The following is a 286,957-nucleotide window of genomic DNA, read 5'->3' as shown; positions in this document are numbered from 1 at the left end:
GACTCCGCGCTTGTGCGCTTGTGAGAGTGGCCTCCCTTTAGCAGGCTGAACCAAAAGGCTATGTAAATGGCCTCAGGGCCCAAACTCCTTATACAAACAAGGGAAAATTACCTGGCGGCCCACACACTGCCTGCCGGAGCAGGGTTCAGTCGGGGGAAACCCACAGAGATAAGCTCAGGAACAAATGTGTTGACCCTTTCCAGGGCAGTGCATAGGGATCCAGCTGGCCGATGTCAGACTCCAGGAAAGGGACCCCAGACCTTGCACTTTCATGATTCGGGAAGCACCAGCCCCTCTTCTGGTGGGATCAGGGCTTGGGATATGATCGTAGCATGGTATGGCAGAACTCTGGTCATCTGCCCTGTTCTTCCAGCTCAGCATGCATGGTTGGGGAGCAGCGGCCCCACTCCGGCATGAGGTGGGGGGGGGGGGGGTTCCAGCTTAGGACACAGCAGCGTTCCACCAAGATTGGCCTTTTTCAGGGTGCAGCTGGAGCCAGCTTCCTTGGAGCTTTGTGTGAGGCCAGCCCCACAGGAAAAGCTAAACCAGAAAGGAGCTGAGTACATTAGTTATCACTCCCGGCTCTTCTCTTCACTGCAAAGGCAGCTTTCCCAACCTTCAGCCTAATCATGGTACCCCCAGCTAAGACACCTAAGTGTCCTCTCCTCACCAGCCTGATAGCATCAAACCGCTCGGCCTGGGATGCAAGCTTTCAGCACCGGATCTCACCTCTCCATCCAGCCTGGACCCCAGCGCCCCCATCCCTAAATTCGATGGATCTGCTACCTCCTGCTGTTGCTCCCTCCAATGTTAGCCTTTTCCCACCTTGCCCACACTGTGAACTTAAAGGCACATCCTCCCAAATGCCCTCGAGGAGAATGACGGGCTCATCCCCTGTGCCCTGACTCTATGAATGCATTTACCATTGCACATGGTACTTGTTTTCCTACCTGCCTGTCTGACAGTGTCTCAATTGTGCCATCTGCAGAGAAGATGCCAATGAAGAGGGATGAAATGCACCGGCTGCATATGCTTCTCCCCAGACTTCAGGCTCCAGGCCTCTCTGCCCTGCCCACAGCCCTAGACCCCAGATTTCATAGATGGTGAAACACCCACCGTCTTATATAAACTATGCTATATTTAACTGCTTTAAAGTTGTGTACTGGGGGGGAGAGGTGGTGCAGGCCATTACCTCTGAATTTTTAAACGTACTGATAAGAGACCTCAATGTTCCTTCCGCCAGGGTGTGACTGACGTCTTGCCACCAACTGGCAGTACAGTCTGACAGTACCCAGGAACCTGGGGAAAAGACCAATGCTCACACCTGCCCAGGTAAGGTACAAGTCTCCCACATGTCCCAGCTCTGTGTGTTGAAGAAGCTAAAAGAAAAAGTAGGAAAAGGGGTCTCTATTTGGCAAATCTTTTGTAGCCCCGCCCTGCACCTTGAAGTCATAAAGGGGCTGCAAGCGACATTTACAAGGTGGCAACAGGCTGCTGGCTGTTGCAAAGCACACTATCTGGGGAAGGAGATAGGCTATCACAGGGTTTTCGCCCGTGAGTTGGGTTTCTTTGTTCTGAATGTGTGCCCTACTTTCAGTATGGTTTCCTTGGCAGTCAAGAGAAAGACTAATCAAATGCCTACACAGCTTTATGAATGAAAGGAAACATATTTTAAGGGAGCTTTGTGCTGACACACAATTGCACTGATAAATTTTTCAAAGTCTGACGGGAACCAATTTCAAATAAATGGTGACATTTAAACAACTAGAAACCTCAAGGGCCATGATTACATAGCCACATTCATAAGAACCCCCCTGCTCTGTGGGTCATTGGCAAGTTCACCCTGCTGATGCCTTCTCAGCTGCCCAGGGTAGGAAGCACTTGGTTGCTGCTCAGCAAAGAGAGTGTCCTAATATGCTCTGCGAACCCCTTCCAGTGTCTTCTCAGGACCCAGGAGCTCCAGTCTGGTCCATGTCTGTATTTGCAGCAGTCTTGTAAAAATGTATCAGAACCTTGAAGAGTTACTCTGGGAGGAAGCCTCACCACCAGACAAGGCCAAACCAAGAGCTTTGTCACCAAAGGATGTCTGTCCCAAGTCAGCATGACCCAGTTGAAGAGAGACAACAGCTGTGCTCATTCCTCGACCACCAGACCATCCCTCAACACGCTGTAGAAGTCAAAGATTTCTTCTATGAGAAACTTCCAGATCTTCTCAGCATTTTTTCAGGCATTATTGCATCCCTGCAAAGCACTAAGTAACAGCAACAATGCCCAACTTCCAGCCAAGAAACTTGACCTTGAAGCTGTCCTTGATTCCCTAAAGGGAGGCCATAGAAAAACCTAACCTGGTAAGGACAACTTGCCTGATATCATCTCTGGGCTCAGCTCTGGGAAATAGCTCCTGCATCTGACTTACTCTGTCCTGTCCACCAGGGCCTCCTTGCTGGGCACTCCCTTACTCCATGTCCCAGGACCCCAACCAGATTCAGTTCCAGGTAATAGAATTCCTTTGGCCCATGCCCAGCTTCCAATCAGCCCCACTCCCCAATCTCATGCCTATCTGCATGGCTTGGTCAGGCCTTGACCCAAGCTTTCCCCAGAGCTCCAGACTCTAGTATCTGACCATCCATCTGCCTGTCAAGTGTGCCTCAAACAATATATCCAAAAATAAACTACCCACCTACCCCCCCAAATTCTGCTAAATGCGCCAACTTACACCTACTTGCCCACGTGTGGAACCTGGGAATCTTCCTTCTCTCCGCCACACCCAAGTCATCCTGTCCATTCAACACCTAAATATCTTTCCACTCCATCTCTCATCTCTAAGCCCACTTCTGCTTGTGTGTTTTGCCTGCCTGGCATCACTTTCTTTAGGAGACTACTTCTAGCCCTTGCTATAGTAATCCTATCACATCCATGTGATTCGAGTGAGGCTGGCCCCACCACCCTGATCCAGGGGTGGTCAAGGGACCCAGGCCTGGCTAAAGAAAGTGTGCAGAAACTTGGCCATAGCCATCTGTTCAGGACTGAGCCGTTGGAATCCTCCCCAGATTTCTGACTGGGCACGGGGGAAGCTATGCTCCTTCTCTCTGGGCTCATGAGTACCAAGGGTGGGAGCTATGGAGACTCTTATTGTCACATGTAGAGAGTGTGGGGCCATGAAGAGACCAGTAGAATTAAGGGATCAGAAAAAGCAGTGGAGACAAAGCGGCAAGGAAAGGAGAGCCCCGATATAATTGTTTGAACCCTGAATGCAGCCTAAAACCAAAGAACTTCCTTTGGAAGAACTCCACCCCATTACATGGGTCTATAAATCCCTATTTCAGCATAACCAGTTTGAGTTGGGGTCTGTCTCCAGCAACTGAACACGAGGCTGACACAACAGCTCATGTGGATGGATCTCTCTGTCTTCAATCTTACCCTCCTGTATTAGCCTGCTAGGTTGCCATAGCAATATATCACAAACTGGTGGCTGAAAAAACAGAAATGTATTGTCTCAATGTTCTGGAGGCTGGGAGTCCAAAATCAAGATGTCAGTTGGTTCCTTTGAAGGCTGTGAGGAATAATGTGTCCATGCCTCTCTCCTGGCCTCTGATGGTTTGCTGGCAATCTCTGACCTCCCTTGGCTTGTAGAAGCATCACCCTGACGTCTGCCTTCATCCTCACGTGGTATTCTTCCTGTGTGTGTCTCTGTATCCAAATTTCCTCCTTTTATAAGGACACCAGTCATATTGGATTAGGGGTCCACCCTAGTCCAGCATGGCTTCATCTTAACTAATGTCTGCAATACCCCCACTTCCAAATAAGGTCACATTCTGAGGTGCTGGGGTCTAAAACTTCAACACGTGAATTGGGGAGCCGGGGATACAACTCAACTGATAACACCAGCCATCCCACCTCTAGCTCTGCCCTGCATCAGAACCGCTTATGCGGTTCCTCTCGTCTTCACCTGCTGCTTGGTCCAGTGGCCACTGCACCATCCAGCTCTGCAAGGCTCTGACCGACTTCCTGCAGGTGTGGCCCGATGCCACCTCACCTTATACCCTCGCAGCACATCTTCCCACCTCTCCCTGGAGCTGTTCTGTTCACATGGGAGTGTGTTCAGTGTCTACGAATGCACAGCTTCATGGGGCAAACCACTGACAAGTGAAACAACAGGGATCAGTGGTTAAAATTCTTACTTTTCTCCTTCCAGACAGATTGTCCTGAGAGTTACACATTAGATCGAGTGTTTAGTTGCCTTTGAAAAATAGCCAATTCAATAACACATCTTCAAATTGGCTTTCTCTCCTTTCCTGTCTCATTCCCTGTGTCCCTCACTTTGTTCCCTGGGATTACATTCTCCAATAAAGGAAAAGCCCATAAGCCTCTGCCTCAGCTTCTGCTTTAGCAGAACCCAGACCAATTCAGCCTCACTGATCTCTCTAACTATAACCTGACCATGCCATTCCTCTGCTTAAAGCCCTTCATGATCTCTCCATTACCCATAAAGTTCAAACTGTCTAGCTGGAAGGCAGCTCAGAGGTCATCTGGTCAACCTTCTTCCCTACTGTAACAGTCCAAGTCATGGACTTTGGAATCCATAAGATCAGGTTTCAAATCTGGCTCTTTTTGAAAACTTGGATGAAGTTTTTTACCCCATACCCATTTCTTCATCTACCCCATCTCAGGGTTGAGCAGAAGCAATGCCTGTAGAGTGTCTAGCACAGCCTTTGGAACACTAAATGTACAGCAACCAGTGTCATTACAGGTGAAGAATCAGAAACCAAGATGCAGAGGGGGGTCTATCAGAGTCACATAGTCAGCTAGCACATCTGGGACCAAAATCCTACAAAATCAAATGCCTGCATTCCACCATTAAGAGGTAGAATATGTAATATATAATATATATAATAATATAGAACATATAATATATAATTTTATTGTAATATATAATTAATATATATATGTAATATATAATATGTGATCATATGTAATATATAATATTCCTGCCATCATGGGGTTTACATCCTAAAGGGAAAGTGAGGTATTCAACAATGAAGCAATAAATGTGTGTAAGCATATCACAGGGTGCTAAGTCCTGTGGCATAAAGTAGGAATACAGAGTGAGGAGGTTGTATTTTCCTAGCGTGGTGGAGGAAGTAATCTTCTGATAAAGGTTCACTTAAAGTGAAGGAAGCAAGAGAGTGAAAATGTTGACATCAGAGGGCAGCAGCAAGAGTAGGAAGTACAAGGGACTGAGGTAGGAGCAATTTTAGAGTATTCAAGAGACAGCAAGGAGGTCAGCACTGCTGAAGGGGGTGGGAGAGGGGAGGAGCCATAACAAGTGAGGTCAGAGACAAGCACATGGCCAGTTTAGGCAGGCCATGGACTGTGAATTTGGCTCTGAGAGTGAGAGAAAGCCAGGGAAGGGTTTTGACTTCGGCTTGAAAGCATCACTCTGCCTAAGCGAGAGCAGACAGAAGGCCACCACAGTCCTCCTGGTAGAGATGGTGATGGCTTGGACCAGGTGGCAGAGCCAGCGAAAGTGAGAAGTGGTCATTCTGAATACATTTTGAAGGCACAGCTTATAGAACTCACTAGTGGATTGGATGTGGGCTGTGAACGGAAGGTTGATCCCAGGATGGTGACCCAAGCAAATGAAATGAGAGAGTTGCCATTTAATGAAGGGTGGGAGGGAAACTGAGGGAGAAGAGGCAAGACAGCAAATTGGAAGTCTGCTTTTGAACATGCCAAGTTTGATCTAGTAAACACAAAGCAGTGGCTGGATATACAAATCCAAGAGCAGAGAGAAGTCCAGACTGGAGATTCACATTTGGGAGCATTAGACATGTAAACATTCACTGGTGTTGAAAGCCAGGAGACTGAGTGAGCCCACCTAAGGAATCAGAAGTGGGCCTCCATGTCTCCTTGGGGACACACCAATACTCTGAGGGCAGGAAGACAGAGTCCAGGAAGGAGCCTGAGAAGGAGTGCCCAACGAGGCAGGGCAGAACTATGAGTGAGGTGTCCTAAAAAAGCCACACACAGAAAGAGATTCAAGGAGAAGAGATTGATCAATTGCCAAATGCTGCTAATTGGTCACAAAAGACAAAACTGAGAATTGACCCTGGGATCTGGCAACATGGGGGTCACTAGTGACCCTGGCAAGAGCTATTTGGATGGACAGGTGAGTACAAAAGAGCATGGAAGGAGAAGAAGCAGAGACTTCAAGATTAGACCAGCCTTTGGAGGAGTTCTATGTAAAGGAGAGCCCAGAAAATGACGGATGCTGGAGTCACGTTCAGGAGGTGAGTGGGGACAGGATCTAGTGAACAATGGAGGTCTGCTCATTAATGGTAACCCCCCAACAGTGGCCGGGATACAGTAAAACAGGCACTAGTCACAGAGCACAGATCATTTCAGACTCTTTGGAAACCAGTTTAGCAGTACACATCATAAGCCTTGAAAAACGTCCATGCCCTTTGACCCACTAATTCCACTTCTGGAAATCCCTCCTAAGAAAATAATTCCAAATACAGAAAAAGTTCTCTGCATAGAAGTTCATCACAGAATTATAACCAATAGGTCTAGAAACATCTAAATATGCCACAACAGATAACGATTAAGGATGCAGGATGGACCTTGTCATTGGACTACAAACTCCATAAGAATAGGGAAAATGTCTATTCTTGCTGGTGTATCTCCAGCATCTACCATGTGTCTGACATATCTGTTGAATGAATGAATAAAACTTCTTAAACCTAACAGAATCCATGGGGGAAGGGAAGGGGGGAAAAATAGTTACAGAGAGGGAGGGAGGCAAACCATAAGAGACTCTTAAATACAGAGAACAAACTGAGGCTTATTGGGAGGAAAGGGGGAGGGGAAAATGGGTGACGGGCAGAGGAGGGCACTTGTTGGGATGAGCACTGGATGTTGTATGTAAGCCATTTTGACAATAAATTATATTTAAAAAAACTTCTTATAATGTTAAGCAAAAAAGATTGTAAAAAATATCTTTATAGATAAATATGCATATACTTACAGTACGATCTCTACCATGTTTTTCAAAAAAAGCCTAACACTCTATATAAAAACTAAAGAAATGATTCCCCAAAATGAAAACATTGAGTATTTTGGGTGGTGGCATGTGATCTCCTTTTCATTTTGTTGCATATTTTGCATATTTTTGAGAATTTATATAATTCACTTTTTATAATGGGAAAAAACAAGCCAATGTCATTTCTGGAAAAAGGAAATGTTAGAGTGAGGGAGGATCTACATTCCCACCACCAGGGTTCAGTAATCCTTTGTGTCCTCTAAGGGTCCCCTGGTGGTATTCATGAGTATGAGTCTCCAATTCCAGCCCTGATGCTCCTCTGAAGAAGGATCCCCCCACTACAATCAGGGACATGCCGATTAGCAGGGACAGAGAAAGGCCCTTCCAGGAGCTAAAGAGAAATATCGCTCGGAGGTACCAGCTTTCACTGGCACATTTTCTAAATCCTTAATCAGCTGTCAAAAATGATATATAGCAACATAAAGAACGGTTGACAATATAGCTTGAAGGGAAACAGAGCAGAATACAGAGGGGCACATTCACTGAGAATTTAACTACACAAACTGTTCATTTTGCAAATATTTATTTAAGGAATGAGCAGGTCTCACAAGAAATATGTCCACATGCAGAGAAGAGACAAACAACCACAGTGGAATAACCCACCTTTTCAGCCATACCATCTTAAAGCCTTATTTCCAGAACAAGGATTCCTAGAACTCTAGTCGAGATCCCAGAGTGGGTGTCCACAGGTGCTCACCGAGCAGCTCCAGGCTCCAGGCACTCTGTTTCCTAGAGCAGAGCTTCTCCAACTTGAACATGTACACCATTAACTTAGAGGTTCTGATCAAATGCAGATTCTGATTCAATAGGTCTCAGGTGGGAATAGGGATTCCACATATCTCACGAGTTCTAAGTGCTGCTAAGGCTGCTGGTCTTCTGAGCATACTTTGAGCAGCAAGGTCCCAGGGTACACTGGGGAACCAGACAACTCCAAGGGTCATTAGGAACTGGGAGCAGGAGATAGCCATCCAGGTAAGTTGTGTCAACCCAAGCAAGGTGAAGACAGCATAGAAGATGCTCAACAAAGTTTTCACCCACTACCCCAATTCCTAATGCCAAGCACCTCTGCCAGATGCCCAACCCAGTTCCCCTGTCCTCAGTCATGTAGGCACCCTAAAGCATCCTTGTCCCCAAGCATCTTGGCACCACTGATACGAGTGATGAGGTGTAAACCCCAGGCAATTGCGTGGGCTCTGGAGGCGTCTGAGGCCCCCACATTCTTCGGGAAGCTTGGTCAATGACATCTTGCTGGGATGGGCCCCAAGGTCTGGGCTTTGCTGGCAAGTGGTTACCGGGAGCAGCCAGCAGCAGATGGCACCAGAGGACAAGCACAAGCTGCACCCAATACAGTGGCTCAAAATCTATTCCAAAAGCCAGGGTAAAAGTCAATAAAGAAACAGAATGAGAGATATGACCAAAACCTGGGAAGAAATAAACAGCTCCAGGAAGGGGGCTGGTGGCTCACAGATTACTTGTCTTGGGTGTCGGCTGCACAAGTTCTCAGTCAGGGGCCAGGTCAGAGAGACAGTCAGACGTGATTGTTCAATCTTCTGTTGCCTGGCCCTCTGCCACATATCCTGTGAACAGCGGTCCTAGCAGCCTCCCAGTGAGATACTTGAGGGCTCTGGGCACCTGAATACCCTGCCCCTGGAGGCCATGGTGGGTCTAGCCACTGCCCACTCTGCCAGAGGGTAGGTGAAACTGAGCAGGCAGAGCCAGACCTGGGTGTCCCATTGAAAGTGGCCCAGAGGCAAGCTTGACCTGTCTGGTCCACACAGAGATAAAGCCTTGGATCTGGCTCAGCAGCCAGAAGACTGGGGCAAGACCTCCATGGGTGAGATATTCACATTCGTTGCAGCCATTTCTCCATTTTCCCTGGTGGGCTGGAGGAAGGAGGACTCCTACTCCTTTCCGCCAGTGTCCTGTTAAGCCAAATTCACGAACCCCCTGCCCCTGCCCCTACTGAAGGCCTGGGGAGGCTTTGGAACAACAATGCACATCACCTAGAGCAAGTCAGCTTAGTGGTCAGAGTGTGGAACAGAGGCCGGAGTCACAACCTTGAGTGCTGTCAGTCTTGGCAGTGGGTCAACATGGGGGAAGGTCACAGAGTCCCTGGCTTGCTGCCTTGTCTGGCAAGAGAGGTCCTAAAGGCTAGGAAAGGCAGGTAAGAGAGCATGGCTGCAGCAACCTGGCCCTTCCCATGCTGGACCGTGGCACAGGGCTCCCGTGCTCAGCCGGGCCCTCAGCAGGGGCATGTTTACACCATCAGCCTACCATGGCAAACCTTGCTGGAGCCCTCTCCCTGCACCAGGACCTGTCCTAGGCATGGAGGACAAGCTCTATGGTGATGCAGATGTCCCCCTCAAGGTGTTTATCAAGGGGAGATACTTGCAGGCTCATTTCCACATGAGGTGGCAGAGGCAGTGAAAGAGGAATATGGAGCAGGATGTGAATCATGGGATTCCTGCTGCTCAGGACTGACTTTCCTCCTGCATTGGAGCATGAGGACCCAAGGTAAGCATGATCCATTCTCTGCACCTGGATGTGCTAACTTGCCTTCATAGACTTCTTTACCACTTACAAAGCCTGTCCACCAACATCACCTCTCCAAGAGGTGAGGGCCTGACCAAGGTCCAGAGCTTTGACCCCCGTGCTCCCTCCCTGACTCCACAGTGACCTCACAGTCTCACTGGAGGAGGTGAAACCCTTGGGCTTCCAGGCTGAGCACCTGTTTCTGAATTACCAGAATGAACTCTGCCTGCAACGAGCAGACCATCTCTGGCTCTGGCACCTGCTCAGGCTACAAGACATACTGTGACCCACAGAATCCATGCTCAGAATTCTCCCAGGAACAAATGGCTGAACCAACTGAATGTCAGTCTTCACAATGCAAATGGTTGCAAAAATGGGTTCTTTCCAGCCTCTCTGGGCTCCAGAAAGCCTGTAAGGATGGTGTCCACCAGAATGCCAATAATGATGCCAGTAATGATGCAGTTGGCCCACTTGGCTAAGTAAAGGAACTTGATAATGACCATGGCAGGGAGAAGGCCTACACCTGGCTAAATGGGGTTGGACCTGCCACTGAACCTCAGAGACCCTTTGGAGACTTCCGTGTGCACTGTGGATAGGGGCAGATGCTCATACTCTTCCACGGGGGCACTCTGCTGACATGTCAGCACCAAGGCCTTGATCTCCTTCTTGAAGTTGGTGTTGAGAAAGCCATAAATGAAAGGATTGACACAGGTAGAGGCCATGGCAAGCAGATGGCACACCAAGAAGATGAAGTTGCCATAACAGATGGGGATGGCCTCATGGTACCAGTCCTCCAGACTGTTGAACACATGCAGCGGCAGCCAGAGCATGGCGAAGGCAACCACCATCGCCACGAGGATGCCATTGATCCTCTTCATCTGCCAAGCCCGCGAGCTGTAGGTGCCCTTGCGGAACACCCGCTTCCTCTTCTGCAGGTGCCGGTAGATGCGGACGTAGCAGACCAGGATGAAGGCCAGAGGCATGCAGTACTGGAAGAGCAGCAGGGAGGTGGTGTAGATGATGCGGTGGTGGTACAGCGGCCAGGACTCTGTACAGACCACCTTATCTAACAGAAACTCCACAGCCTTGGAGTGGTTCTTGTGAAAGACATTCTCTAGGACACTGTTGACCAGGAAGGGCAGGGAGAGAAGACAGGCGATGAGCCAGATGACCACAATCCCCAGGTAGGCCTGGGAGATGCTGGGCTTCCAGCCTGTTGGGTTGATGATGAGCTGATGCCTCTCCAAGGCCACAAGGACAAGCGAAAGGATGGAGACTGTCACCGACATACACTGGATGAATGCTGACATCTTGCAAAGGGCCTCCCCAAAGACCCAGTAGTCCATAATAGTGTATATGGCCGTGAGTGGTTGGCAGATGAGGCACATGAGAAAGTCAGAGAAAGCCAGGTTGGCAATGAGCAGGTTGGTCACATTGGTCTTCTCTTTCTGCCTAATGGTCACACATATCAAGCAGAGGTTGCCCAGGACCCCCACAATAGTCTCGATGCTATAAGAGACAACAATAAAGACCATCGGGTCCAGAGAATCTTGGCAGTGGTCAGAGAAGTTGTATGGAATGCTCCTTGACCTGCTCCTGTTTTGACCCTGTGGGGATCCTGGGAGCAGCAAGGCCAGGAAGTGAGAGATGTTCATGGTGCAGGTGAGAAGATTCCAGAAGATTCAGTGACAGTGCCTACAAAGCAAACAGACAAATGGTACTCAGTGATCATGCCTCCTTCGTGGACCCCAGGGAGAAGGTGGGGGTCAGGTAGAGAGGGTCATGGCTTCTTCCATCCCAAGGCTGCTGGGACCTCGAGGACCTGAGACTCAGAGATGTAAGCAACTAGCCCACAGTCACACAGCTAATCAGTAACAGGGCTCAGATGCGAACCCGGGTCTGATGCCAGAACTTGTTATACAAATTCCTTCTGAACTCAGGCTTCCAAGGCTGCTTTAATGGTAGAGAAACTAGATTTTCATAAGCAGAGTTCAAAGACAGAACTGCCTAAGAAGTATGGGTAGAAATCCTCTTGTCACATCTTATCCAAATAGAAACGCAGTAAATGCCACTAGGCACTCAGGTCCTTCTACATCACCCCACACCCTTGAGAATAGAACTAAACCTCAGGGCTCGAAACACAGTACACCCTCCAGGTCTCAGTCCCTACCTGCCCTGTCAGCCCTGTTTCTCAGGTGACACACGACAGAGTTGATGACTGCCAGGTACAAAAATACTGGGTCATCGGCACGCTGGCTCTCACCCCACGCCCATCATGCTACACATGGGTAGGGCCAAGGTTATGGTTGCCTACTGACCTGCCTATGCTTAAGTCACCCAAAACAGTTTGCAGTTTCCAAACTCAGCAGCCTGGTCCACATCTCTGTGCCCTGGCACAGCCCATCTCTTTTCCCCTGGTGTCTCCTCAACACAAGGGACCTCTGCCAAGACCACATTGGGATTTTGACTCCAGAATCTCCAGGTGGTAATGCCAGTGGCAGATATTCTGACAGGGAAAGCCACCAGATCATTCCACACACCACCGTGATACACCTTCTCCATGGGATCTCTGGCTGTCACTAAACTCTCAGGCAGTCCCCAGCCCTCAGAAAGCATCAGACCCATTCCAGGGGCATGTCAAAAGTGCAGACTCCAGAGCCCTTCACCAGGACAGGCAGTTAAGTGAGTCTAAGATAGCGCCCAGGGGTCCATATATTTCAACATACGGCCCATGCGATTCTTGTGCACTTCATCCTTGAGTCCCATTCTGATAAATACTATTCAGAGAGGAAGACCCTATTTCAGATATTCTTTAAGTCCTACATAATGGTCATGTCCATTTGTGAACATATACATATTCTTCATCATCAAGTGCTAATTTAAAGGCAGTTTTTATAGAGTATGGCCAAAATTAACCAGAGAGCAGTAAACTCTATTTGTCAGCTCTCACGAACATCACTCACCGTGCATTTAATTTGGCTTATAAAGATGAGGTACATTTGGCCATTTATAAGACCAAGTCGTGAATTCAACTAACAGTTTACAGTCTGGTTATTTTGACTACTGAATCTCAGAGGCAGGAGTATTATTCTGACACCACAGTCTTCTGGCAGAAAGGGCTATTTGGAACAGAACCTGACAAAATGAAACATAGCAAAGCCAAATGCAAGGCCCAGTATTCAACTCCAAAAGCAGCCAAAGCTGCATAGAAATGTGGTGGATACACTGTGCTCAGAAGCAGCAAATGTGACGCAAACCCGAGGCTCTGGATAACCACCAGCCAGGGCTGAGTCAATGGTGGGAGGCAATACCAGCGGCTCCAAACTGGCCGAAAGCAGCACGATCACAGCAGAGTTCATGGAAACTCCAGAAAACTGTCACTCAACTCATTCACTCAATAAACATGCGCCAAGCCCCATGCTAGAAACAAAGGCCAAGATGATATACAGCCACAGGAACTGACCACCAGGAATACAGGTGAACCTCAAGGCCATATTGCCATGGCCCAAACCAGTAGGAATGGGATGCCTGTGAGTGGGGAGATCAGAGAAGAAGCAGGAAGATGAGAGAGAAAGTTACATTGATCCACGGCCTCAAAGTTGAAGAGGAGTCAACCACCCAATGGGCAAGATAGAGGAAGGAATTCAAGGTGCAGGGAACAGCATGGGCAAAGATGGGGGGGAGGGGGCGCGGGCAGGAAAGAGCAGAGCCTCCTCAGAGAACAGCGAGCCGTTCAAAACAACTGGATCCCCGAGTTGGTGGAAGGCAATGGTAAGCAATGAGGCCGGAGAGGTGGGCCAGAGCAGGAATGCTGGGAGAGGCATGCAATCTGGCCAGCAAGGCTGAATCCGTTCCAGAAAGATCACTTGGATGTAGAGAATAGACTGAGTACGAGGGCCAGGGCAGGAGGAAAGGGAGAGCCGAAGAAGATGGCACTGGGGGTCTGCCAGGCTTGCAGACCCCTTCTTAGAGAACCAGTGAAGAGCTAACACAAGAGATGGTCACAGTGGTCCAGGACACCCCATACCAGCCCCTGCTGACTAGACCACATGGATGTCTGAACCCAAACCAGCCCTTTCCCAGCAGCTTGTGGGACCGGGCGAAGGAGGGAAGTGTTGGCACTGGGAGAAGAGCAAGTCAGGAAAGTGTCATGGGGGGCCAGGGGGCCGGGGACCCAGAAAGGAGCAAAATTGCCAGCAGGCCCTTGCATGTTTCTGCAGAGGCTGGGAGGGGCCCGCCGGGAGGACTCCATGAACCTCCGCCCCAGAAGGGCCCTCTGCATGCAAGGACTGAGGATTTCCAGAAGCCACTCCAGGGGCAAGGTAGCAGTAATTCAAATCCAACAGCCGGGTCAGCAGAAAGGCCAGATTCCTTCTATAGAACCTGCTGAGAGGTGGGGACCCCCCGGAACAGAGGATCCCTCAGGACAGGTGCTCCTGAGCAGAATCAAGGAAGGAGACTGGACTTGGATGCCACCAGGGCCTGGTGCAAAGGGGTCAAGATCCAGCCACAGCTCCACCAAATGGGACTTCAAGGTTCAGGGTTAGGAATGGTCAGAGTGAAACCATTGGTTGCGGGCAGTAGGTCACCTGGCTGCTGGGAGCGGGGTTCACCCAAGAGCAGTCCGTAGGCCTGTCTCTTGGGTTGTCTGAGTGCCCCTGGGGTCAAGAACAGTGTCCTTTGTTGCACAGATAGAGCCACCACAGGCATCTAGGAAAACAGCAGAGAAACCTATCAGGAACCTAGGGGGGCCAGCAGGCCGCGGGCTTGTCCTGGGTTCAAATTCCTTGCCCTGCCACCTATCTGTAGAGTGGCCTTGGGAGAGTCGCTGAACCTTTCTGAGCCTCAGTTTCCTCAGTTGTATGAGGCAGGGTGTGATATCTATAGGACAGCCTGGTTCCCCAAAGTCAGGGGGTGAAATAGGGAAGAGAGGGGTCTGAAAGGTAGGACCCTGGAGCTCCCCTTCCTTCAGACTCTTTCAGTTCAGTCCCCATCTCGTCCCTTGGGCAAAGAACATAATTCGATGGACCAGGTCCTGGTCAGGAGCTCTCTCTGCCACCTCCTGGGAAGCTGAGCTGCCCATTTTACAACAAGACCAGCCTGGCATGAGCAGTGCTCTTCGAACATTAGTTGCCTTCTCTTCCCACACATCCCGCCAACCCCACCGGAGGGGACCCTGCTCCCTTCCACCAGAAGAACTGGCCACAGCGATCCAGGCACAGGCCCCTGAGTGCACCTGGCTCCAGCTCTGACCCAAAGCCTCTTTAGAAAGTCCTGCGGGAGGGCACAGCGCTGGGACGAATCCCCTACTCCAATCCTCTGCCCAGTGCCCGGCCTCAAAAGGGCACGAGCCCTGCTTCAGCGCCCTCCTGCTCCAAACCCTGCCCCACAGCCGAGTAGCCATCTCTATCCGGGGCTGGAAAGGGCCACACTCCCACCACGTGCATTTCAAAGCGGAAGACCACCCTGTCCACAGGCCAGTGACTAGCCTGAGAGACACTCACTACAGGCCTCATGCAGGTGAGTCAGTGCCTCACCTGCACGGACCTGTCTGTAGATGAGGGCCCCAGGATGCTGAGGGACGAGTTTGGTCCCTGGACATCCTGGGAGATGCCCAAACAGCCCGAGAGGCTGCACCTGGGGAGGGGCAGGATCTGAGCCTGGTGCAGCCAGGGGAGCAGGAAGAGGACTTGGAAGGGCAGGCAGGAGAGGGCGTGCGGGAGCCCAGTCTTGGAGGAGAGACCCCAAGGAGGGAGGGGGCTCGCCTCACTCTGGAGAGCAACGCTTTCCTGGAGACAGAGGGCAGAAGGACATCAGCTTTCACTGAGCTTCGGGTGCCTGATACTCCACTGAGCATTGATCCACGCCACAGCCCTGGGAGGAAGGCATTCCTAGACTGAACCATGTGAAATTGCCAGTATCCAACCATTGTTGACCTGCAAACATGGCACACGAATATCCCTGACAAAGCCTGACGGGGCCCAGGGCCCCAGGGAGCGCCCAGGGGTGCCGGTAGGCGGTTCAGCCAAATAAGAAGGTACCCCAGGGACCTCCGTTGGTCACGCTGAGAGCTTTGGACTTTGGTTCTAGCATGCTGGCTCAGAACGCCCACCCCCCCCCCCCCCCGGCAGCTCCAAAGACCACCCAGCCTCTTCAGGCTCTTGTCCTCCCCAAGCTGACCTGGGTTTGGAATCTCTAATGCAATGACACTCTTAGAGTTGCCGCCTTACTGATACAATTTGGAGCCTCAGAGACCTCGCTGTGGCAGAGCATGAGAGCAACAGCTCCCCATGGAGGAGACACGACTGGGCAGGTACCGGTCCCTTCCGAGTGACCAGGTGTCCAGTGCCGTCCCTTGCAGCCTCCAGCAGTGCAATGACCCCCTCAGGGTGATCACATCCACTCCCCGGGGTTGCTGAGCAGCGAGCAGCGGCCACAGGGACCACTTCAGACCATTTTGGGAGACTGGGGGCCCCCCCACATGGGACCTCATACAAAGATTGTCCCTCACTTCCCACTGCGCACCGCAAAGATGCCCAGTGAGGACCAGATCTTATGTCCTTCAGGTACGCCGCAGGGGATGGCCAGTCTGGGAGGAAGGAGGGGATTATTGTGCAATGGCAGTAAAATGATGCCTTCAGATGTATTTCCCAGGCAGCTGGCTAGTCAAGGGGGATGGGGGGAACACCTGAACCCCTGAGGGAGGTCTCCCCTGCAGCCTGCGTCCCCCCCCCAGAGAAAAATTAAGAACTAATATAAATCCTATCAATCTCCCAAGGAAGTGAGAATGGAAAGGACATCTATTTTGTTTCCTGAAATTTCAGCCAATAGCTCCTGGTCTCCGAATGCCCCAGGCGCCCAGACACTTGCCATGCACCCCTTACCCCTCTCCTCGCAGCCCACAAGATGAAGCAGAGAGCCACCAACGTTTCAGGGGAGGACCCGGAGGCTATGGGAGCCCAAGGCCACACGAGGAGCTGGGGCTGCCCCCCTGCCCACCCCACCCTCCACCCGAGACCACGGTAGCGTGTCTCTGAGCCCTGGGCTCCTTGAAGCCCCCCCCCCCACCGACGCCCCCTCCCCATGCTCCCAGAGGCAGCAGCGCGCACGGCTTCCCGGAGGACCCCTCGCACTGGGCCCCGGGCGCCCCCGCCCCTGCACCCGCGGGGCCCGTCTCGGGGCTGAGCCCGCCTACCCGCTCCGGCGGCCCTGGCGCTCTCTGCCTGCCGAGCGGAGCCTCCCTGCCGCTCTGCCGCTGGCCCGCTGGGCTCCCTCCTCCGCCACCCCGCGCTCCCGCGCCCGCCCAGTCCGCCGCCAGTGACCGCCCACGGGGACGCTCCCGCCGCCCTGAGACCCAGGCGCCCGCTGCGGGAGCCGCGCCTCGGGCCCCACCGCCCTCCCTGCACGCGGGTCTCCCCCACGCCCACCCCGGCTCCGCACGGCACAGACTGGAACTGCGCTGCTCTCTCCCTGTCTGGGCCTCAGTTTCCTCATGTATGAAATGGGCCTAAGAAGACCTGCTTTTCATAAACTCGTTCACCAATATTAATTGCAGGCTTCCTATGAGCCTGACTCTCCTGGTGGGCACACAGAACTGAAGAAGACGGGGTGCCTGTCCTGGGTCATCCTGGAGCTCCCAGTCCTGAGAGGGAAGACAAACAAGGGACAAGTCAATGAGTTAGTGTGGAGTGACATGCTGTGGGGAAATAGGTCAGCTCAAGATGGGTGGTCCGGGCAGAGGGCACAGCAAGAGCAAAGGCCCTGAGGCTGCAGGCATTTGGCCCCTGGAGACCACAGGAGGCAGTGTGGCTGGAGAATGTTAGCAAGGAGGCTTCCAGAGAGGCCCAGGTGACCAGTCGGGAGGGACTTCTAGGTCCTGGAAGAGCCTCCAAGGTTGTTGCAACGAGAATGAACAGAGAAAGTGCTTTTCCGTCAGAACCCAGGTGACACAAGACTTGGCCAAAATGGAACAGGATTTGTTATAAGGGTTGCTCCTGTTTTAAATACGCTAACTTACACTTTTCTTTCCCAAAGAGGCCACATGGTAAAATTAAGTATGTGCTTAGAGAATCTCCTGAGAGTTAGCAGATCTGCTTCAAGATTTTGGACATGGACCACTCTCCTATAACATGACACACGCCTCCCAGCCACTCTTCCCAAGTAACCCCAGAAGTACTATTCATCTGTGGATATGGCCCTGGAGTTGTGGGCAGTGGCCCTTTCTGGAATGGCAGCTGCCACTTAAGGCACATGTGGACTCTGCAAACACTACTTATTTGATCGTCACAATAGCTTCAAGAGGTGGGCATTTGTATCCCTGCTTTACTGATGAAGCCAAGTGAGACTCAAAGATTGAGCACCTCCCCCCCAGTCACTCAGCCAAGCAACAGACCCAGACCCACGCCTCTGCTCGCAAGGACCCTGCAATGACCCTTCTGCTATGATCCATTCCTGCAGCCCTCTGTGCTCTGCGGCAGAGGCAGATGACGCTTGTGGCCCCATCCCCCATCACTAAGTCACCAGTGTCTCCAAAGGAAGGCAGGTATGCATTTAATGGGACCTGATCATAATAGTGGCTTCCTGGAGTCTAAAGCAAAGAATATTGTCTATGCAGAAACTACCCAACTGGCAGGAAGCCCTAGAGACACCTGTTCTCTGTAGAGGCAAGAATTCAGATGCTGTCACCGCCTTCTCGTGGAGCAGCCGTGTAGGCCTTGCTGGTGAGCCCTTTCAGGCAGGCTGCCACACGGCCGCATTTGAGAACCACTGCCCCGTGGGTCAGACAAGGGCCGAGGAGCTGAGACAGCAGGCCAGGCAGTGGCTCCTCTGAGAGGGGGAGGGAGCGCCTCAGAGCAGAATTCCTAGTTAGACGGACGCTGAGGGAGCTGGCAGTCAGACCCTGCGCCTCTGCTGGAGAAGGAAACAGCGCCCTCTGGCGGCAGAGCTGGGCACCCAGCAGAGCGGGAGCATCTGAAGCTCCCCTCCGAGAAAGGCGAGGCCTCAAGCAAGAAGCTGGCCACTCTACCTCCCCTCTCGTGGGAGCCTGGGGCCAGGACCCCAGACTGGGAGGTCTGGCCGGCCGGGCAGGCTACATTCTGCAGTTTCTGAGGAAGGGGCTCGGTAAGGTTCTCCCTGTGCCACAAAAGTGGCTGGCTTTTGGTCTGACCTCCTAGGCGTGGAGTCTCCTTAACAGCCTGGTGATGGACCTCACTTCCTGCTCCCTGAGGCATGTTCCACGTGAATCACCCTGGAGATGAGCGCAAGCACTAATCCATCAGGCGTGAATGGCCCTCAACAGCTTGCAGATTGACCCCTTGGTCCACTGCAAGCTCTCCTTGGTCTGATGAGAAAGCTGAGGGTCAGGAAGGTGGGGGAAGGATCCCCACTACTTCTTAGCTGGCAATGCGCTGAGACTTGAAATCAGGCCCATTTCACTGTTACTGTCACCACCTTAAGATCCAGTGTGGCGGGTGGTCAAGAGCTGGGCCCAGGAGCCAACTCTCCAAGCCTCAAATTCTCTTCTGTAAAATGGAGCTAATAAAATCCACCTCTAGGGCTGTTGCTAGTGCAAACGCGATGAGATGTGACCGGCTCCTAGCACAGGAAACATGCCCTAGAGATCTGTGGCTGCCGTTATTCTGCCCCGGGCTTCTGTGTGCTCGTCCACCTCCCTGAGCGCCACCCCCACCCCTCTCCAACCCAGCAGTCTCCAGACCCACACTCCCACCAGAATTAATCCGACATGGTGCTGACAGGCCCCATGCACATCCATGGGCAGCTTTTCACGCCAGTCTGTTTCTCCTTAAACCCTTCTAGGGTGTCTCCCCCAGACTCCTTCTCCACTCACTCTTCATTTTTAGAGAATATCATGCATTTGACATATCCAGGCTTGTGTCGATGTTACTTCCACAGCCGGGACTCACTGGGCTCACTTTTCACCTGGAAAACTCCCACTCGTTCTTGGAGACTGAGCCCATACGGCCAGGCCTCTGTGAAATGTTCCTGCCCCACCACGTGCTCATTCTTTCTTTTTTAATTTTTTAAATGTCCTTTTTATTTATTTTGAAAGAGAGAGAGAGAGCACGCAAGCAGGGGAAGGGCAGAGGGAGAGGGAGACAGAGAATCTGATAGTGCAGAGCCTGATGTGGGGCTCGAACTCGCGAACCGTGAGATCATGACCCGAGCTGAAATCAAGAGTCGGAGAGCCTTAACCAACTGAGCCACCCAGGCGTCCCCACCGCGTGCTCATTCTAATGGCAAGCTGACACAGAGAGCTCCTGGGCAGCTGTCCTGCTTTGCCCCTGGAAGAGCTATAGCAAAAGAAAGCCACATCAGCTATCCAGGAAAATCTGCTTGTTTTCCCATTCTTGTGACAGAAAACCAAAGAATCCCATACATTTAGGAAATCAATAGCACAGAGGAGACAGGTCAAGATAAATAAACAAAATAACTGACCCCAAATAAAACTGAAGTAACTAGGGGACCAGAAAAGAACTTTAAGAGATCAAACACTTTCATTAATCCTTAGAGAGATTAAAAAAGTTGCTGGAGTTGTAAAACAGGAGCAGATTGCCAGGAAACAAGAGCGATCTAGAAAGCAAGAAAGAACCGTTAGAAATGAACTATATGATGGCTGAAGTTAAAAAAAACAAAAACATTTGATTGGAAGGGATGGTTGGGACAAGGTAGGGAAATGTCATAATATGGAGCCAAAACCACAAAAAGATGGAAAACCTAAGAGCAAAAACAAGAGACGTAGATGATTAATGCAGATGATCCATTATCCAATTAATAAAATTTCCAGAAGGGAGAACCAAGAAAATGAAAGCACATCAGTGATAGACTCAGTGGGAAGCCGAATTCACTCCCAGATAGTCAAATGAAGAGACATTATTCGAAAAGCAACTTCTAGAGGTGTGGACAGGGGTAAGGGGAAATACAAGAAGTGGTGAGGCACTCAGAGGTTAGCAAAGGCAGTTACCACCCTCCAGCTAAAAGAATGAGGGGAAGAAAATCGTGTCATCAGAGCCAGGGGACTGTGGAAGAAAGGCCACCCAATGAGCTGCTGTAGTCTGGAAGCATGCCACTGTCGCCAGAGACTCAGCATTGACACAAAAGGAAGTAGGGCAGAAGTACACCAACTTGTCTCGGTCCACTTCTGGTCTCCTGTGGGTTCCTGCCATTGATCAAAGCCACCTGGAATCCAGCCTCTCTGGGCACAAAGAAGGCCAGAACAATGGTGGAGAATGGACGTGGGTGGAGTGTAAACAGAGAGTACCCAGCACAGGGAATTCTCAGTAATAAAAGAAACTTTCCCAGAGATGCAAATTGAAAAGATCTCCTGGGTGCTGCTCAAAAAAAAATTGGGGGGGTGGGGGGGCCCCCGGGTGGCTCAGTCTGTTGGGTGTCCGACTTCAGCTCAGGACATGATCTCACGGTCTGTGGGTTCCAGCCCCACAGGCACTGTGCTGACAGCTCAGAGCCTGGAGTCTGCTTCAGATTCTCTCTCTCTCTCTCTCTCTCTCTGCCCCTCCCCTGCTCACCCTCTGTCTCCCTCTCTCTCTCAAAAATAAATAAATAAGCAATAAAAAAATTTTTTTAAATAATTTTGAAGCACATGTGTTGTTCTTCTTCCATTCCCTTCCCTTCCAAACACCCATATCCATATCCATATCCAAAATGAGTTCCAAATGCCTGAGTGTAGTCCAAAAGCCATTAGGTAGGGCTGAGCAAGATGGTGTCCCATGAGGGAAGGTGAGGCCAGGGTTATGGAGACTGGTGGCCAAGAACAGGGAGTTGGAGCCCAAGCAGAGTGCGAAGATGCCCCCACCCCCCCCCAACCAAGGGACATGCCAGTGGGTGTTGGAACCTGGCAGGGGAGGAGTGTATCTGCAGAGGGCAGGACAGCAGCCCCAACAGCCCAGCACTGTGGGAGCCAAGCCCATGGAGAACGGCACCCCATGGAGGGGCCTGGCATAGGGTGTCAGGACAGGGCAAAGAGAGTGTCCACGTGGGGAGGCGGGGAACCGGCAGCCCAACACAGGGCATCAGAGCTCAAATACAAGGTGAGAGAAGAGGACAGCCGAGGTGGAGTGCCAGAGCCCAAGTAGAGTGAAGTGCTGGTGGGAGGGAGTTCTGCTACGGGAGCCTGGCTCCACACAGCGGGGTCAACCAAGTAAAGGAAGTGTATCAAAGATAACGGAGCCGGGTTTCTCACCGATGGAGAAGGTAGTTACAAACACAGAAGGGGAAAAATAGAATGAGCCCTGTGGCTTGAAATTAGAATTGAAGGTAGCATATCATCTCACGGCTTTCAACATACAGGTGGTCCCCAACTTATAATGGTTCATCTTAAACGAATTTTCAACCTTACGGTGGTGTGGAAGCCACACACATTCAGTAGAAACAGTACTTCAGATTCCGAATTTTGATCTTTTCCCGGGCTAACAATATGTGGTACCGTACTCTCTTGTGATGCTGAGCGGTGGGCAGCTCCCGGTCCGTGACGCAATCACAAAACTGAACAACTGATACCCATACAGCCATTCTGTTTTCACTTTCCGCACAGTACCCAATGAATTACATGATATTCCCTTTATTATATCCCTTTATTATACAATAGGTTTTGTGTCAGATGGTTTTGCCTAACTGTAGACAAATGTTAAGGGTTGTGAGCGTGTAAGCGTCGATGTTTGATTTAGGTGTTAGTTAAATGCATTTTCAATTTACGTTATTTTTTTTAACATTTACTTATTTTTTTTTAATTATTTTTTTTTCAACGTTTATTTATTTTTTGGGACAGAGAGAGACAGAGCATGAATGGGGGAGGGGCAGAGAGAGAGAGAGACACAGAATCGGAAACAGGCTCCAGGTTCTGAGCCATCAGCCCAGAGCCTGACGCGGGGCTCGAACTCACGGACCGCAAGATCGTGACCTGGCTGAAGTCGGACGCTTAACCGACTGCGCCACCCAGGCACCCTGACATTTACTTATTTTTGAGAGAGAGAAAGAGTGCGAGTGGGGAAGGGACAGAGAGAGAAGGAGACCCAGAATCTGAAGCAGGCTCCAGGCTCTGAGCTGTCTGACAGCCCACAAACTGCAAAATCATGACCTGAGTCGAAGTCGGACACTTAACCATCTGAGCCACGCAGGTGCCCCAATTTATGTTATTTTTAAATTACAATGGGTTTATCAGGACATAGAACCATTGTAAGTCAAGGAAGATCTGTATATATAAACATGAATGTAGTTGTGAGATACACACACACACACACACACACACACACACACACTCATCTCCTTGCTCTGTCCACTGACAGAGCCTTGGAGTGGTGACACCAATAACAATGAGCACTCCTAGCACCCATACATGGCTTCCAATGTCATTCTCCATTAAAAGAATCCAAAGGACAGGGAACGTACAAGAGGAACCCGAGAGATCCTTGGAGGCTAGAAAGTAACAGAGTGCTCTAAGAATGATGGGGCATGTTAAAAGGACCCAGAATCCAGCCGGAAGGGACCTTCACTGGCCAAATCTGGGACACTGTGAGCAGTAAAATAAATAACGATTGTGATAGATAATAGCCCATGGAATAAAATAGGAACCAGTGAGTCCATTCCAATATAAATAATTAAATGAATAAAGTGAAAGTTTGATGAATGACAGGATATTTGCACGGCTTCAGTGTCCCTCAGCATAAAATGATCATTAATTGCAAAGAGAAAATTAGTTGCTTTTCAGTGGAGAAGCCCAGAAGACACCACCCTAATCAAAGCGATCAAAACAACCACCTCACTAATGCTACAAATTGAAATCATGTGCCCACGATAGGATACAAAAAGAGCACATCATTGCCTATGATACTCCTGCCAACGGTGCATAAAAATGACCCCAATCCTGAGGAAACATCAGACTAGCACAAAGCCAGGGATGGGCTACCAGTAACTGGCCTCGTAGTCTGGAACATGTCTCGACCATGAAACTCAAGGAAAGACTGTTCCAGACTAAAGGAGGCCAGATTCAGGAGACCTAAATCTGAACACTTTGGGACCACTGATAGATAAAGCCTAGGGATGAGAGGGTAGTTATATGTCAATGCTAATCTCCTGAATCACAAGGGTTGTGTTTTGGTAAGTAGGAGAATGTCCTTCTCTGTAAGAAATATACAGGGGGCATCCAGTTGGTTAAGCATCCCACGTTAGCTCAGGTCATGATCTTAGTCTGTGAGTTCGAGCCCCGCGTCGGGCTCTCTGCTGTCAGTGCAGAGCCCTCTTTGGATCCTTTGAACCCCTCTTTCTGCCCCACCCTCTCTCACACACCTGCGTGCTCTCTCTCTCTCTCTCAAAACTAAATAAACATTACAAAAAAAAAGGGGGGGGAGTCACCTGGGTGGCTCACTTGGTGGCTCAGTCAGTTAAGCGTCTGACTTGGGTTCAGGTCATGATCTCACGGCTCGTGAGTTCAAGCCCCACGTCGGGCTCTGTGCTGACAGCTCAGAGCCTGGAGCCTGCTTCAGATTCTGTGTCTCCCTCTCTCTCTGACCCTCCCCCATTCATGCTCTGTCTCTCTCTGTCTCAAAAATAAATAAACATTCAAAAAATTTTAAAGAAATATACAATAAAACCAATCTTTGCGGGAGACGCATCTTGACGCAGTTTACTTTCACATGGTTCAGAATTTTTTTTTAATGTTCTTTATCCTCACTTGTAACTTTTCTCTAGGTTTTAGATTGTTTAAGTCATATATTTTTAAAATAATAAAAGAATTTTGCACCTTCATGGAATAAGACAAAAATAAAAGTTGAAAGTAGTAACCTCTAGAAATAATGGGGGGGGTGTTAACATCAGTTATCTAAGCAATAGGAATATAGCCCATTTGTTTGTTGCCGTCTCTCTTTTAAAGAAGAATAATTGTAAGTATTGAAGAAAAGAATAAATCAAAGAAATGAAATAGCATTCCACAGCACAGAGGGTAAAGAAGCTTGGTAACAATCATCCCAGCCTCAGTTTCATCATCTGTAAAACGCAGCCAAGACTGGTTTCCAGCTCATGACAAGCTGGCAAGGATGCAAAGGTTTAAGGGATGGGGATACATTCAAAGCCACCGGAAAGGGAGATATAAATGAGGGACCTCAAGGTCAGGCAGCCCCTAAGGCCTGGTTTTTCACAAAGTGCTTCAGGTAGCAGGCAGGGCTGCTAAAGAAAGCACATCTGCTGTGGGAGGTGGCTCCCTAGACCCTGCAGGATCACTCCTTCTTTGTTTGCCTTTGCTCCCTACTGAGGCCATAAAGAGGCTAGGCTGTAAAATAACCTATACTGGCCGCAGAAAAGAAAGATAAGGGATGTCAGCTGGCAGCCAACACCTTTCCTGTGACCCACCCCAGGCAGCTGGCCTTTCCCTGGCTCTCTCCAGGTTAGGCTGGATGTCTGCTGCCTTTTCCCTGCCTCTCCTTAGCAATGCTTCGCTCCTTCTCTACTCCATCTCCAAGAAAGGCAATGCGAGACATGCCCACCAGCCAGAGAGAAAGGAGGAAAAGGGCACAGTTGCCCCCTGTCGCTAAAGCTCCATTTCCCCAATACAATCCATGATCTTGAAGATGACCAGCTCAGAACAGCATTTTTTCCTCCTCAGCAGAGATTAAGAAAAATACGAGGGAAAAGGGACATCATTCCCCTAGAGGCTTATAGTCCTTGCCTTTTGCTACCCCCAATGGACTTACTAGCCCACAGTGCATCGACTGCCCCTCTGTGGAAGACAGGGGAGAAATATCAAAGCAGTCCATCCTACACTGATTACATCAGCCCCCCAATCCCCATCCCTGCCTTCTGGGACCTTCTGGGATTCATTCAAACAGTCCACAGTTATTTAACAAGTATTTTTAAGTAGTTCTACATGTGCTGTATGCTGGACATACAGTTAGCTCCCCAAGACATGTTACAAAAGGGATTTTGAGGGGCGCCTGGGTGGCTCAGTCGGTTGAGCATCCGACTTCAGCTCAGGTCACGATCTCGCGGTCCGTGAGTTCGAGCCCCGCGTCGGGCTCTGGGCTGATGGCTCGGAGCCTGGAGCCTGTTTCCGATTCTGTGTCTCCCTCTCTCTCTGCCCCTCCCCCGTTCATGCTCTGTCTCTGTCTCAAAAATAAATAAACGTAAAAAATTTTTTTTTTTTAAAAAAAGGGATTTTGATCCAGAAACTCCCAAAATGGATACAGATGGGATTTTAAGTATAATATCCACCAGATTACCATATGTCTTGGATGAAGAATCCACTCTCTCATCTGAAATTGTGCTCAGCTGTGCTGTCCTAACATGTTTACTTGATACAATGATGTATGGGTCAGCTATTGCTGAGTAACAAGTAACCACAAAACTCTCAGTGGCATACAAACTACTACAGGTCACCTGGGGTTTAGCTGACCTAAGCTGGGCTCGATGGGGAAGCTCTGCTTTGAGCTGAAGGTCTGACAGGACTTGGCTCCCCACTGAGGTTAAGGCTCCTCCATCTGTGTTCATTCTGGGCCCTCAAGAGATGGACAAGTTCAAAAGCTTCACTCATGGAGACCATAGAAGGGCAAGGGGATAAGCCCAACTATGCAAGTTCATCTCCAGCCCTATTTGAGTCACATTTGCTAACATCCTTTGGCCAAAGCAAGCTGCATGGCTGAGCACAAAGTCAGGGGGCAAGGAACTGTATTCCACCCACTCTAAAGCCAAAACAAGTCACAAAGCTGCCACCAACATTAACAGAACCAGGAACTCTTCTCATGAGATGTGGGGGGAAAGAGTAAAATATATGAACAATAATTTAAATCCCACCCAAACGAGAAGAGAACCATAATGCCAAAGACAAACTTCTTAATTGGGTTATATGTATAGAAATTCTCAGAAGCACATTTTTAATTGAAACTTATTTGAGAGGCACCTGGGTGGCTCAGTCAGTTAAGCATCTGACTCTTGATTTCACCTCAGGTCATGATCTCATGGTTTGTGAGTTCGAGCCCCACAAGGGGCTCTGTACCGACAGCATGGAACCTGCTTTGGGATTCTTTCTCTCTCTCTCTCTGTCTGCCCCTCACCTGCTCACTCTTGCTCTCTCTCTCAAAATAAACAAATAAACTTTTTTTTTAAAAAAAGAAACTTTCATTTGAGATAATTATAGAGTCACATGCAGTTCTAAGATACAACACAGAGATCCCTGTGCCCTTTATCTCCATCCATCATGGTGAAACCACAGTGTAATACCACAACCAGAATATCGCCATTGAAGCAGTCAAGGTACAGAATATTTCCACCACCACAAAGATCCCTCTGTTGACCTTTGATAGCCACACCCACTTGTTCCCACCCTCTGCTCCCACCACCTCCTTAACCTCCGACAAGCACTATAGTTCTCCATGTCTATAATTGTGTCATTTCATGAATGCTATATAAATGGAATCATGCAACAGATAAGCTTTTAGGATTGGCTTTTTCATTCAGCATAATTCTCTGGAGATTCACCCAAGTTGTTGCACTTAGCCATAGTTTGTTTCTTTTTATTGCTGAGAAGTATTCCATAGTAAGGATGTACCATGTAACTAACCGTTGACTTGTTGAAGGACATGTGGGTTGGTACCAATAGTTTGGGTCTACTACAAATAAAGCCACCATAAACATTTGTGTTGCATTTTGGGGTGAAAATGTTTTTATTTCTGGGGTGAATGCACAGGAGTACAGTCCTGGTCCAAATAGTAGTTGCAAGTCTAGCTTGCTTGTTTGTTTGTTTGTTTACTTGTTTGTTAAGAAACTGCCAACCTGTTTTCCAGAGTGGCTGCACCATGGTATGTTCCCACCAGCAATGCATGAGTAATCCAGTTTTTCCACATCCTTGCCAACATCTAACATTGACACTACTTTAAAAAAAAATTTTTTTTAATGTTTATTTATTTTTGAGAGTGAGAGACAAAGTGTGAGAGGGAAAGGGACAGAGAGAGAGGGGGAGACACAGAATCTGAAGCAGGCTCCAGGCTCTGAACTGTCAGCACAGAGCCCAATGCGGGGCTCGAACTCACGGACTGTGAGATCATGACCTGAGCCAAAGTTGGACGCTCAACTGACTGACCCACCCAGGAGCCCTAACACTACTTTTTTTTATTTTGCATTTGTTTTTAACTCAAGTTTATATTAAATATGTATAGCCAGGAGAACTAGCAGAAAAAACTATTGCAACTCCCAGCAATAACACCATAGGAAAACAAAACATTGAGTGCTAACCTGGAAGGAAGGAAAGGAAGTGAGTCAATTACCTCTGGAGTGATTAACATTAGGTACAATTTTTGAATAACCACTGTCTCCTTTGGTGGTCATGTGTTACAAAATTGACTAAAATGTTTCAAAAGCCTTGAAGTGCATACCATTTGTAAGTTAAGAAATTACACTTTTGATGAGTAAAGACATGCTCAGTAGAAAAACAAGTAGATAACAAGGGACAACTTTATAACGAAGATAATTGTTATATCTTTATATTGAACATCAGGAAACACAGCAGGGAGGATCCATGACTTGTGATAAAGTTAGAGCAGAATAAAATTTCATTTGACTTGAGACCTTGCCATCAATCAGATTTGTCAGCAAATTGATTCTATGCTTTAGTTCACCGAGTCATAAATATACTACATACTTCCATTTTCATGGTAGCACAAAGAAGGCAACTTACAATATATTGAAGTGATCTGCTTCATAGTTTCCCTTTAATTAAATATGACTCCTCTCTTAAAAAGAGACTTGTGTTTCTGATCTCATATTTTTTCCTTTTTGAAAAAAGGGGGATTACTACTTCCTTTTTTTTTTTTTTGTTTTTGTTTTACTTATTTATTTTGAGAGAGCAGGCAGAGAAACAGAGAGAGAGGAGAGAGAGAATCCAAAGCAGGTTCTGTGCTGACAGCACAGATACAGCCCCGGTGGGGCTCAATCTCACAAACCCCGAGATCATGACCTAAGCCAAAATCAAGAGTCAGACGCTTAACCGACTGAGCCATCCTGGAGCCTCCTATTATAGCCATTTTTAACATGTTTTTATTTTCGTCATCACTTCCCCCCAATGTTGAGGTTATTTAGAATCTTTGTTCCAGATTATTATAATCATAAGCAATATAATCAATACGTTATACTGACAGTATCATCAATGATTTGGAATTATTGAGTTTTACTGGTAGCTTTATTCATATATTTCTTGTAATACATTATCTTTTTCTTGGGTTCATACCTCATTTTGCTGAAGTACATCTTGCAGCAATTCTTTCAAATAAATTCACAGATAATAAGATCAGTGGTAAACAGAACTTTCTCCCTTCAGATATCCTTACTTCACCCTTGCACTTGACTTACCAGACTGGCTGGGTATAGAGAGCCTTATAAATTCGAAGCAGTTTTCCCCAGAATTTCAAATATACTGCTCCAAAACTTTTGTATTCAGTTTTGCCAAGTGAGAAAATTGACGTTAGTTTAATCTTCATTTCTTAAGTTTATTTATTAATTCCTTCCCGTTCTTGGGATGTTCTCTCTATCCTTTGTGTTTTGAAATTTCACAACAAAGATTTAAGTCAGCATTTCTTTCTCTTTTTCTTTCCTTTCATCCTGCTTGACCCTTAATGGGTCCTTAAATTTAGTCTTGCCTTTCTTCACGTCTTGGATATTTTCTTCCATTTTCTACTTGATTAATTCTCCCTTCCCCCCTCCCCAGGGGGACCAGCAGCAAGGGAGCAGACCCTTAGCCCAGAAGGGGCCCAGCCCCTCCTCTTGCGTCCATTGGACAGAATTTAGTCACGTGGCCACATCTACCCGCTGTGAGTACTGGGAAACCGTCCAACCTGAGCTCTGGAAAAGGGGAGGCTGGAATGCGGCAGACCTCCAATGGTCTCTCTATGATGTTTGCCCTGGGTTCTGGAAATACTCCCCGTCTTGTTCTTCCAGCTAACTAACTCCCTCTTCACTACTGTGGCTAGGAGTCCCTCCCTTTCATTTTTTAAATGTACTTTGACAATCATATTTTTCATTGCCCAAACCTCATTACTTACTTTCAAAATAAAATTGCTTGCTCTCATTTAATGGGTTAGATAAACCCATCCCTCTTAAATATTTTTTTTCTTTTAAATCTCCTGCTTGCTCATTTAACTCGATTTCCTTGGTGTCTCTATTCAATTGTCATTTTTTCCCCACAAATATTTGGAGGGTGTTGTTTGACGGCCCATCTTAGACTTAGACTAGAAGCCTGCAGTGAGTATTATCAGCTCTGTTGCCTGAAGGGAATGAAGGCATCCTCCAGGGCTGGGGGCTTATAGAGAGTGTTGTTGGACTGGATGTGCCAACAGTTAGCCTTCTGGGGGGTGCTCCCCACTCCTCCTGGGTGCTGCCCTCGTGCTCCCACCCTAGTATCCACTGCCTGCGGTTCAGGGAGGGAGGTCAGAGCCAACAGTCCCAACTCTGGTTCCCAGGCAGCCTGCCTGCTGCTGCTCTAGGGCCCGCTGTTCCCTCCATGGGTGTCCTCCAGCTGGAAGCCGCCCGACAGCCGCTCCTGCCTCTCAGCTGTCCCCCACGACACACAGTGGGTGGTGATTTCTGCTACTCACCAAATCCCATGTTTCACAATTCAGGCGGCCCTCGTACATTCTGGGCCGTCAAAGGTAACATGACATAATTACATCTGGGGACATAGGTGACGAGTCCAGGATGCCCCCGATTCGATCTCATCCCCACCCCATCATAATGTTTAGACCAGCATTCCCACTGCCAGCCAGAGACCTTGGTAAATATTTGGTGCCATTTTGGCAAGAGGTCAGACAGAGGGAATGAAAACAGCTCCTTGGTATCAGCTTCACTAGGGTGCCAGTCAATGCACGACAATTGCCAGGAGCCCACCCACCCTCTGTGAGCCTAAAGCTCCAGTGGAAGAAATGTCCTATCGGGAGGAAAACGGTGACACTTTGCCTTTCTTCTGGAGATCATTGTCTCCACTCTTAAAGAGAGTATCTGAAAGACTCCATTCATGTTAAACAATTTAGAAAAAACAATAGCTCAGAGAAGGTAACTCACTTGCTCAGCGTCATGTAGCTGCAATGAGACAGAACCCAAACTCAAACCTCAGCCTCTTCTGGTTCCTGAGGTAGTGCTCTCTCCACTCGCTCTGTCCTCTACGTTCAACATCCCATAACAAGGCCACAGTGAACCACAGTGCTGGTCACACTCAGGCATCGTCCATCTGTGGTATCTCCTCCAGGGGTTCAGGCCGAGAATACATAACGACGGCCTCCATCTTGGGTCTGTAAGGTGCCAAGCGCTTCATACTGTATCTCTCACTTAATCTTCACATCATCCTGGGAGTTGATGTTATTACCCCCATTTTACAGGTGAGGAAACAGACTCAGCGAACAGAAGTGATGTGTCCAAGTGCGGTCAGTAAGCGACAGCCTGGAGCTATGGCACTCGGGCCCCCCCCCCCCCGCCCCCGGTCGACAACGCCAATAGTGTGCAACCCCCTGCTGCCTGGACCTCTGCAAACAGCAGAAGCACCCTCCCCTCTCCAAGGTCACTGCTGTTGCTCTCTCTTCTCACCTGGCAGGGAAAATGCTTTGGAAACAGCCAGCATCTCTGCATCTGGCTGTGAGGAGGAAGAGGAGAAGGATGCCGGGAGGGACCCTCAGGGTGATACAAAGAGGAAAGACGGGAGCCCTTCACTCCCACCTACAAGCGTTGATCTCCATGCCCCTGGGGTGCTCCCTTTTCCTTCTCCCTCCCGTCCTTGGCAAGGCACCCTGGCGCTCCTGTCCAGCACCGTGCCCGGCACTGAGGACTCAGAGGGGAGAGGGGGCTCCTAGACGACTCATCCTCTCAAGGCAGAGACCTAGTAATGAACGGTTTACTCTAGAAGGTTCTAAGTGCCCCAGCAGAGGGGCAGGAGGCCCTCTGGGAACAGGGCCAAGGCTGCTCACAGCCCGCAGAGGCGAGAGGCAGCCTCTGGGAGGAAGACACATTTGTGCAGGGCAGTTAACTCAAGTAGATGCAGGGGGACAACTGCTCAAAAGAGGGACAGCTAACGAGCAGTTAACGTATCTGTCAAATGAGCCTCCATGATGTTCAAACCTACAGACAAAAGGGATTCCTCCTGTTCTGCAGCTCTGTCAGCACGGACAGGTAAGAACCTCCTTCTGTCCTACACAAACCCTGGGAATACACCACGTCTGCCACGTTCTGTCACCGCAGCGGGAGGGCGGCCCGGCCCCTGGCCCCTGGCTTCAGTCGCTCCTCCCTCCCACTCTTGCTTCCTCTTTCCTCTCCCAAGCCCCAGCCCGCCTCACCGCACAAAGGCTTCTTTCCTGCATTCCTCTCATTTCCCCTATTAAGTAGCATTTTCTCTGCAAGTAAACTACACTCAGAGGAGCCAGGGGAAGACCAGTCTGACTCTCAGAATGTGTGTGTATAGAAACACTGAAATCCAGCCCCTCGCTCAGAAACCACAGCTTTGGGAGGGTCCCAAAGAGACTGCTCCAATCAATAGACGGTGATGTGCTTTAATCACCACCTAGGACTTTCCACCCCACATGATTTCTCCGCTGTGGCCATGAGCTCCTTGTGGGTGAGGCCTGCTCTGAGTCATTTCCAGGTGGCCAGGCACACAATAAATGTTTGCTGAATGAGTAGTTCACAAATAGGTCAATTGATTATTTTATGAATAAATGTTTTGGAAATAGAAGCTGTCATCAGCTTCCTCATGTTCCACTTTTTTATCTATTTCTTTTAATGTTTATTTATTTTTGAGAGAGAGAGACAGAGCAAGAGCAGAGGAGGGGCAGGGAGAGGGGGAGACACAAAATCCAAAGCAGACTCCAGGCTCTGACCTGTCAGCACAGAGCCTGACGCGGGGCTTGAACTCACGAACAGGGAGATCATGACCTGAGCCGAAGTCGGACACTTAACCGACTGAGGCACCCAGGCGCCTTGTCACATGGAAATTCAAATGCAGGGACTTTACTGATAAGTGACAGGTAAAGTGGACATTCCGAGGCCGGTGGTCACTATAACCATGGCTCTTCTGTGGAGCTGAGTGGCCGGATTCTTGGCAAAGCTGGCTCTGGAGTGTAAGAGCCTAGGGGCTGCCCTGGACAGAGCCAGGCTCCCACGGGCCAGCCCTGTGGACCCCAGTGCATTTACACCTCATGCTTTGCCTGCTTGCTCTGTGCCTTCGGACCTGTGCCCAGTGCCCCAGGCTTCCTTCCCTGTCCCGCCCCACCCAACACAAAGCCTCTCGTTTTTGAACTAGGCCCCACATGTTCTACTTTTAAACGACCTGCCCTTTAGTGTATCTGGTATATGGTCTTGCCTCTGCCTGATTCAGACTTTCGCTCACAGCTGTGGGAGGGGATGGGGGTGTTGAGTTCTACTTGGCCCAGCCCATCCAGACTGAAGACCTCCACGTCTGTGTAGCTGTATTTGTCCATTATTCCAGTGCTTGATTTCTTTTCCCCTGGTTTTATTAAAATAATGGAAAACTCGGGGGGCGCCTGGGTGGCTCAGTTGGTTGAGTATCCGACTCTTGATTTCGGCTCAGGTCATAATCCAAGGGTCGTGGGATCGAGCCTCATGTCAACATGGAGCCTGCTTAGGATTCTCTCTCTCTCTCTCTCTCTCTCTCTCTCTCTCTCAAATAAAAAGATTTTAATAAAATATTAAAAATAAATAAATAATAAAATAGTGGAAAACTCTAAATTAAAGTGCTCAGGACTCAGGAAGGATGCATTCAACTGAGATGAGAGTATAGGTCTTCAGGCATGCCAGAGCAGAAGTCCACAGGCCACACATGAAGGAAAAGAGTAAAATTAAACTGTACGTATGAAATGCTAGCAATGCAGCCGGGAGTCCTGTGTGCAGATGTGGAGGAAGAAGCAGGGACTGTACCATCGTCCATCTTGTCCTTACCTCCCTGAAAGGGTCCCCCTCACCCCCACACACATCAGTTTGTTCTAGGCCTCCATACATTCCACTCCCTGCCCACTCCATGTTTGAAGATTGCTCATGCCTAGGGAACACATTACACGTGGCTGGCTGTGGACTACTGTATACATTCTTCAGTTACTCGGTAAACTCTTTGTTTCTGAGGAGCAAAGGTCATTGGCAGCCTAACCTCTGTCTGGACAAGCAGAAGGGCAGAGGCCGGAAGAGCCCAGGAAAATGGCTGTAGCGCGGAGTCCTGGCTCTGCCCCCAGGAGCTCGGGGATCTCGGGTGATATGTTCCAATTCTCCAAACCTAGGTTTTTTCCAGCCTACAAAATGATTACACAAATAACATCCTCTGTGGCTATTATAGGGATTAGATGAGATAACAAATGTGAAGCACTTTGGAACCCATAAAGTGTTGTATCAATATTAGTTGATCCTGCTGCTATTAGGGCTATCCTTCTATTAATAAATCATCGCCAATAACATATTTATGGAGAATGAGCTTCCACCTCCATTGGGCCAGCCGTTCTCCAGGTATGGAAGCCAGAATGATCTCATGGGGAAGCTGGCCCTCAAACATCCCTGGGCGCTGAGCATGGTCTGAGCAGGCCTCTCCCAGAGGGCACACAGCTCTCTCACACTGCCCCCAGGTACGATGACCCCAAGAGCGGCCCTCAGAATCGGCAGCAGGCCTGGCCAGCTCAACCAGAGAGGGTCATGAGCTTGTCCATGGCCCTTTCCCAGACTCCACTCTAGTGATTCTCATGTCTTGCACCCTGGCCATGCACTAAGACATGCGCACCGGTTTCTCCCAGCACCGACTTACTCACCGGTTATTAAATTATTAATTGCCACATGTTTACTGAGCACCTTTTCGACACCATGCACCACACCACCTGAGTACCTGCTGCACGTAAAACCCAGGCAGGGGCGCCTGGGTGGCTCAGTCGGTTGAGCGTCTGACTTCAGCTCAGGTCATGATCTCGTGGTTTGTGAGTTCGAGCCCTACATGGGGCTCTGTACTGACAGCTGGGAGCCTGGGGCCTGCTTCGGATTCTGTGTCCTCCTCTCTCTCTCCCCCTCCCCCACTCACGCTGTTTTTCTCCCTCTCTCTCTCTCTCTCTCTCTCAAAAATAAATAAAACATTAACAACAAAAAGTAAAAATAAAATCCAGACAGACATGGAACCAGATCACCTCTTGAACAATCATGACCTGTGCCCTGGTCTCTACAAATGAAGAGGAGAAGGTGACCTGAAGTTGGGAGGGTGGGGGGACTAACCTGGTCTTGGCGGGGTCTCTCTCTCAATTTCCTTATGTTTATCCTGTTCAGTATCCTGTGCATGCTTTTACTCTGAAGTCATGTCTTTCTTAAATTATAGAAGATTCTCAGTCATTCCCTCTTCTACTCCTCTGTCACTTCTGCCCTACCTGCCTCTTAAATTCTTTCCCATCTTTTCATCTCCTTGTACCTGTGAGTGGTTTTCACTAATTCTTTGACTCTTTCATCTATTGATTTGAATACCATGGCTTTTATACCCAGATTTCTAATCAGTTCTTTCCCAAAGCCAATCTGTTCTGGATTCATATCTTTCTGGCTTCCTTTTATCAGTTCCTGTTATTTTTGTAAACACTCTCTCTTCTTTGATGGTCTCAAAATGCTTTTTTTTTTTAATTTTCCCCTATTTCCATTCCCCTGCAGTGAATTCATCTCCTCATCGTTGATTTTATTTCTCACTCTTCTTATGATTAGTTTTCCTGTGTGCTTTGGAATTTTAGTTGGCAATAGTTCTGTTTTCTTTACTGTTCTCACTACATTCACCTCCCATGCCCACACACATCTTCCCAGATCTTCTCATTGCTCCCATCTGGCCTTCCAGAGTACTCATCCCCAAACCAACTTTTGCAATGGCAAGTTGGAGCTTCCAAAATGCCAATATTGGAGGACAAGGCTGATCCAGTCATTGGCCCAGGGCCTGGCCCAAGAGCTGTCTTCCCAGCTCTTCCTCTGGACCACTTGCCCTCTTACGGATGCAGGCTTTTCAAGCCTTAACCCCAAGTAGCAGTTCTAGTTTGTTCCAGACTCCCTGCACAGGTGGCTCCCAGTTCCTGACATCCCCACCACAAACAAGCTGCCTTTAGTTCCTGGACCTGCCCATGTCAGAGCCCAGAGCCAGTAAATCCATGGTCTCACTGCTCATGCTGTGGAACCCCAGAGGACAGAAGCACTCACTGTCCAAGGGAGTCAAAAGGGGCAGAGGAGAGAAGACAGGTTAGTGTAAAGGTCCCTACTCTGAGCCATGACCAAAGCAGTTGTGACCCGTGGAATGGACCTATTAGAAGCCTATCAAGTGAAAAGACATGAAAACCAGAAGCGCCTCTCTATCTTTGGAGGGGAAACAGCATGAGCTGTTTGACACTCCAGAGTTGGAAGTGGGAGGGTTCATACAGGCTCCTTAGCCAGTCATCTGCCCTGAGGCAGGAAGACAAGAAAAAAACCATGCTTTGTGAAAGCACCAGAAACGGACTGGTGACACTATGAGGCCAAACCACAGAACTGCACCCAGGAGGCTGCCCTTCTGCCGACTTGAGACCTCCCATCATCACCTGCCACATCATCTTGGGCAGGTCCCTTGTCCTAGGTATGTCATGACATCTGGGCTAGTTATCCAGGTCATTAAAATCTTTAACATGCATGTGTCATTGACCAGTTGACATTTGGATGAACACTTTTTCTATAATACGTGTGGGCCATCCCCCATTTGGGACAAATCTGAAGGATACACAGGAGCTCTTTGGGTTTGGGATGGTGCATTTCAGGAAGACAGAACACCAGGATTTGGAGTACTGGACAAATGATGGGATCAGAGAGGAGCAGTGCGGGGTAATGGGGCTGACACCAAAAAAGCAGACAAGATTCAGAATTCTAAGATTTATCCTGCATTGTTGAGAAGATTTGGAGCCTTTTTAGCAGAGAAGTAACCAGACAATATTCACATCTTAGAAATAAAACTGCAAGGTGCATGGGTGAGCTGTCAGAGGTGGGCGGTGAGAGGCAGGGCAATTGCAACAGTCTAGATTGAAGTTGATGAGAACTCCCCATTCTGGGGAGTTGGGGAGAGAAGGAAGAAAAGGAGGGAAGGGGAAGGAGAAGTAGGAAGAAGAGGAGGAGGAAGAGAAGGGAGGAGAGGAGAGACTTAGTAGGAAGTGTCTGATCCTACACCAACCCAAGCAGGAGACATCGTGTCTGCTTTCCCTTCCTAACCATGCCCTATTTCTCCCCATCATCTGTCTCTTGGCTCCTAGCCCAGCCCTCATCAGGAAGTGGCCTGTCACATGCCTCCCCCCAGAATCTGGATCTGGGTCACAGAGTCAGGGCTGGAAGGGGTTGGCTTTCTTCCAGCCACTCCTTCTAGCATCTTCACCTGCTGACGAGACCGCTCATGAATGAGGCCATTCCCCACATTGCCTTCCGTAGTGCCTTGGTTCCCACCCGGGGCCCAGTTGGCCCATCTCCCTGCTGAGTCTGTGAGCTAAATTCCTTCCTAAATTCATCAACATTTCCATGGCTTGAACTCAAAGTGGTCTAACAGACCCCATCCTTTATGTATATTATCTCCCTTAACTGTCACATCTTCACAAAGGGGGAACTGAAGCTGGAGAGAGCAAGTCGCTTGCCCAAGGACACCACTGTCAGAGGGATGTCTGGGATTGTGAATTGCTGCATTACTCCTCCCTCTTCCTGATGCAGATGCTGAGGACAGCAAGGGCGGGCGGGGGGGGGGGCGGGGGGGGGCTTCAAGTGGTGATGTGATACTCCTGCTGCAGCCTAAGGTCGGGTTCCCCTCCAGGTCCTGATGTTGATTCAAAACCTAGGACAACTAAAGAGGCCCTGGTCAGCCTCCTCTCCATCACGCCCTTCCAGTCCTGTGCCCCTCCCCTTCCCCAGCCCAGCCAGCAGTCACTAAAGCCACGTATCTCCATCCCTCCGCTTTGCTTGAGTCCCCTGTCTAGGCTGCCCTCCCCACGTATCTGCCTGGAGGACTCCTGGAGACACAACTTCTGTTTTCAGACTCCAGAGTGGGGAGGTAGATGCTACATGTGTGGCCTCCATCTGAGTTGGGATCCTGGTTCGGCCTCCATCCAGGGAATGCGGTCATGGTCATGTGACTTCACCTCTCTGAACCTCAACTGTTTCATCTGTAAAAGGAGCACAGCAAAAGCTCTCCTAAAGTGGTTTTTAAGCTGCTGCAAAGTGCTCTGCATTTGCTAAGAACTACTGGCATCTGCAAAGTCCTGAGTCAGGGTTAACAGCTTTGGTGAGCATTCATTGTTTGCGCACCCTCCCCCCATCCACCTGTGACTTCTTCGGAAATAGCAACCACGTTTGACTGACACTTGCGAGGCACACCCCAGATCTGCTCATTAAACAAATCAAGAAAGGCACGAATACATGATCAGAACTCTCTTTGCCAAACACATCACCAATGGAATCACTGACAGCTATGCCCTTGGGAAAACTGATAGCAATATGGTGAGTTTCATCAGGCATAGGAACAAGTAGGCGTTGCTTCCTTCTGTGCTTTGGTGGGTGAAGAAAAAACCAAGGCAGAGCAGGACAGTGAGGACCGCTCCAGTCCACAGCTCCCCGTCAGGAGCCCTTCCTTCTCTCCTGACTAGAACTTTGGGAGCGTGCACTCTGAGAAGGTTCCAGGCTTCTCCTCCTCCCCAGCTGCTCCAGAGTGACCAGGATCTGGGCTGACCCTCCCCCAGCTCCCACCTGTGGAGTTGTAACTGGCTCCCAACCAAGGTTGACTCTGAGGCGGGAGCATTGCCCAGGCTGTACCCTGACAGTCTCTGCCCTTGACCAAACTCTAGTCAGTCTCCCCTAAGCCCTCAGGGCCTGGACCTTGGCACGTGTCCTTCCGGCCTGCATTGCCCAGTTTCAGCCAAGAGCCTTGCCAAGTCAGCTCAGTGAGAATCCCCAACCCTTGATATCTGATCACCCTCAATATCTGATCAAATTCTTGCTGCCCCATGTTGCTATCTGCTCACCCTGGCCTGCCTTCAGCAGAATCCTGTCAGGTAGGTTTAGTGGAACCCCCATCCTCACCCCTAAGGCTTCCCCTCCATAACTTTCCATCCACTGATCCCCACCCTGCTCCTTGGCAGTAAATTCACTTGTCCATGCTGTATTTGCAAGTGAGCTCACTTCTATTTACTAAGTTCTCTTATCCCCAATTGCAATAGTTCATGAATCAAATCTATCTTTTTAACTGCTGTCCAGCTCTGGTTTTCTCTAACAGCCCCCACAAGCCCTGCCCAGGAGGTCCTTCTGACAAAAGCACAACTCCCTCCTGGCGTGGGACACCCAGCTTATGGCCAGGGCAACTACGTTCCACTGAGGACCCAGGTGAAGGCAGCCCTACCCTGCGTACCAGGCACCCTGGTTCTTGCAGAAGGGGCTGGCCTCTCCATCAGGACAACTGAGCCATGTTCCCTACTTATCCAGTCACAAGTGCCCAGAGCAACACCCTCTTAGTGGCCCGCCTCCCACTCTGGCCCCATCTCCCAGCATCCATCCCTCCCCCAGGTGCCCAACAGCCCACATGTGCCTCCTTTTCACCCACCAGCCCACACCACCAACATGCTGCACCCTCACTGGCCCCCAAGACTTTGCATTTTCTAGGCTGTTACTCTGAAACTCTCCTCAGCCTGTCCCTTCAGTCTGCAAGCCTCCGTCTCCTCCTAAAAGCTCCCTTTCATCAGCCAGATCGGGACCTGCTTTCTATGGGTCACAGCCTCCCTGGCATTGTCAGAGCAGAGACACATTTCAGTGTTCATCAGGTGAGACTTGTCACCTTGTCTTCCTCTCTGGAAGTCACCCATGGATTCAAACACCAGCAGCCTCCCTTTACCCCTGAGTGCCACAACTGTAGCCAGAGCACCGTGGAAAAGCCATAAAATATGTTTACACAGAGATTCCCTCTCTGCAATCTCAATAATCCTCTACATTCCCAGCCGGTGGGAGGTTGCCACAGCCCACAGGAGTCTGGACCTTCCTCTTAATCTTGGGGCTGTGACCATCACACCTGCTTCACCTAGGCATCCCACCTGAACAGGCCACCTGGATATCTCACCTAGACATCTCACCTGGGCTTGGCAGTCTTTTATGGAAAATGTTAGCCATTGCTGTCATTTGCAGGTGTCATTTGCATTGCATTGAAATGAGACCCCTTCTCATGCCTTCCATTTCTCTCTTCCCTCGTCTAAATGATTAACCTCACAAACCAAGTGCCAGCAGGCCCAACCCCAAGCTGGCAAGGTGCCCCCTTCTGTGTCCTCCCAAACCCTGTTCACACCACATATATCACTCCTGCGTGTGATCAGTCACGTGCACAGCTGCCCACAGCTGTGAGACCATGCCTGACTCACCCCCAATGTCTTCAGCACCATCCCAGGGCCCAGCCACCAGAGGCACCGACAAACAGCTTTAAATAAGTAAAAGAATAACTTGAATGAACTTTTGCATAGTGCATCCATGCTCCCAGGCCTGACAACATAAAAACTCAGGGCCTGTCCCTGTGGAAAAATATCCATCTCCAGAGCTGAAAGTTGTGGGAGTTTCCTGTTGCTGCTGTAATAAAATTGTCACAGACTTAATGGCTTAAAACAGCACAAGTCCATTATCTTACAGTTCTTGAGGTCAAAATCTAAGATGGGTCTGCAGGGCTGCACCTCCATGAGGGGCTTGGGGGCACCCCAAGTTTCCTTGCCTTTCTCGTATCCCCTGGCTCCTGGTCCCTGGACCCATCTTCAACCAAGCAATGCAGCATCTTCAAATCTCTGTTTCTCCCCCCTCTGTTTCTATCCTGGCATCTTCTCGCTCTGACCCTGACTCTCCTGCCTTCCTCTTGCAAAGACCCTGGTGATCACATTGGACCCATCGGGATCATCCAGGATAATCTCCCCATTGTAAGATCTTTCACTGAACCACATCTGCAAAGTCCCTTTGCCAGGCATGGGAGGGGACCCTTCACGGAGTCCGGGGCTTAGGAGATGAACACCTTCAGGGAGGCATTACTCAGCCTACCAGAAGTTCTGAGTCAGGAAGCCCTAAAGATGGCAAAGGAAGGTTGGCATGCTATCTTCTTGTGCTAGGAATGTCTTTGCATGGGGTTCCCTGCACCAGACTCTCCCCTCTGCCCCTACTCACCCACACGCTCCTAGGAGGGAATGGGGGAAAAAGCCCCAAGGGACTTCTACTTGGCAGGTGTGTTCATACGTGTTGCCCTCAAAACCACTGTCTGAAGAACCTGCCAGGAGCTCCCCTGACACCCCACCTGGCCCAACCTCAGCTGGCTTGCCTGAAACCAGCCCCCACGCACCCCAATAGGCCACCCATCAGCACCTGGCCTCCTCAGTGAACATCATACCCAAGAGTAGAAGAGGTACCAAAATGCCAAGCAAGCATGGGTGCCCTCATTAAGGACCTGCCCCACCCAACCCCACATAGGATGCCTGCCTCAACACCACAGTCCTGGGTTGTGCTTTCCAGCAGTCAGCATGGACTTCATTTTGCCCCCCCCCAGACCCCATCTTCTGGGTGTTCTGGGCCTGAGAGCATCCATCATGGCCTGAAAGCCCCACCTGCAAGGGGTGTTCTGGCCTGAACCTGCTTTCCTGGCTTCTGGGAGCCCAAAACCAAGCCTGGCCACACCCTAGGAATAGCAGAGTCTGGAGCCCACAGAGACAGAACTTTGCTGAAGCCCGAGAACTTGGCTTTGAACCCAGCTCTAACTGGCATGTCACCTTGGGCAACTTGCTGAAGCTTTGAGAGGTTCAGTGTCCCTTTATCTAAAATAGAAAAGCTGCTGCTTTCTGGGCACTTATCATGTCTCAGGACAGCAGTCTCATTATTGCTAATCTGCCACTGCCTTCTTCTTGAGCTCGGGTCCTGGGTTTTGGAGGATCCCTGAGCACAGAGAGCCCAGCCATGTAGGAAGAGCTGAAGAGAGAGACGAGAAGGGGGAAGGAAAGGAGGGATGGGGGCCACTGGGGTCTCTGACACAGAAACTTGATGGAGATTGGAGAGAAAGGACTTCACGTGGGTGGCAGAAGAGGGAGAAGAAATGGGCAAGTGGCAGGTGGTGAGGCAATTTCCATGGAGGGTGCGGCATAACCCACTCGGGCCCCTACAGCATCTTCAGCGAAGCCAAGATTTCTCACCAGTGCTTTGGAGAGAGGAGCTCCTTCTGGAGACTGTGAGGAGAGGAAGAAGCTGATGCAGAGCCAGGCAGAAACTGCCCAGGGAGACATGGGGACCATGCCGCACTGGCTCCTTAATGTATCCTCAGCCCCTAGGAGGTACATGCATTTAGACCTATTTTACAGAATGGCAGCTGAGGCTCACAGAGGCCCAGTGACTCATCCAGTTTTGCACAGCAGTTGCAGAAGTGGGGGAGGCAGGCAGGATCCAAGCCCAGGTCAATCGGGCTCCAAAGCCTATGTCCCCAGCCCTGCACGGTGCTGCCTGGCTGGACTGTTAGAAAAAATGTTTGTACAAACACATCTAGCAGGGCAGGTAAAAAGCTTGGGACCCAGGGATCCCTGCACCCAGCTCTGCCATTGCCTTGGGCCCCCACCTGCAGGTGTAAGGTCCCACCAGAATATATCCAGCCCTCAGGAGGCACCTCGGAGCCCCCAAACCATCAGACACAGGACACCAGGGCCAGGTTGGGGACAACGGATCCTACAGTAGCCAGGGGGCTGTTTCAGGGGGTTGCCACACTACACCTGGACCACATCCTGGGCTAGACCCTGGGGATGGAAGTGAATGCTTTGTGGGGAGAGACAGTCAGAAAACAGACAGTGACAAGAGGGCAAGAACCCGATTGAACTACAGGAGGGTAGGAAGCCCTTCCACGCAAGGTCACAGAAGAAACTCCACGGCAGTCCCTCCACCATTCCCTGAGAGAGGCAGCGGGAGCCCGTCAGGCAACATACTGACACAGGGGTGCTTGAGCCCCCCATTCCCCCCAGCCTTTGGGGAACTGGGGACTGGCCTCAAGAAGCCTTCATGTCAGCGGTGAGATGACCCGTCCCGGAGAGGAAGTCAGAGGCGCCAGCAGACTGAGAGAGAACCCTGGACTCTCAGTCTGGTAAGCCAGGGTTTACCGGTGCCAGGATCTCCAGGGAGATGGCTGAGCTCGACACGGCGTGGGCTCACAACCACTCCAATCACAGACCCCTGTGAACAGTCCCTGCCACCTCTATGTGCCAAGCATCAGGACCTACTCCTGCCCTCTGACCCCAGCACTCCCTCAGGCCTGGGCGTGGGACCCCAGATTTCAGCTGTGGGTGGGCTGGGCTCTTGCTGCCTGAGACCCCGCCTGGGCGGCCTCTTGGCTGCTGGCAGTGGTTCCACTGAAGCCCACAGGGGCCCCTTTGTCATGTCGACAGAAACACTGCCCGCCAACCTCTATCTTACCAGCAGAATCCTCCTCACCCACAGTCAGCTCTAACTGGGCCCCAGGACTCCATCCGAGGCGGCTGGAGTCACTGATCCACTTTCCTACCGAGACCCTAGCTCCCCGGGGAGCCAGCCCCTTCCTCGATGGTACCTGCCACCCCCATACCAAGGGCTGATCTTCCTGGCGGCCTGGTGCGGGCCCCGGCACCTCCACCTCAGGCTTGCTCCTTCTCCACCCCACTGCCAGAATGATCCTCCAAAGCCCAAACCTGACTGAGGTCCTACTTTTCTTCATAGTCTTCGGTGACTCCCCATGTCCATGGAATGAAGCCCGGCATTCAAGACACCCCTGATCTGGCCCCTATCTACCTCCAAAGCTTCGGCCTCCAGAAATTCCTTATTCCACCTCCCGCACCCTGGACCCACTAGACATCTCCCCGCTCCCTGGAATCCCCCGCATTGTCCGCACCTTTGCACATGCGATTCCTCAGCCTGGAATGTGTATTCTCCCCTCCCGACACACACCCCCAATCACCACCCATTCATTTTCTCTATGACCAACTCCCATTTATCTTTCAATGTCCTAGTCAAATGTCACCTCCTCTGAAACTTTCCCCAATAGCCTTAGAAATTTAGTGATTTTTCCCCCGCTCTGGGTTCCCACAGTACCCTGCTGGATTTACTGCTGTTGCAATGCTTTAGAGTACTGTTTCATTTTGTTTTCATTTCATCTCCTTCCTTACAAGACCTAAGACCTTCCCTGTCATATTACCAAAATATAGAGCATACTTGCTGAATGGATAAATGGAGAGCTGGGACAGATGGGACAGGATGGATGGTGGGGGATGGGTGGGTGGATGGGAGGACAGTCAATGATGGATGGTGGATGGAGATATAGATGAATGGATAGATGGATAATGGTAGTTAGATGGGGATGGGTTGTTAAGTGATGAAGGTATATAAATAAATGAATATCTGGATTGTGGTGAATGATGAAAAATGGATAGGTAGGAAGATGTATAGATGAATGATTAATGGATGGATTGTGAATAAATTAACATGTGGAGAGATAACGGATGGATGGATGGATGGATGGATGGATGGATGGATGGATGGATTATTGATGGATGGGAAGGTGGTGAATGATGGGTAATGGATATGCAAGTGGATGGATGAGAATATCCATGGATAAACTGAGTGGTTGGGAGAGAAAACAGCAATAACAAAGAGGGAGGAGACAACAGAGAAACTTTTGCTGGAGCCAGAGAATCCATCTATGGTTGCCAAGATCCCCAGGCTAAACGGAATGAAACTCGGCACTAAGGCTTGGTGTTAGACCAAACCCCACCTCGCAGCCAATAGTTCAGAAACTGACTGTAAGCATGCCGAGTACTCCCCAACACCTGTGAACAAAGTCAGAGAAGCTGCGCAAGACCTGTAGGTTGGAATGGTTTGTTTGTTTTGTTTTGTTTGGGATTACAAATCAGCTGGTAAGTGAATCCCAGCAGACAAGATTACATTGCCCATAACCCGACTAGGTCTGAAAGTGGGAGGTAGGGTGGGGGTGGAAATGACAAAAATGTCGGACCACAAATGCCCTGAGAAGCATGAGATTCCACGTTCGGTGGCCCAGGGGGATAGATGGTCCCTGGCGGCACCCCGTGGGACAGGGAGTAGCAGGCCTTGCCCAGGAGCAGTTCTGCAGGCCAGAGATGGCCGTGTAGGATGGCATGCCATAGCCCATGGGCTCAGAGAAGCTGCAGAGGGACAGAGGTGGCACTGAGGCTCTGCGGGGGCCACTACTCCTTGCACTTGGGAACTGGGGGTGGGACCATACCCCACGTGGAGTCTGCAATGCGATGACACAAGGCTCCGGGGAGGGCCCTGGGCTGGGATGGAGAGTGGAGGCAGGACGTAACTGGGAGAGATATAGACTATGGACAGAAGCCAACTGTCAGGAGAAGAAACTGGTTGTGGTGGGTGGTCACTCCCGGTCCTCGGTCCCCTCACTGTCACCCACCACTTTCCTCCCTTTGTGCCCCCTGGCCTCTGGGTGTCTCTCTCTGACTTCCCATCAGGTACGAGCTGAACTGTGTCCCCCAAATTCATTTGCTGAAGTCCTAGCCCCCAGTACCTCAGAATGCACCCTTCTATGGAGACAGGATCTTTACAGAGAAAATCAGGTTAAAGTGAGGTCATTAGGGTGGCTTCTAATCCAATTTGACTGGTGTCCTTACAAACGGGAAATCTGGGCTCAGAGACAGACATGCACAGAGGGAAGACGATGTGAGGACACAGGAAAAAGCCACCTACGAGCCAAGGAGAGAGGCCTGGAATAGATCCTTCCCTCCTGGTCCCCGGAACGAACCAGCCCAGCTGACACTTTGATCTTTAACCTCTCACCTCCAAAACTGTGAGACAGTTAGCGTCTGTTGTTTAAATCACTCAGTGTGTGGTGCTCAGTTACAGGAGCCCTAGCAGGGGGTACACCATCTCTCCGCGTCTGTCTCTTTGCTCTCTGTTCCTCGTTCTGTCTCTCCCTCATTGTCCTCCTTTAGGGTGGCTAACAATTTCAGGTTCCCAAGCCTATAGGGCTCTCCAGGCCATGGGTCTTGGAGGCGAAAACCAGGAAAACCGGGACAAATTAGCCATCCTTTCTCCTCCTCACCGTCTCTGTTTCTCCCTCTTTTTCCCTTTCTCTCTCTTCCTTCTCTCCAGTTCTCTTTCTCTCCCTGTCTCTCTGTGAGATCTGCCTTGTTCTATTAATGCCTCTCATAAACATTTGTTCTACACACAGTATCCAGGCCTGTGTGTGGTGTCTGGGATTATCAGTCAGGTGGGTGCACCTGGAAGGCAGCAAGCTGGCCAGGGCAGACGTCTTTATGCCCCGGTGACCATCGCGCTGCTCAAAGTGGGCAGGGCCCCCAGTATGCCTGGACGGCCAACCCAAATCCCTGCCCAGGACAGGCCTCCTTCACGCCGCAATTCGTAAAATGCTCTCCAATGCTGGTATTAGCAAACACTGTCCCCAGTTGAAGGTGACAAGATGTGCCTGGTATCTTAAGCTGCTGCCACTGTTTGCAAGGCATGAGCCTGACATACCAAAAAGTGTTTATTGAATGAATGGATGAATGGGTCCATTAGCTCACTGGATTAATTAAGAATATGGGAATCTGGGTACTTTTTTCTCAATTTAGCTGTGAACCTAAAATTGCTCTAAACATAAAGTCAATTAGAAGGCAAACAAAAATACTTGTAATACACGTAAAAGGAGCATGTTATTGATATACAAAGAGCTCTAATAAATCAATAAGGAAAAAAGAATCCAATGAAAATGGAAAGCAGATATGAATAGGCAAATCATAAGCAGACTCAAATTGTCAGTAAATATATGACATAATAATAATAATAATAATAATAATAATAATACCAAACATTTACTTAGCCCTTGTTTTGAGCTAGGAACTCTGCTAGCAATTTATATGTATGACACCATTAAATCCTGAAAACCAACTAATAAGGCTAGTACCATTACTGTCCCCATTTTACACATGAGGAAACTGAGGTTCAGAGAGGTACAGCAATTTGCCCAACATCACACAGCTTGAGAACACCGGAGAGGAATTCTCACCCAAGCAGCCTGGCTAAACACAACCTCACTCACAGTAAAGGAAGTGCCAATCAAAATAACCATTAAGATATTAGTTTTTCATTTATCAAATTAGCCAAAATATTAAAGTGTGGTAACATTCAAATTTGGCACAGGTATGAGAAAATAAGGATTTCCATGTGTTATTTGTACAATCTTTTTGGAGGACAGTTTGCCAATATCCATAGACATTTTGTATATACAATCTGATAAAAACTTCATCCAAAGATATTCTCACATATGGACACAAAACTATATATACAAGGAAATTTACTTTTCCATGGTTGTTATAAACACAAAAAATATGAGAAATGACATAAAGACCAGCAGAAGAGAACTGGAACAATATCAGTAATAATTCTTGTATTCCATGCAATACAATACACCCAAGAGAACGAAAGAGGTAGACTCTATTATATAGCAGTATTACCAGTAAGATGTATTAATATTCTTTCATTTTCTAAATGTCTTATTTATTTATTTTCAGAGAGAGACAGAGAGTGTGAACCAAGGAGGGACAGAGAGAGAAAGACACAGAAGCCGAAGCAGGCTCCAGGCTCTGAGCCATCAGCACGGAGCCCAATGCAGGGCTCAAGCCCACGAACCGTGAGATCATGATCTGAGCCAAAGTTGGATGCTCAACCGACCAAGCCCAGGCACTTCGCAAGATGCACTAATTTTTAAAATGAGTGCAGAATAGTATCAGAGTTGATCTCATTTGTATAAAATATTTAGAAGTCTGAGCTTGTGACTACAGAGGAAATCTGGAAGATTCACTGAAATTACAGCGGGAACTACAAAGAGGGGCGAGAGGCAGATCTTCACTGTGCCCTTTACACTATTTGAAATTCTTATCATGAACATATACTGTTTCAAAGCAAAAAGCCAAGGTCTGCATTGTTTGAAATTCTTATCATAAATATGTATTTCTTTCATTTTTAAAGAGTCAAATGAAAAGCCAGGCCTAGAGTCACACAGACTGGAGTTTGAATTCCAGCACTGTCAGTTGCTGGCATAAAACAGGGCAAGTTACTGGTCTTCTCCAAACCTCGGTTGTCGTTGTGAAGTGAAGTAATCATGAGCAGTGAAAAGATAATGTATGCAAAATATAGTCAGTGCTTCTGCCATTTGTTTAGTGTCAAACTGTGACAGCCTTCACTCATCTGCGAGCTATGAAAAGCTGACATTTTCAATCAGTTGACTATGTGCACCAATAACCTTTTGTGGCAGATTTTTGGTTTCTTCCTTCCCATCATAATGCGATATCTGGAGGTGCAGCAACCATTTTGTGACCATGAGGACAGCCCTCATTAATACTGTAAAGATGACGGAGCAGAATTAAGAGAAGAACCTGAATCCTTGATGTCTTCATTGAGCCACGGAGACTACTCTAAAAGTGACTCAGTCAACTCTGAAATGAAGTTAAGAATTAAGTGGGAAATTGTGGCGCCTGCGTGGGTCAGTCAGTTAAGCGTCCAATTCTTGATTTTGGCTCAGGTCATGATCTCATGTTTGTGGGTTCGAGCCCCAAATCAGGCTCTGTGCTGACAGTGTGCAGCCTGCTTGAGATTCTCTCTCTCTTTCTCTCTCTCTCTCTCTCTCTGCCCCTCCCCTCCCTCCAAATAAATAAATAAACTTAAAAAATTTAAGTGGGAAATTAAACATCCTAATTGTTCAGATACCTTTGGTTCATAATTCAGTTACATGCAGCCAAAAATGTCCTAAGGGAGATATCACCTTGGAGAGGTTGTGTGGGCATGGAATGAGATAGGAACACCTGCCTGGCACAGCCACTTCCCTTCTCTCCCTCCCACCCTCGTGCCACCAAAGAAGAGAAGCACCCCCCCCCCAACTCCCTCTTTTAGTCCCAGGCACACCTCTCAGCCACACTTCACATGTCAGGTTCTCTCTCCAACCTCTCTCTTGGCTCGCATGACCTCTAACATGTTCAGCTGGCCTTGGGGACCACAGGGAGTCAGTGAAGACAAGGAATAACAGGAATAAAGGCTCTCAGGACAGCCCCCACCACAACAAACTTTAGACCCCAGTCCCTCTCTGACAGTCAACTCCAGCTCAGAAACCCCCTTCTCAGCCCGCTGCCTCCCATCCTCCCTCCGCCAACAAAGTCAGTGACTCATGAGGGAAGACACAATCCTGGCTGTCTACACCTGCTCTCCCCAAGGCTCAGGAAGAGGACCCCCTTGGGGTGGGACCACCCCACATTTAAAGGCTCCAGGTAAATTTTAAGACAAAGGCAAGTCAAAGAAGGGTTATAAAAACACACCCAAGTTCAGGGTGGAATGACAAAGGGTCCCACATTCAGCCCCCTTGGGGAGTATAACTCACAATTGGAATCCAAAGCTTTGTAAAATGAGGCTGTATTCCCCTCAGGGCTTCGGGTGCCTCCCCACCTCCGCCTGGACTCCACTCCCTCCACCTTCTTCATCGCTATCCTCCCGTCGGAAATCTTCAGCCCCCGTAGTCCTGGAGCATCTGGAGGAGGAGAAGAGCCGGGAGCAGGGAGCAGGCATGGGGTGAGATGGCTGGAGGTAGCTTGAGGCTGCTGGGGAGGGGACAAAGTCATTGGTTCCCAGCCTGCGCCCCCAGGTGTCTCTGAAGGAGCGGCTCTGAGGCCACTAGGGGGCGACCGAGCTCCTCCCGCAGGCGGCACCTCTGGCTTTCCTTCCCCGCACTGGAGTCCTGGGGGGGGCTGGGTACCCAGGGGACCTAAAGCTCTAGGAGAGGAGGGTGCCAGGCAGGGACAAGGCACAAAATGTAAGGGGATGGCAAAAGGCTCGGTAATCAAGATAAATAATGTTTTAGTGAATACTTTAAAATCAGAATAAACGCAAAAAAATAAATGACAAAATACCAAAAAGCCAAATAAAGGCAGGATCCCACTTTGCACCTTCAGCAAGACTCAGGCAATGTTCCTGGTGCCTCCAGTAGTGCCCAGTTGCGTGTCCAAGCTCTCCTGAGCCCAGAGCCCTGCTGGTTCCTGCCCACTCCCTCCCCAGCCCAGGGGTGTGACCTGGTAGGAGTCTGAACCACACCCTGAGTTGCACCAGGGCAGAAGGGAGTTTAGGGGTTGGAAACTTCTCAGGAAACCCCTTCCCCTCTCCCTGAACTGCCTCAACTCTGAAGGGAAAGAAAATCAGACCGCATAGTCTTCCTCAAGGGACACAGGCTGGGCTTACAAAGGCCACAAAGACTGAATACAAAATGGCACCCTTGGCCAACACCTCCCTGGACCTTGACTGCTAACAATGAGAAGTGGACAGAGGGAGGGCAAAGCAGAAGGTTACAGGTAAGGGGCCAAGTGGACATGGGTGAGGAACTCCAGTCCTCCCCGGCAGGGCTCCAGCACCCCAAATTTAGTTCCACGATGAGTCACAGAAAATACCAGACCCAACCGAGGCTACCTACTTGGGCTTGCTCAGGCTTTCTCAGTGGGCATTTTCTTAGGTGCCTACTTGGTGTCAAAGACAGAAGTCTCGTCCCCCTGTCCCCAGCCCTGGCTCCTAGACACAAACCAGTCCCACACAGGAGAGAGGCACAGAGATGGGACAGCACGCTGTGTCCCCAGTGAGGCCCAGGACATGCCCCAATCTCCCAATCTAATTACAAGCCAAGCAAGAAGAGTCTTCAAGCACGAAAGAGGAGATGGCCTGCCTAAAACTAGCAGATGGAGACCACACATCCGGTGTGCCCCTCAGGTGACCTAACCAGCCAGGCGCCAATAAGGGCCACCAAAACTGAAGATTGATGGGATACCAAAGTTCCTCCACTTACCCAGCAGGACAACTGATTTCCCTTTTGGAGGCAAAAAGGATGGAAACTTGACAATGTGATCCCAGGTTAGCCCAAGGAGGCCTCCTTCTCTAGGGAGATGCTCAGAAGCTCTTTGGCACGCTCAGATGTTTTGGTTTTTACCGAGACAGAGAACAGACAGGTGGATAGGAAGAGCCCAGACTTGTGAAAAGCAGGAATGCTGAAACCCAGACCCAGCCATGGCTGGGGGAGAAGTGGCCACGAGAAGAGCAAGCATTGCAGCAGGAGGATTAGGGCAAGGCAGACCCTTGGCAGCAGGGGCAAGGACTGCGGGACAGTGAAGAGACACAGGCTTCTGGAGGGCACAGAGGACCAGATACAGAAGAGGAGAAGGGAAAGACTGAGATTAAAGAGAAACAGGGGTTGGGGAGAAAAACACCAAGAGCAGAGCCTTCCCACTGGGCCCTGTGTGGACATCCGGGGAGGCACTGCACTCCCATGACCACATTCTTGGGTGCCCGGTGTCTCTTCTCAGGAGTGTTTCAGAAATGGAAAGCTCCAGGCCAGGACAGACTGGGTGAAGCGTACATGGCTAAGAGCCACATACCTTAAAATGGGACACACTCACCAGCCCTGAGCCCCTCAGATGTGGACTGCCATGTTCGCTCAATTCCCACATTCCGTCCTATAAAGTGCGGCCATAAAACATGAATTCTAGGACACCCATTTGGGAGCACGTTTCAGGGTACAGACCTGCCTCCTTGCTGAGCTACCCCACGCTTGGAGAGGGAGAAATGACGAATGAGTCATGGAGGGTCACTACGGAAGGGAGCAAAGGCAATGTTTACCCAACTCTTGGAGCAAGAGAGTCAGACCCTACCTGTCCACCTCCAGTCCTAAAGGCCAATGCAACTCTGATTTGGTTTGGTTTCCCTTAACCAACATCAACTTTCCTGAGATATTTTTCATGGCTTATTATCTTTATGTAACCACAGCAACAGAACTAGCCCCATGTCTATCCATTAGAGAGACCTCCACCCAGCTTCAGAAAGACTCTTATCATAAAGGGTGAGCAGCCCCACGGAAAGGCCCATTGAAGAAGGTGCTAGATAGAGGCCAGCTGTGATGAGTGTCATGCTCCTCACAGCCACCCCCCAGGAACCTCGAGGTGAGCCCTGATGTGCCCGGGGCGGGGGGTGGGGGGATGAAAAGGAGGTGTGCCAGCACACAGTGGGGTGGCTTCCCATCTCCAAAAAGGTTACAAGGGAGAGTCTGTGAATCTTAGCTTGCTGCAGATCTCAAACTTCTAGAACAGCTTGTTAAACAGAAGTAAGATGTTAGAAAGGGAAGCAGCGATCACCAGAACCAGAACCGGCTATGTGGACAGCGAGGACTCCAGTCAAGCCCCTACCCCCCTTCCTTGTTTGTATGGGAGGGTCCCTGGGCCGGGACTTGGGTCAGAAGAGTGCTACTGATGTTGAAGACCCAGATTTGCACAAATTCACCTTAAACAGACTTGCCCATGATGACTGTTGATTCACAGGGACCTGGGGACCAGTGCTGACCTACAAGATGACTCAGTGACAGGCCGTGGGCTCTGTGTGGCCCTGCTCTGCCTGACAAGTTGGTTGGAAACTGATAAAGGACTAGTCATAGCTTCAGATGACCAAACTAGGCCAGGCCAGAACGACAACCAAGAAGGAATTTAGCATCGGCAAACGTAAAGCTCTGCAGTTGAGTGACCAAGGTCACTCAGCATGAACACAAAGGAGACAACTGTTTCCGAGCTGCTCACAGAGAGAAGTTCTGGGCACTCTGCAGGCTGTGGACTCCATACACGTCTACTGGGTGAGAGGGCTGCTCAGGGCATGAGTGCAACCGTTGATGAGTGTGCCCCCCAGACCCCACAGATGCCCTTGGTTTCTGTGCACACCTCCCCTGGGATAAGGGGCCTACAACGCCATGCAGAGACCTTCCCCAGGGCTCCTGGAGCCTCATAGCCTGCCTGCCACAGCCAGGATGCCTGGAACTACCCACACACATGCACAGACCCCTGGCCCCCATGGCAGGCATGCCCCAGGTCTCCCCTACGGGACCAAGGCCAGGACTTTACCTGAAATCACACCCTTCTTGACTTGCACTCCCCACTCCCTTTTCCTTAGTCAATCCAGAATCCTCATCCTAGCATGAGCTTCTGGGAGCCCAGCCCCAGACTAGCCTCCTCAGCATGGCTCCAGGAACCACAATTTCAGAAAGCCAAGGCCAGAGTACATGTGACCTAAGCAGGGTATGAAGCACAGGGTAAAGGACCTTGAAGGAGGCTCTAAATGAGGAATGGCCAAGATGGGATGTGGACCTTGATCAGAGCCAAGTTGGCCAGGCAAGAGCTAGCCCCTGACTGTGGCCATGGAGGTAGGCCAAAGGAACACTGGCACACGTGGTGAATGCCAGCTCGGTGCCAAGCGCTTTACGTGGGTTATTCCATGTAATCCTCAGAGCAAGCCAAAGAAGGAGGCACAATTATCATATCATCGTGAGGAAGTCGAGGATCAGTGAGGTCAGTAACTTGCCCAACATGGCTACAGGTGAGATCCGGGATTCAAACTCAAATTTTAGACCACTAAACTGTAGTGCCCACCCTCCCCCACAATGCCCAAAGTGTCAGGATCTGCACTGGGAAGGCCCTTTGCACCTGTCAAATAAGAATCCAACACTTCTGGGGACAGAGACCCAATCCAGCTGACATAGGAGGTGATGTCACAGTGGGACAGGCCCATTCTCTGCTTTTCCAGCCCCACCCCGTATACACATCGTGACCTCAGGCGGGTAGTAGCCTATACTCTGGGAGCAACGCCTTCTCCCTTAGGGTGGACTAGTGATTCCCTGTGAAGGTATCAGCAGCCTGGGGCTTGACAAAAGATGCCTGCTCTGTGACCTGGCCATGCCCAGAGGTGATAAGCTCCCGGAAGCCGGGCTTCAGCTGTTGGGGGCCCGGAAGGCTGCCAGAAAGGAGAGAACAGTGGACAGAAGGGAGGAGTCCCTGGAGAAGAAAGAGGGGGGCTGCTGCCTGGACACGGAAGCTCAGAATCTAGGGCGGATGTTCTGAAGGACAAAATCTGTCAGAAAAAAACAAGACCAGCCAGGACCATCGACCCTTCCCTAGCAAAGCTCTGACCTCCAATACTTTATTCTAAATTCAAAACAAAACAAATGTACAAATAATGAAATCCATCACCTGCCAGAGCAGGGCCTGAAGGGGACCCAGAAAGTCTGGTCAGAAATCTGGAATCTGAAGGGAGATCTGTAAACTAAGCTGGTGGCCATGTCTTGAGACCCTAAACCACTGCTGGTCAGGCCCAGCCAGGGAGGGGCCACAGCAAGGGGATGGGGGCCGGGGTTCGTTCTCCAGGTCAAACTCAGATTTAAGCTGCAGCCAGTCCAGGTGGACCCACTGGCGAGGCTGTGCAGTCTGGCTAGTGGGGCCACGGCCAGGGCAGCAAGCTTAACCAGGAAGTTACGATGGGGTCCCCAGCCATGCACAGCCCCAAGGCTGGACACAGGCCAGACTGGATTCCAGCACCACCTTGCAAACGTTTATCTTGGTCACGATGAGTTGGGTGGAAGGACTGGCTAGGCCTTCCCACTTGGGGCCCAGCCCAGCCTGCCATCCTGGCACACCAGGTACAGCCAGGAAGGGGTACTGATTGGCACACAGCAGCCAAACAGAGAATGAACTCAAGGGAATTTGCATGTGACAGAGAAAGTCTCTAAGGGTTTCAGCCAAATATCCTGGCATGTGGCCCTTCACCTGCCTCTCCTCGTCCCAGGTAGTGGCCTCACCTCCTTTTGCTCAAACTGGAAACCAGCCTCCTAAAACTCTTCCTCCTTTCTGAAGCCACTGCAGGCCCTGTGTGCACCCGTGTGTGCATGTGTGTGTGCATGTATGTGCATGAATGCCCAACCCCCAGCTCCCTTTCCATCTCCCCGACAGGCCCCTCCTTGGCTCGCACACCCATATCCCCCTGGGCCCCAGCCTCCCACCTCTCCCACACTAATCTCTCCAATGGCAGCCAAAGGGATGTTTCCAAAACGAAATCTGGCCCCATCACCCTTTCCGCAGCTCCCCGAAGTCTGCTTCCTTAGTCACACAGGGATCCTCACCACGGGGACCCCTTGCCAGCCTCCCAACCCAACAAACACCCCAACCCAACGTGCATTGCGGTGACTCACCACGGCGCAGGCAGGACAGGGGCCTCCATGCCTCTGACCAGGCTGTCCTGTCTGCCTGGTACGCCCCTTCCCACTGCCACCTGTCTAGCCTCACTGTGTCAAGACCCCGCTCAGTTGTGGCCTTGTGCGCTGGTGCCCTCCCCACTCCATTTCATCACCTGTCACCTCATGGCCCCACAGCTGGGGCTCCCAGAGCCCTGGTGCAGCGCCAGGCACGTGGGCAGCCTGGTACACACGTGTCATCGCCCAGAGTGTGATGGGCCTGCCTCGCAGAACACCCAGAGGCACAGACGCGCTGCGCAGTAGCCAGAGCCTACGCGTGCGTGAAAACCTGCTTGTGCACATTTTCACCTTTCACCACGCCAAACCCCTCTGCCCCAGCCCCACCCTCAGAAGCAGTTCTGATGTGCTGTCATTTTTTTTTAAAGCAGAGTGGGAAGGGTGCGTTTGGGGGTAAGAAAGCCCCACCTCAGGGCCATGGGAGGCATTCAGACCTCATGCATGCCTTCCTCACCTTGTTCCTTTGGCCCGTTAGAATGCCAGCCCTGCTTTCCAACCCGCTTTTGGAGGAGTTATTTCCACCACAGTGAGTACAGGGTCCTTGAGGTGGGGAAAACTAAGCCAGCTGCCAGGTCCCAGGTTCCTAAGTGCAGGAGGCCCAGGAACAGGGTCAGGTCACGGGCAGGGCTGCACATGGGCCCTTACTCCACCCTCCCAAGCCAGGGGACCCTGAGCAGCACACTGACCTGGCTCCCTCTTCAGGGCAGGCTGGCGGATTGTCCCAGGAGCTTAGGATCTTCAGCGCTAAGCCCCAGGATGAGAACACAGGCCCACTCCCAAACTCCACAGGTCTTGGGAGGTCCTTGGGCAATGAAGCCAGGCTGTGCCAAGCCTGTGCCCTGGGTTCCTCACAGCATGACCCCAGCCCCTCGTTCCTGTCCCACATCAGCTCACATGGGCAGGGCTGGGAGGACAGGCTCACAGGCCTCCCAGCTCCCCACGACCTCACAGCTCTGGCCATTTCCCACCAGGTGAAAAACCCCACCCCAGGCTCCTTCCCTCCTCCTATCCATTTCTGCCTTCTCTCCTTCCAAGAACCACACTGGCCGGGAATAAGTCCTTAAGCCAAAGGAATGAGGTGATAATGGTGTCATTTCAGGCACTGCAACGTATTTGGGGACAAGTGACCACGTTTTCTCCCCTTCCTGAGGCCAGCCCCTGACCCGATGACCAACAAGGAGGGCTGGCTCTTAGCAGCAGCCCCGGGCCCTTCTGGGATGCCCGGTGCCCTGGTACGGATGTAGACCCCGCCTCCCCAACCCTCTCAGCTCAGTGAGGGTGCAGACAGCCCATCTCATTCCCCAAGGATTCCACAGAACCTAGCACAGGATACAGACTCAATAAATCCTTCTGGTTCATGACTACACTGCACTGACCACCAATGTGCTGGGGGAAAGCAGCCCAGGCTTCAGCCAGCCCTGGCTCTGAATCTCGGCCCACCACCTCCAGCAGTCCAACGGGCATGTCAGCCACGGCCTTGCCAAATGCCTGTGGTTTCACCCATAAATCGGGGCAAAGAGGCAAAGACTCAACAAGGGAAGGTGACAAGCACAGTGTGCGGCACATAGGAGGTCTTAAACAGTGTCGGTGGCCATCCCCAAAGACCCAGCCAGTCCCTGTGTCACGTGGGGCCCCAACTTTCATGTCAGGAATTGGTTGTATCTGAGCCCTGCTTTAAACTACAGCCACCAAGAGTCCCAGGGGAAATCATGGCAGAGTTCTGAGGAGACACTAAACAGAACGTCGAGAATTTTTACAGAAAAATCAGGATCTCCCTTACGCACAGTGCTGAAAGTCTGTCCCAAAGTTCAGAGCCTGGATGTGCAGGGATGTGGCTCTCAGGAATGAAGCCCTTAAAAACCAGCCCAGCTGCAAGGAGAAGGAAGTCCCCAGGCTGCAGTCCTGTGCCCTGCAGTCAGCCAACAGCAGAGACACATCCACGGCTGCCAGGAGGTCCAAGGAGCCCGGGGCCCCCACTGTCCCTGGCCTGGGGCTGAGTCCACGGGCCCAGGATAGCTCTGAGGGCCACAGCTCCTCACTCGGGAGCTGCACTGGAGCAGCCGCAGCAGCTGGGGCGCCTCAAGGACTGCATGACAGCACGCAGAGGCCCCCTCCGGCCCTCTGCAGACATGCTGTCCTCGCTGGTGGGTGCCCGCTGCAGCTGCTCAAACTGCATCTCCAGATGCTTCTGGATGGCCACGCCAAGTACCTCAGGGTCCACTGCAGCTCCATACACCTCCCAGGTCATGCCCTCAGCATCCCATCGCACATCCCGCACAGGGGATGGTGCCTCCTCCAGGTCGGACCCCAGAGTTACCTCCGGGAATGTGTGCAGGGCCACGGGGGCTTCCAGGGGTGGGCTGGTGGCCACAGCCTTGCAAACCGCCATGGGGGCTGCCTGTACACCAGCATCCTGGGCTGACAGAGAGGATGCCAACACGGGGGCCAAGTCACTGGCTGAGGTCATGGTCCATACATCCTTGGTCCTGGTACCAGGCTCCGTGACCAACCCGGTGGGACCCCAAGGGTGGGCACAGCAGTGGGAATGCCCAGGGAGCCCCCCAGGCAACCTGCACTGGAACCTCACCCCATGCTGAGCCTGCAGCCCAGACTCACTTACCGATGCCACTAGTTTGGGAAAGGTCAGGATCCCCGGGGCTGGCAGGGCATGACAGCAGCCACCGGTCCCCACCTCTCTCACATTGCAGAGGAGAGTTGCTGGGGACAGGGCATGGCAGGAGGTCGTGGCTGGCTGCCCGGTGGCTTTGGGCCCAGCCTGGGGGCTGCTGCTGTGGGTGGTTGTCCCTCCCAGGTCTAGTGGCGCCACCCACACCTGACTGTCTCCCAGTGTCCAGGCTGAGTTCGAAGTCCCTTCCTCTGGAGCCAGGTCCCTCTCTAGGCCTGCAGGGGCCCGGCCTCCCTGGCCAGAAGTACTACTGGGCTGCAGCTGAGCCCTGTGGACCGGTGAGCTGCCAAGGGCCGAGCAGCTGAGGCTGGCTTTATGGGCACCACTGTGGCCCCGGGTCTGGGTGCTGCGCACCAGGTCCGAGTGGCTCCTCTGCATGGCAGCGGCACCGGGGGCCCTCAGGCGACCCAGGTCACCACCACCCACGGTAGACACATTGCCCACAGTGCTGCTCCGCCAGTGGCCCACAGCACGGGGCCGGGGCCGGGGGCTGGAGGCCTGCGTCTGCTCCGTGCTCTCAGCGTGGTGCTCCTCTTCCTCCAGGACCTGCGGACTGGCGCTGGCCTCGCCTGGCTGGGCCTGCCATACAGTGCTGCTGGCGCTCTTGCGGAGCTCTGGTCTCTGCCCCTGGCCTTCCAACAGGCTGGAAGAGCTCCGGGACAGGGGCTGCGGGCAGGGACTCCGGGGTGGCCGGGCACCCTGGTCAGGGTGGCTGGTGCTCATGATGCCTGCAGGAGAGAGAGAGAGGGAAGGGAGTTGAATGGACTCCGCTCTGGGCTCACACGGTACAAGGCACACAGCAGGGCATAGCTTCAGCGCTAGCCTGGATGATGGCTCGGAGCCAGGAGCCAAACAGTGACAGGACACCAGACACTCCAAATCAAGATTATCACACATCATACACAATATGACACTGCAAATATCTAATAACCGGTACCAAGTGATTAGAACCAGCCCTAGGGTAGGGTCCTGGATTATGTGGAGGGAGGAGAATCCAGGGGAGAGGCCAAGGCTGCCAGGACACTGGGGGCGGGAGCTTTGGGACAATAACTCTTAGTCAACCAGCACAGGAGTATCGCAGTATTTTAATAACCAGTAAAGCTTGACTGGCAAATACTAGCTGGGTTCCTCCCAGAACTGTCCGTATCCATCTTGCTTTGGACTGGGGCCTCCCGGGTACAGAGTTGTCATTCAAAAGAGGTTTGTGAGATAAATGAACAATGAATAGAGGGCACACAGAGGACATGCCCTGGGTTCTCCCCTGGCCCCCTCCCCACCCTCTCAGGCCTAGCCTGGTTGGGCGATCATGTCTCTGGGACTCAGTCTTGGCAGCTGTGAAGGGGAAGGGGTTTTCTGACTCCCTTGTCTGGCTCCAGGGTAGGGAGAGACCCCACGCACCAGCCCTTTACACACAGGACACTTGGCAAATGCTCACTCGTTCCACAGCCATCTTCAGAGCACACAGTGCATGCCTGGCCCTGGAGTTAGGGGACATGGAACTAAGATCCTGTGCCTCCAAGAATGTGGTCTAATATCACCAATCGGAAACGCCCTCCATCAAATTTAAATGCCCTCTTGCCAAGTGTGCTTGCACCCACCTTGCCTCCCTCCTTCCCTGCCTTTCCTGTCTCTTCCCAGCCACACAGACCCCTCTGGACCTGCTCACTGACTCTGGCCCTTCAACATCAGCACCTCCTCCCAAAGAAGCTCTCCCAGGCTGGGCCGGCTCCATCTCTGGTTGAGCACTGTCTCGCCTGGATGCAATAACCTGGCCACCCCACCAATCCGAAGCTGTCAAAGCAGGCCTGCGCCCTGTCCCCCTCTATCTGTCCAGCACCTAGCGCTGCCCTGACACACAGCTGGCCCTCAGAGAATGTCTGCCACGTGCCTGGCCGAGAGAACAAGAGAATACAAGAGTAAACCCACAGAGGAAAGTGCTGAGCACCAAAAACGGGGTCTGAGAAAGGGCATTTCCAGGAGAGCTCACTTTGTGTGACGGATCAGGAAAGGCCTCCTGGAGGTCAGGCCTGGAGAGAGAGGAAGGAGAGGTGCCGGGAGAGGAGGAACAGGATGAGCAGAAGGCAGGAGGCACATGAGGGGAGAAGGGGGCTGAAGGCCGGGCAGGGCCCGAGGGGGAGGAAGTGGGGTCAGGGCATGTGGGCCAGCCTGGCCCTGGCCAAAGCTGTGAATGAGGAATATCTCCCAGAGACTCCCTGCCAGGCAGGACCAGCTGCAGAAACAGGGTGGGGGAAGAAGCAACAGCCGCAGTTTGGGCAATCCCGGTCCTGCCCTTCCACCCCCGGGGCTGATAAGAACCGCCAGGAAACAAGCCACCTTGACCAGGGGAGCAAGGCCACCTGAAAGGGAATTCGGAAAGGGCTCTCGGAAATTCCGTTTCTGTATAATGACAAACTTCTTCTGCCCCAGCACTCAGGAGACAGCTGCTGGCTATTCAAGCCAACAGTGAGGATGCTTCTGGAGCTGCAGTCCCCTGAGAGCTCGAGGCCTGCTGTGGAGTCCAGTTCAGCACAGCTTCTGGGCCGATGGAAAGATCTGCACTGTCCGATTAGATCAGCACTGGCCACATGAGGCTACTGAGCACCTGACAGACGGCAAGTGTGACTGAGAAACTGGCTTTCTAATTTTACTTAAATTGAAGCAATTTAAATGGAAATGGCCACATGTGCCTAATGACTACCATACTGGACCGTGCAGCTCTAGACACAGCTCTTGCCTGGACAGGAGTGTCCCATCCCTGCTGCTCCTTGGGGCTGAAGCCAGACTGGGTCCCTGGAACCGCCAAGAAAAGGATGAGTAGCCAAGAGAGGACTAGAACCCAGTCCCTATTCTCAAGGAGCTCTAAGATGGATGTATAAAGGGCAACAAAGCCATTAACCATCACAGTCATGATAATAACAGCTCCCAGTACCTACTCACCTTGTGCCAGGCATGTGCCACATCCTTTGACACACTGTCTCATTTAAGTATCAGAGCAGGCTCATGAGATACATCAACCCCATTCTACAGATGAAGAGGCCAAAGCTTAGAGAGGTTTACTGACTTGCCCACAGGCACAGTGAGTGCTAAGTCAGGAAGCAAACCCAGGAGTGCCTGAGGTTCTCTGTGCCCACTCTGAGCACTGTGCAGACCTCCACTGTGGCCATCTTTTTACTTGTCTGTTGCCCTGACTCAGCTGAAGCCCCAGCACCCAACACAGCATCTGGCACTTGCAGTGGCTTCCATGACATGCCAGTGGGACTGGCTGAGTACCGACTCAGTCCATGACTGAATGAGTGGGAACAAAGCCTGGACCCCCACCCACCTGGAGTCAGGAGAGCAGGGGATATACCTGCTAGCTGGGAAAGCTGTGGTCACCAGCAGCTCCGGGCAGGCGACAAGCACCCAGCTACAGGTCCAAGAACACCAAGAAAGCCCTATCTGGACAGCCTACACGGCCGCTGGCTGAACCCCACCTACCCCAAACCCTCCTAGGGAGCGGGGCCATAAAGAGCCAGGCCAGGCCCTGCCCCCTGCCCTGAGGAAACAGGTGGGATGAGGCTGGGGGTGCCCTCAGACCCCCCCAGGGGCTAGTGAGAAGCCACCAGTGACAAGGGTCCCAATGTCCCTGCCTCACCAGATGGCTGTCCAGTGACCAGGACTAGCCATGACCCAGAGAGAGCAGTGATCACAGAGACCCCAGTCGGGTGGGTATCTGTGGCTTCCCTTCCTCACCTCACCTCCACAAGTGGCAGGTGACAAATCTGAGGCCCAGAGCAGCTCAGAAATTTCAGAGAGCCCACAGCTGAACCCCAACAGGATATTTCTCCTACCATCTGGCCTTCCCAGCTCTGAAGAAGGGAAGTACTCTGAGGAATGCCACTCAAGTCATCCCAGGGAAAGGAGGTTTCCCACACCCCCTATCACTAAGAACAGGGGCCTCCAGGGAGTGAGGGGAGCTGACCAAATGACCTTGGGAGTTGTGGGTAAGCAGGAGGGGCAGGGGTCTGCTTCTAACGCTGACTCTTCCCCTTCCTGTGAAAGCACCCGCAGGTGCACACCTCCCTCCCTGAGCCTCAGTTCCCCAGTCTACAGAACGGAAGTAAGTCTCCACTGCAAGGTTGCTGTGAATCCTAATATGATGGAACAGCAATTGCTAATAATAACCTTCTCTTTCCTCCTCCCATCAGGAGTGGCCTGTGCTCAAGGTATCACAGAGACTAGTACTGGTGGACAGAAAGGCCTTTTTAGGAAGCCACTGAGACACCCAACAGGTTAGCCCAGTCTTGCTTCCCAACCCTTCCTGTCTTCGTCTCATCCTAGAACCCAGTCACCACCCGTGTCCCCAGGTCTCCATCACCATACAAAGCTTCCCAAGCCTTACTTTGGGAGGATACACATGCACATGCTTACACATGCATGCACGCAGACACACACGTGTGGAAACACACAAGTGTGAAGTCTGCCTTCCAACTGGCTTGAGTGGCATGCCCACCTGCCTTACAAATCATCTAAAAGGCTCTGGGTTCACCCCAAAGAGACCCTAGGAAGATGTTTTAGCACCAGATAAATGACAGGTACGTGGAGGTAGCCAAGACCCCTGGTGTTCTTTGACACCTTATTGTTCTCTCTCCTGCCCCATTTGATGCCAAAGTTGCAACGTGGCCGTGCCTTGTGGCCAATACAGGACTCTCCTGGTGCCTCAGTTCTGCTGGTCAGTAAATGGAAGAACAGCCAGTTTCACATGCAGCAATCAACCAATGTTATTTTGAGTAAAACCTCCCAGTTCTGCAGAAACTTTCACACTGGCCCAACCAAAGAAACTGTTAGGTCGACTTGGTCAGAGATTCTAGCTCCCACCATATCACCCAGGCCTTTTAGGGTGTGCCCAGGGGGACCACCAAAGCCACTGCAAGCAGGCCTTGTCTCAGACCACACTGTGGCATCCATATACATCTCTTGTTAAGCGACAGGCATTTGGATGATGACTTCTGCTTCCAGCAAAACCAAAACCGGAAAAGCAAATCCAGGTGGTCAGGAGGGGAAACGGCTCCAATGTTAAAATATGGACTTTAACCCTCAGGGACCAGGTAGGGCACCACACAAAATCCTCGTTGGATAGTGGGGGCATGGCAACCTCCAGCAGGTGGTCTGGTCCATCCCAGCGGCAAAAGGGGGCCTGACGGGACCACTCAAGGCCAAAGTTGGGCAATGCAGCAAGAAGCATTCCTGAGCTACCAAGTAGGACTGTTTGAAGGGGACAAAATCTGCTCACCACAGAGAAGACGAAGGGGCCTTAAGTACAAAATGCCCAGGTCACAAGTTGTGCCAGTAAAGGGTTCTGGGATAACTGTGAGGCAAAGGCCCAAAGGACCCCGCTCTGCTCACTAGAGAGAGGCCAAGGCCCCCACCAGCCCCAGAGCTTTCTCCCCTGAGGAGGATTTGCCCACACTTCCCAAGTGGTGTCTGGGGTGGAGAAGGTAAGCCTCCAGGCCCAGGTGCCGCAAAACAAAGGCAGCCCGGGGAAGCTAGTGTCTCCCTACCTGCATGCTCCCAGGCACCCGTGCACCCATTTACCAGCATGGGCCGGAGCCCCACCCGTGGCCACATCAGAGGCCGACGCACAGGCCCGTTTACTGTGGGAGCCGGCAGGAAACAGCATCTCCACGGCTGCATGCCAACCGTGCAGGCCGCCTCTGGCTGTGGGGCCAAAGGCCTGAACACACCACACCATACACTCTCTCCCAGGACAGGGTTCCCTTCCCCGCCCCTCCACACCAAGCCCACCCGACTCGGGGAGAAGGTCCTCAACACAATCCCCCAAACTAGGCTACAGATCTTCCCAGGAGCTAAGGCAATGACTGAGGGAAGATGAGGCTGTGGGGCAATGGGGTAGGGATGGAGGGCAGAAGGAAGGAGAGGGAAGGGAGGTCTGGGGCTGGGGGCAGCAGGGAAGGGTGGAGAGAGGGGTGGGGGTGGAAAAGGGAGGAGCAATGGGAGGGGACGGCGACAGCAGCGGGGGTGGAGGCAGAAGACGACGGGGTCCTAGGCAGAGGGCTGGAAATGGGAGGATGGGCAGACGAGACGTGGAAGAGGGGATGGGATAGGCAATGAGAGGAGAGATGAGAGGAGGGACGCGGCCAAGGGGGGCGCTGAGCACTAGGCGGGGCCTGGGATGCGGAGGGTCTGAGCGCACGACGAGGTGAGGAGTGGGGTTCTGGGGCGCAGGAAAGGAAGGCGCCGCCCATCCCACCACCCTCCCCTACCCCCCACCGCGGGCACGCACACAGCCGGCCTCTCACCCACTCGCCCGCCCGGAGCCGCGCAGGCCGGCGGAAGCGCTGCTCCTGCGGCCGCCACAGGTGCCCGGCGCAGCGGCCCAAGATGGAGCCGGAGCCGGACCCGGCCCGGGCCGAAGACGCCACCCGCCGCCGCCCGCCGGGCCCGCGGAACCAGCGTCGGGGTGGCGCCCGGGGGCGGCTAGGGGACCCGGGAGGAGGGGCGGAAGGGGGGGGGCGGCGGCCCTGCTCACCTGGGCCCGCCCCCGCGCTTCAACGCCCGCGTAGGCGTCCCGGCCCCGCCCCCTGCCCGCGGCCACGCCCCCGGACACGATCCACCCCGCCCCCACGGCCCCTCCGCTCCCTGCACTGCCCCTAGCCCACTGCGCCGGAGCCCCACCCCTCTGTCCACGAGCCCCCGGTCCTCCCTCCCGTGCTCAGGACATGTCCCCACTGTCCCGTCTCTGCGGCCCCGCCCCCACCACAATCCCTTGTTTTACCGGGCTGCCCAACAAACCCCCAAGATACCCATCTTCCCGACCTGCCCCCACCCCCCGAGTCTTACAGGCTTGCCTCCCCACAGCCCTCCAGCCCCCGACCCAGCCCCCAAGTACACTTCCTCATTGCCTCGCCCCCTCGATCTCTGTTTACCTTCACCACACCCCTCACCGAAGTCCGCGGGTCCTCCGTCGACCCCCTTCCTCACTGCCCCGCCCCGTGTCCTTCGTCATCCTGGTCCCGCCCTTCACAAGTTTCCGGCCTCCGACCCCACCTTCGAGGCCCCATTGCTCCAGAGCCACCCACCCTCGGATACCAAGCCGGGTCCCCCATCGTCCCGCCGCTATGCACCCCGTTCTCCAAGACTGAACTCCACAGTCCCATCCTCCCAGATCCACATTCGCGGACTCCCAGACTGACCCCGGTCTTTTGAGCTCCGCCTGCACGGCCCCTCCACGCAGCCAGCCTTGTCCCCAGAGCCCTCTGCCCAGCTCCCAGAAGCCCAGCCTGGTAGACTCCATTTCCAGAATTGCATCCCTGGCCCCGTCCTCAAAGCCTGTATTTTCCCACCCTTTTCTCCCCGCCCGTGTCCCCATCCCCACCTTTGCCCCCCAACCCAACCTCACTCCAGGCATTCAGTCGCCAGCCCGGCCGCCATGGACCCCAACAGCTGGCATGTGCAATGACCGTGAGTGAGAAGGTGAGTCAACCCCACCCAAGCCCACACCCCATCTTGCCGCTTCCTCTAGCTGGCAGTATGCCCTCCCACCGTCCCTCCCTCCCTCCCTCCCTCCCAGCCTCTCTGCCCCACTCCAGAAAGCATCCAGGCCCTGGGAACACCTGGTTTTGCCTCCGTTCCCTCTATGTCCCCCAGTATCTGGCCGAGCTTGGGGTTCACAGACTCACAACAGGTAGCCCCCCCCACAGGCCTGCCCATGACACCTTCCGCTCTTGAGCGGTTCCTGCCACCCACCCCCAGAGCCACACAGTAAGAAGAGTGTGACCTGTCTCAGGGCCCCAGTCTCTGAGAATTGGGTCCCAATGTTGTATCCAACTCCAGGAACCCCTGATTTGCTTGCCCAACCTCTTGCTGAGGGGGTCTGCATCCCTTTGGTCCATTGCCCCCAGAAGCCAATGCCTCTCTGCTCCCCCTCCAGTTTGGGAAGACCCCGGACCCCAGCCTCACCTTTCCAGCCTCTCCCAGCCCTGCTCTGAGGCCAGAGCATCAGGAGAGGGTCAGCAGAAAGCCCCTCAGCCCCTGGATTGAGGTGGAGAGTAGAAAGCCGAGGCAGGAAGGTGCACCATTCACTACCCTTCCCCCAGCCCCTAGCCTGGCACCTAGTCCAGAACAGGGGTGTGCAGCTCTATGCAACAGGTGTGGCTGGTACCTCACACCCAGCTGCCCCCACCCCACGCCACCCCGGGTATATTCCCTGCATGCGGGACCCCTCCCAGCCTCAGTATCCCTGTCTGTAGTTCTGAACTGCCCCTCATCAGATTATCTCATGGACCAAAGGAGACAACGGTACCACCCTGTCACACACAGCCTTTGGGCCCACAGGTCATACCCTCACACTTTTCCACCGGGCTTTTAACGCAAGCATCCTTGCCTCCCCAGGCTCCTCCTCTCTGACCTGGAATCCTGCTGCTTAGGGCCTGGCTGGAAGCCTTGGCCCTACCTCCTCTGTTTTGAGCTCACCACGGTCAGTTACAGCTTCCAGTCAGGGCTCACTCACTGGCGGAGTCGGTGACATTCTGCTCAGGAAGACTCAGACTGCCCTAAGCGCCCCTTTCCAGTGGGGTCTTAGAGCATTGACCCAGAGACTCGCACAGAGCTATGGAGGGGGCAGTAAGCACTGAGGGGTAACAGGAATGTCCAAGTGGAGGCCCCAGGCCCTGTCCTCCCACCACACACAGATGGGCAGAGGGATCTTGCCCAAAGGAGGCAAATGGGAGATTTGTTTGGTGAGGTCACCAACCCGCTCCTGCTCCCGCCTAGCAATTAGGGCACCTCCTTTCATATCTCAGGAATCTTACTCATATTCCCCATTTAGGGAAATAAGCTGAGCCCCAAGAAGGGATGAGCTGCCTGGGGTTACACTGAGAATTGGTGCCAGTCCCTGGGACTTCCTGCTCCCTGGTTATATGAGAGCCATCTGAGAACCTCAAGACGGATGTTTCAGGGAGGTGGCTCGGAGTTGGGTGTCCATCTGCAGATGCAACCTGGCTGGACCTGCCACCGGGGTCTCTGAGAATCACCCTGGCCTTGGCATCTTGGCCAGCTGGTCCTCTTCTCCCAATTGTGGCTTGGCCAAGAAGCTTCTCTGGCTGCGGTGGCTGCCCAGGGAGAGTCAGCCATGAATTGCAATCCTAACCGCCCCCACATATTCACTTGCTCTGCGATCCCACACCCAGGCAAAACTGTTCACCTTTCTGGGCATCGGTTTCCTCACCTGCACAGTGACAGTAATTGTACCTCCTCCCAGGGTTGTGGGAGAGACAGGGTTTGTGAAAGTATTCTGCAGAATGCTCTTGCTGTCGTCAATATTTATCAAGCTCCTCCTGTGTCAGGTTCAGGAGATAAAAAGCCAGGACTGCATGGTGTGGGACAGGAGTGGGGTTTGTTGACTGCTTTAGTAGAGAGGGGAGGCTCTGGTTTAGGACCCCATGGGCCAAGTGCCATTTCCTGAGACTTGGAATCTGGCAGAAAAGAAGCAAGTATGGCGTACTCAAGAGTTCTTTGGGGGTATGGGCGACACCAGGTGGAGAGGCGAGTTGCACATGAGGAACTGGAGTCTCCCAGAAGGTCTGGGCATCATGGGCACAGGGGTCCCTGAAGTCACAGGAGTGGGTAAGGTCTTCAGGAAGAGTGTAGCAAGAGCACCTAGGACCCAGCTATGAGTAACCAGGTAGCAAAGAACTGAGAAGCAGCAGCCAGAAAGGAAAGAGGGAAACTGGGACACTGCTGTGACATGGGGCACTTAGAGCAAGCAGCTTCAGCAAGGTGCTGGAGGCAGAACCCAAGGAGTGCACTGAGGGAGGAGTCAGAGGGGAAAACTCTTTTCAGCAGAGCCATAAAAGGGAGAAGAAAAGAAAGGTATTACCTGAGAAGGGATATGGGGTCATGAGAGAGATTTGGGGGACTTGGTTATGGGTTTTTTTTTTTCTGGTTTGCTTTTTAATACGCTGCATCATGGAATAGGATTCCTTGATTCCAAGCAACACGGAACAACTCAGGCTAAGTTGGACACAAAGGGAAGGTGTTGGGAGACTGCAGGGAGCTCAGAATGGAATCTAATGTGGAGAGCTAGCCTTGGTCCTTTAGGATGGGAGCCAAGTGACTCCAGACCTCAACAACAGGAGCCACGCCACAGTCTTGCCCTGTCATCGCCACAGAAGGAAGGATTCTGGTTGTTTGTCCTTTGCCTCTCAGCTCAAGATTCAAAGTCTTAGGGAAGCAGGAGCTCTTTTGGGCGAGCCATGGCCATATGCCTTCTGTCCTTGGACAATAGAGGAATACCTGTCTGAGTGTATCTCTAGGAGTACCTACAGCCTACCAGGATATTTTCCCCCAGACAGCGCAATGGAGTCCAGGTCACCAGACAGACCCACTGCACGTTGTAACAAACTGAGCACGCTTGACAGTGGAGGGGGGGCAAGGTGGTGATGGTAAAGGAGCCACAAAGAGGGAGCAGATGAAGAGGTGGAAAGAGTGGGAGCCGCTGCTGGTATAAGGTCTCTATGTAACCGGAAAGCAAGCAGAAATGACAGGGGTAGTACCTAGGTAGGTTACTAGGCTTGGAAATCTAAGTTTGATGGTTTCCATCTTCTCTGTGAAAGAACAGGCAAGCTCTTGTTCTGAGACAGAAAGGGGAAGATGGAAAGATCGGAAGGGGTGAGAAGAGCAGAGGAGGTATGAAATAGAGATTGCAGAGGGGGGACGAGCCTCTGTGGGCCAAAGAAAGCAGTAGAAGATTGCCAGGCAATACTGGGGCCCAAGCAAGATTTGTGACTAGCACTAATATCCCCCAGAAAGAATCATCAAAGAAAAACAGATTCTAATCAGGACTCACAGTTGTAAGGGTGAAAAAGGGAGTCGAAGACCACAGCATTTTGGAAGCTGGTGGCCAGAAGGATACAGCTGAGCCAGCTGGCCCTTCTGCCATCAGTGGTGGAGACGTTGGCTTACCAAGAGTCAGCTGAGTTCATATCCAAGTTACTCCAACTGTACATGCTGTCATTATGCAATTACATAAATAATTAAATCTAATTCAATTAAATAGCACATGAATGGATGGACTATGCATAGAAGAAGAAAGTTCTGTTCCTATGAAAACTAGGTTAAACGCTTTGGAAAGTGAGTCACAAAAACTGCTGTCAGTCGAGTGTGGGAAGGGCAACTTGAAACAGAACAGGAGGAAAACCATAACAATCTAGAAAATTCTTGAATCGGACTGCTTCCCAGGTGTCTTGAAGTTGACTGACTTGCCTATGAACCAATCATTTATTAGACCTGAATGCTGGATAAGAGGGCTAATCCTGTATAGTTTAGGCAAATAAGAGAATTTTTTGAATACAGCTTCAGGCAATTGCTGAAGTCAAAGACTCAAATGATGTGGGCAGGGCCCTCCATCACCTACTCCTTCCCCCTGATTCCCTCTGGATTAGATTCATTCCTTTTTTAAAAATTTTTTAAGTTTATTTATTTATTTAGAGAGAGAGAAAGACAGCATGAGCGAGGTAGGAGCAGAGAGAGAGAATCCCAAGCAGGCTCTGTACTGCCAGCACAGAGCCCAACGCAAGGTTCGAAACCACAAACCGCGAGATTTTGACCCGAGCTGAAATCAGTCAGACACTCACCCAACTGAGCCACCCAGGCACCCCACTCTGGGTTAGATTCATTCCTACATAGACTCTCTCCTCTTGTGAAACAAGAAAGTCAGCAGCCCCAAATCTACGTCCTCACATCTCTGGGTCCACAAACCGAATCTTACTGACCCTGCCTGACAATCCCGGGCCAGAGGGAAAGAGCTCTTTGATTGGCCAGCCTGTGTCATGCACTCTTCCCAGGACAGTGGGGGCACTGTCCTACAACTGGCAGCCCCTCAAGGGTCACAGAGAGTGGTGGGCCGGCAAGATACTGTTGCCAGACTACAGGGAAAGTGACACTGAGCTGTCCCAAAGCGCAGATGACCACGGGCAGCAGGGTCTCTGGGAGTCTCAGAAAAGGAGCCACTGGGAGCCCAAATGTGTCAGTGTGTCTTCAATGCCTAAGGAAGGGAGAGCGTTGACTAAATTCAACAGTGTCTGTTTTTCACACAAGAAAATCCCTACAGTATGAGAGACTCCTGTACCCTTAAGATCCATGAGTGAAAAGACTGTGTCTTTTTGTCTGACAAAAGACACTGACTTCCCAGGACCTGTCATATAATAGATGCTGAAAGAAAGGGAGGGAGGGAAGAAGGAGGGGGGGAAGGAAGGGAGGGAGGGAGGAACCAGTTTACCAAGATATACCTATTACCTATTACCTATTAATTACCACCTCAGTTTCATCCACAAACATTTTACTGAGTCCCTAGTAAGTGCCAGTCCTACATGATGAGCTGGGAAGGCAGGCTGTATCAGAGGTGCCTTGACCTCAGAGACTGTGTGATGGGGCATTCAGGGACAGCCCTGATAGACACACAGACAATTAGATCAGAGTGGTAAAAGGAGACAGATGGGGCTGGGGCACACAGAGAAGAGGCCCTGTGGTAGACATCTGTTACTTTTTAGCTCCCCACAGTCCGCAACCCCACTTCATTTAAGGGATCACCCACTACAGAGACTGCCAGTTGTCCCCCAGTACTTATTCTCCCCTTCTGTAGGCATAGAACTGCTCTAGCCGGGAACATGCCCACCCAGAGTGGAGAGCACATTCGGTCAGACACCATGCAGCAAGGCATGCTGTGTGACTGACTGGGCTCTGTCCAGTGAGATGTTAGCAGAAGTGATGCATGAAGTTTCAGGGATGTGCCCCTCAGCAAGAATGTGCTTCGTTCTTTCTCTCTCCCCTGGTTGTCATGAAGTCAATATTGCTAGGCAATATCATCATGCAAGATTTGTGACCAGCAGTAATATCCCCCAGAAAGAACCATCAAGGAAAACCGAGTTTTAATTCTGACTTACAGTTGCAAGAGAGAAAAAAAGAGAGTCAAAGGCCACAGTATTCTGGATGCTGGTGGCAGGAGGATACAGTCTAGGTGGCCAGGACTTCTGTTCTCAGGAGTCAAGTCAACTGGGGTTAGGCCAGTTTGGACCATTCAGATGAGGGCAAGGCCCCAGAGACATCACTACAACAGGATAGAAGGGCCTAAATCTCAACACTATACAGTTGTCTATCAGCCCGGGACCATTTATGACTGAGCTTGGCATGAAAGAGAAATTAGCCTGTAGTCTATTTTAAGCTGCCGTTTGGAGTGAGGATCTCCTACCAAAGGAAAGCCTATATACTAATCGAGACAGAATTTTGTGCCTGGAAGAGAGGTACACGAGGTAACAAAACTTCAAATGTGTTCTCAACACATAGATGTTGTAGGCTGGAAAGCTGGAAACCCTTGCTGTAACATGCTGAAGCAGCTGATAAACTGATTCCCCGCGTACCCTGGAAAGTCGTCTGTAGCTGTAAGAACACGGTGGAATATTTTACAGTACTTGTGTCTGCTGCCTGCATCTTGCCACTCTCAGCAAAGCCCTACGTGAGCCAGAAGAAGTTGACCAGAGCTAGCCAGCACGCTGGCAGAGATGGGAGGGAATGCAGGGGGGCTAGGAGGAGCTCTCTTTCTATGACCACAACCTAAGTCTCAAAGTTTTCTGCAGTTGGAAACTTCAACTGCTGCTATACCCCAAACTGAAGCAGGTATAGAAGATGTTTTTGAAGTAGCATTAGCAGGAGACAAGACTATGGACACTAGTCTTTGTCAAGCACTTTGAGTTAAGAGTTCTCAGCCTGACAATGACAGCCAGCTCCACGGCAAAGACCAGACCAAGGATGTTGCCTTCCAATCTAAGCTGAACGTCTTTGCTGATGCAAGTTCAGAGGGAGGTGGTCAGGTGTCTGCTAAATGAAAGACCAGAGGGGCGCCTGGGTGGCTTGGTCGGTTAAGCGTCCGACTTCGGCTCAGGTCATGATCGCACGGTCCGTGGGTTCGAGCCCCATGTCCGGCTCTGTGCCGACAGCTCAGAGCCTGGAGCCTGTTTCAGATTCTGTGTCTCCCTCTCTCTGTGACCCTCCCCCGTTCATGCTCTCTCTCTGTCTCAAAAATAAATAAACGTTAAAAAAAATTTTTTTTTAAATAAAAAATAAAAAAATAAATGAAAGACCAGAGCTTTTAGGCTTAAATCTTAAATGTGTGCCCATGAGAACAGCTGGGAGCAAACAGGCAGAAAGCCAACTAAGATTTTGAGGGACGTGTATTACCAAAGAAAGCATGAGCCTGGCCAGTACAAAGCCTTCATTGTTGACTCCATAAAACAACCAACCTCCACAGGGTAATGTATGGAACTGTTGAATTACTATATTGTACACCGAAATATAACACTGTATGTTAACTAAATGGAATTAAAATAAAAACTATTAAAAAAAAAACCCAGCCACCAACCTCTTGCCACCAAACCCATACCAGGAGGAAGTGGGCTGCATAACTGTATAGCCCCAAGAGGTGTACATCTTCAATGCCAGCTTTGGATTTGGCTACAGATGGCAGTAGACAAAGAGGGGACCACCAGGGCCCAGAGGGACAGTCATAGAGAAAGGGCTGTCATTCAAGGAATTTGCTCTACTCCCTGCCCAATTTCTGCCCAGCAGCCAACGAGTGGCTTCAGTGGGTTCCCATTTTTCCTTCATCTGGATGGGGGTTCCTACTGTGTTACCCTATTCTTACCTGTTGTATATTGGGTATGATGGGACAGTTTGTATATGAGTTCACAGGACACTGCACTATGATGAACCATACCCATACCCAGCACTGTGTAGTCCATGCCCAGATGCTAGTCTAAGAGTTGTGTGCCTGCCCTGGATGCACTCGTGAGAGGGCATTCCAAACTTTGAAGAATGGGGGACACTGATATTTGGATGGCTAAAGGAATAGATTGCTATATAGACTGCTAACTGCCCCTAGTAGTCATGATCCCCTCATTTGTTTAAAGAATCCCTGCCTTTTACCTGGCAACAGGAAATCCAGGGGGAAAAGCTATATTTGGCCAAGTAACTGACCAGTAGACCTGAAGTGGGGAGAGGTGATGTCTTTAACCAGAAGTGGGGGGAGGGAGTGCCCTCCTCTTTTCTCTTTTCTGTTTCCACTGGCTGGGTGGTAGAGATCGTGTAATATCTCAAACCACACAAATACACCATACTTGTGAGTACTGAATAAACAAGATAGGAAGAAATCTGGGCTCCCAGGCTGCTTACCTGCAGACAGGTGAGAGAGAAAGAAACTTCTGTCTTGCTTAAGCCAACCTTATGTGCAGTGTCTCTTCCAGCAGTTCAACCTATATTCTAAAAATTACTCACCCTCTCCTTTACGCCCATGTGCTTTGGGTGCGTCTCAGAAGAGGAGCATATGACTAGGCCCAAGCCAATCACTGTATCACATTACTCTGGCTCCAGAGATTGTTCAGGATAAGCATGTGTCCCACTTAGAGCCAATGATGTGCCATAAAGAATTTCTCTGGGAGTCCAAAGAAACTCACTCTTTTCCCTAAGGAGATGTGGGGACTGAAGCCACCACCTGACAAGGTAAAGATGTGAAGAAAAGCAATGTCCCAGGTGTATCATCTGAGCTTTGAATGCAGTTTAGGCTAAGACTAGTCTCATTCCCTGCCTTCTCACCTAAGGAAGCCAATAATTATCCTTTTTATTTAAACTAGTTTGGGTTAAATTTCCATCCTTTTCTACCAAAAGTAGCCTCAGTGATAGTCTTCAGCCAAGCCTTGGAGTATTATGGAGGCAACATGGAAGGCAACTGCCTGAGTTCAGTCTTATAAGGGAAGTCAGAGACCACTTGAAGTTTGCTTGGGAAAACACGGATCTGTTATAAGAATACATCTGAACTTTAATTGGGAAGTCTTTAGGAACTAGCAAGACAGATCCAGAAATATCCATTGTTGCATTGCTTTCTTCCTGGAGCCTGGGAGCACCATCTTCCTCCTGACTTTCCTCTGCTCCGTGCTCTCTGCCAACTAGTGCCCTCTACTGAGGCAGAATTTCTGTTGCTTGAATACCTTGAATCACCAAGGCCCCAGCTCCTCCTGGTGGCATCTCTTAATGCATCCTTCTCACTCATCCTGCTAGCTGCCTCACTCCTGCCATTTCCCCCAACTCCCAGTTCAAACAAGAGAAAGCTGATAGACATAGGTCATCTTTCATGCCAAAGGAACACACAAGTCCTGGCCAGCTGATGGATTCAGCACCTAGGTCAGGGGCCTCCTCCCACCCAAAGGTCACATGGTCTAAAACACGTCCACCTATTGGTTGTCCTCCCTGCTAGGGCTATGGGCATGGCAGGTACCACTACTGATGTGTCTTGCATGTCTACACGGAAATATTGTATTAGTCAGTACTCTTTTGACTTTGAGAAGCAGGAACCCAACTCAAATTGGCTGAACCACCCAAAGAACATTGCTTGGGCTCTTGTAAGTCAAGAGTCCAAGGCAGTGAGTTTGGCTGGATCTAGGTGTAAGGGATGTCATCAGAACCTGGCACCTCACCATCTCTTTTAGCCAGACTTCCCATACATATTCGGCTCTCAGCAGCTCCTGGATTATATCCTCACACCGATAATTCTGTGGAAAAGAATTTAAAGAGTTGAGAACGATGCCAAGTTATTGTATTGCTATTATTGTTGTTATCCCTCCCTACAGTTCCCCCAAAATTCTAGGTTTGAGTTACAGTAAACTAATGTGAGTCACCACCCAGCTCTTAACCCATCACTGTAGCCTAAGAAATGTGAGGCTCTCTGACTGACCAGTTCCAGATCAAGTTGAACTCTGGAGTTAAGAAGTCAGCCCACCCTATCACATAGTCTGAGATTAGGTTGAATCGAGCACGAACTCTTAAAGCTTCCATTAGAGAGTGATACGTGTCACTTCTGCTCATATTTCATTGGCCAAAGTTAATCACACATCCATGTCTAAGCCCAAGGGGGACTTCGTACCACCTGCATGAAAAGAAGAAAGTCAGATACACACTGCACTAATGATAACCACTACCCAGTTTCTCTCTCTTCCTCCTTCCTAAAAGAGTCACAGTTTTGTCCAGGGTGACAGTGTACCCAGCTAACTGTACCTTTCCAGACTCCCTTGTAACTAGAGATAGCCATGTGACCTTGTTCTGATCAATGAGATGTAAAAGGGAACCACTGGGAAAGAAAGATGCCATGATGCCTCTGAGATGCGGCGGCCATGAACATAAGGACGGAAGCCACATGATAAGGAAGGTGAAGGAAGGGGATGGGGGAGCCTGGAATCTTGATGAAATCTCTGAGCAGCTGCCTTGTCCCGGGCTGCTAGTCTGTGGGCTGCTTGTTACATAAGAACAATAAACCCATATCTCTTTGATCCACTGATAGCAGGGTTGTATGGGATCTGCATTCCTTACTCTTTACCCTTTCTGTGTTTGAAATTTCTCAACATTTCAGTTTTGTTCAGTTAAAGACTGTGTGTTCAGTCTTTAACATTCAGATGGTTCACGGTGCAGTGGAAAGAACATGGGCTTTGGATCAGTCAGTGAAGGCTTCAATTCTAGGGCCAGCCAATTTCCAGTTATGTGTCCTTGAATGGATAACTAAGGACATATAACTAGGCTCTTTGAGCCTTACTTTCCTCATCTGTAAAATGGGAATAAAAATCCTGTGACATAGGCATTTCCCTTACTTACCTCCCACTGTAAGACTGAAAAGGTCAGATGCCCACTTTCTTGACCCCCTTGAAACCAGCTTGGCTATGTGTGGGTCTAGCCAATGATGTATAAGAGTCAACGTGCAGGGAGCTTTCTTTTTTTTTTTTTTTTTTAATTTTTTTTTCAACGTTTATTTATTTTTGGGACAGAGAGAGACAGAGCATGAACGGGGGAGAGGCAGACACAGAATCGGAAACAGGCTCCAGGCTCTGAGCCATCAGCCCAGAGCCTGACACGGGGCTCGAACTCCCGGACCGCGAGATCGTGACCTGGCTGAAGTCGGACGCTTAACCGACTGCGCCACCCAGGCGCCCCAGCCGGGAGCTTTCTTATGAAAGGAGAGAAGTGAGTGAGGAAAGCAGCACTATTCCCACCCAATGTTCCTTTCCTTCTTTTCTGCCTTTGAACTTGGTGCTAGAGGACACCAAGTTTGGTACTGTGGTAACTATCTTGCAACTTTAAGGTGTACATGTTGAGAGGGCAGAGCGGAAAGACACAAGGAGCCTGGGTCTTGGATGATAACCTTCAGCTGCCCAACCAAATCTGAAGCCATCTAACTACAAATTTCTTGTTAATACTACATTTCACCAGTCCTAAGACCCACATTCTCTTTTACATTTAACACTTCTGAAATCAAGTCACATCTTACAGCTGATTTGATAGTAAGGTATTGCTTCATAGTTTCTTTTTTTAATGTTTATTTTTGAGAGAGAGAGATAGAGTGAGAGCAGGGGAGGGGCAGAGAGAGAGGGAGACACAGAATCCGCAGCAGGCTCCAGGCTCCGAGCTGTCAGCACAGAGCCCGATGCGGGACTCAAATCCACGAACCGTGAGATCATGATTTGAGCCGACGTCAGAAGCTTAACTAACTGGGCCACGCATGTGCCCCAAGAATTGCTTCATAGTTTGACATCATTTTTTTCTAATGCAAGGAAAGTGATACAATAGTGGTACATTTTACAATCAAAAGCATCTTAGAGTTAAGTATGATAATAAATCTCCTTATTGTTTAAGTCACATTAGGTCAGGTTTTATGTAAGCTGTAGCCAAAAGAATTCTTAACTGAGAAAAAAATGTCTACTATAGAGGGTGGTTGTGAAGAATGAATGAATAAAATAATCTAAGTAAAGTACTTGATGTAGATTATTTTAAAGGGATGGTATTTTTGTCAGGGGCTCAATATCTAGTTATATAAATTATTTTTTCTACCATGTCCAACTGTAAACACACACATACACACCTCTAAGAGAGGTATATATCCAAAAAATAAGTCCAAGGTAAGCACTGAGTTACAAATCTGGGCAACAGAGAACTCAAAGCAAGTGGCACTCTTGTATCATTTGAGACTTTTGATTATGAATGATAGATATCTACTCAAACCTGCTTAAGTACAAATGTGAATTTGTTGACTCACCTAGGGGAAAAGTCTGGTCATGCTCTGGCTTCAGACACAGCCTGATTCATCTGTTACTAAGACCCAATAATTCCCTGCTTCCCTGGGCACCAACTGCCCTTAGCTGATGCTGATTCTGTTCTTAGTTAGGCTTTTTTTTTTTTTTTTTTTTTTTTGGTTAATAAAATTTTATTGACACAAACCACACCTATTCATTTACATATCGACTATGGTTGTCTTGCACTAGAATAATAGAGTAGCAACTAAGATAACTTGTGGCTCTCAAAGCTTAAAATATACATTATCTGACTCCTTACATGTAAAAGCTTGCCAACCACTGTAATAAGTCATGGCATTCTGTTCGATTGTGCTCAGATCTATGAAAGACTTGCCTGCCATATTGGTACAGAAATTTAAGACAGCATCCCTTAGTACCACAACCAATTTTCTGAGGCTATTATAATTTGCAGTGGTAACTGCTTTTATATTTATTTGTTAGTCCTATCTGCCTTGGCTCACAGAAAGTACATAATAAATATTACATTGATCTCAAGAAAATCTTATTAGGTTTACTTCTATCTACAGAATTAAGTTCAAAATTATTTTCTGTGTCATACAAAGCTTTCCATGATTTGGGCCCAGACTTGAGTATCACCTACGGCTACTTTCATTCATATGGAGTCAGGCTCTTTTCTCATGCAAGGTTCCCTGGTGCAAGGTCCATGCAAGGCCCTCTGGGAGGCCTCTGGCCCAGCATTGTCAGGAAAACTGCCCCTGATCAGTCCCTGTGTCTGTGTCTCCCTGGACCCGTTACTACAGCAGGAGAAGGAGCTTCAGAGGAATCAAGGCAGAGGGATGAGTCAACCACACCTGAGCCATCGGCACTGACAGGAGAAAGGTGCTCTCCCAGAACACACTGGGGTACCATTCTACCAGAAGGACAAAGGATGCTGTGCTACAACAACCCCAGATGTCCTCCCCAAGCCCTCTTCTCTCTCTTCCCTAAGCCCACTACCACCACCCAGGCCTCAGCACTTTATCACTCCCTCGACAACGAAAGCTGATCCAGAGAAGACCAAAGTCAGCCAGTAAGGAGAAGTGGCAAGCCCATCCACCCCAGGGCCCCAACTTCAAGAACTGTGGAAGAGGAGATAGAGTATAGCCCTCCAGAAGTGAGCCCTGCTCAGCTCATCACTCTGGTTTCACTCTAGTAAACAAAAAGAGTGTGTTTCAGTCAACTTTTGCCACTTACAGAATCTCTATGGCAATCATCCATGAGCGTTTGTATCTCCCGCCCATGTCTGTGGGGTTGGCTGGGGTCAGCTGGTGTAGGGTGGGCCCACTGATTCCAGGCTCCCACTTGGGTTTGGATCCGCCCCACAGATCTTTCACTGGCCTGCAGCCAGCGGCTACCTGGGGCATGCTCTCCTTACCACAGTGCCAGAAGCTCAAGAGGACAAGGCATTTCCAGCCTTGCATCATCTCTGCTAACATTCTATCGATCCAAGCTCGTCCCATGGCTAAGCTCAAAGTCAAGTGGTAGGGAAGTATGCTTCCCCACCATGTTGCAGGGATGGGGAAGTGCAACACTAGTAACCAGGAAGAGAGGGCCTGCGACCAACAATTTACTTTTTTTTAACTTTATTTGTTTTGAGAAAGAGAGATCGGGGGAGGGGCAGAGAGAGAGAGAGGGAGAGACAGAATCCCAAGCAAGCTCCAAGCTGTCAGCGCAGAGCCCCACATAGGGCTCAATCTCATGAACCGAAATCAGGAGTCGGACGCTTAACTCACTGAGCCACCCAGGCACCCTGGGACCAAAAATTTAATCTGCCACACAAGGTCGCCAAGGAACAGCCTTCCCCACAGGCTCAGCACTTTTAATTGATTTCCTTGTCATGGCGAAAGCTCAACTGCAAGCACTGAAGCCAAATAAAATGGCCTTGACCATGATCACATGATCTGTCTGCGAGAAGGGAGGAGGGGAGGGAGAGGATATAGGAGAGCCTTAAACTCCACACGGAGGTCACACCTGGAACGGAGCAACGTCCAACAGAGGTTACCCCTCCCCCCCTCATTCTGTCCCTCAACAGTCTGGACCCAGTCCTCAGAAGGCCCAGCCCGGATAGTCATCATACCTGACAACTTGAGTTAGAGTTAAGTCTTCCTCCCTCCCACAGCAAAGGCCAGCTTCAGACAAGCCCCTGGTCTCTGACACAGGTCAGCACCTTCTCTCCTCCCGCACCTTGCCTACACGGACTCCTGAGGTCAGAGCACGTGGAGAGAGGAAAGGGAAGAAATATGGAAAGTTCTTTCTCGATGGTCCCATAAGATGGCTTTATGCTTTCTGGATCTCAAAGAGGCTTACTGCCATCATGGGCACTTTCAAAAGTCTCTTACAGACCGTCCCCTGCCACTGCCACTCCCCACCCCGCCGTCCCCACCCCCAGCTCCAGCTGTAGTCCCTGATCCCAGCATATGAATCCGAAGCCACCTGCTCCCTCTTCAGCCCCTAGAAAGCTCACCTCCTCCTCCCCTCTGCTGTGGTCCCATCAGCTCCGGGCAGGCCTTGGGGCAGGGTCTGAGACAATGGCACGGTGGCTCTTTCGATCACATGGCTCACCTCTAGTCATGGGGAACGTGCCACACATTCCCCATCCTGACAAGTACCTGGATCAGGCTGATGGCAATTCCCCAGGCCCACACTCCCACCATGAGTGGCTGATCTGACCCCTAAGGTCAACAAGTCTTTGACCCGCCCCCCCCCCAAATCAGAGGGAAGGCACCTGCCTCCCAATACAGCAGCAACACACCTGTCACTCTGCCTGCACCACCTCAAGCCAAAAGCCACAAATGCCTGTGTGCATCGGCCGCCGGTCAGGCTCTTTTCTTTCAGACAGACTCCCTGGCAAGACTCAAGGCCCTCGGGAAGAGCCTCTGGCCCAACACTGTAGGAACACTGATGTTGCCACTCATTGGCCCTGGTCAGTCCCCGTGCCTGTGTCTCCCCGAACCCATCACTGCAGTGGGAGAGGAAGCTTCAGAGGAATCCCAAATTTCTGGGGACGCAAACCAAGCTCTCAGAGTGGTCCTGTTCAGGTACACGTTCTCTGGGCTTGCGGGGGATATGTCTACCCACCCCGTCCCCCGTGCTGGGGGTCCCCTTCTCAGCTCCAACCTTTGCCAAAGTCCTGTCTCTCCCCTCCACTCGCTCAGCTTGTCTTTCCCCCAGTGGGACAGCTGGGTGGCTGGTTCTCAGCCACCTTCGAAAACCTGCATCTCTATCACCCCTCTTTGGTGTTGATAGCAAACTTCTTCGTATCTTCGCCAAAACATCAACTTAACACCTTGACACATCAAAATAAAAAAATTGTTTAAAGTATTTCCCAACAGCCCCCTGAAAGATGTCCTCACGTGTCTCATTGGCTAGAACACTGCCACGGGGCCACCCGTAGCTGCAAAGATGGCTAATCGAGTCAGAACCCAGCAAAGGGGGCCGAGAGCACTGTGAATATGGCCCAGACCATTCAGATTCATCCCCGGGCCCCACTGTGTTGCTGCCCTGACATAGTGTGGGTTCTGGTGTTAGCAACAACGCTGGAGGAGGTGGGGGTGGGCACCGGGGGCTGAGGAATAAATTCACTGCTGTTGGCCACAACAGCCCTGACTGATTAGACCCCGCCCCCGAGAGGCCAACAATCCTTGGGACAGCGGCAGGGCCAGAGGTGACAATTCAGAAATGACAAGCCTTGCCTCCATCCCTGCCTTCTGCATCGTCTGAGGGGCAATGCTGGTGGTCAGGAGACAGAGCAGCTGGTGTCAAGGCTGGCCAGTCACTTCCTAGCTCAGTGGCCTCATGCAACTCATCACCCCCTAGTCTCACTTTCCACCTGACTGAGATGGGAATGAGCCTCACAGACCTTGCCCACCCATTCGTGGCCTGCCTCCGTTAACGATTAATTACGACTCTTAATTGCAAGTGGCAGAAATCACCTCATACGGGCTTAAGAAAAAAAATTTTTTTTTAATTTAATTTACTGAACCATCTGGGGAGAGATGGCCGCCAGGGTTCCAGGACCAGGGGTCAGACAGCATCATGAAACCTCCCACCCTACTCTGTGCTCCTGTGCTGACTCTGGTCTCACACACCCTCCTCCACACAAGTGTTCCCAACCACCCCGGACTTAGCTCCTCCAGCTCCACGGGGCCTGCGAAGAAGGAAGTGTTCACAAATGCTGATTCCACAAAAATTCCAGAGTGAAACATCTCATTGCACCAGGGAATGAAGCACACTGGGTGGCCTGGCCTGGGTCATGTGCAAGGCCCCGGAACAAGGGTGAGCCGGTGATGTGGGCAAAGGGAAGAGACCGTCTTCCCTCAGCTACCATGTGAGCAAAGAGGGGAGAGGGTAGTTCCTGAGAAGAAAAGGCAGGCTATTGTTGCCAGTAGAGAGAAAAGCTGCCAAGCAGGGGCAGCAAGGAGGGAGAACCTCGCAGGGCAGCAGAGAAAACTCCCAGGAGGCAGGAGTGAGCCAAGGGTTCTGGGCCCCATTCTAGGACTCCGAGTGGTTGTCCACAGGACAGGACATATTTGAAACAAGCATGGTGGGGTGGGGGACAAGGCGGGAGCTTATGACCCGATATGGAAAGTTATTTCCTCCAATCTCCTCAAAAATAGGAAAGTAAGGCCAATGTAGTGGAACCAGAGAAAATCTATGATGCTGGTGTGGGGAGAACACTTCCACACCTCACAGAGAGAGATCTGGGCTGACCAGGGTGGAATTTACATAACTGTGAGAAACACAGTCTTCCACATGCTTCTCGGAGTGGCCTTTATCCTGCTCTGGTCTCTCTCTCTGTTCCTAGGTGACAAGAGATGACACTTCCTCAGACGGGCCGATTCTTAAGGTTAATTGAAAGTGGCCTTTCTCTTGAATCATCCATTGCACTGAATTATTAATCACCTGCAGGCATTTGCAGGCCTTTAAACACTTGGACTTCCTGCAACCCTCCTTGGGAATGCTTTCACCAATTGAAATATGGCTTCCTTTTGGCCACGGCAAAGAGAAACCTTGTCTGCCACTGTTTCCAGATTTCCCAGCTCCCAGAGACCTAGGGAGGAGAAAGATCTGAAAACAGGAAGCAGGGCCACGGCTGCAGCTAGATCTGGAGGCCATTGTTATGTGAGCAGGCTCCAGGCCAGCAGGGCTCAGAGCCCCTGTGGGCCAGTGGAGAGAGGGGATACTGGCCATGGTGCCTGTGGCTTTTGGCCTAAGTTCACAGTCATCTCCACAGGAAGTAGTTTCCTGGGGCCTTGCTTGGGCCCCTCAGCTGGCCAGTGGGGGGAAAGGAATGAGGGGGTCCAGGAGCTGAGTCTAGCCTACCACTTACTGGGTAGTCCATGGAACCTCTTTGATGTGGTTTCGTCATCTGAAGCAGTGGCCCCAGCTCTGTAGGGCTGACACAACGGAGGCCTCAATGGGTCATGTACGCTGAGCCTGCATTGTGATGCCCAAAACATAAGAAGCAGCAAAAAGGTGAGCTTCTCCCCTGACACTTGCTCTCATCTTCCTGTGGAGGAACAAAGACTCAAAATTCGGAGGGCTGGGTGCACACATAAGGTGCTTGCAGGCCGAGCTAGCAACGTGAGTGCAGGACCCAGCAGCTGGTCTCCAGGGCAAGAGAAAGAGATCCTGGTGGGCCCTGAAGTGTGGGCCCAGGGTGTGTGCGATGCACGGATAACACTGGCAGAAACCAGAAGGCAGCTCATCCTGAGGGTGCAAGCCTTTCATCCACCATTCAGCACAGCTTGGCCCTGGAGGCAGATATTGGGACGCTGAGCTGAATAAGGCATGGCTCCCTGCCTTCATGAGGTCCTGGTCTGCTGGGGAGAGTGGGGTAGGGTAATCATCACAGGCTCTGAGCACTGCAGAGGGATGGCAGTGAGGAGGCATCCAGGTGGGTGAGACCAGGGAGGGGAGCCTGGAAGACATAAACTGAGGAGAGGGTTTAGGGATGAGTCTGAAGAGCAGAGAGGAAGCTGGTGCAGTGCTCCAGGTTAGAGATGGCAGAGACCTGGGAGAAGGTTTTGGTGTTGATGGAGACGGACTGAGGAAGAAGAGCTGGCAGGAGCGAGCCAAGGCTTGGTGGTAGGTGGTGAGGAAAGGAAACAGATAGGAAGCCAGGAGGCCTTGGAAAAGCACAGCATGGGGCTGGGGGGAGGATGGGCAGCTCCGGACCTGGCCAGAGTGGCCACAATGCATTCGCTTTTCCAGAAGTACCCACTCACACAGGTTGGGGCCAATCATGGAGGTGGTTGGGTGTGGATGGGTGCCATGCCCTGTCAGGGGTAACCAGGCCAGGCGAAGCAGCTAAGAAGAGGCTCGTGGCAACTGGAAAGTTACCACGCAAGGGGGTATGTGGGCTTTGCTAGCTGCCTGGTCCTAGCCTTCGGGCCCACTGAGAGCTTTAAGCAGCAGGGGGAGAGAGAATGTAAACCATCCCTTCCCAGAGGGCTCCGTGGACACTCTGGCTCCAATGATGTCCATGTCCTCATTCTTGAAAGCTGGGAATGGGTTATCTTTCATGGCAAAGGGTGCTTTGCAGAGGCAATTAAGGTAAAGATCTTGAGATGGGATAATTATCCTGGATTATCAGGGTGGACCCCACAAAATCACAAAGGTCCTTATAAGATGGAGGCAGGGGGGTGCCTGGGTGGCTCAGTCGGTTAAGCGTCCGACTTCAGCTCAGGTCATGGTCTCGCGGTCCGTGGGTTCGAGCCCCACTTTGGGCTCTGGGCTGATGGCTCAGAGCCTGGAGCCTGCTTCAGATTCTGTGTCTCCCTCTCTCTCTGACCCTCCCCCATTCATGCTCTGTCTCTCTCTGTCTCAAAAATAAATAAACGTTAAAAAAAAAAAAGATGGAGGCAGGAAAGTTGATGTGAACATGACTTGGATTCAGAAAGGTTAGAAAATGCTGCTGCTGGCTTTGAAGATAAAGGAAGCAGCCACATATAGGCAGCCTCTAGAAGCTGGGAAAGGATGCGAAGTGGATTTGCCTCCAGCCTCCAGAAGGAATACAGCCCTGCAGACCCATTTCAGCCTTCTGACTTCAGACTGTAAGAGACTACATTTGTGTTTTTAGCCACCACACTTGTGGTCATCTGTTACAGCAGCAACAGGAAACAACAGACATTCAACTCAGAGGTGAGGGCAAAGATGAGGAGGTTTTGAGGCAAACCCAGACTCCATTTCCTGAGATATCATCAGCCCAGCAGAAGCAAAGGTCAGAGTCCCAGACACTCCAGCCAAAATGGTATGCAGGAGGGGGCAGGCTGGTGGAGGAAAATGCCCTGCCTCCACCAGGTTCCAGCAGACTCCCAGCAGGCTTCCGGGGTGGAGTGGAGAGGCATGCCCTACTGGACACAGATGCAGGGACCCACCTTCTCACCAGACCCCGGAAAGAAAAGAGCCACTCTTCCCCCTGCCCCTGCGAGATGAGGGAGACCCAGGCTCACCTCACCATCCCGCCTCGCCTCGGGTCAAGCAGTGCTTGGGCAGGGTGGAACTGCACACTGACAGCCTGGTGGGCTGTCCCTCTTGTCTAGTCAGCCTCCTCCCTACCGGGATGGGCACAGATGCCAGGCTGGAGCAGGGCCCAGAGGGGGTCTTTGGTCAAAACCTTCAAGGCTGTAAAACAAGACCGACCCTCCCCCCACCCTCACCTCACCAACACACACATATTCATCTCGGTCCCCATCTCCAGACGCCCCCTCAAGGTCTCAGATGCTCCCACCAGAGCACCCCACAGGGACACTCCATGGGACGCCAAGAGGGTGCGCGTCCTCCAATGGGACGCACACCGGGTGGAAGCTGGCAGAGGACCGGAGCCTCCGGTCAAGGCTCTGGCTGCCTTCACTAGTCCCGACTGGCACTGCCCCCGCGGTCTGATAATAAGCATTTCAGTAAGAGGGGCTGCGGGTGTCCAGGGGATCCAGGCGACGCCACCCTGAGTCAGATAATCACCATAGCGGTGGCTGGCACGCGCTGTGCACCACCCACTCCCCCCCCCCCGCCCCGCGCACCGTGGGGCCAAGTCACCTCCGTTCTAAGCCGTGTCCATTACATACTTTAACCCCAGAGGGATTACTATTACTAACCCAATTGAGGACAGGGAGCCCAGAGCGCTGAAGGAAATTGTCCCCAGTGTCACAACTGGCTAGTGGGGAGCCGCGGTAGGAACCCAGGTGGTCCCGCTGCAGAACCCGGGCTGTCCAACTACTCATTACTTTGTGTGCTGCCAGGGCGGACCCGTGAATTTCAGCCCCGCACCCCTCGCCCCCCGCGGTCAGGCAGGCGGCGCGGGGGCCCGGGACCGCGCGCGGAGAGTCCAACCTGGAAGCCCGGCAGGCCTCGGGAGCAGGAATGGGCGCAGGCCCGGGGTCGGGGGGGGGGGGGGGGAAGGGATATGGGGGGAGCCGGGGAGGGGGCGGGGGGCGCAGCCACAGCCTGCAGAGGATCGCGGAAGATGGAGTGGCACTCCTAGACCCGCGTGTCGCGTGTCCAGGGGGCCGGGCGTGAAGGGCCAGGTGCCGAGCCCTCCCTCAGACGCTGCGGCCAAGGCGTTGGCGCTGCCCTCCCGGAGCGGGACGCCCTCGCACCCCACCCCGCCCCAGCCGCGCAGCCCAGAGTCCTGCACTTTCCTGGCGCTCACCGGCGGCTCCCCCTTCGCCGGCGACCCGGGCCTGGCCGGGGCGGAGCTGCGGCCTCCGGGGGCGGGCTCCCTTCCCCAGCCGACTGCCGTCAGGACCCGACGAGGGACCGCCCCCGCGCCCGCCGACGGCACCGCCGCGCTTTAGAAGCCTGCCCCGCGGCGAGTGGAGGCGCGGAGACCAGTGCGCCCCAGCCCCGGCAGCCCGCCGAGCAGTGTCATGGCGGGTAAGTGCCCCTTCCCCACCCGCGCCCCCAGGGCGGCGTCGGGGGCCCTCGGCCCCCAATTCCCCCCGCCCCCCCTGCCCCGCTGGGGCGCCGCCCGCACCTGCCTGTGGCTCCTAGCGCGGGAAGAGGTGGAGAGGGAGGCCCGCTCCTCGAGGACCTTTGGGGGTCAGGAAGGTGGGGGGGAGTGTCTCCTTCTCACCACTCCCCTCGTCCAGACCCCAGAGCCCCGGAAGCCCCGTGTCCTCACGTGACCCGAAGGAGGCCCCTTCTTTGTCAGAGGAAGGCAGCAGGCGCCTGGGAGCGAGCGTCCCAGAGAGGGCGCTGAAACGGGAGTGGATCCTGCCAGGCCCCCGCAATTGTACGGGTGCAGGCAGCAAAGGGTACTTGTGTCTCCGTTTCTCACGCCCACTGCCCTTTTCTTCATCCACACTCCCGTCGTCTCCAGCGGACTCCCCTAAGAGGGTTCATCTTGATAGAGGGTTGAACAAGGGATTGGGTTGTAGAGACAGTTACAGAATTCAAACGTGAGTTCGGCCTCTCAGCAGGTTCCAGGACCCCAAAGGATAGGGCTGGGAATGCAAACCAGGACATCACCCCTTCCTGGGCTTTCCTTACGTACATGATGCCCACACTCGGGTTTGCTCTCAAGCTTGAATAGGAGTCCAGGGAAGATAAAGGTTCTGGTAAGAGCAGATTTAATTTCTACTCAGAAGCACAAGAAAATGGTTCATTTCAGCCAGAATCTCAAGTCCAGGGCCAGCTGCTTTCCAAAGGAACAGGAAGCCTGCTTCTGTGTCGCTCCTGGGGTCCAACTCAGGGCATGTGGTTGCTGCCCAAATCCTGCCCCCAGCAGGTCCGTGGTGTGAAGGGGAGTGGCTTTCTCCAGGCATCACAGTCCTAGTGGTCTTTGCCCCCAGAGCAGGTGGCCCTGGTTATCGGGGGCCTCGCTGGGGGGCTGCTGCTGCTACTGCTATTGATCTGGGTGAGCTGCTGTCTCTGGAAGAGGCTTTGTGCCATGTTCACCTATGAGGAGCTGCCAGGGACCACAGCTGCGTCCAGCACACAAGGGGACAAGCTCTGCCCGCCATATGCCGCCAGGACCCAGACAAGCAGGTAAGGCAGGGTGTGGGGCCAAGCAAGCCCCTGGCCTTGCTTAGGGCCCTCCCTGTGGCATTGCCCTTGGAGTAGGGTGGGAAAGGAAAGGTCTGTTTATGGGGTGCCTCCTGTATGCGGTCATCATGGTGGGAGCGATCATGAAGAAACCCCAGAATTGTCACCACAAGCTATGAGGCAGGCATTATGAAGCTCGTTTTCCAGAATGAGCTTATTTCCTATAGGCTCAGAGGACATAAGTAACGGGTCCAGGGAACACAACCAGTAAGTGGCTGAGGCAGTGCTGGCCCCACTGGCTGCAGACAGGCAGAGGTATTGGCTGCGGGTGGGGGTGGGGGGCAGGCGGGGGCAGGTGTGGGCCCAGAAAATGGTGCTCTTGCCTCCTCCTGGCTCCTGCTGGCTTTTCCTCCCCCAGCCTCTGACACTCAACCCCTATGGGCTGTGGGAGCCACACCTTCCACCTGCCACCAACATGTCATCTTCCCGCCTCGGGACAGGCCACCAGGTGTGCCATTCGTGGTGCCCCCTTCCTTCCAAGACCGAGACTGGGTACCCCTGAACAGTGGAGAGTGGGCTCAGGTCCCACGGGACCCCTGCCCAGCCCCGGAGCTCCTGCCCCACACCTCCAGCAGCAACCTTGGTGAGTGCTCCTGCCAGAGCCTGCCTGGGGTCGGGGTCTGCTCTGGCCGGGGTGGAACCATTTGGTTTCATGGGCCTGACCCTGGAAAACAGCCTGGACCAGCAGCCTTCCAGTGATGCCCCCAATTACCAGGTCCACTTGTTCTGGGGGCAGAGACCACCAGGATTGTGGTGCCTGGGGAAAGCCCACACCACTGGCCTCCTGGGGGCAGAACTTAGGCAGCAGCCCCACCCCCTGGGTTGGACCCCAGGAGTGAAACAGAAGCAGGGGTGCTGCTGGCTGGGCTCTGCTGAGTCTCAGCAGTAAAGCCATTTCCCTTGGGATCCTAGTGCTCTGGGCAGAATCTTCTGGTTTCCCTTGGGAAGAGTGGCCCAGTGACCATTCTTTCCAGGTACTTGGGTTTACGAAATGCCTGCTGCACCCTAGCCTCTACCAGATATGGCCTCATGTGCCATTGTGGAGTAAGACATCACCCTGCCTGTTTGGGGGGAGAGATCCTCACCCCATTTTGCACATTCATAAACAGAGGTTCGGAAGGCTAACAGTGCCTTGCCCAAGGTCACAGAGGCTGTAGGCAACAGAGGGATTGGAACCCTGGTATGCGGGTGCAGAACATTTGATGGGTTCTTTCCTAGACTGATTGGTTGGCTGATCCAGAGTTCAGAAAGGTGGGAGCTGGGTGCTCAGCTTTCTGCCCATACCTTTGCTCTGAACACCTTCCAAGATACCTTCCCAGGAACCACTCAGTTATCAGCGAGGCCCTTCTAATTTCAACAGGAATAGAAGAGGCAAAGTTTTATCACTGAGACATCCTCTGAACACCATGGACAGGGGCCAGGTCAGGTCCTGGGCACTATGAACCCCCTGCCCAACAAGCAGGCCCTGACCTAAGGGGCAGGGATTAAATGAACACTGTTCACCCTGCTGGGAGCCGCAGAGGGAAGCAGGCCTGGATATGCCCTGCCTTAGTGCTGGCAGGCTGCCTGAGGAGCTGTACTAGAGAGAGAGGTTGTGTTCAGTCTAGAGAAGGGCAGGGGGTGGATGTGGTCTGGAGAGGCCAGTGAACTGCCTACTAGAGGCTCAGCCAAGAAGAGATGAGCAGGGGGCAGGGGTGGTGAAGCCCAGAGCTCGCTGTCCCCCATGGCCCTGCCTTCCTCTGGCCTGGCAGACCACCCCGCCCCTGTGTCATTGGAAATACAGGCATGGTGGGGACCATCAACCCAGAGCTATACAAGTTCCTAGAGGACACGAGTGAGACGGACTTCCCTGAGGGTTGCCTGGGGCGGCTGTGGTTCTCCTTGGAATACCAGCAGGAAGCCGAGCGGCTGTTGGTGGGCTTGATCAAGGCGCGGAGGCTGCAAGGCCCCTCAGAGACCTGCAGCCCCCTGGTGAAGCTTCATCTGCTGCCCGACGAGCGGCACTTCCTCCAGTCCAAGACCAAACACAAGACCTCCAACCCGCAGTTTGATGAGCACTTCATCTTCCAGGTAAGGCCTCTGGTGCAGACAGGGTCTGGCCTCCTGGGAAGGAGCAGACGTCGTGCAGGTGAGCTCCAGCCTTCTGTGCTAGCCAGGGCCCTGCAGCCCCCCAAGACCCCTGATGCCACCAGCTGTGCTTTCCCCTGCCTGCCCTGTCCTGACCGCTGATGATGGGGGTAGGGCAGAGACTAGGGAGGTGAGGGGGTAGAGGGCTGGGCTCCTTCTGGCCAGGCTGCCTAGATGAGAGAACGAGAAAACACATTCTTGGAGCACCTACTGAATGCCTCGCTCTGGCCCATGGGGCTCTGGAGAAGTGCTCCAAGGCTTTGGAGCACTGTGAGGTTTCTGGCAAGGTTATCTAAAGAAGGCAGAGGGCAAGCCCCCCATGCCCCTTGGGGTGGGGGCAGGAACTTGCCTATCCCATCAGAGACCGGTGCAGGACCCTAGAGCCATCCTGCAGCAGGTGGTGCGTTTGCTGGCCTGTGGGCGGGCTGGCTCAGGGTCTGGAGGTGCGGAGGCTGTCTGGGCACTGAGCCAAGCTCACAGGTACCTGGGATCCTGAGCAGGTGACTGGGGGCCCCTTATGGGAAACCAGCCATCAAGAGCTGCCTTGAAGCCTTGGGCAAACATTTTCAAGAGCGGACAGCAGGCTGGCTGGCAAGGTAAGGACAGTCCAGGCAGCATCCAGAAGAGGGTGATTGCTGAGCCAGAGCCCTGATTCTTGCCTTCTTCTGGGCCGAGAGCTGTAGCTGAGAGGAGGGGTGGCATGGGGCCCATCTCCCGGCCTCCTGCTGGGGACCAAGGCTGTGGGAACTCACAGGTGACCTCGCCCTTCTCGGGGCATGAAGCCTTGTGACATGAAGGCATGTAGCCTTGCTGACTGGCCTGGCCACATGTCACGCTCACAAACTGATTTTTGTTTAACCATCACTCTCCTGCCCCGTCCCAACTTGATTCTGCCTCTTTGTGCTTTAATGGGGGAGGGGAAGGAGAAGAGGAAGAGAAGCAAATCAGTATTAATTGACCATCTGCCAAACATCAGACCCCATGATTGCGTGGGGAACTCAAAGAGTAAGAACCACTATCCCCATTACAGATGAGGACACAGCCTCAGGGAGAGGGGTGCCCAACTCAGATGGCAGAGACGGGCAGGTTCCCTGGGCTCCAGTGTGAGACCTCCTATACATTTATGTGCGGGCAAATCACTTGGAGGTCCTGTTAAATGGTAGATTCCCTTCATGGGCCTGAGGTGGGGCCCAGGTCCTATATTTCTAGCAAAGTCCAGGCGAGTGGTGAACGCTGCTGGTCCTCAAAACACACCCTGCAAGGCAAGGCTGTGGCACACACTCCCGCTTCCCAGGGGTACTGGGCTCGCTGCTGGAAAGGGCCCCCTGAGGATGCCTGGGTTTGGGGTGTGCAGGTCCCTGGTTGAGTCACCTGTCACCAAAAGCTCCTGGGTCCAGAACAGCATGCCATCCTATCCCATCCCCTGTCTCCACACCTGACCCCAGCGCAGACCCTCATCTCCCCCAGGTGTCCAGCAAGAGCATCACTCAAAGGGTACTCAGGTTCTCCGTGTACCACGTGGACAGACAGAGGAAGCACCAGCTCCTGGGCCAGGTGTTCTTCCCCCTCAAAAACGAGACCCTGGCAGGTGACTGCCGGCGCCTCATCTGGAGAGACCTGGAGGCTGAGAGCCTGGAGGTAAAGGTCAAGGTCACCAGGCATATACCACTGTGTGTCAGACTACCGTGGGCAGGTGTGACCCAGCACCTGTCGGCCAGCGACAGCCCTCAGCCTACTGCCCACTGCCCCTACCGGTGTGACTCAGGGTTCTGGGCCTGGGCCGCAAGTGCATGGGACAAGGGGGCAGAGTGGAGCCGCTCCTGGGCAGGGAAGGGCCGCCTGAGGTTCTCTCGCCCTGGAGATCAGAGACTTGTAAAAAGTCCACACTTAAATTCCCACCCAGATCAGACAGCTGTGAAAGGTGACACCCCAAATGGTCCAACCGAGGAAAATATTTACCCTCTATCTTCCTGACCCCCGAGAGGATGGTGGCAGCTTGGAATAGGCTTTGGAATCCCCTAGACCTGGGTCTGTGTCCGAAGCTCTGCCCCTCACTACCGTGTGATCTTCAGCAAGTCCCTTCAGCTGGCCAGACCTCAGTTTCCCCATCCAAGCCCAAATGAGGGTGGGCTTAAAGGAGAAAAGTGCCACACAGTACCACTGCCTGACTGCCGGGACCAAGGAGGAAGGCACTGCCGGGAAGGCACCGTGGCTCCTCCGGCACCTGCTAACTGACCCGGGTGCCTTCCTCTCGGCCTCCCAGCCTCCCTCTGAGTTTGGAGACCTGCAGTTCTGCCTCGGCTACAACGACTGCCTGCGCCGCCTGACCGTGGTCGTGCTGCGAGCCAAGGGCCTCCAGCTCCAAGAGGACACGAGTTTTGTCAGTAAGTTCTCCTCCCCCGGGCAGGTTCTGTCCTGTGAACTTGGGGCCGGGAGCTGGAGTCTGTCCCTTGCCCCTGGCCATGCAATTCCTGCCTGTGTCTGAGCCGCCACGGGAGTGCTCACCACCCTCTGTGGACAACTGTGATGTGGGAAACCACTTCCTTAGATTGAACCCACCTTAGATTGATCCCGCCTCTACCTCTGCCCTTCTGTGAAGGACTCCAGTTCCTCCAGGGCCAGACCCCGCACCCCCTTGCCCCCAGGGAGGGTTCCCCTGCACACAAGGCATGGCGCCCGGCTGGAAGAAGAGGCATCCCGGGCCGACAGGCAGCATGGGGTGCTGCTTCCTCTAGCCCCCCAGAACCCAGCAGCTGGAGGAGCGAAGGCCCTGCTCTGGCTCAGCATAATGTCCTGCCCTTATGTGTCCCCCCCGCCACCCCCCCTAGCAAGGTGGTGGCTGTCTGCCATTTGTGTGTCTCCGCATCTGGGTCACTGTAAGCAAGTTGTCATTCAACCTTCCACTGTGGATCCAAAACCCATATGAGCCCCACTCCAAAATTCAGCCCTCTGAAGCAGAAGGTGTTTAAGGGGCCCCAGGGAGCCTGAGCAGTCAGCAGGCAGAGAGGGCCCCCCTCCACCAAAGGGAGGGATGGGGGTGTGGTGCCAGGCCCTGGTAAACAAGGGCCAGCCGAGCCGTGGGCGCATTCAGGAGGCACAGAGGAAGGAAGAGGAAGGGAGCCCAGCGTTTCCTCCCGCGGGCGTGAGGCCATACGCTAATCAACCCTGTTTCCTCTCCTAACGCCCTCTGGCTATAGTGGCTGTGAGCAACGGGGGTCCTGGCGCCCAGGGTGGGCCGCGCCCTCCCAGCCAGACCTCCCACAGACCAGAGGCTGGACCCCGCCCGCTCCTCCCGGCAGACGGTCTGCACTGCCCCGCAGGTGTGTGTGTCAAAGTGTCTCTGATGAACCACAACAAGTTTGTCAAGTGCAAGAAGACTTCGGCTGTCCTGGGCTCCGCCAACCCCGTGTACAGCGAGACTTTCAGCTTCAAGGCCGACCCCGCTGAGCTGGACACTGCCAGCCTCAGCCTGACCGTGCTGCAGGGCGCCGAAGGAGAGAGTAAGGCTGCCCCCGCACCCCGGCCGGGCTGTTGGGGACACGGGCAAAGGAGGAGCGTTCAGGCAGCGTGAAGGTGATGGAAGAGGGCTTCTTTCTGGAGGGACCCCTTTCTCCCTCAGCTCTTTGGCGTGAGGCTGGCTTAAGATGTCTCATGAGGAGGGTGAGAGGCAGAGTAGGTGACCCCATAGGGCTGGCTCTCCACCTGGGCTCCCTTTTCCATCTCCGACTCCAGAGCAAAGGCAGGGTCCTTTGGGGGCTGTCAGCTCATGCTTAGAGAGGGAGGGGGCTTGCTCCACCCTTCCAAAGGAGGAGTAAGTGAGAGAGAGAGAGAAGGCACGGGGGATGTTGCTGAAGTGATGTGGTTTCTGTGGTCCAGAGAGTGACGACGTTTTCCCTCCCCCGCAGAGAGCCATGCGCTGGGCCGGGTGGTGGTGGGCTCCTACATGTATGCCCGGGGCAAGCAGCTGGAGCACTGGAACGAGATGTTCAGCAAGCCCAAGGAGCTGGTGAAGCGCTGGCATGCCCTCTGTCGCACCACTGAGCCCTGACCGCGCCCTCGGGTCTGCGGGGGAGCCTGCTCTCCTCTCCCCTGTGGCAGCCGCAGGCCTGGATGCTCCAGCCAGCATCTTGCTGGGCCGGGCCGGCCGGAGCCAGGGCACTGTGAGTGCCACCACGCAGGAGAGAAGGGACGAGGGAGCCCCAGCCAGCTTGGCAGCGTGGCTGGCTGCCACCCGCTAGCCTCAGGTACCCTCCCGACTCACTCCATCCTCCTCTCCCCGTGGGGCTGCCTGGGCTCCGAATCCCAGGCACCACAGTCCCGATTTGGACCGGAATCTCAGGCATTCAGAAGAAATACTCTATTCAGCGATAGCAGAGCTGTGTGTGCTCACTGGAAACTTAGGCTCCACCATCCCAGAAAGCTGATGGCATGTTGATGCTAAACCTATATGGGCTCTGGTTTCCCTGCCTCCCGTTTAGTAGAGAACACAGACTGCGCCGGGGGAATAATGGGGTGCAGGGGGCGCCCAAAGCACTGATTTCAGTTGGTCCACAATAAATAGCACAGTCTGAAAGTTGGGTTGGGCAGTTCAGTGTGGAACAGCCCCAGGATTCCTGGGCAGCACGGCGTGCCCACAGCTCAGGAGAAAAAGCTCTCAGGGATCAAGACTCGCTGGCTTTAGGACCTGGGAAATAACATTGGGAACAGCCCACCCAGGTAACAAGTGGCGGACGTGTTCTCGGCATCCTGTCCCTGTGCCAGGGAGGAGGCCTTCACCTGTGTTAGGGCCCTCCCAGAGCTGGGTCAGACCCTGGCCCACATCATGCCACATCTTGCCCATAATCCAAGCCTCACACCCCTGGTCTTACAGGTGTTCTAGTGGCTTCTGTGGTCTCCCTGGTTGACAGCATTCAGCTCCTTGGGGCTCTCAGTTTAGGCAGGAAATGGTGAAAGCATGCGGTCAAAAGTGTAGCCCGCAGGGCTGAGAGCTTTTCCCATAAACCTAAGTGATTTCATTATGGGGACTGTGTTGTGGCAGGTGTCTGTGTGAAGTTCATTAAAATGGAAGTCCCCACAAACCACAGTCATCCGATCCCCGTGAAGTTGTACTCAAGGTAATGAGCAGCCATCGCGTCTGTCTCTGTTAACAGGCAACCTGCATTTTCACCCAAATGCTGTTGAACTTGCGGGGTCAACACACCGTATTGTGAAAATGGAACAAACTTTAAACCCGTGTTGTCTCTTTTCTTATGCAGTGAAGCAACTTCAGCAAAAGAAAGTAGCCATCATTATTCTCTGTTGGTGCCTCTTTAACTTCGCTTCCCATCTGATCTCTGTCAATGCATAAAGACTCACTTTACCTGGCAGTGGTCCAAACAGAATATCTTGTTTACTTTTTTTCATTTATTGTACACACACATTCCAACAAAGCCCACACTCCTGTCATTTCTTTGTTTTTAGTTCTTTTTTTATGTTTTATTTTTGAGACAGTACAAGTGGGGGAGGCTCAGAGAGAGGGGGACAAAGGATCTGAAGTGGGCTCTACACTGACTGCAGGACTGCAGCAAGCCCGATGTGGGGCTGGAACTCAGGAACTGCGAGATCATGGCCTGAGCCGAAGTTAGATGCTCAACTGACTGAGCCACCCAGGCGCCCCTCCAGTAATTTCTAATAACATCATAGCACACACGTGATAGGGGTTCTCTATATGTTTGGATAGCAGGCTACTAAACTGGGACTATTTCCATTTCACCTGGGGTCCTGAGACAAGAGGTGCCAGCCACCCTACTTTCAAGGCCTTTCCAGGGCCACTTGGAAAAGTTGTTAAGTATCCCCTTTGCAGGACAGAGTGAACTGGTGCAACTGACTCACAACTGAACATTCTCAATGGCAAGAGATTGGCAGGCTCTCTGGTCTGATGGGGAAGAAGAAGGGATTGCTGTATTGGGCTGGAATGTCTACAGACATGGTCAGGGCAAAAAACACACAAGTGCTTCCGCTGGACGAGCGAGAGGTGACCTGAGTTGTCTCAATCCTGTCCTCCAGGTGATCCCTGCAGAATGAAGAAGGCCTTTGCATTTCCACAAAGCATTGTAGAATCAGCTTGTCAGTTTCCACACCAAAGAAATGCTAGAGTTTGACTGATCTCCATGGAGTATACAGACCAGTTTGGGACCATTTTTTATCCCTACAATACTGAATCTTCAATCCATTAACATGGTATATCCCTCCGTTTCTTTTGGTCTTTTGCAAGTTTTCTTAAAACCATTTTGTGGTTTTCGGGAAAGTATTTTTGTGCATCTTTCACTAGATTCTTAGATGTTTTATATTTATGTTTGCTGGTATGTAGAGATTCTATTAACTTTAGTATGTGGACTGTTTCTATTGAGTGGTCTTACTAAAATAACTTAAATTGTAATACTTGGTAGATTCTTTGTATTTTCTTTGCATATAGCTATGACCTCTGCAAACGACAGTTGTGTTTCTTCCTTCACAATCGTTATGGCTTCTTTATCTCGTCAAACTGCAGTGATTGGGCAACTGGGCAAGAAAAAGAAACAAAACCAACCAGATTGTAAAGGAAGAAGTAAAACTATATTTGCAGATGACATGGTCTTGTCTATAGGGAATGCTAAGGAATTGTCAAAAACTGTTAGAGCTAATAAACGAGCTCAGCAAGGTTACAGGGTACAAGATGGAAACCCAAATTGCACTGGCTGGGACCTCCAGAGAGTGCTGGCTGCCAGTAGGGAGAGCATGCAGGTAGCCTTCTTAGTCTTAGGGGGGAAGCTTTCAATATTCACTACTACGTGGAATATTTGCTATTGGGCCTTTAACCTACTCATGATTATGTGTTCTCAATTTGTTAAGTTTTTTTTATGGGGCACCTGAGTGGCTCAGTCGGTTAAGCATCTGACTCTTGATCTTGGCTCAGGTCATGATCTCATGGTTCATGGGATTGAGCCCTTGTCAGGCTCTGTGCACTGAGCTTGGAGCCTGCTTAGGATTCTCTCTCTCCCTCTGCTCCTCCCCCGTGATCTCTCTCTCAAAATAAATAAATAAATAAAAATGTTTTTAAGTTTTTTTTTTATCATAGCATTGTTTTATCAAATACTTTCTCTGCGTCTTTTCAGTTAATCATATTTTTCTCCTTTTTTTTAATGTGATGAATTGTACTGATTTCTGAATGTCAAACCAGGGGCACCTCGGTGGCTCAGCTGGTTAAGCAACCAACTTCAGCTCAGGTCACAATCTCGTGGTCCATGAGTTTGAGCCCCAAGTCAGGCTCTGTAATGATAGCTCAGAGCCTGGAGCCTGCTTCAGATTCTGTGTCTCCCTCTCTTTCTCTCTCTCTGCCCCTCCCCTCCTTGCACTGTGTCTTTCTCTCTCTCTCTCTCAAAAATAAACATTAAAAAAAATTGAATTTCAAACCAAACTTACATTCTTGTAATAGAAGCCAGTGGTGTTTGTGTTCCTCTGTCTGTCTGTATGTCTGTGTGGACACACACACACACACACACACACACACACACGGTAGTACTTGGACTTATTTCTTTAAAATCTAGATTTATTTGCTATTATGTTTTTAATTACTTTTTAATATCCTTACATACCAACATCATTTTTTAAATTATTTTTGTTAGGACTTTACATTTTTAGAGCAGTTTTAGGTTCACAGCAAAATTGAGGGGAAAATACAGAGTTTTTTTTCATACACATCCATAGCATCCTCCCATTATCACCATCCCTCACTAGAGTGGTACCTTTGTTACAACTGATGAACTTATATTGATACATCATAATCACCTAAGAAACACAGTTCACATCACGGTTTACTCTTGATGATGCACATTCTATGGGTACGGACAATGTCTGGTGACATGTTATTACATTTTTAAGTGTTCTTGCAGTTATGTTCATAAGAGATTTTTCTATAATTTTTTTTATTGCAATGTCCTCGCGCTTGAAACAAATCTGTATTCTGTGTGAGCAGGTGTCCTGTGTTATTCTTAGGTCAAGTTTATGAATCAGATTGGTCAAATCATCTATTTTTACTGATTTGGGGGGAGGAAGGTGTATTTTCTATTCATTATTGAGAGAGGTTAAAGTCTCCCACTGTGATTGTGGATTTGTTTGTTTCTTCTTTTAGTTTTATCAATTTTTGTTTTGTATATTTTGAGGCTGTGTTATTAGGCTCATATTCATTTTCAGTTGTTTTTTTCTGGTGGATTAGGCCATGTATTATTGTGAAACAGCTCTAACACTAAAATGGCATAACTTTTCCATTTTTCCCCATATTTTTCAACTTTCTTATGTTCTCATAATTATCTCTTGAATATAATCAAGTCTATCAACCTCTGTCTTTTGTGTATTTAGCTCATTTACATGTAATTACTGCTATTTATTCCCATTTGTCCTGTTTTGTTTTCTCTCCTTTGTTGCCTTCTTTTGTATTAATTCATATTGTAACTGCATTTTTTTTAATCTTAAAGTTTATTTACATATTTTGATGGGGGAGGGCCAGAGTGAGAGGGAGAGAGAGAGAGAGAGAGAGAGAGAGAGAATCCCAAACAGGCTCCTCACTGTCAGCACAGAGCCCAATGCGGGGCTCAATCTCATGAACCATGAGATCATGACCTGAGCCAAAATCAAGAGTTGGACACTTAACCCACTGAGCCACCCAGGTGCTCCTGCGTTAGTTCATTTTTTTAATCCTGCCACTTCCCATCTGTATGTCGCTACTTACACAGTTCATTATTCCTTTAGTGGTTCCCCTAGAGATTACAACTTATATCTATTGTATATTATAGTCTAAGACAAATCTTACTTTTTAATCACTTCCCAGACAATGTTCTGATCTTAGAAAACTCAATCTCTATTTCCCCGTTTTTTAATGGTATTGATATGATTCATTTTAATTCCACATATATTTTACACCTAGCAAGACATTACTATTATTGCTATGTTCAGTCAATATTCATTTATATTGACCCACATAGTTGTTCTTCCTTTTGCTTTTTATTCTTTCCTACATTTCTGGGATTCTACCCGAGACCATTTTCCTCCTACTTAAAGATTTCTTTTTAGTATTTCTTTTTGTGCAGATCTGCTCACAGCAAATTTTCTTAGTTTTGAATAGAAATGTCTATTTCAAATTCATTTTTAAAGGATTTTTTGTGGAAGTAGAATTCTAGGCTGACATTGTCTTTCTGTCAGCAGTTTAAAAATGGTATGCATTGTCTTCTTGCTTCCATCGTTTCTATTGACAAGTGAGTTACCAGTGCTATTGTTTCTCCTCTGAAACTAATGTATCTCCCTCTCCTCCCCACCCTTGGCTGTTTTTAATATTTTCTGTTGCTGGTTTTCAGCAGCTTGAGTCTGGTGTGCCTACAAGCAATTTTCTTTTTATTTACCCACCTTGGGAGTAATAAAGCTTCATCGGTTTTGGAAAATTCTCATCCCATATTTCTTCAAATATGATTTCTTTTTTTTATTAAAATTTTTTTTCAACGTTTATTTATTTATTTATTTATTTATTTATTTATTTATTTTGGGGACAGAGAGACACAGAGCATGAACGGGAGAGGGGCAGAGAGAGAGAGGGAGACACAGAATCGGAAACAGGCTCCAGGCTCTGAGCCATCAGCCCAGAGCCTGACGCGGGGCTCGAACTCACGGACCGCGAGATCGTGACCTGGCTGAAGTCGGACGCTTAACCGACTGCGCCATCCAGGCGCCCCATCTTCAAATATGATTTCTGCCCCATTCTTCCCCTCCTCTTCTTCTGAGACTCCAATTACACACATATTAGATCTTTCTGTCAGTTCCCACAGGACTCCTATGCACTCTGCTGTATTTTCCATTCTCTTTATGTCTCTGCTTCAGCTTAGAGTTTTTATACTGCCCTCCTACATTTCAATAAATTTTGTTCCACTAAGTCTAATTGTAGTTAACCTATATGCTGAGTACTTAATTTCGATTACTGCACTTTTTTAGTTCTAAATTTCCATTTGATACTTTGTAATAATTCCAGTTCTTTGATGAAAGTCTCTATTTTGTCAGTCACACCAATATCTGTGTCATTAGTGGGCCAGTTTTATTGTGTATGTTTTCTCCCTTTATTCCTGTTACTTGGTATGCCTGACAATATACTGTCAAATACTGACCATTATGAGAAATTATAGTAGCCCCAGGAGACATTATTCCTCCAGAGAGGGTTTACTATATCCTCTGGCCGCCAGAATGGGGAGAGGTCACCTTAATCCAGTCCTGTAATGAACTCACTGGAGTCTGGGTTACAGTTTTTGTAAGGCTCTATCACCACCTTTGGTTTTCCCACATTTCTAGAGGGTAGTCTTCCAAGGGTACTATTTGGATCGCTAAAGGAGACTCTGTTGTGTTCAGTGGGCCCCTCTTCCTTGGTGGGTCCTGAACTCTAGTTTTTATCTCCTTAGTATCATGCTATTTTCAGGGAAGGAAGGAAGGAAGGAAGGAAGAAGGGAGGAAGGGAGGGAGGGAGGGAGGGAGGGAGGGAGGGAGGAAGGCAGGGGAAAGAAAAGAAAGAAAGAGAACAAAAAGAAAGAGAAGAAAAGAGAAAAGAAAAGAAAAGAGAAAAAGGAAAAGAGAAAAAAGAAAAGAAAAGAAAAGAAAAAAGAACAACAGGAAAGGAAAGGGGAAGGGGAAGGGGAAAGGGAAGGGAAAGGAAAGAAAAGGAAAGGACCTGACATCTTTCATAGGCTTTCTGCAAAAATTAATTCACAGCTTCATAATTCAGCAAATGCCTCAAAGTGGAAAACCGTTAAGTGTCAGAATTACTTTTCTACCTCCTTTCTATTCAACATCTTGGCCCCTTCTGTCCTAGCTGCATTGGCGACCCCAATCTCCAATTTCTTGTCTCTCCAGCTCCAGACACTCAGCTGCCTTTTCTGTCTCATAGCCACAGCTCTCTGGCCAAATGCTCAGCCTCTTAACAGGAATCAGCACGTTTCCTGAAGGAAAAAGTGGATCACAGAATGTCAGCTCACCTCCTTGTGTTTTCCTTCTTATGAGATCATGGCCTGTCAAATGCTTGTCAACTTAGCAGCTCCCCGATAACTAACAAGAGGTTTTCTGTATTTTATTCAGCTTTTCTAGGGGTTCTTGCCATGAACATCATTCTGTCTCAAGCAGAAAAGTAATTTTTTTCCTCAGAATTCCCAGAAAATGAATGTTCTTCAAAGACTGATTTTATACAGGGAATTTCATTACACAATTCATGGGAAGGCTGGTGTAGCTAAAAGGAGAGAAGCTGCTTGTATCAGTTAGCTGTTTTTGCAGTAATGGTGCATAACAAACAATCACAACATCTCAATGGTTTGTACAGGGAACTTGATTACACAGTTCCTGGGATGGCTGGCAAAGTCAAAAGGAGAAACACCACTTATGTCCTCTGTTTCTGCAGTAATGGCACATAACAAACAATCATGACATCTCAGTGTCGCACTAGAATGAGCATTTACTTCTCATCCATCTATGGCCAGCTGAGTGTGAGCCAATCTAGCTTAGGCAACTCACTTTCAAACAATAGGTCTGCCTGGCTCCAGGTCCTCACCCAGGCCTGCTCTGTGTTTGTTCATTCTGAGCACAAGTCCAAGGGGCAGCAGCTACCCAGGAGAGGGTTCTTTTCCTGGAGAAGGCAGAAGGGCAAACGCATCTCTACCTTCTGCTTGTGTTGTTACTTAATATCTTGTTGGCTGAGGCATGTTCAAAAGTTCAAAATCAAAGGGCAGGGAGGCAAACTATGCCTTTTTATGAGAGGAACTGTAAGCAACATAGCCTTGGACATAGCTGCCAAGAGGGGTCAAGAATTGGGGTGATAATTCAATGCACTTTGCTGATATGTTCTAGCAGTGGGGAACTCCAGGGGCCTGTGCTTGGCTGCACAGGTGCTCTCGGTGAAGGCGAGAACCTCAGATCCTCTATTTCGGCCGCTGTTGCCCACTCACTATCCTGTAGTGATGAGTGACGAGAATTTGCACAGCCATCTGCCAGTTACATTTTTTCTGATTTTTCACTGTAGCATTTTTTGCCCAAATTATTGCAGGAGTTTGGAGCATCTTGCTGGCCTAAGTTTCAGAGTCAAAGGAAGAAAAGGATGATTTTTACCCTCTTTCTGCTTTGTCTCTCTTTTTTTTTAACGTTTATTTTTGAGACAGAGAGAGACAGAGCATGAACGGGGGAGGGTCAGAGACAGAGAGGGAGACACAGAATCTGAAGCAGGCTCCAGGCTCTGAGCTGTCAGCACAGAGCCTGACGCAGGGCTTGAACTCACGAACCACAAGATCATGACCTGAGCCGAAGTCAGACGCTTAACCGACTGAGCCACCCAGGTGCCCGTTTCTTGTCTCACCCAATTATCTCACGTTTGGCAAACTCAACCTGATACACTGTTCATAAGAGTGTCTGGGAAGTATAATTTCCAGACAATGTAATGAAGACCTTTAAAGGGGTTGGGGGTGGTGCTGTGTGCCATCCCACACTCTGGGGCAAACCTGGGTCAAGGGGACCTTAGGTGAGGGATCCATAGGGCAAGGAGGCTCTTGAAGTCCCCACGTGAGTACTGCAGCTCATAACCGTACCAGTCACGGACAACCTCTCCTGCCCCTTCAGTGGCCTCCTGGCCGTGCCCCTTCCCTGCCCCTGCTAGGACAGCCAGGAGCCTCTGTTAGTAGGTTGGGGAAGGTGTGAAAGCACAAGATGGAGAAACAGGAAAACAGTGCTACCTGCCCATTTCCTGTGGCAGCCTCCTGCAGGCAGGAGCCAGGGTGAGGGGAGGAGGGAAGGGGAAGCTCAAACTTTAAATGAAGTTGGGAATTCAGACGACATGAGATTGGACATTTTAAGCGCTGAACACAGCCTGTTTGGTTTTTTTTAAGTAGAAGTTACAGGAAAAATTTATTGTTATCTAAGAGTGATCAAAAAAGTCATGGGCCTCACCCCAGATTTTTATCCAAAGGGCAGGGAGAAGCTACCTGCCGAGCAGGTTCGAATGGGTCACTGGGGAAAAAACAAAAAAAGGATGAAGTGGTTTGCAGATTACATCCCATAGTTTCAACATAATGGATATAAATAAATAAATAACTAAATAAACTTTAAAAACAAGGATAAATGCAAGCATCAGGGAGGGGTTGCCATTTCTCAGGGCCCTATAGCCAGGAAGTGGTGAAGCTGGTATTTCTGTCAGATTCCAGTTGTCTGAAATGGTGTCACTGTTACACACTGCCAGAGAGACCCCAAAAAAGACCCAGGCAACACAAAGTGCCATCAAGTCCCACCGCCTGGGACGTGTTAAAGGACCTTTGTGTGCCTACTAGATAAGCCGTTTCTGTTTGTGCACCTTTAGCTGCTAGTGAGGCTGTGCATTTCTCCACCTTTCCTTTTTCTCCCTTTCCTCTTCCTCCCCTCCCCCCCTTTCTCTCCTCTCTTCCTCTCTTCTCTCTCCTTCCTTCCTCCTTTCTTTCCTCTCCCCCCTCCTTCCCTTCCATTTGTGTAAATTATGTGCTCATCTCCACTAATGTAAACTATAATCCTGCAAGTGACCAGATTTGATTCTTATCTTCCCTTTGTTTCGATAACATGCTCTTACCAGTTTGCTGATTAACTAACCTGATGAGACAAATTTCCAGAAGGTGGAGAGAGGGCTGAAGCTCTGGTTTCGAGGTCAGGAGGGTCATGGGAACATGATTGACAGGCCAGACATGGGTTCAATGTGGCCTAAGGACCGCGAGCTCGGGCCGTGTGGCAGGCGCAGAGCGCCATCCAGTGTCCTCACACCCTTATCGTGGCTGATGTACAGCTACTAGAACTAGCAAGAAAAGCGCTTGCCTCCCGCAGTGTGCCTCTCGCGCCCTCTACTGTTCAGCAGCGTACTCATTGCAGAGCATGTATTAAGTAAGGATGGATGTGGAGTGGTTAGGAAATTGGTAACTGGTAAACCAGCCTCCCCAGAATCTTCCCTTGTGCCCCCGCCCAAACACACCTCTCCCGCCCCACCAAAATAACCACTAACTTAGTTTTTGTGGAAATCACTTCTTTGCTTTTACTACCTGACTACGCAGCCTTAAATGCTCCAGGTTTTTTTGTTTTGTTTTGTTACAAAATTTATATAAGGAATTGGAAAGGACGCATTCTTTTGTATTTGGCTTCTTTCGCTCCACATTATGTTTTGAATTCATTATGTATTTGGTGGGGGGGCATAAAATCAGAAGTAGAGTTGCCGGATCATAGGGTTTGCGTATCTTCCAATTTGGTAGATAAAGCCAGACTGTTCTCCAAAGTCAATTCACATTCTCACCAACAGTGTGAGTTTCCATCGCTCCCACATCCTTGCCAACACTTGGTATCCTTGGTATTGTCAGTCTTTTTATTTTAGTCATTCCTTTTAGTATGTAGAGGTACCTCATTGTGGATTTAATTTGTACTCTGCTGATGGCGAAGGAGGCTGGACATGTTTTATATGTTACTTTGTCATTTCGAGTCTCCTCCTTTATGAAGTGCTGACTCATGGATCTTACCTGCTTTTCAACTGGGTTGTTTGTGGTTTTCTTATTGATTTGTAGGAATTCATTTTGATTAGATGTATTGCAAATTTTTTCTCCCATTCTGGCTTTTTTTTTTAATTACTAATATATTTGTGGTTGATTTCCTCCCATTTTATAGCTTTCTTTTGATAAATAGAAGTTTTTAATTTTAATGTAGTGAAATTAAACAATTTTTTTTGAGAGAGAGAGAGAGAGAAGGGGAGGGGCAGACGGGGAGAGAGAGAGACAGAGAATCTCAAGCAGGCCCCAAGTCCAGTGCAGAGCCTGATGCAGAGCTCGATTTCACAGTCATGACATCATGACCTGAGCCAAAACTGAGAGGCAGTTGCTTAACTGACTGAGCGACCCAGGCCCCCCTTGAAGCCATCTTTTATATTGATGGTTTTTGGTCCTCTTTTTAAGAAGTCTTTCTGTAGGAGTGCTGACAATTCTGACTCCACCTCGGCCCTCCATCCTGTCCACACAATGACCTCTCTCGGGCTACGTATTCAGCCCTTTGGAGGTTAAAGTATGCCCCGACCAGAATGTGGGAAGACTTGTTCTGGTCTTCCCTGAAGTTGTTTAGAAAACTAACAGAGATAACAGTTTCTAACCACCTCCCCCCATCCCCACCCCGGCCCCTGCCTCATTCTGGCACAGATGGTGGTACGAGGTCTGTTAAGTGTTAGACCCTTTGTCCTCACCACAGTGCTCTCTGCACATCCTCTCACTCTAGAAAATTCGTGGACTAAGGTCTGGACCTTGGGGAGAATCGCTGTGTGGCTCTGATCATCACCCACCCAATTCCCGCATCAGTAAGTTACCCTGAATAAAACTGTGTAAACTGTATGGAGCTGCCTGTTTCATTTTCTGGTCTCAAAGCGCCTTCTCAGTTTAGATGATACTTTACTGTCCCTCCTCCACCTTCTAACCCTTTTCCTACCTTGAGAACATGAAGATATTCTTCTATACTATTTTCAAGAAGCTGTTATTATTTTTCCTTTCACATTTCGATATAGAATGTACCTGAAATAGATGTTTGTATAAGTTATAATTTGGGGTTCAATTTCTTTTTTTTTTCCCCCAAGGATACCAAATTAGGTATCGCAAAGACTATCCTTTTCCCCACTAGTCTGCAGTAGCACCTAGGGAATAAATCAAGCATCCATGTTATGTTTGGGTGTGTTTCTGGGCTCCTTCTGCTACATTAATGAATCTTTACCTTTATATTAATACCATCATGTCTTAATTACTCATTTTCAGTGCAGAGCCTGACGCGGGGCTCTATCCCACAAAATGTGAGGTCATGACCTGAGCCAAAACCAAGAGTCAGATGCTTAACCGACTGAGCCACCCAGACGCACCTATGGTACCGTTTCCTAAGGTGATTTTTCACTTAATACACTGTACACACCAAAACCCTGGGTCTTTTTCATTGTTTTGCTTACTTTATTTTTGTTTGTTTTAGCTTTAAATTTTTTTTGCTGCCTATTCTTAACAGCTTTATAAAGATATAATTCACAAACCATACAATTCACCCATGTAAAGTGTACAATTCAATGGTTTTTAGAATGTTTACATTCCTTTTTATTCTTCTCAACTAATTTGTAAATCAATTTATCAACTTCTATATGCCATCCCTCAGGGACTTTGGTTAATACTGAATCAACTCTGCATATCAGATCTTTTCAAACAGCAGGAATATGGTATAATGTCTCATGGATTCTTATCTCCCTTTTATTTCCTTCATGGTTTTTAAATCATTTCCTTTGAATAAATAAACGTTTCTGGCTTTATCTGTAAGCATGATTATTTTTACTATATTTAGAACTATATATTATTGTTATGTAGAGAACTATATATTATTGTTATGTAGTAGTTAAATTTTTTAAGTTCATGTTACATTTAATTAGTTTATGTTATATGTAATTAATATATTACCAATATATTTTTGGTTGGTTTCCTAAGGTTATTTTTCTGTGTATTCATTCCAGCCATTTAAAATAGTGACATTTTAATTTGTTCAAGACTTTTTGTTTTCCAAATATGCCATGCGATTTTATGCACAGCACCATTTTCGTGGTGAACACATCTCATATTTACAGATGCAGGTTAAATATTTTCCCTCTGAAGCCTTCTTGGATCTTCCATTGCAGCAACACGTCTGTATCTGCCTAGAACTCTCCTTCCATTAAGGAAAGGCTTCTTTCATCCTATGTGGTTCTAGCTCTTTCAAACCCAGTGTCCCACCCACCCCTGGTTACTGGGGGAGATTCAGAGTCCTTCCATGAAATTTGCTATGTGGATACTCACAAAAAGAAAGTCTCTCATTCTGTATTTTTTTTAACATTTATTTATTTTTGAGAGACGGAGCGAGACATAGCATGAGTGGGGGAGGGGCAGAGGGGAGGTGGGAACACAGAATCCAAAGCAGGCTCCAGGCTCTGAGCTGTCAGCACAGAGCCTGATATGGGACTCCAACTCGCAGATCAGGAGATCATGACGTGAGCAGAAGTCAGAAGCTTAACCGACTGAGCCATCCAGGCACTCCTCTCATTCTGTAAAGAAGAAAAGTTTGGGGCTTCCTACAGCCATCTTTTCTCCATGTGGATAGGTAGGAAAGACAGAAGGGGCGCCTGGGTGGCTCAGTCAGTTAAGTGGCCAACTCTTGATTTCGGCTCAGGTCATGATCTCAGTTTGTGAGTTTGAGCCCCACATCAGGCTCTGAGCTGACAGTGTGGAGCCTGTTTGGGATTCTCTCTCTGCCCTCCTTGTCTCCCTCTCTCTCTCAAAATACATAAATAAACTTAAAAGTAAAAAAAGATAGGAAGGAAGAGACAAAGAAGGGGAAGATGACAGGAGGGAAAGGACAGGAAAGGGAAAAGGAAATATGGGATGGGAGAGCAGGAGAGAACAGGGCAAGGAAAGAAACAATGGGAAAAACTGAAGGGAAGGAAAAGAAAGAATTAGTGGGTTGAGGTAACCAGATCACAAAATTTAAGCCAACGGATGCAACTGTGCTTTAAGCCAGTTATGTGAGCCAGTAAATCTTCCCCTTGTTTTTGCTCAAGCTAGTGTGAGTTGGGTTTTTATCATTTGCAACCAAGACTCCAAATAAACCCATCCTTCTATGACTTCTTTTGCCTTTTCCACACTGATAAACTTTTGTTTAAATATTTCTTTTTTTTTAATTTTTTAATTTTTATTTTTGAGAGAGAGACAGGGCATGAGCAGGGGAGGGGCAGAGAGAGAGGGAGACACAGAATCCAAACCAGGCTCCAGGCTCCGAGCTGTCAACACAGAGCCCAACACAGGGCTCAAACTCATGGACCACACAATCATGACCTGAGCTGAAGTTGATCGCTTAACCGACAGAGCCACCCAGGCGCCCCTTGTTTAAATATTTCTTCACCAGCTTGCCTATGAACTCACTAAAAGCAGGCCTTCTTATTTGTCTTTAAATTCCCAGTGCCGTGACCACAGTGAATTCTCAGTAAAAGTCTGCAGGGTGAATCATGTGTCCAATTTTGTTACACCTCTTGAAGATCAGAAACCCCACCCCTTAAAATACACCCCAAGATATAAAAGGAGATTTAGCACAGATGTCACTAGTGTGGAGAAAGGTGAGTGCTTCTAACAGCTGTTGGAGAAGCTGTCGGTTAATACCAAGTACGAATGGTTCTCGAAGACGGGAGAACTGTCCCTCTCAGCTGGACTGTCCAAAGATGAAAAATTAGATTTGCCTAAAATGTCTACAATGGGGTTGCCAGATACAGATGCTAGACTGGCTGACATTCTTAGGCTACCCAAGTGAATGTTATAAACATTTATGGAGTAGGTTAAATACAACTACTTGTACATCTCAGGTAAGGAATATACCTGGGAGCTGTGGCTCCCCTGATCCCAATTAAATAGATGATAATTTCCTCAGGACATAAGGAAGTCATTTTCAGCTTAAATAAGGGTTCATGGAAATATGTGTTAACCCATGAACTATGTACCCAACTCTGTGAAGGCAGATTAGTGTGACCTGCTGTTCTTGGTGTCACTTGAAATGGCTTAAAGACTTCTTCCCAACAAGGTGTGAAGATCCATCTACTCCAGGGAGCTATGCTTTGGTTGATAAAGGATTAGGCCGATTCTTGAGGACAAAGTAGGGAAGGGCAAGTTTAAGAGAATAGTGCTCTCGGTGGGCTTACACTGACTGGGCGCATTTTATATGGGAACTCCGGACTGGCTTCTACTGTGGTTATCACTGAAAGAGCATGGCTTAGAAGACATCAGCTCTGGGCTTGAGACTCATCCCCCATCACATGAATTATCCGGGAGAGCCAATTGTTTTGTTGTTTGAATTCCACTATCTCCAGTTACACATGGGGACAACTCTTTTTGTACCCACCTTACTGGGTGCTGGATAAAACCTTAGCAATCATTTCATTTAATCCCTTTACTTCCCCAGGAATTAACTCACCAAGTAAAGTACCTGTTCCTCCCCTACCCCCCTCCCCCCCCCCCCTTTTTTTTTTTTTTTGGTCAAGGCTCCCTCCAAGGATTTGTTGAAAACTACTGACCTCCTCCACGGAAAGATGTGCTTCTGTATGTGTGCACTCTCTCACACACATTTTTGCATCTTATTTCTGGGAGGATCACAAAAGCCCTGAGGTTCATTTTTAGAAAAGCCAAATTTAAAAAAAAATCTAACAAACCCTGAATTAGAGAAAACAATTTCAATGAACCAAAAGAACTTTTAAAAGTACATGCACGGAAAAACAAACTGGTTCATTTAATTATGAATTTAGTTATTTTCCAGCAGTATTATCGCTCTACTAACCCTCAGCGTACTGCAAACGTCCGGGTCGAGCACCATCTCCTCATCAGTGACGACCACTTGACACGAGCTCCTTCTACAACCGTGAGAGCACAAACGGGTGCTTGTTACTATGTCAGTTCAGTAAGGTGATCGGATCCTAGAGATGAACTAGCAACGTGGCTCTCTTCCGCCGTTTATAAAAGGAGTTGAAGCAGGATCTTGTTGCCTTCATTTTCAAATGCCTCTTCTTAGACATGCTTGTCTTGAACTTGTCTAAACACAGGCTTAGGCAAACTAACCCATTATCATGTGTGGTTATAACCAAGGAAATCATTTCACATAGACAGTTTATTCAAGCAGGACTAAGGGAAAGCACGGAGAGTCTGTAAGCATGGCAGAAAAGCAACTCCCGAGGAAATGGCTTTCATCTGTGTCCTGTGGCCTTAGTATAGCTCTCGAATGGCGCAGGGACCCGTAGAGCAGACCTTTAATTCCCAGGACACTGCTGCATGTTGCCCTTATTACTAGAGCCTTCCTCTAGAAGCAGGAAAGGAAAAGGCCAAAAAACAAACAGAAAACCTCGCAGAATTCTCTTTGAAAAAAACTCTCAATTTATATATTGAACACAATTCTCTTTATTAAAAAAAAAAAAAAAAAATTTTTTTTTTTTTCAAAACCCAAGGAAAAGCCCTGCCAGACATTCATTTCAAGACACAAATCATTCCAGCGGTCCTCCTTGAAGTACCTGCGATTTCCTCACGTGGCCTCAGAGAAGGGCACTGGGCTCGGGCTTTGTGCCGTCCGGATAGACATCCAGGAGGGAGAACTCTTGCTGCAAGGGGAAGCTGTTTTCATCCAGCACAAAGAGGCTCTGCAGCTTCACCGCACAAGGCGCCCCTCCGCCTGCCAGCAGCGCGTGGAACAGGTCTGCGGCGACCATGCCGTAAGTGACCTCTGACGAAGGGGCTGCGGAACGAGGAAACGCGCACAGCCTCAGCGTCCCTTCCGGGCGACGGAAACGCACAGGGCTAAGGGTTCACTGTTCCCCTTGGTTTCTCAAGCCCCGAACCCACTTTACAGTTAGTTCTCTTTCTACCCCTTCTCCTTCTAGACACGGGCGCTGAGGATACTCTAGAATTGATGACCCACAGTTCACGGACAGGCTGTTCAGACTGACGGCAGTTCCTACTCGGCACAGCTAAGGGCTTCTTAAAACAACAGAGGAAAGAGCGGACATTAACATCTTCTTAAGTCAAGTCTGAGACAAAAAGAGTGTGTCCGGGTCAGAAAAGAACTCTTATTTATCCAGTCTACAGCCCTTATCATATGTATAAATTTATATAACAAAACCCTGAAGCAGCTACGCAATGAGCATCAAATCTTCATAACAGAAAAATACTGAAATTATAGATATAGCTATGTCACTCTATGTTTGCACTTGTCCTATAGGCTTCCTTTTATTTTTTTAGGACACCAAATCCAGTTATTGAGCGGGGTGCCTCCATACTAGACTGACCAGGCACATGTCAAGCTACACTCGCTCCCTGACCAACACCACCAGCCTTTCTTGGATCGGGTCTACAGACTCCTGGGCAGCCAATCACAAATTTTTGGAAGTGAGAGAATTCTCTTAATGATACTTTTCTTTCTTTCTTTCTTTCTTTCTTTCTTTCTTTCTTTCTTTCTTTTTTTTTTTTTTTGTTTTGTATTTTCACTTGGATAAGCTTAAAAGAAGTCAAGATTAGTGATCATTTGAATGGTCTGATGACCACTTTAGAATTGGTACCCACATGTTCCCTTAGGGTTACAATTTAATTAATGCCAGGAAGGACAACTTTGACTCTGTGGGCAAAACAGACATATATTTGATCTGAGGATGATGGTGCTTCTGTGAGAAACGAAGACTAACTGGTATTGTGCCTAAAATGAAGGGACGAGACTGAAAATACAACAAACAACCTTGAGAGAAGGCCTGAAAGAGCCAAAAGAATGCAAGTTAATAAAGACAGTGAATAAAAAAAGAACAGAGAGCCTTCCAGTTAGGATGTGAAAAGCTGGAAAGAACATGGCTCCAACCTTAACAGTTATTAGGAAAACTGAAGAAACTACAAAATCACAATTTACTGAGCCGCTAAGAAGGCAGAGGCAGTGAGACAGCCACACCCATCGAAGTGAGCGGGGACAGAACAGGAGTACAGGTGAGCTACAATTTTAATGACTTGCTAAAAGCCAAGTGTAGGCCAGTGCACAGGCGAGGGGAGCCCGTACCCTCAACTGTGCTTCTCGTCCCTACCAGGTGCTCACAAGCCTGGACTGAGGGCAGGACAGAGAGAAAGCTTCCAACCTGGCGAGGCCAGGAGAAGGGGAGAAGCGGCCACAAGGAAAACACAAACCACCCCCCACCCAGGACCCCTCCGCCCTCCTTTAAGGAACAAGAACCTTAAAGTGCTCCAGCAGGGACTGGCAAATCCTACTGCTCCAGTGCTGAAGATGGGAGAGGGGCGGGGAAGGTGAAAGAAAAATCCCCCCATTCCTGGGGGAGGAGCAGGAAACCGCCCAGGATCAAGACCATCAGGGGTGCCCTACTGCGGGGAGAGGGGCAGGTCTTATCTTCCAACTGACGTCCCCTTTGTTTCCTTTTTACGTGGATAGAAAAAAGACCTTAATTTACAGCATAGTGTTCTTTCTGCTCCAGTATACTGTGGACACCCCTGAAATGAATGGTCTCACCAACAGCAGCCCCTGGACGGCGTGTTGATACCTTACCGACAACTCTGCTGAGCCAGTCAGGAGAAATGTTGAGTAGCATCTTCTCAATCAGCTCTGATCCTACATGGACGCACACCTTATGTACTCCATCAGTGATGGTCATTAAAGCTGGCCTACAAAAGAGCAAATAACACACGACCCTCAACAAGGTTTTCAAATTAAAGAAATGCTTAAATACAAGGTCATTTCAAAGAGCACTGGGTTTTTATTCAGAGTCCATTTTAATTCCTAAAATGACTCTAGGATGCTCTGAGACATCCTAGGAATAAGAGAAGGGCTTTTTTTTTTTTTTTAAGTTTCAAACAATAAATGGATAAATTTGATTTATTCCAGATTCATTTTAAGATTTCAGATACTAATATAAGAAAACATATTTTTACACCGTTGTGTAAATTATTTTTAGAAATAAAAATAAAGATAATCACACATTTCAAAAATCACAATTTCAAGTCATTTTTCCCAACTGGGCTCTTTCCTGTCAGAACCAAACTATTAACCAAACTGTTCTGCATGTCACTAAACAGGGAACAAGATAAATCATTTCCAGTATGTCCTACAGCAGAATACTATGTGGGTGTTAAAAAGAATGAGGAAGGGTTATAAGTGCTATTAGGGAAGGAATGCCAGTCCTTAGATGGACTCTAAGGAACCAACGACATGAATAAAACTAAGTGAATATTATTCTATCTATGCATTTTTTTATTTATTTGAGAGAGAGAACATGCAGGTAGGAGCAGGGGAGGAGTCGTGGTGGGGGGAGGGAGGGAGGGAGGGAGGGAGGGAGGGAGGGAGAGAGAGAGAGAGAGAGAGAGAGAATCCCAAGCAGGATCCACGCTCAGCCTGGAGCCCAATGGAGGACTTGATCTCATGACCCTGAGATCATGACCTGAGCTGAAATCAAGAGTTAGATGCTCAGCCAACTGAGCCACCCAGATGCCCCATCTATGTATTTGTATTTTTATTTTTTTTTAATTTTTTTCAAATGTTTATTTATTTTTGAGACAGAGAGAGACAGAGCATGAACAGGGGAGGCGCAGAGAGAGAGGGAGACACAGAATCTGAAATGGGCTCCAGGCTCTGAGCTGCCAGCACAGAGCCCGACGCGGGGCTCGAACTGACAGACCGTGAGATCATGACCTGAGCCGAAGTTGGACGCTTAACCGACTGAGCCACCCAGGTGCCCCTGTATTTTTAAAGAAAGGACCAAAACCCATAAAATACCTAGGAATAAACCTAACCAAAGAGGTGAAAAATCTATGCGTTGAAAACTATAGAAATCTTGTAAAATTGAAAAAGACAAAAAAAATGGAAATACATTCCATGCTCATGGATTGGAAGAACAAATATTGTTAAAATGTCAATACTACCCAAAACAATCTACATATTCAATACAATCCCTATCAAAATAATATCAGCATTCTTCACAGAGCTAGAACAAACAATCCTAAAATGTGTATGGAACCAGAAAAGACCCTGAATAGCCAAAGCAATCCGAAAAAAGAAAACCAAAGCTGGAGGCATCACAATCCTGAACTTCAAGATGTATTACAAAGCTGTAATCACCAAGACAGCATGGTACTGGCATAAAAACAGACACTCAGATCAATGGAACAGAATAGAGAACCCAGAAATGGACCCACAAACATATGGCCAACTAATCTTTGACAAAGCAGGGAAGAATATCCAATGGAATACAGTCTCTTCAGCAAAAGGTGTTGGGAAAACTGGACGGCGACATGCAAAAAATGAACCTGGACCACTTTCTTACACCATACACAAAAATAAACTCAAAATGGTTGAAAGATCTAAACCTAACACAGGAAGCCATCAAAATCCTAGAGTTTTGAGAAAGCAGGCAAAAACCTCTTTGACCTCAGCTGTAGTAACTTCTTACTAAACACGTCTCTGGAAGCGAGGGAAACAAAAGCAAAACTGAATTCTGGAACCTTGTCAAGATAAAAAGCTTCTGCACAGCAAAGGAAACAATCAGCAAAACTAAAAGGCAACCGACGGAATGGGAGAAGATATTTGCAAATGACATATCAGATAAAGGGCTAGTATCCAAAATCTATACAGAACTTATCAAACTCAACACCCAAAAAACAAATAATCCAGTGAAGAAATGGACAAAAGGCATGAATAGACACTTTTCCAAAGCAGACATCCAGATGGCTCACAGACCCATGAAAAACTGCTCAATATCACTCATCATCACAGAAATGAAAATTAAAACCACCATGAGATACCACCTCACACCAGTCAGAATGGCTAAAATTAACAACTCGGGCAACAACAGACGTTGGCAAGGATGCAGAGAAAGAGGATATCTTTTGCACTGCTGGTGGGAATGCAAGCTTGTGCAGTCACTCTGGAAAACAGTATGGAGGTTCCTCAAAAAGTTACAAATAGAACTACCCTATGACTCAGCAATTGAACTACTAGGTATTTATCTAAGGGATACAGGGATGCTGTTTTGAAGGGGCACATGCACCCCAATGTTTATAGCAGCACTATCGACAATAGCCAAAGTATGCAAAGAGCCCAAATTTCCATCGATGGACGAATGGATAAAGAAGATGTGGTATCTGTATACAATGGAATATTATTCAGTGATCAAAAAGAATGAAATCTTGCCATTTGCAACAGCGTGGATGGAACTAGAGGGTATTGTGCTAAGCGAAATTAGTCAGAGAAAGGCAAATATTATATGACTTCACTTGTATGTGGAATGTAAGTTACAAAACAGATGAACATAAGGGAAGGGAAGCAAAAATAATATAAAAACAAGGAGGGGGGGAAACATAAGAGACTCTTAAATACAGAGAACAAACTGAGGGTTGCTGGAGTGGTTGTGGGGAGGGGATGGGCTAAATGGGTAAGGGGCATTAAAGGGGAACACCTGTTGGGATGAGCACTGGGTGTTATACATAGGGGATGAATCACTGGAATCTACTCCTGAAATCATTATTGCACTATCTGCTAACTAACCTAGATAGAAATTAAAAAAAAAAAAAAAGTGCTCATGTCCTTTAATAGAACGTTTCCTACAAGTACCCATAGGAAAATGGCAAAGGCCATGAGGACACAGAAAAAAAAAAGCTTTGCAGGAAAGCAAAAGCAATAGCTCTTAAACCACCACCAATAAAAGTTCAACCTTACTTCTCACTTGTAATGAGAGAAATACAGTTAAAGGGCCACTGAGGTTCCATTTGCAACTACTAGATGGTCGAGGAGCATGATTCTTGTTGGCAAGGTTGTGGGGCGATGGGTACTCTCATACATTGGTGCAGGAAGTATGGAATTGATCCGGTGTCGATGGAAGGCACTCTACCAGTATCTGCCAGCCCAGAAATTATCCTGCAGCCATACAATCACTCATAGGAGGGGCATTTGTCTCAGGATGTGCACTGCAATACTGTTAGCAGTTGCGTTACATTTGGACACATCACTGTCTACCCACAAGGCACCAATTAAATATATGCCGATCTATTCAGGTATGGAATATGAGGCAGCCAACTAAAAGTGTGAGGAAGCTCCCTAACTGCTGACATGCACTGATTTCCAAAGTGAAAATGATGAGATGGGGAGAGAGTGCTGTGTGTCGCAGGGGAGTGAAATCTGGGCAGGGACGCGCACAGCCTGTGTCTGGACGGAGGCCCAGGACACAGTGGGTGGGGGGAGGGAGGGAGGGGATATTGTCACAGTAAGGCTTTTGTATCTTTTAAACATTTCTATGTTGGTATTAGGAATGTCTTACACATTAAATTTTACATATTAAAAACAATTTTTAAAAATTAAAAAAAAAAGAAAGGGATATACATGTGCTGGTGTTAGCATAATAAATTACTAGACGAATATACAAAAAACTTTGACAAGCATGGAATCAGCACTGGTGGTGGACGGGGTGGGTGGGGAGGAACTTTCTGCTTTGTATCTTCCTCTACTGTTCGCATTTTTACCATGGCTATATTACCTCTTTTAAAAATAAATTGTAGGGGCGCCTGGGTGGCTCAGTCGGTTAAGCGTCCGACTTCAGCTCAGGTCACGATCTCGCGGTCCGTGAGTTCAAGCCCCGCGTCGGGCTCTGGGCTGATGGCTCAGAGCCTGGAGCCTGCTTCCGATTCTGTGTCTCCCTCTCTCTCTGCCCCTCCCCCGTTCATACTCTGTCTCTCTCTGTCTCAAAAATAAATAAACGTTAAAAATAAATTATAAAAAATAAATTGAGAACAGGTTTTAGAAACAGACTCATTAATATAGAGGAATTTAACATAACAGCTAAACCACACTCCTGATTTTCCCCCTTCACCCACGTGATGATTCTAGGTCTTCCCTCTTTTTCACTCTACTCTTTCCCCCATGCTGTCTTTCCTCCTTCATTCTTTATTTCAGCAAATACACACTCAATATCTACTATGTGCCAAGCACCATGCTAAGCACTGGGTGCTTGCTAGGAAACAAGACAAATCTGGTTCCCTCACATGAGGAGCGTAAGAGTTTAGAGGGGCAAAAAGACAGCAAGCATTTTGACAGTGATGCCAAGATGATTCAACAGGGAGAGAATAGTCTCTGCAACAAATCATGCCGGGACAACCGGATATCCACATGTGAAAAAATGAAGTTGGACCCCTTCCTTATAATCCTTACAACTCAAAATACACTATGGACCTATATGTAGGAGTCAAAACCATAAAATTCTTACAAGTATAGGAGTAAATCTCCATGATCTCAGCTTAAGAATGATAGCTTTCTTAGCTACGATACCATTTAAAAGCACAAGCAACAAAAAGAAAAACACATAATAAAAAAATGTTGGCAAGGATGTGCAGAACTTCATATACTCTTGATGAGAATGTAAAACTGGGCAACACCTTTGGAAAACAGTTTGGAAGTTCCTCAAAATTTCCCCAACAATTCTAAAACGTACATTCACATGAAAATGTGTACACAAATGTTCACAGCAGTACTATTTATAGCAGCCAAAAGGTGGGGAGCAGTCCAAACGTTGAGTTGGGGGGGGGTGCCTGCTAATGGAAATGGGGCTACTGGGGGCAGGGGTGATGAAAATGTCATAAAATTGACCATGGTGACAGCTGCATAACTCCGTGAATATACTAAAACCATGGATTGTATATCTTGGATGGGTTCATTTGATGCTACGTGAGTTCTACCCAATAAAGACGATTTTTAGAAAAGACAGAACACAACTAGACAAGTACAAATTGCAATGTGCACACGCCTGGTGCTGTAGCAGAAAATCGAGGGATTAGGAAGGCCTCCTGATGAAGTACCATTTGAACAGAGACGTGAGGGAGCCAGGCTGGTGGAATCAGGCAGAGGGAAGAACACGCAAGAAAGCCCACGGAGAAGAAGAACGAGTGTCCAAGAACTGCCCGAAGGCTGGGGTGGCTGGAACACAGCGAGCAGGGGGATGCGTGGCAGCAGACAAGGTTGCGGGTGCGACACGGGCACGACAGTGTAAGGGGAAACTCCTGGAAGGTGTTTAAGTGAGGCAGCGATCACCCAGTCAGCTGCGTAGAGAATGGGCTGGAGCGGGCAAAGGCAGAAGGAGACCAACTGAGAGACGATGCTGCTCTGACAGTTTGAGCAAGACATAGCAGTGGCTTGGACCAGGCCCACGTGCTGCTGGACCATGGTATCTAATGTTTCCACTGGAAAATCAGCTCCAAGTTGCAAGTAACCAACATAAAATGTGATTGATCCACTCACAGTATGGGACTGTCCTGCCATAGGAATGTTCATTAAGTATTTCATAAAAGACTTTTAAGTACAAAAAGTATGCTTGTATCAATCAATATAACCTCCACAGCACTAAATATCAGGTGAACATACATAGACACCTAATAACTGCCTAATTGATGGAGTCTTTGAAAAATAACCAGAGCTTTTTCTTCTTCAGTTTGCTGAGTTATGTAGAGTCCTAAGTGACGATTTATGCGATGTTTTCTGAATTACATATGTGATAATTTGAAAGAACCTGTCATTTAATATCTCAAAGTTTTCTTTTAATCTGGATCCTAAACCTAAGAACAATTTAAAGACTTTTAAATAAATTTTTTAAAAAACCCAACTCATGGGGCGCCTGGGTGGCGCAGTCGGTTAAGCGTCCGACTTCAGCCAGGTCACGATCTCGCGGTCCGTGAGTTCGAGCCCCGCGTCGGGCTCTGGGCTGATGGCTCGGAGCCTGGAGCCTGTTTCCGATTCTGTGTCTCCCTCTCTCTCTGCCCCTCCCCCGTTCATGCTCTGTCTCTCTCTGTCCCAAAAATAAATAAATGTTGAAAAAAAAAAATTTAAAAAACCCAACTCTTACTTTGTCTATCAACATTCGAGTAACACAAAGAATTAGCACTACCTCTTCAATGCAGTATCGTTTAGGATTAGACCTTATGTACCTCATACTAGATTATACCATAATCGGGTGATATTGATATGTGAGGTCCTTCTCTTGAACAGTTATTCTTTAGACTGAATATTCAAAGTCTCTCTTCCCTTTAAGGGATATTTATTGGGTAATGTTTTTGTCCAATAAACAATATATTGATTAGGAACATTAAGAATGGCATAAAATAACATATATACTCTGTAAGGAGCCTTAACTGTTGATAAGAAATAAATTTTAATTAATTATGTTTCTTATATACCATGCATCTTAATTTAATTTTCTTTCTCATACAAGCAACCTTCAGAGTAAGAGCAAAATGTACTTACTTATTTATAAGGTTTATAGATTAAGCTTCTGAAAATGTTCTTAATGTATACCATAACATGCTGAATACATGTGCATTTAGTTTTTAGATACTGCAGTAGTTAGAAATAGAAAAGAGCATAAGACACTGATGGCTATTCTGTAAAGCCATATAATTTACAAGGTAAAAAGAAAAATATTATCCATGACTCTGAACATTTATTATTTGAAAAATGTGTTTTCCACTGAGCTGGTTTGCAATTTTACCAAAGAACATTTGCAATCCTTAATTTCTAATATAAAGTTGGAAAAACTAAGGCACAGAAAAGTTAAACATCTTATTAGCTTTCATAACTCAGAGGTTAGATCATAGAATACTTTTAACTTTTAAATTCCAAGTATATGTTAAGGTAGGGAAATCAGTTTCTCATGAGCCATTTAGATCTTGGTTAAAAATATAAACCAAGTAAAAATTTTCTTCAGTATAGCTGCTTGGAGACAATAAAAATCTCCCAATTACTGCTTTTAAAAATTCCTGTTATGATTACTGGATAATTTTTGCTTTCATAAATAACCATTTGTCATTCAAGGGAAAAAAATGTATTCTCTTGGATTTAGCTCTAGTTAGTTCTCATAGGGTGATGGGCATTGAGGAGGGCACCTGTTGGGATGAGCACTGGGTGTTGTATGGAAACCAATTTGACAATAAATTTCATATATAAAAAAAAGAAACTTACAAAAAAAAACAAAAAAAGAACAAAAAAAGAAAGTAAGAATTGATATATACGATTTGTTGGTCATTTCCGGTCCTCTAATAATAAATATCTTCCGTCCCACTGGCTTGCCTGGCTGCCTCACCTGTAGTACAGCTTCTTCATCGTAAAGGGCAAGCAGCTGTAGCACTGTTTATAGATCTTATTCCCATCAGTTTCCAGTTCCGATCCGCACTTTGCACAGCCAGTATATACGATGTCAGGAAGGGAAGAGAGGATGCTCCTCAGGGAGCTGTGGTCATTCAGAGTTATCTTCTGAGCTGCTGTAACAGGTATCACTAGCTCTAAAATCTGGGCTTTGATTAGAATCACTCCTACAAGAGACCAACAAAAAGACGTATTTATAAATGATAGGACCAAAATTATAACTGCAGTTTACAAACATGGTTAACGATATGGTTGATTCAGTTGCTTTTACAGTGAAGGATATCCCTGAGGACTCGCTTTTGGTCTTCTCTTTTGTTCACTCTTTCCCTGGACAATCTCACCCGCTTGCAACTTCAGTGTTTACTCTGGGAAGTGATGGGTGAGCTGCCGATAACTAAAAGTGAAGATTTATTTGGAGAGTTTGGTTACAGAGGTGGGTGTTTTCTTCCTCTCTGTTCTCTAGCATCATGCAAAATAAGGTCTATCCTTCTTTCAGGAGAAATTCCTTCAAACACTTGAAACCAGCTAATATACCCTCTTTCCCTGTCCTGTCTTTCTTCTGATCATTGCTAAAAGCCAAGTGGCAGGTCAGCTATTCTTTCAGTCTCTGCTTTATCCAAAATAATACACCACTAGCTTATCCTCTGTTTAAACTTTGTTTTTGTTTTTCAATTCCTGCCCATCACCATCCATTCTCTGGGCATAGGTTACACAGCACATGAGCATCGAGAGTCTGCATTTACGAAATGTGTGACTCGCCAGGACATTGAGCATGTTCCTTGACTGCTCACTGGCTCATGCATTCACCTGTTAGACAAATACTGAGTATCTGGTATCTATCAGGCATTCCCTTTTCCTAATTCACCTTTGCCTTATTATATACTAGTGAGGTCTGTGAGTTCATCTGAGTTCATCTTCTCCCCTCCTCTCCAGATTTAGTTTAAAACCTTTATTTAAGCCTTTGGATTTGTTCTTCTTCATCCTTTTAGCAGGTAGTATACTCCAGGTCAGGAACTCATCCTTCTGGCTACCTATGCTCTTTTTGGGTTGTCTTCTTTAAGACGCCCACTAATGGTGACTTTCCTATTCCTAAGTCCTTCTGTTTGCTTTAGTCTTTTGGCACCCAAAGACTTTTCCAATCATGTCCTGTATCCCTACATGAATTGCAAGAATACGTAGTGGTCAGCATACTTAATAAACTACAGCAGACTCTACATCACACCTTTCCACAGACATGTTGAATCACTAAAACATTGATGAAAGAATTCAATAATTTTAGAAGAACACTAACATCACTCCTAACATTTTATAAATTTACACACCTCTATAAAAGAATTAAAAGTTCATTATTAATGTAGTTTCTGTTTCAAGGGGGCTTATAGCCTGCTGGGTACTGACATTCTGCTGATGGAAGGACCAGATACTGAGTAAGCATCTTCATTTCTTTATAAGGAGCCAGGCGCAGCCTCACCCCATCCAGCTTCTGTGAAGTTTTGTTAAGAGAACAGACTTTCTTAGGAAATTGTCCCATGTTAAGCTCCCTTTCTCCCTCCTTTTATTTAACTGAAACATGTCAGGAAAAAACTGCTTGTACTTCTATATACTCTATCCATTTCTGTCTTAAAAACACATAAACAATGAGAGAAACAATGAATTTAGCCCTCATAAGTGAACACAAAGAGAAGGAAAAATGGCTAAAAGGACCACTCTAAACACAGCCTAACCAGGGACTGACTGTACAGCACAAAGTCTCTGCATGGTTTAACAACGGGGAGTCCATCTCCAGAGTTTGCAAGGACATGCCCAATCCTCAGCCTCAGCCCCCAAACCAAATCTTCAGAGCTGTGAGCACCTATTTTGTTAGTGTTTATGATAGTCATTTTTATTTTAAAATCTACTTCTATGTCTTCAATTCCAGAAGGGAGCTGCTCTGTGTAAGCAGTAGATAATAGAGCTGACTTCTCCATGACACCAAGTTAAATGTAGCCCCTATTCTACCTGTGGCATACTTTCTTGCAGCAACCAGCTCCATAAGCCTATAGTGCTCTTGGAGGGCAGAGGAGGGGTGCATAAATATGAAGCAGTATAAAAATTTGTATATTCTATCATCTGTGTTCATCTTCCAGAAATGTTAATTTTTTAAGGTTTTATTTTTAAGTAATCTCTACACCCAACATGGTGCTCGAAGTCATGACCCCAAGATCAAGGGTTGCATGCTCTACTGACTGAGGCAGCCAGGCGCCCCCAGGAATATTAATTTAAATTAACTCTTAGTATTGGGATGCCTGGGTGGCTCAGTCAGTTACGCATCCGACTTTAGCTCAGGTCATAATCTCTCGGTTCATGAGTTTGAGCCCTGCATTGGGCTCTGTGCTGACAGCTCAGAGCCTGGGAGCCTGCTTTGAATTCTGTGTCTCCCTCTCTCTCTGCCCCTTGCCTGCTCACACTGTGTCTCTCTCAAAAATAAACATTAAAAATTAAAAAAAAATTGGGGCGCCTGGGTGGCGCAGTCGGTTAAGCGTCCGACTTCAGCCAGGTCACGATCTCGCGGTCCGTGGGTTCGAGCCCCGCGTCGGGCTCTGGGCTGATGGCTCAGAGCCTGGAGCCTGTTTCCGATGCTGTGTCTCCCTCTCTCTCTGCCCCTCCCCCGTTCATGCTCTGTCTCTCTCTGTCCCAAAAATAAATAAACGTTGAAAAAAAAAAAAAATTAAAAAAAATTAATTAACTGTTAGTATTAATAAATGTTGCAATGTAGAACTAGGTATATGGAGTTCTTCTCTAAGAATAAATCTCTGTATTCCATTAAAAGTTGGGTTTTTTGAGAGGTGTTACTGTTTTTGTTTTCCACTTGCATTCTCCTTAGACTTAATAATGGTCATATCTTGGAGAACATATATGCATACATATGTGAATTAACACTACACAAGTCAGAAAATTTTAATCTGGCATTTGGCCAACGTAGAAAAAGGGACTGGATTTATGCTCCCATCTTATGATATAATAAAAAATAAATATTTGATCTTTGTCCCTAGTTCCTGGCACAGAGCTCTAAAAAATGCTTGGATCTCCAAGTGATAAGAGTGACTTCCGTATGCTAATAAGATGATGACGGGCGGCTGGGGGCCCATGGGCAGCTTCAGGTCTTGGTGGGGAAGGGGGCTGATGACCAGAAAGACCAAGGCATGGTTAGAGAGTTGGAACTTTCAGCTCCACCCCCCCAAACTCTGGGGAGTGGAAAGAGGTTGGAGATTGAATTAATCACAAACAGCCAGTGGTTTAATCAATCATGCCTACACAAGGAAACCTTGATAAAAGCCCTTAAACAAAAGGGTTCAAGGAGCTTCTGGGTTAATGAACATGTTGAGGTACTGGGAGAACCTGAAAAGGGTGGAGGCTCTGTGCCCCTTCATCCATACCTCGCCCTGTGCATCTCTTCCATTTGGCTGTTCCTGAGTTGTATCCTTTATACCAAACCACTAAACGCAAATAAAGAGTATTCCGGGGGCACCCGGGTGGTTCAGTTGATTAAGCGGCTGACTCTTGAGTTAGGCTCAGGTCATGATCTCACAGTTCAGTTTGTGAGATGGAGCCCTTGTGTCAGGCTCTGCATTGACAGCACCAGCACAGAGCCTGCTTGGTCTTCTCTCTCTCCCTCTCTCTCTCTGCCCCTCCTCTGCTCACACACGTCCTGTCTCTCTCTCAAAATAATAATTTTTTTTTTAATGGATACATTGGAGTTCATCAAGATTCAAAACTTAGGGCCTTCAAAAGACCTGGTTAAAAGAACAAGTGAGAAGACAAGTGATAGACTAGGAGAACATCTTTGCAAAGCATATATCTAATAAATAATTTTTATTCAGAATATAAAGAACTCTCAAAATTCAATAATAAGAAAATAATCAACCCTTGTTTTTTAAATGGGCACAAGATTTCAGTTGACACTTCATCAAAGAAGACATATGGATGGCAATGAAGTACATGAAAAGATGCTCAATATCATTAGCCAATAGGGAAATGCAAATTAAAACCACAACCACCTATCATTACCTAAATTAAAAAGAATGCTCATACCAAGCGTTGACGTGGATATGGGAAAAACAGAACTCCCACACACTGCTTGGTGGAAATGTAAAATGCTACAACTACTTTGGAAAACAGTTTGACGGTTTCTTAAAAAATTAAACACACATCTACCATACAATACAGCTATTTATTCAACTCCTAGGTACCTACCCAGCAAAAAAAGAAACGACTATGTCCATCTAACACTTTATACATGAATGTTTATAGAAGCTTTACTTATAATAGCCAAGAACTGGAAACAACCCAGATGTCCATCAGCAGACGAACAGACAAATCGCAGTGCATTCATACAACAGAATAAAAAGGAATGAATTAGTCATATGCACAAAAGCAGAGATACATCTCAAAAGAATTTGCTTAAAGATGCCAAACAAAACAGTGTACATAATATATGATTCCATGTATAAAAAATCATAGAAAAGGCAAACTAATCTCTGGTGATAGAAAGCAGATTAATTGCCTAGAAGGATCAGGGGGCAGGCATGCGTGGAAGGGAGAGTTTACAAAGGGGCAGACTAGTGATGGTTTAACGACTGTGGTGATGGTTTCATGGGTTTCATGTCAAAACTCACCAGTGTGAATGTGTATACTTCAAATAAGGGCAGTTTACTGTATGAAAATTATGCCCTAAAAACTCAGTTAAAAACCTTTTTAAATCTGACACTCTGAGCCGTATTTGAAAAGCACTCTGATAGATCCTCTGCTCTGCCTATGATACAACTTACACGTTTCTGTGGATGTACCAAAAGGGGGTATAGCATGCCAGCAAAAAGTCCCAGAAATAAACTTGAAAATCTTAGCATGTGATCTCTTAGGAGCTTCAAACCCATTTCATTTTGGAACAGATTCTTTTTTATTAGAATTGTAAAAATAATCTTATTTCACTTAAACCACACCTAGCATTTAATAAAATCTAAAACCATCTATAAGAATTCAGAAAATCACTCATGCAAACGGGAGAATAAAATTAAAACTTACTATCAAGATCCAAAGTTCCTGAGATATTCTTAAAAACTTAACCTACAAAAGCACCAAAAATGGTAATCTTATATAAATTCTGAGAAAAAAAATTTGACCAAATATTTTCTTCTTCATTAGAAAATTTAAATTATGTAACAATAAACCTACAGATACATTCCATTTTTTTCAACCCTCATTTCCCCTCTAAAAACAATTGCTACAATAACCACTAGAAAACATTCTATTAGTTTCCAAGATTGATGATCACTGACATTTACTGATTGATTATTGGCATTTAGCAACCTTAAATATAGCCTTGAATGCCATCTAATTTGTTATACCTTTAACTAGGAGTTAGCATACTTTTAGCAGCATCTCTATACTTAGGAAGCCAATGCAATTTATGAGAAGTATTTTCCACTTAACTTGTATCACTTTATCTAGTTATTTTCACTATTTGACTCTCTTTATTCTGAAGTGTATAACATATTGAACCTAAAGCACATTCCTTTTACTACTGCACTCTAATTACTTTAATGGTATTAAGTTCATGGAAAGCGTGTATGTGAATAAAATCCATTTCCAAAGCCATTCTTTCATGTAGTGTTTCTGAGGATTAATTTTATACCCATATATGCACACACACATACAAACACGTGAGTTCAGAAAGTACATTATATTTTACTAAGCAGTAAGCAAATTGCGTGGATTCTATATCAATGCTAAATTTTAACAACCATGTATAGGTAGCAGCTTAGTAACTTGATAAAATGCTTATCTCAACAGTCACTCTGGTTAGGGTAATTTTTCTATTTCCGGTTTATTAAATGATGAATGGCTTGTATAAATATGCAAAAAATATTTTTAAGTAATTCTCTAATAATTACAACTGAACCTCAAAGGATTGTTAGGCAGAAAGCTCAGAAGATGCAAATATCTGGTTCGGTTATTTATGATGATCTGTATTTCACTTTTATGTTCAATTGTACATTTTTCCCCACAAATGGCAGCTTAAACTAGCAGTGTCTTACATATATAGAGATCTTACCTGAACGCTTATCCTCTAAGTGTGTTGCCAAATCTGACATCTTCACAAAAGAGGGCATGCTTTTTTGGAATTTTGCTTTAAATTTAACCGCCCTTATATCATCATCAAACAGGCACTCACAGGATGACCAAGATGTTGTATGCAATTCTAAGCTTTCTAGGATGTAATTGCGCTGAACAAAAAGATATTTAAATTCCCAAATATAATCTTAAACAAACAAACAAAAACAAAAAGTCACCAAAAAAGAAATAATCTAGGCTCAGAATCAAATTAAATAGATCAATCTGATTAAATCAGTTAAATGCAACATTTATCGCACTAAGGAATTTGGGTGTAAAGAGACAAAATGTGAACGCTGTTTTAAGGCAATAGGATAAAGACGCTGGAGATAATTTTAATAAAAATGTTTTCTAAAGATTTCCTGGTCTCTTAAACAGTCATAATTTATCATAACCAACTGCTTTTCAGAGTAGCTATTTCCTGTTTTGGTATTTACAGGCAAAGATTTTTAAAAATAGTAAGGCATAGAAATGGACACATGTCTGCCATAAGTAATACCTCTCGTTGATTTTCCAACACCTTTGTTTTCTTATTTAGCTAATTTTTCCAGGACCAAAAAAAAAAAAAGCATTGAGAGACAATTGCATGTATTTTTAGCTCCGTCAGTAATAATCTGAATCCTTAAAACCACAGTAGCACAGAGCTCCTTTTCAAATAATCACATTCTATATTAATAAATTCAACTTTATAATAAAACAAAAAGATTTCTTAGCACTAAGTTTTCTAACAATAACAGCTATTTTTATAAAACAGTATTTTTAGTTTCCTTCAGGCAATAAATCTAATTCACACCCCTCCCCAACACTGCCTCCTTAGTTTTTTTCCTTAGTTTCGTTTGGAAAAATGGACAGTCTTAAAAACGGTAAATCTGTACAGACAGAGCATCGTTAGGAAGAGCTAAAGCATATATATTCCAAGTTGTTGCTTAAAAACAATAGCTATTTTTAAAATGGTTTGCTTGTCTTATTATAAAATACATGCTTAGAAATGAGAGAAGCTAAATAAGCAAATAAATAACACCTGTAACCTCAACATCCCCAAATCAACACAGTTAACACTTTTGTGGACATCCAGTTGTTTTCAATGTGATTTTTACTTAATATGTTAAATATATTTTGTATGTCCTTAAGTATTATTCTATATTAATTTTTTTAATGTTTATTTACTTTTGAGAGAGAGAGAGACAGAGAGACAGAGAGAGAGCAAGCAGGGGAGGGACAGAGACAGAAGGAGACACAGAATCCAAAGCAGGCTCCAGGATCCGAGTTGTCAGCACAGAGCCCAATGCAGGGCTCGAACCCATGAACCACGAGATCATGACCTAAGCCGAAGTCGGATGCCCAACTGACTGAGCCACCCAGGCGTCCCATTATTTTATATTATTTTAAAATACTACATAATATGTCAATACTTTGGCACAGATATTCCAAAATCTTAAAAATTATTATAGCAATTCCCTATTTAAAGCATGTTGGTTGTTTTTTCAATTCTTTACTATTGTAACAATACTGTGATAAATATATTTTTAGCTACATCTCTATAGCCATGAGAAATTCCTAGAAGTATAATCATTAGGCGAAAGGTATTCCAAATTCTGAGATTTTCAAACACATTATCAGTTGTCCTCAAGAAAGGTTTTGCCAATTTACATTTCCAATAGTTTATGAGAGTAGCTGTTCCTCCACATATTCTCTATCAATTTCTCAGGAGAAAAATCACGGGCTGTCGTTATTTTATTTGTGTGCCTTCAATTACTAGTAAGTAAATTTTTTTCATACATTCATTGGCCATTTTTATTTCTTCTTTGGGGGACTTTCTGTTCATATCTCTTGCCCATTTATCCTTACAGATATTTGTCTTTTGCTTATTGCATTATTTTCTGACAAAATGCAATATTTTTTTCTGGTTTTTCACTTTCTTTTTAATTTGGTATATGGTGATTTTTATGTACGGTTCTTGTTGCTGCATTTTTTTAACCTTCTAATCTTTTTTTTTTTTTTTTTAACGTTATTTATTTCTGAGACAGAGAGAGACAGAGCATGAATGGGGGAGGGTCAATGAGAGGGAGACACAGAATCTAAAACAGGCTCCAGGCTCTGAGCTGTCAGCACAGAGCCCGACGCGGGGCTCGAACTCACGGACCATGAGATCATGACCTGAGCCGAAGTCGGACGCTTAACCGCCTGAGCCATCCAGGCGCCCCATAGTGTTATTTATTTTTGAGAGAGAGAGAGAGACAGAGCATGAGTATGGGAGGGGCAAAGAGAGGGAGACACAGAATCCGAAGCAGACTCTAGGCTCTGAGCTGTCAGCACAGAGCCGGACGCGGGGCTCGAACTCACGGACCGCAAGATCATGACCTGAGCCGAAGTCAGCCGCTTAACCAACTGAGCCACCCAGGCGCCCCTAACCTTCTACTCTTTAGATACCAAATAAGTTTGCTTATATTTTCTTCTACTACTCACGGTTTCTTTTTTTAAAAGATATTTGAAACTTTAATGCATCTGGAATTTATTTTGGCACAAATATGAAGTATAAACTTAATTCTCCTTTTTCTCAAATTGTTAGCTCGATATTTCAAACATTACCTGCTCTTTTTCCAAAAGGAAAAAGTTTCCTTTATTTCTTAATTATAAATAAAATATATTTACTATAAAATATTTATACAATAAAAGAAAAGAGCAGTAATAGATAAGATTGGCCAATGTTTTAATATAGTAGATAATGGGTACTGTAGCTCATTATATTATTTTGTATATATTAAGTTTGAAGTTTTTACTAAAGGTTTAAAAAATAAATGTGGATTCACACATCCATATAATTCAAACTAGAGGCATAAAGAAAAAAAAAACACATATAGCATTTTAGTATCTCCAATTCTTTAGTATTTAGTATCTCCAATTCTTTTAATGTATACACATACTTACATACCCGCTTTATTAAAATGGGATCCTACTGTACATGAAACTATATAATGTACTTATTTTTTTCCTTTTTCCATGTTTTTAATTGCCATTATTGTACCAATACGGCATATGCTTTATACACATATATATTTCATTTTCAATTTTATCATGTACTGTTTAAACTAAATATTAACATCATTTCCATCTCTCCAGGCTAATGAACATACATATCTTTGGTAGTGAATACCTTTCTGTGTCCACCCAGACCACAAATGACCTTCTCAACTGCTCCTTCACCCTCTGAAATAAGCTCAGGCATTCCTATTGTACTTTCCCACCCTGTCCCTGAGGCCACAGTTGATTGAATAGAATTCAATCCGGGCAATCAGATTTTCCGTGCTAGGAATTTGGAAATGGCACTGGTCTAGGTTAAAAGGAAAAGTAAGAGCAGGAGCTACAGAGTAACCATCTTCTGCTGCCTTCCCTATGGTTGAAAAGCAGAGGAAGTCTGCAAGGAGTGAATAAAGCAGACAGACAGAGAAGCTGCCTGGTACCCACAAAGCTTTTCAGCTCCCAGTCCCAAGAACCCCTGAACCCATCAGCGCTCTTGCTCTCTGCACCCTGAGACATTCATTCCTGTATACTTCAGATACATCCCCCTGAATTGCTGAAATTACCCAGAGAAGAGGTCCAGTTCTAACTACAAGCCCTCTGTGCCCAAGTTTAAATGTAATTTCTTAATACATTCCATGGATTGCAAAACCTCTGTGCACAGACATTTTCAAATGTGTGGGGTTTTTTTTCTTATCATTTGAAATGAAGTTACTTCCTCCTCAAACTTGAGTCTCTTACTTCTTAAAGACTGGGAATTTTGACTGGTTGCTTAATCTGTATTTTATTCTTAATTCATTTATTCATAAAGAAAACAGGGGCACGAGGGTGGCTCAGTCGGTTAAACGTCTGACTTCAGCTCAGGTCATGATCTGGCGGTTTGTAGGTTCGGCCCCACGTCTGGGCTCTGTGCTGACAGCTCAGAGCCTGGAGCCTGCTTTGGATTCTGTGTCTCCCTCTCTCTCTGCCCCTCCCCGCTCACACTTTGTCTGTCTGTCTCTCTCTCTCTCTCTCTCTCTCTCTCTCTCAAAAATAAATAAACATTAAAAAAAGAAGAAAACATCTATGAGGGCAGGCACAGTGCTGTGTAATGAGCATACAGTGGTGAACAAGCATGGCAGGATGCTTGTATTCATAGAAATTTTAATCTATGGAGAAAATCAGTTTTCAAGCAAGCAAATAAGCTGGATAATCCTGATTGTGTTCAGTGGCACAAATGGCCTTCAAAGAGTTGATCTGATAGAGAGTGGTTATACATATGTGTGTGAGGCCCCTCTGAGAATATGAAATTGGGGCTGAGAAATGAAGGAGCCATCCACGCAGGGAGCTTCAGGGGAAAGCACTCTGGAGAAAGGAAACATGTAAATTCAGGATCCAAGCCAGGAAAAAGATCAGCAAGTTCAAGTAACAGAGAGGAGTCCTGTGCAGGTTGGACTAGTTAGTCTGAGGGAGACTGGTATTGAGACAATTTGTAATACATTTTTATATTGAATCATGAATTAAGGATGTGAATAGATTTCAAACTTCCATGCAGACCTAACTATGATTTTGCATGAAGTATAATCACAAATGTTGGGATCATTTGCATTACTCTGCCTATTTAGTAATATCACAAGAGTGATTTACTATAATTTGTTACATTTTTAAAGTATTAGATTTCTATTAAATACTTTCAGGTGAATATTGCATTAGAATGGCATTCACTTCTGAATAGCTTATTTTATGTACCCACTTATCCCTAAGAAGTCCACACTCATTAGGACCTAGACTGTGATCAACACTTGCTACATATGAGGCATCCCAAATTCCCATGCATATTTCAAAAGAATGTGAATTTGGGATTTCTTCTTATTCTTCCCCCAAAACATCACCTCTGTGATCTCCAGTATTCAGTAACAACTACCTGACGGTCATTTCTGATTATATCACCTACATGTGAGTTTGTTATCCTCAGGAACAAGTAAAACCAGTGCCCAGTGTGGAGGTTAATATAGAGAATGCCTCAAGAGGTCCTAAATGAATACATAAAATGCTAACAATTTCTGAAGGGAGAATCACTTACTTAGATGATCCTTCAAAATTGGTATTATCCTAGTTTAAAAAGAATAATCTTGAGGTATTGAGGTGGATATCATAACTTAAAAGTGATGGTAATGAATAAAGTATGCTAAATGAATGAATGAACAAAGAACAATGGTATCTTAATTCCTGGACTCACAAATTTTCAATATTAACCTAAATACCATAGAATTATCTAGAGACAACTGGAATGTCTCTTCTATTAACCAAAGAACTACTACTTTTCAAAGAATATCCACATTAAGCACAGAGCAGTGTGCTTGGCTACAGCTCCATTATCAATGGAATAACACCTTTGACCTACATTTTGTCCCGCATGCACTAGACTCATGTTCCCAGCTCTGACATAATGGTCAATAATGATGGCTGGTCTACCACTGACACGTGTTTGTCGGATTTCTCAACTGGACAAATATTTGTTGCTGTTTGATCCTAACATGAAAGTCAAAAGTCAGACTTATCTCAAATCTTGGTTATGGGCTATTAATGATTAAAAGAGAGAATGTGACAGATCGTATCCTTAGATAATTATTTTGTAGGTAGAAGTTTGGGAAGAGGCATTAACTCTTTGGGGTAAAAAAAAAAGTCACACACCTAATCAATCTGTAGATTAATTTAGCAGGATAAAATGACTGGTAAGCCACTAATTAAACTATCTCTGACTGTTACAACTAAAGAATCTCACAATATCAAAATGAATATACATCATTTTCTTGAAACATCAATTCCATTTAATTAAATACATCATAAATTATTATTAAGTCCTGCTTTAAAGAAAACGGAATTGTGGGTCATATTTTAAACACGAACATTCTATGGATGGCTAATAGTCCGCGCTTTTAGAACAACTGGTATAAAAGCCTGGAATGCACTCATTTATTAAACAGTAACATTGAGACTTGAAAGGGTTAATGCAGCTCCCCTAACATCTGCCTTATAACCAGGGAGAAGTTTATTTATCAGGGTACTTTGGCTGAATAAAAACTGTAGAAGCTTCTCCAGAATTCAATTTTAAAGAACATTTCCTGAAGGAGATAAGACCCTCGCTAAAAAGGTAAAGTAGTATACCTGGGAATAAGTAGAAGCTTTTATTCTACCACCATTAATTATAGAGGACTTTTCAGATCACTAAACTGCTTACAGGAGGTATAAAATTATAACAGAAGAAATCTCAAGAAGAATAGTCAATTATGACCACCTACTATTTCAAACACAGACCTTCTTAATCTCTTAAGAAGTTCCTCATCTGAAGCTCATAAGCATTAATCATTTACCTAACTATAAATAAATTAAATGTTTTTTGGTGTATTTACCTTTTTTCCTTTGAAGTTGAGGGTACCAGGCTGCTCCAGGACCCCATAATACAAGCACATAATGTTGACCTTGGACCTGTTCCACTGTTAACATAACTTTCCTTTGCTTCTGTCCTCTATAACTGTATAATGCCTCTGGAAAAGAAATATTTTAGTTGGCATTACTCTCTCACAGGTGACACCATACTCTAATGTCTCGTGATAAATACAACCGTGATACCCAAATGATATCCTAAGAAAGTCTTGTATCTTAATTATTTTATAACCTAAAATTGAGAAGGAGCCCCCAGTGTTTACCTGTCAGTATAGTGATATCAACAACCCTCAGCACCGCATGGACTAACATGTCCGGCTGCAGCTCCTCCAATTCTACAAATTCTATACTGCTCACTCTCTGAGGCTGCCTCTGAGGAAGATCTCGGAGATAGGAATGTTTTGAAGACACGTATGCCAGTAAGTCTTGAAGTACAGCATCACTGACTATCTTGGAATCTAAGAAAGAAAAACACACACATGCAGAAAAGATGGCAAAATTACATTTTCTTGAAAACACAGTATTTTCTTAGAAATGCATTTTATCTTGTAAAGTGTGATTAAGTGTAAAAACCACACTTTCATTTCTACAAATATGTAACTTATTCTTAAATGTTTAGATGCAAAACATAAGCCTGATTATTTTTAACCAACGGAATTAGAATTATTTACTATCTCCAGAAATAACTTGCCCTGTTCCCTTCTCGGTTCCATTTTTCTACCAATTAACTAAGACCAGTATTTCTTTTTTTTTTTTTTTTTTTTTTTTTTTACTCCTCCATTACCCTCTTATACCCAATCGGTCCCCTAATCCCTGCAGTCTGATTGGCTCACACCTTCCACGACCATCCCAACCACTGCTATTCTTCCTCAAGGCTCTTACATTTCTCACGTGAAATGCTCTTAAGGGTCACCTACCTGACCCTCCCTGAACATGTCTTCCTTTTCCCCACTTCTATGCCTCTGTCCTTACGATTGTCCCTGGCTACAATGCTGCCACCCTCTCAACCTATCCAAATACTACACAGAATACACTATGGAGAGGCTCTCAGTGACTTCTTCCCCTGAACTTAGAGGGTTTTTATCTCCAGCTCCCGTGTGGCATGTGAGCATGTGCTACACTGGCATATTCCCTTGATTATTAGAACAGTAATTTAGTTCTTTGGTCATTATGCCATTTACATGTTTTTCTCCTATGTTTAAATTATTTGTCTCAATTTTTCTCATTTTTTGAGATACATTTACATATAATAAAATGCACACATTGATAAGTTTGCTGATTAAAATTTAATTTCCTTGAAGGAAAGGGAGGTGTATTTGAATATATGGTGGATTGTTGATCAAAATACAATCTTAGCAAAAGGCACTTACGTACTTTTTTAGAAGGTTGGGTCTATTTGCTGGTTTCAGTAGAAAAAAAAAACAACAAGTAATTCTTCTTTCCTTCTCCCTTTAACACCCTCCTCCTAATGTATTTCTTATGCCACACGAAAGCCTCATTATTCATTCACTCATCAGAAGACCATCCACTGTGTGCCAGGCATCATGCCAGGTTCTAGGGATACAAAGATATACCTTGTCTGTATACCTGCCATTATACCTGCACAGAAGAATTATCAACCTAGAGACAGTCAGTAACAAACACAGGGCTTAGAATATAAGAGATACATGGAAGCATTCTAACAACACACAAAATCAACTGCCCAGGCAAGTGGAAAGAGGCTTTATTGAAGAAATATTTGAGCTGGGTTCTGGAAAAATGTCCTGGAGTTTTCTAGGTAATAACTGGAGAAGGGGGTAGGTATATCTCCAGGTAAAGAGAAAGGGGTCTGTATTCCTTTATGTATTATAGATGCCTCTGGCAGTCTGATGAAGTATAAATCCATTATCAAAATAATATTTTTATAATAGCCTTATTGAGATATAACTCACATGCATAAAATTATCTTTATCAGAATAGTATTTTTATAACAGCCTTGTTGAGATATAATTCATGTGCATAAAATTCACCTTTTTAAAGTGTATAATTCAGGGCACCTGGCTGACTCAGTCAGTAGAACATTCAACTCTAAACCTCAAGGTCGTGAGTTCAAACCCCATGTTGGGTGTGAAGTCTACTCAAAAATAAAATTTTAAAAAATGAAATGAAATGAAAAGAAAGAAAAGAAAAGAAAGAAAAGAAAAGAAGAGGGGCGCCTGGGTGGCGCAGTCGGTTAAGCGTCCGACTTCAGCCAGGTCACGATCTCGCAGTCCGTGAGTTCGAGCCCCGCGTCAGGCTCTGGGCTGATGGCTCAGAGCCTGGAGCCTGTTTCCGATTCTGTGTCTCCCTCTCTCTCTGCCCCTCCCCCGTTCATGCTCTGTCTCTCTCTGTCCCAAAAATAAATAAACGTTGAAAAAAAAATTTAAAAAAAAAAAAGAAAAGAAAAGCAGAAAAGAAAAGAAAAGAAAAGAAAAGAAAAGAAAAGAAAAGAAAAGAAAAGAAAAAATAATGGGGCACCTGGGTGGCTCAGTCAGTTAAGCATCCTACTTCAGCTCAGCTCATGATTTCACGGTTCATGGGTTCAAGCCCCAAATAGGGCTCTGTGCTGACAGCTCAGAGAATGATTCTGTCTCCCTCTCTGCCCCTCCCCACTCATGCTCTGTCTCTATCTCAAAACTGAATGAAAGTTAAAAAGAATTTTTTTTTAAGGGGCACCTGGATGGCTCAGTCAGTTAAATACCTGACTTCGGTTCAGGTCACGATCTCACAGTTCATGGGTCCAAGCCCCTTGTCGGGCTCTGTGCTGACAGCTCAGAGCCTGGAGGCTGCTTCAGATTCTGTGTCTCCCTCTCTCTCTGCCCCTCCCCCGTTCATGCTCACTCTCTCTCTCTCTCTCTCTCAAAAATAAATATTTTTTTTTAAATTTTAATTTTTAAATAAAATATAATAATAAAAATAATTTAGTTATGCATAGTATTCCACTGTGGAAATGTAACACAATTTAATCAACCATTCTGCTATGTACAGGCATTCCAATTTTTCCCTCTTGCAATTACAAATACTGCCTCATGTTGTTATAATCGTATCTTTAGGACAGATTCCTACAAGTAGGCTTGCTGGGTTGAAAGCTGAGTACATACGTACTTTGTAATTTTGTATCACCAAATATCTCTCCAGAAACTGCAGCAATTCTCATTGCCTCCAGCAATGTGTCAGAGGGCCTGTTTTCCCACAGCTTCATCAACAGCATGTGTTATCATATTTTTAAATTTTTGCCAATCTGACAGTAAGAAATAAAATTCCTGTGTAGTTTTAATTTGAATGACTCAGGTCTTTTTCCCATTTTCCTATCAGGTCCTTTGTCACTCAATTTGTAAGAGTTCTCCCTATACTAGGAATATTAGCCTTTCTTCTACGTGTATGTTGCAAATATTCTCTCCAAGTCTGCCGATTGTCCTTTGGCTTTGTTAATGGTGCTTCTGGGCATGCAAAATTTTATTTTTCTACAGTCAAATTTATCTGTCTTTTTTTTTCTTTAACTGCTTCTGAATTCTGAGAAATAATAAGAAAGTGTTCCCTACATCAAGATGATAGAGAAATTCATCCATGTTTCCTTCTAGTAACTGAATGGTTATATTTTTTATATTTAGATTTTTAATCCATTTGGAGTTTATTCTTCTATTTTGTGTGAGATACTGTTCTAATTTTGTCTTTTTTCGAAATGGCTACCCAGTTGCCTCACCACCATTTATTAAAAAGTTTACCTTTACCTCAGTGATCTCAGATAACATCTTTGTCATATACTAAATTATATGTATACAGGTCTAATTCTGATCTTCCTGTTCTATTCCACGGGTCAATTTGTCTATTTATGTACCAGTATCACACTGTTTTAATTATAGAGGCTTTACAGTTTAATGCCTGTCTCGTAAGCATGATCCCTTGTGCTTTTTCTTTTTGAATGTTTTCCTGGATATTCCTGCATGTTTGTTTTTCCATATGAAGGTTAGTATCAAGTTGTATATGCCATAGCATGGCTTCCCAATATTGTTATTGAGACGGCCCTGAATTTATAAATTCACTTATGGAGACCGGATACCATTATAATGTTGAGTCACCTTATTCAGGAACAGGGAATGTTGTGCTTCCATTTCTTCTTGTCTTTCTTTCTTTCCGGAGTGTTTAAATTTTTTTCCTTATATAGGCTATGAAAATTTCTTGTTAAATGTATTCCGAAGTATCTTCTTTATTGCTTTCACCAATGACTTTTGCCCTACCATCATGTCCTCTGTTCAGTGTTTGTGTATGGAAGGCTAGTGACGGTTTCAACATTAATTTTAGTATCCTGTTGCACCACTGAATTCCTTTATCGTTTGAATTGATTCTTTGGTTCCCTGGAGTGTTTCTGATATGTTATCAAAAGCATTTGCACGTATAGTTTTTACTCTTCTTCACCCATCCAGATACCTCTGCTTGTCTACTTGTATTGGTTGATAACTCCAGTATCATCATAACGAGCAGCAGAAATAGTGTACATCCTTACCTTGTTCCGGATTTTAGTGGAAATGCCTCTAGTGTTTCTCCATTAAATAAGATACTGGCATTAGGACTAAATACATCCGTTTTAGTGACACAGTATCAACTGTATTGTAACTGTTACCACTGTATTGATATTATATTTATTGATCCTGAAGGAGAAAGTATCCCTCAACTCCATTTCCTGGAGAGCTTCTTATGATAAAGGGGTGCTCAATTTTGTCAATATTTATGGAGATAATCATACAATTTTTCTTTCCATTTATTAATCTGGTATATGATAGTCATAGATCTTCTAATATTGAAACACATCTTTCCATTTCTGGAAAAAATCTCACTTGGTCATTATTTCTTTAAGGTAGTGTTAGATTTGGTTTACTAATATTTTGTTTAGACTTTGTATGCGTGTACAATACTAGTCTGTATTCTTATTTGTAATGTCTTTCTTTGGTTTAGGTGTCAGTGTCTTATTTTATAAAAGGAATTAGGAAGTTTCCTTCTTCAATATTCTAGAAGAATTTTCAGAGCACTGGAACTATCTGGTCTCTTGGTAGAATTCTCCTGTGAAACGATGTGAGCCTGGCAACATTTTTGTATAATTTTTAAACTAATTTTGAATAATTTTCTCTATTTCTTCTATAGAACTGGTCTAAGCTATATCTCAAATCCATCCATTTCTCATTATCTCTGCTGGCCACCCATTATCTCTCAACCTCGACTACTGCAGTAACTTCCTAACTCCCTAATTCAGCTCCATGAGCAGCCCTTCGCAGCCAGATCTACGGTATTCCCATCTCTGCCCTTTGTTAGTTTCCGTCATAGCATTCATGATCACCCTCATGTCTGTAGGTTCTTCCTTATCGGCCCGCCACACAGGGACATCGGCGCCACGAAGGCTGGCACCAGGGGGACACTGTTCACCACTGTACCCCCAGTGCACAGTGCCTCAAACAACGTCAACACTTCATACATATAAACCAGGTAGGTGAAGAACTCAACTTTAGTTATTTTATGAGATCATGTCAGTGCTGATTTTCTGCTGACTAGTTTCCCTCGGAAACAGGGAAATCTTAACCCTTTCCAAACACCTTTGTTATTGTTCTAACTGTTGTTACTCTCTTCTACTTACCCTGCCTTCCTTTGAGAATACTTATTATTCATGGGTTGGAATATGCTGTACCTTCCATACATGCCACACAACTTTCTTGTTATTCTAATTAATCTCTTGTAAAATCAGTGTATTCTTATGTACTCATGGCTATCTTTCTATGACACTGTTTCAGTATTCCATCAAATACATTTTGCTTACTATTTCTCCCATTAATATTTCTGTATTGTTGGTTCAATATATTACATGCAGGTTCAATACCTCATGGTTCAATATATTACATGCAGGTTCGATACCTCACATTTAATCTTCACAGCAACCCTATAAGCTACGTATGTATTTTAATTTCCATTTCACAGATGAGGAAACAAGGGTACAACGAGGTTAAGTAACTTGCCGGAAGACACAGACTGCAAGTGGTAGGGCCAGGATTCAAATCTTGCTCTGACTCCAGAGACTATAACTACCAGTTTATACTGTCTCCCTTACTTTGTTTTCTTTTTGTTTTCTTTTTTTTTTTTTTTTATTTCTTGGAGAAAAAGACAGCTTCTGGGCTCTTCAGTGCTGATTTTAAAGAAGAGAAAATGGATGTCAGAGAAGGAAGGTAGTCTTTCCTTGCAGTGCTGGACTGAAGAACAAGGATTCAAACCACAACTGTCTGACTGGGAGGCCCAGGCTTTTCTCACGACCTCAAGGGTTCCTAACCAGAGGCTGGGGAACCCCACAGAGAACTTTAGCCTGGCAACAGAGAACTTTAGAGGTCCAGGGAACCATTTGGAGTTATGTGCAAAATTCTGTGTCTATCTACCTAAGTCTATTTTTCTGGAGAAAGGGCACATAGCTTCTCTAAGAGAGCTAGGACTCCCTAAAAGGTTAAGAACTACCACTATGTGGACATTCTAAGAAAAGTAAGAAAATGGAAACTGAACCCCAATATTTCTTAAAACAAATATGATTTACAACGTACAAGTTTATTTTTATAAATTCTATTTTCAGTCTTACTAAAGAAAATAAACCAATACTGTCCAGCTAACCCGTTTAGAAAACATTTTGTAAGATTACTATTTTAACTTTTTTTTCTAATATGTATATATACTTTTGAATACTAAGAAATGATTACATTTAAAATATGTCTTACATTCTTCAGACTGGACAGACGGATAACTCCCAAGATTTAATAACTGACTGGTAAAAGTTGATTGTAGTACTGTCTCACCAACCCAATGATCTTCATGAACAGTAACATCTAGACAGGGGGAAACAAAAGTTCTGATCATGTCATAAATTCCTTCACACTGCGGTTAACTTGCCAATCATAGCAAAATATTATTAACATCTCTCACAGGCCAGGCAACTAAAGTTCAAGTGGGTTAAATCATCTGCCTAAAGCCACAAAATGATAAAATAGCAACAACAGAATTACTTCTGTATATTCGAACACTATCAATATGGAAGCTCACTGCTCCACAAAGAATGGTTTAATGGCTTTTGTTCATGTAAAAAAAAAAAATGTTATAGTGTCTATTTTGAGAAATTAAAAGGAAATCATTTAGGGGCAGGAAGCAAAGTAATGGTTCCAAAACAGTAGTGTCTAACAGAGTAAATAATATTAGTATGCATTTACCCCTTCTGCCACAAACACATATGAATATATGACATCCTTAAAGGACTTGGATTATTTTCCCCTCAATAGCATGGTAATCTTCATCTACAGATGTTAAAAGTGAAAGATTTTGGAGGTAAGGAACACTTTCCAATAGGAAAAAGAGAGCTCTATGATCTAAGATGGATACAGAAGAATCATAAAGTGGAACTAAATATACCAACAGGTAGAAACAATTTCAAGTAGAGCAAAACTGTAAGTTAGAGACAGAGACATATCAATCTCTGGAAGAATATAAACAATGCATAAAAGAATATAAACAGTGCATAAAATGCTAGAGGTATAAAGATATCCTAATAGTAGCCAATTTTTGAGATAATAAGGAAGAAAAACAAGGATGCACACATTCCAAGTAGTCACTTCCAAATTTACACCCAGACCCTTTCCCCAGCTTCAAACCCACTTACCCATTTATCCACAACTGCCTCACAGACATTCCTGACTGGATATTCTATTGGCTCTCCAAATTCAAAAATTGCTCAAACCTGCTTTTCTTCTCACATTACCCATCTCATTTGTTGGCACTGTGGAGCTAGCCAGGTAAATTAAAATGTGAAGTCATCCTGACCGTCTACCTCTCCCTCCCCACCTTCTGTCTCCAAACCCCCACCTGTTGAACACTGCCCCGTGAGTCTCCCCTCCGGCCCTTGACAGCACTGTTTTATATCATGCATTCCTTTCTCTCCTGGTAGGTCCCCTTCCCACCTCCAATCCATGTCCCCCAGGGCCAATGAGTAATTTTTCACGAACATTAATGTGATCCATTAACTAGTTTAAAAAACACTCAGCTCCCCTCTGCCTGGTCAGAAATAGCTAGGACAGCATTTTAGACTCTTCATAATCTGACCATCAGGATGCCTGCTCTTCAGGAAGGAACAAATAGGAAATTTCAAGGACAGACTTCGGAAAACTAGGTTGTAAAACCTATGTTGGGTTAGTGACTTGCTAATCACTGGTGACAGGGTGGAGTGGAATCAATGGCCCAGCCCTTGCCTCCTGGCTGTCCTGATTCCCTCTCACTTATATGCCCTAGAGCCTCTCCTATTTGTTCTTAAAAATCTGTGGTTTCCCACACATGGGGCCCAAGGTCCTCTTTGAATTCTGGTCAGCAGTCTCCCGTAGACCATCCTTACTTACAGCATCTCTTCATTCTATTGCTGAAAGTCTAAGGGCAAAAGGTCAACTGTGTTACTGAATGGAACGTGATCTAGAATACATCTGCTGTGGGAAAATTTTCAGTTTTGGGGTGTATATCAGTAGATAGTATGAGATATCCAACATAGAGATATAATAATGTACAATTGGATGCTGTTAATTAAAATAGGATTTTACCTACAAATTTCTATGTAAATATAATTTTACTACCTAATTAGGAAAGTATAGGTTTCTCCGTTTTCCATGAAGTTTCCATCTGTCCGCACAAACAAAAGAAACTTATTCAGAAATTGATGAACTAGATTACTTTACTAAGGAAATAAGGTAAAAGAGGGGAAAAAAAAAACCCTGATATTATTTTTAAAGGTGCTGATAGAAATCATCTAAATATCCTATAATGAGAAAATGGCTAAGTAAAGCGGTAAAGTCACTTAACAGGAGGTTACCTAGTTGCTAACAACCGTATGGACACTAGGGGAAAACACAGAGATGGCTGGTCTGAGTTTCCATCTGCCAGGAAAAGTCCTCCTATGGGGCCCACACAGTGACAGTAATTGCCTTGGTAAAATAACCAGTCCAGGGCTCAGCTCTCTCTTTATAGTCTGGGGAATCTGATTTTGTCAGCATCCCCAAAATAGATTTCAGCTCTGCAACATAAGCTCACATTAAACAGGTTCATGAGACAAACAAAAAAAAAACAGAACACAATATTTTTTTTTTTAAATTTTCACTGAGGCATTAATTGCCACAGAAACAACATTGGCAGCCAATTCTCACCTTGTAGGCAGTTTCACACCTGGGAAGCCAGATCATAAGCAAAGGGCAGCTCAGTGAGCACTGAATCAGAACAGAGGGAGCTGGATGAACCGCCTTGCCAACAAATAAGATGACATTGCCAGTGGGACGGGACCGTGCTGGGCCTACGGGTTATAGCCCACGTTTATCTCCTTATTAGAGGCTGCACCTGATGTACAGCCTGATGCACCTAATGTACAATAGCCAAGGCTCTCATTCCCCCAGCAAGCCATTAGGTGGGAACCACTAATGATTGCCTTCATGTTTTCTTTTTCCAAGCTTCTAAGGCTCACCCACTCTTCTTCTCTACCACATTCTTTCTTTAGACACGTTATTGAGCTTAATCAGTTTCCTCCCAGTCTGGGACTCATCCTTAAAATGACTGGTATCTCCGGTCTAATACAATGTGTATTTATTTTCAATTAATGAAGAACCTGTAACACAATGTTAGATTTCTTATGTCAGAAAAAGAAGCAAGGTAAAAACCATTCCTTGGAAGGTATTATGCTAAGTGAAATAAGTCAGTCAGAGAAAGACAGATATCATATATTTTCACTCATATGTGGAACTTGAGGAACTTAACAGAAGACCGGAGGGGAAGGGAAGAGGGGGAAAAAGTAGCTACAAACAGAGAGGGAGGGAGGCAAACCCTAAGAGACTCTTAAATACAGAGGACAAACTGAGGGTTGATGGCGGGGGAGGGGGGGAGGGCACCTGTTGGGATGAGCACTGGATGTTGTATGTAAGCGATGAATCACGAGAATCTACCCCCAAAACCAAGAGCACACTGTATACACTGTATGTTAGCCAATTTTACAATAAGTTATATTAAAAAAAAAAAAAAGAATGTTCTTAATGATTACAAGTATATAGTAAGAGTATGGGTTCCAGAGTCTAGGTGAAATCCCGGCTTTGCCACTTCCTAGATGTGTGAAACTGGGTAAGTGGCTTTACTTTTCTGGGTCTCAGTTTCCTCAAAGTAAAAAATGGGGATAATAATCCATACCTTTTTCACACAGTTGTTGTAATGAGTTGACATACATGCAAAGTTTAAAACACAAAATAAGTTCCCAATAAACATCAACCATCCTCTGTGTACGTATACACATTCTAAGGAGCACAGGGAGAACAACGGGACGGTAACTCTCCGAAACATTACCGGTGGTGACATGAGGCTGGTTTACTATCAAGAGTTCTTCCTTTCCACATTTCCAAATGTGATTAATACAATTTTAGTAATTAAAAACACAATAGAAAATCTGTCTCTGATCCCTCACTAAGAATGCGATGTGCACAGCATTATCAGGGAGTAAGGAGTAGAAACACTGTCCTTTCATAAGACTGCTAATATAAAGAAAAAGCTTAAAAATAAGACACACGTAGACAAAGCCATAAGAAAACAAAGAGCAAGCCTGATGATATGACCTGATTGCTAACAGAGCAAATGAAGGAAGGGTGCAACCAGGGAAGGCTTCGTAAAAGAGGAGTGGAAGGGAGGTTCAGAACAAAGCAGACTAGAGCACAGGCCCAGAAACAGCAAAGCACAGGATACAGGGCAATGGTTAGAAGACCAAAGCAGATGCTGGAAGGGGCTGGAGCACGCTGGCTCCCACAGAGGCAAACGGTAAAAAGGCGGGGTAAAAGTGGGAGTGCAGAAAAGCCTACAGCTTTAAGCTACCACTATCCCATGATGACCTTACCTGTGAGCAAAATTATATCTCCAAGAAACACTGTAAGTGCCCAAAATGCTGCAGTCCTCCACAGAACGACCTTCTTCTTAATTTCTGATTGGTCAGTTACCACAATCGTTGCTAAAGGCACTTGAGAGCCAGAATTTGGCCCAGATTTTATATTTATTTCTTTCACATGACATGGAGATAATACCATGACTAAACAATTATACTTCCGACCTTTAGAATCACAATTTTTTATTAATGATGTCTTTTTAATCCCCTTAAAACTAGACACATGCCTCTGGCCCACTGCTGCAGTAGGATCTCTTGCATCAGAAACCAACTTAATTTTCTTGGATGGTTGGAAGGCTTTAGACAGAGCTTTGGAATGGCCCAATTTATCTTCAGAGGTCCAACTTCTTTTAGTAGAACTTTTGTGGAAGGTATTTAGTTGGGAACACAGTATTCCTGAGCAATAGGACTCAATACATACATCACTGGGGGGCACTTTGTCTTCAAAATTGAAAAGTTCCTGAGATCCTATATTTTCTTCAAGACCTTTATCAGGCTTCACGTGAGTGTCACCACTTTTTGTTTCAGGACAAACAGGACTGAAGAGTTCAAGGGAATGTGCTTGGTTTTGTCCACTTTCATCTCCTGCAAAATCATTATTAGGCTGAATCGAATTATCTTCCGTTATCCTTATTTCCCCATGACTTGCCTTTGGTTCAATCTCCACACTTATGGGCCCTTTATTTCTAGAATTTTGTCCTTTATACCTCCTCTGAGATAAAAGAACAACCTGGCTGGCAGTCATTATACTAAGAAATTCAGTATCAGTAGATATTTTAAGGTCTGAGACCCTTCTAACAGGTTCAGACCTTGGCTTATCTTCCGTCTTCAAGGAAAAGAATCCTAGACACTGGTTTTGTCCCTCATAATGTCCGGTTGGCACACATTCTGTTTCAACAGCTCCCGGCCCTGTATGAATGTGTTCTGTACCACAGACCAAATCCAGTGCAGCGGCATGCTTATGATCTAACTGAAAGACATTTTTGTGAAAGTTTTGACCACATGTATTTGACTGATCTTTGTGCTGTTCATCTGTGATTTTCTTATTGTCACTGAAAAGCTTTGGATACTTTTCTCCTTCAGTTAAATGCTGAACTCTGCCCTTAAGTTCACGTATTTGCACATCGGAACTAGTTTTATCACTCACCCCTAAGAGGTGACTCTTCTGGGATTTTCCAGTCTCCGTTTCAGAAATACAATGTGTAAAGTCTTCTTTCACATGAACAGGTTCATTCATTGCCTTTGTTAAAAAATGACCACGAGGGAGATCTGGAGGGCCAACAGCTTCTAGGACTTGATAGTCTTCAAGAGTTTCATGCATGCCTTTTTCATCCCTCGGATGTAAAGAACGGTGATTGTATAAAAGTTGAATTTTTTTCCAGGGGTCATCATCGGATATTAAAGAAGTTCGCTCCTGTGACATTGTCATGTTCAGTGGACCACCTGGGGCACCCCAAAAAATGTGGACTTGAGATCCTCCACTCATAGTTTCTGAAAAAAATTTAAATGAGTATTTTGTCAGATTTTTTATATATTAACTTATTATATGCCATCAAAAACATAATTAATAAAGGTTGTTTATTTTGGTATTCCATTAAATTACGAAAGGCATAAATATACAAGAAATCATAAAGGGAAATCAAAATAGCCAGAAAATATCCTCACATGAAGACTCTTTAATACATTAAAAGGGATACTTAAAAAAAGACTACAAAAAAAATAAAGCTAAGTACACTGACATCAAATGGTGTTTAATTACACTTAAATAACAAGTTAGTAAAGAAGGAAAAACAAAGCATTGGTTTAATTGTACTACAGTCACCTTTAAATTTCCTGTTTTCTTTACTCCATAGACTATCTCAGTAACTTTGGGGCCTCCTTCCTTCAACTGTGAACTCAGTTCCCAAGACCAAAATAGAAGGTTCAAACGGGAAGCGAGAGAAAATTAAAAAACTGAGGCTTGAGGCTCTCTTCAAGATGTAGAAGTGACTGTCATCTATGCTCACTCCAATCTGTTAGCATAATAATTACTTCTGTATTTTTAAATCTTCTCTGAAATACAAAGAATTAAGAGTAGTCATTTTGTAATACATGGATAAAAGAAACTCGTTATAATTTAAACTTTTTTCATTAACTGTGGCACCTGATATAAGTACATCTAAGAAAGCATCTTATTCATTAAGGTAAAAATGAAGAATTGTACCATGATTTACTTGATCATAACTGACTTTCAAAAGGAACTTATTAAAGAGATCCAGTCCTGGAGTTTGTTGAGAACTCTTTCACAGTGCTCCAGGGACAAAAAAGACAGATAAGGCTCTTGGCCTAAGGGAACTGTCAGCCTGGTTTTAAAAAAACAAAATGGAGGGGTGTCTGGGTGGCCTAGTAGGTTGAGTGACTGAGGGTTCAACTCTTGATTTCAGCTCAGGTCATGATCCCAGGGTCGTGGGACTGGCCCGTGTCAGGCTCCACACTCAGTGTAGAGATTCTTGAGATTCTCTCTCTCCCTCTGCCCCTCTCCCCCACTCACACACTCTCCTTCTCTAAAATAAAAAAGTTAAAATAAAATTAAAAAATGAAAACAAAAAGGAGGGAAAAATAGTGAGTGTAAACTAACATTCTCAAAATAATGTAATGGATACTATAGACTATAAACAGGAAACGACCATCAGCCAGGGAAGAACGCAGCTACGGAAAGCAAGCATTGTGGCTAAGAGCACTTAAACAAAGGAAACAGCATCAGTAACAGGCAGAGTTATGAAAAACCATGGTATGACTAAGGACTTTTGATTAGAGTATAGGGTCCTTTGTAAAAAGATAAGTTTTCAAATCGTGAAAAGTCCATATAGAAGTATGGAAGTATATAGGAAGGAGGAACCATCAGGAAATGACAACTATAATCTCCCGTCACTCTTATCCTTGAAGATTCACTCATTGTCACCTTTTCCAAATCTAATAATTTATCCAATTATAAGTCTTATGATTTCAATATCAGTGTGGATGATCCCTGGCCTCTCGGCTCCTTGACCTCTTCTCCTCCATTGACTGTATTCTCCACCTTACCCCAGTTATCCATTCGTATAGTCATGTACCCTCCCATTATCAATAACTGCACACCCTTCCCTAAACTCAATTTTAAACATTCAACTCTCTGACTAGCTTCTCCCATCTTCCTACTCACTCCCTCTAAATGCACAACTGCAACAACTTTCTGAACGTGCGGGATCTACAACTGATCATACATACCACATTTTTACAGCTTCATTCTTCACTTCCCTCCTTAACCAGCTCAGCCACTATGGTCCATTATTATAATCACTCCCTAGCACACATCGCTAATTCTACTGCTCTCCTCACTAAGATATTTGCCCAGCTGAACTCAAACACTGGTTGAATCACCACCTACTCTGCACCTATAGCCCATGGGCTAGAAGTAACTAGGAAAAAAAAATTACACCTTCATCTGAAAACTAGTCTCATTTTAAGTTCATTAGCACTAACTTCCAGGTGGTACCTAGGAGTCTATCTTTCCCTATCTGCTCACTCACTAAGGAGCTCTTTCATACCTCTTCATTCTCTAAGTCTCCAGAATCTCTTCCCCAGTCCTCGAGTACAGCTGGTGACCATGCTACCACCATCTCCATTTACAAGCTCTCAACAACATTCCTACCAACCCATCCCTGTCATATTATATACTGTGCCCACCTTCCTGTTACTATGGATGGACCGTCCATGCTTCGATGCAAGGCCATCTCTTCCTCACTTAGACATTAGATCTTATTCCCTTGTGCTTCCTCAGGTTCCAATAATTCTCCCCTTCGCTCCTACGTTATTTTTTTGCTCCGTACTGGAGCATCTCCATCCACATAGAAACATGCTACCATTCCTTCTCATGTTGTTATTCCTCTCCTTCTTTGCCGCTCCAAATGTTGCACCATTCTGCTCCCTTCTTCAGCAACGTTCCTTGAGAGAATTGTCTATACTCCCTCTTCTCTTGTTCTCTCTTAAACCCACTCCTCTCAAGCTTTGGTCCAAACCACTCCACTAAAACAGCACATTTCGAGGCCCCCAATAACCACCACATTGCCATGATGAGTCAACTCTCTATCTTCAGCTCACTCAGCCCATCAGCAGCATTTGACACTGCTGACCATGCCTTCCTTCTTGAACACTCTATTAATTTGGCTTTAGGGATACTACATTCTCTTGGTTCCCACTCCACTTCATTCTATTTCAGCAGTTGCTCCTTCTTGGTCTCCTCTGCTAGCTCCTCCTCATTGCCAAACTTCTTGCTCAGGGGCCCGTCCTTGGATCTCTCTCTGTGCTCACTCTTGAAGTGACTTCACTCAGCCTCAGGCTCTGAATACCTTCTATACACGAATGACTATCACAAGTTTACCTCCATCACAACCTTTCCTCTGAACTCCTGACTCTTCAACCCACTTTCTACGTACTCCCCACCACCACAAAATGTCTAATAGTCAGCTGTGCAGAAAAGAGGTAACACAGTAAGGCCTGAGACTCCCGTCATTAAAGACGGCTTGCTTGCAAGGTGGGCCCAGGTTGGCATCTAGGAATTTAAATTCCAGGAGGATTCCCACCATTCCTTGATAAGAACAGCTCAGCCTGCCTAAACTATCTATGTAAACAATGTTACAATGAGCTGGAAACATCAATGTGTGCGCTATGCAGATGGTAGCTACGTAACCAGCACTCCTTAGAGAAATGGCTGATTCCAGGTCTGGAGCAGGAAGAGTACAAAAGAAACCTGAAATATCTCATCACACCAGGCAGCAGTAAAACTAGCAAAGACTACTAGGATGGTGTCAAAATAACTCAGGAGTCAACTTAAAGAGGTTCCCACTGGCCAAAGTTGAGCAACCAATAAGAATAATTACCATAATAGGTTGAAACACACCAAATCACCAAATATGTTTAAGCCCATGAGTTCACAAAGATAACTAAAACAAACTCACTCAGTGATCACCTTGGAGGATATTGGTGACTAAGCAATTGTTTTAAAAGCTGGTGAGTGAAAAGAAACTTTATCCTTTCTTTACTAACAGTATTGTAAGATGACCAACTATTTAAAGAGAAGAAATCTCTCTTTACAGAGGTATCCTGCTAATAAACCAACAAATAAAAAAGAAATGACAGAAACACACCACTTTGCCACTCCTGATGAAGTAGCAGATTTTCTAGGCAATAAGCATAAGTGACTGCTAACATCGCAAGGTAGATGTCATAAGGGAGAATGGAGGGAATCTGTAGACTGAGATCAATTATAATGTACAGACCTTATTCAGATTCTGACTTGAAGACACAAATGTAAAAATACCTGTATTACAAGACAGCTGGAGGAACTGAAACTCTAATGTTTAATAAAATTAAGGGATTATTGTTAGTTTTTAGTGGGATAACGATACCGAGGCTATGTAGGAAAGAGTTACGTGCTAGAGACGCAGGAGTGTCTGCAGGCAAGACAGCGTGACATCTCAGATTCCTTTAGAACACTGGGAGGGAGAGGGAGGGTGGGTGTAGATGAAGCAAGATGGGCCATGTGTGATCAGGATGACGAAACACACAGAGGCTCACTGCACTAATCACTCTCCTTTTGTATGTTTCAAATATCCTGTAATACAAGTCTTCACTTCTGTGTTGGCTTTTTTTACTATTTTATTTTAGAGAGAGGGAGAGAGCACACACATGGCGTGTGCACAAGCAAACACAAGGCAGGGAAAGGGGCAGAGGTAGAGAGAGAGAGGATCCCAAGCAGGCTCCATGCTCAGCACAGAGCCCAATGCACAGGGCTCGATCCAACGACCCTGGGATCATGACTTGAGCCAAAATCAAGAGTAGGCCACTCAACCCAGGTGGCCCTCTTTGTTGCTGCTCTTAAGAAATACTGTTTCATACCCACAGGACTGCAAAAAGGTTTATGCAGAGATACCTAAGATTGGGAATTCTCACACTGCTGGTAGAACAGGAAATTAGCATTCTACCAAATAATTTCACTTCCAAGTTTCTGCCCTGGAGAACTCCGGTCATATATACGTATATAAGAAAACATGTATGAGAATGATCATGGGATACTTGGAACCTAAAAGCCCTTGGAGAGGAGAATGGATACATCGTGGAATATCCAGAGAAAGATTACTGTACTATATGGCAGTAAAAAGCAGTTACAGGTCAGCATGGATACATCTTACAAATATAATTTTAAATGAAGGAAACAATTTGAAAAATATGTAACTCTTGGTATCAATATATTGAATATTTTTTGTATTTTTTAAAATTTGAGTATAGTTGACACACAATGTTACATTAGTTTCAGATGTGCAACTTAGTGATTTGACAAGTTTATACATTATGCTATGTTCACCACAAGTATAGCTACTCTCTGTATTGAATTACAATATATTCATTTTTAAATATGCCTGAGTATAAAACACCAAATTCAGGATTGTGGTTAACTTTGGGAGAGAGGAATGGGGATATAATAGGTAAAGAGTAAAGGGCTTGAACTGTTCTGAACATGTTTTGTTTTTTGTTTTTTGTTTTTTAGTGTGGTGTGGTTAAAGAGGTGTTCCTTATATTGTTCAAAAATATTTTAATATTAAAAAATCCTAGAAAGAAAAACATTGAGAAGCAATATTAAGGATTATTTTTAAATTTTTTCTATATTTTAAAAGTTTTATTGTGATAAATAATGAATATGCATTATTTTCATAATAATTAAATCCTTTTTGCTTGGTAATTCAGGTTTTTCTTTTACAATCTTCAAACTGAATATGATGTTCCAATAGTTGTAGAACAAAGGACCCAAATCTAACATTGCAGAGTAAGAATTGAGCACAATGATGGCAGTTATTAATGCGTTAGCAGCTAAACAAGGATACACTGCAATTTTCAAGGTTCACAATAATGAATTATTACCATAGAAACAAAATTATAGTGTTTAGGTGTCAAGTTTTGACAAATAAAAGAGAAGTAAGCATCACTAATTACCATAACTACATATCCCACCCTTGTCTAATCCACAGAAAGAATAACCTGTGTAAGGAATAACTTATATGTTGGACCAATCAACAATTTACTACTTATATATCATTATCCAGATTGACCACTAGGGGGCCCCCAAATAGCAGAGCAAAAACCTTCAAGTTGTGAAGATGTGTTCAAACCAAGCAGAAGGAGAAATAAAACAGACTGACAAGCAGGTGAGAATACTTATTTTCAAATAAAATGTATAAAATTACTATGATAATACCTCCCTTCTCTTAAATCTTTGGGTTTCTCTCCAATGGTTTCTTCCGTTTAATTTCAAATCTTTAAAAAACAAAACAAAAAAGCAAACTTCTATTTTGTTTCTATGTTCTTATTTCCCATTTATTCTTCAACTCACTTAAATACAGCTCTTACTCCACGCATCTTGCTAGAACACTTTTTACTATGAAAACGAATGCCCTCTAAAAGCTAAATCCAAAGGTCAGTATTTGATCCTTATCTTACTACTACTTGAAACTGTTTTGTAAGTCCCTCTTTCCTGAAACATTCTTTTTTTTTTATTATTCTGTGAGAGCATCAAATTGGAATTACTTTGTGCTTAAGAGACAGATAATTGTTGGTTTCTTCATTCAGTCATTCACATAACAAATACCTACTCAATACTATGTGCCAGACATTATACTAACTAGTGGGAACTCAGCGATAACAACAGGGAGTTTTAATAGTCTGATGAGAGAGATAAAATGACAATTCACAATAGTGACATTGAACTGCCATGGGATTAAATGCAGGGGTGTGCCTAGAAAGCAGAAGGTGGGGGCTACCAACCAAAATAGGACTGCCTATTATCTGCATTGGACTACAGTTAACGACAAAATTTTGAAACTAAATTTAAATAAATACAGAAAAAAAAAAGGAGTACAATACAGCCCCCAAGTCCCCTTGCCCTCACTCCAGCACAGGACCCAGGAAAGCAGCTTTAGTTGCCTTACCCAAGAGACACCAGCTACAGAACGTTTTTAATCTCCAGAATTTTTTTTTAATTTTTTTTTTAACGTTTATTTATTTTTGAGACAGAGAGAGACAGAGCATGAACGGGGGAGGGTCAGAGAGAGGGAGACACAGAATCTGAAACAGGCTCCAGGCTGTCAGCACAGAGCCCGACGCGGGGCTCGAACTCACGGACCGCAAGATCGTGACCTGAGCCGAAGTCGGCCGCTCAACCAACTGAGCCACCCAGGCGCCCCTCTCCAGAATGTTTTTACAGATAGTTTAAGACACTCACTGCTTCTGTGTCCTTACTTAACCTTTTCTCCTAAATGTCCTGCAAACGGACTTCTATTTCTTATCTCTGTTAAGACAACAGTGAAGTCCAAATCGTCAAATAAGCACTCACAGTACAGGACTACTCCAATCATAAAACTTTCTTTCCTTCGTTTCTAGAATGCTATGCTTTCCTGTTTCTTCTACCTCTCTGGTTCTTCTTTCTTTTTCCTTGGACCATCTTCTTTTCACTCCACACAACTCTGCAGAATTTCATCCAATCTCCTTCATTTAACTACTAAATATCCAATTATGCTTTACCAATCTATATTTAACCAACCACTCTCCCTATTATCAGACACATTTCTAGTTTCACTATATTTGACACAATCACAGTAGATTAAAAAAAAGCAACGTTCTATTTAGCTTTCTTGAAGGGAAAATCTGACTAAATGACCTTATATCTAGCCTGGATTACACAGTCCTTCGACTCAACTCTAGTATGGTTTATGGTTACAGGGCCATGAGGCCATAAGTCCCCAAGATTTAGAGCTCTATGTGCCCTCTAGACAGGGGAGGATGGGGAAGTGCACAGAGGTGACACAGGGCATCTTGAGAGTTCAGAAAAGATCTCCTGGGAAAAGAGATGTCTGAAATGAATCAGTTCTATAAAACACAAGTGTGGAACTTCCCACACACACACCAAAAAAAAATGGACTAGAAAGTATGGTCCTGTTAATTTAAAAAACAGTAATTTTTTACAAAGTCTTTATACCTAAGGCTGCTGCTATGAAATCCAGTCATTTATAGGAGTTGTGAGTATGTGAACAGGGGAATGGGATGTGGGCATCCTAGGTGAGGGCAGGGGAAACAAAATATTTATCAAAGCAAAAATACACAGACTGGAGAGTTGTTATAGACAACCGATAAATTTCAATGATTCTAGGATATGTTTTGGGTGTACTCAGAGGGTTAAAGCTCATTAAGATACCAGATGAAACTTGCAAGTACATATCCATTACCGTAGTTAATAATTACACAATTTCTCAATCTGCAGAAGGCCACTTCAGTCAGAAAGACCAATACAACCATAATCCTTTATCATTAGAGTGGTCAGAGTCTGATGAATGGGTCAAAGATTTATAAAGCAGGATGAACTGTATCAGCAAGTTTTGTCTTTGCAGAACACTGCAACTAAAAATGCTTATTACAAAATATATGTGGTTTAAAGAGAGTGCTTTCTCCTCTTATTACCAACCTATAAATTTCAGTTATAATGCCTTTCTACGTCTATTTTACCAAAACCAGTAAGCATCATAGATATTCAATAGCATCAAATGACAAAATGAAGAGTCAAGACAGGGCTGTAATGAGAAACATGGGTTTTAGAGTAGGATATATGGGTTACAACCCTATTCTATGACTTTACTAAAAATGTAAACTTGAAATTGTAGAAGCTAGGTGATCGTTACACAGGGTTCATTTTGCTACTTTTATATATATTTGAAAACATCCATAACAAAAAGTTAAATTTCTTTATAGGTCACATGGGAATCAAGTTTCTTTACCTGTCAAATGAGAATAACATCAATCCCTGTCTTACAGTGTTATTGTGGGATGGACACAGTACTCACTCAGTAAATGTTAGTCTTAAAACCTGGACACTCTATACACACACACTTGGTAACACAAACAAAAACCAAGCCATTGTATTTCCTCCAAGGTTTTGTTTTTTCATGTATATTTTTATATAGTTATAACTATAAAATTGAAATAAGTTCGTATTCTGTTTCCACGGTTTTATATGGCCACCGTTGTATGTCAATCTATAATGTTCCTAATCATTTTTAATGCTAGCTTAATAATTCAGTGATGAATCTAATTTAGTTAACCATTAATCTCCAATTCATTAATTTGTTTCTAACTTGTCACTATTATAGTCATTGCTGCAATAAATGATTTGGGGCACTGACCATCACGTTTCAATTATTATCTTGTGGTAATCTCCCAGGTGCGGGATTATTGGGTCAAAGACATGTCCATTGTTACCGCTCTTAAAATGTATTATTGTGTCATTTGCAAAAGAACTGAACAGTTTATAAAGCCACACAGGACAGCTGAGGGTTCCAGCTTTATACAACTTTGTTAGCGTCTGAAAAAATAATTGTACTAGTAAGGGTATTGTGAGGTAGTTTACTGCTGTTTCATTTGCATTTCCCTAGATACATCTAAATAGAAAAAAATAATAAATTTTAAATTATATTTGGATGACTATCCTTAATTTATGAGGAGCTATGCAAGCATGTGTGCAGCCAGGCACACAAAGTAATAAGAAAATTAGATCAGAAGATGAGCAGATACATAGTGCAGAAAAAATACATGGTTAAAAACAAAGAAAACTTTTGTCCTCCTAATAACATGAACGAAAAATGTATAAATTAATGAGAAAACATTACTACCTATCAAGCTAGCAGGGATTCATTTAAAGGATACAAAGGTACAGGGAAATGACTTCTACTGACGGGTTTAAACTAGTAAAGCCTTTCTGGAGGACAATACGGCAATATATGTTAAAAGTCTTAAAATTCTGCATCCCTTTGGCCCCACAATTGCACTCCTAGGAGTTTAACCCAAAGGGAAAAACATCAGATACACTCTCACATATTTAGCTACAAGGATATTCATAGCAACATTGTGTAAAATGTTAAAAAGGAGAAAGCGAGAGGGTGTCTGGGTGGCTCAGTAGGTTAAGCAACTGACTTCAGCTCAGGTCATGATCTCATGGCTCATGGGTTCAAGCCCCACGTTGAGCTCTGTGCTGACAGCTCAGAGCCTGGAGCCTGCTTTGGATTCTGTGTTTCCCTCTCTCTCTGTCCCCCGCCCCCGTTTGCTCACTCGCTCTCTCTCTTTCCCTCTCTCTCTCTCTGTCTCTCAAAAACAAACATTAAAAAAATTAAAAAAAAATAAAAAGTGATGAAAATGTGCATCCATTGAGGTCTGTTAAATAAATTATGGCACAGCCATACAAAGGCAAACTCCACAGCCATACACAGCCATTAAAAATCACAAAGGGGGGTGCGCCTGGGTGGCTCAGCTGGTTAAGCATCTGACTTCAGCTCAGGTCATGATCTCATGGTTTGTGGATTCAAGACCTACATTGGGCTCTGTGCTGACAGCTCAGAGCCTAGAGCCTGCTTCAGATTCTGTGTCTTCCTCTCTCTCTGCCCCTCCCCTGCTCATGCTCTGTCTCTCTCTCTCTCAAAAATAAATAAACATTAAAAAAATATCATGAAGAGGGGGTGCCCAGCTCTTCAGTGGAAAAGCATGCAACTCTTGATCTCAGGGTTGTGAGTTCAAGCCCCACATTGGGTATATATTACTTCACGGGCCCAGTACGCTTCTGCTGTGCCACTCTGCTCAGCACAGGTATAGATTACTTTAAATAAATTGAGGAACCTGGGTGGCTCAGTCGGTTAAGTGGCCGACTTCGGCCCAGGTCATGATCTCATGGTTCATGATGAGTTCAAGCCCCGCATCAGGCTCTGTGCTGACAGCTCAGAGCCTGGAGCTTGCTTCAGATTCTGTGTCTCCCTCTCTCTCTGACCCTCTCCCTCTCTCTCTCCCTCTCAAAAATAAACATTAAAAATTTTTTTTAATAAATAAAATTTTTAAAAATCATGAACACATGTAATATCATATTTTTCCTTAGTATACTGATATATAAAACAAGGAGACTATAGAAAATTGTATATGGAAGAATTTTATATTTAAAAAAATTTTTTTTGTTAATGTTTATTTGTTTTTGAAAGAGACAACATGAGCAGGGGAGGGACAGAGAGGGAGACACAGAATTAGAAGCAGGCTTCAGGCTCTGAGCTGTCAGCACAGAGCCCAACACAGGGCTTGAACTCACGAACTATGAGATTATGACCTTAGTCAAAGTCGGACACTTAACCAACTGACCCACCAGACACCCCTATATTTTAAAATACAGTATTCAATGTACCACCATTTACCTTGAAGTTAAAAACCATTTCCCCTCCTATGTCAGAAAAATATGTGTTCTCCATAGTAACTGATACAAGTGGTAGTAAAAAAAAAAAAAAATAGCTTTTCTACACTTTAACCTCATTTAATTAATCCAATTTGTTACCTTATGTCATTGTGCTAAGAAGTGACATGGAGTACTAATAACCCATGTATTACGTACATTCATGTTGAACTCTACTCCAAACAATCATCAATAGCTACTAAATGCTAGTACCAGAATTTCCCATTTAAGATGACAGAACAGTACCACACTTTAGGTGACTTATGAAAGGTTAAAAGATACAGTATTTGTCCTAAAAACAAAAGCAGTTGAAGTTTAAAGCTATTACTCATCCTTTCTTTTTTTTTTTTTAAAGCTATTACTCATTCTTGTAGCTAAACTAACAGCTACTAAAACAAACCTGTGAGCAGACAACTGATTCCCTAAATCTCCTTGCATAACCTTGACTTAATTTGCAACACACTGGTCTTCAAGTGAGGCGTCTGTCATGGGCCCATAGCCACGAAAGGTCCACACAGTGCAGGGAGCGTCCTTAGTCCTACGGCAACACTGCAGGACTTTCTCCTTCCCGCTCCCTATTCCAGGCATTCACCCTTCTCCGGGTCAAGTCCAAGAATTTAAACAGGAAGCAAACCTTAATCTAGCTGCTTTTTTACCGTAAGAATGTGGTGGCCAGACATTTGGCTTTGCCCAGAAGAGTCCTAGGTTAAGCATGCTATCCTGGTGTCCTGTTCAGTTTCCCTTTTCACTGGTTTAGAGATAAATTATACAGTCACCAAGTTAAGAACCACACAACTACATGAATAAATGCTCTAGCAGTGAAGAGTGTGCTTCCTGATACATTTTATCAGAAACATTTTAATAATAGGAACAATTTAAGGGAGAAAGGAAACATTCTGTTCAGTTTTCCTTTATGACTTCCCAAGTAATGAAATACTAATGGAAATTAGGTTGAATAGTATCTAAAACTTATAATATGCATTTGAGAATCTCACAACAAAGAATTAAATGAGGTAGAGAAAAGAATTAATATGTTTGGTAACTAAGGGGAAAAAGGGGCCTATGGCTGTCAAGTTCTGGGTAATGAAGCAGCAGACAATGGTACTAAAACTTCTGGATCCAGTCTTCCCACAAAACATCCCAGACAGCAAGATGTTAACTTGTCCAAGGCTCATGCTTTCTCAGGAATTCCAGTCGAATGAGAAATCCTAAATATACCCTAAAATATCACACTTCACATCCCCCTCCCCCACAGCAAAAGGACTAAACTCTGAGAAAGGAAATCACAATCTCATACACATAAGGTGGGTCCCAGGGGTCTGCCTGCCAACCCCTGTGCTTGCTATCATCTCCACCCACTCCCTAAAAATATTAAAAACAAAACAAAATCAAGGGAAAAAACAAAACAAAACAAAAAACAACTTTGCAACTTAAGCCATGACCTTGCTTTATAAAACGTCACACTCAGCAAATGGCAACTTCATCCTTCCAGTTCCTCAAGCCAAAGAGCCTGGCATCCTCACTGATTGCTTTCTTTTTCTCATAACTTCCAATTGGTCATCAAATGCTTTTAGCCCTCCCTTTAAAATTCATTCAGAATTTGGCCACTTTGCTCCACCTTCACCTGCCACTGCCCTGGTTCAAACCACCATGGTCTGGATAATTGGCAATAATAGTCTAATTGGTTTCCCTTTTTCCCCTCTGGCTCACTCTGAACACATGCCCCGGGTCACACAATCTGAAGGTAGTGGAGCAGAGACTGGAATGCAGGAAGTAGGAGCCTATGTTCCTAACCACTGTTCTCAATGTCCCTTTTCTGTCTTCACACATCTGTGCACCTAGAATCCAAGCTAGGACCCTGCCATTGAATCATGAAATATCCTCACAAAGCACTGACTTATCTAAAGAGGTGTGAAAAAACCAAAACTTCAGTATAAAGACGCTTCACTATCAAAGGATTCCACTGGGAAAGTTCACTGTAACTTAATAATGAAGTAAATAATAAATGGCTTTTAAGAAAACATCTTTTTTTTTTATCCCTTCCTTCCTTCCTATCTGCCCCAATCCTCTCTCCCTGCCTCCCATCCCTTCCTCCCCCTACCCCCCACCTCTTCTATCTTCTCTCTCACTTTTTACTTTAACCACCTGGCAAGGAGATGATAAGCTTCCAAGAAATTAAATATTCAAAATTTTAAAACCTGTTGCTTAGCTGGTTGAAAAAAAGAGTTTCGGATGACAGAGCTACCTACCTGACCTAACCTTACACCTTCTCCCTTTTACCTTTAATATCCTTAAAGTATACCCCAGCACCCAAGCACACTTGCATTAATATTCTTCCCCCAGACTCTTGTTTATTATTTTTTAAAAGGTGAAGTATAGTTAAACATTCAATAATAGGCACAGAACTTACAGGTTCTGTTCAGTGACTATTGACAAGTGTCTACACCCATGTAACCATCACCTGAAACAAGAAATGGCACATTTGCATGGACCTCAGGAAGTTCTCTCCTGTCTTTTTTTTTTTTTTTCCCCAAGTAATCTCTGTACCCAACATGGGGCTCAAACTCATGACCTGAAGATCAATAGTCAGATGCTCTACTGACTAAGCCAGTCAGATGCCCCTTCCCTGTCCTTTTCTAAACAATTTCCCTCCCTCTCCAGTCTGTAATTATTTCCTGATCTCTATCAGTGTAGAATAGTTTTGTTTTTTCTTGGATTTCATATAAACCATATACTCTATGTTCATTAATGTCTAATTCCTTTCACTTCACACAATGGTTTTGAGATTCATCTGTGTTGCTGGGCCAATCTGTTGTTGGCTACTGTGAACACATCGCAATTTTTTTTCTCCATTTTGCTATAGACAGACATTTCAGTTGCTTTCAATTTTTTTAGCTATGGTGAATAAGGCTGCTATGAACAGTTTTGAATTCATAATTTCAAGGACATATTTTTCATTTCCCTTCATTAAATATCTAGGAGAACTGACAAATCATCAGATAGATATGTATTTAATTTCATCAGAAACTGCCAAACAGTTCTCCAAAGTAACTGTACCCTTTTGCACAACCACCAGCAATGTATGGTTCCAGTTGTATCACATCATCCCCAATGCTTAGTATACTTAGTCTTTCTTTTGTTAGTCATTCTAGACGGTGTGAAATGGTATCTCAGTGTGAGTTTACATTGCATTATTTCCCTGTTGACTAAGTGATGTTGACAGCCTTTGCAAATGTTTATTGGCCATTAGTATATCCTCCTTTGGGAAGTCTGTTCATGTCTTTTCCTCATTTTGTTACTGGACTATTCCTCTTTTGCTCATTTTGCTGTTGGGCTTTTGCAGTTCTTTATATGCCCCAAATACAAGTCCTTTGACACACAAAAGTGGTAGAAATTATTCTTCCATCACTGGACATTCTAATTGTTGGGTGTTGGCTTTTATGTGTTGGCTGTATTCCTTTATTTTTTTTTTCAACGTTTATTTATTTTGGGGACAGAGAGAGACAGAGCATGAACGGGGGAGGGGCAGAGAGAGAGGGAGACACAGAATCGGAAACAGGCTCCAGGCTCTGAGCCATCAGCCCAGAGCCTGACGCGGGGCTCGAACTCACAGACCGCGAGATCGTGACCTGGCTGAAGTCGGACGCTTAACCGACTGCGCCACCCAGGCGCCCCGGCTGTATTCCTTTAAAGAGTGATGGATTTAGTTTGGGTACACGGTTGAGTTACTTGCAATTCATTTGACACTTTCCTAACTTGCTTCTGAGCTTTGTTAGGGTGAGTTTAGATAGGGCTGCAGTCTATGGCTAATTTAACCCCACTCCAAGATTTCCAGCCAGTGTCCATGTATGAAACAGTCCCTCCCTTCATGCCTACTAGAAACACACACTATTCCAATCTCTGTGTGCTCCTGGAAGTGTTTGGTGTACTGAGTTCCAGTGTGGCTTTCTCCAGCATTATGTGGTTTCATACTTTGCATATGCAGATGAGTATTCAACAAAAGATTCTAAAGGACCCTTCTATAGATCTCCAGAGATCTCCTAGTTCTATGAATTTCTGTGTAGTACTCTCTCCTCCAGTTTTTTTACCCCACAAATTCTAGTTGTCTTAACTTCTCTAATCTCTCCTGGGTTCCACTGGGGTTTCCTTACTCTGTGCTGCAATCTAGAAAGTGCCTACAGGCAGTATGCTGGGGCACCTATAGTGCTCATGTCATTTATTTCAAGGCTTGCCATCCTGCACTGACTGTTTTCCAATGTCTAAAAATACTTGTTTCGTATATTTTAATCCTGTTTTCTAGTTTACAATAGGAGGGCAATTTTCAAAGCAGTTGATCCTGCACAGAAAGATGTACCATTTTTATAATAACTCTCTCTGTGTTATTTTTTAGTGGTTGCTCTCCAGATTAAAATATGCACCTGCTGTAAGTTATTATGGTCTACCTACAAATAAAAGTGTACTAATTCAGTGTATGAAATTTATGACAGCATAATTCCATTTCCCTCTTGTGGCATCCTCATGGTATTATACTCTATTTCTATATAAGTTGTGAACCCCACATATGTTAATATTTTTGCTTTAAATAGCCAATAGTCTGTGTGCATATATTATACATAGCCAATAGCCTATGTGTATACATTATCCAAAAAGGTACCAAAAAGTTTTTCTATGTATTTGTGCCACTATTTACCATTTCTGCTGTTCTTTGTTCTTTTCTGTATACCCAAGGTTCCATCTGGTCTCTTTCATCTTTACCTCGTAGAACATTTTTTACCACTTTTTGGCAGTTCAGATCTACTAGAGATAAATTCTTTCATCTTTGTTTTAAGTTTATTTATTTTGAGAGAGAGAGATAGAGAGTATGCCATGGAGGCGCCATGCACGCCAGGGAGGTACAGAGAGAGAGAAAGAGAGGGGTTCCCAAGCAGGCTCCGCACTGTCAGTGCAAAACCCGACACGGGGCTCAATTCCACAAACTATGAGATCATGACCTCAGCTGAAATCAAGAGTCAGATGCTTAACCGACTGAGTCACCCAGATGACCCAAATTCTGTCACTTTTTAATCTGTGTGAAAATATCTTTGTGTTACCTTGATTTCTATAGACTATTTCTGCTCAACATAGAATTCTAGGTTGACAGGGTTTTTTTTTTCCCCCTTCAGCACATTTATGGCTATCATCCCATTGTCTTTAAGCCTCCAGTTTTTTCTTTTTTTTTTTTAATTTTTTTTATGTTTTTACTTATTTTTGAGAGAGAGAGAGAGAGAGAGAGCGAGCGAGCATGAGCAGGGGAGGGGCGGTGAAACAGGGAGACACAGAATCCAAAGCAGGTTCCAGGCTCTGAGCTGTCAGCACAGAGTCTCACACAGGGCATGAACCTACAGACTGTGAGATCATGACCTGAGCCAAAGTCAGATGCTCAACCAACTGAGCCACCCAGGTGCCCCGCCTCCAGTTTTTTTTGATGAGTAGTTAGCCATAACCCATACTGTTATTCCCATGTATATACTGTATCTTCTATTCGGCTGCTTGTGCAATCTGCTCTTTAGTTTTCAGTAGTTTGATTATGATGTGCGTAGGTCTGGAATTTTGTTGTTGTTGGGTTTGCTTTTGTTTTGTTTTGCATTTAGACTACTTAGGGCTTGCTGAACTTCTTGATTCTGTCAACTAAAGTATTTCATCAATTTTAGAAGTTCTTGACCATGGTCTCTTCAAATATGTCTTCTGCCACTTCTCTCTTCTTTCTAAGATTCCAGTTATACACACATTAGACTGACATTATCCCATAGGTGGAAGAGTTCTTTCCTCCCTCTCCCCAACTCTCTGTTCTCTTGTTTATCAATTTGGATATATTCCATCAACAAGTCTTCACATTCACTGATCCTTTCTTCTGATATGTTAAGAAGATATTAAGCCCATGTGACACATTCTTCACTTCTAATATTGTATTTTTCATATCTGGAATTTTGTTAAGTTTATTTATTTTTTTTATTTATTTTGAGAGAGAGATGGAGAGCAAGCAGAGGAGGAGCAGAGAGAGAGAGAAGGAGACACAGAATCCCAAGCAGACTCCTCACTGTCAACACAGAGCCTTATGTGGGGATTGAACCCATGAACCGTGAGATCATGAGCTGGACCAAAACCAAGAGTCGGATGCTTAACCAACTGAGCCACTCAGGTGCCCCTTCGTTTCTAGAATTTCTGTTTGGTTCCTTGGTAGAGTTTCCAAGACTCTGCTAAAAATCCCCATCTTTTCATGCATAATGTCCACCTTTACCATTAGATCCTCTAGCATTCTTTTTTTCATAGTTATCTTTAAATCCCTATCTGATAATTCCACCAGCTGGATTATCTTTGGGTCTCTTTCTACTGGCTATTTCCTCTCCTGATATTTGGCCACATTTTCTTGCCTTTTCTTGTGTCTTGTAATTTTTTATGATAAGACAGACATTCTGTATAAAAATACATTAATGATTGAGGTAAGTAATATTCTACTTCTAGAAAGAGACATTACCCTTCTGTCAGGCCACTAGAATGTCCTCATATGTAAGTAATCTGGGCCTGGGCTTGGATGCAGCATTAGATTGATACAGTCTACCACTGGCTTCAAATATTCAGAGGGTGGGAATCAGTACTTTCACTAGAGCAGGGCCTGGGATCCAAGCCCAGGTAGGATTTCAGAGATCTGCCTGTGCTTCACGGCTAAGCCATGGGCTTTCAAAACTGTGGGAGTGCTTTTATGTGTACACTGTGATTGAACAATTTAAGTAAACAGATGGCAGATGGTGTGAACCAGGTTTCTCACTACTGGAGTAAGAATTTACAGATAAACAAGGGGAGGAATTTAGAATGATCTATGTGGCAATGGATTTGAGTTGGATATGTCAATATGAACTCATTTGTATATATACAGATTAGTATACTTCCTGGCTCTGTCAGCTGAGAGAGCCTACAGGCACAACATCTCAGTAGCAACAAGCACATCTAACACCTAGATCTTGGTTTCTCCATTCCCCAATTAAAGCAACCAGGGCTCCTTGGAGAAAAGGCTGACTCTAGGACCGTGGCACGAAATATAGAAGATAAACCTGGAGCATCAGCAGTGCCAAAAAGTAAAAAAAGTGGCCATACACACACACACACACACACACACACACACACACACACACTGATGGGGGTATGTCAAAGAGGCATAGGAGCCAATTGAACCAGCTCCCAATGGCCAGAAGTGGAACAATTTCACCAACAAAATACAGTAGTATTGGATTATAACCTCAAGTATAAAATAAATATCCATGAGTCCATACTGTTAAAAGAATGATTGAACAAATAAATAAATGAGGGGAAAAGAGACAAATTTCCCGCACAGGAGAACTCCAAATAATTTACACAGATACTCCACCCTTAAGGACAGGAAGCCTAACTACCCACTTCTTAAGTGTGGGCTTTGCACAAGTGACTTCCTTCCACAGAGTACAGCATGGAAAGAGAGGGAAAAGGAGAAACTTGAAAAACACTACCTCCATCACATGCTCAAGCTCAACATCAACGCCACTAAGTCATGTACCCTTACTACGATGTGTAGTAAATGACAATTAATCTCTGTGGTCTTCCTCCCCAAAACCTAAAACCCCATCCTAATTATGAGAAAAATATGAGCCAAATACTAATAGAGGGACATTCTACAAAATGCCTCAACAATACTCCTCAAAACTGTCAAGGTCATCAAAATCAAGGTAAGTTGAGAAATTGCCACAGCCCAGAGGAATCTAAAGAAACATGAAAACTAAATGTAACGTGGAACCCTGGATGGGATCTTAGAACAGAAAGAGGACATTAGGTAAAGTCAAAGAACATATGAATAAAGTATAGATATTAGTTAAAAATAACATATCAATATTAGTTCATTACTTATAGTACATATACCATACTACTATAGGTGTTAATAATAGGGGAAATTCGGTGTGGGGCATAAGGGAACTTTCTGTACTACCTTTGTGATTTTTCCATAAAACTAAAACTATTCCAAAAAATAAAGTTTATTTTAATTTTTTTTAAGTTTATTTATTTATTTTGAGAGAGAGAGAGAGTCAGAGAGCACAAGTGGGGAAGGTGCAGAGAGAAGGACAGGCAGAATCCCAAGCAGGTTCCACACCATCAGCACAGAGCCTGATGCAGGGCTAGAACCCACAAACCACGAGATCAGGACCTGAGCCGAGATCAAGAGTCAGATGCTTAACCGACTGAGCCACCCAGGCACCTCTGAAGTTCATTTTAAAAAAAGAAAAAGACTGGGAACTCACTCTCTGCTTTAAGCATGACTGCCAGATTTTCCCATCTGTTAGGGAATTTTCTTTACTTTCCAGTCCCACACCTTGCTTTCCGCAGCACACGTGATCTCTCTCAACCCTGTTCTTCCTCCCCAGCCTTCCTTTTGGAGGGCAGCTTCCAACGTTGTGTGAAAGCCTGGAATGAATTAGAGGAGTTTCTCTCACCTCTCCTGCCCCGTCCCCATTCCTTGGGGACTGGAAGCATCGAGTTTTCCATTAGAGTAGTTCCAGACTCTTGGGGGGAGGTCATCTCCAGCTGTTTCCCTGCTTTCAGCCCTCCTCCATAACTGAAAACCTGGGGTGCTTCTGGGGAGTTTCTCTCATCTCTCCAGGTCAACCCCCTGCTTGCTGAGGGTGGTTGCTGTGCACTAGGGGGGAGTTCTGTGGGCCTCGGGTAGGGTCTCTGTCAGCTTCACTTACTTGGTCCAGGGGTGTGGTTCATTACCCCTGAGCATTCAGGGAAGACCTGTAGGTGAGAGCTGGGGCCAGGTGCAGACTTGCCCTTTGGTATAAGAGCAGCCGGGGCTCCTCAGGATCCTAGCCCGTCCACACTAGCCCATCCACACCAGCCCGCACCAGCCCACCCTGCCAAAGTGTGGCTGGTTTCTCCTCTCCCCTCATCTGCTGCTGGAAGGTTCCTCCTCTGTGGGCTGTTCTATCCCAGAGCAGCGATGGGTTTCTTCTCTAGTGTGAAGCTTTCATTACTTTCTGGAGTTTGGTTCATTTAGGTTTCCTTGTATCTTCAATCTCTTCCAACTGAGCCAGCCAGGCACCTCCAAAATACAATGCTTTTTAAAAGAGACCTTGGGAGGGGCTCCTGGGTGGCTCGGTCGGTTAAGCATCCGACTTCGGCTCAGGTCATGATCTCACGGTCCGTGAGTTCGAGCCCCGCGTCGGGCTCTGTGCTGACAGCTCAGAACCTGGAGCCTGTTTCAGATTCTGTGTCTCCCTCTCTCTCTGCCCCTCCCCTGTTCATGCTCTGTCTCTCTCTGTCTCAAAAATAAATAAGCATTAAAAAAAATTTTTTTTAATAAAATAAAAGAGACCTTGGGAATTAAACTTAGGGAAACTTATCAGAAAGAATAGAGAATAAAATAGATGATAATAAAAATAAATAAATAAATAAATAAATAAATAAATAAATAAATAAGGAAATTGGAAGTCCAGTCAAGATAATTTAATATCTGTATAGTAGAGGCTCTAGAGGAAAAAAAAGTCAATTAAATAATTCAAGAAATGTCCCCAAGTTAACTAATGTAAGTTTGCTAACTGAAAATACAGAATGCCGTCTATGACCATACCACCCTGAATGCACCCGATCCCGTCTGAAAACACAGAATGCACAGCATAATGGATTACAAAAGTACACTTATACTAAAGCATATCTTTTTGAAATGTCAAAGCAGTAGAAACAAAGAGAAAATCCTACAAGCTTCCCAAGATGGAAAAATAGGTTACAATGGGTGAGGAGTTAATGATTTCAAACTTTCAACAGCCACAGTATAAGCTAGAAGACAGTGGAATAAAATCATCAAAATTCTGAAAGAAAATGATTCCAGTCTGACAATAATACACAGCCAAACTATTAATCAAGGTTGAGAGAAAATTTAAGGCCCTTTCAGACATGCAATGTATCGAGTAATATGTTCCTATTCCCTTTCTTCAGTGAAATGTGGGAGTGAACCGGGAAAGAAGACAACTCAGGAGAGAAGAAATAGAAGATCCAACACAAAAGAAAAGAGAACCCCTGGAATGATAGCTGGGCTCTCAGAAAACAGAAGCTACCCCACACCAGAGCACCTTGCCCTGGGAGGCATTTCTTCAAGATGACGACGCTAACAGAATAAATGATGTGAGAGAAAACAGAACTTTGGGCAACTGGTAGAAATTTTTGAGTTGAGTTAGTGGTGATAATGACCCAGAAACTCCTATACACAAGTTATCCCCTCAACTGAAAAGTCAGGTAATGTCAGTATGTCAACGATATTACTTAAAAACCCACAGGTAAATCCCAAACAGCTAAGAGTTGAGGATAGCTACCTCAGAGAAAGGGGAATGAAGGCGGGGACTGAGAATTCCTGTTTGAACAATCCCTGACAAACTATTTAACTTGCTGAACTGTATAAACTTGAAAAAATATATACATAGAAAAATATGGAAGATGGGGAAAGAGTATAGAAAATCCACCTTGACAACTAAATCTGACCTCTGGAAACAAAGAAGTCTGACAAAATTGTCCCATAAAGTAAAAAATGACAAGAATGAATGAGTTTGGGTGGGGTGGGGGAAGAGTAAGAAAGAAGTAACATTACTTCCATGCTACCAAAGCTCTGGTCCAATGCTCAGCATCAACAACAGAAATCCGTAAGTTTCTGGGCTCCATGTCCCTAGCCAGTAAAGTGGGCGTAACAGTATCTCTCACAGGACCACTGGTAGGCTTAAATCAAGATAATGCACATGAAGTGCTTACAGTGATGTTAGATATAAATATTATTAACACAGTTAATAATTCACTCTTCTTTAAATAACCGAAATTCTTTTTTGATATCAAATCAGTCAATTCAACTATCACAATACTGAAGAGTTTACTTGAAGAGTTACCTTGTCTACTCAAACATCAAGGCTTCCAACCCTTTCACAGATGTCTCCTAAAAAAGAGGGAGGGAGATAAACTGACTATCCAAGAGAAAGAGAAATTGTTTTAAAAAATACTTATCACACTAAAGTATTGACTGTACCAGAAAAACTACCCAGGTCACCATGCTTTATCTTACAGGTTTTCGTTGATTATGATCAATCATTCACTCACTAAGCAAGTCAGCAATTAGAATTGAAAACTTTGTACAACTGTACATTAACTCAGTAATCCTGAGGCAAGAATTTTTCTATTTCAAAATAAGCAAAGTCTCCAACTTATGCACAGATTGTCTTCTCCAAGTTCAATTATACGCTGTTAAAAAGCTTGAGAAGCATTTTTCCAAAGAAACAAAATTATGAAATAAAGTTGAGACCCTGAGCAATCACCATAGTAAGTCCATAAGTACCTAAAAACCATAGAAAAAGAAATAAAACCACTTCTTTTGTGCTCCCACAGCTAGTAAAAAAAAAAAAAAAAAAAAAAAAAAAAGCTCTTATTTGAGATTAGACATTATATGCCACATCTGGTTTCATTCATCTTTGTATCCTTTTAAACATAAACCATATAAAGCAAAGTAGCCGCCTTCTCTCAGGAGCTTAAAATATTTACTTAATGAATGAATACCTAGAATTAAGAGTCCAGCTTGAACCATACTCTTTCCTATAGAGAAATGCATTACAATTTCCATCTGAAGGAACATCTTCCTTTATCCTGGCAACAAGCCCAGTTTGAACACCAAGAATAATACAGTGTCAGCAGATACTCCATCGACATAATAGTCATTCCTCCTTAGAAATCATATTTTGGTCAGAGATCACTCATATTATTGCTAAGTATATAAAAATCACTAAATTGGGTTTTCCGAATATAAAACTTGACCTTCAAAACTTCCCTGATTTCTTTCCCTTTTAATAGCAGCCATCAACATTTTATCTGGAAAGGTTTTTTTCCCTAGTTTTATTGGGATTTAATTGACATATAATATTGTATTAGTTTAAGGTATACAGCATAACAATTTATGTACATATAGTGCAAAATGATCATGATAATTCTAGTTAACACCCATCACCATACAGTTACAATTTTGTTTCATCACAAATGTGATGAGAACATTTAAGATCTATTCTTCTCTTAGCAACTTCCAAACATGCAATATAGTATTTTTTTTTAAGAGAGAGAGCACATGTGAGCTGGGAAGGAACAGAGGGAGAGAGAATCTTAAGCAGGCTCCATGATGAGCACAGAGCCAGACACAGGCTCGCTAGATCTCACAACCCTGAGATCATGACCTGAGCTGAAATCAAGAGTTGGATGCCTAAGAGACTAAGCCACCCAAGGTGCCCCTCAATACGGTATTTTTAACTATAGTCACCATGTTGTACATTACATCCCCAGAACTAAGTTATGTTATAACTGGAAATTTGTACCTTTTGACCACCTTTACACATTTCCCCCATCCCCCACCTCTGGCAATCACAGATTGGTTCTGTGTCTGGGCCTTTGGTTTTTTAAATTTTTTTTTCAACGTTTTTATTTATTTTTGGGACAGACAGAGACAGAGCATGAACGGGGGAGGGGCAGAGAGAGAGGGAGACACAGAATCGGAAACAGGCTCCAGGCTCCGAGCCATCAGCCCAGAGCCTGACACGAGGCTCGAACTCAGGGACCGCGAGATCGTGACCTGGCTGAAGTCGGACGCTTAACCGACTGCGCCACCCAGGCGCCCCTGGTTTTTTAGATTCCACATGTAAATGAGATCATACAGTATTTGTCTTTCACTTAGCATAATGCCTTCACGTTCCATTTTTTTTTTTTTTTTTGCAAACAGCAACATTTCCTTCTTTTTTATGACTGAATATTCCAATGTGTGTGTGTGTGTGTGTGCGTGTGTGTGTGACACATTTTCTTTATCCACTCAGCCACTGATGGACACTTAGGTTGTTTCCATGTCCTCAGTATTATAGATAATGCTGCAGTGAATAAGGGGGTACAGATGACTCTTTTAAGATAGTGATTTCATTTCTTTCAGATATATCCCCAGAAGCGGAATCACTGGATCAAATGGTCATCCTATTTTTAATTTTTTGAGGTAGATTTTTGATTTGCAGTTTCTGTACTACTTCAAGTTAGTACAGAAGCTTATCAACTGCAAACTTAATACCATGTTCCCCAAAAATACCAAAAAAAAAAAAAACCCACCCCGTATTAAAAGAAACAATATTCAAACAAAAAGATCTGATTAAAACCCAGTATTTCTGTAGCTCAAATGGAACTACCTACTCTTTGATATTTCAGAAGCAAAATAGATAAAGTTACCCAACACAATAACAAATTATTTTAGGCACCAAAATAATTGCAAAAATAACTGAAAATTATGTTAAAATTATAGAATTTAGTAAACATATCCAATATGCACAATGATACTGATTTTCATAGTTTAAAACCTGAGAGAAATTTACCTTAAAAAGAACTCCTTTAATTTTTCATTACTCTAAAAAAAACAATTCAATCTCTATAATATACCCAAACAGGAATAAAGATTAATTTATGCTAGAGAGAGAGAGAGAGCTCACTTCAAGCTTTTTTGAATGACTGATCATCACGTTTCTTCTTCCAAACACAAAATTCATATAGATTGTCACCTTAAATGAGATAAAGCATGGAAACTGCTTAAGCTCCAATCTAGTATCATAAATTACTCCATCAATGTTATTTCTCTTGAGCACTCTTTCTGCTCTAAAATTCTAAACCCCCAATAAAACCAACTTACTTTATTTCTTTGTAATGCTTTCATCATATGTAAATGTATGAAGGCTATCTAAATATTTGTTAGAACAAATGTAGGAGGCTGAAGACTACTTGATGATGACTACTGACAACAGAAGCAGAGACACAGGTCATGTCATCAGCTGAGGAGACAAAAGCATCCCTAGACCACCGACTACATGAACACAACTAAAGATTTTTAAGTGAGGTCTATATGTGATATTTTTGAAAAATATTTGTACATCCAAGAAAATTTAATCATAATTAATTAAATCTATGTTGACTTTCATTTCAAGAATGTTTTCTGTAAAAAGAGCAATGTGCAATGTCTCTGCATTGGTAACCTATGTAATAAAACATGAAACTCACTAAGGAAAAGCAGAGCAGGAACCATTAATGTATCACTTTTAGAGATCTATCCTTATGTGAAAAAAGTAAACATCATTAATTGCAAGCATATTCCAAACTTTTAGGAGAATTAAGTGGATTAAGAAATAAAGATTAAGAGGGCATAAAGAATTTGACACTCTTTCTATGATTTCAATATATTTTATAGGCAAATTCACACATCCATCTGGCTTGTCAGAAGGGCTGTCATAATATTCTCAGGTTAACATTTTAGTAAACGTTTTTCTCATTTTTCCAAGTATCTTAGACAGCATTAAAAACTTCATAACATGATGTCACTGCTTTGGAAAAAGTCTGGTCGTTCCTCAAAGAGTTAAACATAAAGTTGCCATATGACCCAGTAATTCCATTCTAGCTATATACCAAGAAAAACTGAAAACTTACGTCCACACAAAAACTTTCACAAATGTTCATAGTAGCATCATGCACAATAGCCAAAAAGTGGAAGCAACTCAAACATCCAACTGGATGGATAAATAAAATGTGGTATATCCATCCATACAATGGAGTATTATTCCACCCTAAAAAGGAATGAAGAATTTGATATGTACCACAACAAAGACAAAACCTGAAAACCTGCAAAGTGAAAGAAACCAGACACACCAGGCAGTATATGGTACAACTCCATTTACATGAAATATTCAGAATAGGCAAATCCATAGATATGTAAGCGGATTATTGGCTGCCACGGGCTGGGAGAAAGGGGAAATGGGGAGCGACTGCTTCATGGGTACAGAGTTTCCTTTGGGGGTGATGAACAAGGTCTGGAACTAGATGTGGGGTGGCTGCACAAGACTGTGAACATCTTAACACCACTGAAACTTTTCGTTATGTGAATTACATCTCAATTAATACAAGAAACTCTATTTCACAAAAAATAGACATTGACATCCTATCAGAGAAACATGGATTATTTTGGCAGCCCTTTAAAAACCTTATGGCTGCAGGGGTGCCTGAGTGGCTCAGTCAGTTAAGCATCCGACTTTGCCTCAGGTCATGGTCTCACCCTTTGCTCCAAATGGAGCCATTTGCTTTATATACATTATTACTTATTTCAACCTCATGATACTTTACAAGACAGGTTAACTAACTTATCTAAGTTCACAACAGTAAGTTGTAAAGCCAGAATTGAAACCAAGGTCTGTTGGGCATACAACTGTTTTTGCCAAAACATTCTGAGTGTTGACTACAAAAGAATATATTTTCAGTTTAATTGGCAAACATTCATATTCTCTCCTGAACACGGTTTCCAAGTGGTTAGGAAATGAGATTGAAAAGAACATTATTAAAGAGTAAAGTGAGGTGTCTGGAAAAACATGCAATGCATTCTGTGCCCACTATATGCCACATGTGTGCTGGCATGACCATTGAACTGTTACAACAATCCTGGGACATAAATACCGGTATTTCATTTTTTACATAAGAGGAAGCTGAAGCTTAGAAAGTTCAAGAAGGTCCAAGTTTAAAGACATCACAAGGCACAGAACTAGGATTAGAAATCAAGTTCAGTTCATCAATACATATTTACTCGGTGCTTACTAGATTTCAGGGCTAGAAGAAGCACTTAGAATAGAATATTAGAGATCCCCCCACATACAGCTCAAACCAAACCCATTTTCTTTTCACTTAAGGAGTGAGTCATTGTGAAATTGAAAAATCCCTGTATATTTTTTCCTTTACTGGCTTTGTTTTAAATAATTATTCATGCTGGGGCACCTGGGTGGCTCAGTCAGTTGAGCGTCCAACTTCGGCTCAAGTCATGATCTCACAGTTTGTGGGTTCGAGCCCCACATCAGGCTCTGTGCTGACAGCTTTCTTGGAGCCTGGAGGAGCCTGCTTCGGATTCTGTGTCTCCTCTCTCTTCCCCTCCCCCATTCACGCTTTGTTTCACTCTGTTTCTCAAAAATATATGAATGTAAAAAAAAATTTTTAAATAATTATTCATGCTTTGGTTAGATGTGTTAAGTACTACCCCCTCAACTCCAAAGCTGACTGCCAGGAAAACTGAACAAACCTCTAGTAGCAAATGTAAAAATAGAAGCAATTCTGTCCTACATGCATGATTCTGAACGTACTGCTGGATGGAGAAGACCACTTTGGAAAATACACTTCACGTGTTCTGAAAGATGAATTAAACCCTTTAGCATTCTATGAAGCTTCTAAAGGTCTATCAGATGTTAAGTGACAACAGTGAAATTTCAAAAAGAACAGGATAAGTCAGCACCAGAGCTGGTTTAACATTAATAATAAGTGATCTAATAAATAGGCCTATGTTTGCCCAGTCAGGCTTTGCTTATTATGTCAGTTGGAAAGCCGGAAGGAAACTGGTTTTAACTCCCATACAACCTGTATCAGGACAACATCACTTTATCAGAAATGGAGCTGATGTCAGCATAACATCGAGACAGTTCAAATTTAAAACTGACCTTTCTTTTCTAATTGTTTTTGCAATTCAATCATAGTATAGAATTGAGGGCAAGCAACATTTACTGAGAGCTTTCTATGTACCAGACATGACATGAATCTTATTTAATTCTCACAGCCACCGTGCAAGATATTAACTTTGTCTTTCAGAGGAAGAAACAGAAGTTTTGAGAAGTGAAATAAGTTTTCTAAGGTCACACAGCTTTCAGAGAGGCAGAGCCAAAGCTCAAATTCAGATGTTAGTTATCATCATGTTCCAGAGCACTAAAAAGCTATCAGTTTCTTACCTTGTAAAGAAAATTTTATAAAAAAAAAAAATAATAATAATAGCAGAGAAAGCAGAGTAACATAGTGATTTGGATTATAAACTGATTTAGTACCTCAAAAGTAGTATAGGGTGATGTTGACCTATTAAAAATTCCTGGGAAGGTCACTGTGAAAGAGAATATAAAGTGCCTTAAAGTTAAAATAATAGTCTTTTAATAACATTTAAAATTAACAAATAAATATAATACTGAATACTATCAACAGAGAATTAAGTTAAAAAAGAAAAAAAGGAAAAGGAAAAGTTCTATTCTAAAACAATGGTGTTTAAGAGACTGGACCAGTGTAGGCTGGCTTAAGGTAGCACTTCCCGGTTAACTCCATGAAAAACCAATCCCTATAAAAATATGGAAAGATAATGAGATAATATAAAGATACGGAAAGAAATGCCAGACTTAACACTAAGCCAGTCTTCTTTCCAGTTACAAATAGTACAACATAGTGCTTAAAAGTCTTCTGGAGTCAGTCTATCTGGTTTGAGTCCTGGCTCTTCTACATACTAAGCCATGACAGTGACTTTGGGCATGTTATTTCACCAATCTGGACCTCAGTTTTCTCCTCTGTAAACAAAAGGAGGTAATTGCAGAAGACAGACTTGTTGAAAAGATTAATATATATGGGATTGTTAGAACAGAGCCTCAAAATACTAAGTACTCAATAAATGTTAAATTGTCAGTGGTAATATATCATTTCCCTGAGTCTTTACTAAGCTGCTGAAAATTGATGCTCATTATTAATCACCAAACGGGGAAGGGATATAGTATGCAGTTTCCTCTCAAAATTACATGATGGAACCCACTTTTTCACAGCCCATCAAAAAGACTGGTTAATGTGTTTGTTTTTTTTTTTATTTTTTTTAATGGTTATTTATTTTTGAGAGAGAGAGAGAGAAAGTGAGCATGAGTGGGGGAGGGGCAAGACACAGAATCTGAAGCAGGTTCCAGGCTCCAAACTGTCAGCACAGAGCCTGATGCGGGGTCACATCCACAAACCAGGAGATCATGACCTGAGCCAAAGTGGGACGCTTAACTGACTGAGCCACCCAGACACCCTGGTTAATGTCTTTAAAACAAAAAACAAAAAACCATACTCTGAGAAATAATAGAGAATTCCATCACTTAAATAAAATGCTAAAAAAAAAAAAAAAAAACAAGAACAAAAACAAGATTGGTGCTTCCCAGTTGGTGAACACATCAAGGTGCTGGAAGGGTGACGTGTCCAGAATGGGCGTGGAAGTGCCGTTTCCCCCATGTCCTGCCCTACCTGTCTCTTCCATTTGGCTGTCCTTAAAAATAAACTAGTAATACCTCCTTACAGATTCCAGCACATGGATTCAGTGCCCAGAACCTATACATGTAGTGGAATGAAATACCATTTTATTTTCCATTCCATAGCCTGCATTGGCTTCAATCCGTTAAATACTGCCCCCTAAACTCCAAAGTTAACTGCCAGGAAAACTGAATAAACCTTCAGTAGCAAATGTAAAAATATAAGCAATTCTGTTCTACATGTATGATTGTAAACATACTGCTGGATGGACTGATCATCAGATCATTCATTCAATTATCCAAAATACTGTGTGTTATCTATTCAGTCATCATCCAGCCTGCAATCATCTGAATAAGAACAAAAAATGTTTCCCATCATCAAGATATGGCCATCTATGTAAGTCTCATATCCCCTGTATAGATTTAAAGTCAATATTCAGATGGTGTTCTTGCACTTGATGTTTACTGTGCCCATTTGTGAAATTTACAGTCATTGCTGGAAGTGCCAACCATGCCACCCTATCACTAAGAATTTTTCTAAGCAATATGTGTCAGGATCTTCAGAAATGCGTACAGCCTTTGATCAAACAAATCCATTTCCAAGAATCTATACTATGCAAATAAATAAAGAATACACAATAAAATTGTATGCAAATACACATATTGTAACATGGTTTAATATTCTAAAAAATTAGAAATACAGTTGACTCTTGGGGTGCCTGGGGTGGCTCAGCCCATGTCAGGCTCCGTGCTGAGTGTGGAGCTTAAGATTCTCTCTCCCTCTGCCCCTCTCCCCCACTTGCATGCTCGTTCTCTCTCTAAAAAAAAAAAAGAAAAGAAAAGAAATACAGCTGACCTTCAAACAAAGAAGAGGTTAGGGGCATCAACTCCCACACAGTCAAAATTCTGACCATAACTTTTAATGCCCCAAAGACTTAACTGATAGCTATTGTTGAGCTGAAGCCTTACCAATAACATAAACAGGTGATTAAAACCTACTGGTAGGTATAAAAACAGGTGATAAAATACCTACTGGTATGTAGTATGTACTATATACTGTATCCTTAGAATCAGTAGGTTAGAGAAAAGAAAATGTTATTAAGAAAATCCTAAAAAAGATAAAATACATTTACAGTACTACATTGCATTTGTTGAAAAAAATCTGCATGGGCATGCCTGGGTGGCTCAGTTGGGTAAGTGTCGACTCTTGGTTTCGGCCCAGGTCAGGATGAATCCCACATTGGGCTCTGTGCTGACAGCATGGAGTCTGCTTGGGATTCTCTCTCTCCCTCTCTCTCTACCCACCACCCCGTCCCACCCCCCACCCTACCCCTGCTAACATGTGTATGAGTTTTCTCTCACTCTCAAAATAAATAGACAATTTTTTAATCTGCATATAAGTGGACCTGCATAGCTAAAACTTGTTTTGTTCAAGGTCAACTATACTCAGAAAGTCTAATTTTAGGGGAAGGGTTAAATACAGAGTGGTATATTCGTCATATTGTGCAATCATTACAAATGATGTTATGAAGGTTATGAATAATGCTATGTGAAAAAGCAGATTACTAGTTTAAGTTTACAGTATAAGCATAATTATTTACCTAAAACAAACAAACCAACAAAACACCAAATAATCAAAATTTAGAGAAAAACTCAATCTAAAAAGAAAGACACCAAAATACCAAGTGTGGTTGATTTGAGCCATGGGTAACCCTTCCTTCCTAACTTCCTACATTGTCCAAGTTTTCTTTACTGAGTATATCTTACTGTTAATATATTTCTTGAAAACTCAAAAAAATAAAAGGTTCAATTGTTTTTTAAGGTTGAATTTTTCTCTCCAAAATTGTCATTAACTCCTACTTGCCACCACTTGCCTTTGAGCTAAAGTTCTAATATGACAAAAGGAACAATATGAGGCAAATCAGCCTAGTGGTTAAAAAGATTTTAAAAAATTGTGGCATGTGATTTCTTTTGAATATTATCTATTATTTTGTGAGAGGCAGAGATAGTTATACATCTAAAGAAATCCTGTTTTCTGCTGGGAGAACTGTTCTTGGTTTGTATAGTGAAATCATACATACCAATTATTTCTTTTTTTAATTTATTTTCTTTCTTTTTTTAATTGAAGTATAATTAACATACAGTATTATACTAGCTTCAGATGTACAATACAATGATTCAACAATTCTATCTGTACATTACTCAGTGCTTATCAAGGTCAGTGCTCAAGAGCACACCAATATTCTTAGGGCTGCGCAAAAACACCATGCATCATGCTTCTAAGTATTCCTTGCCCCGAGGAAGTCTGAAAGCATATTTTAAATATGCCAAAAATTGGGCGCTTGGGTAGCTCAGTCGGTTAAGCACCCGACTTCGGCTCGGGTCATGATCTCGTGGTTTGTGAGTTCCAGCCCCACGTCGAGCTCTGTGCTGGCAGCTCAGAGCCTGGAGCCTGCTTCAGATTCTGTGTCTCCCTCTCTGACCCATCCCCTGCTTGTACTCTGTGTGTGTGTCTCTCTCTCTCTCAAATAGGGATAAACATTAAAAAAAAAATTTTTTTTAATATGCCAAAGATCAACGTAAAACCTTTGGCTTCAAGAAAGGCATTTTGGGAGAGGTAAAATTTTGAGAGTATTATTTTGCAACTTTATAATTTGACACATTTTCTAATTTTAAAAATAGACATTTAATGTGTAGCATTTCAGGTTATACTTTTTAACTTAAATATGACTTAAATACTGCTGCAATAGTATTAAATTTTTAAGTCATGAAGAAGATCATTAATCATCCTTACTGCTAGTCCCTCCTTTTGGGACTCGGAATTTTTTACATACCCCTTCAAGCTGGCATCAGGTTTTCCAAAGGACTGATGACCTATGATTTCTCACCCCAATTTGGACTCAGAATTATCTCTACCTACCTACCCACCCCTTAGAGAGAAGTTTGTCCTGGTGAAAAGATCACGCGACCACCAATCGCTTTTGCCCTGCCATGCTCCTTACCAGGGCTAGGCCTTGCCAAAGAAGAAAACACCTCCATGCTAGGGTTCTTCATGACATGCTGAGCAAAGGCCACAGATTGCTAAACATTACTAAGCAGACCTGAAAATAATGAAGTCATCCAGTTTTGTGCATAACCAGTATCTCAGTCTGTCAGCATAAATACATTTTCCCACAAAATCAATAAAAATTTTGAGACCAGCTAAGACTACCATGTTTTTCATCATTACCACAATCATCCAAACCTAAGCCCCTCCAATTTAATTCCTCTTTGTTGCTGCACTCTGATCTCATTTCTGGTGTGTACTCCCCCTCCTCGACTAGCGCACATGTGCAATAGCTATATTTCCTGATAACCCTTTAAATGTTCCACTGTAAACAAATACCCTAAACCTTGAACCAATTTGAATAACATTCCAGCAGTCTTTCTGTCTAAACTAAAATCTGAATGCAAGCTATTCTTTCTCCTGCTCAGCCAAGGTGAGGCATGGAGGTCATTCTTTATTCACCAATGCAGTTCTTTACCCTCATATAAAAGTACCTCTGTAGAGGTTTATGTCCTGTTCCTGCCTTTCTCTCCTTGTTTCTGTCATCGACTGACCTCTTGGTCACTCTCCCACGTTCACTAAAGACTTTGGAACAAAGTTCATAATCTTCCCAACCCTTGTCCTAGAACCATTCTGAGCAACTTACTTCCTCTGTAGCTGACTCCTGTTAACACCCTAGCTTTACAGTTCCCTTATCTGTTCAACCCCCATAACCTTCACTTTCTCTCTACTTCAGAAATCTGCTCCATAACCAGCTCTTGCAGTCAGTCATAACCAGCAACTGCTCCTCCTATTTAATCTGAAATTTAACTTAATCTTAAATTCCAATATCCAGTCTCGACACTTCATATCCCAGCTGCTTTCCGGTTTCAAAAGTTACCCCCTATTCAGCTTAGCCTCAATGGCCCATTGCTTTAAACCCTATCACTGCTGAAATCTCTTGCCTCCCTTTCTGCCACACTGGCCCATTAGACGGGGACTTGTTCAACTTGTCTGCTCACTCAGGTTGCTGAGCCCTGACATGGGGGGAGAAGATCACTCATACAACTATATACACCAGAGCCATGAAATATGTGTCATTACAATTCGTCTAAGTAATCCATTCCATTAGCCCTCTCATTTCCACCAATGGCCTTCTGAAAATGCTCCCTTCTCCTCAAACTCTCCCCTACAATCACTATTTTCTTACTCGATAAACTCAGCTAATGACTTTAACCTCCCCACACTTTACTGAGAAAATTAATCAAGTGTAAGGAGGCCCCAAATCCCTCACCTACCACCCAAACACTTTTCTTCCTCAACACCATCTCTCCTTCCGCTACTCCTATGTCAGTAGAAACTATACTCCTACTCCTACTCCAGCCCTATATCTTCCCTCCATTCCCGCTAATCCTGAGGATAACATTCAGTCTCACATACTTCCTTTTTCCTGTATCAACTTCTCCCTTTCTGCCAACTTCTGTGTAGTGCATAACCATGTTGAAGTCACTCTCATCTTGATACAGCATGCCCTCTACCTACTATCCTTCAAGTTTTTTTTAAAAGAATGTCTGCACTTACTGTCTCCACCTTCTCGCAACCTTTCACCCTTCATCATCAGCAATCTGGCATTTATCTCCACCACAGACGCTCCATCGATGCTCTTCTAAAGACCATCAATCAGCTCCTTGTTTGCTCAGTCCTTATGTCCGTTGACCTATTTGAGACATTTGACACTGCTGACCACTGTTCCTTAAGACTTCTCAGTTTTCATTTGACAACCGGAAACCTACTTTATGACCAGAACTGGGGATAAAATGAGGAACATGACAGAGTTAAGCCCTCAAGGAGCTTAGAGTCAAGTGGGGAAACTTCTATGATAACTCGTACTCTTCTTTCAGCCTTGCAGATCACTCCTTCCTTTTTCTACTCGGTGCTCAGAGACTGACGTTCCCTCAGGACTCCTTCCTTTGCTCTTCTCACTTCCATTCTGGGATTACCATGTTCACACTGCCTACTCACTGATGACGACCAAATATATATCTCTAGTTTAGAATTCTATCCTGAATTGTGGACTCACTCATTCTATGAAAAGATATTGGTACATCAATATCTATCTTGAGAGTACATAAGTTTTTAATTTTGATAAAGACAAATTTATCTACTTTTTGTGCTTCTGGTGTCATATTTAAGTGTTTTTTTAAGTTTCTTTATTTTGAGAAAGAGTGCACGTGCCTAAGCCAGGGAGGGGTGGAGAGAGAGGGAGAGAGAGATTCTCAAGCAGGCTCCACACTATCAGCACAGAGCCCGATGCCGGGCTCAGTTCCATGAACCATGAGATCATGACCTGAGCTGAAATCAGGAGTTGGATGCTTAACCCACTGAGCCACCCAGGCATCCCTGGTGTCATATTTAAGAAACTGTTGCCTAATATAAGATGAAGAATATTTACACTTACATTTTTTCTAAGAGTTTTATAGTTTTGGCTCTTACATTTAGGTCCTTAGTCCAATGAAACCACAATTCTTGAAAGTTAAGAATTTCACGTGCAAGATCTAAGGGTTTTTTTAAATTCTAAATTAAAAAAAATTTTTTTTATGTTTTATTTTATATTTGAGAGAGACAGAGACAGAGCGCATGCAAGGGAGGGGCAGAGAGATGGAGACAGATTCTGAAGCAGGCTCCAGGCTCCAAGCTGTCAGCACCGAGCCCAACGTGGGGCTCAAACTCACAAGCAGTGAGATCATGACCTGAGCTGAAGTTGGATGCTTAACTAACTGAGCCACCCAGATGCCCCAGGGTTTTTTTAAGTTCTAAAACCCTGACTTTCAGCACCACAGACCAAAGCAAGAAAAACTTTCCTGGTAGAGTTTATACTGTAAACTACAGCATAGAGGAAGTAGGAGGTGCTGGCGTAAATGCAATTCTCCCACAACAATTGAGAGGACATAAAAACCTGAAGGAGGAGTATGGAGAGAAAGCGGAGCTAGAAAATAGTTAAAAATTTGGAATTTTTCCTATCCCATCTGCGACTATGTCTTGGGGCGAGAAAGGGTGAGAAAATGTTTGTGGGTAAGGACTCAGAAGATAACTGTCTTTCCCTTTTGCAAGTTATGGTCCAGGGAACTGTATGTCTTTTAGCAAAAACCTTGCACCTGCCACTATATTAATGTGGTAGGTCAGTAACAGCCAAGGACATGCTCATACTATATTCCTGAAAAGCTGCCTCAAAGACCCAAGCACACCAGCATGCTGTAGAAACCATTAAGAAGTTTGTTTGGGGCCACTGGGCCCAAAAGAGCCCGGAATTAGGGTGGGTCCAGCACACACAGACCTGCTGACCAGAGGTCAGTAGTAGCAGGGACATCAGCTTCAGACACAGCACAGCAGGCAGTGCCAATCAAGACTAAGCCAGCCAAGGTACAGCTCAGCAATGGCCAAAGTCAGAAAATGGCACAAAGATGAGATGCCCCCTCCTCAATGCCAGGAAAAATTATAAAGCTTCTCTACCAATAGCCCCAACCCAGAAGAAAAAAAGGAGAGCTATGTGGAAAACTGAATCCTTGTAGAATGAAGCACAAAAAAATAAAAAGCTGAAAACACAAAAAGAGTAGGTAAGAAACACAGAAGATAAAGTGAAGGAGGACAGAATGGGGTAGAGACAGTATTTGAAGAAGTAACAGTTGAAAATGTTCTAGAACCTAAAGGGGACCCTGGGTGGCTCGGTCAGTTAAGTGTCTGACTTCGGCTCAGGTCATGATCTCACGGTTCGGTTTCTGAGTTTGAGCCCTGCGTTGGGCTCTGTGCTGACAACTCAGAGCCTGGAGCCTGCTTCTGATTGTCTCCCTCTCTCTCTGCCCTTCCCCCACTTGTGCTCTGGCTCTCTCTCTCAAAAATAAACATTAAAAAAGAAAAAGAAAAAAGAAAAGAAAATGTTCTAGAACCTGAAAAGATTTGCATCTCCAGATTCAAAAATCGCAAAGACAAATATACAACAGAAGATATCAGTAAAGCCAATAAACTAGTCAAATGAAGAGACACACTGTCTGGTGAGCTGCCTCCCTAATCTCTTGCCATTTCTTCTTCTGCCTCTCCCTCCCTCCCCAACAGACCTACACATACACACACTCTAGCCACAATGAACCAAGGTGCAGTTACCTAACGCATATCATTTTGATCAGGCTTTTTTGGTTTAAAAAGACATTTCGACCAGCTCTGTAAGTGGGGAGGATATTATTAAGAGACACATGGATTAGAAATAAAACTAAAATTGGAAAGCCATCCTTCTGACCAAGTCACACCACAGGTTTCTGGCCAGCATTTAAACTGGACATGGTTGGGTATCTGCCCAAAAGGCGGTCAGTCATCTGTAAGCTGAGGAACAGGATGAAGGTCACAGGGTACCAAACGTGACCATCAGAAAGAGCTTTGCTAAGAACACAGATCACGAATAAGATCAATAGTACAGCTCCAAGTAATTCAGCAAAAAGCATTGTCAATATGAAAAAAAATTGTCAATATGACAATTTGGCTAACATGACAATTAAAAAAAAAAATCAATCTGTACCAATGCTAATTTCTTAATTTTGATAAATGTATTCTGGCTATATAAGATGTTATCATTAGGGGAAAATGGGTGAAGGGAACTCTGCAGTATCTTTGCACCTCTTCTATATATCTAAAATTATTTCTAAAGAAAACTTATTTCAGAACAAATTATTATTAGCATAATCACTTCAAAATAAAAATAAAATTTAAGAAGTGGAAAAAATGAATATATCTAGTCATTGTTTTTTCAACTGTTAGTATCTTAAAATATATCCTGGAGTGCTTGTGCCTAGATACCGATTTTTAAGCATTCTTCTTTCCTATTTCAGAATTTTCAGGTCTTAATCTACTCTGTAAAATTCAAATTCAGCGGTGCCTGGATGGCTCAGTTGGTTAAGTGTCTGACTTCGGCTCAGGTCACGATCTCTCACGATTTGTGAGTTTGAGCCCCGCATCAGGCTCTGTGCTGACAGCTCAGAGCCTGGAGCCTGTTTCAGATTCTGTGTTTCCCTCTCTCTCAGCCCTTCCCCCCATTCACCTTGTCTCTTTCTCAAAAATAAACATTAAAAATTTTTTAAGTATATAGATCTAAAAATAATAATAATAAATAAAATAAAATAAAATTCAAATTCAGAGTCAGGCTGGGGGATTGGTGGGGGCCAGGGGTAAAAACAGAAGAAAAAATAAATAAAAAATCAAATTCAGTTTTTGCCAGTTATTACTATTTTAACTAATAACTATAGAGAAAAATTAGGAAGATTTAAGTGTTTCATCATGAGAACCAATATGAGAAAAAGTGACTTGGATTAGAAATGACATGAGTCTGCAGAAATAGGTTAGGAATAAATGTAACTATCCCTTGTTGTCCCATCTGTTATGTTTCTGAGTTCAGACAGCAGATCTTGGATCAGCGAGGAATGCCTGTAGTTGAAAACGCACAGTCATTGCAGACTGATGGGGCAGTCTTCCTATTATTTTCATAGGCACACTTTTAAATTTTTCTCTAAGAAAGTGTTAAAATAAATGACAACCATAAGAGGTAAGGAACTGGACTTTCTCAAGGTTCAGGTCTTTTAGTTTTTTGCTTTTTTTTTTTCAATTTAATTTTTTTCTAGTTACTTTCAAGCCAAGTGTGATTATTTCTCTCATGTTTCCTTCACTTTTTTTGGTGTTTGTATTGCATAAGAAAAGAGGCATGGCAATATGAAATTACACAAGATAGTCAAAGTCTGTCATTCTTTAGAATACTTATTAAAATACACCAAACAATTGTTATTCAAAAATAATTCCATTTTATATCTGACCTAGAAAAAAACACATGAAGGTATGGATAAATACCTGCTTTCAAAAGAGCTTTTCAACACAACTTCCCTTGCTCTTGAAGTCCTGACACCTCTCCTGTCTCTGTATCAGCACTTTCGCACTGATACACTGCTACACGCTGATACTTCATTTTTTTTAATTTTATTCATTTGCTTTGAGAGAGAGAGAGAGGGAGGAGCAGAGAGAGAAGGAGACAGAATCCCAAGCAGGCTTCATGCTGTCAGCGCAGAGCCCGATGACAGGCTTTGAATTCACAAACCGTGAGATCAGGACCCGAGCTGAAGTCGGACGCTTTACCAACTGAGCCACTCAGGAGCACCAATACTTAATTTGTTTTTAAGTCTATTTATTTTTTTTGAAAGAGAAAGAGAGCACGGGAGGGATAGAGAGAGAGGGAGAGACAGAATCCCAAGCAGGCTTCATGCTGTCAGCGTAGAGCCCAACCTGGGTCTTGATCCCACAAATGGTGAAATCATGACTTGAGCCAAAATTGAGTCGAACGCTTAACAGACTGAGCTACCCAGTCACCCCAACACTTAATTTCTTTTTAAACAGCTGGCCAGAACTTCCACTGTGGGTGGCTGGTGATATCAATTTCTAGAATCTAGAAACCTTTGTGTTTCATTGGTTTTATGTGGCCCTCCAGGAATACAATGATAAAGATTCTGTCTCTGACAAGAAAATTGTGGAGGACAAATATATGTAAAGGGCATCTTTACATATCTGCCCCAAGTATCTTCAAAATAGTCTTATCCCAAACTGTGTTTCTGATAGTATGTCCTATAACATAGAGGCTCCAATGAAATGGTCACTTCCGCCCTTAGCACAACAAAAGAACTTCCAGTTTCAACATAAAGGCCAGATTAGCCCTCCTGTTGACTTAAGCCACTTGCCTGTGTGTTACACCATTGACAAAAATTGCTGGTAGCAGCTTAATTTGAAGAGCTCATGAAATCATCTGAGCATTTTATATTTCATTATATTTCCCATATTGTCCCCCAGAAGCTGAGGATGGGTTTCTGTTCTGTTCTCTTATCTGGCAACACAGTAAATATTGCCTTATAAGTGTCAATGGCAAAAAAAAAAAAAAAAAAAAATTGAGGCATAATGTTAAAACTATAATCATTATATAAAATCTCAAAGGGAACTAGACTCAGCAAATGTCTCAATGTAGAGAACATGAAACATAATGATAGTTTTCAAAGGGAACTAGAATCTGTAGATTTCTCAATGTAGAGACATGAAACCACAAGCATAATTCCCAGTATTATATTTAAGAATGTTTAACCCCTCTGAAACTGTGTTTAAATTCTAAGGAAATATATTATCACAGTAAGAACACAGAGCGGGCGAGCTATTTTCTGAAGCAAATACAGCAAACACTGCTGGTTGCCAACCTCACAATTATTCCTCCTGACACCTCTTTCTTCCTTGCTGGCAGTGCCTATCTGTACCTTAGAAGTTCAAAGTGTCAGAAAGCCCTACTTCTGGCTTCCTTCACAGCAAGGGCATGGCATATAACCCATTCCTAGCTACTGAGGCCCGCCTGAAAGAGCTGAAGCTGGCTGGCAGGCTTTTGGAAAATATTTTCTTTTTCATGTTTATTTATTTTTGAGAGAGAGTGCATGAGCAGGAGAGGGGCAGAAAGAGAGAGAAGGACAGAGGATCCAAAGAGGGTTCTGTGCTGGCAGCACAGAGCCAGATGCAGGACTTGAACTCATGAATCATGAGATTATGACCTGAGCCAGACGCTCAACTGACAGAGCCACCCAGGCACCCCTGGAAAAGATGTTTTTTTTTTTTTTAATGTTTGTTTTGAGAGAGAGAGAGAGAGAGAGAGAGAAGAGGAAGGAGCAGAGAGAGAGGGAGACACAGAATTGTAAGCAGGCTCCAGTATCTGAGATGTCAGCACAGAGCCTGATGCGGGACTCAAACCCACCAACTGTGGGATCATGACCTGAGCTGAAGTCAGATGCTCAACTGACTGAGCCACCCAGGTGCCCCAAGATTTTCTGTTACCAACAAAGAAATATGTATGGGAGGAAACTGCTGTTCCTACATAGCATAGTGCTATGCTCTACATAGCACTTAGTTGTTAACTTGATGTGACCCCTGGAACTGATGTAGCAAACTTACAACCATGAAGAAAGAGACCACCAACTTGCTGAATGTAACACAGAAAAGCTCTTGGTTCCCTGATAGAATCACTGAGCCCTATACCAATAACCTACGGGAATAGCCTTGCCCCCAGGCTTCTTGTTAGATTATAGTTATCTCATTTAGTTTGCAGCTTCAGTCTAAGGCACTTTTATTTGGATAACGTCCCAACTAATACAGCTAGCAAATATCTTGTTCACTTCAAGGCCAGGAAGTTAGGCCACTGCTACTTAGCTGACCCCAACCATTACCAGTGTCTCTTCCTGGATCCATACTGCCTCATTCATGTTTTTCTTTTCTACCTTTCAATAAGAGCAGACTCAGTGCCATTACACTCATAGCTATGCTTCACAATAAAGTCTGTTTCTTCCGTAACTCTTCCATGATAGTCAATGAGAAGGTACTTTTTGCTTCTCTGACCTGCTTTTCAGTTATGTCTGCTTTTAACAGCATCACAGACATGTCTCAATTTTTAGTAAAAATTTTTACACTTTTTTCCTTACTATTCTAACTCCAATCCCATAGTAAGATCACAAGTGATCTAAAATTTCCAAAATGGAAATGCAAAACCTAGAATAAAGATTTGCTTTTATAATGGGTCATCTACATAGATCAATAAATAGAGCTGAGGGGTGAGGCACCCTTTTAACATACAAGGGAAACAAAAGATCTCAATTTAAAAACAAAGAAAAGACAGAGACATAATGAATTACGTACAGGTGAGTTCAGAATCCCTTCTTAGTACAGTTAATTTTTAAGAGACCTATTTGTTTCTTGCATACTATGCTTAAAGAGATAAAGTTCCTACAATGAGTTTTTATGTTTACCCACAACATGGAAAGAGCTCTTAAGCAAGAGTTGATAAAAACCTTTGTTGAATATTATTCACCTTAACCAAACTAGACAAGTAGATATAAGTGACATTTAATTTATTAGGAAAAAAGTTTTTGTAAGAGGAAAAAAGACTACAAACTCAGATCCTTTTCTTGGATTTTGTTTACTGTTTTTTGCTTACTAAAAAAACATGCTCACTAAAGGGGAAAAATGAAAATGACAAACTTTTCTGAAAATCAATTAGAAACACAAAAGCAAGTATCAGAAAAAATTTTCCTGAAAATTATAGCACAATGGCTTGAAAAACAATCCATGATGCACCCAAATTACCAATATTGGGGAAAAAAAAAAAAAAACAGAATTAGAGAATACTAATTTTCAACCAAATTGATGCTTAAGCCAAACTGTTATTATGATCAAACTGCTTTCACCCAGAGTGTATGCTACCCTATATTCTCAAATCATTGTCTCATTTACCTTCAGGCCTTTGCATTTGGTGTTCCCATAACACAAGGTTCTCTTCTCTCCTCACACTCAACTGGCTGATTAATGAAGTACTAATAAGCACTTGTGTAAAACCTCTTGAAATATAGGGCGCCTGGCTGGATCAGTCACTAGAGTATGCAACCCTTGATTTCACGGTCATGAGTTCAAGCTCCATGCTGGGCATAGAGCTTACTTTAAAATAAAGTAAAAATAAAAATAAAATAAAATAAAATAAGGTACAGTAAAGTAAAATAAAATAAAATAGGAGTGCCTGAGTGGCTCAGTTGGTTAAGTGTCTGACTCCAGATTTCAGCTCAGGTCATGATCTCAGTTCATGAGCCCACATTGGGCTCTGCACTGACAGTGTGGAAACTGCTTGGGATTCTCTCTCTCCCTCTCTCTTTGCCCCTCCTACACATGCAGTGCACTCCCTACCCCTCAAAATAAATAAACATTTAAAAAATAAAATAAAATGTTGTCACAAAATAATCTTAAAAAAAACTATTAAAATTAGAAAGATAGTGACCTAATAAAAGAAACATCAAATTCTTTAGTTCCTTGTTTAGAAGCTCTCATTTAAGCTTTTTTTTTAAGTTGTATTTATTTATTTTGAGAGAGAGAGAGAGAGAGAGCAAGTAGGGGAGAGGCAGAGAGAGAGGGAGAGAGAGAGAATCCCAAGCAGGCTACTCACCACCAGCACAGAGCCCAATGCACGGCTTGAACTCACGAACTGTGAGATCATGACCTGAGCCGAATCAAGAGTCAGACGTTTAACTGAGCTACCCAGGCACCCCTAGAAACTCTTGTTTAAAAAATCAAATATTTGACTTGTCTACTTATGTCAAATGAGAAGTGAACAACTTCATAGGAAAACAAAATTCTGATGGCTATTAAATTCTTCCTAAGTTCAAAATCACTGCTCATACTCAGGAAGATAAAGTCATCCTGAGAGAAAAAAGTCTGAAAACAGATGTTCTATGTAATAGGTTATTCATGGTTGCACTGCTGTGACTTCAAGGTACATGCCCATCAATGAGAGACTAGCAAAAATAACTATGGCATGTACATACAACGAAATACTGGGCAGTAAAAGAAAAATGCCCATCAAAGAGAGACTAGCAAAAATAACTATGGCATGTACATACAATGAAATACTGGGCAGTAAAAGAAAAATAAGCAGCAATTAGGCAGTGAAATAAAATACATCTATTGGAAAAGAAGTAAAACTATCACCCTTCACAGATGAGCTTGTAAGTAGAAAATCCTAAGAAATCCACTAAAGTAACTAATCATAAGTAATAAATGAGCTCAGTAAGGTGAAAGCATAAAAGATCAATATACAATAATCGGGGCACCTGGGTGGTTCAGTCAGTTATGTGTCCAACTCTTGGTTTCAGCTTAGGTCACAATCTCACAGTTGTTGAGATTGATCCCGGTGTTGGGCTCTGCACTGACAATGCTGGAGATTCTCTCTCTCTCTCTCTCTCTCTCTCTCTCTCTCTCCCTCCCTCTCTCTCTCAAAGTAAATAAATAAGCTTTAAAAATAAAAATATATAATAATCAATTATATTTCTATAACGTGAAGTGAACAACCTGAAAATGAAGAAAACAATTTGAGTTACAATAGCATCTAAAAGAATAAAAGGCTTAGTGATAAACTTAACAAAGGAAGTACAGAACTTCTACTCTGGAAAGACAAAACACTGCTGAGAGCAATTTTCAAAGACCTAAGCAAATGAAAAAACATCTCATGTTCATGAAGCCCAGATGGGATATTGTTAAAATGGTACAACTCCCAGGGCGCCTGGGTGGCTCAGTCAGTTAAGCGTCCGACTTCAGCTCAGGTCATGATCTCACGGTCCGTGAGTTTGAGCCCCACGTCAGGCTCTGCGCTGACAGCTCAGAGCCTGGAGCCTGCTTCAGATTCTGTGTCTCCCTCTCTCTCTGACCCTCCCCCATTCATGCTCTGTCTCTCTCTGTCTCAAAAATAAATAAACATTAAAAACAATTTTTTTTTTTTAAAAAATGGTACAACTCCCCAAACAGATCTACAGATTCAACACAATCTCAATCAAAATTCCAGCTGGAGTCTGTGCAGAAACTGATCACTTGATCCTAAAATTCATATGAAAATTCAAGGCACCCAGAAGAATCAATCTTGAAAAAGAACAAAGTGAGAGGACTCACACTTCCCAATTTCAAAATTTACTACAAAGCTACAGTAATCAAGATAGTGTGGTACTAGTGTAAAAAAAGACATATGGGCAAGTAAAAATGAACTGAAGAGTCCAGAAATAAATCCTCACATTTAGGTCAATTAATTTTTGATAGAGTGTGCAGACAATTAAATGGGGGAAAGAAACAACCTTTTGAACAAATGGATATCCACCAACAGAAGAATGAAATTGGATTCCTTCCTCATTCCATGTACAAAAATCAACTCAAAGTCCATTTTGAGACCAAAATGTAAAAGAATTAAATGTAAAAAGACCTAATGTAAAAGCTAACACTATAAAACTCTTACAAGAAAACATAGGTGTAAATCTTCATGACCTCCAATTAGACAATGACTTCTTAGACATGACACCAAAAGCACAAGCAATAAAAGATAACATTTATAAATTGAACATCATCAAAGTTAAAAATGTTTGTGCTTCAAAGGACACCACCAAAGATGTGGAAAGGCAACAACAGAACAGTAGCAAACGCCTCCGAATCAGGCATCTTATAAAGGATTGGTATCTAGAATATATAAAGAACTGTTACAACTCAACAATAAAAAAGACAAATAATCCAGTTAAAAAATATGAAAAGGAGGAAGGCCTGGTGGCTGTCGGTTAAGTAACCAGGTCTACTCAGGTCATGACATGAGTTCAAGCCCCACCTCGGGCTCTGCACTGACAGCTGTGAGCCTGTTGGGGATTCTCTCTCCCTCTCTGCCTCTCCCTGGCTCTCTCAGGCATGAGTGCTCGGCCTCACTCTCCCTCTCTGTCTCTCTCAAAACAAATAAACTTAAAAAAAAAAAATAGGAAAAGGAAATGAACAGACATTTCTCCAAGAAAAGATATGCAAATGACCAATGAGCAGGTGAAAAGATGTTCAACATCATTACCCATCAAGGAATTGCAAATCAAAACCAAAATGAGCTACCACTTAACACCAGATAGTAACAAGTGTTGCGGAGGATGCAGAGAAATTGAAACCCTAATATACAGCTAGTAAGAAAGAAAATGGTGCAGCTGCTGTGGAAAACAGCTTGGCAGTTTCTCAAGGTTAAGAAAGCTTTTTTTCCCCCAAAGGTTAACAGCAATTCCACTTCTAGGTATATACCCAAGAGTTCAGAAAACCTATGTCCAAACAAAAACTTGTACAAGAATGTTCATAAGAGCATGATTCACAATAGCTAAAATGTCCATGATGAATGGATTTAAAAATGTGATACAGTAACACAATACATACTATTTAGCCATAAATATGAAATGCTGATACATGCTACAACATAGATGAATCTTTAAAACACTGTTCTAAGTGAAAGAAGCCAATCACAGAGGGCCACATATTGTATCATTCTGTTTAAATGAAATGTCAAGAAGAGACAAAGAGAGACACGGTAGAAAGTATGCATTTTTTCAAATCATTTTTTTAAAGATTATGTTGTTCATTTATTTATATGCTATATCTTTCTAAATCCTAAAACTCTTCTTCTGAAATATTTTTAAAAGCACTTTCAAACACAAAAGCATGCAATGATCAAAGAGAAATAACCTGCAATTTTAAAACGGCTAAGGAAAACTCATAAATGTCAAAGGCAGAACATGGATTTGTCTTTGTTGAAGGTTATCAAGTGACCAAAATTCCCTTCAAGTTAAATTCTGGCCTCCTTTTGAAATGGAAATTACTAATAATAAAACTTTAATTTACAAAATAACTGCATATTTTATAAAGGCAATCATCAATGTAATATATGGAATTGTTCAATCACTATATCATACACCTAAAACAAATAAAATACTGTATGTTAACTATACTGGAATTTTAAATAAAATAAAATAAGAAAAAATCATCAATGTAAAGCTGAAACTTACTAGGCTTTATATCACAGTAGTTTAAATGCAACAAATACTTAAACTATTTGTTGGACAGTAGCAATAGAATAACTTTGGAGTCGAATACACAGGTTTGATTCCCAGACTGCTATTTACCTGCAAGGTGACCATCAACAATGTATTTGGCCTCTCTGAGCCTCAGTTCCCCGTTCTGTTAAATCAGGAATTACAATACCTACTTTAGTTTAAATTTTTTTTTCAACGTTTATTTATTTTTTTGGGACAGAGAGAGACAGAGCATGAACGGGGGAGGGGCAGAGAGAGAGGGAGACACAGAATCAGAAACAGGCTCCAGGCTCCGAACCATCAGCCCAGAGCCTGACGCGGGGCTCGAACTCACGGACCGCGAGATCGTGACGTGGCTGAAGTCGGACGCTTAACCGACTGCGCCACCCAGGCGCCCCAACAATACCTACTTTAGTTTAAAGAGAAATACTCCCAACTACTTACTAAATGGGGGAAAGGAAAGTAGTGTTTGGAAAATATCACTCTTTTACCTATACCATTTGAATTTTCTGTATGATTTGAATTTTTTTTACAACTTATAATTTTAAAACACAATGGAAAATTTAAAAATGAAAGCATCCACTTTATAGGGTACTTATGGAACCATTTTGTAAGATATTTATACATAGGAGGCTCTCAAACATAATTTCCTCACTACTTCCATAGCCTTTCCAACTTTTGAATTCAGGTGAATACAACTTGGAAGAAGTTAAACATTTATTTTTCAGAAGGCTATGGCTATCAAGAAAGAGATAAACAGGGTAATAAAACTAAGCTTTCAAACCACTTTCCTCAAAACATACCAAAGAATTTAATCTGAAGAGAAAAAAATGTCCACATATTTACTGATGTTAATCACTTTATTCTAAAATTTTAGGATTTGGGGTTTGGTTTTCATGGCGGTTTTTTGCAATGTAAAATGATAATACCATCAAGTGAAAAGGAAATCTGGTACCTTGATTTTTTTTTTTTTTTTACCAACAAGACAAATTCAGGATTCAGTTCAGAGAGTATTTTTCACTGAAAAACAACATACAAATATAAATAATGATACATTTATCTAGCAAACAAGATAAAGTATCAGCTGCATCTTCTTTGAGAGCACACTGAGATAGATGAATATAATCTAACGATCTAGGTTGTTGCTTTATACTTTGTGGTATATTGTAAGAATTAAGGACATTCTTTTCCATATTCTAATAGATGCATAAAGTGAATGTCAGGAAGTTGTTTTGCAGATCAAAAAGGTGCCATTTCAAACCACCAAAGTACACTGGAGCCACTAAAGTTGGTACTGTGGCCTTTGTTTGGTAGCTTTTCAGAAGACTGAGTCATAGGACTTACATGCGTCTTACCTACCCATAGGAGCCTATAACTTTAGCATGGCTCATCACATATGTGTAAGTACAAAATTAACCCTCATGTAGCTTAAAGTTTACAAATCCTATTCTGGACCACTTAACACATATATTACTGAGAACTTCCTGGAGTATTATCATTCCATTTCTATAGTGCCTTTTTGTTTTTAAACTATTTCAAGAACATACTTTTGAAAAGGGGAAACACGGTCAGTAAATGTTACAAAGAAACAATGATTCACATAACTTGACATTAATGAATGGCTGCCATGGAGCAAAATTAAAAACTTAGTTTTTTGACTAAGGCCAGTGGGTAAGGGATTCCCCAGCTCCCAGGCTTTTTCCTTTCCTGAAAGCCACCTCAAAAATCCTACTCCGGATGACATTAAGTCCTTCGCAGTCCCCGCAGTCAGAGCCAAGCCCACAGCCCGGCTTTCAACCGCCGCTCCCGGGTCGCGGAGCCCAGCCCCGCAGGAACACCAGAGGGCAGGCCAGAGAGTGCAGGGCGGCCACCCGGCCTGAGGGAGTGCGGGCGGAAAGGAGGGACACCCGTGACTCACCAGGCCCAGCCCGCCGCCAGACCGCACGCCTCCACACACCCCACCCCTCCCCCCGGCGCGGCCCAGCCTGTCAGCGCCCCCCAGAGGCAGACAGGCCCCTTCCTGGGGCAGCCCCCTCCCGGAACGTGCCCACTCCCCACGAAGGCCCGCTCCCCTGGACGCGGTGGGGGCGCGCACTGACCTGAGACACCGCCTCCCTGCAGATCCGGCAGCCGGTGGGTCCCTCGCCCCGCCCCCAGGCCGGCGCGAGCATGCGCACTGGGCCCGCCCGCGCGCCTGCGCGCCCCCGAGCGCCCCTGCAAGGCACGCGCCGCCGCCTGGGAGGCCGGGCGAGGCCGCAGCAGAGGCGGAGGCCCGGCTCCCTGGGCGGCGCGCACCTCCCGCCCCCCGCCCTGCCATTCACTGGCGACTTGGGCCCGCGGCCCCCAAAGTCCGTCCTCCCCGTTAGGCGGCGGGCGCCGGAGGGGAGGGGACAGCCCAGGGGGCAGGAAGCTGCAGCTTAAAAGGGCAGCTCGCGCCGGGCCCTTCCTCCCTCTCTTCGTCCCCGGGCCTCCGAGAGCGCCTCTGCTCCGCGGCCTCCGCCCCGCCGCCATGTACCGCTGCCTGGGCGAAGCGCTGCTGCTGTCCCGCGCCGGGCCCGCCGCCCTGGGCTCCGCGGCGGCCGACTCGGTCGCGCTGCTGGGCCGGGCCCGCGGGCAGCCCGCCGCCGCCGCCGCCGCCGCCGCAGCCCCGCAGCCGGGGCTCGCGCCGACCGCTCGGCGACACTACAGCGAGGCGGCGGCCGACCGCGAGGACGACCCCAACTTCTTCAAGATGGTGGAGGGCTTCTTCGACCGCGGCGCCAGCATCGTGGAGGACAAGCTGGTGGAGGACCTCAAGACCCGGGAGAGCGAGGAGCAGAAGCGGAACCGGGTGCGCGGCATCCTGCGGATCATCAAGCCCTGCAACCATGTGCTGAGCTTGTCCTTCCCCATCCGACGCGACGACGGCTCCTGGGAGGTCATCGAAGGCTACCGAGCCCAGCACAGCCAGCACCGCACGCCCTGCAAGGGAGGTGAGCGCCGGCCGAGCCCCTCGCGCCCTTCCCCGCCGCCCTGCCTGGCGGGGGATCTGGCCCCCTCCCACGCTTCCCCCCCCCCCCCCCGCCGCCCCCTGCAGCAGGCGTGTCAGTCTCGCGCGGGTGGTGGGTTTTCCTCCCGAAATCCGCCACGTAGTGGTCCTGTCTTCCTCCCCCGTGAGCCATCATCCCGGGTTCCTGAAAGTGTGAACACTGTATGCTGAATAGATGCTGCACCGCTCTCCTTTTGATCTTAGTGTAGGTGACACCAGGGTGGATCCTGACGAAGTGCACTTCTAGAAATGGGAATGACCGGCCCATCTGATTGTGCTCTGCAAGTTTTTGTGAGCATCTATGACTCACCGAACGAAAACTATGAGATAGTTATTTCCAGCTCTTTTTTTCCCCCACTCATTTTTACATCAGTGGCAAATGATACAGGAACTTACAAAGTGAATTGTCTTGTGGATTTGAAATCCAGACAGTTTTACTAACCAAACGATTTTACTAATTACACCATTGGCTTTTTAAGTTGTTTTTCTACCCTGACAGCCTCAGTTTTGCGCGCGCGCGTGCACACACACACACACACACACACACACACAAAGTAATACAGGAGCAACGTAACATCTCCGACAAATAAACACCGGGCGCCCTGACAGTAAATCTTAAAGGGTGTAGAATGCAGGACAGCCCGCCAGCCAATGGAATGAAATAGCCCTGGGGGTGTGGACTGGTCCTGGCTAGCACCAGATTTGAGCTTGGGTAAAAGATAAAGTACTGAAGGAAAGGAGTTGAATCGGTTACAATTTGATAGTCACCAAGTTATCCCGTAGTTTAAATTTTCGAATATGTGTAGATTTGGCCTCTGCAGTCAGATTGCTTCCTTTGGGCCAATAAAAACTTTCAAACATTTCTCCTCAATACATCTTTAAAGATGTATAAATGTAACCTTAAAAAAAAAAAAAGGTAAAACCACTTCTTTTCTATTAAAAAAAAATGATGTTTAATAAAGGCCCCAAGGAGGTGAAGTCTTGCTTGAGGTTGCTTGGCTAATAACCACAGAGAGGATGTTGGGCTGGACCCTTTGTCTCCATAAGCCTGTCACAGTGTTTTATTACACTAGCTGACTTGTAATGATAATTTTTAGAAATCTCTCTACTAGAAGAATTTGAACTCTGCTGGCATTCCCAGCCTGGGAACAAAGGTTGCCTGAAACTGTTTAATGATTTACTTGTTAAATTTGCATTAGCCCCACCCTCTTCTAGGACATACCTTTAGAGCTTAATTATCCTCTAGCTCTGTTTCCTCTTCTCAAACTAATGTTTGAACCACTTTGACCTCTAATTTCCCTTTGCAGCTCCAAAATTACATAAAAGGTACACAGTCAGTCTCCTACATCACCTTCCTTCTTCCTACCACTCCCTTATTCTCTAAACCAAGAATACAAGTTTAGACTCCCAAGAAAAGCAAACAAGGATGACGGAGGAAGAGAGGTTAGCAAATACTAAACTGCAATGTGTCTTTCAAATGGACGTCTAGTTAATATTACTATCCTGCTGGCAGTATTTTCCAGTCCCTTAAAAGATACACAAATAAACCATTATGTAAATTTCCGGCAGGATCTAATTTAGTTTCCCTGAAGTTCTTTACATTCCTGTTCTTTATATGCCAAGCCCTCTCCTATCTTTATAAATCACAACTCCACAAACCCACTGAAGCAGCTAAAATTACCATAGTTTGTCAGTCCTTATCCTCTTGTTTCCACGGCAGTTTCGTACCAAATTATTGAACCTAGCAACAAATCACATCAGCCCTCTTGAGACACTGTTATTGTAGCACTTGCTTGCACTGGAAGTGTAATTTACAGTTCTCTCTTCAGTTTATCCCATTTACCAGAAGGCATATACTAAAAGCACTATTAACTCCCAGCATATAAACATGGAGAAACCTATTTGCAACTAATGATTAATAACAGGCATTGAAAGATAACAGGACGTGTAAGAAAATTGGCCACTATAAAGTGATAAATATTATCTTAAGGAATTTGAAAGACATCATGGAGATGAGATTGGGAGGATTAGATAGCCCTGAAAGCCCTTAAAAATATTTTAGTGTGCTTAACATAATGAACAGTGTGCTAAATAGGTGATCATCAAAATTTGAACATGCTTTCCTTTCGTAACACTCCAGGATCTTTCTCCCCATTGCCACCTTCATCTCATTGCAGAGAATACATATTCTAAGAGCACTTTATTTTTGGTAGTTTTTGTCTCCAATTAAACGTGAAAGCTTTATTTTGTTTTGCTTTGCTTGTAAGAAAGTTGTTGACCTCCTTGGTTGTATTGTGGTCTTAGAAATACAGAATACGTTAGGTGATTGAAATTTTTAAGGATGCTTCGAATAATCCCTGTGACTTCAGTAAATCTTTCCCTTTTAAGCATACTTTAACACACTCGCTCTCACCTCCTCAACTGCCTTCTCTACCATAGTTCTTCTCAAAAACAAACAAAAACCCAAAAAAGCCTTGTCTGCTCCTCTTCATACTTTTCATAACCCTCAGTTTTCTGCATCTCATCTTTCCTGGACCTTCTACCTGAGTTTTCAGAAATAAAATTTTCAAGGTTGAAAGTAACAATCTAATTATAATCTGTGTAAGGGAAACAGGTGGTTTTCAGACCTGGGGTGGCTGATGTGTACTTTCTTCCAAGTAAATATTTAATAATACATTTTAGTTTTTTTGCTTCTTTTCCCACAAAGCATATTTAACTGAAACCATCAGATTGGTACCTATTAAGGATTTGCAAAAGAGTATGCTATAGGCTTTGAAGAGAAGTTTTAAGAGCAGTCTTAATATTTTCAGCAAAGATGAATAGTGTGGGAATTTCTGCTTTGAGAAGACTTTTTCAAAGTTTCTTACATGTTTGAAAACATTATCAGTGATTGTTCCTGTTATCTTTCTCAGAATAAATTCTGTATATTTTTGTCCATGCTTCTGCCCATGTACCTTTTTAGAAAGGAAGTTTATCATTTAAAAGTCAGTTTTGAGGGAGAAGTACAGATTGGTAACAGCAATTCATTGATATAGGAGCAATTTAGCTTTCTCTCCCAACTTGTCCTCCCCCACCTCTTTTCGTCATATTAAAACTATTAAGCCAAAATTCTGTTACTGATTTTTCCTTCTATCATAGAACTTTCTAAAGTTATCATTATTGAAATGAAGTTGATTGACTGTAAATGGAATGCCCTGATATACTGACCCTGAATCTTTTGTTTAACTGTAAATATCAGTATCAAAAAAAAAAAAGTATAAACTGTGTTAACCCATTGACTTGTTTTTTAAGAGCCAAAATGCAGGGGCGCCTGGGTGGCGCAGTCGGTTAAGCGTCTGACTTCAGCCAGGTCACGATCTCGCGGTCCGTGAGTTCGAGCCCCGCGTCGGGCTCTGGGCTGATGGCTGAGAGCCTGGAGCCTGTTTCCGGTTCTGTGTCTCCCTCTCTCTCTGCCCCTCCCCCGTTCATGCTCTGTCTCTCTCTGTCCCAAAAATAAATAAACGTTGAAAAAAAAAATTAAAAAAAAAGAGCCAAAATGCAAAAAAAAAAAAAAAAGAAAAGAAAACAGTGGGAGGTAGACATGCTTTGTTCTTGTCTCTGGGGGACTGGATGCAGGGGTGGAGGGCAGGGGAGGCAACAGGATTGGAGTCTGTGTAGTATTAGTCCACTCGTCCTCTGGAATATAATTGTCTGATGATGATGGTACTTTGGGGCAACACTACAGAAAGTACTTTTACTGTTTTAAAAGGACACATCCTCTGTCTTCACTGAAAAAAAAAAAAACGTTTCTGACTTATTTCTGCTGGGTTGAATTGACAACCATCAAAACTTGGGTAACTTTGTTTTTTTGTTTTTATTTTTTTACAATTTTTCTAATGTACATTTATTTTTGAGAGCAAGAGACAGAGTGCGAACAGGGGAGGGGCAGAGAGAGAGAGAGAGACACAGAATCCGAAGCAGGCTCCAGGCTCCGAGCTGTCAGCACAGAGCCCAGTGTGGGGCTCAGACCTTCAAACCGTGAGATCATGACCTGAGCCGAGGTTGGATGCTTAACCTACTGAGCCACCCAGGCACCCCAAAGCTTGGTTAACTTTGAATAGATTCTCACACTTTCTAACATTCTCAGAGTGTGACTGTGTGTCTGCATCTACTTCCACAAGATAAAATGTAGCCTTTGTAGATTAAATTTAGGATTTAATGCATTCTGAAAATTCATTTAAAAGACAAGTAATTGTATGGGGTGCCTAGGTGGCTCAGTTGGCAAGGTGTCCGACTTCGGCTCAAGTGACTTTGGCTCAGGTCGTGCTTTCACGGCTCATGGGTTCAAGCCCCGTGTCAGGCTGTGTGCTGACAGTTCAGAGCCTGGAGCCTGCTTCAGATTCTGTGTCTCCCTCTCTCTCTCTCTGCCCCTACCCCTCTCGCATGCACGCATTCTCTCTCCCACTCTCAAAAATGAATAAACGTTTTAAAAAAAAAAATTTTTTTAAGGTAATTGTAATGTGTTCTTCTCCCTAGCCCTCATCCCTAAGGTTTTTGTTGGTGGTGCCACTGCTGTTGTTTTTAATACTTTTTAATTAAATCCAGAACTGTTTTGCCATGATAAAGGCCTTTTAATGTCATGGAAGCCAAATAGCTCAAAGCCTCTAAACTGCTCCCCTCTCACAAATATACTAGAGAACGAAGAGATCGCCATTCAGTCTTGCTGTCATTTGGTGTGAATCCACGTAGCTGGTTTGCTTTGGCATTCAGAACCCCATACGCAGGAACACAGACGCTGCCCACTGCCCACTCATTATGCAGAGTACACATTGCAGGAATTGGGGCATCAAAAATTGGAGGACAAGCACCAGTATGTTAAACCCCAATAAAACTTGCAGTGTTTAAATTTTAAGCATAAGAAATAAGAATTAAACATGAACTTTCTGGCTTATAGGGGAAAGAAATTGGCCTTACAACTATTGATGATAATTTAGATTGCTTAGGAAAATTGTTTTCGTCCAGTGATGTTAAAGGTGCTGAGGATTCTGCCAGGAACCAATAAAGACTAAACTATCAGCTTGTGGATGCTAAAAAATTCTGTTGTGGGGTTCTTTTCTGTTTATTTTGCATAATAATTAGATTTTCATAATACAAAAAAAACTTTTTAATCTCTAATATCACTTAGTGAAGAGCATCAATTCATAAATGGCCCATGATGACTCCACCCAACAAACTCCTGTTAAAATACATGTATGTCTTTCAAATATTCATATAGTGATAACAGTTGTAAAATGACAAGTAAAACAGCTCTACCCCCAGTTCTTCCCCAGGAAATAACCGTCAACAACTTTAAATCCAAAGCCATTATCTAAAACTGACCTAGCTATTCTGAGGAACCAGTGTTTTTTCCCCTTTGCAGAAATTGATACAGATTGCAGTACTCACTATCAAGACTGAAGCATCAATGTAGGAAATACTACTGATAAAGGCAGGAAAGGTTTTGCAAAGGGCAAAAAGACAGCCTGGAAAAGGGCTGCTTCGAGACCTTCTAAGTTTCCTTTCACAAGGTAACAACACTTGGGAGATCCTGCCTCCACAAAGGTCAACTGGAAAGCAAGGGATAACCTAACATCTAACATTTATTGCGTTCTCCGTGTATACCAGGCATTTTGCTAAGAGCTTTTCATGCATCATCACTTTTATCCCTCATAACAACCTCATGAGATACACTGTTGGCCCTGATTTTCAAATGCAAATACCAAGGCTGAAAAGTGGAGGACTCCTGGTAAGGTTACACACCTAGTTACCTAGTGGAGTTGGGCCCTGTTAAGAGTCCCGTCCTCTGACTCCAGCACCCACTTTCTTAATAATTATTTTCTGGGGGCTTTCATGTAAAAAATTATACATTGTATCATAAGCAGTGATTGAGAACCATGCCATGTCATCCACACAATAATTCCCAACACTGGGGCTCATTCGAAATGTGTTAAAGGTTATTAGAAGGCCTGCCTTCTTCCTAGAAAAAACAAGTATATGCCAACAAGTGTGCATATAGAACTCACTCGTATATGATATCTTTATGGGCCCACTTATTCCAGTTACTTAGGCAATGGAAGAACATTTTAGAGTTTTCCACTGAAAGAGGTTTGAAGAGCTCTGGTGTTGAACAGTGGCTCATTTCTCTGCCAAAGTGTATGACATGTATCTTTAAGGGTTTTCAGTGGACTCATTTTAACATGGCTTGCTTCTGAGTGTCTCTTCCTTAAAAACGAAGAAGTTATAGTTTGTAATGAATTGCTATTTCTTCCGGTTATTTATTCTTGGAGAAAGTCTGTCAGACCTTTTAACTTTTCTGAATTGCTTCTTGGCTAGAGGAAAATGTGAAAGATGACACAAATGGAAATTATAAAGGTTGTCAGTAATATGACTCCTTTTGCCCACGTATCATTATCATAAATATGTGAACACAGGCCTTCAAAACATTTTGTACATTTGAGCCTTAGTAGGATTTAGGACTCTTTTTTTTTTTTTTTTTTTTTAATCCCTTTTAGCAAGAGAGAAACAGCAAGGGAATAGTCAAGGGTGATAGTACCCCCATTGGAGGTTTACTGAATAAGCTATATGAGCTATAGACTATATTCCAAATAAATCAGTTTTTCCATTATGTGTTCATTTTCTCTGCAGGCAAGAGCTTTAAACTTTATGCTTGATTAAGGAACATTCCTTAGCTCATGGGGATTTCTGATAGTTAACCTGTTCATTACAGGTCTTTTAATTGCCTACTCTGTGTCAGGTACCCTGCTCTTTGCTAAGGGAACTATTCACAAGAAAGCTTTAAAAAAGAAGAAAACAAAGCTGATTTTTTTTTCTTAAAATGTTTTTAATTGATTTCCTCAAAATAGAGCAGAATCCCAAATCCCTTCTGGTATCTATATCATTCTTCTTTTGCTTTTAGTTCAGTATTCTATTTCTACATTTTCCTTTCCCAGGAACAGTCAATAAATGACACAGTTGAAAACACTAAACAATGCATTGCTACAATAGGAGTTCAAAGGAGATACCAGGGAGAGACAGTCTTGATCTGCAGATAGGGAAGGCTGGATAGGAGTTGGATGGGGGAAAAGGTCATTTAAATTTTTTTTTTTTTTTTACATTTATTTACTTTTGAGAGACAGCAAGTGAGACAGAACACAAGTGGGGGAGGGGCGGAGAGAGAAGGAGACACAGAATCTGAAGCAGGCTCCAAGCTCCGACCAAGTGTTCAGCCCAGAGCCCAACGCGGGGCTCAAACTCACAAACCTTGAGATCATGACCTGAGCCGAAGTCAGTCACTTAACTGACTGAGCCACCCAGGCGCCCTGAAAGGTCATTTTAGATAGAAATAAAGGCGGTGACTGATTCAGCCCAGACAAGATGCAGGACTGTGTGTGATGGAGTCATAGGGACAGACTGTGTGTTTATAAATAGTGGAAAATGAGGTTTTATGACATAATATTTATTTGGTCTCTGCTCCCAATTCCTGACATAGAGCTCTTAAAATCTTTGTAATTTCCTGAGTGATGGGGGTGCTTGGAGCCTCCTTTGTCCTAATATTTGGTCTTGGACTCCAGTTCCTGATACAGAGCTCCTAAATCCCTTGGAATTTCCTGGGTGATAGGAGCATCTTTTGTTCTAATGAGGCACTTCTTGCTGGCTTCCTGGATAGCTTCAGGATGGCAGCTGGTGACTAGAAAGACTAAACCATGATTAGTAGCCTAGAACTTTCAGCCCCATCCCCCGCCCTCCATGGAAAGGAAAAGAGTTGGACATTGAGTTAACACCCATCATGCCTCTGTGAGGAAGCCTTCATAAAAATCCGTAAACCACTAGGTTCTGAGAGCTTTCCTGATACCTCCATGTGTCAGGAGGACGGTGCATCTGTTACCTAGAGACAGGCTCCTGTGCTCAGGACCCTGATAATAAACCATTAAACATATGTAAAGTGTTTACTTGAGTTCTGTGAGCCATGATAGCAAATTATTAAACCTGAGGAGAGGGTGTGAGAGCGTCCAGCCAAGTTGGACAAAAGTATGTGTACTGTGGGCACCCAATGCTTGAGATTAAAATGAAGGCCAGTCTTGTGGAACTAAGCCCTTAATCTGTGGGGTCTGCGCTAACTCCAGGTAGTCAGTGTCAAAACTGAATTAAATTGTGTATGACAACCAGTTGGTGTCCACAGAGAATTAGAGAGCTGGTTGTTGGTATGGAAAACCCGCACATACGGTGTCCGACGTATGCGAGCAGAAACAGCTTTTTCCCTTTATGCTTGTTGGGTGCATAATGGTAAATCCAGGAGAGCTAGGCTGCAGAGGAGCTGAGGATGAGGTGATAAGTAATAGCAGAAGAAATGAAAAGCAAAGGGCAGCTAAAAACATTTTGAAGGAAGGACAGTATTCCCCAACAGGTAGGATGTATCAGTGAAGGAGAGAAAAGTCAAAGACAACTCAAGTTTCTAGCCTGAGGCACTGTTAGGAAGAAAAGGTGATATTATTATTAGGAAAGAAGACTGGATTTTGAAAATAAAGGAGATTTGGTGTAAAATGATCCTTAGCAAAACTTGGAAATACAGGCATATATATTTTCCCGATCTTACTCTTGCAAAATATAGTCGCTCTACCTGTAGTGCCCATCTATCCCTTATCTCCTTTCTCCCTTTAATTCTCTTCTTCCTCTTCAGAACCATCTCAAATATCACCTAGACTTGTAAATAATTTATATGAAACTGGATATCTGTAATTTCAATACTTTACCCTTTGAACCTTTTTATAACAGGTTATCGTTATGTTTTACTAAATGTCCGGTTTTATATTCACCACTTTTACTAGCATCATTTCCAAGACCGGTTTGGTAGGAAGGTGTGGCTAAGTTTACTGCTATTCTCCCAATAAGTCGATGAAAAAAATGAACAAGATCCCCCTCTTAATGTGTAATCCTTCCTCCATCCATTGTGCAGTAAGTTCAATACTTAGGCACACAACAGAACTCTGTGTCCTATAAATAATATGTACTTAAATGCAGGCAAATTATTTGGAAGGATCTATATATACCCACTTCAATCACCAAGAATAGTCCCCCATAAGAGAAGACTGGGATTACATAGTGGTATGTAATGGGAGGTCAGGGGAGACTTCCAATTTTTTGTTTTTAAGTTTTGATGAACGCATACACATATGTGTTGTATAATTTTTTAATGTTAATGAAAAGAAGAAGTGAAATGTCCTTTTCATTTCTCCAACATCAGCTAAACATATGCTTCCCAGAACTTATTACGAAGTTTGTCTCTTTAAGTGTTTGGTTCCTTGCCTTCCTACATAGACATGGACACTGTCAAAAGCAGTTAAAGGCTATGATATTCCTTTGTTCCTATGTGGCCTGCTTCTTGCACTGCCAACTGAATTTTTATCTGAGACTTCCCATGTTTTCCGAGGTCATTACATGCTGGAGGGTCCCAGTTCCCCACTGCCCCTTGCCCTCCTCTCCTCATTTGTAATTATGTTACTCTGTTACACGTTAGGAAATTATATTAGTATTAAGTGAGAAAAGATGTTCTCGTGAGTAAATGGCAAGAGTGCTAGGGCATGCATTTCAAGAGTTCTGAGGTCTTTATGCTTTTCTGTGAGTTCTGTGCTTGTGGTAGAACTCTTGGTTTTCTGAAAAGTGAGAGAATGCAGTTGGAAATTGAATTTGTGATAAATAAATCAAAGACCTCTTAAAAGATCCAGGCTCAAGTAATTTTTAAAACCATTTAAATTGTCATGAATGTGTTTCGTTAATGATTCATCACAGAAAAAAACAATGGTGACTTAGTTGCTAGGAGCTTTTTTGTATGTTTTTGGTTTTGAGTCAGCTCGCAAAAGGAAAAAAATTCAAGCTGCTCAGTTGTGGTTTTCACTGAAATTTTTCAAAGTAAGGAACTGGTGTGGTTTCTTCACTATAGCAGCTTTAGCTAATTTTTGCTTTTGATTTTGATTTCTCCTAGAAAAACCTGGTGTAGTAAGGAATATCTTTGGTCATTAAGTCAAAAGGCAGAGAAATGCTTTGTGCTGTGTAGTGTGCAGATGTCTGCATTTTATTAGTGTTCTTTTGAAACATCTGGATACCAGTTAGCTCAAAATAACTATGTGGCAGAGTTAATTACTCTTCAGAATAAGAGGTCTGATTTCAGACTTCTACCACCAACCCTTCCTCCAGCTCTACCAGGTTTGATAAATAATAAACGCTGTCATGGGTGGTGGTCAGTTTCCGCTGGCGAACTGGAAGTACAGGTTACTCTGTGGGCCAGTGAGAATGGGGTCTTGATTTGGGGGTCCTTGTTTCTAAGGACGCCTGCCGTGTGGTCCATACCTGCGTAATCACCCCATTTCCTTTCTAGTTCTGCCAGCTGTGGACTCTGCTTTTCATTGAAAGCATCCACCTCTGTCATGATACCTACTAGTGCTGTCGCTCACAAACCCCATCCGTCTCTTCCCAAACACTAGCAATGCTAGCGGCAACATAGGCTAATGGGTAGTGCTACAGGACTTTAGAATAGAAAAAAACCTAATTGACTCCTTTCCATTTCTGGAATAAAATTCTTGGCCCTTTTAGTTTCTGCCCTTGTGCCCCCATCCTATCCCTATCGGCCCTGCTCACTAGTTAGCCTTCCCTGCCACCCCACAGAAAAGAAGTAAAGGCTTGCTGTTAACGAAAAGTGAAAACATTCAGACTGCAAATAAGATCCTTCTTGCCTCACTTTGTTTTAAAATATTTTAAGGTTTCTTGGTTTTCTTCTGTGCATGTGTGTTCTTACCTGTCATTTGGCTTTATTGAACGATTTTGTTTTCAAATTCTGTGTTCTTCAAATATAGTAGGTATTCAGAAATGCTACGTTTCCCCCCTCCTTTACAACTTTGCAGTAGTCTGAGGTCTGCCCTAACTCCAGGTAGTCAGTGTCACGTCAAGTATGTTGCATCATTTGTCCCTCACATACCCCAGTTGTGCTAATATCTCATAATCCATTGGATTTACAAATATAGTAGAGAGTGGCTTCTTTTTTGTGGTCATACTCTTAGTGTCCATCAGAATGTGGTTAGGAATTTTTAGGTGACCGCATATTTTTAGTAATTATCTTTGGTTTCCAGTCCCATGAGAAGCAAAGCAACTAGCCTTCCCTTAGGTGTGAGCTCCTGTACTGGAGGGAGTTTGTTTCATCTCAAGCATTGTTACAACACAGAGTATTTTACTTAAGGCTATCCTTGAAGGGTTTTGGGGGTTTGTTTTGTTTTGTTTTGTTTTGTTTTGTTTTCCAGACTAACAGTTAAGTAACCCTATGCTGGTATGTCTGCCAGCTTCCAGAAGTAACAACATTTATGTATCACTGATTAATCAGAAAGTTGAAATGAAACCTATTTTTTCTTTAGCCCAGGCAGTAACCGACCACCTGCATTCCTTTCTGGGTACCTCCCTGCCCCCTCCTTCCTCTGCTCCAGAGCTTCCCCACCCTGCTAACGCTTCTGCTCCTTTCCTTATTACCCCTCCGTTGCCTCAGTTCACTAGAAGCCTTTCTTGGCTCATAGCCTGCAGAAAATGCTGATGTGAAAGGTAATTTATGTAACTACTTCTCTTCTGTATCTTGCAGTTGAGTTTTCTGACTGGGTGTGGCTCAGAAAGAAAATTTCACTTTACACACAAGAATGCCTGGGTTCCATCCAGTGGAAACATGTTTTTTTGTTATACATACACAATTTCTGACTCATGGTTCTAGAACTGTTGCAGTAACATAGGCATTTTGTTTACACTGTCTTGTACTAGGAGGGGTCCAGTTTCTAATTAGCATCAGTGTCTAGAATAACAGGATTATAATCAGATTTGTAAATGTTACTGTTTCAGGCTGTGTTTAGTTTCCCACTGAATGTATTAGTTTGAAACACTGGATAAGGGAAAGTAACTTTTCCCTTCCCTTAAGAAAGCAAGAAAAATGGTAGCTACACTTGTGAGCATGCTGTAGTATATAGAATTGTCCAGTCACTATGTGGAACACCTGAAACTAATGGAATATTTTTAAAGAAAGCAAGGGAAATTGGGGGCGCCTGGGTGGCTCAGTCGGTTAAGTGTCCAACTTCAGCTCAGGTCATGATCTCTTGGTGGTGGGTTCCAGCCCGCATCAGGCTCTGCGCTGACAGCTCAGAGCCTGGAGCCTGCTTCAGATTCTGTGTCTCCCTCTTTCTCTGCCCCTCCCTTGCTCACGTGTTCTCTCTCTCTCTCTCTCTCTCTCTCCCCCCCTCCCCCCTTTCTCTCTCTCTCTCTCTCTCTCAAAAATAAACATTTAAAATTTTTTTAAAAAGAAAGGGAAATTAAAATAACTTAATGACTACTTCCACAGACTCTAAAAGAGCAATGAAGAAAGTGCTTTGTGTATGATAGAAATACTAATTCTCAATAGCATACTGTTATTCTGCCCTCATGAATTTATCTTAAAGTAATGAAATCAAGGTTTATTAAGCTGTTTGTTTAAACTCCTATAAGTTTAGCCTTTTTAAGACATAGATTTCTTTGTTATCTGCCACTGCTTCGTAATACTTACAACAGCAGTGATAATATAGCTGAGATTGAACTATTGACCATGTCAGCTGCTTCACGTGCATTGTCCTGTGCGGTCTTGATGGAACCTGAGAACAGAGGCTGTGCCTCCCCAGGTAAGCAAGTGCAGTCACCACAGTAGTTGCCACTGAGCTGGGTCCACTTGGTCAGGAAGTACCCGGCCCAGATCACTGGCCTAGCACGGCCTTCACTGAGGCATTTGCCACATTGCATAGTAGCATTTTCACTGATTTTAAAAACATATTTTAGTGTTTAATTTTTTTTTTTAACGTTTATTTATTTTTGAGACAGAGAAAGAGCATGAACGGGGGAGGGTCAGAGAGAGAGGGAGACACGGAATCCGAAACAGCACAGCACCCGATGCGGGGCTCTAACTCACAGACCGCGAAATCATGACCTGAGCCGAAGTCGGACGCTTAACCGACTGAGCCGCCCAGATGCCCCAAAACATATTTTAGTGTTTAAGCCAAATTTTTTTCTTATTTTTGAGAGAGAGAGAGAGAGAGAGGATCTTTAGCAGGCTTCACACTCAGCATGGAGCCCAACTCAGGGCTCAGCCTCACAACCGTGAGATCATGACCTGCACTGAAATCAAGAATCGGACCCTTAACTGACTGAGCCACCCCCCAATTTTGCCTTAAAGAAACAAATGTTGGGGCGCCTGCGTGGCTCAGTCGGTTAAGCGGCCGACTTTGGCTCAGGTCATGATCTTGCAGTCCGTGGGTTCGGGCCCCGCATCGGGCTCTGTGCTGACAGCTAACAGCCTGGAGCCTGTTTCAGATTCTGTGTCTCCCTCTCTCTGACCCTCCCCTGCTCATGCTCTGTCTCTCCCTGTCTCAAAAATAAAATAAAAACGTTAAAAAAAAAATTTAAAGAAACAAATGTTTAGTTGTAATATTACTTACAATTTTTTTTTTTTCTGGAGTACTTTTTAGGACCTGGTGCTTTTGCCTCTTACTGCTTTATAGTCCTTTTGTAATACATGCAGTGTGTTGTGAATTGTTTAGAACTTATAGGCCTGTCAGAATTTTTAGAGACTACGGTTTTTCTGTCTTAATACCTTAAGTTTTAAGAGTCAAGAAATATTCATATATTTATTCATCCTGTATTTGCATGCCTAATACACGCATGCCATTTTCTATGTTAGGGACCAGGAATTGAAGCATTGAACAAAATACAGTCTGTCCTCATGGTGATAACTTCCCACGTGGGGAAGCCAAGACAGTCAACAAATCTATAATATAAAGTCAGTGGTAAAACATTAACGTAGAGGGGGCTAGAGAGTGGGAATGAGAAAGGTGCTGTTTTAAAGCAGGTGGTCAGGGAAGGCCTCTTGGAATGAAGAAAGTTTTAATAGAGGCCTGAACAAAATAGGGAAGCAAGCTCTAAAGCAACAGGTAGCTGCTCTATCTTTAAAAAGACTCTCCCTTCTTGGGGCACCTGGGTGCCTCCTTTGGTTGAGCATCTTCAGCTCGGGTCACAATTTCACGGTTCATGAGTTCAAGCCCCGTGTTGGGCTTTGCGCTGACAGTGCACAGCCTGCTTCAGATTCTCTGCCTCCCTCTCTGCTCCTCCCCTGCTCTCTCTCTCTCTCAAAACTAAATAAGCATTAAAAAAAAATTGTCCTTCCTTATTCTAAAATTTCATTAACAAGTAAATTTGTTCCAAGAGCTCCCTTTTCTAAATATAGTCATTTTATTTTTCTAATAGGCTAAAGAAATATGTTCAGCTTTAGAATTTGCTCTTTATGATCTATGTACCACAGATAAAATTCTCTTAAGTCATATCATTGGCGTTTAGCTTTGTGCAGTGGCAGTATCATAGCCAGTGAGATTTATCCAAGGTGCAGTTATTGCTAATTGGAAAAGATATCATTTGTGTTTAGATAGATGTTTGCAGAAATATACAAGAAGCCATCTTTTAAAAATGACGGGGACTGGGGCGCCTGGGTGGCTCAGTCGGTTGAGCGTCCGACTTCGGCTCAGGTCATGATCTCGCGGTCCGTGAGTTCGAGCCCCGCGTCAGGCTCTGTGCTGACTGCCCAGAGCCTGGAGCCTGTTTCAGATTCTGTGTCTCCCTCTCTCTCTGCCCCTCCCCCGTTCATGCTCTGTCTCTCTCTGTCTCAAAAATAAATAAACATTAAAAAAAAAATTAAAAAAAAAAATGACGGGGACGGGGGGGCTTGCTTGGGTGGCTCAGTCAGTTAAGCATCTGACTTCGGCTCAGGTCATGATCTCGTGGTTTATGAGTTCCAGCCCCACATTGGGTTCTCTGCTGTCAGCACAGAGCCTATTTGAGATCGTCTGTCCTCTTCTCTCTCTCTCTCTCTCTCTCTGTCCCTCCCCCGCTCACGCATGCTGCTATCTCCCTCTCAAAAATAAGCGTTAAAAAAAATAAAAATGACTAGGGAAGTTCTCTCCAACCACCAGTTTATGAGATATTGTATATTGCTATCTGAAAAACTTTTGTTCCCAAAATTCTTTAAGAGATGTCCCTGAGGCCCCCCATTACTGTAACTCAGTGGAAGTTGTACCCAGCGTCATTCAAGAATCCTTTATCGCTCACAAACACACATTGTGCCAGGGAGCGCCAGGTAGCATGCAGACATTAACCTCACCCTGGCCTTCTTCCTTTGGGTTAAGAAACAATGAACTGCAGAGGACAAGGGGTGGCCTAACCCTGAAAAACTTGGGAGGGTGAGTGACCAGGACCCACAAAACCAAAGTAGTGGACATACTCACTTTCCACGTCCACTCTACCAAACACCTAACACTACCAAGTACAGGCGCATTGAGACACAGTTGTCTGTCGCTTGGCCTCCTGCCATCCTTGCAGAAAGGATAGAGGGAATTGCTCATCTCCAAGAAAAAGAAATGACTTGTCAGCTTCTCGTCTCTTGGTTGACAGGCTGACAGTGAATGAAGGGAGGAAGAGACTGGGACATCTGGGTGTACTCGTTTGAAGCCAGAACTTCTATTTAGACATCTAATATTAGGTTGAATCAATCTGTTGACTATCCATTTGCTCATATTTGTATGCTATCAGAAAGCAAAATTTTTGAGCTCCTTGCTACCAAATCACCTAAGTCAAAACATGAAAGAAAAATTGTAAAGCCTTCCCGGAGTTAATTGCCTTCCTAAAAGTGTAACGTTCATTTGAAGGTGGTTTTTGTCTTGTGGAATCATAGTTACTGGTGTTTCCCACTGGGCTGTCAGTCCCAGAGGACAGGACTGTGCCCCATTCACCTCTTAATCCCCAGGAACCCTGCTCCATGGTCTCATCCTGAGCTTGTACCAGAACACAGAAACTGCACTCCAACACCAGTCTTTCGCTCATAACTGTCCAAATACTTAAATTCAGTGCTCATTCTGTAGCTCTTGCTAGGTGACTCCTTATATTTCCCTGGACTTTGTATCATAAGCTTCTTTAAGTGTTCTTGGAAATAACCAAGGTATTGGAATGCAAAAAGTGTGTACAGTTCAATTTCTAGCACTTTTTTTTTTTAACCTGCCAGAAGGGTGTTCTAAATGCATCCCCTTCTTTCTCACCCCCTCAGGTATCCGTTACAGCACTGATGTGAGTGTAGATGAAGTGAAAGCCCTGGCTTCTCTGATGACCTACAAGTGTGCTGTGGTTGGTAAGTGATCTCCTTTGTTGCCACCTAATGGCGCTTGGGGAAATATGTTTACATACAGGGTTACTGTTAGGATGTTATTCAAGGTGCACAGTTTAATGCCCACACCATTTTTCAATTAGCCTTAATTAAGAGTTAGTCTTTTTTTTTTTTTTTTTAATGGAGGAGTTATAGGAATCAATTGGATTTTCTTGAAGTGTAGATCTTTTTTTTAAATCCCTTTCTGTACACTGTAAATAAGACCAAATCATAGTAGAAGGGAAATAAATGTTTTTTTTTCTTTCAGAATTAGGAAAGCACACTGATTATGCATCATAACTTGCCTAGCCTTATCATTTCTGTTCCTCTAGAGTTTTAGTTAAAGTACAACATTTTAGAAGAGATTGATGTGGATTTATTTCTTGAATTTTTTGAAACTAAAGCTTAAAGTGTCATATTTATACATTGCATAGTGCTTTCTGCATCTTTAAGTTTTTTATCCTTTGTATGGAATAACAACTTGCAGCCTTCTCTTCCAGATGTGCCATTTGGGGGTGCCAAGGCTGGTGTTAAGATCAATCCCAAGAACTATACTGTAAGTAACAAAATGACATTTGTGCACATGATACACTGATGGGGGACTTGTAATTACTGGGCTTCTGTGTGTCCCCCATATCAGTGAGATTAATGGCCCCTATTGCTTTTTAAAGGAATGGAAAAACAAGTAAAGAATTAACACATTGAGTGTTGTGCCATATAAGGGTCACCTGGCTTAACATCAATGATCAATGTCCTTTTTTCATTTTCTCACTTGGTTAGAAGGTAGTTAATACCTTCATATTCTTAGGCATTTATATCCATGTTGTATATTCTATAACATAAATATAATATGCTCTATATAAATATAGTATATATTACTATGAGATTTTTGTGTTGGGTTATCAAGGTCCAGTGACAAATGTCTTAATTCAGTAAAAATCTTATTGTTTATCCTATCAGTTCCAAGTTAATTTAAGCCATTACTATACTTTACAGCACCAAAGTAACATCTGTTACAAACATAACATGTATGAATTCATTCTTTTTAAGATTAACCATTTAAATGAAAATATACCATAGGGATTGCTCATTGGGTCCTATATTAATACAAAGAGAACAGGAACTGAGATCTGAGCCCTAATTCTACTGTCTGTTGTTTATATGACCTAATTTGTGATCTGTCATTTTCTCATCTTTAAAATGGAAATGCCTGTTTTATGAGCTTTGAGGATTACACAAGAAGATAGGTGAAAATGTCCTATAAATAGAAAATATAATCCAACTATTACCTATCTCCACCAGTAGTTTTCTGTCAAAAACATTTGTTTCATTGTTGTTTTGTTTTCATGTTTTTCCTTTATAGGATAATGAATTAGAAAAGATCACAAGGAGGTTTACGATGGAGCTGGCAAAGAAGGGCTTTATTGGTACGTATTACCATGCAGGTTTCTGCAGAGTAGGAACATCTAAAAAGTAATGTTCTTAAGGTAAACTCCTGCTTTTACCTGTGTGTACATGGGTAGAACTGCCCTTTTACTCTGAAAAGCTGGGTTTTGTGACAAATATGGTGGATGTATATGGGCCTGTTTTTGATACATCTCTAATAGCAAAGTTCAGGTTCTCACTATGTAGTGTGGACACCAGACAGATCGCTTCCACCTCGTCTCCTTGTACAATCTCTGTTGTGATGTCCAGAAAGATTCTAGGAACTGAATAATACCTGTATTATAAACATTTTTTTAATATGTAGAAATCACTTTCACAGTAGTGATCCTGTTCTGAAAGCGGTGGAAAATCTGATGCCTTTGGAATTGGAGGTTCAGCACAGTGGGCACAGGCTGGGAGGTGAGGGGCCTTACACTAATAGCTCACACTGCCATCACCGGCTGGTTTGGAGGGTTCCTGGGGCTCCTAATGTTTGTTACTAGGCCCTTTCATCAAACACTAGATCTCTGAGGTGCTGATCTTCACTGGCTTGATGTTTCCGTATCATACTGTCATCTATCTCATGTGCTCTTTCGTACAAGATGTGAATTCTTTGCTGTGATGTGTAAATATTCATTTAATCTTTAATTTTCAAGCAAATTAAGTCTTTATATTTCTTTTGTTGATCTGGAGGGATTCTAATTTGTTTAAATAAAAAAAAATATTTAATAGAATGTTTGCCCTTGTAACATAAAGAAGACTGACTAAAATAAGAAAGAAAATCTACTCTTTCTCTGTTTTCCAGCCCCTGTGTTTTTATTCCCCAATATTCTCCCAACTGTTGGTTGACAGGTTCCTATGAACTTAAGATATCTTTATTTTGAAATGCCCTCTTTTTAGGGAAAAAAAAGGACATGAAATAAATAAACTAGCATAGAAATAAATAAAAGTTAACACTAGAACTTTACCAGATTCAATGTCTTTCATCATTTAAAAGGCATGCAGGGGTGGGGGGGCGCCTGGGTGGCTCAGTTAGTTGGACATCCAACCTAGGCTCAAGTCTTGTCTCTCAGTTGGTGGGTTCGAGCCCCTGTGCTGAGAGCTCAGAGCCTCAAACCTACTTTGGATTCTGTGTCTCCTTCTCTCTCTGCCCCTCCCCTGCTCTCTCTCTCTCTGTCTCTCAGAAATGAATAAACATTAAAAAAAAAAATTTGTAAGTAAACAAACAAAAGGCATGTGGATTCCTGGCATGCCTCCCCCTCAGCACTGCTGTGAGCTCATACTACCACCATACCGGCAAAGCAAGGCACTGGGTAGCTGGAGTTGACTGCCTCCTTTACGGAAATGCCCACTACTTCTGAGATTTGGGGAACTGCTGTCATGTTCAGCCTGTTGACAGCCTTCATGATTTTTATATCGTATTTCCTCTTAGCTTAAGTCGCAAACGTATTTAATGGTCTTGAGTGGTTTCAGACTTTATTCAGTTGTATTTATTGCCCTTATCTAGAGTATAACCAGCTAATTTTCTCTACATTTATATTGTCAAGTACCTTATAATTCCAAAGGTTAGAAGCAGTTTGACTCCTTGGTTTAAGTACTGAGGCCTCATTGCCTCACACTGCAGCTAACCCGATTGTGGCACGTAGAGGGAGGTGAAGGAGTTCTTTCTCTTCCCCCAGGACAGAACTGGTCCTGAGCAAACTTCTGGAACTGATGTCATTTCTCCATTCTTCTCCAACTTCTCTTTCCACACAGTTTGAGAGTATGAGTTAAAGCTGGCTCGGAGTCCTGGCCCTGTCACATTGTGTGCATTTAGGATTAGCTTTTGAGTTTCTGCAAAAACGGTCAGCTGGGGTTTTCATAGGGATGTTGCCGTCCTCACCATGGTGAGTGCTCCAGTCCAGGAATACTGACTGTCCACGGACTCGGGTGTCCTTTAAGGTCTTTCAGTAGTAGTTTGTAGTCTTCGATGCACAGATTTATACCACTTCTGACAAGTTCATTCATAAATTGTGTGTGTGTGTATGTGTGTGTGTGTACGTGTATGCATGTGTGTGTTCTAAGGGATATTGGTCTGTAGGATTCTTTTCTTGCAATGTCTATGATATCAGGATAATACTGGCCTCATAGAATGAGTTAAGAAGTGTTCTCTCCTCTTATGTCTTTTCTTTTTTTAAAGCTTGTGAAGGTTGGTGCTAATTCTGCTGTGTGAGTTTAGGTACCACCTTTGCAAACCGTGAAGTTCCCTTGCAATAACCTGATGTCTCCTTCCTTTTATTCTCCTAGTGTATCAGGCACCAGAATTGCCCTTTCAGCTCTTGCTCATGCTCTGTTAAAGCAACTGCACTCTCCAGCCAGTTTTTCACCTTCTTTATACTATTATGGGATTGAGTGATGGCATTTTAGCTTTCCTGAGGGTAGTTACATGTTCTACAAGGTATGGACTTTCAGACCTGTTCTCTGTAAGATATTTGAGAATTTTTCTGCAACTCAGGAACTATTTGTGATCTGAATGTCAATTTTTGTGTGGAATAGAAAACTCACAAGCCTAATAATATTTTGTGACTTTGGCGTTGGGTAGAGAGAACTGTCTCACCTTAGGCTGTCTAGATGAATTGAGGTTTTTGAGAAGCAATGTATCATGGTACGTTTCTGATTTACAAACTATATTCCTCATACTTGCTCCTTGCCAATAGCCCTTCTCCAACTGGAATTGTTATTTGAGCCAACAAGGTTACTTGACCCTTGATATTGCTAAAATACTTTTGTAGATACCACCAGAAGGATTCAGGAGCAATTTGTCATTGATACCTTGGGAGAAAAGCAGTATGATTAAACAGATCTTTACTGACATCCTCGAAGTATGTCACTCTAAAGGAATGGACATCATGAGCAAATGGGGATGTCAGAAGATGAGGCTAGAATGTGGAATGAATCCTTCCAAGTAGGAGAGTTATATGGAAGGAGAGTAACTTTGGGGAAGTCAGACTTCATGAGGTTTAGAAGCTGCCTAAAGGAAAGGGTACTCAACCCAGGAGGGTGACAGATTGCCAGGAGGAGGGGTAGGACTGTAAAAAGCAAGGCTTGACCACTTCGCAGTTGTCTTATGCCATCTTGTGTCCATCGCATCACAACTTGTGCAGAGAAACACATCACCTAGGATCTGGGCGTCTGAGATGTAGGAAAATACTAAAACGTACCTTGTTCTATTGGTTAAAAAGTAAAAAATATAGAACTCAGGGACAGCCCTTAGAAAGAACTTTATTTGAGAGACTTAATAGTTTAATCATTTGGGGCGCCTCGGTGGCTCGGTCGGTTAGGCAGCCAACTTCGGCTCAGGTCACGATCTCACGGTCCGTGAGTTCTAGCCCTGCGTCGGGCTCTGTGCTGACAGCTCAGGGCCTGGAGCCTGCTTCGTATTCTGTGTCTCCCTCTCTCTGACCCTCCCCTGTTCATGCTCTGTCTCTCCCTGTCTCAAAAATAAAGGTTAAAAAAAATTTTTTAAATAGCTTAATCATTTTTAAAGTTGTGTTTTCCTTTTTATGAAGGTAATGAGTTTGTATGATACAATTGACACAATATAGAAAGTTAAAAACAAGGCCAAAATGGAAACCTAGTGAACAAGTGTGAGCGTGTCCTTCCAAACTTCTGCACACAGACAGTGTATACACGTGGAAGGATAGATGCTTAGATATTACACAGATCTAACTAGAGAGGGAAAAAGAATTTTATTGAAATAGGAACATACTATATACGTGCTGTATGAAACCTGCTTTTTTTCCACGTGTGTTTCGGTGAATATTTTTTACATAGATACACTGTATTTTATTTAGTTGACTCACTAGATACTTAGGTTATTTTGATTCTTACTATTTCGGGAGATGTATTTCTGTGTATCCCTACTTTGGCCGATTTGAGTAGGCATCATTTAACGCATTTTTATCTGAGATCTCAGTGTGGCCATCAGTATTAGTGCTGTCACTAGACTTTTTGTTGTTGTTGTTGCTGCTGCCTGTGGACTAACTTCTTATTATCCTCAAACTTTTTAATTTTCTGCGATCTGAGGAATTGAAAACTAAGGTTTAAAATTGCATACACTGAGTAAGCTTTGAACAACAGGCCAAAGCACAGGTGTGAAGGTATTAATGGGACTTAATTCAGTTGCTTCAACAATGTGTCTGTTTCTTCTTTTCCTGCTTGGTGGGGAGGGCTTACCCATCCCTACCCCCGCCCCCAGAAGTGATGTGTTTCTGTGCTGTCTCAGACTCATACACTCCCTAACCGTAAGAGTCATCCTTCTGTAGGGCAAGATGGTACTGTTTACTCTAACTGCAGTTCAAGGAACTGACGTCAAGAGGGGTACACTGATTTGCTTATGCTCACATGTTCAGAAGTTCAGTTGAGTGGCTCACATCTGTCACAGCAGAGCTAACCTCCAAACATAGAGGCAGGAAACGCCACCGTAAGAAATTACTATGTAACAGTGTGTGTGTATAATTGTGTAGTGAAACATTTAGCAAATATTTCAATTAGTGGCTAATTTCAACTAATGGCTTCAATTAATTACACAGATGAAATCTAAAGTTTTCTAACAGTGGTAGCTTTGTTATTATAGAAAATCCCAAGGATCTATGTGTTTGAGAGGAGTTTATCTTAAAAGCTGGCACACTGCCCTTTCCTTGTGCCCCAGGTCCTGGCATCGATGTGCCTGCCCCAGACATGAGCACGGGCGAGCGGGAGATGTCCTGGATTGCTGATACCTATGCCAGCACCATCGGGCACTATGTAAGTACCCACCGAAGGTCCTGAGGGCCTCATTCGCCATCTACGAGAAATAGCAATTAAGCTCATTGTATGTGGAAGGTGAGAATTCTCTGGGTTTTTCTCCTCTCCTTTAATCATGTCTTGATTGGCATATTATTTTACTTCCCTCTCTCTAGTCACAAACCATAAATGTAGTGAATATGGCCTGAGCTTTCATTTACATGCCTCCCCATCCTGAAAGCTGGGATGGAACCTCGAAAACGGATCACCTGCTAGGCAGAGCAGGACATGCTGCAAGACACTAGAAGGGAAGTAAAGAAGCAGATGAGGTATGGAGATAGTGTAATACAGAGATGGAGTTACATCTCTGAAAGAAGGCTTCCTGGACGAGGTGTCTGGGCTAGACCTTGAAAATGGGCAGAATTTGAACATGGAGGTTGCGGGGATAGGAGGAGAAACAGTAGAGCTCAGACCGTTAGGAGATGAGGCATATTAGAAGGGTGATAGAAGAGCGAAGAAATACATGAACTAGGACAAAAATACTCAAGGCCAGTGAGAGGGGAGCCTCTGGTGCTGACCCTGTCTTGGGGGCTGAGGGGGCTGGTGGTGTTGGGCTGCCCTGGAGCCCGGGGGCCCTGGGGGCTAGGGAGAAGCAGTGGTGCATGGCAGAGATAGGCTCCGCAGGACTGCAGTGGATGTGTGTCATCAAGGAAAAGGAGACCCGGGAAGACTTGAATCTAGGGGACTGAGCAGAAGTAGTGCCACTAATGCAGAACACAAAAAGAAAAGCCAACTTTCCGTTCTTGGAAAAGGGTTGGAACCTTGAAAAACATTTAAGGGGTAGGAATCGAAAGGGAGTTGAAAAGACGTACATTAAAAATGCATACATGGAAAAAAAAATGCATACATGGAGTACCTCTGCCACACAAGCAGGGTTTCCAGTACAGTTGGGATAAATGAGAGCAGGGGAAGTTCTCATGCAGCGAAAAGGTGTAAGGGGGCCTGGCCAAGCCTTTGCAGGTGACATCAGAAAAGGCCTCCGTGAAGGAGTAAGCTTATAGGATCAGCTGGGGAATGGGTGGGGGTGCGAGTGTGGCAGGCAGAAGGAATCACTGAGCAAAGTTCTGGAATGCAGAAGAGGGGAACCTGAGACTGAGAGGAGACCGTGGTAGCCAGAGGGGAAAGTGAGAGTAGGGTGCAGGAGAGGCCAGTTAGAGGAAGGTCGGACTAGATCATCACCCCACGAGTGACAGCAGAGACTCTGGTTCTTTGTCCTGAAACCAGAAGGAAGCTGGGGACTGCTAACTATAAGCAGGTGTGAGGCATTTTGAGCGCCACTCTGTGTGCAGCAGAGAATTGGGACTGTTGGGGGCAGGACACCATACAGGAGCCCAGAAGAGAGGGGGTACTGGCCTGCCCTGGAGCTGGGGAGAAATGGACAGACTAAAGAGGGATTTAGAGGGAAAGCAGTCAGTCATAGAAGAATGAGAAATGCTGAGAGTTCCATGTGGTGATGTTAAGGGAGGGGTTTCTGGGAAGAGACCAGTTCAGCAACTAGATCATTCATGGGACGGAGATTGGAGCCAGGCTGCAAGGGGGTGTTGAGAGAGGGAAGTAGGGCATGAAGAGTAGCCTTCCCTGAGAAGAATGGCACTGGACAGCAGAGAGAAGACTTGAAAGGTGGCTGTTGCCCAAAGAGAAAGGTTTTTGTTGTTTTGTTGGCAAGTTGACTGGCTATGGCCCCAGATTCCTCCATGTGAGAGACGATGGGAGAAAGGTGTGAACAGTAGAGGTAGCAGAATCTTCCAAGGGAACAAAGTCCTCATGAATTTTCCTTTTAAGGGCCTTAGTGGAAAGATGAGCCTTGGAGAAGAGAAATATTCCCTCCTGAGAAGGAGGAAGGGGGCTGCAGCATGCAGGGGAGGAATTCAGACCCCGGGCTGATGTCTGAATTTCTGAGGGAGTGCAGTCTGTGGGTGGGAGCACGGGTGGGCAGCCTGGATTCTCAGGCTCCCTCACACACCAGCTCTGTGACCCATGACAGGTGCCTAGAGCTCTCTGTGCTTCCGTCTCCTCGTGTGTAAGACGACAATGTAATAGCACCCAGTGGGGATTAAGTGGCTAGTAATATAATGCACTTAGAACAGCACCCACTCCTTAGTAAAACACACAGTATTACATCAGGTGAATTGCATAAATCCCTGAAATGAAACAGGAGCAGTATGAGACTCTTGAAAGAATTTTTATTTCAACTGCCACTCCCTAAAATGATGCTTTTCCATGTCACCTTTTGATGTTAAATGAGTTCTGGATATGGTCTCTCATTCTTTTTAAGCGAGACGCTAGACTGAAGAGTGCAGAGTAGTGGGCCATGTATCAATCATTATTTGTGGCTCATTGCCAGTGGTTAACAACAAAAGGAAATTTTGTGAGGCTCTGCCAGCAAACCCCGGCGAAAGACTTCCTTCTTAAAGTGACACCAAAATCAGGGCCTAAAAGTAAGGAAGCTACAGTTTTTCTGATTTCCAGATGTAGACCTGAACATGCTGCAACTTGTGTCTAATCCTGCCCAGAGGCACAGGCCTGGGAGGGAGGGGTGTTGTCGGTGGGCTTCCGGGACAGTCAGGTGTGCTGGGGGGCTGGGGGGCTGGGGAGCTGGGCAGCTGGCGCCGGGTGGGCCTGACCTCGACAGGACTGTGGCTCCAGCATTTGCATTTGCACTGTTTAAAAGCATTTGGCACTAGGTTTGCAATTCTGCGTTCACAAGTGTTAATTATTCATGAAGGCAAACTGTGGGAAAACTACTAATTTCTGTAAATCACTTTACTAACTACTTTCTCTTTTTTTAGCTTTTATTCTTTTTGCTGGCAGTTATGCAGCTAATATAATTCTAAGTTGTCTTGGTAAAAATAGTTAAACAATACAGATAAAATCCAGGTCACTTTTTAACTCACCCAGCTAGAACATCTATTGGAGGGTAGGACTATGGTGTGAAGTAAGGCACTTCATCTTACTTTACATGGGTAACAGAGTGCCCCACGAGTTTATTAAGTAGCCATACCATCCATACTTTATCCACGAATTTGAAACACCTCCTTCATTTTGTGTTGGTTTCCTGTATGTGGTAGGACTGTCTAGTTTCTCCTGCCCCACTGATCAGTCTGTCTCTCCTGCACTGTTCTGGCTGATACAGTTGACGGTATATTTGATATACCTCAGAAAGGACGCTCTCCCAAGCCCTTTCATTTTCCTAATTATGGTTGTTTCTGAACAAAAATACATGGTCAGTTCACAGACTACAGAAAGACGGGTGGTGAAGACAGATCCTCTCCCACCCTGCTTTCCAGAGCACACTGCTGCCACCAGAGGCCCTCCCCTCACGGTGTAGGCAGGAGCGGCTCCGTCTCACCCACATATACCTTTCTGCTTCCCTAACCCCAACGATACCATACTAAGTGCACAAAAAAATGTGACTTCCTAGAAGTAGAATCTTTGGATTAATGGGTATTTTTATTTGGTAGGTATTCCTGCAAACCCCTTAGTTATTTTGTCTTTTTTTTTTTAATTTCTTGAATACTTTTGTTAATCCACTCTTATTTGAACTTGAATATTATCTTTTAAAGTTCTTTTTTTTTAGGGGCGCCTGGGTGGCTCAGTCGGTTAAGCATCCGACTTTGACTCAGGTCATGATCTCACGGTTGGTGAGTTCAAGCCCCGCATCGGGCTCTGCACTGACAGCTCAGAGCCTGGAGCCTGCTTCAGATTCTGTGTCTCCCTCTGTCTCTCTGCCCCTCCCCTGCTTGTGCTCTTTCTCTTTCTCTCTCTCTCTCTCTCTCTCTCTTTCTCTCTCTCTCTCTCTCTCAGAAATAAACATTTTTAAAAAATAAAGTTCTTTTTTTTTAAGTGGCATTTTATTGAATTTCTAAATTAGTTGAGCAGAAGAGTATCTTAACCATATCGAGTGTTCCCATCTAACCAAGAACACCATAATATCTCTTCCTACTTAGGCTCCATTTTGGTGACGAGCTCAAGTTTTATAGTAGATTTTAAGACACATGTGAGATGTGTACTCCAACTTAATAGGGCTTAAATATTTTTGAGGGAATAATATTTTAAGCAGAACTATCTCTAGTTTCGTGATATTATTATTTGTACTTGATGATGTTAAATTCCTAAAAACCTTGTTTATCCCATTGGACAATATAGTCTATCTTATTATATATTTTCTAAGAATAGAAATCTGAAAAAGTAAGTTTTCTCCCTATTGGTGAATGTGTACCATGAGCACACACATAGTCTTAATGAGCATATTAGTTAGAAATGTGACATCTTGACTTTTTCTTGCAGGATATTAATGCCCATGCCTGTGTTACTGGTAAGCCCATCAGTCAGGGTGGAATCCATGGACGGATCTCTGCTACTGGCCGGGGAGTTTTCCATGGAATTGAAAACTTCATCAATGAAGCTTCTTACATGAGTATTTTAGGAATGACACCAGGGTTTGGAGACAAAACGTTTGTTGTTCAGGTAAGAATGTTTGCTTTTTTAAAGAATAACTGATCTACATAAAGGAAGTTTTTCAGTGTTTTTAGATTTACAGTTTTTAAAATGTCATTCTTTTGAATCTTTTAAATTCTAGAGTGAATGTTTTCAGAGTAATACATGCCTTATTTTTTGAACCTTGGTATAATTCGTGTGACTAGTACCAATTTAAGTATCTTGCAGATACATATGAAACTATCACCAACTTCTTTGGGTCAAAATTGAAACTGAAATTTAAACTTTGAATTAAAAGTTGAATATTTCAACTTTGAGGAAGAATGGGCTTGCTATTTAGGTATTTTACTGAGTGGAATCTAAATTAAGTTGAATGCTACTTTTTTATTTTTGTTTTTGAATCCTATTTTGAAATAGAATAGAATTCATATGCCTCCCAGTGAGTGACTTTATGTTGTTGCAACCATAGGACACCTGGTCATCAGGGCCTAAGGATTTGGGTGGCATGACTGACCACTGCCAGTTCTTTATAAGCCACAAGGCTGCACCAACCAAACTAAAGTTCTTTGGGACCCATTATCACAAATAAATGGGTTCCATGTTCTGAAACAAATTGCTAAAGAGAAGCCATTTAGTACATTGTTTCTTATGGCAAAGGATTCTGAGAATTCTTCCTAAACTTACAGAAGGGGTACTGGTCAGAATCGACTTTACCATGTGCACTAAGACTTTAGTTTCTATATCACGTGTAATTGTTCTTTACAGGGATTTGGGAATGTGGGCCTGCACTCTATGAGATATTTACATCGTTTCGGTGCTAAATGTATTGGTGTTGGTGAATCTGATGGGAGCATATGGAATCCAGATGGTATTGACCCAAAGGAACTGGAAGACTTCAAATTGGTATGTCAATCTAATATCTCAATAGTCTGACTACCCTGAATATTGTAAAGTTGAAATAAGTCTTATTAAAATCTATTTCCATTGTTTACTTTTTAAAATGTAACCCAAAGAGCTCTTAATAGATGAGTCTTCATCTCATAGGCTCTAAACATAAACATTTAAACAGTGATGTAGCCATTAATTCTGATTTTTCAATCAATTTCAGCAACATGGATCAATCCTGGGCTTCCCCAAGGCAAAACCCTATGAAGGGAGCATCTTGGAGGCTGACTGTGACATACTGATCCCTGCTGCCAGCGAGAAGCAGCTGACCAAGTCCAATGCACCCAGAGTCAAAGCCAAGGTGAGAGCATGATAGAACCTGAGCTCAGCCTTACCAATGTAGAATGCCCTGAGGGTCATAGAAAAGCTCTTAGTTGGCTTTCCTTTTTTTTACACCTTTATTGGGATACAATTCACATACCATACAGTTCACCCAAGTGTAAAATTTCATAGCTTTTCGTATATTCACAGTTATGCAGGCATCCATCACCATGACTTTCCTCTTAAACCAAGCTTCCAAAAAGCAGTTAGGAAAATAGAAAGGTAAAAAATAGAACGCTTTATAGAACGCTTTATAGAACAAAATAACTCTTAATAATTGCATTCAAACTGGAGTTCTGCCTCTTCCCGCCCCCATTCCCCTGCCCATCCCCCTGCCCGTACACACACACACCTCTTGCACCTGCTGGAGGGGTTTGTGGTGATGTTGGTATTTCTGTATGTCCTGACTCTCTTGCAGATCATTGCTGAGGGTGCCAATGGGCCGACAACTCCAGAGGCTGATAAGATCTTCCTGGAGAGGAACATTATGGTGATTCCAGTAAGTCATCTATCTGTGTTTGCCAGGTTTTAAATGTACTTGAAACCCTAACTGTCTTCTGTGAGGAATTGTGGGGAGAAGAAGATCGTCATTCATTTCCCAAGCTATAGTGAATTCATCTGTATTTTGCTTTTAAGTAAATAAAGTAGAAGCATGCTTAGTGTAAAAAGCCTATCAATTTTCACTTTGACCTGAACTTTTTCTTCCAACTTCAGGCTCTTTCTTGAGTATGTATTTAGCCTTCTTAAGAATCTAATCATAGGGCACCTTGCTGGCTCAGTTAGTTAAGCATCCGCCTCTTGATTTCAGCTCGGGTCATGAGCCCATAGTAGTGGGATCAAGCCTTGTGTCAGGCTTGTGCTGACAGTACTGAGCCTGCTTGGGATTCCCTCTCTCTCTCTCTCTCTCTCTCTCTCTCTGCCCCTCCCCCCCTCGCTCATGTGCGCACTCTCACTCTCAAAATAAATACATAAACTTTAAAAAAAGAATCCAATTAGATAAATGTACATTGTGCTAGAAATACAAATTCTAACGTGAACAATGAGCTTTGGTGTAATTTCTAACCTTATGCATTTCAAATCTCCCTTGCTGCTTTACTCAGAAAGCGAATATGAGGAATATGTGTTTCGGTTTTCACTGGATAAGCATGGGGTTATTTGCAAGTGGAAGTTAGTGTGGACTTATGATGCATTTAGGACTTTTGCTGAAAACACTTAAGAAATTCAGTTTAGCTGAAACAGACTGCCCTTAGGTAGTAGGAGAAGGAACGCTGATCTGGTGAGGCACCCTGTGGACAATCCAGTGCATCGTTGAGTGGGCAAACAGTTTTGTCTAAAGACTTCTTTGGGAAAGAAGCTCTAACCATAGTTGATCAAATGCTTGTTAATAAACAAAAAAGTTAATTTTTTTCAAAATGGAAAAAAAAACTTAAGTGGATTGGGAAGGACATTAGTTAAATTTAAATGTGAAATTCCTTTTTTTTTTTATATTTATTTATTTTGGGGAGAGTGCAAGCGGGGGAGAGGCAGAGAGTGGGGGACAGAGGATCCGAAGTGGACTCTGCACTGACAGGCTGACAGTATCGAGCCGATGCAGGGCTTGAACTCACAAACCGTGAGATCATGACCTGAGCCGAAGTCGGACACTCAATCGATTGAGTCACCCAGGTGCCCCTGAGTGTGAAATTCCTGATACAATCTAAGATATATTTGGGAAGTTTGAAGCTTAATCTGCTTTGATGTTAAAATGGATCTCTGATGTTCATTGAAAGCTTTCAGTAAAGCCATGATCTTCTCATTTCTTTGGTGTCTTCCCTGTCACATTTTTGTGTGTAGGATCTCTACTTGAACGCCGGAGGAGTGACAGTATCCTACTTTGAGTGGCTGAAGAATCTAAATCACGTCAGCTATGGCCGTTTGACCTTCAAATATGAAAGGGATTCTAACTACCACTTGCTCAGTGAGTTCTGATGACCTTGTTCAAAAACAATCTTTGGGGCCAGCTAAAAGGCTAGAACTAGCTTACACTTGAAAAGGACTGTTCACTTTTTGCAATCCTAGAGAATTTAATCTCAGAACAGAAAATCATATTCTTCTCTCTCATGAGTCTTAGGACCAAAAATTATATTCAGGTGTTTACCCCGTGATATAATGTTTCTATAACATCATCTATAAGTTAATAAATATAAAGAGTATCCTTTTAAGCCAGGAACTCCTAGTGAGACTCATCCATTCCAGTCTCTGGTTGCTCCTAGTAAAGGCCTTTCTAGCGTCAAGAATTTTTGGAGTCTTCTGATGCAAGTGTGGTTTTTCCTTGACGAGAGTAGCTCCAGAGTTAATGGTCCAGTCTCATCAAGCTGGAATAAGACCAAGACCTCCAACCGAGCTTTACTCAGCCCTCTCTGAGAATCTGGGTGAAGTGTTCCATCGATTTCCGTTTCTTTTTCCCTCAGCATTTTCTTTTTAACAGAGCCAAGGAAAAACCGTGGTAATGGGTGTTATGGAAACAGAGCAGTGACCTAAATTCACATTTATGTAGGAATTTGGCAAAGTGCTTTATTCCCTTTTAACAGAGTTTTAAATGATTAACCCTTTTATGTCATTAGTGTTGAAGGTTTCTAAACTCTGTATTCGTTTTTGGGTTGTGGATATAGTTTGAGACTACTTTTGGTTGTACTTCAGTTTTGTTTTTTTTCCTACTAGCAATGTCTTAACTTCATCTCTTGGTTTTTTATAGTGTCTGTTCAAGAAAGTTTGGAAAGAAAATTTGGAAAGCATGGTGGAACTATTCCTGTTGTGCCCACGGCAGAGTTCCAAGACAGGATATCGGTGAGTGTGCTGTGACAGGATTACACTTTCCACACCCAGCCAGCTCTTACTTTAGACCCAGGCCAGTTGATTGGGGTTATGGGTGATCAGCAATATGACAGTGATGATAGGCTCTGTGTGTGCTTTGTACACTCCTCTCTCGCTACATTCCAAATGTGGAGTAAGAAATTTAGTTTAAAATAAATATATTTAATGGTTCTTCCAATCTTGATCCTTGTGCAATACAGATGACTCAACAGGTGGTTCTAACCTAATTGTGCAGAATTACTATGTATCTCTTCAGCTCCAGAGAAATAGAATAGAGAAGTAAACATTAGGGGCGCCTGTCTGGCTCAGTCAGAAGAACATGGGACTCTTGATCTCTGAGCCCCACGTTAGGTGTAGAGATTACTTAAAAATAAATAATTAAATGAACTTCTAAAAAAAAAAAAAAAAGAAAATCTTTAAAATAAAAACAAAGTAAACATTAAATTGAACTATATGAAGAATTGAAATTGCTATGTGGGCATGAATAAGAGTGAAAGAAAGCAGGTGTGTGTGAATTAGCTGTTGACGGGACTGAGTGGTAGTGCTCACACGCCATGAAGGGAACTTCCCCAGTAAATGCCAGAGACTTGAAAAGCAGAGTCAGGGGCGCCTGGGTGGCTCAGTCGGTGAAGCGTCTGACTTTGGATCAGGTCATGATCTCACGGTTTGTGAGTTGGAGGCCCATGTCAGGCTCTGTGCTGACAGCCTGGAATCTGCTTCAGATTCTGTGTCTCCCTCCTCCTCCTCCTCCTCCTCCTCCTCCTCCTCCTCCTCCTTCTCTCTCTCTCTCTCTCTCTCTCAAAAATAAAAGTAAAACATTAAAAAAAAGAGAAAAGTCATAGGAAATAGGCCTAGAAAGGAAAGTGTTCAATCTCATTGTTAAAGAAATACAAATTAAAATAAGGTTTCTTTAATGTATTAAACTAGCAAAAACAATGGATCTTATACTCACCATGTCTGTAGCGAAACAGTTGTACCTTTATTTTGATGACAAGGCAGATTGGTGCAGCTCTTTAGAAATTTGAAGAGCTATTACAGTTTTCCTGCCCGTTGACACTATCCTAACATCCCCCCTGCAAATTTATCCTAAGGAAATAATTCTAAAGGAGAGAAATGGCTCCATGCAAGATGATGTCGTTGGAACGGTGTTTGCAGTCAGGTTTTTTAATTAGGTTTAATAGTCTACATATACATGGCAGGGAAATGGCTAAGTTGTAATATATCTTCTGAAATATTCAGTCATGGAAAGTAATGTAAGATTATATTACAACATGGGGAGCGGGGGAAGTTAAGGTTTTGTTTTGCAGAAGAAAAGATGCTTTTGCCACTCAGGGTATTAACCATTCCCCTAAATGAACCTTCATCTTTCCCGGACCATGTCTCTGTTAGCTGCGGTCCCTCTGTCTGCGGTGCCCTGACCCGCTCCCTGCTCAGGTAGCCCGCCCCTGAGGATCCCTCTGTGGGCCGGAATCACACACATCCTTCCACCACACGTATCCAGGCAGCCCTTGCTATGGCCACCACCCCTAGATGGGCTTCTTGCTCCTCCCTGTGGTCGCCTGTGTCCCAGCCCAGGCCTGGCATGCAGCTGTCGCTCAGGCCGAAACCTGAGGAGGACAGCCAGTTAGTTAGGGAGGCAGCCCAATGGCTTGCTGTTTGTGCTCTCTGAAAATAACCTTTGCCAGGACACTGGCCTTTCAGTGCTTCAAATTCCGGACCTTAATCCTGTGTCTCACCTCTTACTGAAAGACTTGTCGCAGGAGTTTTGTAGTAAGTTTAAAAAACAGGGTTTTTTTCCCAGCTCCTTCCCTCTAGTTCCCCCTCCACGGCCATGCTCTGGCCCTTCCAGGCCCCACATTATTGACCGTCTTTTCACTGTCCCCCGTCACCCCGGGATGTCCTCTGTTCTCTGAATTCCACACTCCGTCATTAGTCACTCCGGCTTGTTTTGCTCAGCATACCCCTTGCTGACACCCGGACCCTCATGAAACCCAACCGTGCTCCCTCCACACCTGCAGCCCTGTCACCGTAATCCTGACCACGAAACTTAAGTGCGCAGCCGGTGCTGTCCGGCAGTTATCCTACTTTTTCCTGGTCTTTCACTTTCTCATTCTTCTGATTGGCTGTATCACACATTCTCCTCTTCTCTGTCCCCTGCACTCCAGCACCTGACCTGGGATCTGCCCACAGAGAAAACAGCAGTCAGAGAACTTCCCAGCACCCAACTCCGGGCGCCTGCACCCTGTCTCCTGTCACAGAGCGACTCCGTGTGCCTGCATCTAAGCCCATTCTCAGCTCCCCGGGTGCACTGCTCAAGTGCGCATCCTCCCCCACCTCCATCATCAGTCACTCCTATCAGCCGAATACAGTCTTAAAACAAAATGCATCTCAATCCCAGCTCTCTTCCAAACTTTGTTCTTGCCGTGTGCATTTCCCTTTCCCTCACAGCAGACACCCTGAAGAGTTGCGTCCATTGCATCTCCAGTTCTCCTAGGCTCAAACCTGCCCTGGTGCCCGCCACTCCGCCACAACTCGTCTTGTGCAAGCACCGGCATCACTAGATCCAGTGACCGCTTTTCTGCCCTCATCTTACTTCTCCTGTCAGCACCTGCTGTCACGAGTGATCGTCCCCCCTGAAGCTAGTCTCCTGGCTTCCAGAACCCCACATCCTCACTGATTTTCTTCCTGCCTTTCCCTCACATTGCCTTCTGTGATCCTCACCACCTCTCCACACTCTTAACATGGAAAGGCCCCTGGCCCTGAATCACTGCTCTGTCTGAATTCAGAATCTCTGTGATCTCACCCAGACTTCTGGTTTTCAGTCCATGTGTAGGCTGCCTCCCCCAACTAGAATATAAACTCCACGAGAGCAGAGAATTTTCATTATTTGTTTTCTGCTTTGTGCCCTGTGCCTAGAAGAGTGCCTGGCATGTAGTAACCACTCCATAAATGTTTGATGAGTAAATGAATGAGGGAGAGAAAGGCAGTACTGTACCTGTAGAACAAGTTTTTTCTTCCTAACTTTGTAGGACAGATCAAGGTTTGACCCAGCTGTTTGTTAACAGATACAAATGTATATAGAAATACACCTCCTGACATACAGAGTGCCAACTACGTGAAGATCAGAGTAGACACATTTGGGTGGTGATCCACTTTTAAGTTTTCATCTCGCATAGCAGGATATATGTTTGATAGCTAGGTAGGACATACTGGAATGGGGCAGTAGTTAATTGTCCTAAAATTGTATTGTAATTTATTTGTTTGTTTATTTATTTAGAGAGAAAGAGTGAGTGCACATGTGCACCTGTGCACAAGCAGAGGAGGAACAGAGAGAGAGAATCCCAAGCAGGCCCCACTCTGTCAGCACAGAGCCAATGCGGGGCTCAATCTCAGGAACTATGAGATGTGTGACCTGAGCCAAAATCAAAAGTCAGACGCTTGACCAACTGAGCTACCCAGGCTCCCCGTCCTAAAATTTTAGAAAGCGTTCCAAAAAACAAATTAGATACTTAGAGGAATCCATTGATTCAAATTGACTTACAGAAATAATTGGCATTGGAACGAGATGAGCACTCCTGAGTACACAGCCGGGTTTCTGCCACAGAGCACCTGTTGGAGGGGGCCACACTCCTTTCTGTGCCTTGTGCGGTGTCCCTGTTAGCTGGGAAGCAGAGATGAACACTTGTTGCCGTGGGCATCTGCGAATCGGGTGCGTGACCAGTGCTGGCCTCACTACTTGCCCTCCTGTTTCTTGTGCATACTTTTCTGTGTACGTTCATGTTACCATGATCTTATTTCAGGAGTATCTGTTCACCATCAAATGCAATGAAAACTAAACTGGGGTTAAAGCACAACTATTTAGCTATCGAGATACTGTATGGAAATTAAATGTATCTTTGCCAAAAGACAAAAGAATTCTGTCTGGCGGTATATTGACTTGAGAATCCCTTCTGCTCTTACAATTGAAGCGTGTCTTTGTGTGGTTTTGTTAAACTTCTGGTCTTTTCCCTAACAGGGGGCATCCGAGAAAGACATCGTGCACTCTGGCTTAGCTTACACTATGGAGCGTTCTGCCAGGGTACGTGTGCAATGCTGTTTGCCTTTCTGCTGGTGACCTGCAGCACAGCTCAACCATGTCACCTCAGCTGCCAGATTGTGTGTGCTGTGGTCGAAGACAGCAGTCTGTTTACACGTTCTTCATTCATGTGTAGCAAAATGCATGCTTGTTCAGTCTTAAATGATGGGCAGTGTTTTCAGGGTGTTCAGTATGTCTGCCGGGCTTTGGGAAATAAATGGTAATACCAGGTTAGGCGGGAATGGTGTTCGGCAGTTAGCTTTAGCTAGACATCACACAGTCAGACAAACTGGATTGTAGTTGAGTACACCACTCTATTATCGCTACAGGAAACTACCTCACTGGAGAATTTGGTATAAACAAAAGGTTTTTTGACCCCTTGCTCCTTATTTCAAGACCTTAAACGCACTTTGATGCGTTTCCCTCATTTCTTCTTGAGTTCAAACTCTGTCCACCCACCCTTAAGTTGAAATAGCATAAGCAGCCATTGATGATGGTGCTCGTTGTTAATTTGTTGTAACAATTTGTTGTCAATACAACTGATATACCGTAAATTCACCCTTTTAAAGTATACGGTCCACAACCTTAAGCATATTCACAAAGCTCCAGCACATTTTCAGCACCCCATTCTGAGTTTTATAAAATTATCACCAAGTCTAACAAGGAGCTTACTCCAGATAACAGGGCGTCTAAAGGCCGGAGACAGCTCACATCTAAAGAGCAGCTCCTTACTGCTGCCTAGTCAGTGGCGTACTTTGGTTGCAGAGAACAGGTCCTTCCTGACGGGTTCTGTGCCTGAGTCCTGCGCTGCCGTGGTGGCCAAGGCTCCTCGCACCGGGCCCGCGTGTGCCCCGCATGCACACTTCACCGTGTTTTCTCCTGCCTTTCAGCAAATCATGCGCACGGCTATGAAGTATAACCTGGGGTTAGACCTGAGAACGGCTGCCTATGTCAACGCCATTGAGAAAGTCTTCAAAGTATACAATGAAGCCGGTGTGACCTTCACCTAGATGGAGTGTGGCTGACCTCTTCACTGCCCTCTTCCCTCTTCATCTGCAGGCCCTTCACAAGTTTACATGTAACCACAGGAATCTGTCTCTCTCTCTCTCTCTCTCTCTCTTGACTTAATAGATAATGGACATCATTCTCAACAAGTCAGTCCAAATCAGGCCCTTTGAGAAAAAAGAAATTAAGGTTAGGGGATCATGTACAAGCTGATGAATATGAAAATAGAAATTACCTAAGCCAGAGAGCGATTTGGGTATTTTGCCTTTAAATGAAAAGTCCCTTCCATCCGGCTATACCGCCTTGCTCCGCGGCTGCTTCCCAGTACAGCCAGAGCTGTGGCCAGGAAAGCACCTGTTATCCAAGAGCAGTCAGTCAGTTGCTTATTACTTCAGCTCTGGACAAGTCTGAGACGTGCTGTAACTTTGACACATCTAACTAGTAGGTGTGTGGCATTTTCAGAAGGTGGCATGGTCCTCAAGTGAGTTACTGGTATTTTTACATCAGCAAAATAACTCAATTTTACAGATTGCAACAAAAATAAAAGCTATTTCTCTTTATGCATTTTATTCTTTTAGAATAAAATAAGTATGTGCTGCTGTAATAAAATTGCCTTTAATCACTTAATAAGCCTAACCTTGACTCAAGCAGTGAATGCCTATAAACATAATAAATGAAAAAGCTAGTATTTTTATAACATAAAACAGTATCATTTATAGCTTATCAATCATGTATTGTCCAGCAAAAATAAAAGGCCCGATGGAGAATTAAGTTATCTTCGTAACTGCAAATGATGGAGGCTATTTTTGTTAAGACTGTCAGAATTCACTAACCACAATTACGACATATAGTCCAAAGAGTGCAGTAACCTCCTTATCATGTTAATTAATTGTTCTCTGTTGAAGATCTACTGTGTTGTCTAATTGAACAATAATTCAAGTTGAGCGTCCCAGAAAAAATACCACTTGGGCTCCCACTTTGGAGTCTTGCTGGCGACTCTGAGCCGTGCCAATGGCCCCGACTCGCCCTGACTTTGTGTCCTCTGTTAGAGGCCTGTATTCTGCACACAGCTTCATTACCAGTGGGCTGAAAACAACCTTGGGTTGAGTGTTTTGTTTGGGGGTTATTTCGCCAAGGCCTTTTGAACAGTAGTGTCCCAATGAAGTACTAGATATTATTTATGTAAGAATGAGCTTTTTTTTTTTTAAACGACAATATCCTTTCAGAAATTTCTAACTACTTTGTAACTGCATGACTTAACCTGGTGATAAAAGCAGTTATTAAAAGTCTACCTTTTCCAAAGCTTATGTTTCTCTTCTGTGTTTTTATATTTGATAGTATCTCTTTTAGTAAATAATAAAACTACAGTTGGGTTTCTAAGGACTTTTGCAACAACCACCTATATAACACTTCTTTCCACTACATTATGAGCTGCCCAGATTTTATTAGTGAATTCTTTTGTGTTTCATTCTGTTAAATAGTATCAATGGCTATTCTTGGAAGAGGTTTTAGTGCTCAAAGCTGATATACTGAAGTAATTCTTAGTGTCTCTTTTTAATGAAGGACACTTTCATCAATTGGGGTTTTTGTTTTTAATAATTTAGCCACAGAATGTAACAACTTAAGACAGAATACTAACCGTGGTCAGCAGAACTGGATCCTAGACCCGACTCTGCCAGTAACTTAGCTGCCAAATCTGAAACTTACAGCTGGACTCTGTTTTGTCCTGATTCTGTCCAGAACATCTCTGCGGTTCTGAGTCGGGCAGTGGATGAACAAGCCCCCTGGGCACCGTGGACACAGTGAGCCCTTCCCCAGCTGGTCTGTCTACTTGCACTCTGGGTGGAGCTCTAACATGTGGGGTTGCAGAGCGATAGGCAAACAAGTCCCAGCATATTTGGAACCGGGAGGGGCAGTCAAATCAGGTCATGTGCAAGAGGGATGACAAGTAAGTCTTCGCTGTGGCCTGTGGCTAACATTAGGACTGATTTATAAGTGATTTTTTAAAGATTAGATACACATCGATGTGTTACCGAGATTCGTGTGGGAAAACCGGTATTGTGCTTGCTGGCTATGTAAAGACAACACGGTGCTGGTGTCAGCCTTGGTTTCTGGGGATTTGAGTTTGAAAATTCTGGTCAATTAGTCTTTCAGCTTCACTGAAATTTTCTAGTTTATTTACGTTTATAATTCTTTCAAAAACTTGACATATAATACTCTAAAGTTAAGTTGCTTCTGAAAGAGCCATCGACAGCCTGTGTTACACTTGAAGAATGCTGCCTCACGAACCTCTGCCCCAGAATGTGTTTAATTACCCTGATAGGGAAATGAGACACAAAAGCTTGGCTTTTGGGTGTTGTTATTGTTGTTGTTGTTGTTGTTGTTGTTGTTGTTGTTTTAAGCAGTGCTTCTGGCAGCTCAATTACTAGAATTGGTGATTTACTTTAAAAAAAAAACAAAAAACCTTAGCATCTTAACTCGCAGGCTTTAGGTAAATTCATCAATCCCTAAACATCTCTGGTAGACCTTCTTAGCCGTGCCACACATTAAAACAGTCAAAACATGGCACGTGAAGAAAACTACATCTGTGAAGCTGGCACAGAGAACCCTGCAAAAGAATTTTCTTTAATTTTTTTTGTTTGTAATATGGGCGTTCTGATTTGTTTTTTTTTTTTTTTTTTTTTTCACAAATAACTTTTATTGGCTTCTTTGTTTTTTAATCAAAGCTTCCACAGTGGTTTAGACAGTTTCTTAACCTCAACACTATTGACATTCGGGGCCAGGTAGTTCTTTGCTTTGGGGGCTGCCCTGTGCTTTGTAGGGTGCTTGGCAGCACCCCTGGCCTCTGCCTATTAGATGCCAATAGCATCTCTCAGATGGGACAATCAAAAATGTATTCACATTGCCAAATGTCCCCTGAGGGGCGCCTGGTGAGAATTACCGGTATAGAGAGCCAAGTAGTTCTACAAGTCTTACCGTGAACAACAGCTTATCCCTCCCATCTGTACACCCCACCTCACCATTCTCTACGCCCCACAGGCAACCACTTTCAGCAACTTTAAATGTTTCATTTTCATTGTATTTAAATCCTTTGCTCATTTTTTAATTGGGTTATTTTTTTTTAATGTTTATCTTAGAGAGAGACAGAGTGTGATTGGGGGAGGAGCAGGGAGAGAGAGGGAGACAGAATCTGAAGCAGGCTCCAGGCTCTGAAATGTCAGCACAGAGCCCAATGCGGGGCTCAAACCCATGAACTGTGACATCATAACCTGAGCCAAGTCAGACACTTAAACAACTGAGCCACCCAAGCGCCCCTAATTATATTTTTATAATATAATTTATTATATAATATATATTATATCATTTTTATATAATTATACTTTTGTTGTTGGTTTGTAAGAGTTCTTCATATTTTCTGGATATGTGACCCTTATCAGATATATGATTTGTAAGTATTTTATTCTGTTGGTGTGTCTTTTCCATTTTTTGATGGTACCTTTTAACACAAAAGTTTTTGTGTTTTTTTGGCGGTGGGGGGGAATTTAGAGAGCAGAGGGCAAACTGGGGAGAGGAGCAGAGAGAGAGAAACTCAAGCAGGCTCCACACTCATCATGGAGCCTGATGTGGGGCTTGATCCCAAGATCCTAGGATCACAACCTGAGCTGAAGTCCAGAGTCAGATGCTCAACTAACCAAGCAACCCAGGTGTCGCTGTTTTGTGTTTTTTTGACAGAGTCCCATTTTATTTTTTCTTTGGTTGCTATGCTTTAGATGTTACAGCTAAGACACCATTGCCCAATCCAAGGTTACACAGGTCTGATGAATAACAAATGTTTGAAGAATTAACACAAATCCTTTTCAAACTCTTCCAAAGAAATAGAAGATGAAGAAACACCTCCTAGGAGGCCAGCATTATTCTGATACCAAAGCCGGACAAAGACATCACAGGAAAAAGAAAACCTCACCAGTATCCCTTATGAATGCGGACACAAAAATACTCAGCAAAATACTAACAAACTGAATCCAACAGTTCATTACAGGTATGTTACACATCATGACCAGGTAGGACTTCTCAGGAATGCAAGGGTGGTGCAACATAAGAAGATCCATCACCGTCACATTACGCTCCATTAAAAGAATAAAGGGAAAGAAAAAACACCTAGTCATCTCAATAGATGTGGGAAAAGCATTTGACAGGATTCAAGACCTCGTAAGAAAACAACCAGCTAGGAACAGAAGGAACTTCTAAACATGACACAGGCATTTGCAAAAACCCACAGCTCCCATCATACTGGTGAAACCAAAGTGGTATCTACATGCAGTGGAATATGAATGAAGCCAAATGCAGAAGGTCACACGCTATATAAGTCCAGTTATGTGCCATATCCAGAATAGAGAAATCCGTAGATATGGAAAGCAGAATTGTGATTGCCAGGGCCTGGGGGGATGGACGGGGATGGTCAGGAGTGATTACTTAATGGGTAGAGGATGTTTTTCTGAGGTGATAACAAAGTTTTAAAACTAGGAGTGACGGGGCACCTGGGTGGCAGAGTCGGTTAACCTTCAACTCTTGATTTCAGCTCAGGTCACCATCTTGTGGTTGTGGGATTGAGCCCCACGTCAGGCTCAGCACAGCACAGAGCCTGCTTGGGGTTCTCTCTCTCCCTCTCTGCCCCTCCTCCACTTGTCCCTTCTCTCTCTTGCACTCTCTGTCTCTCTCAAATAAACTTAAAGGGCGCCTGGGTGGCTCAGTTAAGCATCCGACTTCGACTCAGGTCATGATCTCACAGTCTGTGATCTCAAGCCCCACGTCAGGCTCTGTGCTGATAGCTCAGAGCCTGGATCCTACTTCAGATTCTATATCTCCCTCTCTCTCTGCCCCTCCTCTGCTCTCTCTCTGTCTCTCAAAAAAAAAGCATTTAAAAAAAATTTTTTTTAAGTAAATAAACTTAAAAAAAAGACCTTAAGAGTGATAGTTGTATAACATTGTGAATGTGCTAAATGCCACTGGACTATACTCTAAAACATTTAATTGTGCATTATATAAAATTCACTTAAATTAAAAATTAGTGAAGGACTACCAAAAAAAAAAAAAAAAAACCCACTCAGCATTGAACCTCAGGAAGCATCCAGGGAGTCTAGTTGCAAGTTGGCCAAAGTTTCTGAGGACACATGTTCACAGCAAGTATCCTGTAGGGGGGGAGCGGCAGTGGGTTCTGCTCTAAGCACACCCTCCCCTGGGAAGCCTGGAGTACCAAGTATGAGCACAGACCACTGTGCTCAGGGAGTTGCAGGAACCCGGGGCTGTGTGGACCTTTTGAAGCCGGGGGACAGGTCAAGGCCTGGGTCTGCCAGGTCTCCCCTGATGACAGCAGGGTCAGCAGCATGGAGTGGTGGTCCTATGGGTTAAGGGGACTGTGCCAATGTGAGGTGAAAAGGCTGTGGTTGCTGGATATTAGAACTCCTGGTTGACGTCTCTCAGCGCTTCGAATAGGTTACCCTATTGCCTCTGACCCCTGGTTTTTGATGAGAAGTCACCTGTTAATCTCATTGAACCTCCCTTTTCTGTGATGACTTCTTTTTCTGTTTCAAGAGTCTCTCTTTGTCTCTGGATTTGAACAGTTTGATTAGGATATGCCTAGGTGATATCTATTTGAGTCTTCCTCCTTGGAAGTCTAGGTTAGTTAAATTTTCATCAAATTTGTTTTCAACCATTATCTCTTCAAATACTCTTCCTGCCTTTCCTCTCCCTCTGGTACTCCCATTGTGCATAAGGGAGCATTCTTGACAGTGACCCGCGTCTCTGAGTCTCTTCATCTTTTTTGGTTCATTTGTTTTGCTTTCTGTTCTTCAGGTTGGATAATCTCAAGGTATCTTCAAGTTCGCGGAATCTATCATATGTCTGCTCACATCTGATATTGGGCCCTCGAATGAATGTTTTCTTTCAGTTGTGCTTTCAACTCTAGAATCTCTATTCCGTTATTTTTGATAATTTCTATCCCTTTGTTTGTATTCTCTATCTGGTGTTGATCTTACACTTTAATTCTGTAAATGTGGTTTCCTTTAGCTCTTTGAACATGTTTAGAATAATTGATTTAAAGTCTTTGGTAATGGGGCGCCTGGGTGGCTCGGTTGTTAAGCATCTGACTCTTGATTTCGGCTCAGGTCATGATAGCATGATTTGTGGGTTCAAACCCCACACTGGGCTCTGCGATGACTGCACAGAGCCTACATGGGATTCTCTCTCTCTCCCTGTCTCTCTGCCCCTCCTCAGGTCTCACTCTCTCAAAAGAAGTAAATCAACTTGTTTTAAAAATTATATAAATAAATAAACTTTAAAAAATAAAGTCTTTGGTAGGTCCAATATTGGGGCTTACTCAGGCACAGTTTCCATTTTTCCCCCCTTAAGTGGGTCATAATGTCTTTCCTTGCAAATCTTTTTTTTTTTTTTTTCCAGAAAACTAGACGTATTAAATAATACACTGTGGCCACTCTGAAGTTGGATTCCAGGCCCTTCCCCCTAGATTGCTTGTTGCTTTTTGTTGTTGACCATTTGTGTAGTAAACTTTTCTGAATTAATTCTATAGTCTGTTTTTGTTTTTGTTTTTTGCCATTGAAGTTTCCACTCAGCTTAGTGGTCAGCTAATGATCAGATTTCTTTAAGTACCTAGAACCAACAGGTCTGCCTTCTTTGCCAGGGAACTCGTGCAGGTTGGGCCTCACCTCCAACACTCAGTTCGGCGGTTTATAAATCTCTGCCTTGGTTTCACTACCTGCTTGCACAGAGCCTCAAGATTGTTTAGAGGTGAGAGCTTTGAGCCTTCTCTGGTCTTTACTGAGCATGCGCACAGCCCTACACATGTGCATGGACTTCTAGATTCCCAGGAACATGTTGGAATTTTCAAAGTCCCTATGGATATCTCTTTCCTCAGGTTTTCCTTTTAAGCTTTTTGCTTAGCCTATTTTCCCAAACTGTTATGTACCACCTTTAGCACCCACCAACTTAAAAAATTGACTCTGTTCTATGACAAACAGCCGGAAGGAAAAGGCTGCTTACATTAAGTGAGCTCCTAGTCTGGACAAATAGAGGCAGCCTTGCAATTGGGTCTTCCTAGGAACCACCAGTCAAGTGAAATAATCACAGTTCTCTGGGAATGAGTCTTTGAAGGAACTCCAACTCTGTTCAGTGCTTTCCAGTAACTGCCAGGCTGTTGGTTTTCAAGGCTACCATGGAGCTGGAAAAGGTGGGGGCGGGGCATGGGTGGCACAGAATAGGGTAAGCTAAAAACATCACAAAGCTTGCCATTCTTAACAAGATTTTGTTTATTGAATTTGTTCTACATAAATGATCCCTGGATGGCTGTAAGCCTTTGGTTAAGAATTCTGAAAAAGTTGATGGGAATGCAAGCTGGTGCAGCCACTCTGGAAAACGGTATGGAGGTTCCTCAAAAAATTAAAAATAGAACTACCCTATGACCCAGCAATTGCACTACTAGGTATTTATCCACAGGATACAGGTGTGCTGTTTTGAAGGGGCACATGCACCCCCATGTTTCTAGCAGCACTATCCACAATAGCCAAAGTATGGAAAGAGCCCAAATGTCCATCAATGGATGAATTCATAAAGAACATGTGGTGTATATGTACAATGGAGTATTACTCGGCAATCAAAAAGAATGAAATCTTGCCATTTGCAACTACGTGGATGGAACTGGAGGGTATTATGCTAAGTGAAATTAGAGAAAGACAAAAATCATATGACTTCACTTATATGAGGACTTTAATAGACAAAACAGATGAACATAAGGGAAGGGAAACAAAAATAAAAACGGGGAGGGGGACAAAACAGAAGAGACTCATAAATATGGAGAACAAACAGAGGTTACTGGAGGGGGGATGGGTTAAATGGGTAAGAGGCACTAAGGAATCTACTTCTGAAATCATTGTTGCCCTATATGCAAACTAATATGGGTGTAAATTTTTAAAAAATAAAAGTATTCTGAAAAATATTCTGACTATATTTTTGCCAGTTTTCTCATTATTTTTATGGAGGAGGGAATTTTTGGAGGTCCCTGCTCCACCAGTTTCTCAGACGTCACTGTTGCTTTTTTTTTAAATTTTTTTTTAACGTTTATTTTTGAGACAGAGAGAGACAGAGCATGAACGGGGGAGGGGCAGAGAGAGAGGGAGACACAGAATCAGAAGGAGGCTCCAGGCTCCGAGCCATCAGCCCAGAGCCCGACATGGAGTTCGAACTCACGGACCGTGAGATCGTGACCTGAGCTGAAGTCGGACGCCCAACTGACTGAGCCACCCAGGCGCCCCCACTGTTGCTTTTTATAGCACATTTAGAGTTTGTCTGAGGCTGATGTCATACCCTCATTGCACAACACACACAGTAAAGAAAAAGTGAAGTATGGAAGGACTTATTCTAGAACAGCACACTGCAAGGTGATGTTAAGGGAACATAGGGAGCGCTTCTCCAACTCTGTAGTGAAGGACAAATTTGTTTGTTTATTAATCTAATTCATCATTGTATGTTGTCCTCCTTCATGTGACTAGTTCACGTACAACTTGCCTTGCAAGTTCAACAACCAGAGCCGGTCTCTACCCTGTTCAACAAGAATTGTCTGCTGATCACACTCCTGGAGGTCCAGGCAATGTCAAATTGTTAGGAAAGTTTCTGAATGCTCTGTTTTTTCACTTATCTTGTCACCACGTGGGAATAACAAGGTTTGCAAACCAGTAAACTTTGAGTAGCACTTAACCTGCAAACGATCTTGAATAAGCTAGTACGAGGCCTCCTCGACAACATTTAAAAGTCTATCTGTGTTGTTTTTTTCTCTTAAATTCAAGCATCACGGAACTATGTAATGCAGAAAATGCAGATTCCTCATATTCCCAAGGACACAGAGATGAGCACTGTTAATATGTTTGCTATATATAAGCTACCAGTTTTTTTTCCCCCATTCTTACACAAGTATGTGTTTGCTTTACAAAAACGAACTCTTTCTGCATATGTATTTTACAACTTATAACTTATTTGGACATGTTCCTATATGGTACATGCACATTTTCCTCATTCTTGACAGTTATAGGGTATTCCATTTCATATATACATGCAATAATTGTTAACCAGGCCCTATTGGTGGCCATCCAGGCCCAGGTACCATTTTCAAGCTAAGGCATTACAGTCCACTAGAAGTAAGAGGTGTCAACTCTATATTATGCATTGCACCTAATAAGCAGAGCAAAACTTGCCATCCAAGTGGTTTTTAATTTTTTTTTAATGTTTATTTTTGAGAGAGAGAGAGAGAGAGACAGAGGACAGCGTATGAGTGGGGGAGGGGCAGAGAGAGAGGCAGACACAGAATCCAAAGCAGGCTCCAGGCTCTGAGCTGTCAGCACAGAGGCTGACGCAGGTCTCGAACTCACAGACCAAGAGATCATGGCCTGAGCCGAAGTCAGATGTTTAACCAGCGGAGCCACCCAGATGTCCCAGCCATTTAAGTGATTTCCGACTGGCATGTTAGGGTGTTTCCAGCTCTTACTATTACATACAGGCTGCAAAGAAGCTGTGTGTTCACCGTCTAGGCATCGGTATGCACCTGTGCACACCTGAAGACTAAGGTCTGATAAGAGGAACTGCTGTCCAAAGACTGTCCCAGCTGACACTGCCACCCACAGTGCTTCCATTGATTTGAGCTTGGGTTTAGACTGGGGGAATTAAAAAGTCTTCAGGAACCAAACCAAGATATAGAATCCAGATCTAACTGAACAGTGGCAGGACATTGGATATTCCTGGGCTGTTCAGAGACTTGTAAAGCCAATTCTCAAAAGAAAGCCAGAAATGTGGCGAGCCGGTGATATCCTCCTTAAAACACCTTTTCTCCTCATTTCTGCTAAGAACGAGTAACTTCTGGCAAGAGAAATCAGCAATGCCTTTTCTTTACAAATCATTTCCTTTCTTAAATCCCAACTGTGAAGTTAAATGCTGCTTACACACATGTTTAACCTTTAGGGTGCTGACCACTCATGGCGGGAAGAAGGCCAGGTCAGCATTCTTGGTCGCTGCCACCATTCAGGCCTGACCAGTCTCCGGGGAAAGATCCAAACAGCGGCTTCAGCAGCCAATAAGCGGAGGACTCAGTTACTACTTGACCTGATTCTGTGACTGTCCGGCAGAAACACATCTCCATAGTCTCTTTCAGAACGTGAAGCATCTCAAAATGTCTGAGCCTGCCCGGCTAAACTCGCAATCAGGTCAGTCTATTGTCTTCCCTGAATCCTCTAAGGATTTCTTTGGGAAAACCCAAAGCACGTGTGAGCTGAATTCTGTTCCTCCCTTGGGATGACCTGAAGGTGAGGACACGCGCTGAGGTGTCTGAAAGCTATATATAGTGTCTGGGGAAATGATCCCTGAAGAAGTATAGCACAGACCCTAACAATTCTTCAGGAGCTCCTTGCTGATGTGAGAAATCTCAGTGTGAGAGCAGCACAGCTGATCAATCATGGGGACCTACTGCCCCCCAGAAGGTGCACATGCCGACCCCCTGCCCCTGCAGACACTCGGGACATAGGCAGCGTTGCCATCCAAACAGGAATAAACCCAGGGCTCAGTGCACACATTTCACAGCTTTTTATTGAGATTCAGGAAGAGTCCGCTGGAGGCGGGTGCGCTCACTGTCCCAGCTTGCCCAGGCCTTCCGCTGCATGGGTGACAGCGCTTGTGACTGTGTTGGTCACCGTCTCAGTGACTTCCTTCACCGCTTTGTCCCCTGCCTCATGGGCCTTCTTTAAGGCTTCGCCAATGGCTGTCAGGAAGAAAGAGAAATAACGTCCGGTGAGCAAAGTAAACATTTCCAGCTAGCAGGGCCCGTGTCAGCTGGAGTGGCCTGCAGGGATGCGGCGGTCTTACTGGACGGAGGCCTGGCCTTGCTGGATTCTGCCCCGATGGGACAGAGGGCAGCGGGGCTCCCGGAGGAACGCATTCAAACGTGGTTTCGGTTCCCTCCACAACTCGCGTTTCCCCAATTCTGAGTGAGGCGGCGCCTGCTCCTCCCAAGGGCGCGCTGCCTACTCAGACCTCTTTTCTCTGTCAACTGCCTGCTTGTGTCTTCTGTCGTTTTTATATTGGTCCATCGTTTCTATTTACAAATGTTTTTCCTCCCTTTGTGGTTTTTCTCCTGGCTTGGCTTATCGCATTTGTTTTTATTATGGAAAATTTGCAAGTTTTATATTGCCAGGTCTATCTAATATTTCCTATGTGGCTGTCGGGTTTTCGGTCACAGTTTAAAAGATCCTCTCCTCTCCCATATTATCCCCAATCCACCACCTTCTCTTCTAACAGTTTAACGATTTCATGTATCTAATACGTGAGCCCTGGATCCATCTGGAACCTATCATGTTGTAAGGAATGAGGCACTTTTAGTTACACTACAGCACACATACATAAACATTTATGCAAATATACATGTAAACACACAATCTCCTGTCTGAAATGTTTTGTCAGAGCGTGCTGCCACATAGTCTTTTGTGACCCCGTCTCCTTAACATCCCACGGAAAGGACTGTCTGGATGGATCTTGTTTTATTAGCAAAGTACAGTCTGTGGCCGCAGATGAGCGTAGATAATTGCATACCAACTGAAAGGATGCAACATCAAGGTCAGGGTTTGACCGGGTTAGGCAAAGAACGGGTTGCTCCCAGCATCTAGCTTCCCTCCTCCCCTGGCCCCAGCCTCAATGATACCTTTCTCTCCGGCCTCCTTGGCGTGTTCCACCACCTCCTTCACCACCTCCTCAACGGCATGAACTAAAAAGATGAGAAGCCCAGAGTGAGCGCAGTGCAAGCCAGCTTCTCCTCAAGGCGGAGCCCAGGACATCTGGATGTCCTGGAGGCCGCCCCCCCCCCCCAACCTCCCGGTGAGACCAGGCAGCTCATGAGCAGGACCCTCAGCTGCCTTAATTCAGAGACTCCAGCGGGCCTGGCTGCCAGAAGACAAACCTAGGCAGTCAGACGAGAGCACAGGGCCCTCCGTGCCCCTTGGCCTGGCAAGGCCTGGAATGCAGATGAGCAGGCCCCCGTGCCAACGGGGCCCCTGAGGCCAAGGCGGGGCTCGTCTCCCAGGTCACCGCACCTCTCAGGTGAGCTGCTGTCCCACCACAGCTCCACTGGGGATGCCAGATCCCGAAGTCTCCTCCAGCCAAACCCGAGCCCCCAGAGCAATTCCTCCAACAGGAGGAACTCTCCCACCGCCTCGGAGTTGTCTAAAGTTCGTACGGCAGTTGCTAGAACTGGAAGATTTTGGAGTCAGAAGAACGGCTTCTGATTTTACCTCCACTCTGCACACTTGGTTCCCTTATCTGTGGAGTGGGGATGATGCCGAACTCGGGGCCAGCGAGATATGCAAGAGAGAGGTCAACCCCAGCTGCAGAGCTAACATACGAAATACAGACATGTTTGCGGCCATGCAGAACCCGAACAGCCAACGCGGACACCAGTTGTTTTTCACAAAACGGCAGGACTAGCCTCCCGCACAGAGTTGCTGGGGCATACACACCAAAAGGGTTTTGGGGCACCTGGCTGGCTCAGTCAGAAGATCATGTGACTCTTGATCTTGGAGTCATGAGTTCGAGCCCCATGCTGGGTGTAGAGATTACTTAAAAATAAAGTCTTCAGGGGTGACTGGGCAGGCTCAGTCGTTTAAGCATCTGACTCTTGATTTTGTCACAGGTTCACGAGTTCGGGCTCCATGTTGGGTTCTGTGCCGACAGTGCAGAGCCTGCTTGGGATTCTCTGTCTCCCTCTCTCTCTGCCCCTCCCCTGCACTCTCTCTTTCCCTCAAAATAAATAAACATTTAAAATATATAAAATAAAATCTTTATTTAAGAAAAGGGTTTCTGGGGACTTTGAAGAAATTGAAAACGTCCTTTGTATAAACCCAGGGGGCTGACTTTGAACGGAATCAGACTTGGTGGTTTCTTAGTAAAGAAATCTTTGAGGCATTAAAGTGATGCTAAAAATAAAAACCCATTTTCTTGTTTCTGTATAGGACATTCAAAACAGGCTGCTTTGATATGGAAGGACTCCCGGGTTTCCAGAGGGGAGGATTCTAGCCACTGGAGGCTCACCCAGCACCTGGGCTCCCTTTTTGCTCCCAGGGACCTCCTCTGAGCTGTGTCCCTCCTGCCTCACAGACCCCAGAAATGGGTCCAACCGAGGGAGGCCTGTTTGGGGGCAATGGACCCCTCATGACTCCACCCAAGCTGCCCTCTTCAGCTTCCACACCCCTCACTTCCTTTCTGTCCTTGTGGGATTGATGGGTTCCTCAAGGGGCCAAGGCCTGCCCCCAATCTGCTGAGATCAGCTTCCAACAGGCCCCATCGAGTCTGTCCCCACCTCCCCCCCCCCCAGCCTAGGGAGAAGGGCCAGGTGGAAAGGAGCCTCTGGGTCCTTACCAGCTTCCTCGGTGGCCTTCTCGGTGCGGTGGGCCAGGCCCTCAGCAGCAAGTTTCCCCAGACCTCCCAGCATTGTGCGGTGACAGGTGGCAAACCAAGCAGGATGCTGCGGTCTGGATCAGCGTGCTTTTATAGATGCCTCTGATGCCTGCCTGGGCTCTGGGGCAGGAGCCCCCGCCCCAGCCAGGTAGGAGATCAGGTGGTGAGTCAGCGCAGGCGGCGGCAGGAAGATGAGGCTGGGTGGGGCTGCCCCAGTGCCGTGACTGCAGCCCTGCCCCTCTGGCAGTATGAGACCCTGACACCCGGTACTTGGGGACCCTCTGAGGGGCAGGGACAGGAGCAGGGCTGAGCCTGGAAAGGAGGCCTGACTGCCCTGGGAGATGACAGGCACTTGGGGACAGCAGCCCTTCCAGTCCCCTGGGCTTCAAGCTCCCCATAGCCTGGGCACTGCTGTGTATCCAGACAAGGCCTAGGACTTCCAGCCTGCTATCCAGGATCCTCAGGGTGCCCTAGTCAGGGGCTTGGGGGTCTGTGGGCCTGGGGACACGGACAGTCCCTCAGGCCAGGGGCACAAGTGGAATGGGCACCACTGACCTCCCCATTCCCAAGGACTTCAGCTCTGCAGTGTCTCTGCAGCTTTCATTGGAAATTTGAGGGGCGGGGGAAGGGGGCTTCATGGTGGTACCTTGCCTACGGCTGAGGAGGACATAGCGTTAACCGGAAACCCAGTCATCCTGGCTTGCAGTCAGCTGCTTCTCACTCACAGGAGCACCTGAACCCCTGCGCAGTCCCATTCAGGGGCAGGCAGCACAGGAGAGAGCCCAGCACCCCTGCACCTCAGGGCCTGGCTTCTCGGAGAGGTCCTGTGAGGCCAGCAGTGTCCCCCAGGAGGTCCTACAGGAATAGATGGAGGACCCCAGCACCAGTAGGGGAGGTACATCTGGCCCTGGCCAGGATTCCCAGAAAGCCACTCTACAGGCCCCTGATGCATCACATGCTTAAGGGGCCAGGCTGCCTCCCTAGTTACTCAGGTTGAAGAGTGATGCCTCAAGCCACGTGTCACATGCCGCTTCCCTTACTCACCAGCCCAAACTTGAGCCTCAGTTTCCTCATCTATAAAATGGGGACAGCCACGCCTTCCTGGCGATGTCACTGATAGAGGGATCATGTGTGCAAGTTCTTGGTAAACTTCTGTTCCCTCCCTCTTGTCACTGATTGTGCTAGAGAGGGGCTGTTCGGGAGTGAGCCCTGACCGACCAGTAGCGGGGGCAGAGGGCCGGGGACTATGACCCCAGTGGCCAGGAGTCATGGAAGAAGTCCTCCCAAGTCCTTGTTCATGCCATCCAGGCCAGGGGCAGAAGTCTGAGGCTGCCTGCCCCCATGCCTGTTCTCTCAGCCTGTACAGATGCCCAGGAGGGTGTGGTGAACCCTAATTAGTGTTTACCCAACTCCAGGCCCTCACCGCCTGGGTCCTACGGGGCTGAGGCCCTCCCACATTCCTGATTGGTATTAGGAAGCCCCAAGCTGTGGCCGGCCCCCATGGCGGGGGGGTGGGGGGGCAGGCAGTGGGTGCTGTGGCAGCAGAAACTCTGGGTCACAGGGCCACACACACCACTCTCCACTGGCAGGAGTGGTCGGGTATTAAACCGTCTTTGAGAGAAAGAACACAATAATACTACTCTTGCAACTATTACAGATGGCTATGTGTGACCCTGTGGACTCAGAAGAGGCTGTGAAGTGAGGGGCTCTGGAGCTTAAGCAGGTCCAGAAGACTCTGTTCTCCCCTCAGCACAGGCGAATTCCAGAGTCTTCTGCTCAGGGCAGTGCTGCCAAGGGTGGGGGACTTTGGGGACACAGTTGGGGGGAGTTGGGCTGAGAGACCCACAGGGGTCTCCCTGGATCCAGCAAAGCTCTTTCCCTGTTTCCTCTGAGGTGGTGTGTGTCCCCCAGCCCCACAGGGTCCCTTGCCGTGCTTGTTCCCCTGACAGGATGGTGGTGTCATCCAGTGTTTCCGGGACAGATTCCAGACCCCACAGACCCCTCCACACCAGTTCCCATCCTGGGATACTGTTCTCCCTCTCCTCTGGAGCTCACTAGCCCTCAATAGGTCCTTGCTAGGACTCAGTCCTTCCGCAGGACTCCGGTCCCAGGGCTAGTCCAGAGCCCCACCCAGTACAGCCTCTGGATATGCTTTTCTTCCACTGTTGGCTACTGTTGCCCTTACCACATCACCTTCCCTGCCCGTGAGCCCCTGCCCCTCCTCCCCTGCTGCACTGCCCTGGGAGGAGCACCCTGGCTCCAGTGACAACATATTGTGGCCCCAGATCTCTGGGCAAGACTGGGTCCAGACAAAGATCCCAAATGCCCAGCAAAGGGAAAGCGAGGGGCCTCGCCAAGCTGCCTAGGACCAGATGAGGGGACCCCTGACCTTGGTGCTCTGGCCCAGGGCCATCCCCTTTGGCCTTCCAGCTCCTGCTGTGACCAGCTTCCTGTTCTCTCAGCCCCGCCTGTGGATCACTGAGGGTGGTCTTCTTTCCAGGCAAAGAAACCCAAGACAGCCCAAGACCCTCCTAACCAGGGATGGATCCAGATGTGAGGGGCTGGGCTCCAGTGACTCCCGCAGGGAACACTACTGCCTGGATGAGTTGAAGATGACTCAGCTGGGAACCATCCCATCTTAGAAGAGGCCTGGCTCACCCTGCACCCCAGCAGAGCAGCCCTTGAACACAGGCACCTGTCCTGAGACAGAAGATCAAGTCCAGCCCCTGGGGCAGGACCATCAGGCCTTCAGAGGAGCCAACTAATCCTCCAAGTGGAATTTTGCAACAACCCAGTTTGGCAAAGGATCAACTGGCTGCATCATCAAGTCACGGTGAGCCAATTTCTCATATGACAATTTGCCAACTTGGCAATTACCAGTTCTGAAAAATAAAAATAAAAAATGTTCATTTTAAGTGTTCAAATACTCAGGGCTGTCTTACGTCTAAAGTGATAACTTCTTGTGTGATCTGAACTACGGTTGCCTATCCTCCTTCCGCTTTCTCCTCCTTCTGCTTCAGGGATTTGAGCTCACAGTATATACTGAGCCCACATACCGTGCACACACCGATCCCTCCCAGCCACAGGGAACCAAATCCTGACTCCTGGAGATGTTTTGTGGCCCCTCGGCATGTCAACATCACACATCCATGGATGTCAGTCAGGATTCTGTTGGAAATCAGACGACACATCAAAGGGGAACCTAAGGAAGGGACTGTTCACAAAGCTGTGGGGAGACTTAAGAGAACCAATAAAGGATGGCAAGGTGCCCGGGGACCAGTCATGGTGACAGTTGTCACCACCCTGGGCCTGGAGGGGTAAGGGTAAGGAGCAAGGCCATACAGATGCCAAGGAGAGCTGTGGCTTTACAAGAAGGTCATTCGACAGGAGCAGCAGCAGAGGAACCCAGCCACTGCCAAACCACGTCAAGCAAGGAGGGTACATGGGGAACAAATACCTCTCCTCTCCCTCTGTGACCTAGCCATGTGTCGCCCATTGGCTGAACCCCACTGGGACTGAGGGCAAGGGAGCCCTGGTGATGCAGTTCAGGAGGACAGGTTCCTGGGGCGAGGGCAGGGAGGAGCAGGCAGACAGTGGATGTGGATTCTCTGTAAACAGAATACCAGCTCAGCCTGCCAGACTGCCATGTCTGGAGGCAACAGGGCAGCAGCTTAATTCTAAATAGCCCCATTTCTCCTTCTTGAAACCATATGAAGGAGGAGGGGGGGAAGGAGGAGAAGGAGGAGGAGGAGGAGGAGGAGGAGGAGGAGGAAGAGGAAGGCAGCCCATCATCAACACACACACACGTCAAATTTCTCTTCAGAGAAGCTGGGAAACCATGCAAATCCAGGAGCAGGTGAGACCAGCAGAACCAATGTGGGAAGGCAGGCAAGTGCAGAAGAGTGGGAGAGACCCAGGGAGGGGGGGTGGTCTCAGGTGTTGAATGAGAACTCTTCGGGACAGAACTAAGAACCTGAGCAGGTGAAGGAGGAAGCAGAAGATGCCCAAGGATCTCCAGAGGTGTCAGACATAAGACCACCACCTTCCAAGAGTGAAGAGAGCCTTTGAGGAAACAAGGGCTAAACAAACCCTTGTTTGTAAAATGCTGGAGGCTGCAACTGGGAAAAGAGAAGGCTGCCCGTAGAATCTTCTAAAAGTCAGTTTGGTTCTAAGAGGCAGAGGGGTGGAGGGGTCGCGGCTATACAGGTGAGTCCAGCACTTACATGGAAAAGGGGCAGGCTCCTGAGCAGAGGAGTCTGGGTGAATCCCCTGCCCCTACCCCCAACCCAGACTCCCACTGCCATCTGGGAATGCCACTTCAGATCTGAACTTCAGATTCCTGACAGCCTCCAGCGTCAGGAATACAAGGGTTTTACGATTAATAGGGTAGTTTCTCTCTTCCAACTCAGTGTTAATTGAGTTATGAAAGTAATATAGTTTTCCTGTCTTCCTGACCCAGACTCCCCTGACGGGGGTGTTCACATCTCACACAACCACAATACAACGATCAGAAGCCGGGAATTAACATTAGCATATTTAGCTAAATTAAAATCTAAATTTAGTCAATTTTAACTAAATAAATTAAAATTATTTCAATAATAATAAAAAAAAGTTTTTATTTTAACTTTTTAACATTTTTAAAATAGAAAATGCCAGGGCACCTGAGTGGCTCAGTCGGTTGAGCGTCCGACTTCAGCTCAGGTCGTGATCTCGTGGTTCATGTGTTCGAGTCCCGCATCAGGCTCTGTGCTGACAGCTCAGACCCTGGAGCCTGCTTCAGATTCTGTGTCTCCCTTTCTCTCTGTCCCTCCCCCCTCACGCTCTCTCTATCTCTCTCTCTTTCTCAAAAATAAAATAAACAGTAAAAAAATTTAAAAAAAAATTTTTTTTAACGTTTATTTATTTTTGAGACAGAAAGAGACAAAGCATGAACGGGGGAGGGTCAGAGAGAGGGAGACACAGAATCTGAAACAGGCTCCAGGCTCTGAGCTGTCAGCACAGAGCCTGACGCGGGGCTCGAACTCACGGACCTCGAGATCATGACCTGAGCCGAAGTCGGCCGCTTAACCGACTGAGCCACCCAGGCGCCCCCCAAAATTTTAAATATTAAATGCCACACACAAAAATAGAACACAATGAATCTTCATGGATACATTGCAATAACCCAAGAGGCCTAGCTATAACAATTATGAGCTCAGACCCCAAGTCTTCCTAGTCCATCTGTAAATATTTTATTCTTGAGGAACCTTCTATTTTTTTTAATGTTTATTTATTTTTGAGAGAGAGAGAGAGAATGAGTGGGGGAGAAGCAGAGAGAGAGGGAGACACAGAATCTGAAGCAGGCTCCAGGATCTGAGCTGTCAGCACAGAGCCCGACACAGGACTCAAACTCATGAGCCGTATGAGCTGTGAGATCATGACCTGAATCGAAGTCAGGCGCTTAACCAACTGAGCCACCCAGGCGCCATGAGGAACCTTCTAGCAGACTAATTCCAACCAAGTAACAGATAGCAAAACATGTTTTAGCAACAGGAATAGCAGAGAGCTTATAATATTTTCAGTTGCAGATCTAAGAGAAAACAAAGGTGTGGCTCAGGGTAGAGGAATGGAATGTAAATGCTTTCAAAAAGTAGAAACTAGAGGGGCACCTGGGTGGCTCAGTTGGTTGAGCGTCCGACTTCGGCTCAGGTCATGATCTTGCTGTCTGTGAGTTCGAGCCCCACATCAGGCTCTGTGCTGACAAGCTCAGAGCCTGGAGCCTGCTTCAGATTCTGTGTCTCCCTCTCTCTCTGCGTCTCTTCCACTCATGCTCTGTCTCTCTCTCTGCCAATAATAAATAAACACTAAAAAAAAAAAAATTACAAAAAGTAGAAACTAGAATGAGACAAATAACAACCAAAAAAGAGAGAGAAAGAGAAAAAGAGAGAAGGGGGTTGAAAGCAGAAAATAGAAAACTCTGCTCCTTGTCTCTCATAAAATTTGCAATTCGACAGGAATCAGAGCTGAGAAGTCAAGTGGAACCAAAATGGAACCTGCCCTTGTCTCTCTTTTTAGTGACCTTGCGTTTAGCTAGTTAGGAAGTAGAACCTGGAGAATCAGGAATTGTTTGGAGGAACTGCTAATGGAAGAATTGCTCTTTGGATCCTTGACCAGGACCCAAAGGTAGAGTGGCCACGGTCTGGGCTCCACTAGCTTCATGACCCTCATGGAGCCAGGGCTGGGCTCCTATAGGCTCCCATGGGCTCCCCTGGTGTTGCACCCACTGTGTCCCAGACATGTAGCAAAACCAAGTTCAAACTGGCCTTCCCCCCATTCCCACAGTTTGCAATGTTGGGAAGAACAGGGCACATAGAAACAGGCATTTGCATGGTGCATGGGGCATCAGGAGTGTGGAAGGGGCTGCACCAAAGAGACGGCACCCAGGGTTCATCTGACAATATGCAAACTCATTGTTATCTGGTAGGAGAACCAAAGGAGGTCAGGCGTGTGTTCATTTAGCAGATGTTGCCAGAGCACCATTCTAGGCACTGGCGTGCACTCATCAGTAGAAGGGACTTGGTTGCAGCCCCATGGACAACCATCAGAGAAGCATACTGGAAGGGTCTCATTAGAATAACTGTGGAAAAGGAGGACAAGGTGTGAGACTGTATCAGCGGTTGCTGGACCCATCCTGAGTGTGTGTGCATGTTGGAGGATGGACAAGGGAACTGAGATCTGAAGAATGAAAAAGTAGGACCTCTAGACAAGAATCGTTAATGGAGGAGGACAGAGAGTGGTCTAGGCAGTAAAAACAGCACATGCAAAGACCCTGTGGTGAGCAGCAACATGATGTCAAGGGAAATGGAAAAGGGCCAATGTGGCTGAGGCAGAGAGGGCCAGGGTGTTGAGAGAGGAGGCTGGGGAGGCGGGTGAGGCCGGCCAGTGCAGGATTCTGGCTGGCATCCAGGTAACATGGGGATGACAAGCTTTTGTTTGTAAGAGAAAACCTGATTCACAGTGGCTCAAACAATGAGGGAAACTGCATCCTCTTGCTATCATGGCAGGCTGAAAGACTGGTTAGTTTAGGGAATGAATAAAGTTGTGTTTTCCTTAGGCTTGTTTCTCCTATGGTTACATGTGGCTGGCACAGTTCTAAGCATCATTTCCAGCCACAAAAATGTCCGGTGGAAGAGGGGGGACTGTTTCTTCCCTTGTCTGTCTTTTTTTGAGGATGGAGAATATTTCCTAGAAGCTCCCAGGCCCTCAGATGTGACCTCCCTTCTCCTTGGCCAGAGCTGGGCCCCACACCCATCCCTAAGGCAATCTCCTGGGGAGTGCAGGATGAAAAGGGATTGCTGGAGCCACGGGGATTTCTCTCTGAGTCACCAGGGGAAGGACTCACACCAGAAAATATGTGTGGGCTCTGCCACCCCAGCCCATCGGGTCTCCCCCAAGCTGTGCACCCCCCTCCCCAGGTGGTCTCTCCTGACCCTGGCATTCACTCCTTGGAGGCAGAGGCCCCTGGAGATGCTGGAAGTGCCCTCACACTACCCAGGTGTCTCTTTGAGGACCTTCTCTTTGGACCAGAGGGAGCAGCCTTGGCCCATTTTGCAGATCAAGCGAGGCCTTCTTTCCGGTACAGTCAGTAATAAGGAAACAAGAATGGAAGCTGGTTTGGCCCCCGGGTGAGGATGGGAGACGCTGACGGGGAGCGGGAGAAGATCTGTGGCCGGCCTGGGAGGGTTCTCAGGTTGGAGAAGAGAAAGGTCGCTGGAGCAGAGCTGCACCCACAGGGACACCTGGGCCTGGGCGGAGCGCCACACGACACTGCTCCCTGCTGGCGGCCGTGCGAGGCCTCCCATGAAGCCGGCCTCGTGTCCGCGCGTGAGGGGAGACTACTCTTTTCTCTCTTATCTGCCCAGAATTGGGACGTGTAATTAGTATCTTTGAATGGAAACGGCTTGGCTACGTACGTGCTCGTCCAGAGAGAATAAGATCCTCACGGGTGGAGGGAATAACGTGAGCAAAGGCTCGGAGGTGGGAAAGGGGAACGCGGTGTGGCAGGGGGTCCGGATGGAGGGGGCCGCCAGCGCCAGGCGCCAGGGCTGGGCCTTATCCTGTGGCAACTGTGAGTCACCCTGCAGCGGGGCGTACCGGGGCTGGTGTCGCGTGCGTGGACACGTGCTGGGGGGGGGGGAGGGACTAAGTTTGCGGGAAGTCTAGTCCCTCTAGGGGCCCTGTGGCACGAAAGGGCCGGCCTCCATCCTGGAACACAAAGTCCTGGTACGTCCGAGCGGGAAGGGGTGCTCGCGGGAGGGGGCGCGCGCGCACGTACACCGCCCTGTAGCCCACTGCAAGCCCACGTGCACCGCCCCCCGCGCCGCTGTTCCTCCCCCAGGGGGCGTGTCGTGGGCGGGGCTACTCTCGGCTGCAGCTCCGAACCAGCTCCAGTCCAGCCGCGGGGTGCGGCGGCTCCCGGCGTGTCCTAGCCTTCTCGGTCCTGCCCGGTGACTCACCGCCGGGTGGGGTCGGCACACAAACACCCCGCGGGCGGGGACCGGGGTGCGGCGAGGGCTTTAAGTGCTGCTCCTGCGACTCTGCGTCGTGCCCAGAGGTCCCGCCACCTGAGGTCCTCACAGGATCCCAGCGAGGGAGCCCCGGTGCTCGCAGCCTCCAGGCACAGCTAGCGGGGAGAAGTTCCCGAAGCCCAGCCCTTGGAGCCCCTATTCTCCTGCCCTGAGCTGAGCCCCTCACGCATCTAGGGACCGAGTATCCCCTCCTAGGAGGCGCGGGGTTCCTGGAGCTGAGGGAGCGATTTGGGAACGGGGACCAGGTGGCTCCTGAACAGAGCGGGAGGCACACATACCTCATTGAACTTCGTATAAGGGAGCGTCTGGATTTGCGGTTGAGACCATGGGAAAAGAATTCTTGGACAGTTCGTATGGGTTTCCGAATTTGGAATGCCAGAACTCTGGATGTCGGGGCTGGGTTTCTGCACACTGTGCAGGGCGGGGGCGAGAGAGGGCTGGGCCCGGCTTGTGGGGAGGAATGAAGTGGACAGGAGGTAGGAACATGTGCTTTAATAAGGCAGCAGGCCAAGGGCCCGCCAAAGCCCAGGGGCTGGAGGGCAGTCACCCATGTCTCCCTTCTGTCGTTATATGAGGCCTAATTTTTTCCCAAAACCTGAGAAAGTCTCAGAGGCCTGGTTAGCAGTCTTGTCGATGGTTTCCTGGGTGGCCTTGGCCACCTGGTCCATGGCTGGGGAAGGAAAGGAGAAAGCAGGTGAGGGCCAGGCCCTGGGAACCAGAGTCCTCTAGGGTTAGCCTGGCCTGGGTCTCCATCCCCAGGAAGCAATGTGGACAGAGGGGCTTCAGAGTGGAGGGTATGTCTGGCTGAGGGCTGAATAGGGTGGGGAATGTTCTGGGGCTGCCCGCCCTCCTGCCCACCAGCCCCACCAGACCTTTCTGCCCTGCTTCTGTGGCTTGGTCCACCACTTGCTGGGCCGATGATCCTGCCGCAGTCACTGGAACAGAGAGATGTGGCCCTTAGTCCCTATTGAGACACTGCCAACCACAGGGGCCCCACCATTGCCACCTCTAACTGTTCTCTAGAGTAGTGTGTCCTACAGGCCCAAGGGATGAATGCCATCAAAGTCAAGTCCTCTGACTAAAAAGTCCTGTGCCAGTGAGGCATAGGGGCCCTTTCCATGCCTCTGGGGTATTCTTGTTTATTTATAACTCTAGGCTCCTCCCCTCTGGCCTGCTTCTCTCTTCATCTCCAGGATTGCAGAGAAAACATCCCAACAGAGGCTGGAGCTGGCATCTGGGTTGTGGCTGCTCCTGGGCACGGCCCGGGAAGAACCCTGTCCCTCTTTCACAATTTCTCCCCCCAGAAGCCTGGCCCAGATGCCTGAATTCCCACCTCCAGTGCACAGAGGCCCCACCCTTGCAAGGCCCTTTCACCACTGCTTCTCTCCCATGCCTCTCCCCAGAAGGCACACAAACAATGATGCTGGTGCCTCTGTGGGCATGCATCTTAAGGCATTAGGAAATGAAGTCCAGAACGGAGGTGACACTTCCAAAGTCAGGCCATCTCCCCTGGACCAGAGTTTGTGCCTGTGGTGAACAGGGCTTCCAGGGGCTCAAGTGGGTCCCACCTGCTAGGGGAGCAGACAAGTGGCTCCAGCCTCCAGAGACCTGACTCATCCTTGCAACTGAACCGGAAAGAAGCTGCTTTTACTCAGACCCTGGGTCAGGGAGGTGTAGGGGGGTCAGGCAGGCCCCGGGTCTGCTGCTCACAGAGGCTCCCATGGGTCCTTATATGACAGAACCAGTCGGGGCCACAGAGAAGGAGCTTTTGCACCCAATTTACAGATGGGGAAAGTGTGGCCCAGAAGGAAGGGTCTTGTAGACAGGCTTCCTGGTAGCATTTTAGTTTCAGGGGAGCAACTGTGGGCATTCCCTGGGGCACTGATGAAGGAGGGGGTTAGTTTGGGTGTTGTCTGTTCGTTTGGATATGTGCAGCACAAATTGGGAGCTGGAGTCCCGGGGGAGGCCGAGCTGGGCTGGAAAAGCCACAGCTGGTGGGCCTTAGGGCAGGGGTCTCCACACATTTCCTAACCCCAGTCCACCCTATGCCACCCCAGCTGTGTAATCTCAGGTCCCAGGAGGAAAGAGCTGGGGGTGGAGAAACAAGGCTGGGGACCTACCTTCTGAGGTGAGGGGTGAGAAGGCCCTCTGGGTGAGGACTTAGAAGGAAATGATTTTTTTTCGGTAGGACGGGGGAGGTAGGGGAACTCAAAGCCGGGTGGTGGCAGGAGGAGCCCCTTCTGCCATCCCATCCGGTCCAGTGCGCCTCTGAGACCCCAGCGAGCAGAGATGAATCTCTAGGTGCACGGGGTGCCAAGTGCGCTCTCTCCGTGGACCTTCACCCTCCCCTAAGGACTGAGGTGGGGCTTCTCACGATCGATCGGGGTGTGGCCACTCCCCTCCCGCGCAGTCTCTTTATATTGGCTCCTGGCAATGCCCACATCGCCCCGAACTCAGGGGGCACCAATGTTTCCCCACCTCCCTCAAGGCATCATCCCTTGGACTGGGCGGGGTGGGCGTCCTGCCGGATCCCTGCATCTCAAGGGAGGGCCCTCAGGACCCGGAGCGGCCAACCGACTTTCGGGATGCGTAACCCAGGACTTCTGCCTCCGTGAGTCCCTGCAAGTGCCCCGGGTCGCAGCACTGTCCTCACCTGCTTCCTGGGCCGCCCCCTGCACTTGCTGCTTCAGGTCCTGCAAGCTCTTGCTGGCCATGACTGCCGGGGGTCTGCGAGGTCGTCAAGGATAGCTGCAGCGAAGTTGGATCCTGTTCACCTTGGCTGCGACCGAAGCTCCAGCTCTGGTTTTTAAGGCGCCCCAGGGCTGTCCCGCCCCGCGCGGGGCGGGGAAGAGGGGGCGCGGGGCGTTTCCCAGCAGACCGCCCTGGGGACTGACTGGGCCCTGCTCCAGCCTCCACGGACGGAGAACACATCCTGGCCTCAGGCCGGCCGTGGTGGGAAGGCGGTGCGGGGTCTGAAGAGGGGCAATGGGGCTGCAGGGGGTGGGGGTTGGATCAGGGGTCCACAGAGGGGCAGGAGTGGAAGGGGGCGCACACACCAACGGCCTCCACATCGGCCCGACCCCTTGTCCCTAACCCTGAGGATCCGGTGGGCGCTGGGTGAGCGCCAGGTCAGAATCTCAAGGCTGGAATTGACATTAATAATAGCAGCTGCCTTTTATTGAGCATTTACCTTGTGCCAGGCTCTGCCCTCAGGCTTTTCAGCCTCTTGTATAATCTTTGTAACAACTTGGTGAAATGAGTTCATGAACTCACCTGGCAGGGACTCGAATCCACGTGGGTGGGCTGTAAACCCTAGGGCCCTGACAACAGGCAACCCAGCTGTCCCCACACACTCAGCCTGGACACTGTAGAGGCCGTCTGTCCTGCCGCCACTGGGACCAGGCAGGCTCAGAACGGAGAGGGTCGAGTAACTCCCTCTCACAGAGAGCCAGTCACTGGCAAGCACTCCTGGGGGAGGAAATAGCCCAAAGTGGAGGGGGAACAACGGAAGGAGCTGCAGGGTGCGCCCAGCCCAGGGCGCAATCTAAGGTCACCAAAGCCCAACGAGTTAGGCAGGAGGCGAGGCTCAGAGAGGGCAGGGACGTACCCCGGTCCACACAGCGAAGAAGCGGATGGCCAAGCCTCAGACCGCTCAGTTAGCCTTTCCCTGGATGGAGCGCACACAGGACGGACGTGGTGGCCACGTGGGGGCGCTGGGAGAGGGGTTAGAGACCTGGGCGTCAGCAGGGGAGCCAGAGATCCCGAGGACAGCAAAATGACCCAAGAGCCGTGACCCCCTGGAGCTCAAGTGTGCACGTAGGGCCTCCACTCCACCCTGCATTCTCCCACTCTGGAGCCCGCCTGCGCAGCCAGGAAGCCTCCACCGCACACCCTTTCTGCCATGGGTGCTGCATCTTAACCCTCCCTTTAATGCCTGCCCTCTGATTCTTCCTCTCCGGGCCTGTCTCTGCGTCTCTGTGGAAGCTTCTCCTATTCTGGAGCTCTGGGGAGTGGACCTCCCCTATCCAGGTCCACTCCGCTAGGGCATGCCCTGCCTCTAACAGTTGGTGGCGGGGAGAGGGTGGGGGGAGGCGGCAAGGAGAGGCCCGGGATAAACCTGGGAGCGGCAGCTGCGGTGTGGGATGTCTGGAGGCACGCGTGCACACACAATGAGAATGGATTAATGGAGATAAGGGCAACCCTGGTCAAGTAGAAGGGGCAGGCACTGAGATCAGAAGGGGGGAGGGGACACCACGCCCTGAGGAATCCAGCCCTGCCACTCCCCTGCTCTTCCTGGCCTCTGGCAGGGCCAAGCCCAGAGCCCAAAGGCACTGCAGGAGCCAGACTGCTGCCTGGGGGACTCCCCGGAGACCAGCCTAGCCCCTGCCCTCCTGAATTCCCACCAGTAGCACCAGTCTCTTGGGCCAGAAGGGTCTTTTCACTGCAGCAGTGGACATAGCAGTGGCTATTAAAGTTATTCAATGCCGGTGCTGGTCCCAGTGGGCAAGAACAAGACAGGGAGGCACAGTCTGGCCCAAGCAGGTGACAATAGAGACAGCTGGTGGTTCTAAAGCAGCAGGCACTGCAGTCATACCTCTTGGGTTCAAATACCCCTTAGGGCAAGCCCATCTCTCTGAGCCTCAGTGTCCCCATCCTTGATGGGGAGGGGGAAGACTATAACAGAATCTCCTCAAATGCTATTGTGATCATTTAAATGGACTGAAGGATGTCCAACACTCAGCCCAGCACCCCACAGTTCACCTGGGGCTTCTCAGGTGAGGAGAGGGGCAGGGAGAGATCAGTTGTTCCTCTAGCGAAGTCACGTGCAGCTGCAAGAGCAGAAAGTGCCTAACATGGGTTTAAAGGCCAAGAGCACTGCAGGTGCCGTGGGGCAGGGAACAGGCTTCCTGGACAGGGTGAACCTAGATGTTTGGCATATGACCCCAGGAACAGGCCCTGAATATGTGTCTAGGGTGGGGGTCAAGCAGCAGGGACCCTCCCAGGTTCCTTCAGCTGAGGCAGAGGACACTGGGAGCCTGGTGATGCACTGTCCCCAGGGGCTGGGTCTAGGTGTCCCCTTCCCCCTGATACCTTATCGGGCCGGCTCCTCTCTTTCCCTTACAGTCCAAAGAGCTCTCAGGCACACCCAGGCCCCAGACGGACTCCTCCTGGGCATGCACAGGCCTGCTTGTGTGCCTGCATCTGGGTCTGGAAGCAGGGAAACCCCTGACTGCCCTGAACCTCCTCCAGACCCTTCACTCCTCCCATGGTAGGTTTGGGGGTCTGGGGGACCCGCAGCCTCCTGCTCCTCTCAGCCTCCACAGCAGTGGGTGCCCATGGCCAGCAGAGTGGGATACACTCCTGCTCGGCTGGGCTCAGCTGGGTTCCCAGCCCCCGGGGCTGCCTGGCACCCCTGCTCCCCACCCCTGAGGTAGTATGGGAAAGTGCTGTGGTCTCGGGAGTGTCTGCATCAGGGTGTGGACTGAAGCTCTGGCTCTGGCATCCAGGGCTGGAGGCATGGGGCAAGTCACTTAGATGCTCCGAGCCCAAACCGTCTGGGCGTCAAAGGGGATGCGATCCCCCCACTGCCTATGAGCGAGCCCCCGGGGCATGATGCCAATAGCCCTTCGTGTAGGACACCTACCAGCCGGATCCCCAGGTGGTTTTGAAACATCTGCCATAAGCACCTGAGTCCACCCGGTCAGGGTGGCCGGAGCAGAGCATGGGACTTAACTGGGTGGCTCTGGAGCCAGGCCACCTTGCCTTCTGCCTGGTCTCCGCACCTCCTAGGCTCTGTGCCCTTGAGCAAGGTATTTAACCTCTCTGTTCCTCAGTTCATTCTCAGGGACACTGGGGTCACCTGAGACACCACCGGTTTGTTCTGAGGATTAAATTAGGTAAAGTGCTCGAGGCTGGGAGGAGCTCACTTTTACTACTTTCGAGGCGGAGGCTCACTCTCCTGCATCTCAGCTGTCCTTTTTTCTAATGATACTTGACAGGACTTCGTGCCAAAGGACAGGAAAGCCCAGCTCCAAGCGGTGGGAGCTTGAGGCTGGGTGGGGCCAGGCAGGAGGAGCCGTGGGGTCACAACCTTCTGTGCTGAGGAGGACTCAGACAGGTCTTGCTATGGGTTTGCACTTTAGATCTTTGAAAGTTACCATCTGTTCCAGGAGGGGTGTTAGGTTGTCTGGGGGAGCCAAAAGCAGGGCAGCTTTCTCCATTATAAAACTCAACTGGTGCAGGGGCCCTGAAGGCAGTGCCTGTGTCAGAAGGTTCCCGAAATGCCCAGGGCATGCCTGGAGGGTACCTGGCTCCAGACCTGCTTCCCAGACCCACCAGCAGGCTGGCCTGGCTCCTGTTCCTTGGGGCAGGGGGGGGGGGGGGGAGGGTGTTGGGGGGGTGGTTGGGGGGGGGGGTGGGGGGTAGGAGATTTCTTCATGAATGAGGCAGCACAGAAAGGAAGCATGGGCATGTTATGGTCAGGAGTGAGGACTTGAGTTTTATTTGGAATCATTAAAAACAAAAATTCACAGCAGCATCTGTGGGGTCAGAAGGACCAGGGGGCAAAGCGACTGATTGAGGGAGGTGAGGGAGGTGAAGGCAGTGTAGGAGGACAGGCCCTGTGGGTGGTCAGGTGTGGGAACATGGGCAACCCAGGTCACGCTCCAGAGCTGGGCAGTCCTCATGCCCGGTGGGGTCCAAGGCAGAGGGCTCTTCCTCCTCCATGGCTGACTTGCATCCCTCTAGTCTCCTCCACTCTTGGCCTGGGAGAGAGAGTGACCTTCACACACAGCTCCAGGCTCCCACCCTCAGTGGCCACCCTGAGTGGGGTGGGGCTGGGAGCCATCTCTGCCCCTCCGCCCTGAGGAGCCTTTCATGAAGGGACCTCACATTCAGGCTGAGGGGGCTGCAGAGGGTCACAAGGCTTCCCTGAGGGCTCAGGGGACCCTGGGAGGGAAGCAGGATTGCCCGGGTACCCTCTGTTCTCTGGGAGCCCAGCACCTACCTCCTCAGCCACTTCCTCTTCCGCTTTGGCTGCCTTGTCCTCCTGCGAGGGAGCTGGTTGCTCCAGGTCCTCCTGTGAGGGAGGAAAGGGGATGTGGGACAGTGTGGAGGGCGCAGAGGCCCCAGCTTCTCTGCACCCACGGCTCATCCACCTGGCCTCAAAGAGGAGCAGAGGCCCTTATCACCTTGCTGTGTGCAGTGTGTCATCACCAGACTAACCAGAGGAGTGACAGAGCCTCACGTGAGGACCCACAGCGGGGGCTCTGATGATGCCGAGGCTTTATGGGGGCACCATGTATCTTGGAGCCCAGCTTCACACACCCCTGAACTAATGTGGAGTCTCTGGGCAGTCTGTGGTTGGGCCTTCTTATGGAGGAGGACTGGTGGGGTGGGGTGGAGTGAGGTGGGGGTGGGCCATGGCCCTGAAGCCCTAGGCCTGACCCCACCCTCAGTGTCCCTGAATCATATGATCACACACTCTTGTCCTACTGAGCCCCCAAATAGCCCTAGGAAGAGGGGTGTTTTTACTGTTCATACTGAGGCCAGGGAGGCCACGTATCCAGCTAAAAGCCTCACAGCTCAAAGCAATGGGGCTGGTAGAGATCAGGTTCGGCTTGCTCCAGGCCCATCCCTATCCCTAGTAGCAGCTTTCTCTCTCCCTGCCTCCTGGATGGGCTCCGGGCTCAAGCTGGTCCGGTTGGGGCCAGCAGGCATTATACAATCCTCCCCACTTCCTGTCTCCTACCACCTTACCCCTGCTCAGACACTTGCCTAAGGTGACCTGCCCGGGAGGTAGTCGAGTGACAGCTGTGGGCAGGGCCAGACTGGGTGATCAGCCTGGATCCCGGTCTTAGCACCAACCTCTGGAGGATTCTGCCGTCTCCATGCTACTTCTGGGACATCCTTGGTGGATTGGGGCTTAAATGGGCACTGAACTCTGTCAGTCACAGTAGGGGCAGCTTTCCAGACAAAGGGTAGGTGGCCACAGGCCAAGCCCTGCCACCCAAGGCAGATGCATGAGGCCAGTGGAATGAAAGGGCTGTCAGACAGGCAGTGCTGCATCCTTCTATGGTTCACTGGAGGAAGAGTTGTGACTGGTTTCTGGGTGTCACCAGGAAATGTCTCCCTTGGGGCAGCTACCCCCACTCCAGGCCCTGGGGTGGCTCCATGGGCTTACCAGCCCTCCTTCAAGGCCAGAGAGGAGTGCCCAGGCTCCCTCTCAGAGGCCCAGTGGCAGCCTGACCCCACCCCAGTGCCTCCTTTGCTCTCCCGAGCACCTGTGGGTCCTGCCCGGAGGCACAGATGATGATGATATAGTCTCCTGCCTCTGTTGGGTGCTCACCATGACCCAGGTGTAACAGTTTCGTGGGGGCCATTTCCCTGCACGATCACACAATGTCATAATGAAACGGGGACGGTCACCCCCTCCCTTGTTACAGGTGAGGTAATGGAGGTGCCAAGGGGTTAAGTAGCTTCCCAAGGTCATATAGCTGGCAAGCGGCAGAGCTGGGAATGAGCAGACCGGTTGCCAGCTCTAAAGAGGTGGAGAACCTGTGCTGGCCCCAAAAGTGGACGCCTAGGCGCTGCCTCCTGGCAGGGGGGGCTTCCTCCCCTTCCTCCCATCTGCTCCCTGAAGCAGCGGTCCTCATTGCTGGGTGCCTCAGAGAGGCCCATGCCTGGCCCCCATATAAACCGGGCCCCCACCACGGCCTCACACTCATGCAGAATCTCTCCCAGCACAGGCCCTGCAGCCAGGCTGCCCTGGGAACCCCAGGCTTGCGGGACTAGCCCCTGGGACCTTGGTCACATAACATAACCTCTCTGGGCCTCATTTCCACACCCGGTCTCTGCAGATTCTGTGCCGATTGAATGAGTTAATACGTGTAAAATGCTTCAAGCAGAGCCTGCTCTGTGGTGGGTGCGGGAATAGCTCACCTAGCGGGCCTCCACCTCCTGGGGGCGCCCAACTGCGCCTGCGCCCTCTGCACCTGGCAGCCCACGGGGGCACACACCCTCGCCCGTGCACAAAAGTGGAAGGCGGGGTCAGGACCCTCGCTGCTTTGTCACGAGGGGGCGCTGCTTCCCTGCTCCTCCCACCAGGCCCTGGAGGGAGGCTGGACAGCAGGCCGGCGGGCGGTGACTTTGGTAGCTCCAGCCTGGTGTCTTCTGCCCCGGAGGCCGCCTGTCACTGCGTGAGGCCCACAGCACCCTGCTTTCACTAGTGAAATGTGGTACCTCCCAAATGCGGAGCCTCAAGAGGACGTGGTTTTGAGCCTCACTTTCCAGGTGGGCCCCAAACTGCCCCCCTCACAAGAGGAATTATGAGGGTTCTAGGTGTTAATGGGTATGAGAAACACCAAGCACAGACCATGGGCCCCCTCAATCTCTGCTTCCCTATATGTCATGAGGCAATACTGCTTTCTCCTCAGCTAGCCTCTCTGGGGCCCAGGAGAAAGGATGAGACTGGCTCGAGAGCCAGGGCCACCACTGGATCTCACCTTTCGAATCACTCCGGAGGTGATGGCGATGTTCTCCGCCTCCTCCACCGTCTTGATGGCCACTGTGTTGACGCTGGTGACCACGGCCTCACTCACAGCATTGGCCTGCTCCTTGGTCTTCTCAGCCACTGCAAGAGGACTCTGGCTGGCCGTGGTCCTGACCCCTCCCTGTCCGGGCCTGGCCTGCCCAAGTCAGGCTGAGCAACCCCTTTCTCAGGGCGCTCAAAACTCTGCCTCTACTGGAGGCCCTGGACTGCGCCTTTCTCTGACTCCGGGGGAGCCCTGATGCAGGAGGGGCACCCTGGGTCTATCTAACCTCATGTGCATGTACAGCTTAGGCTTCGAGTTGGAGGGTAGGAGGACCCTGGGCTTGAGCCTTCAGTACCAGGTTGCAGTCCCTGGAGGTCCCAACCCCCATATCCCCTGGTCCTGGGCCCCTTACCTGAGGTCACACTCTGCACAACATTCTCCTTGGTCTTGGCTCCTGGGGAGGAAATGGAGGCGTCAGCCTACTCCTCCTGGTGTTGGGAGCGAGGTGGTCAGGGCAAACACATAGAACAGCTGAACAAGCTGTGGGGTTAGTAGGGGGGTGAGGTGGTGTCTGGGGGCCGGCAGTCCCTTCAAAGGCTGCTTCCTGCTGTGTCTGGAGGAAGGGGATGGATGGGAAGTGGATAGGACAGGACAGGGGGATGAGAGAGACCAGGCCTGAGGTAGGGTCCAGGCCCACCTGGGTGTGGTCTGGGCCTCGGAAGCAGCAGCAGGACGGAGCTGAGTCACCCGCTTCCGAGGGGCTGAAGAGGGTGGGGTTGCACAGGACACTGGGGCTCAGGCTCCTCTCCCCTGCTTACCCTTCCCTCTGAACAGGGTGGGGACCTGGGGCTCCGCTGCTGAGCACCTTCCTGCTCTAGGCTCAAGCTGGCTTCTTATCTGAGCACAAGGGCCTGGAGGGGATGCTGGCGTGGGGGACACTGGTCTGCATCTGTGCACTCATGTGTGTGTGTGTGTGTGCGCAAACAAGTGTGTCTGAAGGCCGAGTGCCCCTCTTGCTGTTCTGCTTCAGAGACCCTGGAGCCCTGAGGAGGTCAGAGCAGACACTGTGGGGTGTGGGGGATGGTATGCAGGGGGATGGGGTGCTCCAGGGCGTGGAGACCCTGACCCAATGGCCAGGACCTCACCCCCACCCAAAATGCCCCCCTGGGGCTGGGGGAGAAGGTTGGCCCAGGGTAACCGGGCACCCCCGCCTCTTGCCTCCCAGCCGCTGCACCCTGCCACGCCCTGCTTCGCCCAGACTCACCCACATACATGACCCCCTCCTTGGTCTTCTCAGCTGCTTCCGTCACCCCTTGCTTGGTCTTCTCCACAGCGCCCACCACACCCTCCTTGGCGATGGAGAAGCCCTTCTTGAAGACGTCCATGGTGGTGGGCAGTGCCAGGAGCCTGACTCTTCCAGTGAGCTATGGCTAGAGCTGGCAAGAACGCTGCTGCAGCCGCTGTCCCCGCTGCTGCCGCTGCCTCTTATTGACGCCCATGAAATATTGATGATGCGGCGGCGGCTGGCTGGTGGGAGCTCAGCCAGCAGGCCAGGGAGGGCGGGGGAGGAGGCCCGCCCTCACCTTCTCCGGGGGTTGGGCAGTGGGGTCCGGCTCCCCTGGGCCCCTGCTGCCCAGCCCTTCCCTCCTGCCCCCTGCCCTCCAGGGAGTGGCACAGGGGGCTGGACACATCCTAATCCATCACTGTCCCTCATTCATTCGCTGCCCTGCCCACCCACAGCCTGGCTGAGTGCTCTCAGGCCTGGGGCTGTTGCGTCTGTATACATCTGGGACAGAGGTGGTCAGGCAGGGGAGGCACCTTTGCTACCAGCTTCTCAGGTAGGGCAGGGGGGCAGGGCCATGTAGGCCAGGGGTTAAACAACAGTGGCCAACTTCCCAGACCGGCCCGGCCTGCCTGGCTACTCACTAGCACCGTGGATGCCCCCACGTCCCAGGGCTCCATCAAGGGCATCAAGGGCAGTGGGGGAGATGGGGCAGAGGAGCACACAAAGGGCCTCCCAGTGTCCCGGCCTCTGGCTAACACTGTGTGACCCTAGGACAGCTTTCTCTCTCTGAATCTCCGCCCACCTGCTGGCTCCCACCCACAGCCCAGTGGTGAAAGGCGCTGAGTAGGCACGAAGTGCCCCTCGCTTCCTGGCCACCAGCATGGATGGGCAGCAGGTTCCCTGAGACTGAGCCGACCGCTTCCTGCAGACCCACCTCGAGGCTTGTGTTCTTCTCCTGACTCCCATGGGGACGTGTTGGTGGGGCCACCCCCCTGTGTGTTCCACACCTCCAGTGTCCCTGACCTGAGTCCTCTTAGAGAGGCACAGGAACCGGTCTGAGTTGTTGGCTGCCTCTGCAGGGGATGGTGGAGGTAGCTGGGGGCGGGGGGGTGAGGGGGGTGCCGGACGAGGCTCACCGGGTGGGCCGGCCCAGGCCACTTCCTCTCTTTGTTGTCCCTGTGCTTTCTTTTCCTTCTGAGGCTTAACTTGAAGACGACGTCAACATCACCAGCAGTGTGTGGAGTCACTTGCTGCGGCTGAGCCTGTCCCACGGCCAAGATGATCCTGACGCTGCTGCTCGGTCTCGGGGGGCCCCTAGGCTGGGGGCTGCTGGGGGCCTGCGCCAAGGCTTCAGGTAGCAGGCTCTCTGATCCACATAGCCCAAGGCCGCCTGCGGTCTGGAGGGCAGAGGCTGAGGATATCGGCGGGGACCCCGTCAGACGGTAAGGAGGACCTCGACCTTGGGGGGGAGGTCATGGTACAGGATCTGAGTCCCAGCTCAGCCAGAACAGAGTCTCTTGGAACCTCAGTTACCCATCTGTGAAATGACCTAATATTATGTACCTGCTGGGGCCGGCTGTGAGGCTGAATGAGATGCCTGGTGTCAGACTCCCTTCAGGAGGCCACCACCCCTCCAAGCCCAGACTGGGCACCCCAGGGCCCAGCCTAAGGACCACAGGAAGTTCCTCACCTGGCCCATGACAGGGAGCAACCTGGAGGTCGGGCAAGAGCATTTCTTGCCATCAACCACTTAGCAAGGGGTGATGAGGGGCAGTAGTTCCAGAAGTTTCCAGCTGGCCTGGCAGTGTCTCCCCTTCTTTGAAGTAAGTCAACTGACATTTGAGCCTCCATGAGGCTGGCCTGGCATAAGTCATGGAAGAGAGACACTCCTGGGGACTGGATTTTTATCTGAGTGCCCAGGAGGACTGGTGTGGGTCTTCAGCCTAGCCCTGAGAGACAAGCAGTGAGCAGACAGGGTACTCTGCCCTATGTCCAGACAAAGAGGAAGCCACGGCATCCAGTGAGTTCTGCTTCAGTGCCCCCCTGGAAATGAGTGGAATGGTCTTGTGACTGAACCAGGACACCATTTCCCAGTCTTTTATTTGTCCAGACTCAGGTGCCCCTGCTGATAAGGTGCTGGACCTGTGGGTTCCTCCTCGGGGTGCTCCACAGTCAGAACAGCAGGTGCCCTCATGGGGTCCCCCTTGGGGCTAGGCACTTTGCCGGGTGTTAGCTTGGTTAATCCTGCCAACAGCCGGGGTTACAGGGGAGGAACCCACGGCTCAGAGAGACTAAACACCTGACCCACAATCATACAGCTAAGGGGATCTAGAACCAGGATCTAGGTCTGACTTCAGAGCTCATGATCTGGTTCCCGAGCACTCAGAGGCAGCCCCACCCCCTAGACGCACTTTATATGCCTACCACACTCCCGACCACAGACACACACACACCAGACTTGGTGAGGGTGTTTATATGGGTTTGGAAGGTGAAAGGGGTCAGTTTACACCCACCCAGAGCTTTCCACCTGGCTCCCTGAGATTCACTATCACATTAGCTTATGGAATGAATCTGCCTGGGACAGTTGTCCTATAAGCTCTGACACTTCAAGGTGAATGTGTTTGTTGGACACTTTCCTGAAAGTGGATTTGGCCATTGAGAGGAAAGAGTAATAAGCAAGTGCACACCGACTCTCAGGGAGGGAGGGGCTGGCCAAGTGGGGAGGAGGGGGCCCATCTCTGCCCCACCACCAGGTCAGCTCAGGGCTGGGTGGAGCAGGTGATTCTTGGTGGGGGGCTCCAGCCACCGAACTCTGATTTCAGGTGTAAGAACCAAGCCTCCCTACCCCAAAGCTCCTTTCTTCGGTGACCTGCTTCCTTTTGATAAAAGGGAGGCTCAAGGTCCCAGGTGGATCAAAAAGAAGTAGGAGACACCCCTCTTTCTCCCTACCCCGTTGGCTGTGGGGAGAGGCTTGTGGGCTGCGCTCATCTACCCCCTGGGTGGTCCCAGTGTGTGCACAGCATGTGCAGATGTACGTAGAAGGGATCCCCAGCCCAGGAACACCCGGGTCCCAGGGGAACCCGGGGGGTCCCAGCAGGCCTGCTAGGTCTCCTTCCCACAACCCAGAAGCGGCGGTCCCCACAGGCCCAGCCCAGGTTGTCAAGGCCTCCAGAGGGGCTGGTGTGAAAGGAAGGAAATCCTGCTCAGCTTCCTCGGGCTGATTGCTTCCCGTGCTCTGTAAAGGGACAGGCGGAAATGCTGCTCCAGTCTCCCTCCTCTAGCAGGGGAAGGGGAGGCGGGGCCCCTGCACCATCATCGACAAGACTGCTGGGCCTTGGCCCCCCACACCTCTTTCTGGAGCTCCAGGGCTATGGCAGGCCTTGGATATGAGCCCAGATTAGACCCTTTGCAAAGAGAAGTTTGAACAGAACAGTTGGGTGCTGGATGCCTGGTCCCAGGGTGGAGGCAGGACGTGGTTGAATGCTCCCCCTGTCCCTGGGTGCCCCAGTCACCCGTGTATTTGGACTCCGTGGGGAGAAGGCTCTTTGGATGCCCCCTGGCTTTGGTAGGAGTGGGACGGAGAGGCAGTTAGGAGGTAGGCTTCTCAGAGCCTGCACTTGCTCCCCCTGCAGGACTGAGCCTGCGTTGAGGACCAGGCTGAGCCCTGGGCAAGGTGCCCCATCTCTACATGTCATGAGAGCTCTGCTCTCTCCACTTTCCGTGCTGTGAGGTTCAGAGGGATGGGGATGCCACCCTGGACCACACAGCTAAGTGACCGATCAGAGCAGGGGCCTGCAACCACCGGGCTGCAAACTCCAGGTGTCTTCTGTCCTGTCTCCCCCGGGATGGTGGTAATGTAGGGAGGCTGCTCCCAGCAGCCCAGCTGGCCCTGGCCACCAGCATCAGCTTCTCTTGACCCATGTACAAGTAGGTAGCCTTTGTGATTTTTTTTGCAACTGAGAGCTCGTAGCCCAGAGGAGTCAAGCATACGGCTGGAGGTCACACAGGAGCAGGGTGGAGCCCAGGCCACCAGCCACTGCCATGGCTGTATCTCCTGCACCTGTTCCTGTTGTCAGAAGCACAGGGCCCTGGGCACACTCAGGGAACTCCCACTCTGGACATTGAGTGAGCTTCAGGCTCCTCTGCCAAAGCCCCTTTCAGAGACAAAGCCCTGCAAAATTCTCCCCTGGAGTGGTCATATTCACGGCTGCCTTCAGGGTCTCAGAAAGCAAGGATACCGAGAACACACCCTCCTTCCCCAGAAAGCCTTAAGGACTTAAGGGGCAGTCAGAGGTGAGGTTTACTGGTATTTAAGTGTCCCAGTGGACAATAGCAGCAGCACATCCATAATTCAGAAGGCCCCAGCTAACAGCCCTTTCCCAGCTAGAGGCTCCTCAGCCTCCCACGTAGCCCCTCCCTTTGCCCCCAGGGAGGGGCCGGAAGTGGGAATCGGCTCCACATTTCCAGGACTGGGGGAAGGGCCTTGCTCAAAGTCAACCTGAGTCCCGGAAGGGGGAGGGGAGGAGGGCCCAGCCTTCTCATCTCCCATTAAAAGCTCCAAAGGGGTCAGCAGACGCCCTCCTGACTGGGGCAAGGGGTCAGGTGGGGGCCATGTCAGAGGCTCAGGGTAGCCCAAACCCAGCTGGCCCCAGGAGACGAGGGTGCAAAGAGCGCCCAGGCCTGAGACCAGGAGGCAGCGAGAACAATGGGTGCCTCAGCGAGCCGGGCTGGGGGCTCGGGCGCAGAGGGCCAGCGTGAAGCTGCCAGGAGCTGGAGGAAACCAAAGCAAAGGTCAGGAATGTTCCCAGGGCTTCTGGGCCAGGGCCTGCACTGTGCCAAGGGGGTTGGGCTGCCAAGGGAGGGGGAGTGTGGGCAGGGAGAATAGATGGAGCCTGAGGTTTGGGCAGGTCAGGAGAGAAAGTTCCTGGGCAGGAAGGGTGGGCGGCACCGCTTCCGGTTCCAGGAGCTCCAGATGGAAAGTCCCAGTCACTCCCTGGCAGGCTGGACCAAACCCAGTGCGCCTGGGCACAGGCCTTCTGGGCCCTCAGCAGCAGTTTGGAGCAACGAATGGAACTGTGTTTTGAGTGGGTGTTTCTCAACCTTGGCACGCCTGGCATTTGGGACTGGCTAATTCTTGGTTGTGGGGGTGCCGGGCTGTGCTGCCCACATTGCGGGGTGTTTAGCAGCATCCTTGGTCTCCACACACTGGATGCCAGGCGCTCCTCCCCCCTCCCGGTGGTGACGACTGTAAAGGTCTCCAGAGGTTGACAAATACACCTAGCGGCAAAAGTCACTTCACCCCCTGCTGAGAACCACTGGTTTAGAGAAACAATTTTCCCCAGGCCTGAGCCCAAGTTGCAGAATTTCCAGGGAGCCCAGGGTGGGGGTGGGGTGGGGACTGGAATTTCTGGTCCTGGAACAGTCTGTGAAGGTGGCCATCTCACCCGTGGTCCCTGAACTCTGGACCCAGCAACTTCGCGGTCTCTCTCTCTCTCTCTCCGTGTTGAGTGAACATTCTTTGCTTAAAATCAGGGCCGGGTCCACGGGCACGTGACTTGAGCAGTCACATAGGGTGCACCCACAGAAGGGCCTCACACTTGGTTTAATCTTTATTGTTGTCCCGTATTTTTATTTTGCACTGGACACTACAGATTATGCAGTTAGCTTTGTGTGAAATATCTACTATCTGTTCCTTTGCAGAAAAACTGCATGACCCTCTGGGTTAGAGTCAAACCTTCTACAAAGTTTGTTGACATGACCAGAAGCCCCTGCCCTCACTGGTCCCCACAGGCAATAATTTTCAACTATTTAGGTGATTCCTTTGGCATCCGTCTCTGTGTCTCTAACTAACATGTTTATATTGCTGCTTCTTTGGGAAACTCTCATTCCCACTCCATACCCTAACCCCAACATGCACGCATAGCAAGCATGCAAGAGCACACCCATGTGCATATGCACGTGCACACACACACACACACACACACCCTATCCATCATCCTCCCACATTGTCATTTTGAGTGATTACATTCATGTGACTATGTATGCTATTCAGAGTGGAGACACTTCATACTTTTGGTCTTCCCTGGAGCAAACAACGGTTTCCATTGTTTGGCTTCTTTTGCTTAGTTTCCTGCGTCTCTGTCACTGCTCGATCCCAAACTCTTGGCCAGTTTGTCCACACCTGCTCTCCCCTTTCATCCATGTCAGGTGTTTGACTACCTGTGTGTTCTTGGTGATTGCTGGTCTCAGAGCTCTAGCTCTGGACGCTGGCCCTGCACCCACTGCCCATCGTTGACCTGGGCTCGCCTGCACCATCTTCCTGGGGACTCCCTTCCCCTCAATTCTCTGATGGAATTCCTGTCTCCCGATGCCCTGCTTTCCTCTTTCTTGGTACCCTGGCTTGTGTCGGTGGGGCACTTCTGGCACAGTGGTACCCTGTCCTGGGCTGTGACTTAGAATGCCACAGAGAGCTTTAAAATGTTGATGCCCAGGCCACAATCCCAGAGAATCTTGCTTCATTGACTTGGAGTGGAGCCCAGACGCTCTTCTTTTGAAAGTGCCACACAACGGTTTTGATGTGAAGATTTGATGGCAAGATTGCAAACCACTGTTCTGGTAGCTCCCTGATGTGGGGTCCTGGGGTAGGCAATGTTTTGAAAACTGGTGTGTTGAAAATGTTTTTATTCTTGCTCTCTTTGCTTTGACTGATAGTTAGGTTGGGTATAGGATTCTAAATTGGAAATATTTTTCCTTCCGTATTTTGAAGGCAGTTCTCCACTGTGTTCTAGTTTCCAGTATTGCTGTTGAGAGGCTCAAGGCCATTCTAATTGCTGGTGTGTGTGTGTGTGTGTGTGTGTGTGTGTGTGTGTGTGTGTGTTGATTTTTCTCTCTAGAAAGTATAAAATTACCTTCATTCCCAGAGTTCTAAAATTTCATGATGATGTGAGTTTATTTTCATCACATTGTGGGTAATTAGTGGGCCCTTTGCATCTGAAAATTCAAGTCCTTCACTTCTGTAATATTTGATTTTTTATTTTATTTTATTTAAAAAAAATTTTTTTTTCAACGTTTATTTATTTTTGGGACAGAGAGAGACAGAGCATGAACGGGCGAGGGGCAGAGAGAGAGGGAGACACAGAATCGGAAACAGGCTCCAGGCTCTGAGTCATCAGCCCAGAGCCTGACGCGGGGCTCGAACTCCCGGACCGCGAGATCGTGACCTGGCTGAAGTCGGACGCTTAACCGACTGCGCCACCCAGGCGCCCCTTGATTTTTTAAATAAACGATTTCCTCCTTCTGTTCTCTTTCTGGAACTCCTGTTATTCAGATATGGGATTTCTGGTGTAGACCCTGGGTCTGGAGTTCTCTCTTGTCCAGCAAGAGAGCGGACACAGTTTTAAAATGCAAGAGAGGCTAATGTCTGGGAGGAGACAAAAGCCCCGAGTAAGGGTCCTTGCTCTGTTTTTATTAGGATCAGAAGGCTTACAAGCGTGATGGATGTGCACAAAGAGACAATGAAACCGTGAACATTAATTCACAGGCATGAGGGAAAGGGGGTTTTGAAGATATGTGTTGTTAGGGGTTTGGGTCAATACAAAACAAAGTCCTGGTGCCGGGCAGATGGTTGTTTACAGCAGGCATGATGCACCATGTCTGTTTATCTTAGCTAGCTTAGGGGACAAGACAGACAGAGCTTGCTACCTCAGGGTCAACAAAGCACCTTTCTTTTGCTAATTAGCTCCACTCTGGGCAACTTTGCCCTGCTGCCCCGCCTGCTGCAGTCTATAGTCCTGTTTACTGTTTACCTATTTTGGTCCTTCCTTCCTGTGAAAGCAGCTTTCTGCTATTGTACTAAGTTGGGGAGCGTTTCCTCCCTGAATACCTAATCTTGTTTACTATTCTTGGATGCTTTCATCCTGAGGTTTCCTATTTCTATACCTTTGTTCTATACTGGGGGCGCTTTGCCATGTTTACCTAATCTTGTTTACCTCACCTTGGATGCTTTCATCCCGTGGCTTTCTATTTCTTTATGCCTTGTTGACCCATTGGTGCAAGCTCTGGGAATTCCTAATCTTATTCCCCACAGATTTCCAACACTGGTCTTCAGTTTTCCTGAGCTTTCCTCTCCTGTTTTCTTTTGCCCTTTGCTCTTCTTTTGGGGAAATTTTTTGAACTTTACCCTCTAACATTTTTATTAATTTTCTTTTGCATTTCTACTGTTATATTTTAAATTTTCCACTGTTGTATTTTTCATTCTCTGTATGTGCTTCCATTAAAAATTTTTAATGTTTGTTTTTGAGAGAGACAGAGTGTGAGTGGGGAGGGGCAGAGAGAGAGGGAGCCACAGAAGCTGAAGCAGGCTCCAGGCTCTGAGCTGTCAGCACAGAGCCTGATGTGGGGCTTAAACCCAGGAACCACAAGCTCACGACCTGAGCTGAAGTCAGACACTGAGCCAACTGAGCCACCCTGTATAGCACCCCATATGTTCATCCTATTTTTTAATAGCTTCCTGTTCTTGTTTCTTGGATGCAGTAACTTCTCTTATAGATCTGGAGGTGTGAATACAAATTTGGGGGACTTCTCTGCACAGTGTTGGTTTTCTCCAAGTTGATTTTTTTTCCAGTTGTTTGTTTTTGATCTCCCTCTTTTGTACGAGAGGTTTTTCTCAGGCGTCATCTTGGACATCTGCCCACTTGAGAGCAGACAGACTAAGAAGCCCACTGGAAGCTGGATGTGTGGATGGGTCTTTCTAACCTCTTTTGTCATAATGTGCTCTGCTGGGCTATTTCACTGGGGGAGCCCCTGATGCCATTGTTTTTAGGTCGTTCCTCTTGAGTGGGGTCATTTTCCCGATGGGCTTTTTCAGTTTGCTACCAAGAGGGTAAAGGCTGGCTGCCAGGCTTTTGGGAGCCAAGCAGGAAGTCAGGCTGGGGGTCTCAGCCCTCAAGAGAGATATGGTCACTCAATTCCCCTCAATCCTACCCCCTGCCCTCCTCAGCAGAATCCCGGTGTGGTGGTGCCTGGTGGTCCCAGGACAGAGACCAGGTCCAGAGAATAAAATCCTAACCTGACGGCCACTCCGTCTCCAAGGCCCTCGAACACTGCCTCCTAATATCTGATGAGTGTGGCCATTTCTCTCCACATCCACCACCATCACCCATGGAACCTGCCAGAATCTCCCACCTAGATCCCTGACACAGCTGCCTATACCTCGCCTCTCCCTGGCCTTTCTGTACCCGGGAACCAAGGTGGCCCTTTCATGTGTGACGTCTCTGCTCGAACCCCTCCACAACTTTCTGTCCCTTCAGGACACAGTCCAGCTCCTCCGTAGGAGCTCAAGGCCTCCACGTTCTGGCTTCTCCTTACCTCAGCAGCCCCTTCCCTGCCCCAACCCTCTGCATCTCAGTGGGCCACACATCTCTGGCACAGTTCCTGGTGCCAAGTTATCACCTCCTTCTGAAAGTCTCCCCGGGTCCTGGCACCTTCCACACCATCTGAGATGGCCTGCTCTCCCTGGGGACCCTGGAAGGAAGGTCTGTTACTCCATATTGGCACCGAATCCTGTTCAGCTTGAGCCCGGTACCCAATACCCAAGGGGTGCTGAGCTGAACTGAGCCCTGGAGGTCATTGCCGCTTGCAGCACAGGAGAGCTCCGTTCTGGGAGCTGATTGCTGGGGGAAGGACCCTCTGATCTATTCTACTGACCCCATCAAGCCTGCCACCGGGTCAGTGAGCTGGGGCTGTGTCAGCCATGAGCACCCCCTGCTCCTGGGACTTGCAACAACACGCACTCGTAAAGAATGTAGATGGAGAGGCTACCTCTCAGGCATTCAGGGTGCTGAATGTGACCCCCAAACTACCCTGTAGGCTCTTTCCCAGAGAAGGGGCTGCTCCACTCAGCTGCCTTCTCCCACAGTTGTTTGAAAGTCCATTTCCATAATGGCCATAATGGGGAATCGCCAGGGAGCAGGTGTCCTCCCTGAAGCCTGGTCTGTGGTGAAGACAGATGTGAGTGTAACAGGGCAGGGTGGCAGTGATTGCCGAGCACTTGTCAGGATCCCGGCACTTGGTACCCATCCGCCCACTTGGAGGAGGGTATTATGATCTCTATCTGATAAATGGGAGAGTGGAAACTCCCTAAGTGCCTCACTCAAAGTCAGAGTGCGAAGGACTTGAACCCAGGACTCTCCAGCCCCAGCGGCATGATGCTGCTTCCCTGGCACCAATAGAGACAGCGAGAGGCCTTCCTGGCTCTGTGTGATTTTGGGGGTGCTTGTCAGCCTCTCTGTGCTGGCCCCTGGAAGCCAGTGGAGCAGGTGCCCTTGCAGGCAGGGTTTGTGGAGCCTTTGTCCGGGGGCCGAGGGATAAATAATGCAGAGTGCTCCCTTCTCAGGATAATGGATTCTAGAATCCCAGGCATTGGGTGGGGCAGGGAGGCAGGAGTGGGGCACTGGCACCGCTGTTGGCATCTAGGAAGGGTCATGTGGGACCCGGGTGTGGCTCAGCAGCCCTCTCCTCTGGCTTGTTTTTCCAGTAACTGGTGCCCTTACCAGAAGTCTAGGCTGGTCACCTTTGTAGCTGCTTGCAAAACAGAGAAATTCCTTGTCCACTCGCAGCAGCCATGTCCACAGGAGACTCCGGACTGCCAGAAAGTCAAAGTCATGTGAGTGGGGGCAGGATGGGGCAAGGGGGGCCACCCACCCAAGTCCTACACTGGCTCACTCTGGAGTCACTGAGCTGGCCATCTTTCCCCAGGTACCGCATGATACACAAGCCAGTGTACAAGGTCAAGCAGAAGGTTCTGGCTTCCGTGGCCTGGAAGTGCTGCCCAGGCTTTTCAGGCCCTGACTGCCGACACTACGGTAGGGCTCCCTGTGGCTCCCTCCCCTTCAACCTCTGACCCAGAGGTCAGGCAGCTCCCTTGACCTGTGTCAAGATCTGTTGCCTCCTCTCTGCAGATCCCACGGCAATCCTTGAGCCCGAAGATCCAGGGGATGGCCTCCAGGAGTCTTGGGATGGGCCAGTCGGCTTTGAACCAGGTATGCTGCTTTCCTAGAAGGTACAGGAGGGGCAGGCAGGCAGGCAGGCAGAAAGAACCCACATGCCCAGGCCATTTCAGGAAAACTCTGTGCCCAGAATCAGCAGGGGTCCCTCTGTGGCCCTGTATCACCCTACCCCCCCACACCAAGGAGGGCAGAGCCACAGGGCCCTCGGTCACTGCCTGTTGGCTAAGCATACACACCCTTTCCCTTGACTGCATTTTCTGGGAAGGATAGCTTCATCCAGCACCTACCTTGCCCCTTGAATGGGACAAGATCCTATGGCCTGGAAGAAACTTTCCCCCATGTCTCCTAACCAGGGCCAGAAAGTCGTGCTAGCCTTGGTGTATAGTCAGCACAGAACCACCAAGAGGCACCAATTGTGAGGCCTTTCAAGGCTAGACCACGGCCGACGTGGCAAATAAATTTCATCGTGCGGTGAACTCCTACCTTTAGACAAGGGCTGCCTAGGATGATTGTTGAGAGGCCATGTCCACACAGCTGAGGACAAAAGTGTGCCATGATTGATCAGGCGTGTCTGCTGTGGGTGCCCAGTGAGGGTGAGGGCTCAAGTGCCAAGCATTCCCCCTCTGGAGCTAAAGGCTTCTGAGCTCCCGCTCACAGGACGTCAGCACACAGCTCCCTGGTATTTCTATCCGAACCTGGAAATTTCTTTCTCCGTACCTCACGATCTCCCCAGGTCTGGGGAGTGAGACCTCGACACTTATCCCTTGTGTGTCTTCAGGCCACCTGGCTGCAGAGATCAGCGACACCATGGTGCCACAGGAGGATCTCCAGAACGACATTCACCAGGTGGCAGACAGCCTCCCAGGCCTGTGGAAGGCGCTGGAAAGCAATGTCACAGCTGCGACCATGGAGGCAAATCAGACAGAGCCTGGTGAGTGGCAGGCTCCAGGGGTGGAGGAACAGCCTGTTCACATCTGAGGGGAGAGAGGAAGGCGGGGCAGGAAGGCCCAGATCTCAGAGGAGCCCCCTCTGGTCCCTGCCTGGGGAGGGGTGTCTGGTCCTTGCAGGGCTTGTGTACAAACGGGTCTCTGTTGCAGTGTTTCCTGGCAGATCCCTGGAGCAGGTGCTACTGCCCCACATGGACGCCTTCCTGCGCGTGCATTTCAGCCCCATTTGGAGCAGCTTCAACCAAAGCCTGCACAGCCTCTCCCAGGCCGTAAGAAACCTCTCTCTTGACGTGGAGGCCAACCAGCAGGCCATCCGGGGGGTCCAGGAGAGCACGGTGGCCAGAGCTGACTTCCAGGAGCTTGGTGCCAAATTTGAGACCAAGGTGCAGGACAACGCCCAGAGAGTGGGACAGCTGCGGCAGGACGTGGAGGAGCGCATGCACGCCCAGCACCTCTCCCTGCAGCAGTCCCTCTCCGAGGTCCACGCGGATGTGGACGCCAAGTTGAAGAGGTTCCTTAAGGCCCAGGGGTCCGTGGGGGCCAACGGCAGCCTGGTCCCCGCGGCGGCGGGGGGCAGCGGCAAGGCCGGAGCCCGAGAGCCTGCAGGCCAGGCTGGGCCAGCTGCAGAGGAACCTCTCAGCGCTGCACGCGGCCGCCGGCCGCAGGGAAGAGGAGTTGCGGGGCATCCTGGCGGACATGCAGGCCACCCTGGCGCAGCACGTGGAGGAGATCAAGGAGCTGTACTCGGAATCCGATGAGACCTTCGATCAGATCAGCCAGGTGGAGCACAAGCTGTTGGAGCTGCAGGTGAACCACACGGCGCTGCGCGAGCTGCGGGTGATCCTGATGGAGAAGTCGCTGATCATGGAGGAGAACAAGGAGGAGATGGAGCGGCAGCTCCTGGAGCTCAACCTCACCATCCAGCACCTGCACGGCACCAACGCCGACCTCATCAAGTACGTCAAGGACTGCGACTGCCAGAAGCTCTACTTGGACCTGAACGCCACACGGGCCCTGGAGGAGGCGCAGGTGGGCCCGGACGAGCGGCGCCGGCTCGAGGGCTCGTCCCTGCAGGCCCTGAGCGACGCCGTGGCCGCCCTGTCGCGGGCGGTGGACGAGCGGCGGGCGGAGGGCGAGCGGGCGCGGGTCGACGGGGCGCGGCTGCGGAGCCAGCTGCGGGCGCTGGACGGCGAGGCGAGCGCGCTGCGGGAGGCGCACGGGGAGATGCGGCGCGAACTCGGCCAGCTGCACGGCTACTTCAAGGCCCTGCTGGACGACGCGCTGCGGCACGAGGCCGTGCTGGCCGCCCTTTTCGGAGAGGAGGTGATGGAGGAGATGTCCGAGCAGGCGCCCGGCCCGCTGCCGCTGCGCTACGAGCAGATCCGCGTCGGCCTGCAGGACGCCGCCAGCGGGCTGCAGGAGCAGGCCCTCGCCTGGGACGCGCTGGCCGCCCGCGTGACGGCCCTGGAGGCGGCGGCGGAGGCGGCGGGGGGCCGCGATGCGTCGCCGGGGGAGGCCGGCGGGCGGGTCCCCGCCGGGCTGGCGCAGGAGCTGGAGCGCCTGGACGCCGACCTGCAGAGGGTGGGCCGTTGCTGCGAGGCCTCCGGGGTCTCCTCCCTCAACAGCTCCCTGGAGGGCCTGCAGGAGGCGCTGTCCGCCACCGAGCGCGACTTGGAGCAGCACCAGCGCCTCTTCCACAGCCTCTTCGGAAACTTCCAAGGGCTTTTGGCAGTCAACGTCAGCCTGGACCTGGGGAAGCTGCAGGCCATGCTGAACAAGAAAGGGAAGAAGCGGCAGAAAGGTCTGGAAGCTTCCCGGAGGAGGGACAGGAAGGGAGCAGAGCCCAGGGCGGATGCACATATCAAAGGGCCCGTGCTTTGGGAAGCAGGTGAGTTCCTGAGCGGGAGGGGGGGGGGGTGCGGCTGGGTAAGTTGGGGAGGACAGGGCTGGCTGCTGGCAGCTCTTTTGCCTCGGAGAAGACCGGATGAAAGAGAACAGGGTGAGCATCCTTCAGGGGTACTCAGGGCCCGCTTTGCCCAGATCCCCCTTTCATTGACGGCCAGGGGCCTCTTAAGCTACCGGAAGTGTAAGCAGGTAGAAGTCACCAGAACCAACCATCAATGAGCAGGCAGAGGCCCTCCATGTAAACGTTTGAGGCCCGTATATACACCACGGAGCTGTCTGCCGCTCAGCCACTAGAGCGAGGAGGGGGATGCCTCCCTTCCCCGCAGGCCACAGCCTCAAATCTGTCCGTCCCAGCTCTTCCCCTCCACCCTGCTTCACCCCCTGTGTCTTTAATCAGCTCCCTTGTATACAAATATGTGACTAGGGACTGGTGTCACCGGCCATGGGCAGCACTCGGCAAGAGGAGAATACAGGGGAAGGCCTTGGGCCCTGAAAGGAGCTTGTCCTGCTAACATAGTAGACCCATGTTGCTGCTCTGCGCCAGGCCTTCCGTGGGCTTTGCCACGCGGAGTCATCATAACAGCTCAACAGTCCGTCATCACTGCCATCTTACCTGAAACTGAGGCTCGGTCAGGGCAAGTGTCCTGCTAGTTCGTACAGCTAGTAAGTGGCACAGGGAGCCCTGAACCCTGTTCAGCTGTCTCTAGAATGCTGGTTCTTCTCCTGTGAAAGGCCCTTGACGACGGTCCCTGCAGGGCCCGGGGACCCTGGGCCTGGGAAGCTGGCTCTGAGGCTGATGTGATGTGCAGCCAGCCATCCTGGCCCCTCCCTGAATGTGGCCTGGGGAAGGAGACCACTAGACTCCGTGCCTCAAGTGACTCCCCCCTGCCAGAGAGGCTGGCCCTGGGGCTATGGCCACATCCTCATCCAGACACAGGACTGAGTACAGGGCTGCCATCTGGGCTGTCTGTATGCTGGTGTAGCCTGGCATGTGGGAGGTCTGAGGATCCCATCCCAAGCTCTTCCTGCTCCTGTCATTCTCCATCACGGCCCTGGAGGCCTTCGTGTGCCTGGGGGCAGTGAACCGCCTCTAGCACCACTTCCTTGTCTCAGTTTCTCCCTCTGTAAAATGGGAGAATCACTTTGTGCCCTGCAGGGAAGCCCACTGTCAGTTTTCCAGCTAGCAAATCAGTGAAACACAGCCCTTCAGCCTCCTGCGGGGCAGGCTGGGCCCCGGGGCTCAGTAAGGCTGAACTCTGGGCGGCAGGCCGGCTGCAACATGTGGAGAGAGTGCCGAGTACCGGCAGAGGGCGCGCCGGGCGGGCATTCCTTCGGCTGGCCGAGCGCCCCACCTCCTGGACGCTGGGGGAACTGCAGAGCCAGCAGCGAGCCTGTGATCTTCCACAAATGGGAAAGCTATTCCAACTTCCTAATTCTCAGAAAATCTTCCAGAACTAAAGAAGAGCAGAAATTTGACATTCACAAAACTATTGCTGGACCGGGAGCCAAAGAGCTGGGGCTGTAGGTGGGATCAAGTCACTAACCACTATGCCGCTTGCCCCTCCTTTAGGCTTTGGTTTTATCCCCTAAGAAATGGGGAGGTTTGGTCTCCTCTGAGAGACAGAGAGAGAGAGATACAGAGAGGTAGAGAGTTGAGGGAGCACGTGAGGAACATCACCTCATCGATGCCAAGGCCAGTGTCATGGCCAGAACCCCAGTGGGACTCACCCTTCCCGTCTCCTGGCCCTGTCCTCCCCTGCCTGAGCGTCTTGGCCAGGCAGCCAGGTTGGCTCCTTCCTCACTGTATGCTCACCCCCCTACGCAGAGTGGCTCCTTCTGGCTCCAAGCCTGCACGTGGCCCTGGCAGGCCTCACGCCTATGTTCTCTTCGTCTCGCTTGTCCTCCTATGGCTGGCTAAAATGCTTCTTTCTTTTTTTTTTTTCTTAAAAAATTTTTTTTACACTTATTTATTTTCGATAGAGAGAGACAGAGCACAGGTGGGGGAGGGACAGAGAGAGAAGGAGACACAGCATCCGAAACAGGCTCCAGGCTGTGAGCTGTCAGCACAGAGCCCGACGCGGGGCTCGCGCTCGCAAACCGCGAGATCATGCCCTGAGCCGAAGTCGGACGCTCAACCGACTGAGCCACCCAGGCGCCCCCAAAATGCTTCTTGCAATGGGAAGAGCACCAGAGATCAGGAGATCCAAAGACAGCTGCCAGTGTGGTAATTTATGATCTGTGTCACCTGGAGCAAGTGCTCCCTCTCTGGGCCCGTGTCCCCATCTGTAATCCCGGAGCTCTGTGCAAAGGTTGGAAAACGTTAAGATGACCAGCTCGAAGAGTTTTCTTGCCCAGCCCTACCTGCTGTCCTGTCTCTAAGGTCTTGTGCCAAACATCCAGGAGGAAGGACCCTTCAGGGTTCTTTCATCCTCTCACCAGTGTTAGCATGTTTACCTTGAGGATAGGGGTTATTTTCTTTTGGAGAGATCTCAAGATCCCCAGTAGGTGGCAGTAGTCTGGGAGTCGGAGACCCGGGTCCTGTCCCAGCTTGCCATTGGCAAGCCACGTAGCTTTGGACAACCGGCTAAGCACTCAAGACTCAAAGTTTCCTCAAAGAAGGGTACTTACCTCTCAGGATGCTGGAAGGAAAAGGGAGCAAAGGAGGAAGTGCTTTTTATTTTATTTTTTTTTTAATTTTTTTTTTAATTAATTTTTTTTTTTATTTAAAAAAAAATTTTTTTTTCAACGTTTATTTATTTTTGGGACAGAGAGAGACAGAGCACGAACGGGGGAGGGGCAGAGAGAGAAGGAGACACAGAATCGGAAACAGGCTCCAGGCTCCGAGCCATCAGCCCAGAGCCTGACGCGGGGCTCGAACTCCCGGACCGCGAGATCGTGACCTGGCTGAAGTCGGACGCTTAACCGACTGCGCCACCCAGGCGCCCCGGAAGTGCTTTTTAAAAACGTACACCAGGAGAGACAGCAGACTTGTATTTTCCTTTCTCTCAGTGACTTGGTGAGTGCTGGCCCGTTGGCTCCCACTCTCTGAGGTTGCTATTGGGAACCCGTAGGGTATCTAGAAATAGTGGCTTATTCCTACTGTTAACAAGGTGAGAAAGGCAGGTCTCAGGGTTTAATTTGCCCTCTAAGGGAGTGAGGGATTGAGTCACTGAGCGCTTTCGTCCTGCATTCCAGGCTCCCCTGTGGCCTTCTATGCCAGCTTTTCAGAAGGGACGACTGCCCTGCAGACAGTGAAGTTCAACACTACCTACGTCAACATTGGCAGCAGCTACTTCCCCGAACACGGCTACTTCCGAGCCCCCGAGCGCGGGGTCTACCTGTTTGCAGTGAGCATTGAATTTGGCCCCGGGCCAGGTACGGGGCAGCTGGTGTTTGGAGGTCACCATCAGACCCCTGTCGGTTCCACTGAGGAGCGGAAGGGCGGAAGCACGGCAACAACCTTTGCCATGGCCGAGCTGCAAAAAGGCGAGAGAGTGTGGTTTGAGTTAACCCAGGGATCCGTAGTAAAGAGACACCCGCCAGGCACGACATTCGGGGGATTCCTTATGTTCAAGACCTGAACACTGGACACGGCCCCGACCAGACGTTGCGGACTCGCCCAGCTCTCCTTGGCCTGGAGCCCTGGCCAGGGGTGGTCTGGAGACCATCCAGCCGGTCCAGTTCTTCCTGGAAAACTTCTGCAAAGACAATGTGGTGTACGTGGCCTCCCTCTAGATGAGCTGGGTTTCGCTATTTCTTACTGACAAGAAGCACCGGAATACTCCTCTCTGGGCAGAACCCGGCCCGGGACGTGTGAACGTTAGCTTGGCGCGCCTTCTGAGGCGGCATGGCTTGGACTCCGGCTCTCTGCCACACCCTGTGTTTTACGGCATCTTTGGTGTGCTGCTCCTCCTGGGGTTGGAAACTTGAAACCTTTCTCCCGCTTCTTCTCCCTGACCTTATGCCAGAAAAGCGTTCTTTCCCGGAAGGAACGTTCCACACGGAGGTGACATTTTGGACAATGTTGGAAACCGGTCTCTACCCACTACAGGGCAGTAGGAGAAAACCAGCCTGTTTGGCCTTTACTAGCAACGGGGACAGAGGCCTCATTGAGTGACCAAAGGAACAAAATTATTATCTTCTCTTCAGTTTTAGTCCTTCTTTGAACTTATCTGTAGCCTTAATTTCACTTCTTTTTCTCCTTGCCGCCAGAAGATAAAGGCCAAGCATGCCAAACATGAACTAAAATGTGTACAGCCTTTACCTTTTTTTTTTTTTTCCCACTTCCTCCACTAGCTAATGAGCGCCCTCATTCTTATTAGCATCTCTCACCAGGAAGGAGGCTGAGGGAGGAAGTGAAGGAAGATGGTCAAAATCTTCCTCAATAATGATCAGCTCTGGAATAAAGCAATGCCCTTCAAATCTCTGCCTGGTTTACTTGTGGAGAGCAGAAAGATTTGGTAAAGTAAGTAGAAATGGAGGAAATGAAACTCTTTGGGATAAACGTGACTCTCATCATTCCAGGCCGTGTTTGACTTCACGACTTCAGTTAAGTTCCACATAAAACACGCAAGAGTCCTCCACGGTAGGCGGTGATGTGAATCTTGGGAGGAGACAGCACAGCCCAGAGTTGCCCCTATTCCCGCAATATCGATATATGGTTTTCAAAACATTACAGAGCCTGGAGCAAACTGGCTTGAGAAAGCCGTCATCGAATTGTCAGGAAATGTTTGTAGGTGTTCAACATTTGGGGTTTTTTAATTAAAAAAATTTTTTTTTTTTTAATTTTAGAGAGAGAGTGCACGCAAGCAGGGGAGAGGGCCAGAGGGAGGGGGGAGAGAGAGAAAGAGAATCCTAAGCAGGCTCCGTGCTTAGCGCAGAGCCTGACGCCGGGGTTTGATGCCACAACCCTGGGATCACGACCTGAGCCAAAATCAGGAGTCAGACACTTAACCGACTGAGCCACCCAGGAGCCCCTCAAAACTTGTTGAACACACTCTTCTCCATAAGCAAATTGGATTGGACTGGGTAGTGAACAAGGACGGGAGTTGGTTGTCAGGGTTAACGGGGTTCTCAGCCCTTCTCCTTGTTTCCTAAGGGTCATTAATTCAAACAGTTGTCCCTCAGAATTTATTTACCACTAAGCTCTGTGTGCTCAGTGTGCTCAAACATTAACGTTCAAAGAAGTGTGTGCCAGGCCGTTCTGCCACTGACAGCTTGACCCTGGAGTAAACCACCACCTCTCTTGAACTTTTTCCATTGGTAGTATGAGGTGGCTAGGCTAATAGCTTTCATTAAGTATCTTGGTGTTTTATTATCTCGACCACAGGGCTGACTCTGGCCTTCCTGCCCTTCGCTCTGGCCAGGGCCTCTTGCCCAATGTGGCTCTCAGTTGCCAAGACTAATCCCAACCCAAGGCATGATGCATTTGGGCCATTCCCGACCAAAGATTGGGAGGCCAGTACCAGGTCCCCCTTGCTGCTAGAAAGACCTCACTGTGTCTTCTTTCTGCTCAATCTGACTACTATTGGTCAAGCCGTACTAAGTGGAAATGTTAGGGTAGCGTGGTCTTACCATTTAAGATGTTCATTTGGAATGTATTACAGATAAACAGAGTGAACTGATCTCCATAACGGACATAACGTCCTCTAACCCTCACGTGGCATGGTGCTCTTCAACAGGAAGGTTGTAAATGCAAGTGCTAATTGGTAAATTCTGCCAGCAGCATGGATGAATCGCTCCAGAAGTTTCTGGGATGAGAACTGGAGAAAACAATGGTTCTTTTATTTATCTATTTTTAAATTTTATTTTGATTTTTGAGAGAGAGGAGAAAGTGGGGGAAGGGAAGAGGGAGAGAATCTTAAGCAGGCTCCACGCTCAGTGCAGAGCCCAACGCTCAACCAACTGAGCCACCCAGGCACCCCAACAGTGGTTCTTTTAAATAGGATGCTTTCCAGTCAACAAAACCAATTTCACAAAACCTTAATATTATGTTTAAGTACTTCTATAATGAAGACACCAGATTAGCAAGAATTCTAGAGTTCATTTGACAAATTTCCGATCTCCACTATGACATCTAATATCTCTGGGTACAGACTCTTTTTCCATTGCCCACCAGCCGTAGTGTTCCCCAGGGGTTAAAACATACTTCACTGTGGCATCCAGAACGAGGCAATGGTGGTATCCTACCTCCCCAAATTTGATGGGGAGAAAAAAACCATAAATATATTCAAAAACAATATTGAAAAACAAGAAAGGGTACCATAAGCAGATCAGAAAATTTTGCTAGTTCCTGAAAAATGGGAAGTAGAAGGAATCAAGCATAAAATGAAATAGGAGTAGGAAATCATAACCCAAAACCTTTGAGACTGCTGGAGATGGGAGTGATTTCGAGGGAACCCCAAACTGAAACTCAGCCCCTAAGACAGTTGGGGGGATGAGCGGAGGTGACGCAGCCGAGGGGCAGCAGGCCCTGGGTCCCAGCCGTCCCCTGCCTGTGCGAAGCGGCTGGTGGCAGTGGCCTCTGCCCCGACCTAGGCAGTGCGGGGCGATCCTGGGCCTCCAACTGCAGGCTGGCTACTGCCCGTGGAGGCAGGAAGCTCCCAGAAGACATGGATGACCTTTTTTTTTTTTTAATTTTTTTTAACGTTTATTTGTTTTTGAGACAGAGAGAGACAGAGCATGAACGGGGGAGGGGCAGAGAGAGAGGGAGACACAGAATCGGAAGCAGGCTCCAGGCTCTGAGCCATCAGCCCAGAGCCCGACGCGGGGCTGGAACTCGCGGACCGCGAGATCGTGACCTGAGCTGAAGTTGGACGCTTAACTGGTCCACCCAGGCGCCCCAAGACATGGATAACCTTACCCGCAGCAGTCCAGACGCATGTTCCCAGACCACAACATACTGTCAAAGTAACGCCTGACCTTTACTTTTATTTCAGAAACTTTTTTATTTTAGAAACACTGTGGAGAGGATATATGGTCTGTAAAAGATGTTCCTTTAAAATTTTTTTTTAATGTTTATTTTTGAGAGAGAGAGAGAGAGAGAGAGAGAGAGAGTGGGGGAGGGGCAGAGAGACAGGGAGACAGAATCTGAAGCAGGCTCCAGGCTCCAAGCTGTCAGCACAGAGCCTGACATGGGGCTCAAAGCCACCAACTGTGAGATCATGACCTGAGCCAAAGTCGGGGGCTGATCTGTTTTTTTTTTTTTTTCTTAACGTTTGTTTCTGAGAGAGAGTGCGATCACAAGTGGGGGAGAGACAGAGAGACCGGGACAGAAGATTCAAAGCGGGTGCTTTGCCAACAGCAGAGAGCCTGATGTGGGGCTCGAATTCACAAACCATGAGATCACGACCTGAGCTGAAGTTGGCGTTTAATCGACTGAGCCACCCAGGAGCCCCTGTAAAAGATGCTTCTTAAAGCTCTCCTTTCCTCTGCCGCTCTGCAGCAACGCTGGCATCCTAGGTGTCTCTTGAAAATACCAAACATCATCAGCTCTGGTCTGAGCAGCGTTTCTCCATCCTCCATCAAGAAAGCTCCCCGAAACCTGGTCTAACAGTGACAAAACTTGCTGAGGGGCAGTGGGGGTGGGGGGCGAGCTAAATGTGGAGTGGGAAAAGCCTGAATCCTCTTGAGTAGGCGAAAAGAAAGTATCACTTCTTTTTTTACATTTTATTTTGAGGGGAGGAGGGACAGAGAGAAAGAGAGAGCATGAGTGGGGGAAGGGCAGAGAGAGAGAGAGAGAGAGGGAGAGAGAGAATCCCAAGCAGGCTCCTCACTGTCAGTGTAGAGCCCGATGCGGGGCTGAAACCCACAAACCGTGAGATCATGACCTGAGCTGAAATCGAGAGTCAGACACTCAACCGACTGAGCCACCCAGGTGCCCCAGAAAGGATTTCTCAATTTTTGCTCTAACAAACAGCTATTACCCCATCACTTCCTGATAAAAACAGGAGGCTGAGGAACACTGAACTGACATGAGCAGGGGTTCAGTAACGTAAAGATTAGAAACTACACCAAAGTGCTAAATATTTGTGGAAAACTAACATCATGAACAAGAGAATACAAAACTGAAAAAACGTGAAGATTTTGGAATATTCAAGTCTCTAAAACAATACAGGAAACTGGAAATCTTATTTGCCACTCAGATTCTGGTTTCTAAATACCATCCTCTCTAAAAGGAATCAGAGTGCCTGGGAGCATGGCTGACCCCATGGCTGGGGCAGGTACAGTACCAGATGACCCTGGAACATCTTTTCAGCCCCCCCCCCCCAAAGGTAAGAAGTGCTCAAAAAAAGATGGGCATGTGGAAAAAGCCTCAAGAGCCAACTTGAATTTCCAGGGGTCAAGTCTGAATCAACTTGAGCATCAAAACAAATAATGACCTCAATAGACTATAACTCATTGTATAAAATAAGAATCCATGAGTTCCTACTGATAATAAAAAATAAAGAAGGGAAGCTAGACCTCTTCCTTACAGAATGCCAATTAATAAATGTAAATGTACTAATGCAAGCAAAAGTCACTATTTTGTAACCACTGATTCACACTGGAATTACCAATGGCTGGGACAGTCTCAAATTATCTCCATAGCATAGTAATTACAAAGGGAAAACAACCAACTGTGCAGTGAAGACAGTAGGCATCGCCTCGAGTAAGGGATCGACAATGACATTATCGATAATGGCCTCCCAATGGGACACAAATATGTCCACAAACCCTCTGGCCTTTTTACTCTAGAAAATGTATCACAGAAGACAGAAACTGGAGAACTGTTTCAGATTGAAGAGTAAGGAGACATGACAACTAAATGCAATGCGACAGATTCTGGGCCCAGAAAGTGTGCTCTCGAGGACTTTATTAGAATAAACTGGCAAATGTCTGCAGGTTATAGTATTGCTGATAATTATAGTGTCAATGTCAACTTTCTTGATTTTGAAAACTGTACCTAATGGTTATGTAATAGAATATCCCTGAAATATTGAAAGAAACATGAGCTCTGTAATTTAATCCAAATAGTTCAGAAAAGGTGTATGTATGTATGTATGCACACACGTGTGCACAAACATTCCAAGACAAGCCTTTATGCCTGTATACACACACACACACACAGACTGATAAGGCAATTGTGGCAAAACGTAGTAGTTTATGAATCTGGGTGAAGGGTAAATGGCATTCTTTATACTATTTTTACAACTTTTCTGGAATTTTGAAGTTATTTAAAAAAAAAAAGCTAAAATCAAATTTGGTGGAGGGGCACCTGAGTGGCTCAGTGGGTAAAATATCTGACTCCTGATTTCTGCTCGGGTCACGATCTCACAGTTCATTAGATCAAGCCTCGTGTTGGGCTCTGCACCGACAGAGTGGAGCCTGCTTGGGATCTCTCTCCTTCTCTCTCTCAAAATAAATAGACATTAAAAAAAAAAACTTTGGTTTAATAAAACAACTTAGTAGATGGGCTGAAAAGAAGAAGGTAGGAGGGAACAAAGGACAGACAGACTAAGAAATACGGAAGAAACATCCAGGACACCTAATATTTGCCTAATAGGAGTTCTAGAAAGAAAAGTAAAAGAAGGAAAGGGAGGAAATAGTGGAAGTTCTCAGGTTTAAGGAAAGGTTAAAATCATGCAGTTAGTACTAACACAAAGAAATGTATCCAGACATGGCAAGTTTAAACTTCAAAACATCAAAAAAAAAAAAAAAAATCCTGTTTCTTGAATGAAATAAATTAAATTACAGTGGACTGAATTAGACACATCAGACTTCTTACTGGCAATAGGGATGCTGGCAGTATCTTCAGTTAGATTCTATCTCCAGCCAAAGTCCTAGCCAAGAAGGAAGACAGAACCAAACAATAAGCTTTGATTTTTAAGTGTTTGATTGAAATGTCTTCCATAACAGTGTTGGTCTTTTATTTTGCCACGGCCTTTCGATCGTCTTTTTAATAGTTTTCAACGCTTACTCGGATTTTAGTCATGCAGCAAGTAGCAGCGAGCAGAGCAGCAGGTGCCCATCACCAACCTCAGTCATCAGGCAATTTTCACTTTGCTTTAAAAACGGCTCCCCTCTCAACGACGAAGGCCTTAGTTCTTTCTTCCTCTAGCTTGAAAATATTTTGAGTATTTCATACTGACCTTTGACTTTCAAATAACGGTAACATTTCAGGTTCCCTGTAGAAGGGATATTTAGAGCACTGAGGTGGAGGTAGGAAGCACTGGGGAAGCTGGAATCACCTTGAACTTCGTTCTGAGCAGACATGTGGACACTCAGTAAAACTAACTGGACAAAGGTCAGGACTATCCGGTTTAGAGGAGTTAACAGGCAGGCCACACATATTCCATCTAAACAGGAGAGTAACAATCTCTACCTCAAAGGGCAATTAGGGATTAACCTTTCAGCCCCAGCCTTGGCTTCGATCTGGAATATTTTTTGGGTGTACCTTCGCACTTGAACTAAGCCTCCTCTTGCTTTCCAGCTTTAGGGGGACTTGCCTCTTTCTGCTTTTAACCTGAGCTCACAGGACTGAACTCCAAGACCAGTGCAGTGCCCAGTGCCACTGGGTGGCCTCTGCCTTACACTGCTGGCTGGCTACCTTCGGTGCACCGTGTCTGCTTAGTCACGGCTGGACTGCTCCAAGGGCTGAAGCAAGGCTTTGCAGGAACACGCGTCTAACTTCATACAGTCTAAAGTGCCAGAAATGGTCCTTGTGCTAGCAACAGGCAGATAAATATTTCTCCAAGTGAGCGAAGATTTAATGACTGAATTAGCGTCTGCTTGAAACTACCTACAAGGATTAGATTATTCTGAAAGAATAGTGTCCTCATCCCTTAATGTTTACTCTAATAGTCCTACTACTACTATTAAAGAAACCTTGGAAATAGTCACTATTCCAACTAATCAGCCAGAGTAACAGATTATGCTGGGAAGGAAAAATGAATATACTGACCCAGGTTTTGAGTCAGCCTTTAACACATGGAAGGAAAGCTAGCAAGTATTTGATAGGCCCAAGAAATGCCTGATTCTTCTTTCCCAGGCTGCAGGGGAGTGTGTGCTATTGTTTCAAGAAAGCATCTTACAGGGGCGCCTGGGTGGCGCAGTCGGTTAAGCGTCCGACTTCAGCCAGGTCACCATCTCGCGGTCCGTGAGTTCGAGCCCCGCGTCAGGCTCTGGGCTGATGGCTCAGAGCCTGGAGCCTGTTTCCGATTCTGTGTCTCCCTCTCTCTCTGCCCCTCCCCTGTTCATGCTCTGTCTCTCTCTGTCCCAAAAATAAATAAACATTGAAAAAAAAAAAATTAAAAAAAAAAAAAAAAAAAAAAGAAAGCATCTTACAGTGAAACTAAATGGGGGTTCCTGTAAGGAATCTAGAATAGGCTATCTCCAACCATGCATCTTTTTTGGTAAGGAGACCATTGACTAGTCCCAAACCTTTTACGATGATTTAACATGTTCAACTGCCTAAGGCATCATAAGGTACATTGAATTTACACACAACTGCCCACAGCTCTGATTGGTGTTGGGAATATATGCAGGAGGGTAAATGAAACTGCTGCAGAACAGGAGAGCTATTGTCCCTCCTTGCATTTCCAGCTTTTAACAAAGCGTTTGCTGCAAGCAAGAACACTGTAAAGCCAGATAAATGGATTCCATTACTCTCAATAAAGAAATGAGTTACTGGGGCCACCTAGGTGGCTCAGTCAGTTAAGTGTCTGACTTAGGCTCAGGTCATGATCTCATGGTTTGTGAGTTCAAGCCCCACATTGGGCTCTGTGCTGATAGCTCAGAGCCTGGAGCTTGCTTTGGATTCTGTGTCTCCCTCTCTCTCTGCCCCTGCCCTGCTCGCACTCTGTTTCGGTCTCTCAAAAAGTGAATAAACGCTAAAAAAAAAAAAAAAAAAAAAAAAAAAGAAATGAGTTAAATGGGAACAAACCAGGCACTATGGTAGCAGAGAGAGATGGAA

At 46.5% G+C, this 286,957-nt stretch overlaps 9 protein-coding genes across 13 annotated transcripts; 3 read left to right on the top strand and 6 right to left on the bottom strand.

The window, feature by feature from the left end:
- Positions 1 to 10,161: 10,161 nt before the first annotated feature.
- On the bottom strand, positions 10,162 to 11,289 carry NPY4R2 (neuropeptide Y receptor Y4-2). The gene has a single exon (XM_047072676.1). It carries the CDS (start codon positions 11,287 to 11,289, stop codon positions 10,162 to 10,164), a length of 1,128 nt encoding a protein of 375 aa, XP_046928632.1.
- A 45,531-nt stretch (positions 11,290 to 56,820) lies between these two features.
- Positions 56,821 to 58,194, bottom strand: GPRIN2 (G protein regulated inducer of neurite outgrowth 2). The gene has a single exon (XM_047072776.1). It carries the CDS (start codon positions 58,192 to 58,194, stop codon positions 56,821 to 56,823), a length of 1,374 nt encoding a protein of 457 aa, XP_046928732.1.
- A 27,304-nt stretch (positions 58,195 to 85,498) lies between these two features.
- LOC124506105 (synaptotagmin-15-like) lies at positions 85,499 to 92,850 on the top strand. Its single transcript, XM_047072097.1, has 8 exons — positions 85,499 to 85,679; positions 86,423 to 86,618; positions 87,116 to 87,258; positions 88,459 to 88,745; positions 90,270 to 90,440; positions 91,066 to 91,186; positions 92,000 to 92,302; positions 92,708 to 92,850. Exons 1-8 carry the CDS (start codon positions 85,499 to 85,501, stop codon positions 92,848 to 92,850), a joined length of 1,545 nt encoding a protein of 514 aa, XP_046928053.1.
- Positions 92,851 to 107,898: 15,048 nt separating this feature from the next.
- Positions 107,899 to 191,262, bottom strand: SHLD2 (shieldin complex subunit 2). Of its 5 annotated transcripts, none has more exons than XM_047073068.1 (9): positions 191,202 to 191,262; positions 142,093 to 143,628; positions 137,918 to 138,025; positions 131,420 to 131,614; positions 131,123 to 131,257; positions 124,654 to 124,860; positions 118,501 to 118,729; positions 110,937 to 111,052; positions 107,899 to 109,136 (listed from the first exon to the last, which is right to left on the bottom strand). In XM_047073068.1, the coding sequence occupies exons 2-9, from the start codon at positions 143,621 to 143,623 to the stop codon at positions 108,937 to 108,939; spliced, it is 2,721 nt and encodes a 906-aa protein (XP_046929024.1). In that variant the 5' UTR covers positions 143,624 to 143,628; positions 191,202 to 191,262; the 3' UTR covers positions 107,899 to 108,936. The 5 variants fall into 5 exon arrangements, with proteins under 5 accessions (XP_046929024.1, XP_046929025.1, XP_046929027.1 ...); XM_047073069.1 differs by lacking the exon at positions 191,202 to 191,262 and adding an exon at positions 177,224 to 177,475; XM_047073071.1 differs by lacking the exon at positions 191,202 to 191,262 and adding an exon at positions 165,391 to 165,525.
- A 111-nt stretch (positions 191,263 to 191,373) lies between these two features.
- GLUD1 (glutamate dehydrogenase 1) lies at positions 191,374 to 229,566 on the top strand. The gene is made up of 13 exons (XM_047073074.1): positions 191,374 to 192,074; positions 208,284 to 208,364; positions 208,880 to 208,935; positions 209,743 to 209,806; positions 214,495 to 214,589; positions 218,916 to 219,095; positions 219,831 to 219,968; positions 220,174 to 220,311; positions 220,750 to 220,830; positions 222,165 to 222,288; positions 223,066 to 223,157; positions 227,200 to 227,262; positions 228,150 to 229,566. Exons 1-13 carry the CDS (start codon positions 191,612 to 191,614, stop codon positions 228,267 to 228,269), a joined length of 1,695 nt encoding a protein of 564 aa, XP_046929030.1. The 5' UTR covers positions 191,374 to 191,611; the 3' UTR covers positions 228,270 to 229,566.
- Positions 229,567 to 238,943: 9,377 nt separating this feature from the next.
- FAM25A (family with sequence similarity 25 member A) lies at positions 238,944 to 241,795 on the bottom strand. The gene is made up of 3 exons (XM_047072870.1): positions 241,723 to 241,795; positions 240,014 to 240,076; positions 238,944 to 239,077 (listed from the first exon to the last, which is right to left on the bottom strand). Exons 1-3 carry the CDS (start codon positions 241,793 to 241,795, stop codon positions 238,944 to 238,946), a joined length of 270 nt encoding a protein of 89 aa, XP_046928826.1.
- Positions 241,796 to 250,850: 9,055 nt separating this feature from the next.
- ADIRF (adipogenesis regulatory factor) lies at positions 250,851 to 253,092 on the bottom strand. The gene is made up of 3 exons (XM_047072621.1): positions 252,982 to 253,092; positions 251,201 to 251,263; positions 250,851 to 250,998 (listed from the first exon to the last, which is right to left on the bottom strand). The coding sequence occupies exons 1-3, from the start codon at positions 253,040 to 253,042 to the stop codon at positions 250,895 to 250,897; spliced, it is 228 nt and encodes a 75-aa protein (XP_046928577.1). The 5' UTR covers positions 253,043 to 253,092; the 3' UTR covers positions 250,851 to 250,894.
- Positions 253,093 to 257,071: 3,979 nt separating this feature from the next.
- SNCG (synuclein gamma) lies at positions 257,072 to 261,246 on the bottom strand. The gene is made up of 5 exons (XM_047072620.1): positions 261,126 to 261,246; positions 260,274 to 260,315; positions 259,832 to 259,959; positions 257,335 to 257,406; positions 257,072 to 257,092 (listed from the first exon to the last, which is right to left on the bottom strand). Exons 1-5 carry the CDS (start codon positions 261,244 to 261,246, stop codon positions 257,072 to 257,074), a joined length of 384 nt encoding a protein of 127 aa, XP_046928576.1.
- A 1,178-nt stretch (positions 261,247 to 262,424) lies between these two features.
- MMRN2 (multimerin 2) lies at positions 262,425 to 278,585 on the top strand. The gene is given in 8 exon segments (XM_047072619.1): positions 262,425 to 262,588; positions 271,681 to 271,809; positions 271,902 to 272,008; positions 272,105 to 272,185; positions 272,931 to 273,083; positions 273,250 to 273,668; positions 273,670 to 274,987; positions 278,200 to 278,585. Coding segments are annotated over 8 exon segments (2,757 nt in total).
- Positions 278,586 to 286,957: the final 8,372 nt, after the last annotated feature.

This window comes from Lynx rufus, unplaced genomic scaffold (assembly GCF_022079265.1).
Source record: "Lynx rufus isolate CCGP_SWC_20201006 ecotype Redwood Valley unplaced genomic scaffold, mLynRuf1.p SCAF_11, whole genome shotgun sequence".
NCBI lineage: Eukaryota > Metazoa > Chordata > Mammalia > Carnivora > Felidae > Lynx > Lynx rufus.
Note: the sequence above shows the minus strand (reverse complement) of the source record. Positions and strands in the feature narration are given on the sequence as shown.

Bases quoted from the DNA above. Each gene is read 5' to 3' on its own strand.
- FAM25A (XM_047072870.1), bottom strand. From the start codon at position 241,795: ATGCTGGGAGGTCTGGGGAAACTTGCTGCTGAGGGCCTGGCCCACCGC. The intron at 240,077-241,722 runs GTAAGGACCCAG...TCATCTTTTTAG, and splicing joins GAAGGCCACCGAGGAAGCTG to TTCATGCCGTTGAGGAGGTG. The intron at 239,078-240,013 runs GTATCATTGAGG...TCTTCCTGACAG, and splicing joins CAAGGAGGCCGGAGAGAAAG to CCATTGGCGAAGCCTTAAAG.
- SNCG (XM_047072620.1), bottom strand. From the start codon at position 261,246: ATGGACGTCTTCAAGAAGGGCTTCTCCATCGCCAAGGAGGGTGTGGTG. The intron at 259,960-260,273 runs GTAAGGGGCCCA...GTCCTCTTGCAG, and splicing joins TGTGCAGAGTGTGACCTCAG to TGGCTGAGAAGACCAAGGAG. The intron at 257,407-259,831 runs GTGAGATCCAGT...CCTCCCTCACAG, and splicing joins CCTCCGGAGTGATTCGAAAG to GAGGACCTGGAGCAACCAGC.
- LOC124506105 (XM_047072097.1), top strand. From the start codon at position 85,499: ATGGCGGGTAAGTGCCCCTTCCCCACCCGCGCCCCCAGGGCGGCGTCG. The intron at 90,441-91,065 runs GTAAAGGTCAAG...TCGGCCTCCCAG, and splicing joins TGGAGGCTGAGAGCCTGGAG to CCTCCCTCTGAGTTTGGAGA. The intron at 91,187-91,999 runs GTAAGTTCTCCT...CTCTGGCTATAG, and splicing joins AGAGGACACGAGTTTTGTCA to TGGCTGTGAGCAACGGGGGT.
- NPY4R2 (XM_047072676.1), bottom strand. From the start codon at position 11,289: ATGAACATCTCTCACTTCCTGGCCTTGCTGCTCCCAGGATCCCCACAG.
- GPRIN2 (XM_047072776.1), bottom strand. From the start codon at position 58,194: ATGAGCACCAGCCACCCTGACCAGGGTGCCCGGCCACCCCGGAGTCCC.
- GLUD1 (XM_047073074.1), top strand. From the start codon at position 191,612: ATGTACCGCTGCCTGGGCGAAGCGCTGCTGCTGTCCCGCGCCGGGCCC. The intron at 214,590-218,915 runs GTAAGTACCCAC...TTTTTCTTGCAG, and splicing joins CCAGCACCATCGGGCACTAT to GATATTAATGCCCATGCCTG. The intron at 227,263-228,149 runs GTACGTGTGCAA...CCTGCCTTTCAG, and splicing joins CTATGGAGCGTTCTGCCAGG to CAAATCATGCGCACGGCTAT.
- ADIRF (XM_047072621.1), bottom strand. From the start codon at position 253,042: ATGGCCAGCAAGAGCTTGCAGGACCTGAAGCAGCAAGTGCAGGGGGCG. The intron at 251,264-252,981 runs GTGAGGACAGTG...TCTCTGTTCCAG, and splicing joins GGGGGCGGCCCAGGAAGCAG to TGACTGCGGCAGGATCATCG. The intron at 250,999-251,200 runs GTCTGGTGGGGC...TTCCTTCCCCAG, and splicing joins CACAGAAGCAGGGCAGAAAG to CCATGGACCAGGTGGCCAAG.
- SHLD2 (XM_047073069.1), bottom strand. From the start codon at position 177,260: ATGATGAAGGGTGAAAGGTTGCGAGAAGGTGGAGACA. The intron at 143,629-177,223 runs GTAAGTGCAGAC...AATTTTTTTCAG, and splicing joins GTTGCGAGAAGGTGGAGACA to AAACTATGAGTGGAGGATCT. The intron at 109,137-110,936 runs GTAAGGTATCAA...CTCGTTCCGCAG, and splicing joins CTGGCTCAGCAGAGTTGTCG to CCCCTTCGTCAGAGGTCACT.